Source organism: Amphiura filiformis, chromosome 8, assembly GCF_039555335.1.
Source record: "Amphiura filiformis chromosome 8, Afil_fr2py, whole genome shotgun sequence".
NCBI lineage: Eukaryota > Metazoa > Echinodermata > Ophiuroidea > Amphilepidida > Amphiuridae > Amphiura > Amphiura filiformis.
Window position 1 is genome coordinate 32539781 of NC_092635.1, and position 252533 is coordinate 32792313.

Genomic DNA, 252533 nt, shown 5'->3' on the forward strand with positions numbered 1-252533 from the left:
TCTACACCCCCATGTGTGGGGATTAAGGGTCATGTCTTCCATAGGGGGTATATGAATATCAATTGGAATAGCAAAATAAGAAAATATCATCCAACCAGCAGAGTTTTAAGGCGTGCGATGCAATCACACACCATCGCATGCCTTTAATCGCCTGTCCGAGTGTGATTTATTATATAGCATACCTCAATTCCTAAACTTCTTACAGAGTGCAATTTAATAGCACACCTGACAGCCTGCCTTAACATTTCTAGAAATTTGATTTGTAGCATGCCTGTTATTTTCAAAACTCAACCCCTGCAAAACAGGCCAATGGAGGTATTTTTTTTTAATTGAGTTGCATTAAGGTGGTACTACACCCCGTGATAAATTTGTGACTATTTTTGCATTTTTCTCAAGAACTAAAAACACAATGGTAATAAAAGTTTATGCGCAAAGAATCCAGTTTCTACACTGGAATTTCAGTGACTCAATACATGTTACGTTATTTATGATAAGAAAAGAGGTATAGCTAGAATGTACCTCATTTCCTAACATAATTATAAAATGAACCACTTGTCTTTCAGTGAAGTAATTGGATTCCTTGCCCCTATAATATACATAACTTATGTTACCAGTGTGTGGTTATTTTTTGAGAAAATGCAAAATTTATCAGGGTTGTAGTACCACCTTAAATTATCAAATCCCTAGCATGAATTGGGTAGCATGCAAACTTTTTTATTTTAATGCTTCTTGTCACTTTGCTTTCCTGTATCTCAATGTCATACTACTATTGCCACTATTATTGCCTGTTGGATCAGACTGTGTCACTTGTATATTAGATCTGAACATACTTAAATACTGTTAAATTTACCTGTCTTCTTAAGGTGGTTTAACGGCTATGATGTCATGCACAGTTTGACAGATGATACAGGATGTGTAAATGGGTGAAAAAATCTCTCCTGCCCATTTTTTTTTTCAAGAGCGTTTTTGACTAGTTTTTTGTTATTGGAAAAAAAGACTTTGTACACAGAGCATGTTGCCAAGTTAATCAAATAAATTCATGAAAACAGTTAATTTGTTTAAATGTAATTTTCTCTCTGTTATACCCACTTGCATAAATCTTGTTTATGATTTATTTTATTGCACAAATGCTACTCAATAAGGACAGTGTCCAGTGATTTTCACCAATTTAATTGGTCTTAACAAATGAGATATTTAAATGTTAGTACTATTGTCAATTTTCAAGACTTTTTCATATTAAATGTCATTTGAAATACAAATTTTGACAAGAATACAAATCGACAATAAAGAAGTGAACTAAAGCCAACTACCTGTTAAGAATACATTTGTTTGATTCAGTTTCACCTTGTACATCCCCTAACAGGGCATGCTTTGATTAATGAGATAATATTGAGTCAAAAAGTCATTTTTTGCACCTTTTGGGCACTCCTAAAATTTTGCAGAAAAAACAGTAAGAAAGCGTTTAAATATACACAATTTTTGGCATCACATGATATAGGACAATTTAAACATATGATGCATGTTGCAAACGCCCTATAATGATTTGCAAATCGCACTGTAAATGCTATCTTGAGTAGATAACAAACAAGCAAGCAAACAAACATGTAATATAAATAACTATACCAAATGAAATTTCTGACTCGTCTTATGCTAAATCTATGATTTTTTTTCTTAATTATTTCACAAGGTTCCAAATGCTATCATCAGTAGGTACCAAAATATGTTCAACCTTTCTTAATTTCTTCATATTTTATAAGGGAGTGTTCATAAATACTTTGGTGGGGGGTTGGAAAATATTGGGGGATCAAAAAAATGTGGGTCCTAAAAAGGGGGGAGAAAAAAAATTCAGTCCTTAATAGGGGGGATCAAACAAATTTGAGGGTAAAATTCCGGGGTAAAATGTACGAGAAGGCATGTACATTCCAAAATTTTTGCACGCCCCGTGCGCATGAATGTTAAGTATTAAATGGAGCTACAAATCAACAAAATGTGCGCACTTTACAATTTGGGTGTAACACTATGACTCCCAATAACTCCAAACTGTAATTTTTAGCTAATTTTTACCATAGGGGTAGATCCCGGTGATCCCCAATATATTGTTAGGGGGATGGTCCATACAATCATCCCACCCAATGTTGACGCCTGTATATGGGTTTCTAACCAAAATTGACCCCATATATTTGGTCATTTTAAAATAAAAAGTGCCAATTTTTGGCGCTTAGTGCAAATTAATTCCAGTTTTGTACTATATTTCACCAGTTTAGCTTCAATATGGTAAAATCTTTTGTACCATAAACTTCTTTTGTCAGCAAACGGTGCTGGATTCACTGGAAATTTTCTCCAACCCCTATGGCAAAAAGAAATCTATGCCACTGTTAATTATAAAAAGGGGGATCAAAAAAATTTTAGACCAAAAAAAGGGGGATATAAAAAATCCACCCTTTTTTAGGGGGGATCAAAAATTTTTGACGTCCGAGGTTCCAACTTTTCCAACCCCCACCAAAGTATTTATGAACACTCCCTAAATAAATATTATCTTGATTTAATAGATAACGGAAAAACAAACAAACAAACAAACAAACAAAAATATAAAAACAAACTTTCCTAACAAACGTTTTCTAAATTTGTGAAATAATTTCTGTGCTGTTTTATGAGGCCCGCCCGCAATGCTGTCTTCAGAAGATAGCCGTTTGCACGTTCCGAGAAAATGATGCAGGCCGTAAGTGGGCTTGGCGCGCGTGTGTTTGACGGCATATAATGCAGTGTCGCAAAGGGCCTGTAATGATTTTCAAATCGCACCTTAAATTCTATCCTGAGTAGATAACAAACAAACAAACATGTAATATTAAAAAATATACACCCAATATAATTTCTTACTCGTCCCATGCTAAATCTATGATTTTTTTAAAATTATTATTTCATAAGGTTCCAAATGCTATCATCAGTAGATAACAAGATATTTTCAACCTTTCTTAATTTCTTCGTATTTTATAAATAAATATTATCTTGAGTAGATAGCGGAAAAACAAACAAACAAACAAAAAACATCAAAAAGAAACTTTCCTAACATATGAAGCTAAACTTATACGAAATCCACACTAGCCATTTACTTAGTTTTAGAAATCATACCAGATACATGGCCAATGGATCTCAAAGTTTCACGGGGATTAGAATAACTCGCTGCATACACGAAGTGAAATAGACAGAAGACAGGATGTGACTTCACAATATATTATTTAATTCCGCATTTCAAATATAAACAAAGATGCTATCTTGAGTAGATAACAAACAAACAAACAAACGTGAAATTTTTTTTTTAAATATACCAAATAACATTTCTGACTCGTCTCATGCTAAATATATGATTTTTTTTCATTAGGTTCAAAATGCTATCACCCGTAGATAACAAAATATATTCAACCTTTCTCAATATCATTGGATTTTATAAATAAATACTAAATTGAGCAGATAGCGGAAAAACAAGCGAACAAAAAACATGAAAACAAACTTTCCAAACAGACATTTTCTAAATTTGTGAAATATTTTCTGTTATTTTATTAGGCCAGCAATGTTATCTTCAGAAGATAGCCGCACGGTCCGTTCCGAGAAAATGATGCCGGCCGTAAGTGAGCTTTGCGCGCGTGTGTTTGACAGCATATGGTGCATGTCGCAAAGGGCCTATATAATGATTTGTAATGATGAGTAGATAACAAACAAATAAGCAAACAAACACATAAAAAAGTATATCAAATGAAATTTCTGGATCGTCTCATGCTAAATCTATGATTTTTTATTTCTTTTATATTTCATAAGGTTCCAAATGCTATCATCAGTAGATAACAAAATATTTTCAACCTTTCTGAATTTCTTTGTATTTTATATATAAATACTATCTTGAGGAGATAGCGGAAAACAAACATACATTGAAAAAATATCAAACCAAACTTTCCTAACAGACGTTTTCTAAATTTGTGAAATATTTTCTGTTGTTTTATCAGGCCCGCAATGCTATCTTCAAAAGATAGCCATTTGCGCGTTCCGCGAAAATGGTGCAGGCCGTAAGTGGACTTTGCAAATCGCACCGTAAATGCTATCTTGAGTAGATAACAAACAGACAAGCAAACAAACAAACAAACATATATATATATTTACCAAATATATATATACCAAATGAAATTTCTGACTCGTCTCATGCTAAATCTATGTTTTGTTTTGTTTTGTTTCATTATTTCATAAGGTTCCAAATGCTATCATCAGTAGATAACAAAAATGTATTCAACCTTTCTTAGTTTCTTTGTATTTTATAAATAAATATTATCTTGAGTAGATAGGGGGAAAACAAACAAAGAAACAAAAAACATCAAACCCAAACTTTCCTAAGAGACGTTTTTGTGAAATATGTGAAATATTTTCTGTTGTTTTATTAGGCCGCGCCCGCAATGCTATCTTCAGAAGATAGCCGTTTGCGCGTTCCGAGAAAATGACACAGGCCGTAAGTGGGCTTTGCGCGAGTGTGTTTGACAGCATATAATGCAGTGTCGCAAAGGGCCTATAATGATTTGTAAATCGCACCGTAAATGCTAGAATGGGAAGACAATAAACAAACAAGCAAACAAACAAACAAACATGTAATATAAAAAAATATACCCAATAAAATTTCGGCAGTAAAAACGTTTAAATAATGGGTTCGGCTGCGCCTTACCCATTATTTACGTTTTTACTGCCTCGGACACATTATTTTCGTGTAAAGGATCATGCATTACCCTTTATTTCATGTTTCATATCTCATGTTTCATATGGGCTCAATACGGGAATTAAGCGAGAAATGACTCGCGTATTCCATATTTGAATGTTTAAAAAAAATCGTATTTACCGGCTTTTTTCCCATTATTTTGTTACGTAACAGCAGAGGTCACGCCGGTAAAAAATACCAGAAGTGAGCTAAGTTGCTGTCGTACGAGGCCGGTCGAGTGCAGATCCGTCGGAACACGCTTTTCAATACGGAATAAATGATAACATCATCGTGACATCATCCAAGCAGCAACAAAGTTCATTTCTCATTGAAAAAGGCGTTATTCGACTGATCTGTAGTTGACCATTCTGTACTCCCAGGCGGAAGATGACATCAACACTGTCCAAAATGATCTTGACAGTACATGTATAGTTAACTGGTGCAATATTAACAAAATGTCATTAAATCCAGACAAGTGCGAAGTTACATACTGCAGTTACTGTCCGTTTTCCTATACACAATACACAGTGCTCTCACCATTGACGCGTGACCTCTACAAATGATGTATGTTGGGAGAATGGACACTTGCCTAGTTAACATCACTGTGTGAAAAATAACCAGCCAATATTTTATTTATTCTCCAAAACTTCTAGCAAATATATTTCTCTAACATGACCTAAAATTACAGCTAGGTTAGATGTTCAGAAATGGTCGCACTTTTGTAAAATATGAGTGAGGGCAAGGCATAGCTAGCCAACTCCCCGTGTTAATTGAATGGAGATTTGACCGAAAATATTGGTATCGGACCGCTCACTTCTGAAGGATGCCACAAAAAACGGTACAAGCTACATTTAAACTATTCTAAATAGGTTCTAGAAAATATAGTTTTGTAACATGTCCTAAATTTTTAGCTAATTTAGATGTTTGGAGAGGGTCGCACTTTTGTGTTTTAGGAAGGATATGTAAACGACAGATAACACCAAAAATATGAAGAAATTATTTCCAAACCGTGTTAAGTCAACAATCATTATGTTGCTCATTTTGAAGAATGCTGGTTAACAAAAAGCAGGTCTTTGTCTCATTTCGTGAACAAAGGTACACGTACCATTGTTTCCTTTCGTTTCCTTTATAATCGGTTAACCAACTGAAGCTATAATACCAGCTTTATTGCGATGTCGCACATTGAAAACAGACACTTGTGCACAACCAGAGAAGATCTGATTTAATCAGTTGAGCTGCTTCAATGAGTGTTATCTTGGTTTAATAGCTTTTAATGGGGTTAAGTCCTGCAAAGGTCGAGATAAATTCTACTGTAGACATGACTGCATCATGATGAGATTGTCCAGAAGAGTTGGTGTTAATAGATCCACTCTACAGTACACCTTACTTAACAAACCCTTGGGTGTAGTTCATAATTACAAATATCTCGGTATTATGATTTCTTCAAATCTGAAATGGGGGGACCATATTAAATCTGTCACTTCAAGAACCTCGCGGCTTTTGGGATTTATTAGGCGGCTGGTCCGCTGTAATGATCCAGTTATTTTGGTCAAATTATATACCACCCTCTGCCGTCCAATTCTTGAATATTGGATCCCAGCCTGGCTTCCACATCAAAGTGAACACTTACAATTCTTGGGAAAAAAATACAGGGACGTCTGGCACGTGCCTGTATTCCAGCACCCAGGGGAGAGCTTGAGTATGGTGTACGCCTGGAAAAACTTGGTAGATGTCTGTGTGCAATATATACAATTATCTTGCTATTTCCTTTATTGCCAAATCATGAAGTGTTTTACTGCAAACATGATATTGATCCTTTGGAGTATATTTCCATCAATACTCGTCATAGTAACTCTCTTAAGTTCTCCCATTCTAGAACAGATAGTTTTAAATACAAGTTTATTTTGATCAACTTCCTCCATCTCTTAAAGACCAATTCTTGTTTAGTATCTTTAATTTTCTGGACAATCTCAAAAAACATTTCAGAACAATTAGTTGGAATTCAAAATAGTTTTTTAGTTGGCATATTTTTTAACAACAGGTTGTGCTTATTATCAAGCCTCTTCTTATGTTGGAGAATATAGGCAGATTGCATCCTTTGCCCCGTTCCCCTGTGTTGCTTGTCTCTGTTTCTGTGGGAACCATTTAGGTTTAGCCACTTTGAAAGTGACTTAGTCACTATCTGGCTATCACTGCCAGGGGTTCTCTTGTCCTTTGTTTTTGTTCCCGGTTAAGGGATGCCATCAACCTTCTCAACATGGGTCGACTCAATGTCTTGCTTTATCACCTTCCATGGTTTACATTTGATACTTTTTGCATGTGTAATTTATATGTAAGTGTGTAATTTTGATATTGTGCAATATTTTATAAATTATGTATATGTTTTTTAGACTGCTGCCCTCAGTCGTCAACCGTCTGGATTGACGACTGAGAAAACTACGTGGAAAAAAAGTGACGGATTTTGCAACAGGATTCCTGTGGCATAGAGCATGCGCAGTTGTGTCCAAATTGACCTTTTGACCGAGTTTGTTGTTTTTAGAAGTTCAGAGCGCGATCTTGTCACAGCGGCGCGATACAGCGACGCGGTACACGGGCGCCGCTAATCAGTCGCGCTACGGCGCACAACCAAAGTCGCATTGAATAGTTTTCAGAAGTCCGTCATGATATGGCCTGTAAGATAATCAGTCGTCACTACGAAGCTGTATGCAGTACATGCGAAGTGTAGACGGCTGATTGGAATTAGTCTATATGTTTTTACTGTTCATAATTCATTCAGCCGGCTTTTGAATTGTTATTTGCAGCTTGTCATAGCATTAATTGGTAGTCTCGATTCCCAGACTGTTTAGGACTGAATTGTGACGCTGCGTCCCCTTAAAATGCGATACCGTCGATCAAAATTGTTTTGGCCCTCTATTTATGTGAAACGAAATCGACGACAGTGGTCGCCCGTTTAGTTGTCTATGTTTTTACCCCCAAATCAAATGGAGAACAATGTCATCTGGATTCTGATTGGTCACGCCCACTTCACTCCCTTTACGCTTGCTATATACTCCAGTAGATAGCTACTTTATCAATACCCTAATATCAGCAGTAGATAGGCACTTCACCAATACCCTAATATCAGCAGTAGATAGGTACTTCATCAATACCCTAATATCATCAGTAGATAGCTACTTCATCAATACCCTAATATCAGCAGTAGATATACTTTATCAATACCCTAATATCAGCAACAGATAGGTACTTCATCAATACCCTATATCAGCAGTAGATACCCAGCAAACACAAAACGTTTTCGACATAATTCGCAAAAGGTTATAAAAGGGTGTCAGAAAACGTTTAAATGTCGGGTTATATAAAGGGTATATCAATCAATCAATCAATCAATCAATCTTTATTTTTCATCAATCTCATAAAGCATACAATATAACAACAGAGGTAAATTAAATTATTGCACATTGACAAGTATTGATGAAGGCAGGTACATCACAAGGCCAAGAGGCCTGAAAACGATGTACCACCTTATAACATATAATTATAATTGTACATTAAATAATCAAAACATTAATTATACACAAAAACATAAAAACATACAAAGAACCCATCTTAAGTTATAAAAATACAAATTAAAGCAAACAAATAATTAGCAGTGTTTGTGTGGTAATACATTATGGTGAATTGTATACAGAGTCGGCAAAAACAAGAAATTATGAGATTATGAGAGGTATTAATTAGATTTTAAATACCTTATAATGCTATTTTTGAATTCATATACCCGTTTAGCTTCTTTAATTTCACTTGGCAAACTATTCCATAGCCTAGGACCAAGTGTTAGAACATCAGTCATTTTATGGATATCAGTACGATAATTTTCTTTCTTTCTGGTATTATAATTGTGAATAGACTTCATGTTTATGAACAAATTGTCAAATGATCTTGGCAATAAACTCATATGATATTTGTACATAAAAATACCCAGTTCTTTATTAAATAGTTGACATATATTAAGTAAATTGTACTTTTCGAACAGTGGTTTGGTGTGGCAAAGATACAAACTATTTGTGATAATTCTAACTGCTCTTTTTTGGAGCTTCACAATTCTGTTTAAATTATAGTTATTAGCAGAACCCCACAATACTATACCGTAAGTTAAATATGGTAAGATTAGTGTACAATACAACTGATACAGGCTTGGTTTAGGTAAAAATAGCTTTACTTTGTTTAAGACGCCAATATTCCTAGAACAAGTCTTGTGACCTCCAAGTAAGGTTTTCATCAAGTGTAATTCCCAGAAATTTGACATCATACAGTGAAAGTTTGCATCCATCGAGAAATATATTGTGAACTTCAGTTATATTTTTTGTTTGATGAGGTGTTCCAATAAACATAAGATTTGTTTTCCTGGCATTTAAGGATAACTTGTTACACTTACATATTAAGAGTATAAAACGTTTTCATAACCTTAAAAACATTTTTTGATAATCTACTGCTCAGCAAACAAAAATGTTTCACAGAAAACGTTTAAATGTCGGGTTATATAAAGGGTATAAAAACGTTTTAATAACATTCCAAAAACATTCTTGAAAACTTGATACAAAACATTCTAAACAGAATGTTATTATTTTTTGCGAAAAATATTTTGCGAAAAATGTTTGCCCAAAATATTTTCAATAACGTTTTAAAAACGTTTTCATGACCTTTATATAACCCGATATTTAAATGTTATTAAAAGGTTTTAAAAAAAACATTTTAAGAACATTTCTGTGTTTGCTGGGTTCAAATATTTTAACATAATGTTATTTAAGTATTGACACAATATTTGGCAAAATGTTTGCAAAAATAGTTTACAATAACATTTTTTGAAAACATTAAAAAATATTGTTGTAGTGTGTTTTCATACAAAACGTTTCAAAACGTTATCATGACCTTTATATAACCCGACATTTTAATGTTATTAAAACGTTTTTACCTAAACTATCAGCAGTAGATAGTCCTAGCTACTTCATCAATACCCTAATATCAGCAGTAGATAGCTACTTCATCAATACCCTAATATCACCAGTAGATAGTTACTTCATCAATACCCTAATACCAGCAGTAGATAGTCCTAGCTACTTTATCAATACCCTAATACCAGCAGTAGATAGCTACTTTATCAATACCCTAATACTAGCAGTAGATAGCTACTTCATCAATACCCTAATATCACCAGTAGATAGTTACTTCATCAATACCCTAATACCAGCAGTAGATAGTCCTAGCTACTTCATCAATACCCTAATATCAGCAGTAGATAGCTACTTCATCAATACCCTAATATCACCAGTAGATAGTTACTTCATCAATACCCTAATACCAGCAGTAGATAGCTTCTTCATCAATACCCTAATACTAGCAGTAGATAGCTACTTCATCAATACCAATATCAGCAGTAGATATCTACTTCATCAATACCCATTATCAGCAGTAGATAGCTACTTCATCAGTATCCTATAATATCAGCAGTAGATATCAACTTCATCAGTACCCTAATATCAGCAGTAGATAGCTACTTCATCAATTAGATACATTTTTCAAATCGGTATTAAGGGTCAATTTAAGTCATTTACAGACAGTGTATAAGGCAGTGTCATCTGCATACATAGGCCTACTTACTTTAGTTCTACCAGATACTACATTCGGGAGATCATTGATGTATTATTATAATGAACAATAGTGGTCCAGAATTGACCCTTGTGGAATTCCACAGACACAGTCTGCTTGTGTGACCTATTTAAGAGGTAATTACTCTTTAAACCACGCTATACATTCATCATCGAGATCATACAATTTCAATGGCTTTACTTTTAGACTATGAGGCATGAGCATTTATCTTTCACTTCTGTAGCCCCCTCTTGGGCACTACATGAAAACATAACAAATCAAGAGTAAAGATATGTCTGAATTAATATCCAAAAAGTTCCCACGTTTTACTTGGGACATTTAGGAGTTATTTGGGGTTAAAAATGTGTTTTTCGTGATTTTTTTCCATTTTTGCCCGAAAATTTCAAATATTAAATTGCTGTAACTTTAAAAATAAATTGAGTAGAAATTTCATTTCTATTGTAGATGTTACATGTCACATGGGTGTCTAATACTGGTGAATAAAAATGTCACAGCACAACTCTAAAATATAAAAATATGGCAAAAATCATATTTTTGTGCTATTTTGGCCATTTTGACCTAAAATGTAATTTTGCATAGGGAAAAAAATAAATATATATTTTATTGATTTAAAAAATATGTCATTAATTATGCCAACCTAGTTATTCTGAACAAAAAAGTTAATTATTTCTTTCTTTCTTTCTTTCTTTCTTTCTTTCTTTCTTTCTTTCTTTCTTTCTTTCTTTCTTTCTTTCTTTCTTTTCTTTCTTTCTTTCTTTCTTTCTTTCTTTCTTTCTTTCTTTCTTTCTTTCTTTCTTTCTTTCTTTCTTTCTTTCTTTCTTTCTTTCTTTCTTTCTTTTCTTTCTTTCTTTCTTTCTTTCTTTCTATTTCTAAATACTCATCTCTTAAAAACGCCCTGAACTCATCGCAAACTGTAGGCACAGAAACAAATTGAATACCTGAGTGGAAGAAGGGCCCAACTCCATCAGAACTGTTTTTGAGATATTAAGAAAAAACTTAATATTTGGAAAAGTTTTATAGACAGAATGTTTCCATCTTCAGGGGACCTTTAATACATGAACATACAATATTACATACATTCGAAATTATATATCATGTTTCCATGGTAACGGTACATGTCTTAATACGAGCTGGAGTTGGGCCCTTCTTCCACTAATATACTGAAAGTGCCAGTTCCGTGTTATAAATAGCTACAGAAATTAGGTAATCACCATTAATTGCACAAGTAGAACTCATGTAATATGTTAGGAAGAAAGTTTATAGTAGTGAAAAGCAGATTTCATGGATGAACAAAATTCCTCTTTAACCCTATATTTGTGGAAGAAGGGCCCAACTCCATGGAGTTGGGCCTTTCTTCCATGAAAACCATGATTAAGTGTACATGGAAGACTATTTAGAGAGTGGATTTTGGCTCATCTTTCACACGTAAGGAAGAACAGTCTGCTGGCAATAAAATGCTGGGTCTAACTCATTTTGGTAAAAAATTGGAGTTGGGCCCTTCTTCCACTCAGGTATTCAATTATAAACTCATCAATTTTAGCATCACCTGAGTAAATATCAGCCGGCAACACCAGCAGCGATTGAACTGATTGAACTGTTTTTGTATGCTTTATCTTCAAGTACTGTAATCAATAAGTTTATTATTGTTTGCAATCAATAGTTGTTCTCCTTGTTGCTTGTGGTTTTCATACCAGTCTGATCATCAATTCATAAAAATAAAAAATCATCATTGCCAATGAACACTCCGTGCTGGCTAGACTGCGGAACTCAGTCTTCCATGATAGTCGTCATTTATCTATTGGTCGTTATGACTATCAGGGAGTAGTGCTGGCATGAAACTGACAGTAACTGAATAACTGATATGTGATATAAAAAACAATCTGCCTTTTTGATTATGTTAGTTTTATACATGATTATTTTTCCAAACTCGATTTACGAAGTAATAGCGGTGGTTATATTTGTTATTGGTGTGGCACTTCCTACAACTCGAGAACAAGTCTTCAACCGTTCGAAATTTGTAGTGACCAGACAGAGAGAAAACTACTGTCTATGCTCACAGAGTACTACAGAGAGCGTACCACCAGTCAAAGACTCCGAGAACTTACATCATATAATACACGGGGAGTTTGACTGGTGGTACGTGCTCTGTAGTACTCTGTGTCTATGCTACAACTTGTTTACATTCAACATTGTGAACTACAAATTCTTACGCAGATTGAATTTTAAACGGGTAAATTATGCAGGAAGAGTGAGAGCACGAGTGAGAGTAAGATTTACTAGGACTAGTATGATCCCAATTTCATGAATGATCTCTATAAGATGACATTCGTTTTACTGTCTAGTCTGTTAAAGTTCCAATCCAAGCACAATTCAACTTCTCTGAACCAAAGTAATTTATTTTCATAAATCATTCAGCCGGCTTTTAAATTGTTATTTGGGACTTGTCGTACCATCAGTTAGTAGGCTCCCAGGCGGTTTAGGACTGATTCAGCAGCATGCAGTTAGGTACCCTTTTTTACCGTAGTCTCCTCCGCCGCCGGTTTGTGTTGAATGAGCGGAATCATCTCGGCTGTGGAGGAGACCAGTGAAACGGCTTTTTGAGCATTAATTAGCGCCCCCTACAAATATGTTTTGGAAGCAAAAACTAAAAATCACAAATCTTTTATGACGTTGATTTAGATCAACTTATGATTTGTGATAAATGGGGGACGTTTTACTTCCTGGAACCCCAAACCAGGCGTCCTCTACCCATCAGATGGGTAAAGGCTTAACTTCAATCACAATTTTAGTAACATTCACGAGTTCTTATAAATGGTGTAAAAATTACGAAAATATAATCCATGGTGTCAAGACGAAAAATCCATTTTCTGTCTCGAAATCGGCGACACAGCACGAAACGACCCCTTAAAATGCAATACCGTTGATTGAAATTGTTTTCGCCCTCTAATCATGTCAAACGAGTTCGACGACAGAGGTCGCACTTCTAGTTGTCTGTGTTTTACCCCCAAATCAAATGGAAAACAATGCCTTCTGGGTTCTGATTGGTCACGCCCACGTCACTCCCTTTACGTGTTATACGAGGGGTATCAAAAAGTTTTTGAAATCATCCAGAAGTAAAGGAGCTATATCGATGAAATTTTGACAGTGTAATCACTGGTCCTTATGTACATTATGGTCCAAAAATGGTATCATAAGTATGTTTACTTTCTTTACAGGTGGCGCCAAATGGGCAGTATGCGCATAACCTGCAAGATGGAGAAAATTGAGGCACGCAGTGTGATTAAATTCCTGCATTTGCAGGGTTATAGGCCTAAAATGCCCAGAAAATATATGATGAAATGAAAGCTGTCTATGGTGATGATTGCCCATCATTGGGCACTGTTGCTTTTTGAAAAAGGAATTTCTAAACTGGCTACATGTCCCTCACCAAGCCAAGAAGTGGACGTCCATCACTTGGGGATGATGCGGCCACAGTGAGGAAAGTGGAAGATCTTATCATGAAAAGGTTTTGCGCTTACCGCCAATCTAGCGCCACCTGTTAAAAAATTACACATACTAATGAGACCATTTTTGTACCGTAATGTACATAAGGACCAGTGATACACAGACAAATTTTCATCGATATAGCTCACTTCTGGGCGATTTCAAAAACTTTTTGATACCCCCTCGTATACTCTAGTAGATAGCGACGAGCGATACGATAAACAAATACAAATGAGCTTGAATGTTACACTGTTGGCCAGAAAGTACAATCGATCTCATTGGATCAAAAATAACCTATTGAGTACTATCAGTTATTCACAACCCATTGAGCAGTATCATGCCTGTATTGGATGCAACACGTTGAAGTAAACATTACATGATTGTCTATGGTATGTGAATTTATATCTTGCATTAAAATGTATTAAAATGTATCAACTGTTACTGCGAAACATTCATGAAAACTGGCATGCATGTTATTAAGTTATGCCGTCCAGTGAATACCAGTTGTAGTAACTACAAATTTCGAAAGTTTGAGGAGCAGGGAGTTAAAATTATTGGAACTGAGTGAATACACATAGATGGAACCCCGGGATGGAACCATTTTTCCAAGTCGTATGGCCACAGATAAACATGGCTGTCTAATTATTGAGTACCGAGTTCGTTACGCAGTCTATTTGCATTATCATCTGGGTTCGTCGGACCTTTTTGCAATGTAAGTCATATCAGTGATTAATGTCTCATAATTTCAAACAGAGTAGTCTGTCGCGGGCGAGAATTCTATTATTGTTGGGCCTAATTGTGTGCATCGATAGATTCCTTTTACTGTCAAACGTATGCAGAGCATAGTCGAACAAAACAGGCCATGGTAAATTGCAGATGTAAACCTGTTATTTCTGAGATAAATTTCAAAATTCTCGGACAAGTTGAAAAGGTCCGGCAATTGTTGCAAAGGGAAATGCGCGACGGGGGAAGAGGTCCAAAGTTCGATTCAGTCAGTGACATAGCCAAGGGGCAGCTGCCCCATGTGTAACATCTACGAGTTCATCAGAACGCCATACTAAAAGTCCCACAAAATCCCCGCAGGGGAAAGGACCTACTCATCATTCCAGAAAAATACAGCACTCGTGTTTTGAGATCAAAAAAGTCTAAAGACTTGTACGAAATCTAATTTCAATTTATGCATTCTACTTTTTGGAAAAGACATGTTTCATTTAATAAAGTGATACATAAAAAGTGAAAATTAGAGCAAAATTTCGGTATCAACTCAAGATTTTGAATGCTTAGGCTTGGTGCAAGATTTCTATATTAACTTGATGTCAGAAAACATGCCAAAAATGCATGTTTTGGCACTTTTTTCACGAAACTTTTTGTTTTATTTCCAGTAGTGTTAAATGAATGATTATGATTGAGCCATGTTTCATTTGGCAGAACTTGATTATATTTTTTAATCCCAAAAAAATTAGTGCTGTGTTTTTCTGCAATAGGGAGTAATTTGCGTAAAACCAAAATGGCTGATTTGTCTAATTTTAAAGTTGATTAAATCTGGTTAAAAATCATAACGATGTACGCATCATAAGGATTCCGAAAAAGAGTAGTTTGACCTATCTCCGATGTACTACTTGGCTCAGTTTTGAACTAGTAACCTTTCGTGCAAGTACTTTATAGAAGTAAAATCCTGGATGCTTGATGTTGCTTCATAATTTGTAGAATAGATAGATAGTTAAAATCGTCCTGAACTGATTTTTCATGCAATAACATTTTCGTAAAATTTCAAAATTATGCTAAAAAATTATTATTGGAAGTCAAAAAACCTGAAATTAGGGACCATTCAATATTTACGCCGGGCACTGGATATTTGAACGGAATCCAAAAACTGTTGGGGCTCTTGGGCATGAGGGCTGTTATTGTTAAGTTTTATTTAATATACAAAATTGGGCAAACAATGGAGAATCCGAAGTTTTGAGCAAGGGTTACTGCACATTGACGTGTGACGCGAGGGAGGACGCGAAATTTGTTGTAAATTTTTCATTTCTCCCACTCCCTTATGATAGTCATATAACGACCAAAAGATAAGTGACTGACTGACTATCATTGAGGACTGAGTTCCGCAGTCTACACTCCCTCCCCCTGCGTAAATAATATTGACGGGTACCTTTATTTAAAATGCCCAACTGATCCGATAACATGGATAACGTTGCATATGATTTTTGTGAGTTTAGATAGCAGCCAATTTGGCGGGATTGTTCAAATTGTTAAAATTTTCAGGAAAGTTAAATCCCTGGAAGCGTTAACATTTCACAGTAGGCCTATACACTTCACATCAGCTATTAGACGTGTTAGAGGACAGTCACTAAATTGAACATGTTGAATGTTCTGGAGGGTGCAAATCCGGCGGTTAATCCGCTAGCAAACACTTTTGTCCTGACCTTTGTAAGCTTTTATAGTCAGTTGACATTAACATATCAATTGAATTGGGCTGTATCAAAGGAATAGTTTTATGAAGTTGTTCGTGTTCGTAGAATAATCAATAAGGGTCAGGTTTTGCCAACCATGCACTCTCATGTAATAGCCAGGTAGGCCTATAATACTTGGGTATTACTTCATAAAATCTGTGATTGCCGATCGTCCCTGAACAAAAATCGTTATCAGCATGATCATATAGGGATGCCCACTCTCAATACAGTTTCCACTAGAACGATTTTTCATTTACTGTGTGCGTGCACTCACACACGTATATTGTCTATGGAGAAACTGATCGATACAAGAAATCCCAGGCATGTTAAATGGCGTACATACTTGTTTTGATCCAAATGTAGGCCTATATCAGGGTGTTTCAAGAAATTCCTGATTCTACCAGAAAACATTCACCAAACTTTTTCCTGTTTGGTCAGTAAATAGAGAGGACCTTCCTGCATGAAGAGATCAACTTTTTTAATGAAAAATTTAATGAGATGAGAACTACAACAGGTTGAAGTGACACCATTCCGTGCATCAGGTGTTCAAACGCAATTATCTCCGAATTTGGAGTGAATCAGACAAGCAAACTTACATACTCATAAAATTTAACTATTTATGAAGACAAAATGTGTAGGATGTTAAGAAATTTAAGAATGTTTAAGCCTACCGCGGCCCATCTCAAATCATGCACTTCCCCGTGCACTTCTCACTATCATGTCCATTTCATAGGGAGTATAAAAACCGGGGACCATCATGGCTTCCATGCACACAGTGTATTGCTCAATGTAGTAAAGATAACCTTTGAGTTGGAGCAAATTTCTCAATATTGGTAGTGATTAATGTTACCAAACTTATGCCATGATGAAATATAATAATTTTTGAAGATAAAATGTGCTGACCTTAAAAGATTGAACAATGTTTAAGACTACCGCTTTTCATTTGAAATAATGCACTTATTGTTCATCTCCTCTATGGGGATATTTTCCATGGCGGCCATCTATGATCATGCTTGAGGTTTCAACAAACAAACCATGGGTTTTGAGGTCTTATAGTTTTTGTTGTATGTCAACAAAATCGATTAAATTTTCAGGATGATCTTATTTTCATGTTGTTATATATAATGTTCCGGATAAGATAGTTAATAAATACATTAAGAAAAAGTACCTTAAAGTTGCACTTTCTGTTAGTATTCCTTTTTGGACTTTAACTTTTTAACATGTTCTAGCAGCCCTATATAAAACCGTGACACTCGAAAGGCCATATCTCTGGAATGAAACGTCCGATTAAGATTATTTAAACGCCAAAATGTTTCTTTCATCAATTCCCATCCAATAAGTTAGGTCTGAATCAATTTAAGAGTACTTCAATTTTTAGTGGACACCTTATCAAGAAGCTTCGAACTAGCACTATACCGTAATGCAGCATATATCGATATCGATCTAGTATTTGTATCAACCTATGGACAGTATGTGGAATACTAGTAAACTGCATGGTAATGCGAGACATTGGTAATTCAGTCATGCGAATAACTGTAGAAAATTATGTAGACCTACTAAAAATATAATTCGGAATTAGGGGACTTAAATGGTGTGGATACAAAATATTTGCACCCATTGCTTGTATAATTCAATATTCCAAATTTCTTTTTCTTTTTTTTTTTTTTTTTTTTTTTTGACCAAGATTTTACTCACTTTAAGTTGGCCTAATAAGTGCGAAAAAGCTATGCTTGTGAATTCGTTTCAAATCACAACCAGGAAAAATTTCCCAGGAAAACGGCGGTTAGCAGGCCAGCCGATGCCCAAGCAGTAACATGAGTAGGCCTATATAAGTTTAACGTGAAGTCATGGATATACTTAACAACAAGGCCTAACTGAAAAACTCACTCCCCAAAAGAGTGATTCACTTATAAGACCACTCAAAAAAAGAGTGAAATGTGTTTTTTTAACTTTAAAACCACTCTAAAAAGAGTGAAAACTACTCTAAAAGAGTGAATTTTAACTCTTTGAAGGAGTTAAATGAAGGACAACTCTAAACACGTGTTGTCCTTCATTTAACTCCTTGAACGAGTTAAAATTCACTCTTTTAGAGTGGTTTTCACTCTCTTTTGAGTGGTTGTAAAGTTAAAAACAAATTCATTCTTTTTTAAGTGAATCACTCACTTTTGGGGAGTGCGTTTTCACTCTTTTACATTTAGAGAGATAGAGCATCTAATACCGTAAAATTCCGTCTACAAGCATATATGTGACGTGTCATGTCAAAAGGAGACACTTTTGGGCAGTTTATGAATTTTGAGGTTTTTACATATCTTAAATATAGAGATATTTTGCTCCACAACGCTGTTTTTCCCAATGAAATCGGACATTCCCAAGCTAAAGATATTGAGTTTGTAAGTTAAGGTATTATAAAATTGGAAATTGAGATATCGGCCTTTAAAAATATTATTAACAATGTTGAGAGCAGGAATTACCTTGAAAAATGTGTCAAAAAATACAAGATGCCAGTTATATTCCGGTCTGAAACTATCAGACAATATTTTTAATATCAATAACAACATAAATTCGCAACAAACCCAAATTGTGAAAAAATCAACCCGGGTAGATTTGTGGCTATATCTCCATTTACGACCCTGCCCAAAAGTGTCTCCTTTTGACATGACACGTCACATATATGCCTCTAAACGAGGTTTTTTTGACACAAGAGACAAGAGGCAGACACACTCAACAAAAACGTTATTTGGAGTTTGAACAACTATATTACTGAAAAAGGCGGCTGTAGTAACATGTATATTTGTAAGACCAATCTATTGCAATGTTTTTGAGAAGGGTATTGGCCTTTCATATCTTTCGTTAAAAAAAAACCTCGTTTAGAGGCATGCTTCTAGACGGAATTATACGGTATGTGATGCATCAGAAGGACTATAATACCTTATTGGTCAGTTTTATTCTCGCATTTCCACATCTGTTTTTGTAAAGGTTGGCTTTTAAGACCAAAATTAATTCGTGTAACTAGGTTAATTTAATATACACTGAATTTGTTCTAAATAATTTCGGAATTCTATGTCACTTGCAAAATGTTCATGCACACGATCGAGCATTTCATTCGGACCTACAGTATAGTCATTGTTCCAATTGCCATCCTATAGCGTTTCAGGTATCCCTTTCACTTGCTGCGACATCTTCCCTCACCGGGTTAGATTGTACCCCGGCCCCGGCCCACCTACCCTTCCCATGATATTCCCCCATCTATGTCAGTAGCAAAATTCTAAACGGGCCTTTGCACGATATGACCATTTCTCCAGAGGGTCTACATGTATACCCAGACCTGTATATAGCTGAAACTTCAAATAAACAGATACATTCATTATCTTTTGTTAATATTTTGTTACATTGAACAGTGGATCTGTAAGTGACATATTTAAAATAGGCCCATTTTCTGATGCATGGGCAACAATAAGTCAAGTTCCAAGCCAAGTTCTAACTCCCCTAAAATGATAATGTAAAGTATAAGACATAAAAAATGGTCGATTCATTCGTTTCCTAAAACAACGTTTGCCATTATTCCATTATTAACATCTACCCCACCCACCCACCCCTTCGATGATGGTCGTTGATCCTAAACGGTTATAGTATGCCAACTTTGGGTATGGTATTCGAAGCAGAATTTATTTCTGCGCATTTTGTTGCAATTGTCCCAATATTTATGTCGCAGCGCAGCGTACATTTTAATGAAATTAACTCAAGATTTGAAAGTTCAGCAAAATCCTAAAGCAGTATACAGACTTTTTATTGTACGTAAAATATTGTATGTAACATATGTACGTTATTTAATCTATTGCCATTCTATTTCCAGTAATGTTTAAGTTCTAACGAATGTTTGATGACGTAAAATCGATAATATATTTCTGCTAGATATTATATGAAACATATTATCGATTTTTCGTCATCAAACATTCGTTAGAACTTAAACATTACTGGAAATAGAATGGCAATAGATTAAATAACGTACATAGGTAACATACAATATTGTACGTCTAATACTCGGAGTCTGTATACGACTTTAGTAAGGGAGAATTATGAGAAAGTGTTGATTTGGGATCTACGAATCAATACTGCTTCCGAGTGTCTGATTTACATCATTGCTCTACAATGCATACAATCTGCGAATGTTAGGATTGATTTAAAATGTTTGTTACACAAATTGATTAGACCCTAAACGTGGATTCGTAAAATCGTTCAAGTGATAATTGGACAATCAATAGTTGTTTATACCAGAGAAGATCTTCTCTGGTTTATACCCACTTCTAATCGTATTAGGCTATAGTAGTTGCGTTTCATAGATCTCTATTTTGCATAACACAAACAATTTTCAAAATGGTCACGGGTTCAAGACATATCAAATGAGATCATTATCATTTCAGTATTGCACCTGACGAATCCTTTCCGTATAATATTGCTACACACGATTTTATTATTGATGAAGGATGTCTTCTTTATAATGATGTTGTTATATTTGCCATTCGGTATAGGCCTACAGTATGGTCCCTGGCGGACTCTTCGGGACTGATTTCTACAAGGTACAAGATGAATCCAACGAGCCAAGTGATGGTCAGAATTCAGTCGGCAGTAATTTACTGGGTCCCGTCTGCACCAAACTGGTGTTGTTCTTGGTGTTGTTACTGCCCAATTGGGGGTGGATTAAATCCGCTTAAAAATCGATACTGAATTGTATTGTGTTGTAAACTTTCATCATTCTTTTGTCTACGTGTAACACGGGTGATGGAATGCAGTTTAATATCCCCGCCAAGGCCACATCACTTCACATTTTAGGTGGAACAGATCTAAGCCTATAAGGGGCTGCCAGATCTATGGCTGCCATTGAGGCGTAAGAATGCGTGAAAATGGATTCGTCTATGGTGGATCGAATATCAGAAGAAAGGATGATAATCAGTATAATAGTAAGCATAATTATGATACTCTTCTCCGTGAATCGAGAATTCAGTAGGCCCATGACTTGAGTGGAAGTTGTTTGTTATCTTCTTTGAAATGCATCCCGTAAATCATGATAATGTTGATAACTGTAATTTTGCGATGAAATTTTTCAGAGGATAAATTGACGAATTCACGGCAGTTCCGAAGATGTGTTTGGAAAAAGGACATAAAACACGATCTACTTTTAGCCACATAAAGGTACGTCTACGTGTAATTAGTGTAGGGAGTTTTTGTATTATTTGCTTAAAGGTGGGTAACCTGATTGACAACCTCATCCTCTCACTTTACACCATCAAAATGCTGATTTTGGTATCAGGTGAAAGCTCATATTTTCTCATTAACATGCTGAATTAGGCGTTCCAAATTGGTATATTTCCGGAGAAATCATCAAAAACTGTCGAATTAGTCTCAAATGTGGTATACCATATTTTAGACTAATTCAACAGTTTTTGATCATATCTTCGGAAATACACCGATTTGGAACCCCAATTCAATATGTTAATGAGAAAAATAGGATCTCTCATTTGATATCAATTTATTACATGATCATGATGATTATCATTAATAAAAACACTGTAGACTACCAAAATCACGCTGTATAAGATGTTAGTCACATTTGCAAGGAACATTTACATGTTCTTTATGCATGAATGTTTGAAAGGGACGACATTATGTTATAAGAAAGTTTTAAAGAATTCGATTTTCCAAATATATCAGGTCACCTTCCTTTAATAAACCATTTTACCTGCATATCCCTGAACTTGAAATTATTAGTGCAAGTACCGCCGCGCCACCGTTTCAGCGCGTTGAAAAATTGAAATAGGCTATTTCGGATATTAATCGCTGTAAAAGACTGCACAAAAAGTAACGCAGCTGTCATAAATACGCCTATAACTTTACTTTAGAACTAATAATTGTTTTCACAATATTGTAACATAGAATGAAGGATAATTTATTTACGCACATTTTGATACCACATTCGTCCAATTTCGTTCAATATTAACAACACAGCAGTGTTTTGAAAGAAAATTACCCTAATTTGAAAGTTGCAGCTATTTGTATTGATTTGAAGTCAGCTCGAAGATAATGGAGTGCCACAATGCTGCGTAATCACTGCGTATAAAGCAACTTTTAAATTCGGGTATTTTTGTTTAACTTTAAAGCACTGCTGTGTTGAACGACATTTGACAAATGAGGTATCAAAATACGCGTAAATAACTCACCCTTCTTTCTATGTTGAAATATTGTGAAAACAATTATTAGTTCTGAAGCTATAGGCGTATTTATAACAGCTGCGTTACTTTTTGTGCAGACTTTATATCATTACACGTTGTTCCAGAATTCAGCAACATTATAACAACTATGATAAAATCCACATATGTCTAGTTTCTGTTCAAATTTTAATTGACGTTAGAACAAACTACATTTTGTTTCATTTTATGGTGTTTTGGCATGTTTTAATAAGTTATATCGTATTAAACTCCATTTTGTTTCATTTTTATGGCTTAAAAGATGCCAACATACCATAAAATGAAACAAAATGCAGTTTGTTCTAACGTCAAATAAAATTTGAACAGAAACTAGACCTACTATGGATTTTATCATAGTAAAATAAACAATTAACTAAACAAATAGGCCTAAATGCATTAATACAAACTGTGTACTATTCCCGATATACGTAAATGCCTAAAAAAGCATGAAAAAATAAAGAGGGAAAAAGAAAGGAAAAGAAAGGAAGAAAAAAAAATCAAGAATAGAAACGACAAACAGAAAAATGATACTAGAAAAAAGAACATGTCCGTCTTGGTAAAAATAATACATATATGACACAAATGAAAGAAGTATAATGGTCGAGTTTGCACGCAAAAAGAACAATTTACGACGATAAAAAAAATACAATCTAACAAGCACACACAAGAACTTTTTCCTTTACGCCGGGTGAGTTGTTATTTTACATAAAAATACTTCATACAATTTTGCATAATATACTGTCTAATTTTGGAAAAAAACGTAATTTTAGCGCTTAGTGCAAGTAAAATAATTGTATTCCGATGTATTTTTTTTATTGTGTAAAATGGTTTCGTAATTTTCGAATGTCGTTCATTTACTTATTTGTTCATGATGTTCTTTTTCCTAAAAGTCAGCAACAATTCTATTCAATAAACTGTATATGTTTTGTACGAATCTACATGCACTTCTCTGTAGATTCGTGCAGAAAAGTGTTGATTCGTAGAAAATAATCTACAGTTTATTGAATAGGCTGACGTTATAGCAATGGTTTAAGGGGTATACACCCCTGCCCAATTTGTGCAAATTTTTGCATTTTTCTCAAAATTATAGCGCATTGGTGACAAGTAAGAACTGTATATTATAGGGGCAAGAACTACATCTACTGCACCGAAAATTCAGCAACTCATGGCAAGTAGTTATTGATTTATTGATCAAATATTGGTTTTCCCTCATTTTTGACTGTAACTCCACAACTGTTGTCTGTGCTGAAATAAAATTTCCGGTGCAATAGTTGTTGTCCTTGCCCCTATACATATCTTACTTGTCGACAATGCGCTATAATTTTTGAGAAAAATGCAAAAATAGGCACAAAATTGGGCAGGGGTGTAGTACCCCCTTAATGCCTTGTCTCAACTCTCATTGGATTATACTCTGTTTGTTTCATGCAGTTGGAGGGGATCAAAACATGATAATCAATAACAATTGTCATTTAATGATAGGCCTAATTATTTACGTAATGTCAAATTCAGCGTGTTTAAAATAAATATACCGAGTTTTGAGTATACCCTATAACGATAGTCGGTTGAGAAGGATATCGATGTGCGGTACTTTACTGCTAGTGTTTATGTAGTGAGCATGTTTCCGGATAATTTCTGACCTGATAGAAATTATACATGTACCACAATATTTTTTGGCCTACAATTGGAAGTTGCCCTTTCAGTGGTAAAGTTATAGATTCAAAATTTACTGATTGGTTTCTTAGTCACAGAAAAAATTTCGGACCTTAATGTTTTAATATGGAATTAGGCCTAAGTAAACAATGACCACTGATGTGAATAATGACATTCTTTTAAATTGATCATCACATGTTTTGACGAAACAAGAAGAGTAATCCAATGAGCACCGGCGATATGTTGGCATATATCACACATTTGAAAATTAACCTTCTGTCGCTGCACATCCCTTTTAAATTTTTTTTTTATTTGTTCCACAAATCTTAGCATCTGCCGCAGCCAACGAAGATATTTTACTGCTGCCTTCTAGAATCTGTGATGGAACGTCACCAAAGACTGCCGAGCCAGGAACACGCAGCCCAGGGATGACATTATTTCTATGATGTAATAATTTTAAATCATTATGGTTTTGGTGTGATTCCTTGGCTTTCGTGAGACCTACATCAAAAGTTCAGCTGCTACGGGACTAGGATGGGAACCATTGTGCACTTTCAAGCTACTTTGTGTTGAAGGTAGGCTACACCGTGATGAAGCACAAGATTCAAAGTTTATTTGAAGATGTGGAGTAATTTGGTGTTTGACTTCTGGTAACCGCTATAGGCCACGAAAGGTTATACAGAGGTTAACATTGGGAAATGCTCAAATATTGTTGTATTGAATAATACGTGCGTGTGATTACAAGGATGTCAAAAATGTATAGTTTGTGCTATCTACATGCTATTGTTAATTCTACAATATGTAGGCACTATACGCAGGAGATGTTTTGATTTGTTTTATCAAAATATGTGAAACTTGTTTTAAAAAGCATCGGACGTTTTAGGCCTACCCATAATCAATCTTTCATATAATTTGAATGAAACCTTACCAGTGCCACCCAAAATAAGTTCACATAGAAACTAAAAAAACTTTCAATGACCCAACAGTTAACTAGATATGTTGCTTCCACATACGAGGGGCAGTCAGTATGTTTTAAGAGTGGACTCGTGACGTCATATGTGGATTGTTTTTACAGCATTTCTCAATGATTACATAAACACTGTACCTTTGTCTTTCAAACAACACATGCAAAAATTATATCACACACATTATTACGTAACAGCATTAGCATAAAATCAATGGTCTAGAGTCACCTGGTGAAATTGAGTCGTTTTTGTTAAGGGAAATGAGAGGCTGAAATGAGGTATTGTTGTATTTTTTATATTTTCTCGGGAATTAAAGAATGGAGAATGCTGCCTTTTGGAACAGTAATAGAACACAAACTACCAGTTCATTAAACCATGTTTGTTGGGCTGTAAAGGTTTTAGTTTGCTTAAAATGCATGGTCAAATATGTCTTATTTTTGACAAAAACAAGATTTTTCTTTCTATACAAATCTTGATATTGCCAAAAATAGCAAACGTGGAAATTTAATTTTTTTGGCCAGTTCTGTTGACTAATCTCCAAAAATTTAAACGGGAGACTCCCTAGAAAATATTTGAATCCATGTTTAGAATATAACTGTTATTCTACCATTGTTACATTTATACAAAAAGTAGTGGTACGGAGAGAGAAGCCATCGTTTTAATAAGAAATTTATTTTTAAAACTTTTCTGTTCATTTTCAGGTTGAGATCATCCATAAAAATTCATATAAATATTTAAATTAAAATTTTCATAGCATTTTGTAATATTTTAGGCCCTATTTACATGGAATTTTGCCATTTTCGTGCATTTCCACCATGTTGTATCGGTCATCCTACCTACGCATGCGCAGATTATTGTTTGATTTGCACCAGTTATCATCGCACTGAGTATTAGCTCTCACACGTGACCAGTCATTATATTTTAGTCTGTTTCATTTTGGAGATAATTAATGTCATTTGTAATAACTGCTTTTTCATTAACGCCATTTTTGCAGAATAATTTTGCTTCCATTCAAGCCCTAAAGTTGTTGAAGTTTCCAGACTTCCCATTTCCACCACAGTTTAATGACAAGTCTCATATTTTATCAAATGCAAACTGAGGACCTAGTGTTTATTCCTGCCGAAAACTAGCCTTATGCCCCTTGTACTTTCTCTGTTCTCGGACATTTTAAACACGTGTCTTTGCTGTAATTTAAAAAGCCCGCCTTTTTGAGTGATTTGGCAGTGTCCCTAGTAGGCCTATATTGATTTTATGCTAATGCTGTTACGTAATCATGTGTATGATATAATTTTTACATGTGTTGCTTGAAAGACAAAGGTACAGTGTTTATGTAATCATTGAGAAATGCCATGAAAACAATCCACATCGGACGTCACTAGTCCACTCTTAAAACATACTGACTGCCCCTCGTAGAAGTCTAGTCATGTTAATACAGTCCTAGCTAAAAGATCTTTTATCTATATGATGATCAATGATAATATTATTAGATGTAGCCTTTATATTTAAAACAGAAAACTGAACTTTTTACAAATTTGAGAAAGATTTTTAAACTTGGATAAACTGCACACAAACGCACTTTTTTTAAGTTGAATATCATATGAAGTAATGTTACATTTTCAATGAATTTATTTGCTAGACTTGAGCCCACTCCTCGTTTCCCTTTAAGTACAATTGAAGAGCTTAGTTGCAAAAGCCCTTACACCCACCTCTGGGTGAAATTGAGTTACTGACATTTACACATTTTGGTAGTTGTTTGACCTTCATACCAGCTTCCCTTCCGGAGATATCGTATATTTCCCGTTTGGGAAATCTTAGGGAATTTCCGGAAATCTGAACTTAAATGAATATAGAATAGGGTTTTTTTAATAAATTTTTTGATGTATGATAGTAGCCTTGAATGTTCTTTACCCATTAAAACCAAAAGGAACTGTTTTTGGGTCACTATGTTTGAAAAAAATCACTTTAATTCAAATACTAACTCAAAAAAATGCCATTTTGCCGAATTAAAAAAAGGAAATGAGATATTTAAATTTTTCCTTTTGATTTTGAAGACATTAGAAGTTACATAAAGTAGTACAAAAACTGGGCTCGAATTTGATTGCAAAGGTGGTTTCTAGAAAAGGGGTAGACCCTAAATTTATTTTGTTGCAAAAGCCCTTACATCCACAAAAGGCGCGATATACCGGTATAAAAAGAAATAATAACATAAATAGGAAGGCTTGAAAATCGTACCAAACCCAGGGCCTCACCAAACCTATTCTATTAATTTCTATTCATCAACACTTTATTCAAACCAAAATTAATTAAATCGAACAAGTAATAATTGCACAATTAAAAAAGCCGTGGATGTATTGCCTTTTGCAACAAAACTATCTCCAGATGAATCTAGTCTTATTTTGGTTTATAAAACAACCTGTTCTCCTGTGCCATCTCTTGCAGGTCTTTAGCGCCACCATCCAGCTAATTGCAACCTCATCATCAAAATATCTAGAGTGTTTGCGATGACACCGTGAGTAAAATACATTGCTTTGAACCGTGACGCTCAGGTGTTAGCATGCGACTATCATCATCTTATTAGCGAAAAATACTGTACTGTTTACATACATCGAGCCCCATCTCTAGCTGATGTACATTCTACTAGCATTAACATTTTATGGTTAGCCAATTTCACGGCAAGGTATCTGCAGCGAAAGCCTTGGATAACTAATGAGCAACATGGCGACGTTTTACTCTATCGTCAAGCCGGGTTAGGATTATATGATAAGGTTTTCAAGCTTAATATTTTCGTCTATATATTTTGATATTCCTTGGGAAATGATATGGATGATCGGATAGTCGCACAGTGCCAATGGTAAACAACACCGTGAGACACCGGCCGGCTTTTCAGGGGAACAACTGACCGGACTGACTAAAAATCCCAGTACTATACAGGGAACAGGGTAACCCAATTGTCGACTAAATTGTACAGACGCGAATAATAATCATAGCTTCCAACGTCCAGGCACGAAGAAGCATGGCACTTTTATGTGTTTGTGGTGAGTATAAAATTGTGTATTGACATCATCATAAACACCTGTTTTATGAATTGACAGTAGTAGATTTCGTTACTGGTTGTCATTTGTTGCCAGTGTGAAATTTCATCAAATGACATGTATCATTTGCTTTCTACCTATATATTACCTATATTACAATGTCTGAGTGGTATAAACCTATTGGTTTCATTTTAGTAATGATGTGTTCATATCGTTCATATCATATCATAGGGGTATTGTTTTTAAAAGCGAAAGTGCCTTTTTCTCCCCGGTTGATCTCCATCATTTCTTGCGAAAAATAACACAGGGTTTGGTTGTTTCTCAATATAACCCATTTCTTGACCCATATCTGGATAGTGCAGGAATATAGTACCGGGTAATACCAAAGTACTGTACTGTAACCCTGAGGCTGTCCCATCTGAATACATTCAATACCGACATACATACGGTACTGTACATTGTCTTTATCATTGTCGTCATCTTCATTGTCATTGTTGTCATCAATCATCATCACGATATCGATCACCTGATCAACATATTAATGAATGATCATCATCATAAATTCACAAAATCATTTATGATATAATCATTGTATTGCATCATAATAGTGATATTGTCATAATAGGCCGATACACCAGCATCATCTTGAATCACCTTTGAACATCATCATAAATTATCATTGTCATAAATCATCATCATCATCATCATCATCATCATCATCATCATCATCATCATCATCATCATCATCATCATCATCATCATCATCATCATTTGATGCTGCATAGGATCCCGGCATAGGATATTTTCATCAGCCACTTTAAATGGATTCAGGCCAAAAAAAACCCCAAGTATGTTTCCTGTAGTGTGCAGTGCGCGCATTACATGTACGTTTTTGACGGCTTATTTTGCGCATTTTTTTTCACAAACCAAAAAAAACCAGAAAAATCACAAAAAATATATAAAACACTAGTGGAGTAAACATTTACGCATAACAAACGAGCGTATGGTAGTGAAAAAGTGCTTGAGAAATCACACATTTTTTTAAATGCTTTTTTTAATCTGCAGGTTGAAAGGGGATCATGAATATTCTTGAATATATGATTTTTTGTGTGTGTCGGAGAGACCCACTATAAATTCCCATTCCAATTTGCAGCAAAAAAAAGGTATTTTTGTCATTTGAAGACATGGATTTTTAAAAAAATGCATTTCGCATTTGACTTTTTTGACCTGCTACAGGAACCCTCATATGTATTTATTATTTTTAATTTAAACACCACCAACACCTTAGCATTTGTATAAAGATTGTAGTTTAAAATTAAATCTGGATTCACTGAGTGATATCCAAAATTACTCTCTTAATGGGTATTTTGTAATCCACAGCCACATCCCCATCCCTCCACTTTTCTCAAAAAAAGTTATACCACTGGAAACCTAGCTACATAATATTAATGTACAAAAAATTTCTTGCAGATTAATTCGTTTTGCAAAAATACTGTCTAATTTGAATTATGTTATGGTACACCAGAACGAAATTACAACACAGGCCTATGGAGCAGTGTAATAGTAATCAAGCATAACTCGCACATATGCAAAATGGGAATTGAAATTTTGGGAATAAGCTTTTTGTTGATATCTACTGAAAAATATCATAAAAAGAGGATGCTAGGATCACGAAATACTCCTTTAAGGGGGTACTACACCCATTGATTTTTTTTTTTTGCATTTTTTTGCATTTTGTGAAGAAATTACAAAAAAAATTGGACAAAGTGGTATGCAAAATGAAGGGGCAAATCTTCTCGTTTTATTGGTGGCATCGTTATCAACGTAGCTTACATGCTTTTAAAAGTAGAAGCCAAAAGGTGGTACATCACTGATGATTTAAATTCACTTCATTTTGGAACGCTTAATATCAACGGATTTCGTTAAAATTTTGGATATGTGTTGCTAACACGTTAGGGAAATAAAGTTGATATGTAAAATGGGAATAAGTGGTTCCTGATTTCTTTTATGACTTCATGAACTTGGTGCTCCACAACTATCAAAAAAGGAACTGGTTAAAATGCTTCTATTTTCAATGTTGAGCTATATTTTGTATTTTTAACTTGCGACATTATTTCACTGAAACTTAATTAAGCCATAGGTAACAGGTTACCACAACCACTACTACAGCAATGTTGAAAAAAATTGTATTTCTTGTCACCTATACCACCATATTGGGTAGTTTTCCGTAAGCTTAGCTTTTGTGATTTTGGTAACTATTTTATATTTATTTGTGAAATCCATCTCAACTAGGCATTCTAAATTGTACTCACCATTTACATCCCAAGGTATATTAGTATATCCACCTTGCACTTCTCGATATATATCCAGTTAAAGACAGAATATCAAAATTATTCCTCATTATGATACATTTTGTATCACAGACTCTCACATGTGTATTCAAAATTGATGCTTAAATTTGACCTGAACCAATTGACCTATAACCTGACATACGGTGACCTAATAGCCTTTTCTTCTCCTAACAACACATCAATAACAACATCAATATCAAATTGACTAATGACTATGCATCTATTGTGTAAAGTGTTTATTTAATTTATTCAGTGTTATATATTTTGCAAGCACCACTAGATTTTCTATAGAGAGTATAACAAAGGATTTAATGTATTCTATTCATGTACCCTACTTGAACATGTTGAAAAGAATAAATTATGGTTTGTTATGAAACACGCATCTGAGTTACCAGGATACGGTAAACAAAAAATATATAGGGCTAAAATGAATACTATACAATGGTTTAAAAACACCTTTTTATTTATTTTTTTAAAATTTTTATTTCACATGATCCGTGCATATATCGCCTCGCTATAAATGAAAAAATATTTTTTTAGACCAATCAAACCAATATATGGGTGTAGTACGCCCTTAAGTCTGAAAACAGTGATTTTGGATAATTTGCCAATCGGGAAAATCTCACCAATACCATTATTACCACCTACATCTATGTGGAACCATTTGCTAATGCGATGATGACAACATTTTAAATCAATATGACAGTTTATAAATAACATGATAATCAAAGTTACAAATGTATATCCTATATTTATTTTGTGACATAATTGTTGATCCGACCCCGATCTTGTCTGAGAAAAATCCTGGGTGTTACTAGAAGGGACAGGATTAGGAACACCTCAATCAGAGACACCCTTGACTACCAGTGCACTGTAATGAACAAGATCCGTGCAAAACAGCTGTCCTACTATGGCCATGTGAAAAGAATGCCTCCATCCAGATACCCTAAAATCGTATTAGAAGGAAGAATCCCAGGAAACGACCTAAAGGAAGACCCCAATGCGCTGGATGGACAACATCAAAGCAAACTGCAGTGCAGTGGGAATCCAATCCGTAGTAGAAGCCGGTCGGATGGCAAACAACAGAGCTGAGTGGCGATGCGAGCATAGTGGCTAGGCAGCTATCTCCAGGACCTACCTGTGTCATGGGAGGAAAGCTTTAAGAAGAAAGAAGAAGAATTGTTGTACATACTGTATAAAATTGATATGACTTTGAGCAAAGATAATTCAGTTGTAAGGTAATACCACAGACAATAAATCATATTTAGGCCTAAAAAATTGTTTTGATTGGTGTAACATAAAAAAGAAATTAGGGTAGGTCGTTTTTTGTTTTGTTTTTTGTTTTTTGTTTACTTTTAAAGCTGTAAATTGTGTTTGATAAAGCGCTTAGAACTTTTTATTTTTTTAATGTTTTTTTTTATTTTTTACCCCTCCCAAAAAAAATCGGGTCGGATCTAATTTTAGGGTCGGTCAGGTTAGGCCAATCAATCATATTTTTATGCCTTATCATTATACATGCCCGGGTATACATGTAGGCCTAGATAATTTTAAATTCAGAATTTAGGTGGATTTTCAGTAAAAAAACAACTTTGCAGTCGTCATCTTGTTGATCCAATAATTGAATTAGGCCTATAGTATCAAAATATAAACTTGGGCCAAAGTCAACAATATTGTGAAAATGGAATTGAATTTGCTGAAACCCTACTATACATTTTGTTGTTGGTTTTGGATACAAAAAAGCTGTGTTATGGTTTCATTTGTAAAGATAAAAGGCTGCGTTATGCAGGATTCCTTTTTTTTGTTGCATTTTTTCTAATGACAAGAAAAAGTAAATTTACAATCGTCCAATGACGTCATTGGAGGCTTCGCGCTGCATGAATGCAGTATAGTAGTAGAATGTTCATGTTTAACTAAATAATTTGCATTCTTGCATCAAAATGTACAAGATCTATAAATTTTGTAGTATTTTCAGATAATATGTGGTCCCAGTATAACTTTCAAACGGGTTCAGTCGTATTGATGTTTTTTCATTGAAAATTCACTTTAACCGCCCGCTTTGGAAAAAATGCAACACCAGTGCGTAACAAAACAGTATGTAAGTAATAGTAATATTGGAAACCAAAGCAGATGAGCTTTTATCAACCGACCAATTCATCCTCCTTATATTTGAACCCCAAAGGCTGCGTTCACATAGATGTACATGTATACTGTATGCGGTATTCACTATACGATATATGCTCATTCGATCAGGCTGAGTTCACATTGGAGTATACTATGTGTACTCACATGCTCATCAGCCTGATCGAATGAGCGTATAGCGAGTACCGTATACTTCTATGTGAACGCAGCCAAAAAGAGCAATAAAATGTTATAAAGCCTAATTGGATAAAAATATTTTTGACAGATCAAAGTTATCATTGACAGATCTATAATAATAGCACTTGCCATGGTTTGTGACTTGCTATAATGACAGGTGCAGTGTCACACACACATGGTATCAATGTGTGATGCATGAATAGATCAAACAAAATGACAATTGATATTGATTGGTTTATTCCCAATAATACTAGATTTGTAAGTTGTAATTAAATCTATTATTAATTAAACAGGATCTTTGAGATGAACATTAAAAATGAAAATAAATTTCATAATATCATTGATGGTCAGTTGTTGTTTTTCTTTTAAAAGACCACTTTTTGGTGCTGGTGACCAGCTAGTAGCCATTTAAAATAATTAAAAAATGTTTTGTGAGCTAAATGTGCTCAAAAGACTTATTACTTTGGTGCTAATTAACATGTTGAAAATACCAAACTGCTTGAATTATGTTTTTTAAAAGGCAACCTTAAATACTTAAATGCTTGTTGGTACAATGTACTTTTGACCATTGCATTGGTGCAATACATGTAGCTGAAATTTTATAATTTGTAAATGTATACATTGTATCCTAAATTTTATGTTAGCAAAAATACACCCTATATCATCCATTTTGCAACAAATTCAAATGCTTTTCTAATTATGGAAATTTTCATTAAAGTTCAATACTTGTCTAATCTCATTCCAGATAAAATAAACTAAAATAGAAACAAAACAAATAATGAACCATTACCACTGTCAGGTAGGCCTTATACTGTATACTGGTATTTTCACAGAGTTTTATTTTCACAAATTTTTCTAGTGGGTACGAGATATGAAATTATATTTGCACATAACTCAAGTATCAATGTAACACAAATTCTGTAAAATTATATAATTCAATATTCAGAACTTTAAAATAATAATTAAGAAATTATTTACGCAAAAATAAGAGTGTATAATCAAAGCCCATTACAAGAGCCTCGTTTTGCACATGTGAAATCCCCGTATGAAAAACACATGGCAACAACTTAGTGCACGCATGTTTATTTATAGGCCTACATCAGCAGGTGCATTTTTCTCATCTATGGTAACGCAGGAAATAAGCAGCAAATTATAGGAAAACAGAGTGGGATATGAACCAATTATCAGTTGAATTATTTAAAACTATTGTGTCCATGCGGTAAATAGAAATGTTGCCAGTGCATTCATGTATGAAATAAAATGTTTTAAAGGGGTGTGGTCTGATTTTATAGTGTTATGTTTTCTATCTTACTTTGAGGCCTACCATTACATTAAAAAAATGGTTTCCAAATTTTGAGTTGTATTGCTCCGGCAGTTTTGATCAAAAACATGGTTGGATTGTCAACCATGCATCCTTTAAATGAACATCTAGGCTAACAGACTTCCCAGCACATACAAAAATGTTTTTAGAACATAAAACTTCATATGTGTGTTTTGGATTTGGGCAAAATGTTGTAATAACATAATTGAAATGTTGATTTACAATAGTTGGCACTGTCAGTGGTTCCCCCAGAAATCCCCAGGAAGAACCCAAAATTATGAAACTGTCCACTTTTTGCTGAAATTTTGTGCAAAATTTCCCCCTCCCCCCCAGGCAATAGTACTTTCCCATTTTTTTAAAACAAAATTCTGTGATATCAAAATTTGGCAACATTTGGGGATTTTTTCCTTCTTTTTGAAATGAAAATCCTTGATTTGCATAATTTTTGTATTGAAATTTTTAATTGTAATCATATTAAATCCAGTTGCCCACCGGGCTTGTCGGTCTGTGATCTTGGTTGCCCAGCATCAAAATTTTGGTTGTCCATGGCAGCATGGCAGCCATTCTGCAAGCCCTGTTGCAGAATGCCAATTCAATCGTAAGTAAAATGAAATTAAAATAATGCATGTTTTCTCAAATCGGCTAAGTATATAATATTTTGTTTGTCTTCTTTTTCATACAGTGAAAAAAGCTGTGTTGGAAGGCCCACCAGGTAAGTTGCATGAGTCAAAGAATTTTGTTTAAATCATCTTTGGTTTCCTGTGTGTTATGAATCTATCTGTATTACTTACAAAATGTACATTTTTTAGCAGTCACAAACTCTAGTTTTCACAGTGTGTTGTAACTTTACGCATTGTTTAAGTTACAGTGTATGATGTACAATGACCTCTATCAGCTATCTGTATTCCTTTAGTTTTTGATCATACTTTTTTTTTTAATTCCGTGTTCCCTTCTTTTCATTCATATGAGAGAGAGGGAGGGAAAGTAGAGAAGGAGAGAAAGGAGTTAGGGACTGTTCACAAACACTTGCAAGGGGGCCTGATGCAAAAAAAATTTCATCGCAAAAATTTTGCGGGGGCCCCCCCTTTTCAGACCTCAAAAGATTTCAGGGCCCCCCTTTTTGACATGAAAATTATGGGTCAACCCCATAGAAAAGCATATTTATAAACTTAATTTTTCCAGAAAATTTGTGGTCATTTTTTTCAGGGCCCCCCTTGGGAGGGTCAAAAATTTTCAGGCCCCTCCCCTTTTTGCATCAGGGCCCCCCTTACAAGTGTTTGTGAACGGTCCCTGGCTTCAGTTTTATTGAGACACCCTGTATCGTTTGTTTGCTGATACAGCATCTTTAATTTTTACAAGAAACCACTTCATTATTTCCAACATTGTTGCAGATATCTGAAAGACCTCTGAATCAATACTACAAAATTCCACTTCACCTTGCACTTTAGGAATGATGTCAGTGCTTTATGATGTTGTACCATAAACGTGTTGACGAACTGCTCATGATTGTATTCATACACGCAAAAAAAATATTTTGAAATATAGGCATGTTGGAACCCATTTGAATAAAATATGAGTGACTTCTTAAAAAATATCCTGGTTCTTAAAAATCTCATGATTCTCAATGATTCTTATATATCTCAATGATTCTGATAAATGTCATGATTCATAAAAAGGTTACAAAACTTGTCATTTCCAATATATGAGGCATACAGGCAAAATTGAGACCCTTTGTGCAGTATTTAGATGACATTTACAAGATAAATAGATATATTTTCCCATCATCATACAAATGTATTTGATACATTATACTCTGCATTATACCCACTTGTATCCCCAAAGATGTGGGTGTATTCAGTATTGTCATTTCAAGGATACCTTGGGAGTTTATAGTCAAGTTCAATATAGATGAGGAAGGAAAATGGAATGAATTATGGCAGCTGAATGATTTCTTGCTCAAACACCCACATCATTTTGCTCCTCAATAGTAATTTGCTTTATTTTTTTTTAAAGGAATGACCCAATAACTTTTGTTAATGACAATATTTATGAGGGTATAAGTCGGCACTATTCATCCCCCCCCCCCCACCCTTCTGAACTATAAATAATGTCCTTTCAGCCAGGTCCCCTATTCCTGATTTCTGTGGGTATGCATGCTTAGCATCAAATTTGACAAAATTGGGGGTGATTTGGACAGGGATTTGGAGTGCAGGGACATATGGCATAGTCAGGGCCTTTCACAGTCTTTCATTCACCTTCCATGATGTTTGGTCATCATTATCAAGGCACTTGCCAGTTTGAGTGGTCAACAGGCCAATTTACATGCGTAACTGTGTAACCTAACAAAACTATCCTGGCAAATTGAAATTATTAAGAGCAACGATTGATCAAAGTATGAGTCTTGACTGTAACTTAAATTCTTCCCTACCCTAACCATAACATTAATCTTTATGCTTACTTTTACCCATACCATGTCCCCGTGACCTCAAACCTGTATCCTTAACCTAATCGTAACTGTATGATCCCCAACCCTAAACAAAATTGTACCAAGAAAAAAAAAAGAGGAAAGGCGTAATAAACCTGGTCAAGATGGTGGTTAGTGGTTGTTTGGTAAATTCAGTGGTTGTCTCTGTTTAGTAAATCATTATCATTGATCTAAATGCACTATTGGACATTATCTCCATGCCACATTACATTAGCCATGTTCAGACTACAGGTAACTCATTGGAAAGATTGTAGTTGGCTATCTTCGAAAGTAGGCTCAGAGGTAGTGCCTGTGTAGATGCACTCATTTGTTAGTGAGATAAGCAAAGAAAATTTTAAAAGGAATTTACTACTAGCGCCAATGTGTGTTACTCCGGCGGTTGTAATACGGTACAGTCCTTTGATGTGTGTGTATGTGTATCCTGCATGCCGTGTACATACTGTGTTATGAACATCGCATATGTGTTCAACTAATATTTCCATAAACCGTCTTATTTTAGGTGGTTTATTCAAAATCTCGGATTTTGACAAAACTACAACACTTAAAGTCTTGATTTTTGCAGGGTATCTTTGTTTGCTTATGTACATTACAATCATGTAAAAGCAGAATTTAAAAAAAATTAAGGGCATCATCCTCAGCAAATGCTACAATATGTCTTTAATGGTAAATGTAGCATGTGGAAAAGTGTTGCTGTTCAGGTAGACTGAAGTTGCTCATTGTATGTAGATTTACCATGGATAGTAAGTTATCATGTGAACATGGCTATTAATGTGCTAATATTTGAATCTACCATCACAACATGCTCATCTATCAGGACAAAGTTCTTTAACCCAATACATTTGTACATTCATTGAAAATTTGGGTACAAAAACTCATACTCTGCAACTTGAGGTCAAATTTTGCACTATGATTGTTTAATTGAGGTTATTGAACTATGCCATTGGGATGAGGCTATTGTGGTCCATAGTGCATGATGATGGCCTGTGGAGATTCAACATCCATTTGGCAATGCAATCATTAGTGTACAGACATTTAAATATTAGTATTTATTTTAGACCATGGTCCATTAAATAAGAAGATTGGCATAGTGAGACCAGACAGCCTGTTATTATGATAATTGATGTGAATAAATGGATGGACCCTGTATTCTATGCAGAGTAAATGGACATTTATTTTAAGTCTTCCTTAGCCAGGCTAGCCCAATCAGTATGGAGCACATGCTATACTTAATGGGCACTTTTTATTTTAAATATACCAAGTATGAAAATACATACATATAAATTATATCAACATTTAAAATGATAATATTGTATCATATGTATGCATATATTTGGAACTCAAGGAAATAAATCAACATTTTTAAATAATAATATTAAATGGAACCACGAATCAATTAAATATTTACCAAATGAAAGCAATTAACATACATACAACAACCATTGATAAAAGTTGAAACCGACATGTAATAATAATTCAAAATGTGCCTTCCTTGAGTTAGATACAATTTTGTATACAATTATAAATAGTATGAATTTTAAACTACAATTACCAGATCAGGCTTTTATACAATTATCATGCCATTTTGCTGGTAATTTTGAGATTGAACATTATAAACAATGAAAATACTGGTACTCTAAAAAAATACCAAAACAACTTGATTTCCATTGGGTGTGGATCGGTTTAGTTTTTTCTTCTCGCATAAATTATTTTGACAGTGTAAATTACATTGTGTAATGGCCCTCTATACTACATTGGGCTATTCCAGAAAATAAACGACCACCCCTATAGAGGGCAAATCTGTATAATTTTAGAAAGAAAAACCTGGAATTCCAGAGCACATTTTCAACATTAGGCTGGAATTCCAGCAGTTTCTGCTCTGTTTTTTATTATAATTTTCAGTCACCATGAGCAAAAAAGTATGGAATTCCAGACAAAATAAGCTGCCTAAAAGTCTGGAATTCCAATGCCCTCTATAGGGGGTGGTAGTTTATTTTCTGGAATAGCCCATTGTAGTTGGAATATATCAAGTATCTTATGTAAAGCAATTTACATGTATTTGTTGATCCTAATCTGTTTTAGTGAACACAGATGTTTACTTTGGTTTGCAATCTTAGCAACCGAACTATCCTTTGATGTGAAGAGCGTTCAAGAGCCTCTAAATGTCTTGATATAGGATGTTACTTCCCGGGGGCACACAACTTTGGAAGTGACGGGAATGTGCGGACAGCAGTTTGAAACTAGGGGTCTTTTGGTGAGAGCCTCTAGACACAAAAAAGGGGGGCTCTTTCAGTGAGAAGGTTCAAAAGATGGGATCTTTCCGTGAGACTGGGGAAAATCTTACCAAAGAAGGCAGTCATTCAGTGAGACTGGGAAAAATTTTGGGTCAAAATATAAAAGTTGATACAACATTTTCAAAAATTTTGAACAATTTGAAAAAAAATAATGAAAAAATGGTGAAATTTTCCTCAAATGTTTGAAAAAAAGGGAGTCTTTTGGTGACAGGAAAACAAAAAAAGGGGGTATTTTGGTGAGAGGAAGTTCAGAAAACAAAAATGGGGTCATTGGGTGAGAGGGAGTTGAAAAGTGGGGGTCAATGACATCCCTGTCACCCATTTTTAGTGGGTGCCCCCCGGTAGTTCTTTTGGCAAATGGGATGGCAGGGGCTATATTTGTCCAGTTTGGGCCATGAAACAAAAAATCTAGTGTACTTCTTTACATTAATTGATCTTATAGGAAACGAGTTAAGGAAACCAATAATCGACAAGGACAACAATAATATACTGCTTGATCCCTCTTTCAACAATATTTACAATGATCATGGTTACCCCACTGGTGAGGGGCCGGTCATTGATACTACTACTACTGAAATAATAGAAATTGTCTTGAGCGTATTTTAAAATTAGGGCAACATATGCTGTCATTGACACTGGCTACCTGTGACAAGACTGTAGGAGCCAGAATTCTAAGTACTTCTTGTGTATCGATTGAGACCTTCAAATGACAGAATGATGTGTCCTGCCAAACTGTACAGGTGGATTATTGACATTACGTTTCATTACCTGAAGAGAATTGATCAAAAATTGAATTCCCTCCTGAGGTTGGTATCTGTCAATGAGTTGACCACATCACCAGGCTGTCATTATAGCTAGATGCATGGGTCAATGAGTTACATAAAAATGACCTTGTGTGGTATTTGGTTCCCAGAATGTGAGTTTTGTGGTTAAATGTTGATCCCTCACTACAAGAGAGGTGAGATATGATCAAATCTCTCCAGGTAACAAAACGTAATGATGTATTTTTGTATACTACTGATAATATTCTATAGCGATATGGCCTCATCTCATGCAGCTCAGTACAGATCCAGGATCTGTGATCTCACAGGCCTCATGTGTCTCATTGATGTATTTTTGTATACTACTGATAATACTCCATAGTGATATGGCCTCATCTCGGTACATATCCTAGATCCAGGATCTGTGATCTCACAGGCCTCATGTGTGTCTCATAATTAGTTAAATGGCATCACATACAGTTATTGGCACATATTGGCTGACAGTGACAAGCAAGTGAACTAGAATCTGTTCCTAGTGACATTGGGTCTTGGAGCTAGAATTCAAGTGCTTCCTGTATATCAAGTTCTTTTGACTAGACTGAATGATGTCATGTCAGAGTATGTATACTTGTAGACCCCGTTATTGATACTACAGGTACAAGGTGGCCTCATCTGTACCTCATGAATACAAATATAATGCCATGTGCAGTCATTGACACTGGCTGCCAGTGACAAATGCATGTTTTGCATTAGAACTAGTTCTTACAGGAAAGTATAATAAAGACAAATAAAGAAAACAGTCATTGTGCTTACATGTAGCAATAAGAAATATACAAGTAGGAAGAAGAAATTTTTGTTTATCAAGACAAAATTATGACAGAATGGAATTACAGATTGTTGCTGGAGTATGGGCAGAGAAGATGTATGCATGGGGTATCAAACTTTTCAGCACATTCACGTAGTGCTGTTGATATTCTTCTGATGTTAAAATTTTGACCACATGAAAGTGTCATCTTGCTGAATCATGATGATGTAGCAACTTTCAGTCATATTTATGCCAAAAAACAAAACACCCCCAAATAAAACACCCGAACCCTAAACCAAGCCAACCCAGAAACAGAATAAACAATAACAAACAAATAAACAAACAAACAAAATCTGGGTACAATTACCGAATAGGGTGCAACTTGCTAGAATTAAGTCCAGTCCTCGTTTACAGAGTTTAGGGTTAATGGTTGGGGTAGGGCATTCTTGTAATAAGACTAGTAGAGTTGCACCCTATTCGGCAATAGCTCCAAAATCTGCAAGTTGAAGCTCAGCATTTAGACATGTGTATCACATGACCTGAATGGGTTAATAATGCCGCACATGTAGGACACCACCCCTTTCTTGTCAGTTGGCCTCTGTGCCTTACATGAAGAACTGTCATTGACACTAGAAATGCAGGAGTAACAAATATACAAGTTGTTTAGTTATGTCACCTATGATCATTGTATGATTTCCACTTCATTTGGTATGTGCTAGACTGGTTGCTAAGTGCTGAATGGGTTGATATTATTTGTTTTAAACAAATCCAGTAATATGCATACAGGCCTTGCAGAATTTTAAAATGTCCACTTGCCAGATGGATTAATTCAACATGGTCAACCAGGGTTTACTTAAATTCACAAATTACACATATTTACGTGTTCATATCTGTCATTTAAAATCCAGATGCCTGCTGGGCATGTCGGATTGTCGGCATTAGCGCCAATCCGGCTTGAAATGGGGGAGGGCAACCAGCCAAAATTGTTTAAAAGTGGCTGGAAAAGAACAAAAAATGGATCATTTTGCCAAAAGGTGGAGGGCACACGTGCTCCCAGTCCCCCCTGGATTGACGCCTATGATTGTCAGTATTGTTTGGGTTGCCTGATGGGCGATGGCAAAATTTGGTTGTCCTGGGCACCCGGGCAAGCCATTCTGCGAGCCCTGTATGCTTACCCATGTAGTGAAGACGGTGGACACATCAGGGAGAGCTATATTCTATATTCATACCAGACTTTGGAAAATTATTTTGAATTTTCTGTTATGATTGAGTGCAGCAAGAGAAAATATACATGTATGGCTTCGTTATTATTTGTCTATGGCTTCGTTATTATTTATCCATTATTTACCACTGCAGGGGTTCCCAATTATATATATTTGCTCGAGGGCTATGGAGGGGCAAACTCATTTTCCAAGATCTGTGTTTGAGGGCCAAATACACCTTGTTTTGCTATGTTTACTCTACATTTCAGAGCTGTGCAAGGGCTAACCACAATTGGTTGGTGGGCCAGATCTGCCCTGCGGGGCTAACTATTGATAACCCCTGCCCTGCTGTATAGACCAGCGCTGCTAAAATCATCAGCATGAAACAAAAAAGATAAAAATATGTTATTGTATAAATTCCCTCTTATTTTTTTTATTACTTAACCTTTTTTACATTATCTTTTCATTGCTGTCTATAGAAGGTAGCATAATTCATTATTGTATTTTGAATTTTATTTTTGTTCACTGAAGATGTCAAATAGATGCTGTCAAAATTGTGCAATATTTTATAATTTTATAATTTTCTGTCCTCTGAAGATAAACCAGCTTTAATACTCTGCGTGCTAGCCATGCGCTTTGACAACGGACAAGTGTTGAAATATTTTCTCAAAATATCAAGAGCTATCTTAAGAACTACTGAACCAATACTAGGCTTGTTTGTACTCATTTTAATGCATTTTTCATGCTGATTCCAAATATGGTCATGAAAATTTACATTTCTGAAATTTTTGAATTTTTAAAAAATAATTTGAAACTTTTCGTCTGCAGTCGACACCCGTGTGAAGAGAGTTAACTTTATGCTGTCTATGAAAAAATAGGCTAGGTCATGTACAATTATTGTATTGCTGGCTACTGAAGATGCATGTAATTATCCTTGCTGTCTGGTGAAGTCAGCTTAATTCACATATTTTCATTTTATTGCCATAGAAGATAAAGCTTAATATAATGCTAATTTCAATGCTGTCGACTGAAGGTAGTCTATTCGTGTATTACCAAACAACAGGTTATTTTTGCAGGGTAAATTTTCATTTTTGTGGATTCTTTTATTCACAATTTGAAAAAGTTTGGTGAGTTAAAATCATTTTATATGGTTCTAAATTCAGGATTAGGCCTATCTGTTTAACAGCGAAAAGCATGAAAATTACCCCCCCCCCTCACCCCCGAAAATTTCCTGTTATACAGTAATATATGCAATACTGCATGTTTTATAGCTTTTTATTAACATGACCTTATTAGTTAGTGTATTGTAACTTTTTGTTTTATTGCTGTGTACTTGTGGGATGCCAATATTATCATTTTATTTACGTCTACTGAAGATAGCAGGTCATATTGTGTATTTTACTGTATTATATTATGGAACTCACAATCATGAATCACAATATTTTTAACTGTCAACTTAACCCTTAACATGATCAACCCCCATGCAGTGGCGTAACTGGTGGGGAGGGGAGGTTCCCCCAATATTATCATTTTATTGTAACTTTTTGTGTTTTATTGCTGTGTACTTGTGGGATGCCAATATTATCATTTTATTTACGTCTACTGAAGATAGCAGGTCATATTGTGTATTTTACTGTATTATATTATGGAACTCACAATCATGAATCACAATATTTTTAACTGTCAACTTAACCCTTAACATGATCAACCCCCATGCAGTGGCGTAACTGGTGGGGAGGGGGAGGTGCCCCCCCCCTGCTAAGCAATGACCTTATATTTTTTATATTTTGGTATTGGTACATCACATGACTTTGGTACACAACAGTCCTGTATCAAAAAAATTGGGGTTAGCAATTTCTTGTGTACCAATTGTCTGGATGGTAGAACCATACTATATGTATGCGGTGTGTTTGACAATATAGATTCATTTATACGGTATGTTGTATTTATTTTAAAGGGTGATAGACAAATGGACAAAATTGACAAAGCTAGTCCAGTCATTATATTTGCTGGCAGCAAGTTTTCAATAAGCAGGAAATCATGTTTCTCATGTAATATGGTGCCATGGTATGTGGTATAATATCGTGACTGCAGGACATTATAAAGTGTCACCATAAATGATCAAAATTGTAGCGCCAGTCTCGCCAGACAATTCATGTAATTACAATCTTGCTAATGGTAAATATGGCATCCCACTTCTTGGCAAACACAATGCACTGTCACTATTGACTGCAAAGTGTCGATTAACAGGAGTATGCCATAAGCTTCTTCAGACAATGAGATACGCAGAAAGGGAGTAATGAAAATAAAAATATAGCGTTTTATTAATTGGTCACAGAAGAATAATGGGAAGTCTTTGTAGAATAACTGCCTGCACCTGGAGAGATTTGATTGGCTGATTATCTGCCCATACATCACATGCCACCACTTTGTTTGACTTGAAAATGTCTAATGAAAATGAAACTCATTTATATCATATTTAACATTCTGATATGATATCACATTGCAAATGCTAAGGGTTTTATATTGCAAGTTATATCTTGCAATTTTTCAACTACTAACAGGCTAGTTAGTATTGCAAAATGTTTGTTAGTGTTATTAATTAGTTCAAAATGATTTCAATGAACTTGAAGACCACACAAATACAAGTTGTATAATAAGGACTATAAAATGCAACAAATGTGCACAGAAAATGAGTGGAAATGTTGTTAAATTGTCAGTGGCAGCGCCAGGCAAAATCAACAAATTGTGTGCAAAATTACTGCAAAAAGTGGAAATTTTTGTAATTTTGGGGTTTTTTTCTGGGGGCAACAGGGGGGGCAAGAGTTCTGACTGGGGGGACATATGCCCCCATGGCACCGCCACTGTAAATTGTCCTTTTCTGCTTCTTTTTTCAGCTTGAGGTGTTCACTTGTATTTGGGTATGCGTGTATATTTGTGTGTAGGGGTGCGCTTGCAGCAAGCAATCAACATAATCGTCGGCAGGCCATCTATATAGCCCTTGTGTTGTTCTTAATCCACTGGCCAGCCATCTAAAGCTGGATCACTCAGTCCTTACAGCATGTCTCGAAATTTTTATTCCCAATGATAGAACAATGCAGTACTAATTTTGTATTAAATATTATTATTCTTTTGCTAGATGAAAAATGTATTATTCTGTTTTGCTATAGATGAAGCCAGCTCAATCCCCTTCTTCTTGTTTATCCTACATGTGTAACTGGAAATAAACATTAAAATAATTACATTACAATTATTTAATCAATTAAGAGAAAAGGGCCAAAACCCTGTTTTTTGTTGTTTTTGTTTTGTTCACTAGAAAATAAAAATTGGCACAAGTCTCAGCATTACAAAATTTTGAGTAATCTTGTGCCAATTTTTTATTATAAAATAAGGTGCTTTTACCTTTTTTCTTTCAAAATATTCCATTTCAACTTTCAAACCCATGCAGTGTTTTAGACAGCCCACGGACTGGATAGCCTATGAGCAGCACAAATTGGGCCATTTCATTTGAAATATACACTCCCTCTGTGGTAGATATAGCTAAAGTCCTTAGCAGAAGGAGTATGGGTTTCAAATAAAATAGGCAATTGGGTAACTTCCGTTTGAACAACTCACCGCAGGTAAACCCATATTACAGGGGAGTATGGGTTTCAAAATAGTTAATCCTAACCAAATCAATTTTAAAAAAAAGCTCTCTCTGTGGAAGATGTTTCTTAATCCAGTGGCGGCACCAATTTTTTTTCAGGATTGGGGGAGGGGGCATGGGGAAAAATGTATTTCGGGGGGAAAAAGTGTATTTTGGGGGGGGGGGTCAACAAATTGTTGTTTTTTTACAGTGGGGTGGGGCAAGAGTTTTGACTGAGGGATATTGCCTTCAGTGGTGCTGTCACCAGCATTCGAAATAGGGCCGGTCAGCCAGCCATTGGCCTGTAACTTTTTGGCCTGGCCGGTAACTTTTCTGACTGGCATCTATAGTTGCCGGCACGGCTGGCCGGTAACTTTTTAAGGTCAAGCCTGGCTGGCCTGTAACTTTTTGAGGCATATTTCGAACACTGGCTGTCACTGCTTAAATTTTCCACGGGGGTATGGCAAATTGCAAGTGGAATAGCCCCATATTGCTAATGCCTTTTCATCCACACAAGCAATAAAACAGCACATTTAAAAGCAGTCAAATACAAGGCACATAATTTTGCAGTGACCCGACAGTCTGCTTTATTTACAGCACAAATACTCAAGTGTTTTGATGAAAAATAATAGATTAAAGAGACGGTGATCTAAAACATCTCAGGCTTCCTGGTCGATATTAATAAGTTGAAGCAGGAGAATATTACTGATGCTGTGGTGTTATTAAATCGTTTTCAGTGGCGACACCAAATTTTTTTGGGGGGCACTGATTTGACAATAAATATAAGTTATTTGAGATATATGTTGCCATACATCTATGACTATATATAAAAATGAAATAAAATATAAAACTGAATTTTTTTTGATTACATGCTAATGTTACAATCATTTTAAAGAAGAAAATTGAATCCAAACGGTTACATTTCAGCACATCACATCAAAGCTCCCATTGGGCACCCCATTCCTTTTTTAAGGAATTTTTATTTAGACTTACATCCAGGAATACTGGTACACTGAAAATATAGAAAAGTGGTTGTTTTGAACACTCAATGTTTTTGTTTATTTCTCTGTACCTATTCTAGCACTTGTAAGTGAAAAATATTTTTTATTATCCAATTATTTTATGAAAAGTCAAATCAAACAAATGTGTTGTTGTTTTTAAGTTTGAAAAAATTATATATAAATGATAATTTATAAAAATTTTTGAGAATAATTTAAAATTAGCTTGTTTATTTCATTTAGGGTAAGCGCTTTTGAGGAACTTCCTCATCGTCAGCAGATGTTGTTAGCTCTGATGTTTCTTGGAAAGGGCTAGAGACATCTGAGCAATTCTATATTTTTTTTCCTTTTCAACACATGTTCTGGGATGTGTGTAAGTGTTCAAAAAGTGTTACAGAAAAGGTGTTAATTGGATGTTCCAGAACACTAAAAGTCTTAACACATTTTGGACACCATATTGAGCCCGAACAATGTTCAAATTCAAAAATTAAACACAAAAACATGGGCAAGTGGTATTCCAAACATGAATAACAGTGTTCATAGTGGTGTTCCATATGAAAGGCCGGGATGAAAGGTATTCAAAAGGCCCGGCCCCCAACTCAACACAAAAGTTGACAACCATGAGAGTTACCAAATTGCGCGGAAAAGGGGTTATTTTTTTACCAGTAGCAAGGACCTTGAAATTGGCAAAATAGGGGGTATTTAATTTGTACTGTCCGTGAAATTTGACAGTGAAATTAGCATAATAGGGGTATTTAATTTGCACTGTCCGCGAAATTTTGATAAAAGGGGTATTGAATAAATCCAGAAATTTTATGTCAATATTTAGTGTCATTGATAAGGGGTGTTTGAAATTCTAATCATTGAAAGCGGGTGTTTGAAATTCTAGTCATTAAAAACCGCAAAAAAGGGGTTGTTTTTGGCCATATTTGTCCTCGATTTTGCATGAAAAAGGGGGTAAATTTTATGAAAAATCATTGCAAAAGGGGGCTTTTGAAAGATTTGGTAACTCTCATGGTTGTCAACTTTTGTGTTGAGTTGGGGGGCCGGGTCAAAAGGTGATACAAAATGTGTTGGGGAGGGGCTAATGAGAGGTTTATGCATAGCCCCCTGTCGTAGCCCACTCCTTCTCTGTATGCCTTTGATATTGATGAATGCTTATGGCCCGCCCAGCAGATAGCCTATATAACTCAGAGCACATCCAGGCATATAAACACTGAATAAATAGCATAAAATATGTAAATAGGAATGTTAGCCCTGTGAGTTTTGTTATGTAACTGGATTCTTCCTGTTCAAAGCAAATCTAAGCATACGGTATGAATACGGCAAGTTGAGAGCACTTTGGGAGTTCAACGTATGCTATGCTCAATAAATGGATTTTGTTGTACCCTCCTCTGGGAATGCTTTCCTCTAGATAAGTATTGGCGTTTTTTTCCACACTTACGAATTACCTATGTACATTTAGACCTAGAGAGTGTTGTGTGACACGATGCTCTCGTTTTCTGGATTTGATGTAAAATTGTGATTATTTTTATGGATCAAGTATGCTTCTGGCAATAAGCCAAATCTGCATTAAAATTTGCAATGCATTGTGGGACAGTTTTTGCAGTTTTGGTATACATTGAATTCTGCCCTATTGGGAAAATTGTTGTTTGTGTGTACAAAATATTGTTTAAAATGTTTTACTAGAATAAAAAATGAAAAAACAACTAACAACATGGTTATCTCGCAAATTAATTACGTAAAATAGATAACATTATTACAATAATAAGTGAATAAATTATAATTAAATCAATTTCCCCGATAGGCATAGCCCGCATAGGCGTAGATCCCGGGGATGGGGGGATAAATCCCCCCAATATTTTGCCAGGGGGGATGATCCATACAATCACCCCCCTAATGTTGACTCCTGTATGTGGGTTTTTGACCAAATTTACCTCATATTTGGCCATATTAGGCCAAAAAGTACCATTTCTTGTGCCCTTCTCGCAAATATATTCAACTTTTGCACCATATTTCATAATTTTAGCTTCAATATGGTAAACATTTTTGCGCATGTATTCATGAGTCACATGATAATTAAAGTTACAATAAAATGAGACAATATTTTTAAAGAATTTATTTTGAGTTATTTTGGACAGAAGAAGTGATCAAATTCTGTTATTTTTCCTTTTTTTTCAGCAATGGCAAAAAAGTTGTATCTGAGGAATCATGCCTCCAACTTTATTTCAGCATAGTTTCACATGTAAAATGTACAAAAACTAAATATTAAATAAAACAATGAACAGTAGATGATATGCTGCAGACGACTAAATATGTGTTCATATTATCATATTCTGTATGTCTGCTATCCTTAAGGTGGTACTACACACCTTGATAAATTTGTGTCTATTTTTGCATTTTTCTTAAAAAATTATAACACACTGGCAACAAAAGTTATGTATATTATAGGGGCAAGGAATCCAGTTACTACACTGGAATTTCAGTGACTCAAGTCAAGCGGTACGCTATTTATGATAAGAGAAGAGGTACCACTAGAATGTACCTCATTTCTTAACATATATAATGAACCACTTGTCTTGAATCACTGGAATTTCAGTGAAGTAATTGGATTCATTGCCCCTATAATATACATAAGTTTTGTTACCCGTGTGTAGGTATTTTCTGAGAAAAATGCAAAATTAGTCACAAAATTGATCAGGAGGTGTAGTACCACCTTAAGAGATAATAATTACCTGAAAATATGAAATGGTTTATAATTACCGTCAATCGAACCAATTAAAAATTCAAATACTGATATCATAAATGATTGCTGTAAAAATTGTATTCGGTTTCACTGTGATGCCCTTCTATCAATATTAATATAATATAATCACCAACACATATGAATATATTATCCTCTGTATAATCAATATTGTGCCTTGAACCATGTGATAACTTATGCCAATATTTTAGTGATAAAAAGTCTCACATCTGGACTAATAATTATTATTCGTTGGCAATTCACCATTGCTCATTTCCCATAATGCACCTTGCCTCTAAACGTCTAAATATGTCATGCATAAGACTGTTAGTAATTTGTAGCCTTCAATTTTTTTATACAGCTTATTTAGCCAATTTGCCAGTAAAGTGTTAGGTGCATTGTAATCCACAGAATTAGATAAGGAGAACCTGGACTCCCTATACCACAACATTACAATTTGCCAGCGAAGTAACTCCTTGGTAACTGGATCACACAAATTAGTAGTACATGTCATAGTCTTTGTATTGCGATCATTTCGATCGTGGTGCACAGATTTGCCACACAGATTTTGACAAATCAATCTCTTATACAAGACCCCGGTACCCCAGGTCAACATAAAAAGTGGTAACCATGTGTGTTCTTCCTTTTTTCAAAACCCCCCTTTTCACTGATTTTTCATTGATTTTACCAAATCACTGACAAAATCAGGGTAAAAATACCCCTTTTTCAAGGTTTTCAATGAGAAGATTTCCAGACACCCCTTTTCAATGACTCCAAATATTTTAATATATTAAGTACAAAATGTGCAAGTATGAACATTACTTTGTGTCTGTTGTACTCCCGCAAATCGGACTTACCGCCGGGACTTACCGTTGGCGAGATATGGACCAAAACGTATATTTTCAATGGTCCATAGCCATAGGATTGTATATTTTCTGTCTGTCGACAGACAAAAAAACCCGGGACAAAAAATACAAATCGAATATATTTGCCGATATCTCTGGAAAGGGAATTTTACAAGATTCCTTTGGCAATTACACAGTATGTATGTAGGGCTGAAGACATCGATCAAACGAACCTGTGAAATACCCCTTTTTAAAAAAATTTCGCGGAGACAATGCTCAGAATACCCCCTTTTTTCGCGATTTCGCGGTCCGCGATTTCAGTCAACAAAATACCCTTTTCTGCGAAATTTAGAACACACATGGTTACCACTTTTTATGTTGACCTGGGGTACCGGGTACAAGACATACTCACTGTGCAAATGTGTGTGACATAATTTTAAATAATGATAATGCATTATGGGATATGAGCAAATGGAGAATTGGCCCAGGTCATGATATGACTAGTCCTTCTGAAAATGACAGTAAACTTGATCATTAACCTTGTATAATAAATCAATATTATAGCTTGATGATTTTTACCCATTATTGGTGGTTTTGATTTTTTAAATATTTATATTTTTATTGCATTTTATCAATATCAATTAACCATGACTCATTTTTAAAAGCTCAATCTTATCTGAATAATATCAGTTTTTATTTTATTATAGGCCTAATTGTTGTCTCAGCTTACTGTTTTATTTTGTAAAAATTTCTAGATTTGGTCTAGTTTGTTTCATTTTGAGGCACTTTCAGTCAAAACTGATGCATTGTGATTTAGACTTTGACATTTTATTTGTATATGTTGACTTGTGAGTTGCACTTACAAGTTGTCATTTTTTCACATTGTCCCCTCCATTGTGTCTATATTTTCTGTTACTTTGTCATATTTCTAATTGATCCTTATTTGTACTTGCATACAAGCTGCATCAAAATGATTGGTACCCACTATTGATAATGGATGAGTCTGATGCATCAAAATTCAGCAAAAATAATGTATAGATTTATACAAGTCATAAACTATACATTCTGGACATTTCAAGAGTATCCAATGTTGCATTTGGAAGAGGCAGGCTTTTTAGTAAACATTGACATTGATGGGTATCAATAATTTTGATACAGCTTGTATGTTTTCCGATTTATATTTTGTAATGCCCTTGCTATATTCATAATAATGCTATTGATATTTCACAGTTATTTATCTATCTTTTAATTCTAATTGAATAAAATGGGTCAATACTGTATGGATTCTTGTCGTCATCTTTTGACTAATGTCGCTGGTGTTAACACACTTCATCACCTGTTAATTATCACTTGTATTGATCATATCAATGTCATTGAACTCTCATTTATTCTCACTTATTGCTTTTTTAAATTTAAGTTATTAATATATTAATTTCTTAAAGGTGAACCTCATTGAAAATAAAGTTATATATCAATGGAAAGCTTATGATATCAGGATATTAAAAATAATTTTTTCCGATTTTTTTCATGGCCAATAAAGCTGAAAAATTAAAAAAATGAATGAATTTTTGGTCTTTTTTAAGGCACCCAAAAAGCACCCAAATCAATCGTCTTTGACCTTGAGAATGCTCGTGACGTAAGCTCAGGGTTCGCAGTCATGTGATCCTACTCGGAAACACGTAAACAAGACTTGCTTCCTGTACTTTGCAAGCTGCCTGGCAAGTCTGATTTTCACAATAAAGCTTGAAATGAGAAGAATCTTCAAGTTGCTGATTCCTTCTATATATATTAGAAATAATAGAATTATTGTCAACACGAAAATGTTCCATAAATTTTTGACAAAATCAGTCATAACTGGCTGGGTATAACTGGGTAATTGAGTTTGAATTTCGCGCTGGGATCAATTCCATGCGCAAATGCTTGCTGCTACACTGCAAAAACAAGTGTTTATATTTAAACACCATATTGTGTTTATCAGAGCAACACTTAATAAACACATAATTCATGTTAATGGTCTAACACTAATGTTCATAAATTAACACTTGGTGTTATATTACAAACACTAATGTTTGTAATATAACACCAAGTGTTAATTTATGAACATTAGTGTTAGAAAAATTAACATTAGTGTTAGACCATTAACATGAATTATGTGTTTATTAAGTGTTGCTCTGATAAACACAATATGGTGTTTAAATATAAACACTTGTTTTTGCAGTGTACCGTATACCGTTCATGTCATGGACTGAATAAACATGATCGAATAACAAATTAAATAACTTGTTTGTGACATTCCCTATTCTTGATTCATTTTAAAATATCTGATTTTTAAAAATATCGTCTTGTAGTAATCAAAAAATTAATAAAAAAACCCGCTGATTTCATCAAATCCAGCCCATAAAGGTTTTCATATTTAGTGCATTGCGGTAATACATTCTCCCGGTACATTCTTTCCACACAATCACGATACTTTATTATAAAATAAATACAATTTAGGTACGGTATAGTAGACCGTTATTTGATGGAATTCTGAAATCTGAATAAAATTAAAATATTGTCACTTGTGTCACGATTCTTTTAATGATATTACAATCAGTGTACTGAAAAAGTGAAACATTCATGTTTTATGGATTACCGAACACGATGCGTAAATTGCGTAAATTGATGCTGAAGAAATTACAGGAGCCGCGCCGATCAAGGTGGGCAAACACAGCGACTTCGCCATCACTCCGGTAGCACTAGCACCGTGTTTCAGCAGATTTGATCAATCGTTCCCTTATATTTGGAACATTTACAGGAATAGATTTTGCTGATGAAGTAGCAATAAGTTGGAAATATCAGAATGTGAATATCAAATCGGTCATTTTGTCTGCAAGTACAGTACGTATACAGTCGCGGATACACTCGGCGACTGAGTTCACCCCGTATGTATCTACGAGTTCGCCTATCATACATGACCGGTTGTAAAGTTAAGAAATAATTAAGAAATCCCGTACATGTACCTTATTCTATTCCTTCATTTTCTCAATGTGATAAGTTCATCTCAACTTGGTGTGACGATCTGAACTGGTAGCACTAGCAGTTATTTTTTGCAATCTGTTTTCATTCCGGTTCTTCGCTAATCTTCGCTCTTCGTGCTTTACTGTAATATTCCCTGTATCCCGTGGATGGCTTGGCCTATCCCAAATCACCCCGGCCAGCACTTTTCCCATTTTTTAATCCACACACTTTATTCAGGAACTTCATTCTTGATTTGATCATGATGTTTCCTTCATGTTATTCTTATTTTATTGAAGATATTTTTCATGTAAAGTAAGTTGACAATGACTGAGTTCGTGCATTGGCCCGATGCATGCCACAGTACCGTAATGCATGGACATTGTGTTTACAATCAAACCCGAAGTAACTGTGTGTCCCGTGATGACGCTCATCATCGAAAAGCGCCCAATTTGAACGATTTCGTTTTGTAATTTAGGGGGGGTGCCAATATCCAATCTTTTCATGAAGATTATGTCTATCCTGGTGTGTTAGGCAAATAAAAAATATTCTTTTCTGCTTCCTGGCATCATAAGCTTTCCATTGATATATAACTTTATTTTCAATGAGGTTCACCTTTAATTAATTTATTACTTATTGTTTTTGTTTATTTCTTATTTTTTCATTGTGCTATGTATTGTTTTATTTATTCATTTATTCATTTTTGTATACATATTTATACATCAATTATCTGTTTTATTACGGCAAATGCCGGAATAAATATTCTGTGACATGTCACATTCAAAGCTGCAATTTCCCTAATTAATGCCATTATTTTATTGCTCATGTTGAACACTGAAACTTAAACCATAGATGAACTCCGCATCAATAACCCTAACCGTACCAAACATCAAAAAACTCAAATCAAGAAGCGTAGCATCAAGCAGGTATCTCATGTGATGCTATTGCGTCATCATGCGAACAGTCACATGGCGATTGAAAGCTTGGCCGGGCATGCTACACCCCCCATAGCCAGGTAGGCCTGTGCACGGGTGTGGTACCCGAGGGGTCGGGGGTTCAAAACCGCACCCGAGAAAAAATGTTTCTCTTTTTTCCTTTCTTTCCTTCCTCCTTCTTTCCTTCCCCTCGCCAAAAAGCAACTGGGGCGTTAGGGCTAATTAAGATTGTTTTTCATCTTTACCAGTTCATGTTGTTGTGCTAGATAACTGCCACTTTTTAAGTTATTATAATATTTAACACTAGATCTCTTTTGTTTTCTGCTTATTTACAGATAAATTTAATTCCTATGTGACATTGAAACTTCAGAATGTCAAATCTACTACCATTACAGTGCGGGGTAATCATCCAGCATGGGAACAAGATTTTATGTTGTAAGTAATAATCACATTATGCTATGTGTATGTCTGATCTGTCTCCGTAGGGAATTCTCAACTTTGGTTTGGGCGGGGATGTGCGGCAGGGACTTCGAAAATCTACTCAACTTTAAATCAAATGTGACGAAAAAACAGACCCAAAATTATACAGATTTTGGAAACTTTATGCAATTTTTGCTATAAAACAATGGGAAATGGCACTTTTTCAAGAAAATTTTGAAAAAACACACTTTCTTAAACCAAATTTTCATGAAATTGAGGGCCCATCAATAAACCAAGATGGCTGAAATTGCACTTAAGTCTAAACTTAATGGCTGAAAATACACCCGGATCTGCCGCACATCCCTGTACCCTCATTTCGCAGAGCCTCCCCTGCCTATCACTTTTATAATACATGTAGGTGAATTTTCTTTTATATAGGGTGGAACAAAAAAATGAAGTTTACATTATGTAAACTTTATTTTGTGTGTTATTGACATGATTGGGGGATAAAAAAAAGTGCTTAAAATTAATGCTCTGTGGAATGGCTTAGTGAATTTGCAATATACATGGTGATTGCAAAGACAGGCTTTTTGTTATGATTAATATCGGTGTATAAATTCATACTTTCAGTTCGGGTGAAAGTCCACTGGATATCGGGCGAAACAATAGATTAGAGATCATGTGCAGATCTTTCAATACAGAATGAATTCTCTCTTACACAAAGTAATACCAAGAATCAAACTGCTTGTTAAATAGATATTACTCAGGTGTCATTAAGAGAAAAAGTTGTAAGATTAATGGCATTGTATCACTTGAAATATACAAAGTATGAAGGGCCTAGTCTTCTGACAGTCTTTGCTATTACCTAAAGAAAGAATGCAGAAGTAAATTGAAAGTGATGAAGTAGATGTTTTTATTTACTTTTAAAGATGAGCAGACTAAAGATTTTTTTTCAGTTTTTCAACACACAATCAGACTACATAAAAGCAAAACACTGACACACAAAATTACACATGCATATTCACACACAAACATAAACAGACAGACATAGTCACACATTTATATATGCACAACTCATAGTGTACCTGCACACCCAGGTACCCCCACTCACAGTCACAGAGTAATCGTAAGAAGAAGGTTTGTTTGTTGCCTTTTCCCTCAAGTGAAATAGCACAAATGAGATTCAGTGTAAAAATTGCATGCTAGAATTCCAAGAATAGTCCTGGGTCTAGCTATAGATTCAGCATATATTAATTTGGCTGTTTGCATCAGGAGCTGAGCTTAGTGAAATTGAACACTGATCAAGGTACGGAGACTTGACGGCTGATTTAAGCTATTCTTGGATAAAAAGCATTTGAACATTTCGTTATTAATGTCTGGCTTCACATGCGATATGCCCCAATATGTATAATTATCATGCCAAGTATCGGTATGGTGTAGGTAGCCTTAGATGTGTATTAATTTCAGTGGCATGCGCAGCACATTGAAAGTGGGGCCAGGTTGTTCAGTTCCACCGAATGGAGTCTGATTAGGAGTGTAAGGGGTGGGGAGTGTGGGCATGTGACTAATTTCCCCCAATTTCCCCCGAATGACCAACAAAAGTGGGGGCCTGTGCCCCCCTTCCCCCCCCCCCTTTGCGCACGTCACTGATTAATTTGTCAATCATATGTGTATCAAAAGTTATTCAGTGACTTTGACAATGTCATAACTAAAACGGCAAAGAGTTAAATTCTGTAAGTACATGTACTGACCACAGCAGCTGAAGGGAGCATCCCATCATGCATTGCAGTCTATATGCTTACACCATAGCAAATACATACAAAACATAAGTAAGAGCTACTTAAATATTGAGAGCTATGGATAGCTTCACAATATTTTGGGATCATATTTTTTCAAACAAAAGTCTAAGCTCCGCTGATATAAGCAAGTAATTGAAAGTTGAAGTGAGAGATTTTGTATACACTTTGAATGACATGCGCAGTTCTACTATGGTACAGCAGAGCATCATGGGATACACCTATCAGCTGCTGTGAGTACTGGCACAGCATTTTGAGCGCAAGAATAGCAGCAATATATTGTAAACTTGTTTGCTACACGACACATTGTCCAATGTCATCAGATTACTCTGAGAATGGGAAATTCAAGTCGAAATCCATACACCCACTATGAAAGATATGATCTTAGTCCCTCACACAGGGGGTGTAGATTTCAAATGGAGTCACCCATTCAGATAATTCACACTCTCTGTGTGGAAGATTAAGGTCATGTCTTCCATAGGGGGGTATATGGATTTCAACTGGAATAGCTGAGTGCAACATAAAACTGCAACCCAAGCCAAGAAAATACCAAACCATGTTACAAATTGAACTATAATTGTTACATACTGTTGTTCTATATGGCTCAATTGTGTTTGGTTCGCTTTCTTGCTTTAGGTAGAATCAGTAAGATTGAATGTATTTTCCTGCTATCAGTGGTGTAGCAAAAATCACAATCAAATTACTGTAACCATGCTGTAACTCTGTAGCATCAATCCAGCTTGAAATGTGGAATGGTGGGGGGGGCATTTGGTCTGAATTGTCAAAAAGTGGCTGAAAAAAAATTGGTCATCTTGTCAGAAGGTGGGGGACACCTCCCCCGTCCCCCCTGGATTGATGCCTGTGCTGTAACCTAATACTGACAATCTATTAGAATATTTGCATGATCTAATTCTCATGAAAATTAAATAGCCTGACTCTGATATGGTGGTTTCAAACTCTTTAATTAATACTGTGGTAAACTTGTATATTTCATAGATAATGAAACAGTGCAGATTGAACCTGAGACAAAATTTAGTTATAGGCCTATTCATCTCAGGATTGAACAAGCTCAACATTTGCAATTTTCATAAGCACAAATTCATTTATTGCACACCAAAAAATAGTTGTTAATTATTAGACACCATTAATGCATAATTAATTATGCACCCTAAGGCTCAAGTAAAATACTCAAGCCAAGCTTAAAAGCTTATATAAGCATGCTGGCCTGTATTTAAAAAAAAAATAAAAGTAACTTAAAATTTATCGAGAGTTGTGATGTCATGAGCAAGCGACCGGGATTTCACTAGATCTATCCAGCACCCAGCCGGATATTGACCAAATAAGAGTATATAGAAGTTTGTTGTAAGCAAATGTAAGTGCTACTCTTTGCAGTGAGTTTTCCGTAGGGAGTTGTTAATTTATTGACAACGGGTCTATATTTGCTAGCATGGCGCCAGGTCCATCGGGTGCCAGATGCTATCTGTGGCGAGGAGTATCTTATAATAAAGAAGAAACAAGTTAAGTAGACTTTGCGCAAATCTGTATTTCACAGCGGTCAAATGAAAAGCAAAATGAGCGCAACGATATGTCACCAAAGTTTTTTTCTGATTTTTGTTAAATTAAATAGTGTGTGTTTCAACTATAACTTTGCGCTCACATTCTGATGGAATTTACAACACATTAATACTGAATTATTATGATACAAAAATCTAAAACTGGACTTTTCATGTTTTCCTCATTTTAACTAATTGATCAAATTGAAGAAAGATACAAAAAGCCAATAAACAAGATAAACTCACATGACCCATCAGCATATATAGGCAGATCCAGGAGGGATGGGTGATTACCCCCCCCCCCCCATATTTTGATAAGGGGATGGTCTATTACAATCATGTTGATGCCTACATGTATATGTGGGTTTCTGACCAAATTAACCTCATATTTGGTCATTTTAGCCTAAAAAGTGTAAAGTTTGCACTCTTCGCACAAACTTGTTACAAATTTCACCATTTTAGCTTCAATAATTATGTCAAAAGTTTTCATCAATACCCTAAAAATGGCAAAATGTTTGTCGCTAAAAGATGCTGGATTCATTATACTTCAAGAAAGACATTTTTTCCAACCCCATCCCTCCCATGTCAAAAAGAAATCTGTCACTGTCTGATAGAGACTAACAAAATTATTCTGAAGGGTCAAAAAGGTTTAAAGTTTGGGTTTAGGGATTTTATGCTATAGGATTAGGGTTAGGGATCTGGTTAGGATAAGGGTTAGCATTAGGGTTAACATTAGGTATAGGGTAAGTTTCTACATTTTCTTAAGCCCTATGTGAAGAAAAAATAATCATGTGCATGAAAATGTTGGTAAATGTGGCATTTATGACAAACAACCACTAAACCTAACCCCTAACCCTGACCCTAACGCTAACCTAAACCCCTAACCCTAATTAGCATATGGTGATGTTCTTAAATGCTACATCTACCAAAATTTTGAGAATTATCTGCATACGCAAAAATCACAAAAACCTTCATGCATGTGAAGAAAACATTCATGCTTTGCAGTATGTTTAGAAGGGAGTGGTTTCGTGTAGGCTGTTTCTAAGCAAACATGGTTTTGATTTCCCCCAAATGGGAAGTAAACAAAAATGTTGTTGTTTTCACTGTATATCCATGTAATAAACATGTACATACAAACAAGAGAGGAAATGTAAATTGTAATAAACAAAATGTTGTCCGTGGGAATATCTGTGATGTGATAAACACCTAAACAAGGGAATAAATAGCATGTACACAAATACTACATGTAGTTCTAAACATAGACTTATCACAAATGTCGGCTGCCTGCCTGCCAAGCAGAGAGGCTATAGTAGAGGTTTGCATTTCCTTCTGTTAATATTCTTTTGGGTTGCCGTGGGGACAGATCTGGGATGAAATGATGCAAACGATCCTCCATGGGGATGGCAACTCAAGCTGAGGCATATCTTGGGCCAGTTTCACAAAGACTTGCAATCAATCTTAATGAATTTGATAGGGGGTTTATGTGTGGTAAATGTCCATTGTACATATAAAGCTTTGTGAAACCAGACCCTTGTGTGATATAACAGTCTTATGGCACTGTTGTATTCAGTGGTTCACAGTGTTTCATGGCTCATTCTTACAAATACATGATATCATCTACAATGTTTTGGCATGTGGTTTCTCAGATTCTAAAAGCTGCAAAATTTTTTTTACACATTTTTGTGCATCTACATGTAGTTTGATTTGGTCAAGGATTCCTTTGCTGTTGTGGTTATTCTACATGTACTGATGTATGTTATTGCTGCTGTTGTTATGAATACATATATACAAATCAAATTTCTATACATGAACATACTGTAATATATGTGTTGGTCATAAGAATTACACATTGAAATCTTTTGTATTAATGTCCAACAGTGATGTCCATTTAGGCCATTACTTCACGTATGTTGTAGGAAACTTTTCAACATTCATGACATTATATAAAAAATTCTGCCTTCCATTACTGCATTTGAATTGAGAGGCAGATGCCAGGTGCAATGAGTGACAAAGATCTCACAGCCAGTTCCAATCTGGGTAATGCTTAACTGTCTGTACGCCTTACCCTGGACATCGATAAAATGATTAAATCAGAATGAATTAAAATCTGCTTTGTTTCAATGTGATGGGTCTCACATATTCACAAAGGAGTTCACACCACGACCCCATTTTGACATTTCCTTAGAAGGCACTGAATTACGTTGCATCCTCACAGAATGGTACTTATTCACAGATGACAGGAAATATTTTATGACATTTGGAATTAACCCTTGAGCAGACGAGACAAAATACGGCTAGAATATGGTGCGAAAATCAAGTGGCCTGAAAATGACCGATATTACACGCATATGACGTATATATGCTGGCTAGTAGGAAATGCATATATACGGTAGCTATATATAAGCTGACTAGTAGGAAATGGCGTGCAGTGGCCAAAAAATTGACCAATATAATAGAGCATGTGACGTATATCAAATATACAGTTTTCCTCACAGTGATTTTATTTAAGGATGCAAATGTTTGAACTGCAGCTTTAATGAAATTGGTGTGAAAATAATTTAGAATTTCTTATTTTAATTTAAATCAATACTAGTTTATATTTGTACTTACTTTAATCTATTAATTATACCTGTTTTTTCAAAATTTAAAATGTTTTTATTAATTGTGGTTTTTGATTTGGTTATTTTGGGTGTGATGTTGATGAAGCTGCATGACGACATCTTTGCAGTCTTTGTAGAGAGGGGGGTTAACCCCCTGAGCTCTACCTGCCGATGTAACATTGCCTCTGATTGGTCAATTATGTGATATCTTCACTTTAATCACCAATCAGAATGGAGCTTTGCAAATAATTCATCCCAATTTTTTTGCATGGTAAAATTATTCTAACAATGTTGCTGATTGGTCCAATTGATAATGAAAACTTCTTTTTAACCAATAGGCAGGTAGTTATAGGGTTAAGCATCATGGCGTCATATTGGGTATACATGATACTACTCTTGAAGTCGGCCATTGTCCTAATCTAGTGCTTCAGGATGCAGTTTGAAAAGATCACACAAGTCATTGACATACTGTGAAACCTTTTGCGCTGCATTTAGTTTTGCGTTTTTGGCGTTCCAAGTAGCTGACTGTGAAAGTAACACAACATGAATACATGTATATATTCCTTTCCTTTTGTGTGTAGTTCAATGTATGGAAGCTTAGAACAGCGAATTTAAAAACAAGTGAACCGGTTCAATATTGATAAAGTGCAAAAAATGTCACTTGTACGCAAAAATGTACACTTTTACCGTAGTATGGTTGTGCAGAGATGGTATTTTACACGCATCCCACAATGCATTTCTTCCATTTCAAAAATCTGCACTCCAGTGCAACATGGGTCGATCCCAAGGGGTCGATACTCGATAGTGATAAAAGGTTCCTTAATGAACAGTACATCCAGAGCTTGCAATTTATGTATATTTCTTGACTATCGACCCACATGTTTAGCCAGTCTATTCTCAACATGAAAACAAGTGGAACATGTACAAAGAAATAGGATTATCATTTGATGAAATAAGGTGATGTATCATGTTGCAAAGGATTCTGGGAAGAGTACGATATCTTCTCTGATGGTTGTGTTTTCTGTTTGCAGTTGGGTACGGTACTGCATTTTGTAACTGAACATTGTTAAAAAGTTTTTTTATTGTTTCAGCGTGTCTTGACTTTTCTCGGCTGAATTTGTACATGATTTAGGGAGTAATCCATGATGCCACATTGGGATTACTAAAGAGTTGATGTCTTACGAAGCTTTAATGCATATCTTATGGGGTATTGTCTGGTGATTTTTGCACAGTGCTTAGTTTGTGGTTAACCAGGCAATTTTGGAAAGAAACTTCCCTCCAAGATATATCTTGAGGTTCACCAATTTTCTTTGTGAAAATCCCTCAGACTCCAGCTTGACATTTGTGAGAAGACTTCCAATGCATGGTTGCAGGGGATAGTTCTTATCAGGCCAAAAAAAAATAATGGTTTGTCTCAAAGCTCACCAGTTGTTTGAAAACTAATTCGAAATGCAATTTTTTTAAAAAAATTTTATTCCTGACTTTTTTCATGGTATTCTTGTTTGTTTTGTTTTAGTGCCTTGAGCGCTCTTAATTGAATGGATATGTGCCTTGTTGCTATTATTATTATTATTATAAAATAAAAAAAAATTCTGCATTTCTTTTTTTCCAAATCGAAATCTCACGATTTTACAAATGCGCGCGCGAGCTTTGAGACAAACCTTTTTTTTTTGTTGGCCTCACACATTTCCCAAAACATGCCAAAACTGAGTAGAAATGCTTTTGGGGAGACAGAGCTTTTGGGGAGACAGAGCTTAAGCTTAAATAGGCTTTAATAAAGCATGCATGCACCCAACCACCTATATGTATAGAGCTTCTAGCTAGGGTCTATCCACCCACCCACTCGTTAGATCCACTAGCTATTATTGCAAGATATAGCTGGGTATACAATTACATGATGTAACATTATATGTGATACAATCAAGAACAATGGGCTATTCCAGTTTAAATCCATACACCCTCTATGGAAGACAGGACTTTTACTCTTTTACACAGGGAATGTAGACTTCAAATGAAGTCACCAATTCAGATAACTAAATTTAAAATACATACTCCCTATGTAGAAGATTAAGGTCAAATCTTCCATAGGGGGCGTATGAATTTCACATGGAATAGCACAATGAGGTGGATGTAGTCAGGTTTTATGACATAGATGAATCCAATTTCACACATTCCTACACCTCAGTGGCAGCCATGGCTGGTCCCCGCTGAGTATATCTCACCTGAAATGTGAAATGATGCGTCCTTGGCGGGAGTTTTAAACTGCATTCCATCACCCGTATTACACGTAGACAAAGGAATGATGAAAGTTTACAACACAATACAATATAACATTGATATTTTAAGCGGCTTTAATCCACCCAATTGGGCAGTCACAACACCAGCATGTTGCCGACCAAATCCGGACCATGGCTTGGCTCGTTGGATTCGTCTATAGCATGGTTTTGGATCACCACAATCCAAAGGCCCTATTCTAGTAGGGCTAATTCATTGCAGGATAAGTTACTACTTTGATATCATTACAAACAAAACAAATGAACCGAGTGTTGGGTAAAGGCCGGTGGTTGGGTAGTCATGAATCTCTACATGAATATCCATTTAAAAACACCATTACCAGTACTTTCATATCTCACCAAGTAAAATATCTCAGCAAGTATTGATTGCCAAATTTTTAATTTTACAAAATATTTTCATTTCATTTTTCTATGTTTTATTAGATTTTTGCTAAACCTATTTACATTGTTATTATAGTTTCACGGTAATAACATCAAATTGTCATGTTTTTGTCTAAAATATCACATCTCGAGGGAGTGATTGTGACAGGCTTTGTGTTGATCTGCAGGATTGGTGTCGGATGACGGTGAAGAAAACTACGAAAATAAAAACCAGAAACTATAAACATAAATATTACAAGAACGGTTTGCACAAGACAAAGTGAAATATTATGATATTGATTTCAGGAGTCAAGGAAAATCTGATTGAAAGATAACAACATTTATTATTTAATTTAAATGGTGGTAAAAGCGTGTCTCATATTGGAAGATGTACTTAAGGTAATGGGACACATCTTGTGTTGAAGGCAAACAAGCTTCTTCAAATAAAAATGACATTTGCTACATTTTTTTATTCTCACCATAGGGGCAATTTTACAGGGCAAATGCTCATGTAGGGAGATCGGTTCAGTTGTAAAATGTCTCCAAACCAGGCTGCTGAAATCAATTAGGGTGACGTCAGGCAAAGTGTCTAATTTCTTCTTGGATGGTACCCTATGTTTCTTGTTGCAAGTTTATATAACTCAAGAAATGTGGGATTCCATCACCTTATTTATATGGATAAATAAATATATCTGATTTTTCGTCATACTGTTATGCAAAGGTTTACTTTTTACTTTTAGTTCATTTTAATACAAATAATGAATGTTTATGAGTTTAATGGTAAAATTATTTTCATAAGCTGGGACTGCCTTTTGAAAATCAGGTTAAGAGCTGTAATTGCTCTCCTGGTTTCGTCAAGAAGAGCTTTAGAAGAGCTGTTTGCACCTGTGACCATTAAAGCATAAAGAATTAAATGAGTTATTAAGAAGAGCTATTAATCACTCTTGCAAATGCAACTTAAGAGGAGCTGTAGAAGAGCGATAGCTCTAGCTCCTCTGAAAAGGCAGTCCCTGCATAATGTTGAAGATGGAATGTTCCATTCAATGGTAGTTCATCTTTCACATTATGAAAATATTCTATCCATTGCACGAATGAAAAACATTCATTATTTGTTTTATAACTCATACAATACATATGATTCATTTTCGTATGAATAAGGAAATACTATCTACTGAAGATAGCAAATTAATGATCCTGGTATTAAGGAAAGCTATCCACTGAAGATAGCACTTGTATTGGTTGATATTAACAAGCAATTTATGCTATCTATTGAAGAGGTAAGATGAAAATAATGTCTTGATCTTGATTAGGATGTTTCTAATGAAATCTGATCCAATGAACAAATGCCTTAATAATTTTTTCTCTACCTTTTTCCCAATTGCTGCTTTCATAGTGGACCATACAATGATATTAGGTATAAAATCTAACATTAGTTGTAATAATTAACACTTGTATTTTAACTTTTATATCAGAATGCAACTGGACTATAATTTCTAACCTCCTCTGTAATTATTGAAACATATTTATTTATAATTTTGCATATATGACAAAATGGAATGTTTTACTATCTTAGCGAGATTGTATTTAATCGATTTAATCCATCATATTTTTTTTTTTTATTTCAAAATGTACTCACTGTTACTAAATTATGGTATAACTGGAAGAAAATATTAGGCTGAGTTCACATAGAAGTATACTGTATACGGTATTAGCTATACGCTATTTGATCAGGCAAGTATAGGTCAGTTTGCCAATTTTAAAACTGAACCTTCGTCTAATCAAATGCTTGTAACTTTACTTCTTGAGGTCACATTGCATTCAGTGAGATGTCATATAAATTTACCCACATATGGTTTAGTTTTAAAATTAGGACGGTAAAATCGAACTCGCACGATTCCCACTATACGATACTATATGCAGGTATGTGGCCTTTTCGAATAGTGCCCTCTTATGTGACCCGGTACTATGAAATTACCTTGCTCGATTTAAGCTATCCACTTGCACCTGCAAAACATGCACCGTATACCCGAATAGTATACTTCTATGTGAACTCAGCCTTACAAATATATTTACTGAGCTTCTTTAAGTTTAAAACACTAAATCCTGATACTAACAACAGTACCAACGTGCATGGAAATAGTACCACATTTTGATACAAGACTGCTTTGGTATTCATAAAAATAACCAGAATGAAAACTAATGAACTCTTTGTCTAAAATGTATGAGAGATCGTTTGAATATCTCAATTTGTAAAATAAACAATCATTAAGTATTTAACACTGGCTGGTGTAATAACCGAGTCTTGTTGTTTGTTAAAAGTAAATCATCTTTCAGGGCTAGCCCATTTAACCTATCTGTAATGTTGACTTTGGGTTGGTTGAATCCTAGCCATGTACATCGTGGCTAAACTGTGTACACAAGAGTAAAACTTTGCAAACACATCAACCATTATTGAGTTGTCTAACGATTTATAAAATCAATGTATTCCCAATAATAAACCAAACTTTGTAATTATAACTTTATGTAAAACAATCTTACTTTCTACTAAATAAATATTTCATTTGTACTAATGTTGTTTACCAGGGGGGGGCTGGCCAAGATTGGCTGAATTTTGACGTTGTCATTGGTTTTACACGTAAACACAAAAATGTCTCAAATTATTCCAAAACTGTACGTATGTTATTAAGCACTATTTTATCAGTCTAAATCTGCTGAGGTTCGCCAGTGAACCTCATTGTAAGTACTGTTTTTTGAATGTTTTGTATGAATAACGCACGGTATGTTTATGATATATACCTAAAATTTCCCCATTGTGTATCACGGTTCGCTTGGTCTAATGGTAACGGGTCTCGCCTGCGTGCATAGGGTCCCGAGATCGAGTCCCGCACACTCCCGGCTATAATTTTTTTTTCTTCACATTTATTTTGAATCCAAAAATATTTATTTTTATGTGAAAATTTATACATTCACTGAGAAATATATTTTGTGCATTTTTTTTTCTGTAACAGGGCCAATAGAGCTAAAAACACAACTCAGCATCGGGCGTCCCAATGTCCAGGCAGTGTTGCCGCCATATTGTCTGTTTTGTTTACGATATTGGCTGTTGCCACAATGAATAATGTAGTCCACCATCGTCTGGTTGTTTACTAACAGTTATCCATTGTGGTTTTGCTTTAAAGTGATTGTAATGGTTATACATCATGTTTTGGTATATTATATGGGGTTGAGATAGCAAATTTATTTCTACTAATGGATTTGCATTCAGGATCTGATGTTATTATTAATCCTAATCAATTTCATGTCCGATTTATTTAGTTGACATAAGAATCCAAGATGTAGCAAAAATACTTCAAAATGGAAGAGGCACAACAAGAAGGCAAAATAAAGTCATGTAAAACCTATCTACAGAAGTGATTTGGCTTTCTTCAGAAGCATCCACTATAATATGTACAAATGTAATAATAATGGTCTTTGTGCTAGAATAAGAATATTTAATATCTGCGGAAGATAGCATGAAAGCATCGTGGATTTGGCAAATGTAAGTTGCTATCTACTGAAGGTTATAGTAAGTGGCAGCAGTAACATATAATACATGGCAACTAATGATGTATGATCAATATGCTATCTACTGAAGATAGCAAGCTAACTAATTGTGTATAAATAAGAAAATGCTATCTACTGAAGATAGCAAACAAATGACACAGAACATATCAACTAATGATGTATGAATCAATATGCTATCTACTGAAGATAGCAAGCTAACTAATTGTGTATGAATAAGAAAATTCTATCTACTGAAGATAGCAAGCAAATGACACAGAACATGTCAACTAATGATGTATGAATCAATATGCTATCTACTGAAGATAGCAAGCTAACTAATTGTGTATGAATAAGAAAATGCTATCTACTGAAGATAGCAAACAAATGATACAGAACATGTTAACTAATGATGTATGAATCAATATGCTATCTACTGAAGATAGCAAGCTAACTAATTGTGTATGAATAAGAACATGCTATCTACTGAAGATAGCAAGCAAATGACACAGAACATATCAACTAATGATGTATGAATCAATATGCTATCTACTGAAGATAGCATGCTAACTAATTGTGTATGAATAAGAACATGCTATCTACTGAAGATAGCAAGCAAATGACACAGAACATGTTAACTAATGATGTATAAATCAATATGCTATCTACTGGAGATAGCATGCTAACTAATTATGTATGAATAAGAAAATGCTATCTACTGAAGATAGCAAGCAAATGACACAGAACATGTCAACTAATGATGTATGAATCAATATGCTATCTACTGAAGATAGCATGCTAACTAATTGTGTATGAATAAGAACATGCTATCTACTGAAGATAGCAAGCAAATGACACAGAACATGTTAACTAATGATGTATAAATCAATATGCTATCTACTGAAGAAAGCAAGCTAACAAATTGTGTATGATTAAGAAAATGCTATCTACTGAAGATAGCAAATTAATGGTCATGGTATTTACGACTAAAGATAACAAAATTTTATTATGTGTTGATATAAACAAGCAATATATGCTATCTACTGAAGAGAAATATTATAATTGGTATTAATAAGTAAATTTATGCTATCTACTGAAGATAACAATTATTATGGGTTGGCATGATAAAGAAATGAATACTATCTACTAAAGATAGCAATCCATCTATGTTCATACTATCACTTGCTGTACTATCAGTCTTGATATATGAGAATATTTCCACTGTAAAACTGATTAATGGTCAATTTAAACACTGTGATGCTTTTCAATGAAGAAATCAAGTGTGTGAAGCAATACCATGTCAAGGTTAGGGAACAAACCAAAAGATCGATGACGTCCTATAAACGAAACTAGTTTCGTTTAGGGGAGGGGTAAAATACTTTCGATTACGCTTGTACAAAAACATCGGTCTGAAGAACGTGTCATTATAATTATTATGTCAAAATTTTCAACATTTCATTATTACGTTTCTGGCAGGGAGGGAGGGGGTCGGCTGAGAAACGAAACTAGTTATGTTTATAGGACGTCATCGATCTTTTGGTTTGTTCCTTATAGTTGTGCTATAAACATCTATTATGGTGGATACCGGCTTTTTATATATCCTTCTTATTATTTTTCTTTTATGTGTGGTATACTAAAATATAATTTAATACGACTGCATTTCTTCCGTCAATTTAACAAAGTTTATGTTGAAAAGGCAAACTATGAATTCAAAGTGCAGTGCTTGTCTTCTCAACAATGTGGAAAGTAAGATTTGAAAAGGCTCACTGAGTATCGTGTTGCCTAAAAAACATATTGCTTTTAACCAATTATGCAAGCAAAATAGTTCCTATTTCCTTTCAATTTAACATGTGTGCTGTCGTTCCGGTAAAAATAACACCAGATATGACTACGCGTCTAATAACACAGACACGAGTGAAGTAGATGGTGTTATATCACATAATACAAATGTAATTCCATAGCTTGCTTTTATTGACAATGTTTGTACACATGTCGAGAAATTGATATTCTGCACGCTACTCTAGTTAATGGTATAAGATAGAGTTTATAAAAGCTAAATTATTTTACAAAATTTTACAAGTCTGTTCCAGAAAGGCTTGCTATTAGTTGTTATTTTTTTCCTTTTTTCCTCTTTTTTTTCACTCTACTCTTTACTAAAACTGACTGTGACATACACATAGAGGTGTGACTTTCTTCCTCCATTCTTACGTCAGAAAATTTATTTCTTTTCTATTACTACCTCAAGAAATAAAACAATGAAATAGACAAGGACACAAAAAATCTTATCGGTGACCAATTGGAATTGGCGTTGAGCGCGCAAACCGTGGGTGATTATGTAATCGCCTATTGTGTACCGGTTAACGGTACAACGACCTTTCGTACGCAAACGAAAAGAAATTTCACTCTCTGTACATAGGACCAACAGCCTAATGTCCCCTCAGAAGGATGGAATATTTCATCGTTCATTTACCCAATTCTAAATGAACCACAGGGTTTCTGACTATTTTCCCCAAGTCAATATCCCAGCAAATCTCCACCTCTTGGAATTGAACCTGAGACCTCATGTACCGAAAGCAAGTAGGCCTACCCTAATCATTAGGTCACACTCATATATTTTATGTCAAATCAGTAATAAAAACATTTTGTTGCTGATACCAAATCACTGAGCAAGGTTTTAATGCAGGCAGTTTATAAAAAACATGTTGTATCACTTTAATTAGTGCGATATCTCATTAACAAATTACATTTTAGTCCTTTTCGACAAAAATTTGTGCAAATGTAGAGTTTCAGTCATACGGTATGAAATTCAACTTATTTCTTTATTATAAAAAATTATTTCCATTATGCTCAGCGATGATTTATAAACCATCATGCCAAAACCCAGCATTGGTTTAAAAAAAAAAAGCAATTACTATCTTACTATGGGGTTTGTACATGTATGTAATAAATGGTATAGGATAGTCTAGGCATGATTATTGACAAATGTATAGCCCACGCATCCCAGAGTTAACCAAGGCTAATTTGTAAACGGAGAGCCCATGATTAAAAAGCGACAACCAAAATGAGATGGGTATCTGTCAGACGAGAAAGTCACCGCACGTCGTCACAGTGATATATGTCATCAGCGTGCTACGAGAAAACACAAATGAATATCAATCACTTGACAGTGTGAAAGCATTACCTAACATTTGCACAATGTTTGATGAAAACTGTTGGAATTACAGCAAGCGCAATTTGTAAATGTAAATTGCCCGGACATCTTGAAGGTCTTTTGATATGTCCTATTATCATATCAAATCAGTTAACCCAGACAGTTTGGTAATAGGTCTTGCTCTGATTAGGCAAAAAAAAAAAGTTTGTTTCGTGTAGCGTGCGCATTAGGTTTTTGACGGCTTATTTTGCGCATTAGAAAAAAAATTTCACTTACAAAGAAAAAAAAACCCAGAAAACAGAAAAAAATTGCAAAAAATAATATAAAACACTACTGGAGTAAACATTTACACATCACACAACAAACGAGCATAGTGAAAAACTACAGGAGAAAATATCACACATTTTTTTAAATACCTTTTTAAATCTACAGGTTGAAAGGGGATTATAAATGTAAATTCCCATTCCAATTTGCAGCAACGGTGTTTTTTTTAAATAAAAAAATGCATTTCGCATTTGACTTTTTTGACCTGCTACAGGAAACAAGCATGTTTTTTTGCCTTAAGGTGTTTTTAGTGGTTAGGGTGCAAATATTTGCTTGAAAATGATACAAGATGTGCAGATGGATGAGAAAAACTCATCTACCAATAAAATTTAGAAAATTCTCTGGCCAGCTTTTGTTTAATAAAGTATTTCTATTTCAAGTTATAAGTATTTGTAAATTTCCCTGAAATAAGCAATTTAAAAGTGATTTTTCTAAACGTAAATATAATAACTTATCTAAAAAAGCTGGCAAGAGAAACTTTGGAAACTATAGCACACTCCGTAGCGTAGTGGTAAAAGCCTAACAATTCCCCCCAATTATGAGTTGATCAAACTATAGACTAATTATCTTTGAAATTCTTCATCAATTTTAATATAAACATGAGAAGAAAAAAAACATCTCCAGATGTTTTGCAGTGAGTAGGCGGAGTTTTTGATCATTAGGAGAGAGTATCTCTCCAATCAGTTTTTGGCAATGGCTATTTTTAATTGAAGGAGTTGATTTCAGACTGATGTGATTTAGCAGATTTAAGTATTATTTTCTAGATTTTTTTTCTAGATTTTTTCTAGATTTTTTTCTAGATTTTTTCTAGATTTTTAGATTGATTTATTGTCATTGATTTCTAATACAAGAAGGAAAAGATTACCTAGTAGCACTTAATTTGGATGCAAATCAGAATTTGATTCCTGGAACTAATCACTGTAAATCAAAACTAACAAGCGGACTATTGCAAGATGCCAAGAACCCGCTGACTCTTTCATTAAAATCGCTGTCTAGAATCTGATCGGATTTCATCCAAGTGTGGTGAAATTAAACCCCTCCATATTTCACCTTAATTAACTCAACTACAGGAATTTTGTTGCAACTTGTAAGCCGAGTGATGTTTTAACCTGGCCTAGATTCAATGTTAATACCCCCACAATGGCCTCATCCCAATTGGCATAATTCAATAACCTCAATTAAACAATCATAGTGTGAAATTTGACCTCAAGTTGCAGAGTATGAGTTTTTGTACTCAAAATTTCAACGGGTCATTTAATGAATGTACAAATGTATTGGGGTTAAAGAACTGTGCCCCTGATAGATGAGCATGTTGTGGATCCTAGTTCCTCTTGTGTTTTACTCATTATTAAATTATGTTATGTACATGGAGTGGCGAATTGAACATCAAAAAAAATTTCTCTTGTATATTAGTGTGAAATGTGTATCTTTGATGTAGACATGCATAATATTGTCATCAATACCAGAAGTGTCCGGTACTCAAGGTCATTTGCATCACAACCCAGCTAAAGACTGAAGGTTTCAGTCGCAACGTCTGTTCGTCCGTCAAAAATAGGTATGTCTGGTTGACCAGATTTAAATTAAATCTTAATTGCTAAACCCAATGACCGCTCCCCCAGAAAAAAGAAAAAAAGGCCCTATAGTAGGGCTACTGTAGGTAGAGAATGTGTATGAAAGCTTAAAGCCAATTATCTGTTGTTCTTGTGAGTGCCTCTGCACTGCTCATGATGATGCCATAACCTGGCCTGTAATATACCAAGTGAATAACAAAACCTGTGCCTCCTATGTCTTTGACAATGGTCAAGCCTTACTATATAGCTGGGTATTATAGATTATCTTATTGCAGAGACTGTTGTAACCAGAGATCTTTCTTTGAAGAGTCTGTGTCGAAATATACCTGTGTACAATTATCTGTCCATTTCTAATCAGTGTACAAAACAACTGAAAACGTAGTGTTCCCTTCTGTTAGCCTCTGCTTTGCTCATGTGATGTCATACACCAAACAGCCCGGTATTACTCATGATGTCATACAATATTACTTATTGCGGCTGAGTATGTAAGTCTGCATTTATTTGTGTAGTACAGCCCAATTTAAATTTATGCTGTGGATAGTCTGCAAAGATCCTTGTATTCAAAAGTACAATTTTACTATTGTTATTATTATTATTTTGGGGGCAAGGGGGCAATGCTTGGGGATGGAAATTCCATTCTGGGGGTGTTGATGAGGATTATTAATGCCCCATATGCTCCCTTGTGGCCCCAATTTGTGGCATGCCACTTGATGGGCCCATGGTACTACAATGTCACTGACAGTACTATGTTCCATGCCTAGGTTTTATGGCATGGGGTGGCAACAGTTAGAGTTGGGCGACTATCACTTTTTTCCTAGTCGACTAGTCGGCAGCAAATAGTCGCGACTACGACTATAGTCGCGACTATCTGTGGTTAAAATTGGACTGAAAAATCGGGTGAAAGATTGGTGGCAATTTAGTATTTATAATGCATGATTGCAGTACCCGTGATTTCCGGCATCGCATCACAGTTTGTTACACAAACCAGCACTGTTGCGATACAAATTGCTACACTGTATCGCACGTTTGCGGTGCAAATATTTGACTGTAAAATGCTGTAATATAGGCCTAACTTTTCTGTTCAATTAAATTCACTTGCCACTTCCCAGCAACAGCACAAGAAACTTCATATAATTTCTCAAACCTTCAATATTCCAATAGCGATCTTCGTTCGTTTCCATGTTTTGCTGTGCATGAAAATATGTAAACATGCCGATGCGGCAGTGCATATTTTCCATGGTATGCTCATGAACGTGTTGCATCGTGCATGTACGATTAACTTTCACCTCCGACCTACGTCACCTGACCTCATCTAGACTACTGCATTTGTCGCTACAGGGGTGGCATTGCAACATTACGACTGTTTGTCAGCTAATTTGTTTATTTTCCTGTTGCTTTCTAGATATTCTGTTACCACAATAAGCATAGCTTTTTGAAATTACGTGAAAAGTACTTCTAATCTAATAATATTTTCCTAAATTTTCCCTTTTGGAAAACACTTCTCGGAAGTTCTCGCTGTTTCTTTCCAAAGTTAAAATAAACTCATACCTTCAGTAGTTGGTACAAACACCCAACCTGGGTCTGTACATGCACGCTATGACGCTGCTACACCTGTTAATCGCTGCATAAATTATAATCATAATGAGATGTTCGACAGTTCTAAGTAATTTGAGTTTTTTGACGGCTTTTATCTTGTGGGAAAGTAGTTCGACAACAAGTCAATAACACCAATTTAATGATGATTTATGGACTTTATGATTACTTGTTGGTTAGTGTTACTATTGGTAAGACAATGACTAACATTTTTTCACATTTTTTGCAGTTTATATGTTAGTATTTGGTTGGTTTTGGTGCAAATAACTGGCACTTTTAAAGTAATTTTTTAACACAAAAATATACTTGCATTAGTCGACTTTTGGTTTTCAATAGTCGTAGTCACGACTATCAGTAATAGTCGCGACTAACGACTATTGGCGACTTAGTCGCCCAACTCTAGCAACAGTATTTGCTTCCCTCTTGACTGTATGTTCTCTTAACGTCATGTTGCTAACTGTGCAAAGGCTGTGATGCAGGGTGATGCAAGGTAATCGGTTATGGTATACATAAATAGATCGGATGAAAGGTGATCCTTGTCATCAACCACCTTTTGAGGTGGTTTGTAGTGGGTGATGTGCGGTGGTGTCGCAGTAGAAACAGGTGACACCAAAAGTCGCTTAATAATACAGTATCTGTTCATCCGGTCATGTCACTAAAGGCACAGGCAGTGAATGGTTACCCGCCTTTTGCAGAGCAGTAAAAACGACCCAGTTGATGGTGAAAAACATAAAAATAGGGGCAATAAGAGCATGGTGATTCGAGGTGCACAAACACTTTGTTAAAGAGATTAGTCTTAAAGAATCCACCATGTTTGTGTCTTGCTCATGAAGGGCATCCCTCAGGATTATTTTGCATTATGCGCAACAAACTTTAGTTTAAAGGGTATGCTTGTTTGCATTTTGTGTATAATGTGTTTTGCTGATGTGGGTTTAGATAACTTGCTACATGCAAGATCCTATATTAATCCTACATAATAGGAGGTAGAGAATACGAGCAATGTACCTACATGACTTGTGCTATATGACTTATTTCAATCAAAATATTGTATCCAATGATGCGGGGCTACCAATAATTAGTGAAATGTAATATATACTTGAATCATGAGATGATGAGCAAAAGTATTCATGGACGTCTAACCACAAAGTTTCTCATTTACTATAAGGCATGTATAAATGCCATCTCATGGATGATACTCATCAGTTCAAGCTGCAGTAGATGATTTTGTCTTCCCATAATGCAGTATTGCAATCCAGTGTTTCTATAAACCAGCTCGTAATATGTATGATGTAATGTTGAACAATTTAAAAGGCGAGTGAGATATATTTTAAAGTGAGATATTTGTCCAGTTTTAGGCATTTAACTAAAAAAACTGAAGTGTCCTTATTAATTGATATTGATACATTCATCTTAGGCACAACATCTTTTTTGGTCCTATAGCACTATCAGTGCCCAAAGAGGTACCGATGGCACTTTTTATCATACCCTGAACATTTGTACAGTGCATTCGTTTTTATTTAAATGAAAAACAATAACACTATGCAACTGTTAATTATTATGCTTGATGCAATTTATTACATCTCCAGGGAGTGGTGTTAAGAGTCATCGGTACCTAACCGGGCACCGATAGTTTTATAGGACCAAATTTGATATGGTGCCTTATACACAATGTAGGTAATGGTTCAAGAAAGCCAATGATTATATGAATATTTCCATAGGTCTTGCAGGTGTTGAGGTGAAGCCAATAATAAATAAAAACAAACGTTTTAGGCATTTTACCCTCCTAAGAAAATCATAGGCATGTAGAGTATTTGGATCCTTACCTACGGTACCCAGAAACAAAAGAAAACAATTCTGTGTGATAATAATGCTTGTGTCACTCATATAAGACGCAGTCAATATGTCATGCCATGAACAGTCTAGTATCACACAAAAGCACCGATTAATTTCAGATGCATTTCGAGCAAAACACAAGTACCCCAAGTACAATTGAGCTATGCATCATGGGAAGACATGGTTGACTGCTGTGTATTATAGCGTAGGTTTGCAGTAGGCCAATGTCCGCATGGTGGTTAATCTGTAGAGTGTACAATCTGTCAGCCAATCATACAGATTTATATTGAAAATTACATGTTGTAGTCTACAACAAATATGAAATAAACTGAAAATATGATTATAATGTAATATATCTAATAATATCATCTTCTTGAAATCTATATTCATCATCTCCAGGAAGGAAGTACATAATTATATCATTGAAATTTCCAGTTATTGACGTAGGCCTATATTACAATTTAGTATAAAATTGGCATCATAGTTTTGAATGCTGAGTGGTTGAGTGTAAAAATGGGATATTCCAAATTTGTCATTTTGAGAATTAGGGGGACTTTTTTATGTGATTTTTTTCATAACAATTTCACTTAAAACAACGTTTCAGGTTTGTATAGATGACCTGTGGCCTTCATGGACCACGTCATGTCACATATTTCTCATCCATTATGGCATACAACCAAATGGTTTTGGTCCAAAGCATGTGGCAGCTTTAAAAGAAAAATGTAGACTCTTGTGCAGCCACAAAATAAGCTTTATCACAACACAACCAAATGGTTTTGGTCCAAAGCATGTGGCAGCTTTAAAAGAAAAATGTAGACTCTTGTGCAGCCACAAAATAAGCTTTATCACAACACAACCAAATGGTTTTGGTCCAAAGCATGTGGCAGCTTTAAAAGAAAAATGTAGACTCTTGTGCAGCCACAAAATAAGCTTTATCACAACACAATCAAATGGTTTTGGTCCAAAGCATGTGGCAGCTTTAAAAGAAAAATGTAGACTCTTGTGCAGCCACAAAATAAGCTTTATCACAACAGAAAAGGAATGGTTGGTTCAGTAAATACTGGCTAATCTAAACTCATTACTCTGTGAACCCACAAAAGTTCCCCAGTGGCATTTGTCATTGCGGTTTGAAAGAGGAAATTAAAGGAGGATGGTCTGAATGTCAGTCTTAGTTATTACTAATGTAAAGAGAGATATTCCATCTGTGGGTTGACCGCACATTACTCAAATTTAATATAGCAAATGCATTAGTGTAGTATCACTTGCAAATGACAGTATTAAGTACTTCTTGAAAACATTCATTTTGGTGCACATGTTAGCGAAATTTCATGCTTGAGCAACAATAAAAAGTGCTGTTATTTACAGTATGCTACACACATGAACCTCAGAACACTTAACAGGAATTAGCAGTCGACTGTGGCTCAAGACACAACATGTAAACCATTTAGCAACAATCAGGAATGTGCAGCTAAAAGCGCACATCACATACATACCACAATAAGCCATCGCACCCAGGGTCAGCTCCCAAAGTTCTCTATACAGGTAACCAAGGCAATAAGCAAGTCATTACCTAGGGGAATTTCAAGTTGCCTCAAATATTTCATCAGAACAAATAGGGACTACAGGGTGATTTAAAATGAACTGTACCCAAATTCAAATATTAAAATAAAATACTTACCGACATTTAAATAATTTGTGTTTGTAAGCTGTAACAGGATAGTATGTTTCCTATTATTGGTGAAAAAATCATGTCTTTACCTCTAATAGTTTTGAAGAAAAGTACATTTTTATAAAACACACCAATTTTGTTACTGCCGTATAGAGAACACGGATAAACTTAGTTCCATGTCTTGGTCTAAAAATGGAATGATGAATTGAAAATGAGATATCTTCTGACTAAAACCACTTATTATCAAAATTCAAAATTTCTACTACAGAACACTTATCACTGCTTTCTATGATAGTTTTTTGATATGTACAATCTCCGCAAATATATATAAAAAAATGGGTAAAGTTGGGTACAGTTCATTTTAAATCACCCTTTATGCCGGAGCTCCAACTCTCATCGCCAAACACCAATGCACCGCAATCTATACGACTTAATAATTGTGCTGACTTGACCGCTATTATGACATGGCGAGTTGATTCTGGCTGCAATGGTTATATGCAGGCTAATTAGGGTTCTGTGCCTGTGTAGACTTGCGTCCTAGAATGTTGCTAAATGCTTTAAAAGGTGTGTCATGGGCCACAGTGGCAGGCAAATTTTTGTATTTTGAGATGAGGCTTGGGCCCGGGGGCTTGGGTTTATATGCTTGTGCATAGCTCACTTAAATCACTGGGTTTTTTTTTGGTTTTTTATGGCGAGCAAGTTAGCACCTCTTATGTTTTGTTGCAAAATGAGTAGAAATGTCTTGAAATCTCAAAATTTGACTAGTTTGAAATGCGATGCACTCCAGCATAGAATTATTAATATTGACATGCACCTTTAACACAGGTGTACAAATGTGCAACGAAACACAATTATCACTAGTTTTGATTACAAAACATTAAATGATTTTACTCAAATTTTAATTTGCAATATTAGAAATGTCATATCAGTTTACATGCTTGAGCAAATAAACATGAAACTTATTTACTGTAGAAGTGGAAAATTTTATGCAGCATAAATTTTCACACTTTTTGCGCTTTCTAAAGCAGACCTGTAAAATGTGCAAGAAGTCGAGATAAAAATGTTGAAATTAGTAGATTTAAAAACAAGTAAAAGTTGTTAGCGGCAAACATTAACTGGGCAAAAATTAATCGCTGTATAAGCAGTGGCGTGTCCAGGATCATTTTCTGTGGGGGGCTCAGAGGGGCTTTCAGAGTTATGCTGGGCTTAATAGCTAAAATCACCAAAAACGGCTGATTTTGCATGATTTTTAACAAAGTGCATGGGGGGGGGGGTCTTCAGCACCCAAAGCACCCCCTGGACATGCCACTGATAACAGTATGTGATAATAATTGAAAACTTACGCACTAATATAATAGTGATTGATAACATCCATCTGTCATGGAGTCGATTAGTTTGTTTGAGCAGCGGATGATTTTGAGATAGTATAGTATTTTTCTCAGTTCCTTGATGAAAAGATTAGAAATATAATTGTAGCATAACATTTCATTGTAATACTTCTGTCTGGAAAAGTAACAAAGTTTTATCATAAGGAGAAAAGTAATAACTGCTCTTTGCTAATTACAAATAATTGTAATCCTTGACAACGCAAGAGACAGATAAAGCTGACACACAAGAAGAATGGTATGGGTTCTATAGCTTGGGATACAGGTTTTAGATTGAAATCTGTAGATACAATAATTATTTAGTAAAATATTTTTTTAAGCAAGTACAAACAGGTCTAGTGTTTATTTCAGTGAATCTTGAGTAGTGAGTACCTAATCATAGAGTCACATCAGCTGGAAAGGTGAGCCATGTGTTTTTACATATGATTTGACTGATTCTTTGTTGCCTTTTCATTGCTCCAATCTATTTTAAACATACTTTATGGCAGAAATGAGGTCAATTGAATGGCATGGCAGGATTTGAAAAAACATGCATTGGGCTATTCCGATTGAAATGCATACACCCCCTGTGGAAGACATGGCTTTAAAATCACACACAGGGGGTGCAGATTTCAAACAGATTCACCTATTCAGATAACCCCATTTGAAACTCACACTCCCTGTGTGGGAAAATTAAGGTCATGTCTTCCATAGGGGGTGTATGGATAATCAACGGGCCAGGAATAGCCTATTTTAATTAGGTTACAGAGATGTAAGACTTCCAGAAATTTCTGGAATTCCGGAAATGGGGCCAAAAAAAAATTCTGGAATTTTTTTTTTTAACATTTTCATAATTGGATGATGATAATTTGTCATAAAAAGAGCAAAATTTTTGTGAGGGGTGTGAACCCCCGCCAGGGGACCCCTGTTGCATGCCTTTCCTTCGGCTCGGCTGCTTGCCTTCAGCTCGCATGATTTTCAGAAAGTGGATCACTACCTCACTTACATCTCTGAAGTTAATATAGAAGATTAATATATTATTATGCTAGACAATTGTAATGAAAGTTTGATTAGATATGTCTAGGAAGCGTATTAGGCCCAATTCCTTGTCGCATCCTACAGTACAGATGCATCTCATCGCTCTTGTAAATTTAATATTTGAGGAATAATAGGGTGGATTTGAATAACAAATTATGAAATAAAACATTTATGAGTAATGTTAAAGTGGATATAGATATGATTTTGCTATTTTAATGAAAGTTTGATTAGATATAGGAAGCATATTAGGCCCAATTCCTTGTATATGTCGCATTCTACAGTACAGATGCATCTCATCGCTGTTGTAAATTTAATATTTGAGGAATAATAGGGTGGATTTGAATAACAAATTATGAAATAAAACATTTACGAGTAATGTTAAAGTGGATATAGATATGATTTTGCTATCTTAATTATATTACATCATTTGAATCTATAATATAAGTGTGTTTACCATTTAATAATGCAAGTGCTATCTTCAGTAGATAGCATCATTGGAATATAGATAGTAAGATAATTTACATTGACCAATGTTGTGCTATCTTCAGTAGATAGCATAATTGGAATATAGATAGTAATATAATTTACATTGACCAATGTTGTGCTATCTTCAGTAGATAGCATCATTGGAATATAGATAGTAAGATAATTTACATTGACCAATAGCATCATTGGAATATAGATAGTAGGATAATTTACATTGACCAATGTTGTGCTATCTTCAGTAGATAGCATCATTGGAATATAGATAGTAAGATAATTTACATTGACCAATGTTGTGCTATCTTCAGTAGATATCATCATTGGAATATAGATAGTAAGATAATTTACATTGACCAATGTTGTGCTATCTTCAGTAGATATCATCATTGGAATATAGATAGTAAGATAATTTACATTGACCAATGTTGTGCTATCTTCAGTAGATAGCATCATTGGAATATAGATAGAAAGATAATTTACATTGAGTAATGTTGTGCTATCTTCAGTAGATAGCATCATTTGAATATACATAGTAAGATAATTTACATTGACCAATGTTGTGCTATCTTCAGTACATAGCATCATTGGAATATAGATAGTAAGATAATTTACATTGAGTAATGTTGTGCCATCTTCAGTAGATAGCATCATTGGAATATAGATAGTAAGATAATTTACATTGACCAATGTTGTGCTATCTTCAGTAGATAGCATCATTGGAATATAGATAGTAAGATAATTTACATTGACCAATGTTGTGCTATCTTCAGTAGATAGCATCATTGGAATATAGATAGTAAGATAATTTACATTGACCAATGTTGTGCTATCGTCAGTAGATAGCATCATTGGAATATAGATAGTAAGATAATTTACATTGACCAATGTTGCGCTATCTTCAGTAGATAGCATCATTGGAATATAGATAGTAAGATAATTTACATTGACCAATGTTGTGCTATCTTCAGTAAATAGCATCATTGGGACACATTCTAAACTTTGTTAACCATTAACCGTTGAGTGTGCTATTTTTGCATCATCGGAACACTTACTACACTTTCATTGGAGCACATATTTAACTTTGTTGATCATTAACTGGTGGTTGTGTTGTTCAGTTGAGAACATCATTGGAACACATACTAAACTTTCATTGGAACATATACTAAAGTTTGTTAATCCTAATTGGTGTGTGTTCTATCTTCAGTAGATAGCATCATTGAAACACATACCAAGCTTTGTTAATCATTAACTGGTGGGTGTGCTCTCTTCAGTAGATACCATCTTGGAACACATACAGGGTGAGTCAAAAAAAGTGCAATAGAGAAAAGAATCCATTTTTATCAAAGAACCGAGTTGAACCTTTTAGGTTTGAAAACATTTTATATCTTAATACTAATTACGGCGTGTCCGTCCTCTGTCCGCGCGCTATCGCGTTTGCGTCCGCGCGTTTCGCGTTCATGCGGTGCACTATCGCGTGCTTTCGCGGTGCGCTATCGCTGAGTATCAACGGGAGTGTGCGCGGAGTACAGTGCGCGCATCGGAAAAGCATTACAGTGTGACTAACAGGTGCATCTCATCGGACCAATAATTATAGGCCTTTATTTTCAACATATATTTCAATACCGAACACGTGCACACCAAACACGCGTGCATATAGGCCTATTTCAGCAGAACATGACTATTTCCGGAAGGCATATGAACCGTTTTTGCGTTCACGCTTTCTCGCCATTGATTAAGTTGTGTCAAGTTGGGTCTTGATCATTGAGAGACGCATTTCATAGTTTAAAAAATCAGGGCAGGTATATGGGTTTGGGTAATTAGAAATAGGCCGATCACGAGAAGCGCCCGACCCGAGAACCGCGAAATCTAGTATGATATATTCATCAGCAACCTTGTGTGAAGAAATAAAGGAATTAACATTTACCGTTTTGTTTTTATGACACATTTTATAGCGATACCCAATTTTAATGTTTGTCCAAGAGACATCTCTGTGTAAGGTAGATTTGGAACAACTGCCATTTTCTTATTAAATGGAGCACCCAACGTGTTATTGCCCTTGGTCTTTTTTAACATAATTTGTTGTTATTTTCATTTTACCTTTACTTTAAAGATGTTTATTCTCAATCAAAACATAAACATTTGTAGGCGGGTTTTTTCAAATGTCAAAATAAAATGCGCGCAAATTGAAGTGGATTGAATTACATAATATCCAGTAAGTTGGACATATTGGGATTAAAATACTGGAGTTGAAGTCGAATGAGGTATGAAGGACTTAAAGTAATGTTAGAAAGTTTGTTTGAACAGAAAAAAAAAGAAATTAAAATAACACAAAAATCAACCTTTTTAAAGTTGATTTCAGTTTCAGAGCTAATGCCTTTACCGTGCATTGTGTGCTCTCATTCAAAATACATGGTATCTCGTGGACAAATAACGAAATTGGATATCGCAGCAAAAGGACTTATAAAAATTAAACGGTAGTCGCGATTCACTTCATATTTTCACAGAATGTGACTTTTGAGTATGGCATTTATAAAGTTTTTCAATAATGAGAAAGTTTGACTTTGTTCTTGCATAAATATTGATTCTTTGCTCTATTGCACTTTTTTTGACTCACCCTGTACTAAACTTTGTTAATCTTTTAACTGTTGGGTTTGCTATCTTCAGTAGATAACAACTTTGTTAATCATCAACTGGTGGGTGTGCTATCTTCAGTGGATAGCATCATTGAAACTCATACTAAAATTTGTTAATCTTTAATTGGTGTTGCTATCTTCAGTAGATAGTCCCTGGGAACCAAGGGAGAATAGTCAGCATATGCTATCTTCAGTAGATAGCAGAATACATATCAGTTGTAGTACCAGCTATCATTGTCCACTTATGCTTCTATTAGTTGGAAAGTTGGAATATTAAATTTGTGCTTTAATATTATATCAGGTTTGTGAATAAACCATGAACCAAGATCTGTGCCAGCCCGTGTTATCTTCAGTAGATAGCATCATGCTCCGAATACATCAACTGTAGTAGCAGCTAAAAGTTTGCTGTCCACTTATGCTCCTACATGATGTAAGGTCAATCAAGACAAGGCAAATTACGCACAAGCACAGAGATGTTAACCTTAAGGATGCTGTTAGGTCTATTTGAAAACTTATACTAGACAAGATAAGAAGATGGTGTGTAACCTTAGTAACAGGAACATAGTTGTATAAGTGAATTATATTTTGAATACATGTTACGTTGGTACATTTATTGTAATCAAACAGGAATGGGGGGGGGAGAAAACAAACCATCATCTTAATCGAAAAAGGTATATCTAGCTCAAATCTGGGAGTCTGCAAAAGGCTAAGTTAGTAGTTTAATTAGGTTTTTACCATGCATGATGTTATTAAATTCATATGCATACACCCTAATAAGAGGCACTTTTACAACTGCAATTGCCCCTAGAGATCGTTGTTGAATAATGATATGTTACCGCAAAAACTATAGTCTGTTGGGTAAGTGGCTCTAACTTATTCATTCCAATGTCACTAATGCACTAGGATGTTTGACAAGCTCATCTAGCAATACAGAGTTCTTTAACTGAAATAGGTTTGTACATGCGTAGAATGACTTCTGTATGTTTTGGGTATAAAAACTCATCCTCCACAATTAGCAGTAAAATATTACGCTATGGCAGTTGATTGAAGGTTTTGAACTGTGCCATTGAAAATGATATTATTATGGCTTGTGATAGTGTTCATGGTGGCATATTACAAGCTTGATGAGAGCGGCTTCCTGTTTAGTGTTAGGGATTGGTTTGATAATCCTATTGCAGATAGCAATTAGGGTATGGCATGTTACCAGACTATTGCTGATCCATAATTCACATTGTCTCTACTTATATAATCAAATTGTACAGTCGACTGAACCAAAAATCCACCAAATTGATTCAAAAATGTGACGTGATCAAGGGGAATGAGTCACATGTCAACCCTGGTCGAAAATGAGTTTTACATATTATGTTTCTAAAGAGGACATTTAGAGCTTTCTGAAACTGAAAACCCCATGTTAATACGACTTTTCTTTGCAAAGTTACATCAATTTATCAAACCCTGAAAACAATATAAAACAAAAGAATTTTAAAACTTTCTTTGCCAATATCTCAAAATCAATATTAGCGACATCCGACTCATTTCCCTTGATCGTGTCACAAATGTTTAAATTGTTCATTTTCATCACTGTATTTTTGAAGATGGCAATAAGGTTATTGCATGTTACCAGACTACAACTGATCCATAATTTAAATTGTCTCTACTTATATAATCAAATTGTAGGGTTGACTGAACCAAAAATCCACCAAATTGATTAAAAAAAGTTAATATTGTTCATTTTCATTACTGTATTTTGGGATCTTCTTGTAAATGTATATGCATGCTTAAAAGTATTAGAGTTTGTTAGAACTTTGTATTTGTAGAGAGAACTTAGTAAGAAGTTATGGCAAATTATAAAACCTTTTAACCTTTTATATTGCATATAAATATTTAACCCAGAAAACACCCACTTTTGTCTTCTCGTAGCTATTAAGGATAGTGTATTAAGAGGGTTGACAGCATAAAAAGCTGCCATAACGGTCAATCTGAAGGTGTCTTTAAATATTGCCTAATTTTTTATGTATTTTTAATTTAGGGTAAGATTAGGGTTATGATTAGGGTTAGTATTAGGGGTTTTTAAATCTTAAAATGGTCACAAATGGCTAGAAATATTCTGTGTGTATGAGACTGATTTTGTCTCTAATACGCTGAATGCTAGTATGCTGGTTTATGTTAGTATTGGGTCATATTTTCTACTTGGTATCTCCTATGGCAGCTTTGCTGATAACATTTACATTGTCCTATAGCCTTGGGTACCCACTATAGAACCCACAATGTAAGTGACATTTCTTTTATTGAATGAGATCAAGTATGAATCCTTGGCTCAGTAATGAGGGTTCTCCAGTTGAAGGATGTGGGCGTCATTTGTATCAACTACAAAATGATTGCGGATTAGTATATTTGATTGCGGTGGGATTTTAAACAAATGATGTTATATGATATAAAACTACAAGTGCTTAAGGCGAGTGGGATGGCAGGAGCGACAATTTTCCAATTTTATCCATTTAAGAAAACTGCAGTGTACCTCTTAATATTAATGCATTGAACTTATAGAAAATGAGTTAAGGAAGCCGATAATCACATTTTTTGTGTGGTTAAATTATTTTGACAATGTTGCTGATTGGTCCAATTGATAATGAAGACTTCTTTTTGACCAATAGGCAGGTTGTTCTCACTGGGTTAAATGTGAGGTAAAAACATTGAACCACCTACGTATAACTGACTGTAATATCCTGAGAGGAATAAAGAGGGTGTAGTGAAATTGGTTATGTGTAGTACATCATAAAACTTACAATATAAATCATGTCATTTCGCAATTTTACAAGGCAGTCTTGGTTTCCGGAAATATTCCACTGCATTATGTATTGTATTTTTGTGGAAGAAATCCTTTTCATTCGAGTACAATACATTTGTGAATGGAGTGTGGGTTTGTCTCTTCATTTGAGTGTGTGTGTGGGTCTTATTTTGCTGAATTATTCAGAGCAGTAATGGGTTGTTATCCGTTTGTCTCAGGTGTGTCTTATCACTGATACCTTTTAAGGCTTGAGTGATATTAGCTGGGGAAAACCAATGGAAATACATAGCCAAAGGTTTTTCTTTAAAATATACCTGTCAACTGTCTAGATTTAATCGGATTTGTATGAATTTTTGAGTTCCAAACCCCACACAATTTGAACAATCAAATTTTCATTTAAATTTTCTAAAGAACAAACTTAGACAAAATAAATGATTGAAATGACCAAAACGCATGAATAAAAAAAAAAAAAAAAAAAAAAAAGTTTGTAACATCTGAATAACAAAATCAACTTTTGGTATGAAATATTTCTTCCTTGGGTGTTTTCAAATGTCAAATACCGGTGACTTCTAAGGGAAAGCAGTGGATCCATGTAGAATGTCCAGATTATGGTCTTTTCCATGTTGACAAACCATGCAAGGGGTTGTCTATCTATGACTGTTGTCCTTAAAGTTATACTACGAGTTGCTTTATTTTGTGTTTGCTTTAATGTGAACAACCAAACATGTGGTTCGTCAACTTACAGGTGGACACATCATTGCCGGTTACCTGTATATCACAGTGTATAAGGAAGATTCATAAATGTACAGGTGGACACGTCATTGCCGGTCACCTGTATTTTACAGTTGCCTTTTTAAGTGTGTATAAGGAAGATTCATAAATCTAGCATCATTTTAGTTACAAATAAGTTTCAAGTATAGAGTGGGAATTGTGTGGGCTGAAAAGTGGAAATTGAGCAGTGAAGTATGAGCAGAAAAGTTGCAATGTAACACAGCAAGACATTCTTTGCTCTTGGTATTTGCCTATATTTTGGATTTCTAGTTCATGGGTCACGCCATATTATCGATGTGAAATTGGCGCATCATTTCCTGAACAGAACTGATGAGCTATGCATTAGATAATGATGAAAATTGATCCAAAGTGGACCCAGTGGCTAGCTGATGTTGGCCTATATTTGAACATTATATTGGCTTATTTCGATTTTACCATGGAAGCCTACTCAGAATTGGCCTAGACATGAATTATTATACAGCTAACAGATAAAACTGTCTAATCCCTCAATGAAGTCTTAACAATAATGTTATTAATTTTGTGTAGGCTTACATGTAGGAGAGACCCGTATTGTTAAGACATGTAGGTCACCAGTTTTTATGACTTTAAGAATTCATGCAAGATTCATGTTTTGTTCCTGATGTTGTACAACTGGTTCAATTTTTATTGATCCAATGGCATAAATAATTACTAATTAATTAAACAATATGAACACTTGGAATGGACGACTGCAAAACTAATACCTAAGACCCCATTTACCATGTACAAATTCTCAGGACCTGGGAACCTAAGACCTGGAAAACTAAGACATGAGGTTGGTAAAACTTTTTAAGACCTGTAAAACTAAGAACTGTGTACTGATGTATGAGGCTATTTGGAATCCAGATACATATTGCCAGGTTTCATTCTAATTGTCATGCTTTTCCAAGATGAATCTCTGGAGTAATCATTGCAATTTTAAAATAATTTGTTTGAATCATTTGTGAAGCTCTTATTAATTTCCTATTAAAGGGCATTTCGTGATCCACAGCCTCATCCCCCACTTTTCTCAAAAAAAGTTGAGATTTTTATATCACTGGAAACCTCTGGCTACATAATGTTTATGTACAAAATATTTCTTGCAGATTATTTCGTTTAGCAAAGATATTGTGAAATTTGAATTTCGTTCTGGTGCACCAGAACGAAATTACAACGTATTGTCTATGGAGCAGTGCAATACACATAATCATGCATAACTCGCAAACGCAATATCGGAATCAACTGAAATTTTGGGAATATGCTTTTTTCGTGGATATGTACTGAAAAATGTCATAAAAAGAGGATGCTAGGATCACGAAATACTCCTTTAAGTAGTTTGTATCTATTTCCGAGGTTGAATATAGTCAGTATTATTTTACATCAAATCACAATCGTTTTGTTCATATTCAGTATGAGAGAAACAATAATATTTGACTAAAACATTTCATTTATTTTCCACACGCTTGGTTCATTGACCGCCAGTGTTGGGATTCTCAAGTATGCATTCATGTTATTATCAACCTGATATAATCAACTTGAAATTTATCCAAGATGTAAAGCGTTTTGTGGTTTTTAAGTGAGGTTTTTTTAAATGATGCAATACCTTGATACAATCTGAGTACATAAAATATATCATTTTAGGTATTACCGTATTACTGATTCAGTTCTTTTTGACAGTTAGGGGAAAACCCTTTTTGTTAAACAAGTCAAATATTGAAATATGACATGTGTTTTTTTTATTATTGATAACTTTGCAATGATATTTCTAAATTCTGTTTCCATTAAAGAGTATAATATACCGTATATTTTTCATAACCCTGCATTTTAGGCCCGAAATAAATCTATTTCCATTGTTTTAACAATTTGAACTCAAAAAATTGAATCTTCATGAAAACTGCTATATTTATTGATCATGACATGTTCTGAACAGTATCTATGGGTAATTAATGGAGTGCGGTTGTGATTATTCACTAGTGTTGGCAGATGCAAATCAGGCTGATCTGAGTTGAATCGGGATCAGGAAATACTTTTTCAGCAGCAGGTGAAAGTTCATATATATTTCATAACCCTGCATTTTAGGCCCGAAATATATGTTGTTTACATGGTATGATCAAAAACATATTAGTTTGGTGGTTACCGCCCCGGAGGAAGTTATTTACTGCTCTATGAGCCTCTAAAATACACACAATTTGCTTCTGGAATCAAAATTGCTGGAGCAATGTAACTCAAAACTTGGAATAAGAATGTTTGCGTGATGGGCCTCAACGTGAGGTAGAAACCCGGGTAGAAAACATAATGTGTTACAATCGGACCACAATGTGGGCATGCACCTTTAATATTCCCACAGCAATATCAAACAAGAGGCAGAGGACACGTTTGATAGATTTGTTCAAAAGAATTGAGAACTAATATCCATGAAAACTTGTGGAAATCTGTTGAAACTTTATATTTGTATTAAATTATGCTATTAAAGAACATCATGATATAATGTGGTTACTGTCATGTAGACATGAAACTTGGAATTTGATATTTGTTATCTACTGAAGATAGCATGAAACTTGTGTAAGTGCTTTACAGCTTCTATCATCTGTTTGTAACTTTGAAATTTTTTCTTCATAAAAATCACAAAAGGGCTAAGTAACATGGTATAGTGTTACATTGGTGTGGGCGCATAGTGCTAAATGTTAAAGACATCCTGCTGACAAGATTGAAGCAGAATCAGGTGCATTTAGCCAGAGTTGCCAAACCTGCAATTTGGTAGCCCAATTGGGCAACTTTTGAAGATTTGCCCCGCGACTTTTGACAATTTCCTGTCCCATAGAAACCAATGGTTAAGAAAAAAATTGGGCGACTTTTCAATATTGGCTCCCGCGACTTCTGATAGTTTCCTGCACCATAGAAACCAATGTTAAAGAGACAAATTGGACGACTTTTGGATTATTTGACCCGCGATTCGGGCTGAAATGTTTTGGCAACCCTGCATTTAGCTCGTAGCTCTCCAACGCATGCCATATAAAGGATGGAGGTGATTTAACCTCTCATCATTTCATGGTATTTGTATCAAATTCAGTGCAAAATACACCATGTCTTGTGGCAAGATACATGATGTCATTAACACTTGTACTAGTGATAGTAACCTGTTTAGTTGGGTTATAACATGGTGGTCAGTGACTTTAAGGATACGGCCGGATGTTTGAGTGATGGACTGACTTGAGTAACTACCGATTCAGAAACAGCTGACCGCAGGACAGCTGATTGACCGCTGACAGTCAGTGTTGTCGTTGTATTATGTGTTTGTATGTTTGATACTACATCGTGACACAGTTTTGCATGATGTGAGGGCCTGTTCTAAATCGGTAGAGTTTTAGTTTTAGTTTTAGTTTTAGATAATGAGAAGGGCCCAGAAATAATTGGGAGGTTTAGAATTGAGGAATGTTATAAAGAGTAGGGCAACATCTTGTTGAAACTTACAAGTACTCCTACAAGTCCTACAATCCTACAAGTTTTAAGTTATCCTTTTTCAAAACTGTTAGAGAATATTTCCACATCTCTAGTGGTATTTGTAATAAAAATGATTGTATACATTTAGCATGACCTTACTTAGTTTGAATGTGCAACTATAGCTACATACGTCTTTTGAAATGCTTTACATATATTCTGAATTCAATATTATAGGAGTTTTGTATGTTTAGCAGTATCTTGGTAAGTTAATCAAGTAACTCCACAGTAGGTTATTATGTCCATATCCAATATATTGCTATGTCAACTCCCCTTGAATACACAACATGCATCTATTTCAATGCACACTCAAATTCATTGAATAAACTTGCAGACATTTTGTCTTCTCATTGGCCTTGAATGAGTAGTCTACAGATGCTAATTTAAGCCAACTCCATACCAAGCTTGTGCACAAATATTCATCTGATTTTCAAAACCACTGAGCCAACACCAGGCTTGTTTGGTCTCATTTGAATGTGTTTTTCATGCAGATATCAAATACGATATTAATAATATAAATTTTCGATTTTATATATTTAAAAATTTTTTTAAATTGGTCTGATACCTGCTTGAAATGATTGCATGGAGATGGTTATAGGAGATAATCAAATCATGTTTGTTTGCTCTTTGCAGCAGGAGATGTTTCAGATTTAATGTCCATTTATGTCTTTGTAGTCCTTTGTTTAAATTATAACATTAAAAGCAATGTTTCCTGGAAAATATAATAAAGCAATTCAATTGAAGAGTTTTCAATATTTGTTTTCTTGTCGCAGTGGGAGATGTTTGTGTTTGTTTAATGTCCAGTTATGTTTTAAATAACTTTTATTTTATATTTTAAGCAATGTTACTTGGAAAATGGATTTTTAAGGGATTTTGAGTGTTTCTTCTTCGCAGCAGGAGACATCTTTGTTCAATATCCAATTGGCCATTTATTTTTGTACAGCTTGACCTTTACCAGGTACACTTGCCATAAGGCATGATTGAGACATATTTTGTCTATTCTGTTTTTGATTTGTATAAAAGTAACTTTAAAACTATCACAAACAGGGAGCTCTGGACTAAAACAGGAAAATGTATAATTTTCACAAATATTGTCACAAAGACATTAATTTTCACTCATTCCCAAAGAGATTGGAGGTGGTAAGTTTTCTGACAAAAGGCAAAAGTTGCAATCCGATTCCTTTAACAGTATTGAGTAATTAATAGAAATGTTTCCAATTTAGGTATTTTCACCAGTAACTTGTATTAAAGATGTTGAAGCAGCCATGCTGGTAAAACTTATCATGAAACTTTAGAATTTAAGTAAAATTCAAAGATGTTCGACTCTAGAGAGTATAAACTCCAAATGCATATTTTGATAAATCTGCCATATTGAATTTCCACACATGGGACCAAAGTTATATGCATCCGCCATAACGCCACTTATTGGCAAAGGCCCAAGATACTGAAGATAGAACAATAATTGGTGTTTATGCGTGCTCTTTAAAGCAACATTTGTAGCGTGTGTGCCACATGTGACTGGGGGAAGTAATCCACTCCCCACCATTTTGTCCTCCATGAGGGATACACAAACATGACAGAGTCTGGACTCCTTTAAAGCCATATTATATCATTTCTGTAAAAATAGATTAGTATTTATTTTCCATAAAAGTGAGGTAAAGCATAGAAAATTGGAATTTACTACTAGCACCCATGCATGTTACTCCCGCGGTTGTAATACAGTACGATCCTCGGGGTGTGTGTGTATGTGTAACCCGCGCGCTGTGTACGTACTGTGCATGCGTGTTCGACTAATATTTCCATCATAATAATAAAACTACAGCACCTAGAGTCTTGATTTTTGCAGAGTATCTTTATTGACTTAAATACATTACAATCGGGTAAAAACCAGAATTAAATATTTTTTTCGAGGGCGTTCTCCTCAGCATATTTTCTAATATGGCTTTAAGTTTTACCTCTTTGGTAAACTCACTTTGCCATAAATTGTTTATCATGATGATAGTTACCAATTTGTCATTGACATGAGCGCAATCTGCTGAAACATGTGTCATCCTCTAGAGTTATAAATTATTAAAAAGTCTATTAATTCAAGGTCAGATGGAACCCTTATTAATACTTATTCAACCTTAATAGTTAATGTTGTGGGTTTAATTTCACACACGCTATAAACATCTGTGTTTAACACACAATAGATAGTACTCTATAATGATAGCTTTTAAAGTGATATAAAAAAATGTTCTTTATATTTGATGAGTTATATTTGCTTGCATCTCAAGTTGAGAAAAATGGATATATATCCATTTTTGCACCTGGATACATATAGGGCAGATGTTGACACAGTTTGAAAATGACATATCGTCGCTGAGTGGGAAAAACCTCATGTACTTTTTGCCCCTGAACATGGATGAAGCAAACTATTCAATATAAAGTCTACACCTACAAGGCTTTATCCATGTTCAAGGGCCAAAAGTAAATATGAGCTGTTTCCTGCATGTACTTTTGGCCCTTATACATGGATGAAGCAACCTCTTCAATATAAAGTCTACATCTACAAGGCTTTATCCATGTTCAAGGGCCAATAAGGTTTTTCCCGCCCAGTGACGATATATCACCTTTTTCCATGTGAACTCCTCGTAATGTTCAAAATAAACAATAATCACACATTGATAGTATGCATACACGGACATAATCCAGTAACACTCTGCTGATTTCTGTCGTGCTGAAAATAGATCTAATTAAAAGAATATGTGTTTGATTTAATGCTCCATCACCCACTACATATTACGATATCAGCATGAACTACAACGACATTAAACCTTTTACTCAATAATTCCCTCTGTAGTACTACATAATTGCCAACATACTCCTCAATTGGCTTTACTATGACCCTTTTTAACTGGTTTGATCATCCAGTGGATTTAACTATTTACATCAGTAAACAAGATTTCCCGTGATGCTTTGCCTTAAATTGTACAATATCACATATTGGGTTATTTTAGTTGAAATCCACACTACCCCTGTAGAAGATTTTGAAAATATCTTCCACAGGGGGAGTATGATTTTCAAATGTAATTGGTCAGAGTTGATCATTTTGAAACCTATAATCCCCTTGTATTATGGCTTTACCTGTATCTTCCACAACTGGAGTGAGTATTTCAAATGGAAGTTACCCAATTGTCTATTCTATGTGATCTCTTGTGCACACAGATGGCATCACGACATGAGCGCCCTGCACGCTCACGGCATCACGCTGTGAGCAACCTACATGCGCAGGCTGCACTGTAATATACTTACAAGAAATGCGCTCACTATGTGATCATGTCCAGGTTGCGGATCCGAGTGCCGTGTAGAGACACGTTCTATTATGGATGCATATCCAAGGAGATCGTATTGATGTGGATCCCGCTCATGCGGGGTGGATGGGGAAGATATCGTCTTTTTTGACATTGCATATGGATTTTTGATAAATATTTCTTAATGTGTGATATGTTCTGAAACAATTTTTTTTTCATTCTAAATCTGTTGTGGTTAGAGAGTGAACCCCACTGTGTGGACTATTTTTTTTAAATTTCTTGCATAGCTAATGGTTAAAATACAAAGCCGGCTGATCTGGATCACTGGATGTAGGATGTACAAATCTGTTATAAAATAGTTATTGTTTAAATCTGGAATTTTAACAGCTTAGCAGCAAACTCCAAATGTTTTTGACCATATTTGCAGAAAGATTGGAAAAGGTTGCCAGAAAACTTTTAAATGGCAGGTTTTATAAAGTGTATATTAAGGGTATGAAACATTTTCATAACATTCAAAACATTGTTGCAAAATATACTAACATAATGTTAGTTAAATACTGATGAAACATTTGGTAAAGAATATTTACACAAAATATTTTGCAATAACATTTTGACAACATTTTAAAAATGTGTGTTTTCTTACAAAACGTTTTGAAACAACGATCTTTATAAAACCTGACATTTAATGTTATTAAAACATTTTTACCAAAACCAAAACCCAAAATATAACTTGTTAAAATGTTTTGCTGGGTTATGTGCTGGTTATCTAGGCTCTGGAACTAGGTACTATAGGAAGGCAATGATTCTCTTTTGAAGGATTTAACCATCTCATAACAGGTTGAGTGCCGGCATTTTTACAAAATTAAAAATTTGAATGCAGAATAATTGAAATAATATCAAAATTTTAGCTTTTCACTGTATGAATTCATTTTAAAACCACATTCATTGGAGTACAGACATGCCTAGTATTGGTTCAGTATATCTTAAAGTAATCCTGTTACATTTACAAATTCAAGTTTTCAATGATGGATGATTTGTGTAAAACCCCATAGCTGTGTGTGAAGCAATAATGTGCAGTCACACACAAACTCACTACAATATGCAATATTAGCATTGAGTACTGGGACCCAACTACTAGCTAGCGAGCTAGCGCATCCATGGTTATACATCTTATGCTATTACCTGGCTAGCTAGCTTGCCTGTCTTGGTTACCATATCAGCAGCACACCTGTATGACGTCTGTAAGCCATGTAATAATGCACGGGCCTCCTTTACTGAACAGACCAGGGTAGTTACAGTGTGTTCCAGGACTAAATGAGTGGGTTGAATAACAAGGTCCCTCTTCACTGTGAGGTACTCACTATGTAATTTGTAAATGTTGAGTATGTAATGAAAACATGGTCTCAACACATACAAATGTTATAGTGTGTTCCATGACTAAATGAGAAAAATCCTTGGGTACTCCTTGGGTACTCCCTGTGTACGCATCCGGGACTAAATGAGTGGGTGAATAACAAGGTCCCTCTTCATTCACTGTGAGGTACTCACTATGTAATTTGTAAATGTTGAGTATGTAATGAAAGCATGGTCTCCACACATAAGAATGTTATAGTGTGTTCCATGACTAAATGAGAAAAATGAGATACTCCCTGTGTACGCATTTGTAACTATGGTTGATCGTAGTAGTGTAATAATTATTATGTTCCATACAGTGCTATGGTGTAAATGAGTGCAATATCTCTTACAATTATGACAGTGCTTATTTCCTTTGTTCACAAGCTCTTTTGTCATGGAATAATGCACATCGCTAAAGCTAATTAGGGACTCTCTTTATAACTAAGTTATATTATTTTGCTGTGATTACATCCCTTTGCAGAGTAACAACCACAATCAGAACCAGAACAGGTCTCTTAACATAAAGAGAGTTGGTTGTATGCTATAGCTATAGTATGTTCCATATTTTAATGGGCAAAGTTATCCGCTGTCGAACGTAGTATACATCCATGCTGTCTTCAGTAAACAACCATTTGCTATCTTCAGTAGATAACTAACTATATGGGGTCTTCAGTAGATAACCATTTGCTATCTTCAGTAGATAGCTATATGCTGTCTTCAGCAGACAACCATTTGCCCTCTTCAGTATAGATAGCTATATATGTACATCCATATCAAAAGGATGCACTTTTCGGCTGCTACACGTGTCTCATTTCACATAATAGCTAGGAATAAATACCAGACTCATCTCAAGTGGACGTCACTTCAAATCATCCCCAGGTCACATGGTTTAGGAATATGTTCTCTGTAGTAGACAAACATTTCCTTGGATAGCTTTAAGTTGTCTTAATTAATGGATAACAATCTATTGTCTCTAGAAATCACAGAGCATAATATAAATGGGGCTTTATGGTAGATATCCATAGATATCTATCTGCTATCTTCAGTAGATCTGCTATCTTCAGTAGATAGCAATAACAATATGATACCTTTGTAGATGTTTTGCCTTGGCAGTTATCCACTCTTCAGTGGATAAATATCTATCCTAGGTCAGTGGACTATTGCAGGGATATCACTTGCAAGTACTGCCATTGTACATCAGTACACCTGTATATTACAGATCACTGTAATAATGCATATAGGTCTCACAGAATAGACTGGGTTAGTTACAGTGTGTTCCATGACTAAAATGTCTTGGGTTTTGTTTATACAAATATATTACACTATGAGGTACTGCTAGTGCACAATACACTTACAGATATTCACCAAGTAAAAATAAACAGGCCTCATGTCATTCATGTGTATAACAGGTTTAAATAGCTAGCTATAGCGTGTTCCAGGGTTTGTCTTTGGTTTACAATTAAACAATTATTTGTATGTACCCCAAGTGTGAATTGATGTCGGTAACAAGACAAGTCTTGTTTGTTTTTATAACAAACTAACTGTAGCTCATCTACCCATCCAGTTAGTCTGGAGAGAGTCTGTCTCTCACTCCTCGTCTAAATCCCCGCTGGAGTGAGTATAAGCAAGGGGTTGATTGCTTGCTAAGCCCAGTGAAGCCCTGAGGATTCTAGGGTTAATATCCCAGCAACCTGACTGAAAGAGAGAGAGAGTAGAGAGATGATAACTGTTAATGTTTAGAACAACAGGATAGGCTGCCCCTCTGTTCATTATGTAATGAACTCTCTGTACGCGGTTGTTGACTGCAGACGACATGTTATAATTTCAGAATTGTAAATTATCATGACCATATTTGGAATCGGCATGAAAAATGCATTAAAATGAGTACAAACAAGCCTAGTATTGGTTCAGTGATTCTGTAGATAACTCTTGATATTTTGAGAAAATATCTCCAAACTTTGACTTCTTATGTTGAAGCCTATGGCTAGCATGCAGATACAGAGCATTAAATGTCACATACAGGTGGAGTTGTATGACTAGCTCGACTGTAGTTGTAGTCAACTCACAACTGTTAGCAGTATTTACACTACAAATTGTTTTACATCCATGTGAATGTTGCTAATGGTATATATTTATGTTCATTTACGAGCCAAAATTAACAGTATTTTCAGGTTAAATATACATTGCTTGTACCATCCATTCTTCTGACCATATTTCAATGTATCATGCAATTTCGGCACTAGCTTAAGTTGAGCTTGTTAGTCAGATATAAGCTGCAAATAGTCATCAAAATCTGACTATTTGATGTTGACTAGTGGACTTCTATAAAAGCTACAGTAATGCAACCCTAATGTTTACAACAACAGTATAGGACTGGCCTTTCTCTACATTATGTAATTAAATGTCACAGGCAGGCTATCATCCAAGCACATCAAGTGTATTTTCTTACTGCGATGACCCACCGGGACAAGACTGAGATGGACCACTCTAATAAATCAAAATTGATTTACTTCGCTCGTAGTAGGTCCTGTGTCACAACCTGGGGTACCTTTGTGTTACATAGTAAAAAAATGAAATGGTTCATACATTTTACCTACACATCTCATTTGAAGTGGTTCATCCTTCTGAGCATTTTGACACCTTTTTTATGGAAATCGGTTAAAAAATGAGAGAGTGCGGGCAAAAACAATCACAAAGTAGGGAGGATGTAGCCCCACCTCTTTTTCCACATTTACAATCATTCTGAGCAAGTATTGGTCTTTTAAATGAACTTTTGTATTTATTCACTTGGTTTAGATGTCTGGGAGTTCATTTAGACATTTTTTTACTAGATTCAAATTTTTAAAGGGGGTTTTAAATCAAATTTACAATATGAATTCCTCCCCCTAATCCTCCTCCCCCTAATCCTCAGCCACCCTTGGCACATTTCATGCCAAACGTCCTAAGAAAATAATTGAAAAATATTTGAAAACGGGATAAAAACATGAGTAATATAAAATAAATTAGCCTCAATTTAAGACCTAATTGAATCTTCTAAGTGAAGGAATACTCAAGAGACAGTGTTTTGAAATCCAAACTGCACATCAAAATGTAACAAAGCCACCTTTTTGTGTACCCCAGTATATGGCACAGGATCAGTATCATTTGCAAAAAAGGGTCAGTCATGCACAGTTTCAGTTTCTCACTTAGTATAGAGCCTTATTTCCTTTCATTTAGGATGTGACCAAGTTGCTTGGTTTACATCGGGCTCTTCCTTTTGAAATTTGTCTCACTTCTGTGAAAGATTTTTTAAAACTCTTCCACAGAAGGAGTATGTTTATCAAATGGACATGGCTATTATTATTTTGAAGACCGCACTCCCCGTATATGGCTTTACCTACATCTTACACAACTGGAATGAGTATTTCAAAACAAAGTTACACTAAATGTCTATTCTATTTAAAAGACATACTCCCTCACTGGAAAACTTTGGCTAAATCTTCCACAGGGGGGTTTGGGATTTCAAATGGAATAGCCAATTACATGCAGACTATAAACATTCTCATCTGTCTGGACACAGTTCTTTAAACCCAATATGTTGGTACACCAACAGAATGACCCTCAAATGAGTTGGGTACAAAAACTCATCCCCTTACAAGTTGAGGCTGAACTTGGAGCTATAATTATTAAATGTGGCTACCAAACAATGCCATTGGAAATGAGGCTATTTTGGTCCATTGTTGCAAGTCTCAGAATTGTATTATGTGTGATTCACAAAATGTAATTCTAAAGGCTTTTGTATAATCAAATAAAACATTTTCTGCATGAAACAAGTGATTCAGCACAAAAAAAAAGAAAAAAAAGAAGAAGAAAAAAAAAAGAAAAAATGGTGAATATTGGACTTAACTAGAATTTCAAGAGATGTAACAAATGTATAATAAAAGAACAAAGTTGTTGCAAGTTGAAATTGAAAACAAGCAAACAGATGATATTTTTTGTTATTTTTTTGTGCAGGATCATAAATGTTCCCATTTTATCATGAATAATATCCAACAAAACCCATATATATTATATTAAAAATGAATACAGTATTGATAAAGCAACATATTTAGTTATAATCAGAAAAAAATTTCAATATTGATAAGACAAACATATGTATAGATAATCAATGTCTTGAATGAATTGTCGCGTCCCAGCGAGCAAGCAAGGTAATTGAGGTGCATCAGCAGTCACTAGAATCCACAACATGCTCATCTATCAGGGCACAGTTCTTTAACCCTAATACATTTGTACATTCATTGAATGACCTTTAAAAATTTGGGTACAAAAACTCACACTCTGCAACTTGAGGTCAAAGTTTGCACTAGGATTGTTTAATTGAGGTTATTGAACTATGCCACTGGGATGAGACAATCGTGGTTCATAGTGAGTAGTGTTTCTTCTATTGTCATTGCCGTAGCTTACGTCACCGGTGGCCTTCAGATGTGTTAATGTGCCTTGTCTTCAGGTCAAATTCTAATTGTGTCGTGCGGGACTATTGTTTGACAGAACACAACACATGAAATCTTTGGTTCGCGAGTAGTTTAATTTTGCTATCATAATAAGATGTCTAGGGGATGCAAAAAAATAATCTCTGCATCTTCTTAACGCATCATGATATGAATGTAAGACAGACAGGTTATAGTTGTACATACTTTATGCCATCTAAACATGTTTTTTTTTTCAAAACATGTTCATTGCATACCTGAAATACAAGTTTAAAAAAAAGTAAAATGCTGTATTTAATTAAATTAAGCCTTAATTAAATTAACCCAATGTCCACTGCTACAGTCTTTTTGCTATCAGAAGCAAGTTCTTCAAAAATTATTCTCTTTTTGTTTCTATTGTCTGAAATCTGATATAGATATATCATCAATTTTTTGTGAGGTTGTATTTCACTGTTGTCAAATTAATGCAAATATGAGATTTGTCATGGTTTTTAAGAAGAATCAGAAGATTGAAAATGGTAATTTTTGTTTGTGATAGCAAACAAAGGATGTTAGTGAGACATTGAACCTTTGAAGCGAACATGTTTGTAATCAGGTCCCTGGATACAAGTACCAGAAAATGAATGTATCCGATACTACGATGATGGCAGCTGATTTCTGTTGGATGTTCATCGGGTGCTCATGAACTTTGCTACTTTACATGTATTCTTATAAATTATGCACAGACTAATTAAGAAGACCACTACTGCGTAATCATTCTGTGATGGATGAGCTTAATGCTCTGTGTGCTAGCCATGCACTTCAATGGAAAAAGTTCCAAGTTTTGAAATATTTTCTCAAAATATCATGAGGTATCTTAAGAACTACTGAATCAATACTAGGCTTGTTTGTACTCATTTTAATGCATTTTTCATGCTGATTCCAAATATGGTCATGAAAATTTACATTTCTGAAATTTTTGAATTTTCAAAAAAAAATTGAAACTTGTCGTCTGCAGTCGACACCCGCGTGAAGAGAGTTAATAGTAAGCACAACAAAGGTGACCCAATTCAGTAAAGTGTGGTTTTTAACACTTTCATGCGTGATGGCTAAATGGCGAGCACTGAGGTCAATTATGTTATAGAATAACAAAAGTTAATATTTTGATTGTTTTTTGGGTGGTTTATTTTGTATGTTATAGAAACAAGGTTAAGTCATGTTGTGTTGCATATGACTTATTTAGCTAATCCGATGATGTGCATGTGTGAAGTGGCATGTGATACATTGCTTACCAAATGTGTGCAGTTATATCTTCAATATTTTGTTACTATAGCAGGCAAACAAATTTCTATTTTTAGCATGAAATTTCTATTATGTATTAAGGCTGAGTCATGCTTGATTGCAAGTGACTTATTTGTGTTGTTCTTTAGAGACAAAGACTATTATACTGGTTTCAGTTTTTATAGCAAGTTCAACTGAAGATAAGTAACAAATTCAGTCATTAAATTAAAAATACACATTTAGATATTTTTACTATGTACTGAAGATAGCAAAATTTAAAATTATGGTCAATTCAGTATTATATAGGCTATAACATATCACTTACCACACTGTATCCCATGTACTAAGATAGCACTTATTGTATCTTCTGCTTTCTACTGAAGATAGCATGCAAGTACATTAGATTACTATCTCCGGAAAATACTTTCTTCAAATTGTAAAAAATCCTACCATACAATATGGCATTTACAACAAGTAAATTTCTTACAATTGTAAATTTTGCTGTCTACTGAAGATAGCTATATATCCTATGTACCAAGATACCACTTATTATAACTTTTGCTGCACTACTGAATGAGAATATAACATACAAAATACATTAGATTACCATCTCAAAAAAAATCTCATTTTTCTTGTTCTTCTAATTGTTAAAACTGTACTATTCTAAATCTAGCATAAAATATGGCGATTTCTATCAATATTAAGATAGCACTCATTATAACTTTTGCTGTCTACTGAAGATAGCATGCAAGTACATTAGAATTAAATTGTTATCTCTGGAAAATGTTTTCTTCAAATTGTAAAAACCCCTACCATTCTAAATGTAGCATATAATATGGTGATTTCTATCAGTATAATTATTAAGATAGCACTCATAACTTTTGCTGTCTACTGAAGATAGCATGCAAGTACATTAGATTACTATCTGCAGAAAATGCTTTCTTCATTTTGTAAAAAACCCTAAATCTAGCATACAATATGATGATTTCTATCAGTATAAATAATTATTAAGATAGCACTCATAACTTTTGCTTTCTACTGAAGATAGCATGCAAGTACATTAGATTACTATCTCCAGAAAATGCTTTCTTCAAATTGTAAAAAACCCTACCATTCTATATGTACCATACAATGTGGTGCTTTCTATCAGTATACTTATTTGGATAGCACTATTGTAACTTTTGCTGTCTACTGAAGATAGCATAAATTAGATTACTATCTTTTGATAGTAGTTTGTTTTCCTTATTCTTCAAATTGTAAAAACTCTACCATCCTAAATCTTGCATACAATATGATGATTTCTCTCAGTATTCCAAATTTGTCCATATTATTTTCTCCAATATAATCATAGTAAATATCATGTTTATTTTAAAAATGTTATCCAAATTTCATACCGTTGGGTTATTGTAATGCCTAGTGTGGGTGTTGTTATTATGATGTCCGCTTGTTAACCAATAATAAGTAAATCCTTATCATGCTTATTGCATTTCATGCATAGGTCTAGATCTGTTATTATCACAGCATCCCTAGCTCCGAGGTACCTACAGTTGACTTGGCCTGGCACAAATTCAAAGCAAGGGGTATGATTATAACATTTATTGCTATTAACAGTGAATTTGGTTAAGTTATTCACTATATTAAATCCTATCATAATGCTTCGGTTCGTATGATTATTGGAAATTGAAGTTGATATACCCTATTGTCTGGAATAAACGCATGGGCTGTGTGATGGTTTTAAAGGGGTGTTTATCAGAGGCAAATTTTCAGGGGGAAAACTTAGATTCATTCGATTTTGCTTTCGATTCATTTCAGGGTTCAAATCAAATATGAGGGCACCCATAGAACAGGATATTATAGCGGTAAATACCACAAAATTACATCTGTAAGAGCATTTTAAGCAAGAATGTGATTTGCTTGGTGAAATTCTACCATAATGTGACAATGAACTGGATTTAATTTTAAGTTAGAATATGTTTTTGTCCATGCAATTTAGCAATTGTGACAAATAGGTCAAAATTGTGTCAGTAAGCTGATTCAGTATTCAGAGTACATCAGTACAATGCATCGTGTGTAAAATATGGGATGTAACATGGAATACAATAATAATACTCCCATCGATGGCTGTGAGAATGAACTTTAAACTGAGTGGAAATTTTGATGATTTTCTTTTTCATTTACAACATTGACACCTGTGAGGTAGGCTCAAATGATCTGTGTTTGTTTATGAAAGTTCTGTGGGGATGCTCAAATCTAATAATCGGTTTAAACATTTTTTTACAGTTTTTTTTTAAAAGTGCGAAGTTGAAATACTGTGTGAATCAAGCTGCAATATCCCCAACAGATTGATACCCACAATGCACCAAACAGGCTTATAGTCAATATACATTGAAGGATGATGAACTGAAATCCTTCACCTTCCGTGTGATGATAAAAATAGTTATGGGATCAAAATCAATTTATGTTATTCCAATTTTGAACTTTTTCCTCGAAGCAAATACTTTGATAGTGCTTTTGGCTAATTGAATTGAGTTCATGCATGTCAGTTTGCATATTTATCTGATTGAAGAATTGTCCTGTAGTGATATTTTGTGGGGACACCATTTTCTTTTACATAAGGAAGTCCAAAATCTTGTTGTGTAATTGGTTGTGTGCAGAGAGCTTGAGGCTAATTGAGTTTAAGATTCATGCATGTCCAGAGGAGTATTATCTGATTTAGTTATCATGCATGTTCCCTTTAGAATGCAAAGCCTCTTGGCCTCGAACTATATTTGATTTGTATAAAATGGCACGATATGATTTAAAATGCAATTATGACATGCAGGTTTATTTTAGATGAACAAATGCCAGGTTGACAAGAAGAAAAGTGGTTGTTCTATTTTACATGCTATATGTGACCTGCTCCCACAAAATTAGTGTAAAGTTGCAAAGATGTAACTTTTCCGGATTTATGCGGAAATTCAGATGTGGGGCTATAAATTTTAAAAATCAGATTTTTGTAAAATTTGTTTTTGCATTTTTTTATTTTTGCTAATTGTTCCGATCTATCGATGCGAAACTTATGGAGCTGATCCTTTCTGTGATGGTTTTATTTTAAGTTGATTAAGTGCTTGCACTGATCTCAAAGTGCGCAATTTAGAATGATTTATGGAATGATTTGGGGCATCGTCATCAGTATCTGTATTAAGTGTGCTGCACTGTGGGTCTGGCAGCACACTCTACAGTCTGTCCACATAGAAGTACAAAGTAAATAGACCTCGGAAACTGGAGGTATGAGAATGCAATGCTTCTTTGGCGCCCCAACTGCTGCGCGATTTGTACTTGCCGAGCGCACCACGCTCTTTACGCGTCTCGTCGTGTTCGCGTGTGACGCAAAGCATCGAGCCCCGATGCCACAGATTTGGTTTGTACTTCTATGTGGACAGACTGTAAAGATCATCACTTTGAGGTTGGATCACAGCATAGGAAGCTCAAGAAATCCAATGATTTTTATAAACTCATTAAGTACGTAATAATGTTACGTTATTAAGTGGGTGTATGTTTTTGTTTAGTAGTTCAATATTGAAAGTATGTTTCCTTTCTCATTAACAAGTGGGAGTATGTCACATTCATAGGTGTTAAGAATAATACCAGATGGGACATGATTTAATGAATTAAATTTTAGAAGAGATAAATTATGTCAAGTATGGTAACAGATGTTGAGGAATTAATGTGTTGGTATTAATGTGCTGTTCCAGTTACAATACATACACCCCCTATGGAAGACATGATCTTAATCTCCCACACAGGGAGTGTGGATTTCAAATGGTGTTACCTGAGTGGGTTACTCCATTTGAAACTCGCAACCCCTGTGTGGGCGATTAAGGCCATGTCTTCCATAGGGGATGTAAGGATTTCAACTGGAATAACCAAATGGAATGAAGTTGTAACATAGTGAGTAACAAAGGAATGATGTATACCAAAAAAAACCCAGAGAAATGTAATATTTTTAAAAAATACTTCAAAAGAGGGTTGTATTATAGTATTCATGTCAGTTATGATCATAGTGACTATAAATAATTTTAAATTGGTAAGTGCCGTTTCGATGTGATGGGATCACATATGACTGACATAGTATAAAATAAAGCCATCATTTTTCCGTGTTCTACTTTTGAAATTCCGTTTTGTCAATATATCCGTGTTTTTTTCCGTTTTCTTTTGTCATTCTGTGATTTGTCTGTTTTACCATGTTTTATCCATTTTAGAAGCAGTTTAAGACAGATCATATTGCAAACTTTACTGTACTTTTTATTTTATTGAAAACAACAACAGACACACATTTTTTTATTTTTTTATTTGTGTTTTATTCACTTTTTTCAATTATAATTTTTCCAACTACATGAACTCCTGTTTTCTGTTTTCAACTTCCAATTCCATGAAATTTTTTCTGTATCACAGAAAACTAACAGCTCCAGTGTAAACCTGATAAAATAAGCCTTTAAATATAAGGTTTTCTGGGAATAATTACCTTCTGTTGACAACTTGCATACATATTTTTTCTGAATTTGATCAAAATAAGATTTTCAAACTGGAGACTAGCTCATACACATTTATTGAATACCAAATTACATCAGATAAGAAGCCCTTCAAAAAGTAATCAAATAAAAGCAGTTTTGTGTCATCATACGCCAGTGAAAATAAGAGTACGTACTTGTGGCCATGCATGTAATCACGTTTTATAGGAGAATATTGGCATTTATAGACAGTAGTATAAGGTTCAACCTTGTCCTTTAGTATTCACTGTACACCAAAAATAGTTATTAAAGAGGAAGCCTCGCTTGAGCAGTTCTCCTGGGGTGAACCAAACCGGCATGGTTATCAAATGAATCTGTAGCAAGGTTATCTCTGAATTTGACAGAGTGCTTATTGATGTTTTAACGTTATTGCATTGCATCAATTAGCCCCTGTCAAATTCAGAAATATCCTTGTCATTGATTAATTTGATAACCAGGCAGATTTGGTCACCCCAGAAGAACGGCTCTGGAGGGGCTTCCTCTATAAAGCCATAGTTCAATGATATCCAATCAACAGTCAGAGCTCAACTTGACCTCAAAGTGTGAAGTATGATTTTTTGTACCCAGTGTGTTCGGAGGTCATTTCGCAAGTGTACAAATGGTTGAGATTAAAGAACTGTGCATTAGCAGGTGAGGTTGTTGAATATCTTATATGGATATGCCTTCCTCAAGGCAGTATCAAAGTAAAATCAAATTTTGTAATAATCTTAAAAACTGGTCATTTTTGCAGGAATCTGTGGTGCTAGGTAGGATAATTTCCTTGTGTCAATTCCTTTGTAAAAATTTATATTTTTATACCCTTATCATCATCAAGCTTAGAGATACAACACAAAATAAATAACATATCTAAATTACTGCATTGAGGAGGCATACGGACTATAGTACTTAAGGCATGCTCAGATGATCATAGAATTTGTCGTTGATAGCAGAGATGTAAGACTTCTGGAAATTTCTGGAATTCCGGATATGGGGCAAAAAAAAAAATTCCAGAAATATAAAAAAAAAAAAGAATTTTTTTTTTTTTTACATTTTCGGAATTGGATGATGATAATTTGTCATAAAAGAGCAAAAAAAAAAAAAAAAAAATTTATGGACCCTGTTGCACGCCTCGCCTTTGGCTCGGCTGCTCGCATGATTTTCAGGAAGTGGATCATTACCTCACTTCATCTCTGTAATAGGTGTACTTGAGAATTGCAATTCCTAGTCAATCCCCGACTGTGTCTCCATGCTACACTATTGAAGACTAGAATCCTGGAGTTATGTGACGCCTACTTTGGAATTACAACCGGAGGCTTACTGTGACCTCTCTAGTAGTGAGCCAAATTAAACAATATTAAATATAATTAAACCATGGACATAGGTTATGCGCAACACTCGATAATCGCAATATGACCTATTCACATGGCAGAAGCACTTGTGGAGGACTACTTGAGGATCACTCTGCGAAACTGCAAAATTCTTTCAATTTAGGGACAAAAGTAGGGATTCAATTCCTCGAGACAGTTCAAACGGCAGATTTCCCCAAGTTTTTGTTTGAGACGCCCTTCATGTGAAGAATTGAAAATTCCTTACACTATGGACCACAATGGCCTCATCCCAATGGCACAGTTCAATAACCTCAATAAAACAAAAGAAGTACAAAATTTGACCTCAAGTTGGAGAGAGTATGAGCTTTTGTACCCGAATTTTCGAAGGTCATTTAATGAATGTACAAATGTATTAGGGTTAAAGAATTGTGCCCTGATAGATGAGCATGTTGTGGATCCTAGTGTTACAGTAGCCATGATCCAGACAGATAACCAAACTTGATATCAGTTTATGACACTGTATGAATGATAACTTGGCATAAAGTAACAAAATGTGCAAACAAAGTGAGAAATTTGATGGATTGAAATCTGATAAAATGATTTTTCCTGGCTTTGAAAAGGTCATTCGGCTTGTTTGAAAAGGTTGATCTTAGTATTGATGCATGGATAATGGAGAGGGGTACTCTGTAGAAAAAAATAGATGCCACTTTGCTAGTACTTTGGGTCACATTTTTAACTCCTATTTATAACCAAGGGGCTTTGTTTGGCCCCCACAAATATGTGGGGTTTATGTTATCGCCCAAATGGTTGCCTGCCTGGTTGGCTGTCTGGGCGGAAGCAAAACCATTTTAATCTACTGTGCAGCTCCATTATTTTGTTTTCAGAATCTTGCATCCTATACCTTAGTCCGGGACCTTATTGTATAACCTAGCTGCATAAGGCTCTTTATTCTGAAAACACAATAATGATAAAATTGGATGTATTTTTAATAAAAATACATGAATTTATCAGTCTCGCTAGAGTTTTCAAATATCGGGCTCGACTACGTTGTGAAACTCCAGCTCGACTGATACATTTATGTATCATGCTCATTGCATTAAATATTTATATCAAACTTGGTATGTTGATAAGATATGGTGGCCTGAGCTTGTGCTGTATAGTTTTTTGTCATGTAACATTTATTTGCATATTTATGAATATTAATGAGCTTATTTGCATATTTTGCTTCAATTGCATATTCTTTGTAATTACAAACCTTTGGTGTGGGTGCCCAACTTAATTATGAATCATGTAATTCTCGCGATTCCAAATACAGCGCGCCACCTACGATCACGCCTGGCTGATCTACTTCGCGCAGAGCATCATGGGTAAAAGTCGACATCCATGACGCGTCGACGATGAACCATCGACCCTGGAAACGGAAACGAGTGTTGCTGTCGATTTATACTCAACCATTTGTTTATTTTTTTCTTTTCATTGCTGTCTCCTTTTTAAAGTTAATTTCGACAGTCATGGTTTAGGCCTACCTCTGTGAATGTTCAGAGTGTTAGGCCTATAGTATTCCCACACAAATGGGCATCAATTAAACCCTTATTTTCAAACTTTTCCGAACCCGAGGCACCGGCAATAGACTTGATTTAAAAAAAATATGATTGGGGATACTTAGACCCTCATGCATATATCCTTTTAAAAAAACACCAATTTTGTTTTAAGTAAAGTAGGCTTACTCTTATGCAATATTTAAAATAACGAAATATTCAATATTTTAACAGCATGAACAGCGTAAAGCATTTACTTTTTTTTAATACGATTAAAACGTTTTCGAATTTCAAATGTAGGCCTACTCTTCTCCTATTCAACTATCTAACTCGATGTCAAAAATGTTGATGTCTCTGATCGACCATCTAGGCCTATAGGCCTAAACCCGATGTCAAAATGTCGATTTTCGAGTTTGGGTAGGCCTGTAATAGCAATGCTTTTGATGCAAGACAATTTCAAACAGGAAATTTAATCTAAAACGCAAATTCGTGCCTTTTTTATTTCTTGTTTGGATAACTTTTCCCATTTAATACCATCATGCATGATACATGATTAAGATAAAAGCTTTTGGTTTTCATGAATGTTTTGAACGATTGTCTTATTTTTATTTTTTTTCCTAACCTAGGCCTAATACTAATAGATGTTTTACATTTAATAACCTTTTCACGAACTTGAACTTTTCTATGAATTAATTGTTTTAAAGCATTTTTCGTGTGACGTTTTGAAACGCTCTTTCTATATAGGTAAACAAAACACTTTGGCCCCAATGTATAATGTCGGGAGAAAATAATATATAGGCCTAGGCCTACTTGCACTATTAAATAAACCTGTTAATTTTTAAAATAAACTCTCGTGGTGCAATTCTGTCAACAAAATTACATAGGCTAATGAATCGGGGCTGGGGCTCAGCCCCTCAATAAATTTGGTGCGGCTCGAATACCCTTCTCTATAGGCACGCTTTTCATTTTCATTTAGACCTATAATGCCTCCAAATTACATTGTTAAGCATGTTAAGTTATCTTGTTTTTGTCAAAAACATCAACTGCAAATTGTCCCTTTTTTTGTATAGTAGGCCTATGCTTCACCGTAAATCGGTGTGTATGTGTGGGGTGTCCCGGTTCGCCCCTTCAGTCTCAAATGAAGCAGGCCTAAACAACGCGTTCACCCCTCCAATAAAGCCCATCCCCAGATTTGACCTCTTAATTTTGTAGGTTGAGGCCTTGATCCATGGACCTGATCCATTATTTAATATGCAAGAAATGTTGTCCCTCCTCAATTTAAACCTTTCCAATTTGGCCAAAGTCCACAATGCCGTAAAGGTTGGGCTACACTACAGTAACAGTGTTGACTTATAATTTCATGAGAAAGAAAAGAAAATGGGAAAGAGTTTAATCTTTCCCATTTTCTTTTTCTTTTAAAAACACGATAGGCCTAGGCCTAGGTGTTTAAAATTGTCCAATTGAATATTTAGTCGAAAAAGTTATTGATTTTTCAATGTTGTGCCGAGTGCCGACCGATATTGACTAAAAGAAACTCATTCCAACCAACGTGTGCTATTTGGGAGTAGGGCTAGGCCTACATTAAGAGTTCATTTCCTTGGGTTATGAATTATTAAAGGGGAAAGATGAAATAAAGATGGCATGACATGCAAGAAAGCGGAAGTAAAAATAAAATATGAAAAAGAAACATGAATTAATATTAAAATCAGGCATGACAATTGTCAAATTTAAAACTTAATTGTGACACGATCTGGTCCATGGGGGCCAAAGGAGGCATTTTTGACAATTGAGTTACTGTAATTATTAGTACATTACACGCATAATAGGCTATCATTTACTGAAAACAAAGGTCTAGCATACTTGGTTCTAAAGTTATGAAGTTTTTTCATGCCCATTTTCTGGATATGCCTTAAAATAACGATCTTTTAAAATTCATGTACTCTTTTGCAGTTTGAAACTTTCTTCATCTTTATTATAACGCTAGAACTCTATGAGGTATTGTTGAACTTATGCATTAAAGTCTCAAATTGAAATATTAACAAAAAAATAAAATGTTATTTTTATGCGGTAGGTTATGCCTACAAAGTATTTTTATTATGATCGTAATTTTTTAATGTTTGATAGTAAAATATAATTAAAAATACAAATTTAGGCTAAAAATAAAATAAGGACAAATCAAACAATTACAATAATAACAAAAGCGGCAATGTTTATACATATAGCCTAAATGAGACATTAAGAATCTGTTTTAAAATTTACTTGGATTTCTTTGCTGTAGGCCTATCCCGCGCGGCGGGCCGCTAGCGAATTCGTGCAAAAAAAACATTTTTAGAAAATGTAGGCCGATTACAAAAACGCACCACCTAGTATGGATGTTTTTAAGTATGCTGGTGTTATATTATTATCATATTGAACAAACAATAAATTCAGAAAGAATTAAAACAATTTATTCTAATAACCGAAATAAAACCTACGCGTTTTCCATTAAAAAAAAAAAAGGACACTGAGGCCTAGGCATTGACTAGGCTCGCGCGTATCGGGCTGAAAAGCATAGTATAAGTTTAAAAACAAAAAAGGGCGGTTTTGGAAAATGTATAACAAAATGAAAACACCTAGTATCAACACACGGTTTGCGGGTTTTAGAAAAGGACATCTGTGAATATCAAACTGCAATATTTCACTTCAACACAGAAAATCTCAAAAAAATTCAAAAAGTACTATAAAACATTGTGTTTTAAGAGTAATAATCGCAAACATGGTTAGCTATGGTCGATGAAAAAGGTTGTCGACCCCAGACACGGGAAATGCCAATTTTCACTGCCGTCGTTGGTGGCGCGCTGTATTTGGAATCGCGTCAATTGTAGTTTTATGATGTTACTGTATGGATGGGTAGAAGTGGGTCATTTTTTTGGTTACTAGCACTATTGCAAAGTTCTAAAATTGCTACTATAAATATATGCCGATCTTTTTTACCCACTGGCTACCAGATTTTCTTCTTCAAATTTATTGTTATATTTTCTTTTATTTTCTGAATAGCATTGACAAGAAATAGAGAAGAATGAAATTAAAAAAGGGAAATTGATAGGTCAGGCATACCCTTATATAGCCGATAGATCAGGTAAACCCTTCAAGTTTCCACCACAAGAGCAAGTAAATATACCTCAATATAGAGCTCAACCGACTCTTAACAATGTCTAATCTTCACTTATTTGCCGACATGTTCCGTCACCTGTCATCGTGGCTAGGATATTAAGAGGAGGCATATACCATCATACTTGAAAGTCATACTTGAGCTTGAGTCTGAGACTTGCACTTGTCATAGTAGGCAAACATGATCTAAACAGGGTTATGTAACTTGAAATATGATATGGAATGAATATTATATCACTGGGTGTTAAGATTAGTATTGAATAATATTATTATTCTGTGAAGGGTTTGAAATCCAGGGATGGAACAACCCCTTGACCTTGTGGTTCAAGTTTGTCTTGTAATTCAACAATGGTGACTGACATTGGCTGGGTTATGTTACCTTTAAGCATGAAATAAGAGTATGTCAGCTATATTGGATGTTGTATTATGTCAATTTTTTGCTTCTTCTGAAAGGATACTATTCGTAATTGTTTTAGTCAAGGTAATCTAGTTTATGTAATTTGGAATCAACCCCAGGGGGTTACTTAGTACAAATGACCATACGGGGATGTGCCGCTAATATGGGTAGCATTTTCGGCCTTTTGTTATATCAATGACTCCTTTTTCTTAGCCAATTTTGGTTTATGAATGGGTCCTTTTTTAAATTTTTTTTGGAAAATTTCCAAAAAAAATTGGGAAAATTTATAAAAACTAAGACAATTTGGTTAAATTTGGCCGAAAAATTTGACTTTTGGTATATCAATGGGTCCAAATTTCTTGAAAAATTGGTATATTTATGGGCCCACTTTCAAATTCTCAGTGGCACGTCCCTACCAAAATCAAACAGTTTTACCTCTGTGTTCAGAATGTTCAATCATCACGACAAATCATAAACAAATCATTTTTTAATTTAATTGACAGGTGACTATAGATGCAAACTAGTATTTTGAATTCAGTCTCTGATTATAATAGTTGATTTTTTTAAGAAAACATGTTTATAAGCAAAGTAATATTTACCAGCCAGGTACCTGTTACATCAGAGTAAACCAATCGGTTCCATTAGTGTCCTATTTCCTATCAATTAACAACCGCAACTGAAGTAGATGATATGCATACTTGGGTTTCACTTCTGTGAGGCCATACTTGTTCCAAATACAAATGCCTTTTCCAACATATTCTTGCAAATTTAAATGGAAGTTTTATATTGTTTATATAGTCAAATAATACCTGATAACCCCTTGCAATTAAAAAATTCTTCAGGGAACATTTTGCGATGCCATCTGATTTCGGTTGTTTATTAAAATTAAAAAGGGTCTTTTTCAGATCAAAATAATCTGGTACTGACTCAGAAATATTTCAATTCCTATCGGGAATCATGATCACTCTGTTGTGGTGTTTCTAGATGTTTCCATTGTTTATGTTTCCTTTAATTTAAATATAAAGGATGGAAATAATATTCTAAAGAGTTTTCTAGAAAATGAAACCAGGATTAGATTGTATTTGTGGTACTTGCACAGCAAAGTATACCAATTCAAGATTGCTATCTACTGAAGATAGCAATTTAGTAAGTTTTAAATTTCTATTCTCATTTGCTTGTAATCTATATGAAATTAAAGACACATGTATTAAAATATAATTGGTTAATGCAGAATTATGCAAATTTAAACAATAGGTGATTAAAATGATAATAACTTGAAGAAAATTACAACTGTGACTGCAGTTAATATTATGTATGTGCGGGCGGTAATAACATTGCAATGATGCACAGTGCATGTGGCATAATAGGGAATATGGCCTCAGACTAATTGCCCTGTTTATATCTATGTCACTTGATTGCAGCGAGATGCTACAACCTTGAAGACATTCAATTATATTTTTCACATCAAATAATTTTGCTTATTTTTCTCACTACATAAACTTGTTAGACATACATACCAGATTTTGCTGTATATCTTCAGTTAATTTGCATATATATATTGAGAAACTATTAATGTGTTTTAATGTAGAAAGTTTGAAAATAGGTAGTGTAAATGTAAGCAATGCAAAAATTTGTAGTTGTTCATTTTGTAGCTAACAGTCTGGTAATAAGGTAGATAGCGCAAGTCAGACAGTAAATAATATAATGGTACCTTAATAACGGGATATTTTAGTGACGTTTTTATTTTTCTTGATTAATTTCAGAACCGCAAATTTAAAAACCAGTGAAAATTGTTTTTGACTCAAAGGCTTCAATGTTATTAAATCATTTCATATGGCGAATGAAAGAAACTGTACACTGTTTGGAACAGCTAAAATTGCGAAAAATTAAGACTGCAAAAATATCAGGCTGTATAGTATAGGGGCCTACCTGCTTGCATGACGTGACATTTGCAGAATTACCCTTTAACTGTTTATTTGTTTGTATTTTCACTTGAGTGAAGAAGCAGTGGTTTGTCATGGTGTAAAATCAAAATAGGAAACTATATGCTGAGTTTAACCTTGTGAATTGACTTGTATGATGTGAACGCTATAAGGGAAAATGAATTGCTGAGGTACTGCATGGGAAAGTATATGTAGTAATGCCTGCATGGGTTTTCAATTTGTTGATAAAATTACTTGAACCCCATAAGTACAACATGCTGATTGGTTATAAGAATGCTATTATGATTTATTGAACCAATCAGCAACATGGTAGGAATGATGGTAGGGCTGAAGAGGATTGAGCTGAAATATTTATAAGCTGTATTTTAATTGGTCACTCAGATGAATAGATCATGTAATTAACCAATCACAGGCTCTGTAAGTGCACAGAGGGTTAATCATTTATTCATTTTAACTACTACTTATATCATTAGCTTGTATATTTAAACTTCCACATTGGGGAGAATGTTATTATACCGTAATATCGGAACATTTTGATCTTTTATTCATTGTTTTTGTTTTCTGCAAATTTCCGATCATGGAAATGCTAAACAAGAGGAGAAACACTCTTTGTATTGATTTGTCCTTTGTTGTTGTTGTTGTTGTTGTTGTTGTTGTTGCTTGTTTTTATTTTGTTTTATTCTATTTTGTTTTCTATTGTTTTTCACTTTTTTTGGTTCTTGCTATCAAATTTGAAACATTTAAAATTGAAGACATTTATTTTTGTAAACATAAACATAGTATTGATAGTAATTAAATAATTAAAAATGTTATGAATCAGAAATCTTTAGTGCAAACTGTAATCACCTGAATGAGTAAAACATATATTTTACTGAGGTATTTTAGTCACGTATGCAAATAGGTTAGGGGAATACTACGTCTCTCACACTTGATTTGTCAATGGTCATTGCTAGAGGTAGAAAGAACAAAAAATAATGTCTTGAGGAAATCAGTTTTCAAGTGTGGAATTATTTTTACCAATTTTAATGTTTAGTGACCTGAGGAGGTAAATGGACTCTGTTGATACTGCTGTAGTATCACTAGGATCCACAACATGCTCATCTATCAGGGCACAGTTCTTTAACCCCAATACATATGCACATTCATTGAATGACCTTTGACAATTTGGGTACAAAAACTCATACTCTGCAACTTGAGGTCAAATTTTGCACCGTGATTGTTTAATTGAGGTTATTGAACTATGTCATTGGGATGAGGCCATTGTGGTTCATAGTGTATGAAATCAAAGAAATCTGGGGCAATTGGTTCAAGAAGCAATATGTGTAAATTTTTATCAAATTAGGCTTGACATACTTCTGGACCTTAACAGGACATACATTATATTTTATGTAATTAACACACATAGTACTCCATGCAGACCATCCCATCAAAGTTGCACCACTTTTAAATGCCATTTGGGCTATTCTAGTTGAAATCCATATACAATCCTTATGGAAGACATGACTCTAAATCTCCCACACAGGGAGTATGCATTTTAAATGGGGTTACCTGAATAGGTGACTCCATTTGAAATTTATGCCTCCTGTGTTGGAGAGATTTAGGTCGTGTCTTCCATAGGGGGTGTATGGATTTCAACTGGATCAGCCTATTTCATTGCACTTGGAGCATGAAAGCTCATGAAATTTGTTTCAAAAATTGAAATAGAATAGTCTAGAATAACCCTTGAGTTAAAATGACAGACACCTGTTGCTATGGTTACTGTAGTTGTAGTATTATTAAGAACATTATTATTTTGCATGTGAGGTGTCAGACTTTCTTTAATAAACAAGATTAATGCTCTGCGTGCTAGCCATGCGCTTCAACGGAAAAAGTTGAAGTTTTGAAATATTTTCTCAAAATATCAATAGCTATCTTAAGAACTACTGAACCAATGCTCTAAGGCTTGTTTGTACTCATTTTAATGTATTTTTCATGCTGATTCCAAATATGGTCATGACAATTTACATTTCTGAAAATTTTTAATTAAAAGAATATTGAAAGATGTTGTCTGCAGTCGACACCACATGAAGAGAATTAAGTAAGTACCTTCTGAAAATGACTTATCCTACAGACTACGAATGCTAATAATTATTGTTCAATTACACGCTGAAGACATGGACAGTTTGTAAGTGTTTTTGTTGGAATCACATCAACCACAGAATAAGATGTCTGGTATAACTGGTTCAAGAGACATACTAAGGCGATATAAACTAGTTTCATCTTCCTGTTTGCAGGGGGCGCTTCCTAGCAGTCTCCGCTACAGCCGAATCTTTATACACTTTTAATGTATTTTCTTTATGTTATGTGATAAACAAGGATAGTTGAAGCAATTTGTGCTCAAAGAGCACAGACAGATTATGTTTGGTCATAAACTGGAATACAAATTGATCTCGCATATAACATTCTATTTTTATTTATTAAAATTGTCCTAGTTGCATAAAATGTGTGACATTTAAGTTATTAATTTAAAGAACATTCCCAGCTATAGATTTATTGATCAGAAATGTGTGTCGGGTATTGACAAAACTTGTTGCTCCTGTTGTTCTCTCTGCCCACACAATTTTGGCTGTCTCTGCTTATTGCCAATTATAGAAAACAAAAGCGCATCATACTTACAAGTTTTCATCAATATAATTATGCAATAGCATTTTCTTGTGATGTCTGCCGGCCGCCAATAAACAGCAGTCTTTGCATTGGTCTGTTCTTGCCTTTTCAACACCCAAGAAATAAAATATGTAATCAGAGATTTCTAGCTGTTTACAAATAGGCATGGGAACGTTAAACGCATGTACCATTAAATGCACGCATTGATCCGTTAAACGTTTAGCAATTGCGGTAAACGTGTAACACACAAGTCATTTTCAACCTTCAATTTTCCATTCTCCAATGCTAATCAACAGTTGAAAGAAACAAAATCTGAAGAGGACCTTAATAATTTACATGAAACTTGCTCAAAACATTCATTTTTTAACACTAATACGTCGAAATAATGCATAGTTTCTGACATGTTTGGGCCGTTGACAATGCGAATTTTACCTTATGTACGGCGCCATTGGTACTAGCATATTCTGTTAGAAATTCTGGTTTTGTGAGGTGCACTGCACCTATCGTATATGTGACCATCCATCTCAAACCGCTCAGTAAAATCGGCAAATTGTATTTCGAAGTTACAGTCCAAAATGTGCATCAAGCTTGTATTCATAATGTACCCAATAATTGTCCTACAAGTTTCTCATTTCAGTCCAGTCCGCACATCAATCTTTAATCCTATTGTTGAAGAGGATAATAAGCTTATACTTATAGTAAACAGCTTTAGTCTTTGTTTGCTATGGATACTCTCTAAATGTAAAAGAGTGAAAAACTCACTCCCCAAAAGAGTGATTCACTTATCATGCTTATAAGACCACTCAAAAAAGAGTGAAATGTGTTTTTTTTTACTTTAAAACCACTCAAAATAGAGTGAAACTCACTCTAAAAGAGTGAATTTCAACTCGTTCAAGGAGTTAAATGCAGGACAACACATTTTTCGAGTTGTCCTTTATTTAACTCCTTGAAAGAGTTAAAATTCACTCTTTTAGAGTGGTTTTCACTCTATTTTGAGTGGCTTTAAAGTTTAAAAAGACATTTCACTCTTTTGAGTGGTCTTATAGGTGAATCACTCTTTTGGGGAGTGCGTTTTTCACTCTTTTACATTTAGAGAGTAAATCTTGTTCAAGTGGTGGGTTAACCAACAATTAACAATGAGAGGACATTCCTGAACCTCGTTGACTTGGGGATGATTTGAAGTGACCGCCAATTATCACAATTTAATATTTAATACCAGCGTGATGTAGAAAAAGAGAAATATTGTAGCACCAAAATAATGTACCCTTACTGAAGGAGCAAAGTTGAACAAGCCATAACTCCGCTTTTGGATATCGTTTGAAGTCAAATGATATATCATTGTAAATCTTATGATATATATTTTCTAAACACGGAAGAAAACAAAATTGACCAGGGGCCGACTTTATGAGCGTTTCGATGTGGATAGTCACATATTCATGAAATCTTGCCACCAGACGGGGCTGGATCAATGCGTGTTAATGCGATAAACGCACGCATCACTGAAGCATTAAACGTGTAGGAAAATAAACGGAATAACCCGTCCCTATTTACAAAACCATTTTATGATTATTGTTATCAGATTTTCAGCAAAGATAATCTACTGACATTGTCAGATAATATTTGGACCAGAAATTATTCACTGTCATTTGGTATCCAGGTAAAAGTAATGGGCTTCTGTAGTGCCTTCAAAGGGCAGCCCTGGACCCCCAGCCACTATCGCTCCGCTCGTTACGCTAGATTGGTCACTGGAATAGGCCTATTAAATTTCCTGCTTTTTTTTGGACCCAGTCTCTTGCAACCTTGTAAGGCCAAAAAAAAAGGTTTGTCTCAAAGCTTGCGGGCGAGAAAATCGCACGATTTGACAAAAAAGAAATGCGGATATTTTTTTAATTTCAAGTTTTTTTTTTTTTTTTTCCCAGACTTTTTTCTCAAAATACCATGAAAAAAGTCAGGGGGAAAAAAATTGCAACTTCGCATTTGTTTTTAAATTTCTCGTGAGCTTTGAGACAAACCTTTTTTTTTTTTGCCTAATAATTTGCATAAAATTTGTATTATATCGTGATTTCAAAAATCAAAATTATTTGATATCAGAATGCAATGGGGTACGGATGTGCTCAACGGTGGGTGACTGAGCCCTTAAAGTGCTCCAGATCTACTAATTCTGAAGGGAAAAAAAATACAGCTTGATGACTCAAAAGATATATCATGAAAGGTCAATGGACAGCTCATTTTTAACCCACTGTACCTAACCACGGTGTGAGGCTGAGATGTACCTTGGTGATAACATAGTGACAATATCATTAGTTTTCCCTAATATAGGTAGACAAAAACCTGTTACAATCAGTTATAGCCTACATTCAGTTGCCTACGTTCACAGAATCCACTCTTCAAGATCACACTCTCAACTTGGATGGTTATGTATAGAGCAATGCTTAGAGGATGCTTAGAGGATGTTGCCTGTGTCATTGTCTAGTCTTTGATGCAGACCATTCTCAGTGGTTATGTATAGAGCGATTGCTGAGAGGTTATTTCCTGTGTCATTGTGTAGTCTCTGACGCAGACCATCAGACAGAAATTTGTTTGCATATTGTTAGGTTTGTCACCAAACCATGATGAAATGAATCCTGTGTGGGTTCATATATCGTTCACCGGGAACCACATCGAGAGAGGCTTGTAGCAACTTGTAGCTTATGTAAAAGGGAACAGTTAAAGGAATAATGCAGCATTTTGTATCGCTTAGTATTTTACATGTTTTTTATGTTCCCTACATGGATTGAATTTGATCTGTTGTGAGAGGGCAACATGTTTGAAAACTTACAAGTGAATCCCTATACAAAGCCCTATAAAGCAGGCATAGTAATGAAATATTGCTGGGGCTTTTTAGGTTAGTGTATTTTATCTGTTTGGTAGGATAGAATAGTATACTAGAATTAACCCTGGGAAGATCACAAAACTCATGCTATAGGCCTATATACTATGGGAGTATGGGTATATACCCCAGGATACATTTGTACTAATTTCCCTATTATAACGTGCCCTCCATAATACATACTAACATGATAGGTGGCTTTGTGGTTGGTTTTCGTCTTTTCTTTTTGTTCTAGTAATGTCTTGCCTCTTCTCGGGATAACTGCCTTATTATATTGGCAATTTTACAAGGCTTGTACCTGTGTCAACTGATCTGTAATACATCAACCCTGGATTAAAATGTGAAAAATGGCAAAATGAGCGTAAAGTCGCAAATTGGTAGTTTTGAGACCTCCTGGCTGACTGAGTTGATGTTCTTTGTTTAATGCACACATGTACAAGCCAGTAGTATGTCCTTTGTGAATGCCCTATTGTGGATGTTGTTCACAAAGGACAGAATGCACAATTCACCAAGACATACTTCTTCTGGCTTGTACAGGTGCACATCAAACAAAGAACATCAATTTAGCAGCCAGGGGTCTCGTATCTCCCAACTTGCGACTTTACGCTCATTTCGTGGGAGCGGGTCACAATGTTTTTTAGCACAGGGTGTACATAGGGATTGTGGTACCTCAATATAAAGCAACATTATAAAGCAAAATTCATTTTTTAAAGCAACAGCATTTTGGGACACCCTGTACATGGTTTGTCTCCAGTAGTTTCTCAATACCCTGATTTAGGGTTTCTCTACCGGAAGTCAATTTGTGCCGAAATTCCTTCCCACAATGCAGTAAGCGTTTTGCATAACAATAGATACAGTTCGGGGTTATCGATCTCCTTTGTTATGCAATACACATATTGCATTGTGAGAAGCAATTTCGGCACAAATTGACTACCGGTAGGGAAACCCTAAATCCGCGTATTGAAGCTACAAGTGCTGGTTTGTTGTATATGGCATACCTCCACAAAGGTATATCTCTATTTCAGCACTTGCCTTTGTAAGCATGTGAATATATGAATACAAAACCCACCCAAGTCCATACGTTGGCCAAATTGAGTTAAGCATGGGAAATTGTTGCTATACATAGGGCTGTCATATGTATGAAAGAACAACTCAAATTCATCATCTCAGTCTATTGAGCATGTGAGAAATAGCATGTATGAAAGAACCACCCAATTCCGTGATTTGAGTCTTGTAACACATTGATTGAAATCCAGTATGTATAAAAGTCCACTTGTAACACATTCATTGCTGGAGAGTGTCTTTTGAAAAAAAATGGGTTTAATAAAGGAACGTGTGTGGTTTGTATTACATGGCAGAATGCTTATCAACATTATACATACCTGTGTGCTTTATTTTGTATTATCTTACTAGTGGTAATCTCATTCCAACGTTATTGTCTTTGTATATGATTCAAAAAACCACCCAAGTCCAAACTTTAAAATGAACCCTACAAAGTCCCTGAAATGCTAATCGTCATACTTTATACAGTTTAATCCACTCATTTGCACGTAAAACTTACCATATTGACCAGGTAAATCTAACTTAAGGAATTAAAATGATACACCGGTTTTTCTCTCAAAATCACTTCCGATGGACTTGGGTGGGTTTTGTATTCATGTATTCATTTGTATTGCCTATATATGTTTGCAACACCCTGTGGTATCTCCATTAGTACAAATCGCATCTTAGTGATGTGTATTTTGGAACACCCCATTAATGTTGTACCTCCATTGGCATATCTCCATTACAACTGATACTGCAGTATATCAGCCTTTGATGAGTATGTACAGATGTTATCATACTAAGTGTATAGTCAATACTACAGTTTGCTCCCATACTAGAAACAAGGATTGCGCTGGTTGCCTGGAGATATGTCACAAAAATTGCTTGTTTTCTACACGGTCACAGTGATATGCTCCAAACATGTTAAAAGCCTTTTTGTCTTTCCTTCCTTCTCAGATACAAGTTTAAATCTTGAAGTATATTATTCAAGTAGAAGTACCGTACAGTTCTTGAGTAATGGTTCCAAGTGTATTATACTTTGTAAATAAGCAAAATTCGTTATTTGTCATAAAAGGGAGAAGACCAGAAAAAGATGTAATGTAATTCAAAATATGAAAATAAATAAACAAGAAATTTACTAAATATAATGAGACTGCAAGATGAATGTTATCGTCACTGGGCCTTTTGGACCTTGAACATGGATAAAGCCTTGTAGGTGTAGACTTAATTGAAGAGGTTGCTTCATCCATGTTCAGGGGCAAAAAGTACATACAAGATTTTTCCCGCCCAGTGCCAAAAGCACATGCAGAAAACACCTCATATTTACTTTTGGCCCTTGAACATGGATTAAAGCCTTGTAGGTGTAGACTTTATATTGGATAGTTTGCTTCATCCATGTTCAGGGGCAAAAAGTACATACAAGGTGTTTCCTGAGTGATGCTATGTATTCTCTGCCTCAAACTACATTAAATAACCTTGCTATGATTTATTCGATCAAATTCTTAGAACTGCTTCAATATTATCATCTGCCAGCTCTTACTAAGAGCTAATAAAATATAAGAGCATCCTAGTACCGGTATAGCTTATGCATATATACAAATGATTTGGTTTTAAGATATGCACAGCATGTATGACAATATTTAGAATCTTTTGGAATCAATACATCATGTACAAGTTGAGGTTGAGTCAGCCTCAAGGAGCAATACTAACCTAATAACCCTCAGTATAAATCTTACATGCAATCTCATAACTTGATATAAAAAATTATATTTTCATAATCATTTCTCAAGTTGATAAAAAAGATTAATTTAAGGGAGTACATATGTGCTTAGTGTAGATAATTGCATATTAATAGTTGCCATAAATCTATCAATTTTGAGCAATTATGCAGTAGAAATTTGTAACAGTCTGACAGTTTAACAATAAAATTTAGAGTTGCACACAAAATGATAAAATATGGTGAAATGTTATCCCTGAGAAAAATACAACACATTTAACATTCCCAGTTATCGTCAAGGTTGTCGGCGCATCGAGCGAACTTAAATGTTGATTTATCAAATGCCGTACAGCTCTTATATTTTCACAGTCGAACAGATAAGAATTCTATTTTCTTAGACTAACAGATGACGGTAAAAGGAGCAGAACTATTTTCTTAGCCTGGTTTTGTGAGGATTACATTACATGTTACATACATGAGAAACACGTTGCAGATATGCATTTTCTCTGAGCAAACATTTACATTCAATTCTGGTTTGGTGTAGGTATAGTAATTGAAGTGCCTTTGACTAATTTTTAAAATATATAAGTATCAAATTTGCAGTTAAATGTCCATGGAAAAATATTTTGTGCATTTAATGATATATTTTTGATTCAAATGGTAAAATTGATAATAAAGTTAAATTTCACAAAATATCTGAAAGTAAGGAAAAAAAGAAGAAAATTTGGAATATATATCGAGCAAAACAGAAAAAGACATGGAATGTAAATGAAAAGACAAAAAGTATTATGATATGCATCAGTTGTTTACAAAAGGCTAATTACCAAATAAGTTTCTGGGAAGAAAGGGGATTTCCCTGTTGACCCTTCTTGGACATTGCCCCAGGACATGATCCAGGCCTTCAGGTCAGCATGGATCTTAACCTCACCTCAACCTGTTGGTGGGAGGAAAAGGAGGCATGGTGGCGCAGCGCGGTCTAAGACTTTGAGGTATCTTGAGGTTGTGGGCTCGAATCCCTGCAGCATCAACATGTTGTGCCTTAGGCAGGTGCTTTACCCCTATGGCCTCTCCCCACCCATGTGTACAACAAACCGTAAAGATTCGCTTAATGGCGCACATGAGCTCCCTCAACATAATTGGAATTTATTGCAAAAACTAAAAGTGCGTAGCGTAAAAACCCCACCAGCAAATATGAACACAGACCCTTAATTCTTGTTGGGATTTGCAGAGTAGGTAGCTCTCTGTTTGTACATGAAATGTACCCTAGGCCAAAGGAACCCATGTGCGCCATTAGGGGAATTTTTACGGTAGGTACCGGCAGGGGCGTAACCAGACCTGACCTTCCGGGGGGGCAAGATTGAAAAATTTCCCAATTCTTGACCAAAAGTCATGAGGCGGCTTGCAGCGGAGCGCTAAATGGAGTGGGGTCCAGGGGCCCAGCGGCTTAGGGGCCCTGGTGGGGTCCAGGGGCAAAGCCCCGGCAGGGGTCAAGTGAAGCTCCTGGTTTTTGGCATATTAGAAGCTAAAAAATCAGTGTTTCAGAGTACAAATTTCAAATTCCCTCTTTCTTTCCCTTTTCTCTTCTCCCTTCCCTTTTTCTCTTCTCCCTTCCCCCTTTTTCCCTCTTTTTTCTTTTCTTCTTTCCCCTTTCTCTTCTTCCCTCTTTTTTCCTTTTTTCTCTTCTCCTTCCCCTTTTTTCTTCCCTCTTTTTCTCTCCTTCCCCCCTTTTTCCCCTTCCCAATTTTTTGCTCTTCTTCCCAGTTTTTTTGTGTCTGGGGGGGCATCTTGCCCCCCCCGCCACCCCACTGGTTACGCCACTGGGTACCGGCTTAATTCAGTGCCAGGAAGATAACAGACTTGTTGTGGAAGAGGTGAAGCAATAATTGCACTGTGCAAAATAGGTTTGCAATCACAGGTATAGCATCACTTCTATTCATCCTTCCAACACTAGGATCTCAAACATCCTTAGGCCAAAAAAAAAAAAGGTTTGTCTCAAAGCTTGCCAAGACATTTCAAAAATCGCAAAATTTGGAAAAAAAAGAAATACGTTTTTGTTTTTTTTTTTCCAACAAATTTTTTTTATAGTTTTTCCGGGAAAAAAAAAAAGGCATTTCGCATTGTTTTCAAACCACTTGTGAGCTTTGAGACAAACCTTTTTTTTTGGCCTTATCTTATAGGTCATAATATGTTTGTACACTCATAGAATTACCTTTGAATATGCTGGATACAAAAACTCATACTCCACAACTTGATGTCAAATTTTGAGCTTTTATTGTGAAATGGTTGTTAATGAACTGTGTCGCAGGAAATGAGACTACTTGGCTTGTAGTGAATGAGCTATTCCAGTTGAAGTCCATACACCCCTTGTGAAAGACATAACCCTATTAATCTTCTACACAGGGACTATGAATTTCAAATGGGATTACCTGAATGGGTGACTCCATTTGAAATCTACACCCCTGTGTGGGAGATTTAGGTCAAGTGTTCCATAGGGGGTATATGGGTTTCATCTGGAATAGCCAAGCAACCAACCTGTGATAATGGAGTAATGGGATAGGAACTAGGGTCACACTAATTAGCTAATGATGATGAGTAATCAATTAACATGGTGACGTTAATTAATGATGAGTGTTTTCTGCACTAAGTGGTGCAATTAGTGATTTCACCAAAAAGAGCACTTCCTATTTTAGTGTTTGGGGTTTAACAAGTGAGCTTAGTTTAGATGCATTAGCTGTGACAGTTTGGATAGGTAACTATGCATGGTATAGGAAGAGTGGTACTTTCAATGCCACTTTGCTTGCTGGGTAGACTTATAGACATCATGCTTCTGTCTACTAATTGAAGGCAACAACACTACTTTCACAACAGGCAAGAGAGCCGTAGTATTTTAAGGATATTTGTCTCAGGAAACAGAAGTTTTGATGGGAATTTGAAATTGTAGTCTGTCAAAATAACAAAAGATACAGCAAAAATTAATGCTATACTGCAAGAGACACATTTGTGTCACCATTTCCAAAGAGGTTAAACTGAGAGAGTCTGTACTCTGTATGTAACACTATGGGGAATCTGCCATATTGAATTTATTTGCATGGGGGCCAAAATTATGTACCTGTGGTATTTAATGATGAAGGCTTGAAATTGAGCAAGAATTGACATCTTATGAAAGTTATGCTCTGGCTGCTCTGGGGAGAGATAAAAATTTGTTCAATTGACATCTTAACACAAAGGCATTACTAAATTGTGCATGTGCAGCACTTACCGCTCTTGCTAAAAATGCAGTTAGCAGTTGGCACAAGCATTACATCCATATCTTAAATGTGTGCTTAGTCCATTTGGCTTTCTCCAGACAGTGGTGTCCGCATGTGATACACACATGTTCAAAGGCGGTTCATCTGTAGTGCACGATGTGGTGCAAAGTGAACACGCTCTACAGATACACCGCCTCTGGACACACTATGGACCACAATAGCCTCTTCCCAATGGCATAGTCCAATAACCTCAATAACTTAATTGTAGTGCAAAATTTGACCTCAAGTTGCAGAGTATGAGTTTTTGTACCCAAATTTTCAAAGGTCATTCAATGAATGTAAAAATGTATTGAGGTTTAAGAACTGCGCCCCTGATAGATGAGCATGTTGTGGATCTTAGTGACACTGCTGTCTCAAGGAAGCCACATAGACTAAAGGATTAAGGAATTGCAATTTACCAAGTGAAACAATGGGAGGTACATTTTTTTTTATTCCTCCATTAGTGCCATGTAAAAATTATGGATTTTGAACGCTCCAAGTCTAAACTCATTGATAAAATCACATTTTCTCTGTCAATAGTTAAACCATGTCTTCAGCTAAAACTGCAACAATCCAATACTGCATTTCTTAGTACTCCCTGATTTTAGTATCATTGAAAGTACAACATACTAGTATTTAGGCTAGAAGATTTTAACCTTAAAACTGTTTTGTCTTTTTCTAGGTTAAGTTGACAAACTAACAAATTGAATCATTTATCACTTCAATTAGGGCACAGGGTTAATATCTATGTCATTGTCACATCCCCTGCCATTGTACTTTCTTACAGCGCAGGTGGATTCTTTCTCAGTTGCTTTCAAGAAGACAATTAAGCCAAAGGCACCAATTGCCAAATTGAGATCTGTGCAAAATTTGGAAGCAAAAAACAGTGAGATACATAAGAAATTAGGCATCATAAAAGCTTATAATTTTGCAACTAAGTATGGTATGGTCGTAAGGATTATAGCAATGGTATGCTTGGTTAATGGGCAGTTTGATGATGGTAATAACGCAGTTATGAAAATTACCTCCTTTGGCCCGATTGGAACCGATTGCATTACAAATTGTCTTGGATTCAGATAGAAACGCTTTGTGTTCACCGATGATAGTTGCATTTCATTGTGAGCAAGATACACTATGTTGAATGTTTAATGAGGTTCAATGTGCCGAATAACGTGCTCAACTGTAAATAATGCATTTCACTATTTGTCTACCTGAAAGTACAGTGATACTTGGAAAAGAGTCCAATGAACGGACCTGTCAGTAGCTATTATACTGTTAGTGTTAGGGATTGCGCGCAAGTGTCAGAACTACTCAAGTTTTGTGCGTTCATGGTTTAAAATTTGGTCATAAGACAGGGCTGTAACACTTTTTGAGAAATTTGTTATGTTTTTCTTTATATCTTTTTTTTTTTTTCAATTTGGGCATATATTTGCATTTTGGCCACCCCACATTTGTGGTAGCCGCCTTTTTCAACCACTGTACGGTCTTGTCATAAGACATTAATAATATGTGTTTTGTTTATTTATTTTTGTTGTTGACAGCTGTCTTTATTCTAAGTTTCCCAATACATAGTACTGTCATCTTAATGTACATTACGTTATTTATTTTTAGCATTATTAACATAAACATATTTCACATGTCAGTAACCAAGCAGTTGTTCAACTGCATGGCACACAGCAAAATGCATTGACACGGAACAGCTTCCTGGACCACATTCACAGGCAAATAATTGGCACCCAGCAAATGAAATCTGTGAGAATGCGTACAAGATCCTTACACAGGTGATAATTTCCAAAGAGTAAATGGAGTAGTGTGCAACGGGCTGTTTCTGCTTTTCACACACTTTCTTCAAGAAACAGGTTATCAGGCTGTGAATGTGGTCCAGTAAGCTGTTTCATGTCAGTGCATTTTGCTGTTGTGTCAGTTGGTCAACTGTTTGGTTACTGACCAGTGTTTAGAGTAGAGTATTGAATAATTCTTGTGCAATTTTCATACATTTTTATGGACAGGATTTTAAGATATGACCTTGTGAAAAATTATAAGTTTCTTTTTGAGCCCAGTTTATGTACATGTGTTTATTCATCATCCTTATTTGCACAATTCTAGTTTTCCTCTTGGAAAGTATGTCAAGTAGGATCAATTGATTGTTCCATAATTTCAATCAATCAACCATTTGATCAATCAATATATTTATTAATTGATCAATCAAATTGGTTGGTCAGTCTGTCTATCAATCAATTATTCAATTGATTGATTGACCAATTGATTACTTCATTAACCAATCAAGTAATATGTATAAATCAATAAATTAATCAATCATTCTATTGTTTTATTTCTCTCTCCAGTGAAACCAATAGACCGGATGGTGGGCTAATAATAGAATTATGGACCAAAGGCTTAATATGGGATACATTACTGGTATAGCATGGCTGCCCTCAGCCGGATCAAACATTCCAACGAGGTAAGGCCAGCTTTAATTACACTTTTAATTATAGAAGAGTCAATTTACATTTGAGCTAGACAAAATTGGAATACCAATGTTTTTGCTTGCTAGTGACTCTATAATCACCCTCCTGAATAACTAAAAAGGACAAAAGGCCAAGTGAAACCATTTGAGACTACTTTGATCAAAATTAGAGCATTTTTGATTTTTTTTACCCTTGTGGACAATGATGGAGAACAAAATTTGACATTTGAACTTTATACCAATAACTCAAGAACTGTACATCATAGATAGGTCAAACTATACTTTTTCTGAATCCTAATAATGAGAGGAATACACTTTTTGGATATATGCAAATTACAATTTCCCCTATGTCCATTCCAGAGTCACTAGCAAGCAAAACATTGGTGTTCCAAAGTTGTCTAGGTGCACCCATTATTTTACTTAAATTGACTTGACTCTTATAGAATCCAAAAGATGAACCAAAAGACATAGATTAAGATAGAAACACCTGCCAATCTGTGAGATACCGGTTTAGTATTGACCAGTTTGGTATTTGCAAATATCCTTTGCGAATAGTCCCAAATTCTTGTAACCATTTAGTCCATTTTCAATGTGATCGCTTTGAAAATCCATTGTCTTCAACACCCACACATGGTTTTTGTATAATTGCATTGGATGGCGAGCATGTGTGGTAGTTGCAAAGTGGGGACTGAGGGAGTCAGGCATATGTAATTGGTGTGTACACATTTGATGATTGAATGACATTGAAACACATCACATTAAGTAATTACCCCTAATTATAAGATGATGACTAAAAATTTTAAATTAGAAATAGCAAAAAGAAATCCAATTTTATTCTGCAATTTTTAATGTCTCATTTGTCTCAATAGCCCAAAATTTGTTGCCATGGTGACCCTTTGAATGAAAAGATGCAGATTTAAAAGTTGCTCCTTTAAATGCATTGAAAATGTGGCTTTTGTTGCTACAGTGTCTGATCATCACTGGTCACTTTGGGTGGGTCATCCTAGATCAGCCATATAGAGAATGTAATGGAACACGGACTTCAGTAGCTTTTTAATGCAACTTTTGAATTTGCATCTTTTTTCAGTCAAAAAGTCACCATGGCTACCAATTTTGAGCAATAAAGACAAATCATTATCAAAATTTGCAAAAGCTAAATTGGGTTTCTTTTTACTATATTTGAGTTTTTTGGCCCCCACACATATGTGGGGCTTATGTTATCATCCAGATGGTTGTCTGCCTGGTTGTTTGTTTGGCTGCCTGTCTGGGTGGAGGAGTAGCTCATTGTAGCCGAACTTTCTAGAAATATTTGAGCCAAGTTCCTTTACATGTATCACATGATTGTATTTTGACTAATAAGTAATTCACTCTATCATTAATCTACCGATTATTCTGCAGATGACTATAATGGAATATAATCCATCATTCCTAAGTAAATTTTCTGACCAATTTATATCAATCATATTTCAAACGTTTAAAAATGGAAAATATTGAATTCATATAAGGACATGGTTCCATTTTGATATGAAACATAAAAGGGCAAGGCTTTCATCATTTATCATGCTTGGAATTCAAATTTTAATTGGGAATCAATGCTTCATTCTATATGACAGCCTACTTAGTTATACCACGTGAATCCATTATACCTAAACTAGGTTGACATTATCATTTTGTCAATAGGTTCGACATTGTCAATAGTGTAATGGAATTGATAGGCCTAGCCTTTGTGCCAGTAAATGTCAGCCCTGTGATGTAAAGTTCAGATGGTACAGTCGGTGAGACTCTCTTTGAAATTTTCCACAGGATTTTTTTCCACAAGAAAATTCTTCCTTATAAAACATTACTTTATTTGAACATTTTTTCCATACTTCCATTTTCATTGCCTGCCCAGTAGCAATAAGCGATGTCAGTATAAAACCATGCCTTTTATGTGCATATCAATTTTTCTGATATCCAAAAATAGCACTAGAAGGCAAATGCTATAGAAATATGAAAGAAACAGAGTCCATTGAAGAGGAAAAAATGTGACTAGCGAACATGACTATGTATGATTAGCTAGTCAATATAGGGAGGAATGAACATTTTACTTTGTAGTTCACATAAGCCTATGAGGCAGTTGAGAGACGCCATTTGTAGGACATTGTAAAGCCTATAGCTGTAAGCCAGACAAGTTCAGAGGCAAAAGTCAATTTTTCATGTTTTTAGTGATTTATGCATCTTATCTGAAGGGTGCATTAATATTGATAACACTCTTTGTGGTTGCACAGCATTAAAGAGATGCGTGGATGTGACACAAAAAACAGAGAATGGTTTCAAAATGAGGTGCTATCACTTATGATTGGAATTGTGCTACATATTTGAAATAAGGCTAAATGTGGGACTTGCACGATGCTATTTTTGCCTCTTTGATATGTAACACATTGTCCATGTGTTGCAGATAGTGCAAACTATTCTTTTTTGCATTCTAAATTGCATTGAGTATAGACAGCAATTTGCTTCAAGCTTTAGAAAGATCGGACCAGCTTAATTTTTTTGACCCCAGTGCAACCTTAGCATCGACCTTAGATCTTATTTGTCACATGACTCCTCAATTTCTTGAATGTCCTGTACGCAGAACCCTGAAGAGAAAAGGATTCTAAAAAATTGATGAACCCAACATCCGTTCTTTCTGGCTTTTCCAGAACCCATTTCAGGTCTAAAATGGTTCTTTCTAACCTTTCCAGAACACTTTTCTGTTCTTTCAAGAACCATGTTAGGTTCCACATACATGGCAGATCAAGAATTGTTTAGGTTCTATTTTTTCAACAGTTTTTTAAGAGTGTAGGTGGTATAATTAATTTGCTAAGTAGTCTTTTAAATTAATTATAAGAAAATGAGTTGTTTTGCTATCATTCAGACAAACTTTGCCAAAAAACTATGAAATAGATATACGATCTAAAGAAGCTCATTTCAATAATTCATGTAACTAAAAGCTAAAAACCCACATAAATCCTTGTACTAATGAGGTTTATTGTATTGAAAACTCTATGTGTTGTTTGATTAAATGATCCTGGCAAAACACTCAAAGACATTTTTATGTCTAAGACCATTTACATAATGGTTTATCTTTCTGCTTTTTGCTTTCAACAAAAACCTAGAAATGAATTTTAATACTTTGAGAGTAGCAGTGACAAACACTCCTTCATGTTTTTGTGATAATCTCTTGCATAATTGAAGTCAAGTAATAGCTTGTGTTAAAAGGCATGGTGGGCTGTGTGTGGATTTAAAGGTGAAGGGCTTACATGGAAGATTCAAACCAAAAACATTAAGAGAACAGCCGTAGAAAATTATATCGGGGAGAATCCGTTAATCAATTCTCGCGCACAAACAAAGTTGTGTGAATCAAACTTGATTCTGGTGAACTTTTTATGTTACACAGCAAATATTGGGGGGGGGGGAATTAAATGATTCTCGCAAACAACTATTTGTTACAAGAATTTGATGCTCGTACCATGCAACAATATTCTAACCTTTGGAAAAGTATCTTTTTTGTTGTTTGGTTATCAGTGGCGTAACTAGGGGTTGTAGCGTCCAGGCCAAGGATACATAATGGTGCCCCCATTCTTGAAACAATTACGTGTGGAGTGCGCGAAAATACCACTAAGTAAGTTTGGTTATAATGAAGTTCAGTAAATTTTGGTCTTTAATTGATCTTTTAAATGAGTATTTGTGCTGAAATGCATGCAAAACATGCAAAATTTTTGAGTTTCATCACTTGGAGGAGGTGCAGAATTAGTGCAGAATTGGTAAATTTGGTACTCCCTAAAGGTGGCGCCCAGGGCACGTGCCCCTGCCCTCCCCCAACCGTCGCTACGCCACAGTTGGTTATTATGTTGTTTGCTTGTTTTAAACCCACACCCTACTGGGGAGGTTTGGTAAGATCTTCCTAATTGTTTTCCTGGTGGAGCCCACTGATATTTATTTACCTTTAACAAAATTGTTTTAGGGAGAGTGTGTTGATGCAGTGGTTGTTCCCTCGCCGTGCACCACTGAGGTCCCAGGTACAAGCCCCGGCTGTACCCAAGGACTGTATGTGCACTTGCTTTATCCCTGTCCATGCTTGCTCTCACAGGTTTTCTCCAGGATCCTCTGCTTCCTACTGTTTTCAAAATTACCCAAATCAAGGTGCATTTTTGGACTCCAAAATAACATATTCGTAATGTGTGATGTCTCTGAAAAAGGCTTGATTGGAAAGATGAAAAATGATCGGTCAAAATGGAGTTATGTGTTTTCCAGTGCAGTACCAATAAATAAATAAATATTATATAGGCTGATTGGACAAAATATCTTGGCTGTACTCTTGCAAAAAACAAAAACAAGTTGGTCTGCAATTTATATTTATTCTATCAATTTAATTCCAAAACATTCTTTTTAATCAAACTCACAAGGTAAAAAAACAACAGCAACATAAATGCAAAATAATACAACAAGAAATATTATTGAACATAAATCTAATATTGAACCGAGGAACTGAATGTAGGTCCATCGTTTTGTAATACTAGCAATATCATATAGCGCTCATAAAAACCACATCATAAAATATTGATAACGTGATATGAAGGCAAATCCCTATAAAATCTTATTCCTCAACAATTTGTACGAGAATATCATATACCCATTAAGCAGAAACCGCCGGTCATAGATATGGCATCTTATTTTGTAGTTCTAGAACAGTTGAGAGCTCTTACACAATTCATAAGCTTCTGTCGATTGTTTTGCCAGGCGAGGTGACGTGCATTCTCAAATTACCAAGGGTTCTTTGAAGCTTTATTTTAGGCTATTTATACATATCGGAATAATATCAATACCTGAAGACAGCTGGTATCAGAGACTAATTATATCGTTTGGTCATGAAGGAAAAAACTATCATGACCATAAACAGATCAGCGATAATTGTATGCATGATATTCATGTCTGGTAGCTTTATCATCCTATGGTCAATTTATTTTGCTAATGAAAGCTATGCATGATGACATACTCTATATGCCTTGTCAACATATAAGGATATACAGATCACGTAAATGTAAATGCAAATGCATTTTTGTGGCTTTTTGCGGATTTCTAAAGACTAGGAGCTAACTTTAATGGGACATGTTTGAAAATGTATTTTGTTGTGCATATATTTTAACTCTCTTCACGCGGGTGTCGACTGCAGACGACAAAGTTTCAAAAAAATTTTTAAATTCAAAAATTTCAGTAATGTAAATTTTCATGAACACATTTGGAAAAAGAATGAAAAATGCATTAAAATGAGTAGCAACAAGCCTAGTTTTGGTCCAGTAGTTCTTCAGATAGCCCTTGATATTTTGAGAAAATATTTCAAAACTTCAACTTTTTTCGTTGAAGCACATGGCTAGCACGCATATTATTTTGATAGATATTGCAGCTCATGCTCAAAACATCCATTTTTATGCACATAATAAAATAGTACTATTCAAATATGTGTAAATAACACTTTACTTCCCAAAATTGCTTTAGCAACATGATTTTACTGATATTAATTCTTGAATTACTGAAAAAGTAAATTGGCCAATTTCTCTGTGCGCAGGAGCTGTGAGGCATTCTCTTATCTTAAAATTTTATGATGGGATGTGAGCGTGTCATTTAGTTCTGTAAATTCAACTGGATAATGCTAATTGTTGTCAAGTTCTTTTCATAATGCACATTCGTGAAGTGCTAATAGACCAACATGTTAAAGTAACATCTGACCTGGTCATAATTCCCTTTTAAATAGTTGTGTTCACATTTTGAGTTACACCCAGCGTAAACTGATGCTAACATTGATCAAAATTCCACAAATATTTTCCCTACTCCTACCGCGTGTCCACACCTAGCCTACTCCTAGCACTACGCCGACTAGTTCCACCAAGCATTCACTTCTGGTCGGCGTAAACATGGCTACCACTTCCGGTGTTAGTGACGTTTATCAACCACGTGATATGTAATTTCTTAATTCTGACCAACAAAAGGTCAAACTTACTCCGGGTGCCAGGCGTAATCTGCATTCACATTGCAACTTACGCCTGGCGGAGGTTACACCCAGCTCGCTACTCCTGACTTTTGTCAGGAGTAAATCGTCGCACGTACGCCTGGCGGAACTTACGTTGACCATCGTTCACACTGCCACTACTCTGGCAGCGCCTACCGCTACTCCTAGCAACTTGCGCCGACCAAGTTCCGCCGGGCGTACGTCCGACAATGTGAACATGACTAATGAAAGCTTTGAGTAAAGCTAACATTAGGTGACATTTGACACTGGATGAACACTCCAATACATCAATAATTTTGTCCAGATTAAGTGGTTCAACTCTTTTACGTCATTACTTATTTGTGACATGGATTTGATTGGTTTGAATTTATTTCGTATGATTCAAACTTGAAAAGTAGATTATAAAGATGCACAAGAGTGCGATATTCCTTCAAATATGAAGAAAAATTTATAAAATGGTTAAAGGTATTTTGGGATGATCCAATAGAACCATCAGTGTAGCAATGTTTTTAATCATGTTAATTGGGGACAGTAACATTCCATCGCATTATGCCTGTTTATCAATATTCAAATTGGACTAAAATACATTGATCAATATTTCTATTTTGACTAAGCAGCTTATTTTATGGTGATCCTTAATTTTACTATCTAGTCCCAGGTGCTCATAATTGTCATTTTCATTTGAAATTATTAACGAAAGGTAAACAGACATTGATGCGAACTCGAACATGAGAGCAAATACGCAAATATTCGTGAAATTGGTAAATGAAACCATTTAAGTGAACTAAACGAGCCGTGAAAGTATGTTTAATTGACGTCTACTCATGGTAAAATGCCCTTTAACATTGGCAGGTTTCTGACATGTTCTGTCTCTGTCGATGCAACATTCGCAAATTGTAACAGCATTGAATGATGTGTTCTGTAATAAGCAAAACATATCCGGGGAAAAATACCACCATGTGCCAAGGAATACGATTTAATCGTCCTCTATGATATACCGTTGTGATGTACATGGTAAGTAAGTTGTATAATTAACAATGCTTATGTAGTTAACTATTAACATTTTGACAGGATGAAGTTCTAACAAGTTAATTGTGAATAGTGCTTAATTCATGTTTTGATTAATGTAGTCGATAAACATGTCGTGGAGTTTTCCCCTGGGTACATTGATTGATGCTGGGAGCTACACTATAATGATAGGAAAATATTGTTGTTTCACACTGTGACTAAAGGCTGATTAAGATTGAGGATACTGAATTTTGTACAGTACACCGATTTAATGACATCAAAAATGTTAAATGAGTGGGTCAACTGATAGAGGAGGTTTACACCCCCAGAGTCAGAAGATCCAAAGTTAACCCATTTCCAAACAAAGTGCCTTTTGGAGAACCATTTTGGTATAAAACAATCCTTTCTCATGATTATATTCATCATCATTGTTATGAAAAGAAAAGAACATTTTTAATTCAAGTATTTGAATGATTTTGATAAACTTGACAACAAAAGATATAGCGAGCCACCTGACACGCTACAGACAAAAGACGTGTGAAAGATGTAATAACAAAATGTGGTAATCACTATAAAAACCATTTTAATTCAAATTAAAATGTGTGCTGTTGTGCCATCTGTTGATAAATGGATGCTATTGTGTGTGTGTGCTCATTTTCAGACTAGTAATCTGTTTATAATTGAAAGGTTCCTACTCTCTATCAAACAACACATTTTTAAAAACATTAGCAAAAGCTGCTTGAAAACCCTTAAAAGGGCACTTCATGATCCACAGCCTCATCCTCCACTTTTCTCAAAAAAAGTTGAGATTTTTATAACACTGGAAACCTCTGGCTACATAATGTTTATGTACCAAATATTTCTTGCAGATTAATTCGTTTAGCACAAATATCGTTAAATTTGAATTTCGTTCTGGTATACCAGAACGAAATTACAACAGTGGCCTATGGAGCAGTGTACTATACATAATCATGCATAACTCGCAAACGCAAGCAAAATCGTAATCAACTGACATTTTGGGAATAAGCTTTTTTCGTGGATATCTACTGAAAAATGTCATAAAAAGAGGATGCTAGGATCACAAAATCATCCTTTAAATGCTGGGTTATATAAAGGGTATCTATCCCTTCAATTTATTTATTGTTTGTCAATGTCGGGTTTTGTCTGGCATTTTGCTGAATGTTCTAAATAAATATAAATAAATATAAAACTTTTTAATACCGTTCAAAAACTGACAACTTGCTGCAAAACATTCTAACATGTTATTTAGGTGTTGACAACGTATTTTGCAAAAATGTTTGTTAAAAGTATTTTGCTATAGAGGTTGTGCATATGACGTATCATATTGTAAATATGGCGGACTACTCAAATGCATTCAACAAAAGCATGATTACAATCTACTGCGCAGTTGTCTCACACACATAACAAATGCACTACGATCAAATAGGTTGATGACAACATTTGATTGAATGGACTGCACTGCGCCATGATTACGGTGAAGGATGTCGGTTCAAATCCTTTGTTTGGAGCCAATCAATAATTTCACGCACAACCTCTATAACATTTTGACAACATTATAGCAATGTTGTTTTTTCCAATAAAATTTTCATTTTCATGACCTTTATCTGATCCAACATTTAATGTTAAAAAAATGTTTTTATAAGAACCAAAAAAACATTTTAAAAACATTTTTGTATTTGCTGGTCTTTTGTGATGCATTTTCAAAACTATTTTCCCATTTATTAAGTTCAGAATTCTTAAAGCAAATCCAATTTTGATGTTACATACCTCGATCAATGACAGTTTCGTGCTAACACTTAGCACTTTCTCAAATTGAATGACCAATCCCTGCACCTCGACGGCTGCTACCTGCTGGAGCTGACGTTGGTGGCGCTGTTGGTTTTAGGACTTGGTCATATATGTGCGGAAGAAAGTAGTTCCTTCGTCTCTGTTGAGTGTTTTGGCCCCCTCTTCCTTATCCAAATGGCTTCTTTGATAAATCTCTTCTTTCTGTTCTCTGTCTTTGATTTCTGATTTGTCCCATCCAATAACATGATTTTCCTCAGAGACATGGTCAGTTATTGCTGATTTATTATCCTCCCCGGTAATGGAGGCCTGTCTCTGAGAACGGGTGAAGGCTTTCTTGGAAGCTTTTTCAGCTTCTGTTTTATGTTCTTTGAGTCTGGTGCCGAAAAGTCTGGATGTTTCACCTATATAGGACTTGTCACAATTGAGACAAGGAATTTCGTACATGCAGTCTGATGTTTGGGTAACTTCCCGTTTGTCTTTTGGATGGACCAAGAAATTTCTAAGTGTCTGATGTGGTTTAAAGGCGGTTCGGATGCCATGTTTGTTGAACACACGCCGTACACGTTGGGTTGGTTATTTTCCCATTTGAAGGGTCGTCTAATTCTAATTTTCAGAGGGTATTTACAAAAAGAGTGGAACAGCCTTAACTACCCAACCTCAAATTAAATATATGAAAATAGCACAACAGATTTGATCACATAATCAAATTATCTATTGCGGTGTTGCAATTTAATTCATTTAACATTGCAACCAATTATGTCTGAATGTTACTTTTCCGTTTCAAATGTATTTCAACTTTAACATTTCAAAACATAACTCTAGCTCACAGCATTCTACTAAGCAATCATACTTACAAATTTGGGCTGGTATTCTATTTAAAATCCACTCTCCCTTATGAAAGACATAAACCTTAATCTCCCACACAGGAAGGGGTGTAGATTTCAAATGGAACTACCCATTCAGGTAACCCTTTTTGAATTTCACACACCCTGTGTGGGAGATTAAGGTCATGTCTTCCATAGGGGGTGTATGGATTTCAACTGGAATAGCCCAATATGAAAATGAAAATGCTGTATCAGAGTAATATTTGTGACTTTCGTTTTTTGGGGGGTAGTGTTGACATAAAATATATTGGCTATTCCAGAAAAAAATTACCCTCCCTCAGAAAGAATTCCCGTGAAATTAATTGGAAGTTGTAGTATAAAACTGATATAGTTTAGAGGTCAGTCACCCACTTTTGCACAGTATTTTGTGGGGCCTGAGAGCACATCAGAAATGCCAACTTGCATTCTGAATACGAGGAATGTCCTGATGATATCAAAATTCAAATATATATATATTTTGAAATTCGCAATGTAATACAAATTTTATGACAAATTAGTAACAAATTATATTTTTGACATTTAACAGCCCTCAAAGTAAACATAATAAATCCTTAAGTGTATGTAGCTGATGAACATTTTGACTTTTTGTATTAAAGATAAATATTTTTTTCCCTAAAATTTATAACCTCGCAATATTTAGTACTTTCCGGTAGATAATAATATCATCACAAGAATCAGATAACCAGAGCTTCCATCTATCATAACCATCAACCATTAGTCCATGCTCTCATTAATCAAAGCTGGATGCTAAATGAGCATGCAAATTACTTGACCTGTACATTATGTTACACCTATATATAGATGGCGCAACGTAACTTTTGATGGATGAAGCGTATGATCTGTCATGAAAAAGCATTAAAATTGACACTTTTTTATGCAGTAGTAAAACCTTGATTCTAATGAAAGGGGACTATATTGAATATTGCATTACCTTCAAATTTTATTAATGAAACACAGACCAAATTTTGAGAAATATGGTTGCCTTGTCCTAGATTATTGCACCATTTGCCCACACATTTGTCCACCATTTTTGTGTTCATTTAACAATATGTGTAAATACATTGGTATATTATACATAAATAGATCTGTAATGCACATGCTTTCTGATTGGCAGAATATTCCTAAATAAATAAATATGGCTAGTCAACAAATAAAGTAGATACACTATCTTAGTATCCATGCATGATAATTCAATATGGCCGACTTCACATGTGACATATTTCTCTCTATAAATTTGTTAGATACCCAAGAATCTGGTAAGAATTTTCTGCTGAAAGTTTTCTGGAAAATACATATTTGTTTATTTAGAATATAAATCAAGAACAGAAAAAGAAGTTCAGCTCTTTTTTTAACATTTTCCACCCTATTTGACTTATGTTTGTTTCATTTCAAATCAATATTTTTTTTTTTTTTTCTGCACGTCTTTGGGGTTAATATCAGAAACATAGAAGTAGTATTTTTGTCACATGCAGACTGGGCATTATGATCTTGCAATTGCTAGCCTCTATTTTCAGTGCATTGATATTTTTCAACCATATATAACTTGGCTACCCATCCCTTCAGAATAGGTTGTTGATATGTCTGGGTCTTCTCCTTGAAAATAATAATAGTCATGATAGAGTAATAAGGGTGTATCTTCAAAAGGGTGTATCTTCAAAAAGCTGCTATGTGTTATTCAAACTTGGTTTCCTTCTATCAGAGGACATGTTAAGGGTATAGCGGTTCTTGAGATACATCCTAGCGCGATTCAGTCATATTTCAAATAATGTCAAATGTCACCGACTCCAAAGTTGAACATCTGACTAATTTTTCAAATTCAGCCATATGTACAATTTGAAAGACTAATATGAAGCGCATATTGCACATACATTTTTCTAGTACTTACAATGCAATATATACACAATGTATAAGCTTGAGGACAGATGCAAGCCCATGCATAGACAAGTAAGCTTATTTCATCAGTAGAGGCCAATTCTATTACAGGGGAGCGCATTGGTGTCAACAACGAATCGCTCAAGTGCAAAGAGATACCGTCTGTGATCAAAGTCAAGGATATCTGCTTGTTACATAAGCTAGAAATTTTCCCTACGATATTTGAAATAAAATTAGGGAGAAAATATATGCGGGCAAAATTGTCTTTTTCAACAAAAGCGAAAGATTTGTGTTTTGTTTGCCAAAACTAAAGAAATTTGAAGCCAGTTAATATTGTCAAGCAATCTGACGTTATAAATAGGCAAGGATGTGTAAATACCCTATCCGAGGCATTTTGTAAGAGCAGACGTTGGAAAACATACAAATACACAATTTGCTTGTAGAAATATTTGTGTTGGAAACATCCTGCAAATGATCATTCATAAGGCTAACCAGCAAACATCAGTGGTGTAGCGGGACAAAACTGGCCAGCATTTTCACTGTGCATTCCTATTTCAGATTTATACATTAGAATACAAGTTTTTCATGTGTATATATGTGACACGATCAAGGGAAATGAGTCGGATGTCGCTAATATTGATTTTGAGATATTGTCAAAGAAAGTGTTAAAATTCTTTTGGTTTATATTGTTTTCAGCGATTGATAAATTGTCATAACTTCACAAAGGAAAGTCGTATCAACATGGGGTTTTCAGTTTCTGAAAGCTATAAATCTCCTCTTTAGAAACATGTGTAAAACTTATTTTCGACCAGGGGCGACATGTGACTCATTCCCCTTGATCATGTCACATAGGCCTATTAGTAAAGGTAGAATCTGGTTGCGGACCAGTGAGACATATTACAATTTTTCCCTCCTTGTTAATGTTGCCTGCATAATATGCTACTGGTTGACATACGCAGTTGTTAACAGCAGAAGGTTGACATTACTTGGCACCTTTGGGAGCCTATATTGAACCAGTAAATCCATTGGCAGTTTCCTATAATGGGGTGTTTAGAGGATATCACTGACTACATGCATCCCTATTTGGTTAATTACAGAGCAAATAAGCCGGCAATCTCCTGCAATAGATCAAAATAACAGCCACTAAACTGGGTCAGGGGCCATGAGTACAGAGCCTAGGCTGGGGAGATGACGTGATTACAAGAATGATGGGTTTAATTAGACAGGCTTCCAGTGGTCAAGGAAACTGACCATCCATTACAGTAGTGACCATCCAAAGTAGCGTGAAGAATTGTCTTATCTATGGTTGGGTATGTGACAGTTCATCTCATGGTAAAACAAATCTTGAAAATGATGCTCTTTTGTGAGACATCACAAAAACATGTTGGGTTGTTGTGAGGATAGTTTCTATTCTCACAACCTTTTTCCTTTTGCTGTAAAGTGAAGTTTAAATTTAAGATTCTGCAACATGAGAAGAAACTATAACACTAAGCGTAAGCCATAATTCATTGGCTAGCTACACTATAATTTATAGTCTAGCTATATTACATCCTTTAGTATTATGCATATAATGTAAAATATAATTCATGTACTTGTTGTAAGATCACAACTTCTAATAGACATCAAAAAGTTTTACCTTTCACAAAGTAAATAAATAACCTATCAGCAGGTCCCTAGATTATCAATACACTCAGTACACTTCACAGAATTCAAACCTAGATAGCATACTTCTTGTGCATACATTCATATATATCAATATTACCATAAAATTTAACCTAATCATTCACATCTCATAATTCAAAAATATATACAAAATATTTTGAAAAATTGCAATAGCCACACTTTAAATTTGACACAAATTGCACAGAGTTGTGTACAAACATGCCTAGTATTGCATGAATGGCTTTTGAGATAATTGTTTTGTTAAAGAAGAAATGTCAAAATTATGTTTCTTACATAGCAACTTTAATAAACATTGAGTTTATAGTGATAAAGAAGCTACTTGAATCCTACGTGTTTGATAACAATGATACTGATTATTCACAAGATACTGTGGGGGTATTCACAGTGAACACTAAAACCCAGACCATTTTGGACTTGCAAAGTACACTTTTGGGACTGTCTACATGGTGCAAATTTCACACAGTAACAGCGTTGCTCTTTATGAGAACAGTGCGAATATATACCCATTATGAGAAGCTGTTAAAGTTGTTTTTGAAGAGCATTGAGAGCATGGCGCAATGGAGAGCGTGGGGTAATGGTTAGGGTACTTGCCTTTTGTGCATGAGGTCCCGGGTTCAATTCCCGGTGGTGGCGATTTGCTGGGATATTGATTTGGGGAAAAAAGGTCTGAAATTAATTGGCAACCTTTTTATTTCAGACTTCTGCTCTCCCCATGGTTCATTTAGAATTGGGTAAATGAATTATGAAAGTACTCCGCCCTTCGGAGGGGATGTTAAGCGGTCGGTCCCGTGTGTAGAGAGCTATACCTGTACATGCATCTTGCAGCCATTTTAGGGTGTTAAAGAGTAGGGTGTTAACCCCTGACTGTTCCCAACCAGTCCCGGTATTCAAATGGACCCCAATGGAAATAAGCTTCAATAGAGGCTTTCTTGGGTTATCCAGGGTTGTCAAAACCCGAACAAATCAAATAAAAAAAATAAAACATTGCATTTAACAGTTCATTTCAAAACACAGTGCAGAATCATGGTGTACCTATTCTGAAGCAATGCGAACCATGGAAGCACACCTTAACCACCTGAGCACTACCTGCCGATCTAACATTGCCTCTGATTGGTCAATTACATGATATTTTCACTTCAATCACCAATCAGAATGGAGCTTTGCAAACAATTCACCCCAATTTTTTTGCGTGGTGAAATTATTCTATCAATAATGCTGATTGGGCTAATCAATAATAAAACTTCTTTTTGGCCAATCGGCAGGTAGTTAATGCAGATTGATGCAGATTTTTTCTCCCGTATATATTAGCTCATTGATACAGATTATTCACAAACCATGGTGATATGAAGACAGCTTGAATTAAACTGTGTTAACGAATTCACACAGTGTGCTTGTCTCGGGGGATTTAATTTCAAAATAATAATAGCGTGGTTCTATTATCAAATCAAAACAAGTCTTTCAAACTGTAATAAACAAGCTGACAATCATATTTTGAGCTATTTTTTTACTATTCAATGTGGTATTACTGTACAGGTAGAAGGACAATTCCATATAAACAAACTAGTGTATGAATCGGATGTTTCATCTGTTTTGATACACATGTCTAAGTAATGAAGTAGCTATCTTCAGTAGATAACATTTAGCAATATTTTGTATATAAGAATGTATTCAATAGTTTATGAAATGGTATTTACTGTAGTTAATTGACATGAAATTATTAGATGCCATCTACTATATTAGATGCTATCTACTGTAGATAGCATTTAATTGACATGAAATTGTTAGATACCATCTACTCTATTAGATGCTATCTACTGTAGATAGCATTTAATTGACATGAAATTATTAGATACCATTTACTGTATTGGATGCTATCTACTGTAGATAGCATTTAATTGACATGAAATTACTAGATACCATCTACTGTATTAGATGCTATCTACTGTAGATAGCATTTTTAATTGACATGAAATTATTAGATACCATTTACTGTATTAGATGCTATCTACTGTAGATAGCATTTTTAATTGACATGAAATTATTAGATGCCATCTACTGCATTAGGTGCTATCTACTGTAGATAGTATTTAATTGACATGAAATTATTAGATACCATTAACTGTATTGGATGCTATCTACTGTAGATAGCATGTAACTGACATGAAATTATTAGATACCATTTACTGTATTGGATGCTATCTACTGTAGATAGCATTTAATTGACATGAAATTATTAGATGCCATCTACTCTATTAGATGCTATCTACTGTAGATAGCATTTAATTGACATGAAATTATTAGATACCATCTACTGCATAAGATGCTATCTACTGTAGATAGCATTTAATTGACATGAAATTATTAGATACCATCTACTGTATTAGATGCTATCTACTGTAGATAGCATTTAATTGACATAAAATTATTAGATGCCATCTACTGTATTAGATGCTATCTACTGTAGATAGCATTTAATTGACATAAAATTATTAGATACCATCTACTGCATTGGATGCTATCTACTGTAGATAGCATTTAATTGACATGAAATTATTAGATACCATCTACTGCATAAGATGCTATCTACTGTAGATAGCATTTAATTGACATAAAATTATTAGATACCATCTACTGCATAAGATGCTATCTACTGTAGATAGCATTTTTAATTGACATGAAATTATTAGATACCATCTACTGCATAAGATGCTATCTACTGTAGATAGCATTTAATTGACATGAAATTATTAGATACCATCTACTGCATAAGATGCTATCTACTGTAGATAGCATTTAATTGACATAAAATTATTAGATGCCATCTACTGTATTAGATGCTATCTACTGTAGATAGCATTTAATTGACATAAAATTATTAGATGCCATCTACTGTATTAGATGCTATCTACTGTAGATAGCATTTAATTGACATGAAATTATTAGATACCATTTACTGTATTAGTTGCTATCTACTGTAGATAACATTTAATTGACATGAAATTATTAGATGCCATCTACTGCATAAGATGCTATCTACTGTAGATAGCATTTAATTGACATGAAATTATTAGATACCATCTACTGCATAAGATGCTATCTACTGTAGATAGCATTTAATTGACATAAAATTATTAGATGCCATCTACTGCATAAGATGCTATCTACTGTAGATAGCATTTAATTGACATGAAATTATCAGAAATTATTAGATACCATTTACTGTATTGGATGCTATCTACTGTAGATAACATTTAATTGACATGAAATTATTAGATACCATCTACTGCATTGGATGCTATCTACTGTAGATAGCATTTAATTGACATGAAATTATTAGATACCATCTACTGCATAAGATGCTATCTACTGTAGATAGCATTTAATTGACATAAAATTATTAGATACCATCTACTGCATAAGATGCTATCTACTGTAGATAGCATTTAATTGACATAAAATTATTAGATACCATCTACTGCATAAGATGCTATCTACTGTAGATAGCATTTAATTGACATGAAATTATTAGATGCCATCTACTGCATAAGATGCTATCTACTGTAGATAGCATTTAATTGACATAAAATTATTAGATACCATCTACTGCATAAGATGCTATCTACTGTAGATAGCATTTAATTGACATAAAATTATTAGATACCATCTACTGCATAAGATGCTATCTACTGTAGATAGCATTTAATTGACATGAAATTATTAGATACCATCTACTGCATTGGATGCTATCTACTGTAGATAGCATTTAATTGACATGAAATTATTAGATACCATCTACTGCATAAGATGCTATCTACTGTAGATAGCATTTAATTGACATAAAATTATTAGATGCCATCTACTGCATAAGATGCTATCTACTGTAGATAGCATTTAATTGACATGAAATTATCAGAAATTATTAGATATTTTCTGCTGTATTAGATGCTATCTACTGTAGGTAGCATTTTTATTTGACATGAAATGATTAGATATTATCTCTGTTAGATAGCATCAAATATTACAGTATCAAATATTTATGCTGCTACTATATATAGCATTTAATCATTATGCTATCTACTGTAGATAGCATCATATGGTGCATCAAATGATGCTTTTTCTTATATTTCTCATTTTGACACGGGGGAAGTTTCATGAGTAGTCTTTGGCTCAAGTGACCATACAACCATTATGTTGTACTTTCAGCAGCTATTTGGATATCCCAGTTGAAATCCATACCCCCTATGGAAGACATGACTTACTCTCCCACACAGGATGTGTGAATTTCAAATGGAGTCTCCCATTCAGGTAACCCCCTTTTAAATTCACATCGTCTGTGTGGAAGATTAAGGTCATGTCTTCCATAGGGGGTATATGTATTTAAACTGTAATGGCCCATTGCACTTCTGAATGAAAAGAGCTCCATAATAATCAGGGGCGGATTTAGAGGGGGGCGCACCTGGCACGCGCCCCCTCTATTTTTTGCAGATCGGCGCCTGACTCTGTCTATTTTTTGCAGGGCGGCGTCTGACTTTGTGTGGACTTTGCCGTGGCGGTGGCTCGGCGCCCCCTCTATTGAAAATTCCTGGATCCGCCCCTGATAATGGTGCGCCAACTGGAAATTCATTCCTAAGAACCTACTTCTGAACGCCAGAGGGGTATATACTCCCAAAAGCACAATTATTAACTTCCATTAGATAAAGGGACAGTGAGCTCGATCAAGGAGGTATCTTGCAGAAGGAGAAGAGTGATACCCCTTAAAGCTGATGGCCTTTGCCATGGTCGATATGCTACAGGAAAGGACACCCTTTTTTTGTATAAGAATGGACGAAACTTTCAAAAACTTGAGTTTTCAAATGCTTTGCTCTCCCTGTAATGCTACCCCTGCTTACAAATGTTATAATAAAATGACAGCCTTGATTGTATTTATCATAACTTTGCAGTGGCGAACATGTGAGGTCCTTTTTGGGGTCATAGAAGCTAAAATAGGCTGAAAATTTTGCACGATTTTGCAGATTTGAAGGAAGATGACGCCTCTCTGCCCCCTGCATTCGCTACTGCTTAGCCCTGTGTTTGTTTTCTTGCTCATTTGTTTAAAGCCATAATGTATGATCTTATAATATGAAATTGGTTAATTTCTTTCAAACCTGATTTTTTTTGCATATTTGTAATGTTTACACATGTCCCAACTTACACCTAAATGGAATCGGCCAAATTTGTTGTCTTTGCAGGTCAACAGAGCAAAGTTCGACATAATTTTAAAAATTATGACTTTATGTCCTCCCATAAAACTGCATGTTGAATAGGCAAAATAATCAGTGGGGTTTCTTTCACTTTACCTTGGTTTTTTTCTGCTTGAAATGGACAGAAACCCTTCCCAGCAGTTATATTACTAATATTATTTCAACAATAGAGAATAAAAACAATTAAAATTTGACGGAAATCGTACATTATGGCTTTAATTTGTTTGTAGCTTAGGTATTGATGTGTTGTATTCTATCATTTTGTTCTCTGTGAATATTTGTGCACATGCAAACATATAATCAGCGATCTGCCAGACAAATAAGTACAGCATCAGCGCCAGCAGCAGCAGCAGCGGCCATTGCACCACAGGTACTTTACAAAAATTATACTTTTCTGTATTCCAATTGGGGTATTCCAGTTGAAATCCATACACCCCCTATGGAAGATATAACCTTAATCGCTCACACAGGGGGTGTAGATTGCAAATGGAGGCACTCATTTCTGATAAACCCATTTGAAAGCCAGTGTGGGAGATTAATGTATTCCATACAGGGGAGTATGGATTTTAACTGGTATAGCCCATTCCAAGCTGTTGCAATGCACTGAATGACTAATTCTGAATGTTTTCTATTTAATAACATTCTTCCAAAGTACTCCAAACTATAATGTGAGAGAGATGAAATCGTAAACCTAAAAGTCAGTATATAGTCTGATGTTTGTTCTATTCCAGCAGAAATCCATATCCCCCAATGGAAGACATGACCTTAATCTTCCACACAGAGAGGGTGAATTTCAAATGGGGTTGCGTGAATGAGTGACTCCGTTTGAAATCTACACCCCCTGGGTGGGAGATTGAGGTCATGGCTTCCATAGGGGGTGTATGGATTTCAGCTTAGTGATTACCAAAGATTACTGCAGCAAAGTTGCGGCAAAATTGCTGTTGTGGTTTATTGTAATGGCAAACATGCAAATCATTGTAGTAATATACTGGCCCTAGTCATTTACCTTTCCTTGAATATTCAGTACATGATTGGTTTTCTAATTTTGGTTTTGTCACAGTCATATCATTCCAATACCATTTATCTGTTTTAAATTTGAGATCCATTTTCACAGTATGATTTTAGGGATGTCTTCAGAACATGCACACATTTAAAAAACAATTTCACAGTCGAGTTGTACACTCCATTGTTAGGAACAATCAATAGCTTTTTAGGAGTTAAAATAAATTGAACCACTCTATATGTTCTGAGGTCGTGCCTAACTGTAAACTTCACTTTAGACCATTTGTACTCCAGCATGAAGCCATTATGATTTGCACACTTTTATGATTTGCCCTTAATTTACTTTTAAAGGGGCATTCAGAGATCTGCTAATCCCAAACTAACTATTCCCCGCAAAAGTCATTTTGTGCAGTTTTAGAACATTTAATATTATCATAACTAGCCCCTTCAATGAATAAGCTAGACACAGTGCTTTTTAACCCTCACCGCCTAAGGGCTTTTTGGCGACGGGAAGGGAAAGAAGGAAAGAATAAAGAGAGAAAAGAAGGAAAGAAGTTGTTTGCTCTGGGTGGGATTCAAACCCGAGACCTCTCGCATGCCAATCACTCGGTCGGCGACACTTTGCCACGGGTCTTGGGCTTCGCTGGCCAGCGAAACCGTGCCTATATATCACACACCACGTGGGATGCATGCACGAACTGCGCATATATCGAGTAGTATTTTGTAATATTCAGGAGGGTTAGGGTTAAGGTCAAGAATCTTAGTTCTGTATGCCATGGCATAAGAAATTCCATGCAGATCCCATAGCAATCACAAAGACATACTGCGTGTTTCTACTGAGGGCCAAATTCCGTGCCATGCTGTGCCGTGCCGGGTCATACCGGGTAACAAGCCCAGTAGAAACGATCTGGGTAATCGGTTGCCGTGTCATGCCGGGTCATGTGCTCGCCTTTTTCGTGATCCACCTCTTGAGGTGGATCATGCCGAATCAAAGCGTGTAATCCGCGCAGTAGAAACGAGCCGTGTGATCGGGTTGCCGGGTCGAGGTCATGCGTGTTGCAAAAATAACGCGATTTATGAGCTTTTATATTCTACTTGTACAGTAGGGGCCTAGGCCTATAATGTAGTTCTTTCTGATATTATATACACTGGCCACATGTGTGACTCGCATGAACTTGATGAAGTAAAATGGATATGACTTTACTAATAGTCTAGGCCTACTTCTTTATAGTTAATGAGTTGGTTATATTTTGGCTGTAAATTAATTATCATAATAGCCAATTACTAGCTCCACTGGTAAATTAATGCAATTTGGATTTTACGAAAACACTAAATTGTGATTGTAGGTCATATGCCATGAGCTGCCATGTGTGGACATTTAAATTTAGGATACAACCGTCAAATCTGTTTTCCGTACTTCCGGTTTACAGGAAAAAAATGCCGTGCATCGTGCGAGACACGGCTTTCTGGTCTCCGTCGAAACAAGCTGGGTAACGGTGGCGGATTATGATCGGTATTTTGTGACCGAAAATAGCGGGTCAAAAGCCGGAAGCTCAGTATAAACACGCTGAGATATACCACCGGGTGGGTGGGGGGCACATCATGAATTTTTGGTGGGTATGTCTCCCAGAATTTTGAGGTGGTGGGTGTTTGGCAGCTGACGGCATACCGGTAAAAGGGGGGTCTTTTGGAGCTGTGAACAAGTAAAATGGGGGTCTTTTGGAGCTGCAAACAGTCAAAATCAAGGGTCTTTCTTGTCTAAAATTGCCTGAAAAAAACAGAAGTGTGAGGAATGAGCAATTTAGAAATCTTTTAGAACTGAAATTATCAAAATCAAGAGTATTTTGGAGCTCTAATTTGTTTAAATTTAGGTGTCTTTCAGAGCTGCAAAATAAAAAAAGGGAGTCTTTCAGGGTGTCTACCCTTATGGTAATTTGTGTTAAGTTTTCTTCATATTTTTGTTACATTTCTGAAAAGAAAATAATTAAAGGGGATTTCCTTGATTTTTCAACCATTTTAAAGGGATTTCAGAAAATGTTACAGATTGTTTTTGGCCCTCGATGAATCTCTGAAAGTCCCTTTAAGTTAATTTGAAAACTGTTTTGGTGGTGTAATTTGATTTTCCTCTCAAAAGGCGTATCAGTTTGAAGATTTTAAAGATGACAAATGTAAATTTAGGGATGATAGTTAAGCTTATTTATTTAAGCTGATTAATAAATGCACTATAAGCTACTTCTCTTTTAATGTTTACCCCTTTTTCATGGAATCAAAATGTCAAATTTGGGATTTTTAACCATTTTAAGTTATTGTTCCTGATAAACCTTTACTCTATATTTTCAAATAACGATTTTCTTTCTTTGTGAAATCAATTCTTCTCTTGGTCTCTCCTAGTTTGCATGACATGTACCTGGTACTTAAAAAAATTAGAGATGCCACTTTTTGTGACATTGGCAATTCCAGTTGAAATCCATACACCCTTTACACAGGGAGCGTGACTTTCAAAGGGGGTTTACCTGAATTGGGTGCCTTCATTTGAAATCTACCTGCAGTGTCAGGGAGATTAAGGTTTTGGTTACGTCTTTAATAGGGGGTGTATGGATTTCAACTTGAATAGCCCGATTTCCTGTTATTGTTCAGTTTATTCTGCGCAGTTTAATAGGAAAGAGTAATTTTTTTTGGAATTTTGGAATACATTTAGGGCTTTTTCAACACTAAGTGGCATCTCTGTAACTACACCAGGCACAAAAAGAAACTCGTCAGTTATATTCATCCTTGCTGTTCAATAACTTGATAATTTTGATTTTTCTGAAATATACATTTTGTTAATTGGACTTTTGCTTTCTCATTTGACACCCTTTTCGTGAAAAACGAACAAGAATTGACCAAGATATGCGCCTCCAAAGCCTCACACCCCAAATTCAAAAGTTGCATTTTCAATGATTTTCAATGGGAACGCGTCGTTGTATTGCACACAAGCACCACGGGCCAATCAATAAAACACACAATATAACAGGCACAATTGAATCGTTAAAACTTTTCATTTTTGGGTTTGAGAGTTTGTAGGCGCATATCTTGGTCAATTCTTGCTCCCTGTTCACGAACAGGGTGTCAAATGAGAAAGAAAAGTCCAATTAACAAAATGTTTATTTCAGAATAATCCAACATTATCAAGTTATTGAACAGCAAGGATGAATATAACTGACGAGTTTCTTTTTGTGCCTGGTGTATTTGTGGTTAATATGTAAGAGCTTGTACTTGTTTTGAGAGCATTTAACAAAATATAACCAAAGTTTTAAAGAGCAATTAAAAGATTTGGGAAGAAAACAAGCAGCTCATTTGATGGAATTTAGTTACATGAGGATTGGCAAGGGAAGACTTCGCAAAATACTGTTGGGGGCGCTTGTTAGGGGAGGGGTGCTTATTAGGCTGAATACAGTGATGATTCATAGAGAAATGTATTCAATTTCAAATAGCCCCATATCACGCATCGGCCTCTTTGCATCCCCAGTCTCTGCTTTCTTGATGATTGCGAGGTCGGTAAGAAAAATAACATCTATAAATTCATCCATTCAGAAGCCTCATTTGTTTTAAACCTTCGGGGATAGAAATGATTAATTAATAATGATTTGCAGTTTCAATAGCTGCACATCAACAGGGTAGTCAAACCAACCTGGTCAATCTGAGGGGGCAAAAGCACAATTATGATTAGGCTATTCCTGTTGAAATCCATACACCCCTATGGAAGACATGACCTTAATCTCCCACACAGGGGGTGTAGATATCAAATGGAATCACTCATTTAGGTAACTCCATTTGAAATTCATACTCCCTGTATAAGGTCATGGCATCAATTTGCCATTGAAGTGGTTACATAATTCTCTTGGTTACTGGATCACGCTATTTTGATTTGCCTTAGAGTGCCATATACTTTGTGTGGTGATTGTTTCGATCGTGGTTCAATACTCAGTTGCGTGATCCAGTTGACATGGTAACATTACGTAACTTCGCTGGCGATTAGGGGGCGTATGGATTTTAACTGTAATTTCCCAATATGCTTTTAAGGGGGAAGCTGGTTTTACCCCTACACTTAAGTTCTCTACACACTCATGACACTACCAGTTCCACTTGAATGAGCGGAGTGTTGAGGCATCATCACACACAATGACCCTGTTCACATTAGAAAATTTTCTTCTTTCGACGAACCTTGAACGAAGATTAAAAATTGTTTTTTCCTAATGTGTATGCTGTACACACTTTTCTTCCTTCAACGAAGATTAAAATTGCTTTGTTCAACTAAGCTAAAAAGGTTGTTTCGACGCAGGAATACTTAGTTTGACGAAGCTAATTTTGTAATGTGTACGCTCACTTCGTTCAACGAAGGAAAGTGATCATGTGACAAGTGACCTTCGCCTGCTTTAATAATAGCTGGGCATTAATAGCTTCGTTCGTCCATCGTTAATTTTCATGAAATGTGTACAGTGCAATGTCTTCGTTCGGTGTTCGTTCAGCAAGTTCCGACGAGCATGAGTACCAGCGGATACATGGAATGCCAGAACTGGGGTTGTGACATTATACTCTTTCTTTATCTTGAATTGCAACACCGACTTGTTTGAAATTGTAACACCACCACTATTTCCTTGCCCTCAATTTTGCCTTGGCCTTGTTTGAGGCTCTGGCATTCTTATATAACTGGATATATGCCCAAGGATATATAGCAGCTTTTAGGTTAATACGTTGTGGTCAAAAGAGGCCAAGAGGACCTGGTAAGGCCACATTGAATTCAGCAACTTATAATTGATAACATTCTGGCTTCAAAAGCAGCCAGGTTAAGCCACATTGGCATCAAGTAATAATAAAGTGATATTTGATTAACAAAAAGGCTAGCATTTTCATAACTTCATTAACATTTTGGGGTTCTTCACCATGTTCACATAAGTCTGAAATGTGCACCAAGATGTGTTTGTAATGACCATATTAGGTATGGATGCAGTAGTCTCTGTCACAGGTGACCTACATTTAGTGCTCATTGCATATTTATTTGCTGTAATACATGGCTGATTTCATTCCCACAACAACAATAGCTTATCAGCTTGTAAGAATAGTCTTACGCGATGGAACTCAGTCTGACAATTTGTTGTATAGACATTGAATTTAAACCGTTTAAATACAAATGTTGAATCATGTAATGGTGTTCGTGCATGCCTAGCGGTACCCAGCATTGATTAATGAGAAGGGGGAGGTTAGGGTAGGGTTTAGACTTGGCTTCAAAGAAATCAGCATTTCAGCTCAATAAAATAATGAAAAGAAGGCCAAAGTTGCTCTTCATGTGATACACCAGTTTATCCCACAGAAAATATTGAACGTTCACCATAGGTTAATCCCAACAGTGTAATGAATAGACTGCATTTCAGCCGGGACACTAGTTCGAATCCTTTGTTTGAAGTTTATCGATAAAAGCACACCTTTAGGGCCTCTATAACATAGTACAATTTTCCCAAAGTGTCCTAACAACTTTTAATGAGGATTGTAGTTCTATATATTCTTCAAGTAATGGCGAGGGTTTTTAGAAAAATGGGAAACATGTGTCCTCTGTGCAGGACTAAGTGTTTATTTGATCCACTAATACTCTGAGCAATATAAATTTATCATTCTATAAATGACAGGAAAAAGTGAGGTACACATTGCAGGATGGGGTTTTAGAGTTGGTGAGAGATGTGTGTACTCATATTGGGAGACCAAATGATAGCTAACCATGCTAACATTGCATACCAACTGGTATTATTTTTGCCTTGTAAAAATTGCACTAAAAGATCACAGTGATATATGCACTACAAACCCACAAGCCTCAGCACACTATACAGAATTTCGCTGACCACTGTGGCTCAAGACACACCATATAAATCATTTAACAACAATCAGGGACTTACAGCTAAGAAGTGTACACCTTAATCAAACTACAATAAACCATCATAACCAGGATCAGCTCCCCACGTTCTCATCCAGGTAGCCGATACAGTACGACGGCAACTTCGTGACCTCTTTTGTTCGACAGAAAATTTATACGGGTTGGTGAACACGAGTTACGTAACGCAATGTTGAAATTTTAGCCGGCAAACACGTTTTATCAAAATAGCTCCAGAAATGGAAGACACAGGTCGTATATTGCTCCATTTATGTACCCTAACCACAGATAAGATATCAAACATTGTGTAAAGCAACAAATAACTTGTAAAAGTTGAATTAAATGGACAATAAAGAAGCTTGAACATGTCCAAAGTAGCTCGGAAAATGAGAAAAATTGCATGTCACGAACACAAAAATGTTCATATCATCAAGCAAGAAAAAGCGCCGAAATCAAAAATGGGTGTCATGTTATAGAATAACTAAAGTGAGCTTGCCTGAAAATTTCATCAATTTTGGTTGGGGTATATTTTTAGTCGTATATTGAACATGTTGAAATGTTTATCTTTGTGCGTGACTACTGTCACGATATAAATAAGCCATGAGTGGGAATAACATTGCTATTATTACCGTATCTATCAAATCACTGGCATGGCTTAGTGGTAAATACCGGGGGTAAATTAAATATTGGAAGTTCGACCTTGGTTCGAACCCGCTAGCACCTCTCTTTGATTTTTATTTTATTTTAACTCATTTTTTAAATCCTAGTTTTCATATTTTTATTAAATTTGAAGTTTTGTTATTCCAAAATTTATAACAATATTTATAATATTAATAAATAACTTTCAGGAAGGTTTTCACGTTACATTTGAAGCAGGAGTAGCGAGATAAAATGAAAGAAAACACTTAATATCTTGACCGCTTAACTGTGGTGTTCTATGGGGGATTAAATAAGACATCAAAGTTAGTTGCTCTATCTGGAAAACGAACTTGGCTGATTCCAATTAGGTGTAATCCGAGTTGTAAGTTGGACATTGTATAAAAATGACAAATATGCCAAAACATAAGGTTTGAAATTCGTGCATCTCGTGATTTAATATGTATGCATAAAAGCTCATAAAATATATTGTTGATAAGGGAGGGGTCTAGTCCAATTAAAAAATCGTGAAAATCTGTGTTGACGTTCCATTATTTGATAGGCCTATATATAATCTTGAACTTTTAAAAATTACTACTTTGACATGCTTTATTTGAAATTATTTCATATTGAAAGCTACTGAACTTAAATGCAATTTTTAACAAATTATATCAAATCGAATGTAAGATTAGGCCTAAATATGAAATACTTAGCAACAAGAAATAAATCATGAAAAAGGTGGGCCTTCAAGCTGACATTCATTAGGCCTATATTATTAAAGACAAAAGAGAGAGAAAAAAGAAAGAAAAACGAACTGAAAAATTCTAAGAATAACATGATGGGAATCGAACTCTCAACCTTCCGCACTGCAGACCTTCGCTCTGTCCACTAAGCCATCGCATCTTGTTCTTGCAACGGGTACTATTTTGCTAGGCTTATTTGTCGTTCAACATGTTCAAGTATCTCAATCAACAACAGTCTTTTTAAAACTGCTTGTACTTCAGTTAAATGAGATGATACTACCTTCTTTGACGACTACAATATTTTGTTACACAATAGAGTATTTTGCATTAATAAAATATATAACAATAGACGTTTTTAATTGCTATATTGATCAATATAACATGCATAATAGACAGCGCCGGCTGGGATCCATTTCGTGAAGCATCGTGACACTTGCAACGTGAGCTTACGACACGATGACTCAAAGAACACAACTTTTCAACCTACGACTAGGTTGTTCCACCGCTCATTTTCGCTGAAAATTTAATACAAGCTCTGGTTAATTAATGTTTATCATAACAGAAAAGCATTAGACCGGCGTTTCCTCCAAGCTGTAGATATAACCATTTTAGTGATCGTGACATGCATTTTCTCTCATTTTTTTAGGCTACTTGGCGCACCAAAAGCATTCATTTATTCCACAATAATTCAACTTTTACACGTTATTCTTTGCCTTATACTCATGTTTCATATCTTATCTATGGGCTCAATATGGAAATGAAGGGAGGAACGACTCGTGTATTCCATTTTTTGGATGTTTTCTGAAAAACCGTATTTGCCACCTGATTTTCAACATTGCGTTACGTAACAGCAGAGGTCACGCCGGTAAAAATTACCGGAAGTGAGCTAAGTTGCTGTCGTACTGGATACAATGAATTGAGCAGTTAAATCCTTGCCCAAGGGAATTTCAAGTAACTAGTTCAATTATTCCATGAGAACAAACAGACTGTGCCGGGACTTGAACTCGCATCACCACACATCAATGCACTGGAGTCTTAATGTCTTAGTAATTGAGATAACTTGATTGCTTGACCATTACCAAACCTGTTTTACATAATACTGAATATAGGTGATGCAATCAGCAGTGGCGGCACCAGGAATTTTTTTTTCGTGTTTGGGATTGGGGGGCAAAGTGAATTGGGGGGCAAAATCAACAAATTTTATGCAAAAAGGAAATTTGCGTAATTTGGGGGTTTGCCTCAAAACTGGGAGGGGGGGGGCAAGAAATATATTTTTGGGGCAAATGCCCTTATAAGTAGCAAACAACTCATTTAACTTAGTAACATTACATATTTAGTGTTACAAAGAAATAAAATGAGAAAGTCACCTCATAACTTGTCATAATTTGTTTTCTCTGCATGTTAGCTGAGCAGTAGTACATTATGGGTTCTGTAACTTAATCTTGATTCTATTTGAATAGCAAAACTGGTCTGATATTAAAGCAAGCCTTGGCAAAACGAGCGCATGTATTATTCAAGTTAAAGAAATATTCTTCCGTATTGTACAAGTTGTAATAAAACATCTTATTTATTTTGAATTAAAGTTATTCAAATAATGTATGCTAATGTTTACAAACATAAACAGTGAAACTTACAGAAATTAATTTGGCATTGCGGTTGTTTGATGTGACCATTTATTAATTTTTCTAACAAAAGATTATTATAATGATCAATTCTAGACCTGAATAATACCAAAAGCTGCATCACACTATTAAACTGTATACACATATATTTTGTAGCAACTTTTAACATAGATTTTCATTTCATATCAAATTATTCATCTTTTTCTACTTTTTGTGGTAATTTTAATTCTATAAACTGTACATTTGTGTGCAAATTGAGGGCGCTATTTACATATATTCTAAATTTAAATTAGCCAAATAATATGAGTTATACTTTACATTTCATGATAAAAAGTTTTTTTGAAAATTCCCTTGTCATTTGTTAGCTTGTTTGCTGATGTTTTATACCATTTAACAAGTGTCAAATCTACCCCTTGTAAAGATGCAAACAAGATTTTAGATAAATAGCGCCATCATTGTTCAACTTTTGACATGCCATCAAACAGCTGTGTTAATGTGAAAGGAAATGAAAACACATGCCTGTTAAATTACTACAAATTTTTGATACTTCACAGTAATACTGTGCAATGTATTCTGATACTGAATGGGCACAAACATTTGCGTTCATGTGCGCAACTCATAGCATGTTACGTGACATACATGTGTGCGAGCTGAGAGACCAAAGCAGACGTAATTGATTGAGTTGCGCAGTTTGTTGTTTTGTACTGCTGACAAACATGATGAAAATGGTTACACTAAAGACTGGTTCCAAATGGGTCAACATATTTATTTTCATACTTTGGCACTCAAAAAGCATCAAAAAAGCTTCATGTTATATAATAATAATAATATTGGATAGACTTTTTCGTGTGATACAAGAATATACCGCACTCACCATGAAAATACCAAACTCGTCCTTCGGACTTGTTCAATATTTTCATGGCTTGTGCTGTATCACTCTCAAAGCCATCCAATATTACGGAAATATCACAAATAATTATAATCGTTATTGACAAGTGTGAATAATCTATAATGTTGTAATAAGATATTTGTTCTTGGATGATTAGAATTACTGGTCTGAGTATTAAGAAAGTGAAAATACAATCAATGCACAAGCTGCATGAGCTCCATTCTGAGTGAATATAGCTATAGTTAGAAATTAGTTGTGAGACCCAGCAGTGTCTCTATCACCTGATATAACAGGCCAACAATAATGCTGTCTTCGTGTCATATAAAGCGATAGAGACATGACAGGGGCTCAAAACAATACTTTTATTCTTAATTCTAAACAAATCACCTGTAAAATCATGTTTTCATGTAATTTACCTCCTCTCTTTAACAGTTATTTATGTTGAACTTGGCGAATCCATTAAGTCCTTCGCACACTGAAGCTAAGTATCACACTTTGCCGGCCGGCGAACTACACTTTAAGCATACCATGTTACGCGCAACCCAAGCAATACAAGCAACCATGCAGTTCAATTGGCACCCAACTGTGCCCTAATGTCTTAAATAACATGGGCAAAAACTAATGAAATTAAAGAAAAAACAACAGCAACTGTTTAAGAATTCTACATAGTGTAAGCTCTCAGGTGAGCAAAGTATTATTGTTGTGTGAATTGGTTTACAGAATCACCCACACAGTTTTGTTAGTTGATGACTTGTTACACTTCCACTTCAAAAGAAGAAAAAGTAAAAAAATCTTTAGACAGATCATGTTCTAAATCACTGCTTACTCACACTATGTATGTAACTCATAACACAGTTTGTCATGTTGCCCAGTATTACCTGATCAATATTAGCCAAGTATTAAGGATCAATAACCTGTCCTGTATGTTACTAAAAGTGGTCCTTTGGCGATGACGATGATTGCGTCATTGTGGAGGAGGTCAGTGACATAGCGAGGGATAGAGGTAATTACTCATACATCAGAGGGCATCTGAGTGAAAACTCATTCCTGCATGCCTTTTGAGCCTTGAAGCTAGATTTTGACTCATCCTAAAATACATGGTTATAGCTAGGCAAATTTTAGTGCTGGGTGAAATTTATATGAAATGGCAAAAAAAATTGAAATTTTGATAAGAACTGCTAATTTTTATACTGATTGTTCATTGATTTTGAAACATTTGAGACTGGAGTGCCGGGTATTTGGGCTCAAAATTAACTTGAGTGCCTGGTGGAAATTAAGAGTGCCAGGCTCATCTGCCCACCACCGCCCAGCGTAGCTACAACCCTGCTAAAATATAAAGACTTTGAGAGATGACCATGTGGTGAAATGGTCTGAATTAGAGGAAATGTTACACTAATAACACTATTAGTAAATAAATAAAATCATGCTATCTTCAGTAGATAGCATGTTAACAGACTAGCAGTGAAGTTTGAAATGTATCCAAAGTTATGATATCTTAAGTAGATAATCTGTGTGAACTTTGTTGAAATACATGCAAAATTATACTATCTTCAGTAGATAGCTTAGTAACAGCTTGGTGTAAAATTGTATGCAAATATGGCTATCTTCAGTTGAAAATAGTTGTTATCATCAGTAGATAGTATTTTATAGCTTAGTTTAAATATCACATTCAAAACTGTGCTACCTTCAGAAGTTAGCATTTTGATAGCGTAAGTTAAATATCACATTCCAAATCATGCTATCTTCAGTAGATAGCATATTATAGCTTAATCTAAGAATGCAAACTCTTTAGTAGATAGCAAGCAACATTTCAGTTTAAATATCATATGCAAAATAATGTGATTTACAGTAGGGCACATAGCAACATAGGTATATCACATTCAAAATAGTGTTATCTTCAGTAGATAGCGTGTAATGACATAGTTTTCATACAATACATATCACATTCAAAATAATGTTATCTTCAGTAGTTAGCATTTAAATTCATAGTTTAAATATCACATTCAATATATATCAATCAATCTTTATTTAAAGAAGGAACATATAATGTTATCTTCAGTAGATAGCACATAGCAACATAATTTAAATTTCAGATTCAAATTAATGCTATCTTCAGTAGATAGCACATGATGACATAGTTTAAATACATTCAAAATAATGTTATCTTCAGTAGATAGTACACGGTGACATAGTTTAAATATCACATTCAAATTAATATTATCTTCAGTAGATAGTACACGGTGACATAGTTTAAATATCACGTTCAAATTTATGTTATCTTCAGTAGATAGCACATGTTGACATAATTTAAATATCAGATTCAAATTAATGCTATCTTCAGTAGATAGCACATGATGACATAGTTTAAATATCACATTCAAATTAATGTTATCTTCAGTAGATAGCACTTAATGACATAGTTTAAATATCACATTCAAATTAATGCTATCTTAAGTAGATAGCACATGATGACATAGTTTAAATATCACGTTCAAATTAATGCTATCTTCAGTAGATAGCACTTGGTGACATAGTTTAAATATCACATTCAAATTAATGCTATCTTCAGTAGATAGCACATGATGACAGTTTAAATATCACATTCAAGTTAATGCTATATTCAGTAGATAGCACATGTTGACACAGTTTAAATATCACGTTCAAATTAATGTTATCTTCAGTAGATAGCACATGATGACAGTTTAAATATCACATTCAAATTAATGCTATCTTCAGTAGATAGCACATAGCAACATAGTTTAAATATCACGTTCAAATTAATGTTATCTTCAGTAGATAGCACATGGAGACATAGTTTAAATATCACATTCAAATTAATGCTATCTTCAGTAGATAGCACACGGTGACATAGTTTAAATATCACATTCAAATTAATGCTATCTTCAGTGGATAGCACATGATGACATATAGTTTTAATATCACATTCAAATTAATGCTATCTTCAGTAGATAACACATGATGACATAGTTTAAATATCCCATTCAAATTAATGCTATCTTCAGTAGATAGCACTTAATGACATAGTTTAAATATCACATTCAAAATAATGTTATCTGCAGTAGACAGCATGCAACAACTTAGTTCATATTGATGGTGATCATGGTAATAACGATGATTAAACAACAATTAATGCAAATCAAACAAAAATATAGTGACATTTGCATTTAGCCATTAATTGGTTTGTATAACCTGTTTGCTGCACATTTGCCAACAATGTTGTAACTGTCAGTCAATTTAAATTAACCTTGTGTGAGATTAGATGATTAATGGGCTATTCCAGTTGAAGTCCATACACCCCTATGGAAGACATGACCTCAATCTCCCACACAGGGAGTGTAGATTTCAAATGGAGTCACCCATTTAGGTGACCCTATTTGAAATTCACAATCCCTGTGTGGAAGATATGGAAGATTTTCATGTAAATCACTTTTTCTTTTATAAAGGTGCTATGATCACCAAATTTAGTTTGCAGTACCTTTGATGATAGGAAGGCACCGTTTTTTTTAGTAGTGGATGCTGGCGCACACTACGATCACAGTGGATACTATCGTCGTTAAGGTCAGAGGGTGTATGGATTTCAACTGGAATAGCACATTCCTTTTATAGGAAAAGTCAACATTTTAAATCACTGACATTTACTAATTAGTATTAATCAGCATGGAGATCAAGTAGGTAAATTTGAGAAAGGTGTGCAACAAAACTGGGAAAATGGGAGTGATGTTTAATGAACATTAATAAAATGTATGCATGGTTTTAGCTATAGAATAAGCTTCGAGACAAGATATTGATTAAAGTCAAGGCTATTTTATTTTGGTAAATTGTAGGTTTACACAATCAATTGTATGTCAATCAGAAGATTGATGGCTGAATTGTGAGGTAGTTTAATAGGAATTTTAACATACGAGCAGAATTTTGAGTACTTGATCTAAACCTACACTTAAATTTCAATTTGTTAAAACTAATCAACAAACGGACTGATAGTTTTATCTGTAAGCAACAAACGGACTGATCGTTTTATCAGTGAATCACTCTTTTTCTCAAAGCTGGTATTGTTTTGATGACCCAGCAGCTATTTGGCAGGAAGTTAAATCTCTTCTGGTAGTAATATTAGACTTGGCTGCAGTCTAGCAGTGGGTCACAAATGTGGCTAAGATTATTGACTCCATCATCTCTGATCATAGCTCCTTGTCCCTCTACCTGAATCCAGATTGACTTTCATAACCAGAAGCTGTCATGTCACTTTCTCGTCCTAAGAGTTTTGGCCCACCCGATTAATACCACCGTACAAACTTGATAGTTAGCATATGTGCTTACTATCAAGCGCTTTTGAAAATATGAAATTGTACCAAAGCCTGGCGCTTTACCAACTGAGCTAATGGGGTTGAGACACACATTTGCAGGTTTACTTGTTCTTATATAACTATGTGTATTGCTGATTTGCTCAAAACCCTTTACACTTTTGTGAATGGGGCTCTTCATGTTTGCATGTTTTAAAAGCGCTCGATAGTAAGCACATACGCTAACTATCGAGTTTTTACAGTATATGATTAGCCGAACTGGCTCAGTTCCCTCTGATGTCCAGCGAGCAAAGCGAGTGCCAATGGCGTTTGCTCAGTCTGGTCACTGCTGGTAGTTGATGCTTGACTGCTTGAGATTTGCCATAGCTTTAAACTAGAGCTCCTACATGGTATGTACGCTCCTGTGTACGCTGTGATATCTGCAATTACCAATGAATTACCCAATGAATAGCTTCAAGCAGATATTATTTGGGTATCTTTAATTTTCCTTTCCTCCAAATTATAAGACGACAGCATTTGCTCAGTAGCATCATTGCCTCAGGAGAGAGGAAGTTCTGAAATTAATCAAAACACTTTTGGAAGTTTAAGTATGAACATGATTAAGTCATGTATGTGACATCACCACAACATGGATTCGGGGCATGTGTCAAGGACACTAGAAGTCATATATATTGATTTTCCAACAAGTTTTTCGTAGCAAGGACTGCACTACATTTGACAGTTTCCTAGCCCGTAGGCACTCTTAACTTTTAATCTGTGGACTTGAATGATCAGAGCATACTTGCAAGTAAAGATGGACTATAAGTAGTACTCTTGTATGTCTTAAAAGCGCAGCAATGAAGGATTCCCTTTTCCCCTGAAGTTAGTTTTGGATTTTCTTATTATGGTTTATGAGAACAATCAAATTCCGATATTAAATAATTAATATGTGTGGAATAGTTACGAACATAAATCCATTTTCTGTGACCTTGATAAGGCATAGGAGTAAATGGATTGTAAAATGTAATTACTACTATGGGTTAATTAGTCAGCATAAATCATGACGATAGAGTGGGAGTCGGTCATTGTGTAGGTGTAACTCTGTTGTTTTATGGGATGAGGAAGGAGCTAGTAAGCTTACGTATATAGTAGAATTAAGGATTTCTGATGTTGTGGACCATCAATCTCAACCAATGACACATGGGTTCTTTAATTAAGCTTAAGATATGGGTGAGTACTTTTCAAAGTAAAATCACTGTGTTATTATTTAAAACTTCCAGGTGTGAAATATTGAAAATGATTAAAAAATGAGTGTATTACTAAAATGAGATATTGTCAGGTGTAATAATGTCAGATGATTTTAAGGTTGGATAGATTATTAAACTTCTACACATGGCTGATCTTCAATCATGTAAGTGAGGTCTTGGCAAGTGTTCTCCGTGTCTTGATTGATGGTTATGTGATGCTGTGGTGGTTTTGTCAGAAAGAAAACCATGCAAAATGCATAAATTGAGGTGACCAAAAGCCATCCTGAATTGCAGTTGGTCTCATCCACAGAATTAAAACCAGAGAACCAGGACTCGACCGCTATCTTGATACAGGCATGGAGCAAAAATTGGGGTATCGGTTTCCCTCGGAATGCGCTCGAGGCATTCGTTGTCATGCAAGCGCGTCATGGATGATGGGCGCATTTGATGCGACCAGCACGCGAATACCCCCAATTTTCTCCCCATAGCTGACGGCGTGATTGTACGTGGTGGTATAGGGAGTCCCTGTTCTCCTTCTCTAATTCTGTGGTCTCATCTCAAGTTGAGAGTAACGCATGCCAAGTTGAATTCTCATTGGCAGTTTCAAACCACACATGTCACACAGGACATAAACACATGTGTCCTGTATTACCAAACTTACTGTTACTGCCTCAGACTTAGTACAGGTGATGTGGGTCAGTGGCATAGTGTCATGGGGGTGGGGAACATGGCTCTCAATCAAAGCAAAAAATGGCTGACCCCCACCCAATTAGGCATGGTGCCCCCAATCAAGTGACTCATGACTCCACTGGTGTGGGTAAGTCTCTGGAAACCTTCCTTTCCAGAAGCATCATCTGTCACAATAAAGAAATCGCTTTCATCTTCTTCAATAAAAATTCCTTTTCTTTCCAAACTTTTGCTGTGAGATGACATAAACCAACATGTGAACCCAATACATTCGTTGTTAAGAAGAACAAAATAATGTTCAGAATTATCCATTTCAGAATTACACACAGAGATTAGCTCTAAAGGCCAAAAAAGGAGAGTAATAAGAAATATGGAAAGTGAATGCTACCTGTAGACCTTTTCAGTGATGATACCAATTAATCAATAGTCAGACAATTTAGAGAAGAAAATATGATGTGCACATGTCCAGGACACATGAGAGGTACCTTGTGTTAGTGCACTATATGTAAAGTGTCCATGTCCCAAACAAGTTTCAGATCAAATCTGGAGTAAAAGGTGCAAGATTATGGTAAATTTTGGCTTTTGGAGCTAACCTCGGAGTGTAATTTTGAAATGGATAAATCTGAACGTTTGTTTTTCCTAACATATGAACCTTAGGGGCACGGTGTAGCAGCGGTCTAAGACTTCAACTCATAGTCGTGAGGTAGCTTTAGGTCATGGGTTCAAGTCATGGCATCAAAGTGTTGTGCACTTAAGCAAGGCTCCTCATGCCTATTGCCTCTCCCCAACCAGGTGCACAAATGGGTACCAGCTTTCTTTAATTCCGTGAAGGTAACAGTCTCACTGTGGAGGAGGTTCAGCAATCCCCTGCAGCAGCATTATATGGAGCCTGGCCCAATTGTTTTGAAAGAGAGATGAGCACTCGACCTGTGATCACATGTTCATCCCCTTTATATTTTTATGGTAAATGAGTCCTCTTTTGGTCAAATGCAACCATGCTGGGGCACCTGCTCTCATCATTGCACTTACAATTACATGAAACAATGAGCAAAATGCTGCATATGAATCCCAGCCCCCCCAACACAACACAAAATTTGACAACCATGAGAGTTAACAAATTGCGCGGAAAAGGGGTTATTTTTTTACCAGTAGCAAGGACCTCGAAATTGGCAAAATAGAGGTATTTAATTTACACTGTTTGCGAAATTTGGATAAAAGGGGTACTTGGGAAAATATAGAATTTTATGCCAATATTTAGTGTCATTGATAAGGGGTGTTTGAAATTCTTGTCATTGAAAACCACAAAAAAGGGGTTGTTTTTGGCCAAATTTTGTCCTTGTTTTTCATGAAAAAGGGGGGTAAATTTTATGAAAAATCATTGCAAAGGGGGCTTTTGAAAGATTTGGTAACTCTCATGGTTGTCAACTTTTGTGTTGAGTTGAGGGGGCTGGGATATGAATCCGCCAAGCATTAATCACAAATTTGTGGAATAATATTAAACTATTCAATATTGTTGATGATGATGCTCGCACAAGGAACCAATCAATGTCCTAAAGAGCCTAAGCATGATGTATTTATGAATGAAAGAAAGTTTTAAACCAAATTCTCATGACTTACATATTTACAATGTATTTTTTTATTTACTTGAGATCAAATTAAATTAATTGTTGCCACAAATTAATCTAAGATATTTATTGCACACTGTATTTGTTGCTAATTTGAATGAATTTATACACTTTAGAAAATGTTAATTGGATTTTCAGAGAGCTAGCTGTCTCTTGCTGAATTGAAAGTGCAAAGAACCTAATCCAAATATGGTTAAGATCATTTGCATTCCAATCACTGCTCCCAATTGTAAATATGCTATTTGTAATCGGCGCTAGCATTGCTGAGAGCATTTTGGCATTGCTCAATTATCAAATACGGAACAACCTGAACACAGACCATATGATGAGAGTAATAGCGTTTCTGAAATACACAGACAGACATGTTTTGCATGTTTGGCGTGTGTTTGTGTGTGAAGTGGGTTTGGTGGCAAACCTCATCCTCAGAGCAAATTATTCTGAAAAGGAGTCTTGTCCAAACACTCAAAGAGAGAAAGATGAGTGCTCGCATCTGTGAACGTAACTTGCCAAGACCGGAGGGTTGCCAGAAATGTTCAGCCCAAATTGGGCTATTCCAGTTGAAATCCATACACCCCTTATGGAAGACATGAACTTAATCTCCCACACAGGGGGTGTAGATTTCAAATGGAGTCACCCATGCAGGTAACCCCATTTGAAATCCACACTCTCTGTTCAGGATGATTCAGGTCATTTCTTCCATAGAAGGTGTAGAGATTTCAACTGGAATAGCTCATTGCAGGTTAAGGGAAGGGGTATGAACGTTTGGACAGTATTTATTGTGGGACATTAGTGCACATCAGACATATCGAATTGCATTCTGAATACTGAAGAATGTCCTTCTGATATCAAATAATTTTCATTTTTGAAATTCGCAATTTAATACACATTTTATGGCAAATCATTAAAATTGATATTTTTGATATTTAACAGTACTTGAAGTAAACTTTATAAATCTGATGATTTATACTTAAAGTGTATGTAGGTGGGATGAAAAGCCGACGATCAATTGAAAATTTTGACCTTTAGTATTGAAGATATGGATTTTTTTTTAAAAAAAAAAAAAAAAATTAGGTCTTTTGGGAAAAAAAAATCCATATCTTCAATACGAAAGGTCAAAATTTTCAATTGACCGTCGGCTTTTCCTCCCTGCTACATACACTTTAAAAATATATCATAAGATTTATATAATTTACTTCGAGGACTGTTATATATCAAAAATTTGAAAAATATCAAATTTTTATAATTTGTCATAAAATTTGTATTATATTGTGATTTTCAAAAATGAAAATTATTTGATATCAGAAAGACATGTTTCAGATTCAGAATGCAATCGATAGGTCTGAGGTGCTCTCATGTCCTACAAAAAATACTGTCGAAACGCAATAAACGCTCATTTTAGATCCCTTAAAGAACCAAAAAATCACCCAATTTATTTTTACGTAACCATTGTTTCTTATAGGAGGTTACTGAAAATACCGGGAGCCATTGTCAAAGAGTAACCCAATTGTTTTCTTTACCATTAGTTTCTATGGGACAAGAAACAGTGAAAAATTGTGGGGAAACCTTCAAAAGTCACCCAATTGGGCTACCAAATTGTGGACTTGGCAACCTGCTTACCTAAGTGACAAGTGATAGCATTGAATGATATGTTGTCAGGTGGTACCTGACACAAAGCTTTTATACTTGATTGTGGTAGTGGGTGTACGCAATTAACGTATTAAACAGTAAACCTGTTAAGTCTTTTAGTGTGTTGCTGTACTTTTTACTATCTACCAAAGATAGCTTTCTGCAGCAATCTTTTGATGTAAAAAGGTACTGAAATTTAGACTTGTGGCCAGATTATTACCAGTTAGCTTTTAACTAATGACTTAACACTAAGCATGTTACTTATTGGAAGGCATTATCTATGCTATAGTGCTTGTGAATATGAAAATGGAACATGTAAAACATTGATTTGCCATGATTTTACTCTAAAAAGAAGAATTCAGGTGCAATGTATGATATGCACTGTGTGCTGCCCTGTGTGTTGTTGAGTAATATTTGTATTGATTTTTATATTTAAGTTAATATATATTTTAAATGGACTTAATCGGTGGTATGACATCATAGGGTCACATACCCCCCCCCTCAATCAGTCCCGCATGGTAAATCCGGCCCCTGGTGCAAACGGATGACTCACGATATGCCTCTGGACTAATTTTTTAAAGCTGTATTGGGCTATTCCAGATGTATTCCGCACCCCCCCTATGGAAGACATTTAAAAAAAATACAATTCCAGAGATGTGTCTAGAATTCCAGCAGTCATTTTTAGCAAAGATTCCGGCTGGAGGGTATGGAAGACATTGAGATTAGGTGAAATTCGGGCTGCTAAAATAAACGAAAAAACAAGAGTGGGGATTGTGAAAGGCCATGAAGTGCCTATGGAAGACATTCACATTTCTTAATATTCTGGCTGGAAAATGGTCAAAAATGCTCCAATTCCAGCAGAATCTTCACTTATGATCACCATCTCGATTAACCTATGAAAGACATTTACTTGAATTCTGGCTGGAAACAAAAAATGTTCTAATTCCAGCTGGAACCCTATGGAAGACATTTACATTTACATGAATTCCATTAGCCATATTAGACATATTACCACAATTCCGCAGTGTCTTCCATGGGGTTTTCCTGACATGTGAATTCCGGCTGTCAATTTAGCCCCGAATTCCGGAAGTGTCTTCCATAGGGGGGGTGCGGAATACATCTGGAATAGCCCATTTACTATAGTTAGTGTACCTAATAAGGCCTAAAAAATTGTTTGATTGGTGTAAATTATTTGATTGGCGTAACCCGACCAACCTTAAAAATAGGCCTGACCCTAGACTTTTTTTTATAATGTTTTGCAAAAAAAAAGTAAATTTAAAATGAATTAAAATTAAAATTTTTGTTTAAAATTCCAAAGCCTTTATCATACGCATTTTACAGCTTACCGACCTACCCTATTTTTTTTATATTATGCCAATCAAACAATTTTTTAGGCCTAATTTTCAAATTAACATAAAATGACAAGAATATATGAAGCAGCCATTTAGCTATATGGCATTTTGCATTGGTCTGAACTTCCCATGTTCACAGCATAAAAGTTAGTGTGTTAGTATGATGAAAACGGCATGTAAAGGCATCCATTAACTGTAAGTGGTATTAGGTTCCCCTTGTGGATACATGGTAATTCATCAGCTATTCAATGCTCTTTTCAGTAACAGCATCAAACGCCCTATTTTAGGTACTATTTTAACGCACCAATTACTCTGTGTTCGATTCCGTCATCTAAAAGCATCAAGTGTGTTTTAATGCCTCACAGCATGTGGAAAAAAATTAAAAGTGTTTCGTTAAAAACAAAATCAAAAGTGTGAAACTCGATCATTATATTTGAACAGGATGCTGTTAGGATTTTCTTAAATCTTAATGTGTGACTTAATCGGGTAAGAACATCATAGCTTTGCTCTAACTAGTATATATTGCACACCAAGTATCTGTACATAAAACAAAAGCCATTTTTTAAAGACATTGAAACTAAGTTACAAACAGGCACATACATACATGTAGTACTTGAGATCTTTTCAACTGCGTGGGCAACACCAATGGAGCTGCCCACCTAGATGTAGATAATTTAACTTGTTATTTTAGCGGTGAAGTTAGCTCAATCGATAAGGCGTTCGACTATGGTGAGAGAGATTGCAGGTCCGAACCCTGGCAGTGGTTTAGTTCCATGGTCAAGGAACTTACTGCTAATTGTCTCGATGCAACCCGTATGAAACCTCAAGGAGCTGATCCTGGTTGCGATGGTCATTTGTGGAATGTCTAGGGTGTGCACGCTTAAAGCTGCAAAGTCCCTGTGTTGTTGTTAAATGGTTTATGGAATGATGTGGGGCCATAGTGGTCAGCGACAACAACCTGTAAAGTGTACTGAGGCTTGTGGATCACCATCTAGGCGTTGTGCCTATGCACTATAAATCACTGCGCTTTTTTATTTACCTCCCTGATTACATAACATAGTTGTCGATAGATGGAGAAATTTGTTCTGCATACTTTTATACCTCATTCGGCATGATGCAACTTTAGTTAAGTCTAATGGCCACACAGACCAAAACAAGAAAAAGTGTGCTAAATATACACCCACCCACCCCCACACACAGAATCATATGTAGTACTTAGCTTGGCCAAAAAAGCTTATCATATATATATATATCTGTTTTGCGTATGTTTGTGAGACAATCTTTTTCTTTTTTTGCATTATATTATTTTGTTTTATAAAGGTTAAATGACATCATCATTTTATATCAAGTCCGAGCGACAATAACAGCCTGTTCAAATAATTATCAAAGCATATTTTTCACACAGATTTGTGCTAGTTATAGTTTGATCAGTTCTAAATGGGCTAAACCATTGATCATCAAGTAACACTAGAGTAACTGAACGAACTACGCAACAGGTGCAAATTATGATGTGGAAATATGCAGAACACATCATTATGTTTGTATGTGGGCTTTCCTCTGCATTAAAATAAATCAGGACAATGTAGTTTTCACTTTTTTAGTCCAGATGAGACTGTAGTTAATATTCCCATGATACACCATATGCTGTATTGGGCTATTCCAATTGAAATCCATACACCCCCTATGGAAGACATGGCCTTAATCTTCTACATAGGGAGTGTGAATTTCAAATTGGGTTACCTAAATGAGTGACTCCATTTGAGAGCTACACTCCCTGCGTGGAAGAGTAAGGTTATGTCTTCCATAGGGGGCGTATGGATTTCAACTGGAATTGCCTAATTGTAGCAGTGCAAAGGTTAATTGCGCTAGACATGATATATATAGAAACATGATTTTGCATCTATTACGTATGTAACCAATAACCCATCAACTTTTGTCGAACAAACACACAAAAATGATGTGATGTGTAGATGAAAACAAGCTATGGATAAACAATTTGGGAGAGGATGGTTTAATATCAAGGAACAAATAGTGACAAGAGTCTTTGGTGATGATGACAACGATACAACACATCAAAATCTTTTGGAAGTAGATGATGTTGAGGAAGATAATTCTAATTCAGTTCATGACAGTAGTGGTGTAACACATCAAAATCTGCCGGAAGTAGCTGATGTTAAAGAGGATGCCTCTAAAAATAATGTAATCTGTACAGAAAATGAGCTGGCTGTGAATAAACAATTTACAAGAGGATGGTGGAATATTAAGGTGATTCTTTGGTGATGACAACGATGCAACACAACAAAATCTGCTGGAAGTAGATGATGTTGAGGAGGACATCACTAACTTAGTTCATGGTAACAGCAATGGAACACAACAAAATCTGCAATTAGATGATGTTGATGAAGGCATCTCTAACTCAGTTAATGACAACAGCAGTGAAACAAGTCCAAATCTGTTGGAAGTAGATGATGTTGAAAAAAGTATCTCTAACTTAGTTCATGACAGCGGCAGTGGAACACAACAAAATCTGTTGGAATTAGATGATGTTGAAGAAGATTCGTCTAACTTGGTTCATGACAACAGCAGTGGAACACAACACAATCTGTTGGAAGTAGATGATGTTGAGGAAGATGCCTCTGACTCGGTTCATGACAACAGTAATGGAATACATCAAAATCTGCTGGAAGTAAATGATGTTGAAGAAGACACCTCTAACTTGGTTCATGACAACAGCAGTGGAACACAACAAAATCTGTTGGAAGTAGATGATGTTGAAATAGACACCTGTAAAAATGATGTAATTTGTACAGAAAACAAGCTGGCTGTCAATGAGCAATTTGCAAGAGGATGGTTGAATTTTAAGGAAAAGATTGTGACAGAATTCTTTGGTGATGATAATGATGCAACACAACAAAATCTGTTGGAAGTTGATGGTGTTGAAGAAGACACCTCTAACGTGGTTCATGACAACAGCAGTGAAACAAATCCAAATCTGTTGGAAGTAAATGATGTTGAAAACAGCACCTCTAACTTAGTTCATGACAACAGCAGTGGACCACAACAAAATGTTGAAGAATATGCGTCTAACTCGGTTCATAACAACATCAATGGAATACATCAAAATCTTCTGGAAGTAAATGATGTTGAAGAAGACATCTCTAACTTGGTTCATGACAACAGCAGTGGAACACAACAACATCTGTTAGAAGTAGACAATGTTGAAGAAGATACCTGTAAAAATGATGTAATTTGTACAGAAAACAAGCTGGCTGTCAATGAGCAATTTGCAAGAGGATGGTTGAATTTTAAGGAAAAAATTGTGACAGAATTTTTTCGTGATGACAATGATGAAACACAACAAAATCTGCTGGGAGTAGATGATGTTGAAGAAGACACATCTTACTTAGTTAATGACAGCGGCAGTGGAACACAACAAAATCTGCTTGAAGTAAATGATTGTGAAGGAGATGCCTCTGACTCGGTTCATGACAACAGCAGTGAAACAGATCCAAATCTGTTGGACATAGATGATGTTGAAGAAGATGCGTCTAACTCAGTTCATGACAACAGCAGTGAAACAGATCCAAATCTGTTGGACATAGATGATGTTGAAGAAGATGCGTCTAACTCAGTTCATGACAACAGCAGTGAAACAGATCCAAATCTGTTGGACATAGATGACGTTGAAGAAGGTGCATCTAAGTCAGTTCATGACAACAGCAGTGAAACAGATCCAAATCTGTTGGACATAGATGATGTTGAAGAAGATGCGTCTAACTCAGTTCATGACAACAGCAGTGAAACAGATCAAAATCTATTGGAATTTGATGATGTTGAAAAAGACATCTCTAAATTGGTTCATGACAACAGCAGTGGAACACATGATAATCTGTTGGAAGTAGATGATGTTGGAGGAAACATTTCAAACTTGGTTCATGACAATGGCAGGGGAACACAACAAAATTTGTTAGAAGTAGATAATTTTGAAGAAGATGCCTCGGACTCAGATTATGACAACAGCAGTGAAACAGATCCAAATCTGCTGGATGTAGATGATGTTGAAGAAGATGCGTCTAACTCGGTTCATGACAACAGCAGTGAAACAGATCCAAATCGGTTGGATGTAGATGATGTTGAAGAAGATGTGTCAAACTCGATTCATGACAATAGCAGTAGAACACATCAAAATCTGCTGGAAGTAGATGATGTTGAAGAAGACACCTCTAACAATGATGTAACCTGTACAGAAAATAATCTGGCTTTAAATGAACAATTTGCAAGAGGATGGTTGAATTTTAAGGAAAAAATTGTTACAGAATTCTTTCGTGATGACAATGATGCAACACAACAAAATCTTTTGGAAGTAGATGCTGTTGAAGAAGACACCTCTAACTTAGTTCATGACAATGGCAGTGAAACCAATCCAAATCTGTTGGAAGTAGATGATGACGTTGAAGGACATATATCTTACTTGGTTCATGACAACAGCAGTGGAACAAATGAAAATCTGCTGGCAGTAGATGATGTTGAGGAAAACACATCGAACTTGGTTCATGACAACAGCAGTGGAACACAACAAAATCTGCTAGAAGTAGATGTTGAAAAAGATGCCTCTAAAAATGAGGAGATCTGTACAGAAAACGAACTGGCTGTTAATAAACAATTTGCAAGAGGATTGTGGAATATTAAGGAAAAAATAGTAACAAAATTATTTCATAATGATGATGATGTAACATATGAAAAAAATCTGCTGGAAGTAGATAATTTTGAAGAAGACACCTCTAACTTGGTTCATGACAACAGTAGTGGAGTTCAACCAAATCTGCCAGAAGATGATGATGTTGAAGGAGACTCCCCTAAATTGGTACGATGGTGAATACTTTGACTGTAAAGATTTATGCAAATATTGTTTAAACATTGTTCTAAAAACAGCTCTTTTCAGAGGTACAGGATATGAGACCAGAGCCTATGGAAGATGGTAGCATTTAATCTTTTAGCATTTTCCTTTATTATATACTTGTAACTATATTATGTATTTTATATAGATATTGTTGAAGATGGCACCACTTACTTGGTATAATGGAGAATGCTTTCACAATACAGATTTTTACAAACATTGTTTAGATGTTTTTAAAAACAGTTCTTTCCAGAGCTACAAGAGGTGAGACCAGAGTCTATATGGGAGATAGGAGCATTTGATCTTTTAACATTTTCTTCATTTTATATTTGATACTATATTGTATATTTTATTCAGATAATGTTGAAGAATATACAGCTTATTTGGTATAATAGAGAATGCTTTCAAAATACAGATTGTATGCAAACATTGGTGTTTTTTTGGGTGTTTTTTTAATGGCTCTTTTCAGAGCCACAGGAGATGTGACCAGTGCCCTACGGTAGATTTGATCTCTAAATCATTTCATTCAACATTATACTTGGAACTTGATGCTTGTTATACATATTTTGATCTTTTAATCAAGAAACCTTTTGCTTCTGTTTCATTATCAGGAGGGAGCCGGAGAATGGTACTCGATGGATCGAGAGGTGGAGGTCAAAAATCGTCAAGTCAACGGAACCAAAATCCCTACAGGACACAAAGTGCTTATTGATGCCAGATTTGAACCACCATTCGGTAAGAGACTTTCTTGTTTGTGTAGCATGTTGTTTGTTGAATACAATTCAATTATATTGTTGTCATTCCGTGATACTGATGAATACCAGCTGAATATAAACTGCCTGTATTATAAAACTTGTGAATTACCATATGCAAATCATTGAGCACATGTTAAGTATGCCTTTATACTGCAAAAAAATGATAATGTCACCCTCTATAAAGGGACAGTTTGTAGTTTTCTTATGTTCATCAGTATGACAAAATAGTAATGATACTAAACAAGGCCACAAGATTAAGTGCAGCTAGGTTGTCATTTGATTGCAATGATGTATTGTATGAGCCATTTATAGTTTATCCCTCATTAACTGCCATTTGATGCGGGCATTGATGTCATATCCTTCCTTGTAAAAAAAGTGTATTCTAAAATTGTTCCAATGGTCTTCTCCCAAGTACATGTACAACATAATTTTCAATGTTTTTGCCACTTTTGTTAACAAAAAGGAGCAACTTCACAAAGGTGGTTGCCACCCCAACCATAATCCCATCCCATAGCCTATAAGAGTCATAGCCTTAATCCTAATACTAAACCCAACCTTGAATGTAACTGTAAATCCAATCCGTACCAAAAAACCTAAACCCGATCCTAAATGGTAGGGTGGCAGCAGTAAGTCTTTAAATTCTTGCACCACATCCATGAAACCATCTAATTGTCTTAAAGTAATCCTTGAAGCCAGTCCACCTAGGCATGTGAGCTTGAAAATAATCGTCATAATTGAGTCCTCATGTTGTAACATCTTCCTGGCATAAATCCAAGCAACTCAGTAGCTATCACATTACAAGATCATGCAATCAAATGGCAACCCAATAAAACCTCCCTTATCGTCATGTAACATCACAATTAATTACATCTAAAAGGACATCTCCCTCCCTGGACAAGTATCATTCAACATGACCGCTCACTATGGACCACAATAGCCTCATCCCAATTGCATAGTTCAATAACCTCAATTAAACAATCATAGTGCAAAATTTGACCTCATGTTGGAGAGTATGAGTTTTTGTACTCAAATTTTCAAAGGTCATTCAATGTATGTGCAAATGTATTGGGGTTAAAGAACTGTGCCGTGATAGATGAGCATGTTGTGGATCCTAGTGACTACCGCAGGGAAATTATTTGATTGAGAACCCGATTTCAATTGGTGTTCTTCAAGTGCGTCAGGCGTCCCAATTTAATAGATTGAATATGTGTCCTTGGCCTTGATGGCGGTAACAAGTATAGAGTTAAGATAGACATTAGCAAAAGTACGGAGAACCATTGGATGCATAATTATACATCAGCAGAGGAAATGAATTACGATAACAAAACACTGTCCATTATTTGGGCCATTTATAATGATGTATAAATTGTATCCAATTGTTATTGTTTGGTCTGTATGAAGGGAACAGCAGTGTGGTTGCTTAATTATATTTAATTATAATATCCATATTTAGAACCCATTTTCTAACGTCCAAGTTCAAGGATAATTAGAACCTTCCACTTAAATGTCCTTAGACATATTCTATAAACTATACATGTACATACTTCCTGTTATATTAACTTTTTGTCAAAAGGTAAGATTATGTACAGGTTGCTTACTGTAAGAACAATTTAATGTGAAATCCAAATTGTTGAATATGAAAACTTGACTTAAAAGTTCATTTTTAGTTGAACTTTGTAGTTTAATTACACTTACTATAAATATTCGGTGTAATTACATGCAATGCTTTACCCACCACAATGTTCTTGCTAAGATGTGCTTCAATGGTACAGCAATTACTTTGAGGCTTCACCACTTTTGCAATTTTCCCACAATGCATCACAAATGACCCACAATGCATTGCAGTCTCACAAAGGATAATACCATTTAAGTGATTCCTGAAAGCATTTGCAAAAGAAATGGAGACTATGTCATTCAAGGTGTTTTTTAGCACCTCGTATCCCCTTGCTTTTTACTCCCTCCTATTTTAAATATGTGTCACCATCAGCTGGGTTTCTACTTCTCTCACAGAGTTAGAGAAGAAGAACCGGGACTCCCTATACCGCCAGATACAATCACGCCATCAGCCATGGGGAGAAAATTGGGGGTATTCGGGTCCTTGCCGACGGTGCACAGAGACGAACGAAAACAATAATTCTGCATCTCATCTTTAGCGTCTTGCAATCGACGCGTTTCACTATGATGCATGTCAAATTACGCTTAGTATGCGATGTCGCGCTTGCATGACATTGTGATGACAGAACGCCTCGACAGCATTCTGAGAAAAACCGAATACCCCCAATTTTGCTCCATGCCTGTAACAAGATGGCGGTCGAGTCACAGTTCTCCTTCTCTAATTCTGTGACTTCTCTGTAAAAGGCAGGTAATTCACTCCCGTGTATTTAGTGGGGAGATAAGTATGGAAAAACTTTTTTGTGGCAATCAAGCTACTTAAGGTCAGATTTGGATCAGATATATTGAAGCTTATTGACTTCCGGTGTCACCCACTAAATCATCACCCGTACTGTTTCTACTGTGAACATCACTGCGCATCGTCCACTAAAAACCACCTTAAGGTGGTTGGCAGTGAGGTTACCCCACATTATGTGACATCACCCTGTGTTTCTACTGGGTCCGTTACCTCATATTACCTTGCATTAACCAACATTATCCACCAATCCTTTGCTCAGTACATCAGTTGTGGATGAAGAGATTGTCATTGCACATGATGGACTCAGGCCCGTAACTAGGGGGTGAGAGGGTGGAGGTTTTATGCCTTTTCAGTCAAAAAAGGTCAAAATTTAGAAAAAAAAGTCCACTTTTTTTACAAAAAGATCCACTTTTTCAACATCCGCCCCAGTCCACTTTTTCAAAACCAGCCCCCCTCCCATGAAATCCTGGTTATGGGCCTGGCTGGGCGTGTGCATATTGATGATTTAGCAGCAATGATGACAACATAGTCTTGGTTTCTTTTGCAAATGCTTTCAGGAATTACCAAAAAAGGTTGAATTCTTGTTATTTACTGATCACGTTTGCAATTTCCCATGCATATCGCACTGCAATTTCCTTGTATGCATTCCTTTTGTTGCTTTTTAAGTTGTTTTTTGAAATGACCAGTGCATTTTATGATTATGTTTTCTATTTTCGTTTTCTTATTGTAGTTATTGAGTTTGAAAATAATTTTGTTACCTGCGGGGAAATGCAAGTAATGAGAAATAATGAACGAATGAGTTAATTGGTATTTTACTCTAGCGAAGAGATTCAAAACAAAAGGCTAATTATGTGAAATTTTCCCTTTGTTTATGTACAAAATGCCTTACGATACAACAAGGCGGTGGTAGCGCAGATGAAAAAGGTAGATACTTAAACCAAATTTCAAGTATTCTACACCTGTTTTTATGTGTTACCATGGTAACTGAATAATTGATCATTCCTAGCATGAACCTTTTATCATGTATTTTAATTTTAATTTTCTCCTATGTTATGTTTTATCTGGTTTTTGATGGGATTTTATCATTTCATTTTGAACCAACCAACCTTTTGCTCCAGTCTTGCATTACTAAAATGTAATAAAATTTGTATCTGGTGGATATGTATGATCTTCTGTTGGCTCCAGTTGTGGGAATATTAAAAACAACGAATGCATATATTTGGTAGCTGCCCTATGTTTTTTAAACTATAAGCTAAGAGACAGATTAGAATTGCATTGCCAAGGATGTTCGTACAATATATTTCTTGATGAGGTAACATGATTACCCAATGAACAGCGGTATACCAGGCAACATTTACGAAAAGGCATAATGTGCAATTTTGATGCTAATTCGGCCAGTTGAATCTGCTCTATACAGATTATATACACTGCAAGTTCTGGTCAATATTGTCCAAGAATTGGGAGGTTTTTAAAGATTCATTAGATTCAAAAGGCAGCTATTTCATGTTGCATTCAAAATGATTGATTAATGTAATGTGTGTACACAATCAGTCTACTCTATATTAAATGCTGTTATTTTGAGATTGTTTTTCAAATTGTTGGCGGACGGAATGTAGACAGTAATATGACAGGTGTAAAACATATTAGCGATGGTTTTAATTATACAATCCTACGATATAAATGACAGAAAAATACCTCAAAATAACAGCTTACAAAGTAATGATACTGATTTCATTATTACATATTTTGAGGAGGATGTATAGCCTTTGTTATCAATATCTATATTTTCAAAAAATATCATTATACTTAACTCCAAAATGGAACAAACTGACAAACAAAATTCAATACAGCAACTAGAACATTCCACAGCTTCTGTCTGTGCAATGCTGTCAATTTCAGTATTTTATTTTTATTTATTTAAATCCCTGCTAGGAAAATTCCAACATGTTGGTTTTACTATATTCGCAGTTCATTTACTCAACATTGTAAGTGGACAGCCAAATGCATCGTTAAAGGAAAGACAATTTTGCAATATTTGTAGGACATTTGTAAGGATTCACCTCAGATGAATATATTTTTAAACATATTCAACAAGTACACTAAAAAGTACCTTTTGTATATCAGCATTTTAAAAATAGGACCTTTCCCAAAAACATATTATTCATTCGGTTTTAGGGAGAAAATTGTAAGAGAGAAATGGGGATGCATTCGGCAATCCTGCAAATACCGTAGAATTCCGTCTAGAAGCATATATGCCTCTAAACGAGGTTTTTTTTTAATGAAAGATATGAAAGGCCAATACCCTTCTCAAAAACATTGCAATAGATTGGTCTTACAAATATACATGTTTGTACAGCCGCCTTTATCAGTAATATAGTTGTTCAAACTCCAAATAACGTTTTTGTTGAGAGTGTCTGCCTCTTGTCTCTTGTGTCAAAAAACCTCATTTAGAGGCATATATATGCTTGTAGACGGAATTTTACGGTATTTTAGAGGTTCTTATGCCTTGGTGGCTACACTTAAAATAATATTGAATAAGGATTGGTAACCTCTCAAGCAATATTATTCTGACTGACATGTTTGATCTTGGGGTTTAAGTTCCCTAATCCTAAGGTTCCCTTGTCCTAAGGTTCCCTAGTCCTAATGTCCACTAGTCCTAAGGTCCGCTAGTCCTAAGGTCCGCTAGTCCTAAGGTCTGCTAGTCCTAAGGTTCGCTAACTAACCTGAATCGTAACCTAAAACTAACTCTAACCCTAACTCTAATCCTAACTTCAGGTCTAGCAACCCCTTTCAGACTAGTAAACCTTATTTTTGGAATAATGACCTTATTTTCGGACTAGTGAAGCTTAGGACTAGTGAAGCTTAGGAATAGGGAACCTTAGAACTCTCAAGTGAGAAGTCCTCGATCTTGGTATGGAAAATATGATGTTGGTAACACAGTGTGGTGGATCCTCAAATGGGCAAGTTCTTGATAAAAGTGAACTTTCCATTCAGAGATAAGTCAACAGAAGATTATAGTTGGATTAATATAACTTATGTCATGTCCATAATAATAATAATAACAATAATAATGGTAATTTAGTCAAAGACTTGCTTAAATCTAGGTACCTACAATTTCCTGCTTGCATAAATTTCAATGAACTTGTGGTTCAGACTGAGCAGACCACTGGCGCAGAAAAAATGTTTTTAAAATGCAAATAATATGGATTTAAACAGTAGTGGGTCAGTAAATTGGATCATATTATGCAGTCACTCTTAATTAGCAAAGGTTGAATATTATGACAATCAACACAGTAACAAGTTGCTGTAAGAGAGGCTAAACAAGGGGATTCTGTACTTGGTATGTGATGCTGTGAGAAACATTACATACTGAAATGTCATGCATGGGGACCAAAAATGCTCTACTTTTCAAAATCAAAAGTCAGACATTATAATGATGATGTGTAACTAAAAGCATGTGCGTTACATAGGCATGCATGTACATATGGCATTTGTTATCAGCATAGTGCATATCAAACTAATGAAGCACGATTGATGGCAAAACAATCGGAGGCTCACTCTTTTCTCCTTAGTGGGTTACATGGAAACATGGCAGGGTTACTTTCAAACATGGCAGAGTTGACATTCTCCTACTTTAACCTCTTTGGTATAGATGAATGGTTTTCATACGATACTTCCATACAAATTGCAACAACCTAATACCAATATTTTGTATTATTATACCCTTATTACCTCGTTCTTCAGTTACATTCAGAGAACAATGTTTCATTATATGCCAAAACAACCAAATTTCTCAGGGAACACTTAATTGAAAGATACATACTTGGTACTAGTTTGAGCAAGCATCTTACCTATTCTGATCAGATTAAATAGTTCATATAATATTTAGGTGCAACAAATCACAATCTGCAGTTAAGACTTAAACATCAGACTTCATGGGTTCATCAGGGATGCATGTCTGGTTCATGGATCATTAACAGAATTACAGGATTCTAATAAGTAGTGGAAGAAATAATATCAATAATAGCTGCTCGTTGATACTTATTTGACACTACATGTCGAAGGCTCAGTGCAACAAAGACCCATATCCATTAGCTCCCCTGGGTAATTTTATGTATAAATACAATTGTGCTTATGAATAATATTACTCGGGGGAGCTATGGAAATGAGTGCTACACTGAGCCCTCAATGTGATGTAATCAAATGAAATATTTATATGCCGTATGACGGCTGCCTTCTGATATTTTTATCATTATCATAATGCTTCAATCTCAATAGTGGGCAGCATTAAAGTTTGTTCGGTTTATATAAGCTGTGTACTGATATAGATTGGCATGCACGCAGTTGAGTGCAATGCTTACGCTAGTTGTGCGTTGCGTAATGAGTGACTGGCACACGCTTATGGCTTATGTGAATTTACACGAGCGTGATACGGCCTTGATTGATGCGCGCAGTAACAAAAGCCGAATAATTTCCGCCTTATATAAGCCGAACAAACTTTAGTTTCCTGACTTTCATGACTTTGGGGTTTTGGGTTTTATTTTTCAATTTTTTTTATTGCTCAGTTTGTTTTCATTTATTATGGAGAATCTAATGAAAAGACTGAAGTATGGGTTTAAAAGTTTTGATAGATCCTGGTTGGTTGCCCATTCTGCACGTTACATCATCCTGCTTTACAATGTAATATGCATTAACTCCATGAGAACTACCTGCCTATTGGTCAAAAAGAAGTTTTCATTATCAATTGGACCAATCAGCAACATTGTTTGAATAATTTCACCGCACCAAAACAATTGGGGTGAATTATTTGCAAAGCTCCATTCTGATTGGTGATTAAAATGAAGATATCATGTAATTGACCAATCAGAGGCAATGTTAGATCGGCAGGTAGTTCTCTGGGGGTTAACCTGGCACTCACATTCTGTGCTGGTATTATTATTAGAATGGTAAGGAAATAACATTATCTGCATTTATAGGATTTGACATTTGTCACATTGCTTGTTTTTAAATATGAAGAGGGTGTGAACAATCATATATCTGGACAGCAGTGATTTGTTTTCATGCAATGATCTGCAAACAAATGTGTTCAATAAATTGTTTTCTCGTACATGTAGTGAAGAAACTAGTTTTTAATGTATGTTGGAATATACTACTCTGAACCTTTATTAGGCAAACATGTAGCTTGCAGTCGTTAGACTAGATAATTTTAATAACAACATGCTGGAATAACATCAGATTTTTTCAACGGTGAAGGACAGAATCGCGATAGTGACAACCAACAACTTATTAACGGGTATGCGTGTAGTTTAATTATTTTGCCATGTAGATGCTCAAATAACAACACATCAAGGTTAAGATCAAAACTATACTATAACCAAAAACTTGTGAAAGGCATACCTTGTATTATTAATTTTATTTTAGTGTAGAATACATGCTCAAATATCAACCTTTTTTAATCAAGGTTACGAACAAGATTATTTCATGAAATTTGATAGACTTAATTTTTGGAGGGGAAATCTTAGTATAGTTAATATAAGATATTCATGTTTTTCTCAGTCTTTTCAGGATGCTGGCCAATATCCTGAATCCCATGTGTTTATTTGTTTCATTCTTATCATCTTATATTGCTAAATATTCTTCTTTTTGCCATTTGCCCTGGGGCCATTTGTTTCACGGTTTGTATCTTTTCAAAGAATATGATATTTGCAGTGTAAGATAACAAGGGCCTCAGGGCTGGATAGAGGTGGACTGTTAGCATTTATACTACTTCTAAGTTTACTAATAATTTGAATTCTGACTTACGACATCAAAATAACACCGGTCTGGAAGTACAATACTTTTTTTCCAACAATTAAAAACATAGCTGTGTTTTTCAAAGAAATAATATATATGCACTAGGAGATTACAATACCTTAGTGTTAAAAGAATATTTACAAATAAGTTATGACATAATTTAGATGCTTGATTTCAAAAAGAATTAATAGAAATCACTCTCATACGATAGTTTTAAGTATTCGATATGTATATAGCTAGAAAGTATATAGCTAGAAAATCTTTTTTTGTTTCAAAGTAAATGTCAATCATTATAATCATGAAAAGGAAACCCACTTTACAAAATATGCTGTTGTTGATGTATGCAAACACACATCGCCCACAAATTTCTGTCAACATATATATGATCCAATCACTTATGTTGTTTTCACTCAAATGTATCTCAGGAAACAGGGGACCGTTCACAAACACTTGTAAGGGGGGGCCTGATGCAAAAAAAATTCATCGCGAAAATTTTTCGGGCCCCCTTTACATACCTCAAATTTCGGGCCCCCCTTTTTGACATGAAAATTATGGGTCAACCCCATAGAAAAGCATATAAACTCAATTTTTCCAGGAAAATTTGTGATCATTTTTTCAGGCCCCCCTTAGGAGGGTCAACATTTTCAGCCCCCCTTTTTGCATCAGGCCCCCCCCTTACAAGTGTTTTGTGAACGGTCCCCAGGCAACATTTGAGAAGGTTTCACTTTGCCATAACCTGTAAAATGGACATGATATTTAAAAATTTATAAAGTGAGCGTCGATTTTGACCGACAAGAGAGTTATTCCGCTGGATCATATCACAGTATCACAGCCTAAACAGATAGCAGTCAATCAGAATAGTGAATCTCATTGGTTATTATGCAGAAATATATACCATGGGAACGAAGCAATGTTTTTACAGGCAAGTTCTCACTAGCCGAGGTGTAGTATGGTGCTGTTAGATGATAAGGGAAAATATAGGCTGGGTAGATATACTATGGACCACAACAGCCTCATCCCAATGGCATAGTTTAATAACCTCAATTAAACAATCATAATGCAAAATATGACTCAAGTTGCAGAGTATGAGTTTTTGTACCCAAATTTTCAAAGGTCATTCAATGAATGTACCAATGTATTGGGGTTAAAGAACTGTGCCTTGATAGATGAGCATGTTGTGGATCCTAGTGATATGCAAGTATATGGATGAAGTAGTTATACATGAGATAGTTGCTATGAGCCAAAACACTCTCATCTTCACAGCATAGTTCAATAATCCGCATTTAATAATCATTGCTCAAACTTTGCCCTCATGTTATTGGGTATGAGTTTTTGTACCTAAGGTCATTCTATATGTATATGCAAGTATACTGGGGGTTAAGGACTCTGCCCGGATGGATGAGCTTGTTTGGGGAATGTTTTGATAGGTGAGTCCTTGGAGGTAAAGGTTTAGTACTTGTATGATGCACGAGACAGACAAGGGGGAACAAATTCAAGTTTTGGCGAGGATTTTTTTTTTACACTGCAGACAATATGTAATTGTAAATGCACACCAGGAAATTTGATATTATTTGTGTGCGTGACGGTGTGTGCCAAGTAGAGTCGGCATGTGAAAACTTCTTTAAAGGTACATAGCGATTGATATGTCCGACTACCGTACAACAACCTAAAATTAATCAAAATTTATAGATTTTTGGAACAGGCACTTATGTGCTGATGTATTTCTGATATAACATGGCCAACATCTTACATATAGCATGAAGTACAAATTTAAAGGGAGCCATTAGTACCAAAACTGATAACTTAGTTAGAAACACTAATCCTAACCTTAAACCTTAACTTCACCTTAATCCTAACCCTAAACATAACCCATTTCATATTTCATATATTCAATTTCATATTCATTATCTAATCCCGACACCCCTAGGCTTACCCTAAGCGAACCCTATCCCTAACCCTAACCCAACTCCTGCCCTAACCTTTCCCTAACCCTAATCCTAACCTAATATGCCCTTAACCCTAATGAACCCTTTTTGGACTAAAAATGACCTTTTGGATTAATGGGCTGTTCACAATAAAGGCTCACATGAGACTTTTGAATATGCCTCTAATGTCAGTAGACAGTGTTCCAATAGACTTTTGGCAGCTGTAAGAAGTTACAGTTGATAACAAAACCATGAGCTGATTTATTGTAAAATTTATCCATTTGTGCAAAACTTGGAAGTCCATCTAGCTGTTTAATCATTTGTGACCATCTAGCTGGTTAATCATTTGTGACCTGCTCACCATGAAATAAGCATAAAGTCGCAAGTTGGTAGTTTCAAGACATCCTGGCTACTGAGTTTATCTTCTTTGTTTGCCGCGCACCTGTACAAGCCAGTAGTATGTCCTTTGTGAAAGGCCCATTCACAAAGGACATACAGACATACTTTTGGCTTGAATAGGTGCGTGTGAAACAAAGAACACCAACGCAGCAGCAAGGACGTCTCAAAAGTACCAACTTGCGACTTTACGCTCATTTCATTTCAGCAAGCAGCCTACATCCATGGGCAGCATCCCATTGACCTCATCCTAGGTTAACATCAATCAGCTCTTCTACTGTCTATACATTAATCCAGCAATCTGTCATAGGAAATTGCATGGCCAATAATAGGAATGTCAAAGTCGACCAACACTCAACTTTCTCCTTATCACATTTGGACGGTATGGTACAATTCATTTAAGGGGACATCCCCTTTCACATCCCCCAACACCCCTTTCACACCCCTCCTATGATGCTACACCACTGGCCATGTATTTTCTCCTTCTGCTTATGCAATTTGCTTATCTTCATGTTTGCTTGCTCTTATTTAGAGAGATTGAAATGGCAACATGTGAAATTAGTTAGCTGTAATTTTGTCATTGCTATCAGCAGTAGATAGCAAAAAATTCTAAAAATGGTACCATGTAAATTAGCTTATTTGCATAGTAAAAGCCCCTTCAAAGTTCAAACTGAAAGAAACCAGTCTAATTATGTTTACCAATATCCAAATTTATGATATATTATATAAACATGAAAACATAAAGATTCTGTAAAGCATGATATTTTTGCCGTATTAATTTTTTGGGATTTGAGATTTTAACTGTCGGGAGCAGTTTTGCGGTTTCTTGCCGTGATTACAAACACTTACACATAAATGCTTATTAGTAAAAAATATTTTTGTGTGCTTTTAACCCCCTGGACACTACTGGTCATTTGACAGCATTTCTGATTGGTTGATAACTTGAAATGCTCGTTTCAATTGCCAATTATGACTAGGCGTTAAACTATTTATGGTCAAACTTGCATTTGCAGATGATCTTATTAATACCCTCCTTGATAAGTTCAAAATTAGACACAATATTCATTTTGGCCAATCGGCAGGTAGTTCTCATGGGGTTAAATTCACAGTTCTGAAATTAACCGCAAAAAGAATGTCAATAAAAATGTGGTGAAAATTTCCCACTATATACAATGCCATAATTATTATAGTCAGTCACGTCCCTGTTTTCATAATTATTAAAACAATTACTTTTAAAGAGCAAATAATAATGTAAAAGTCAAGGTGACATGTGAAGTCATCTTATGAGTAATTAATGAATGAATTGGATGGATGGACGGAATCGTTGCTAATAGATTAAAAGTACATTATCTTGCTGGAGGAACTGCTACTGCAGTTTTATTAGATTGTTATAATAAATAAATGGTATTGTGCTTAAAAGATATCATATTGGACCTAGAATAGACTCTAGCAAGAAATTGCCAGGTGTAGCTTTTGAAAAACGAGTGGATTCGCCGTAGTATCACAGCAATTTTTGACACAAAGATATAGGGATGATGACGCTGTGCATCCTTTAGTTAATAATAAGCATCCTTTAAAAATGACATCCCCCTGCCAGACTCTTAAATTAAGTTGAATAGTTCACTAATCACCCGCATGTTCACAGTGTATATTATACATTATATACTTCATTAATATATTCTTGTTCATTGATTGGTTAAAAGTGGATCACATGACCAAAAATAGTTCTACCATCAGTACTCCTATCCGTAAATAGTACCTCTAAGCCGTAAATAGTATTTTCAATGTCCCGGATGAGCCGTAAATAGTACCTCCAAGCCGTAAATAGTACTTTTGACCATGCCTTCCACGTGCGCGCATTCTATGCGACGGAACAGTTCACGCACGCTTGAAACTGCCATAGCGCCATTTCATTGCTGCTGTAATTGGTTAGCCGATTTTAGGCTATTCGATTTTTGAAGGGTAGGTTGTGCTTAAATTAGCCGTGCTGTTCACTCAGGATAGAAGCGGAGAGTCAAAACGTCAAATAATTTTCTTTTAACAAATCAATGAACAAAGAACATATTAATGAAGTATATAAAACAAATATATACTGCCTTTATTCGAAAGTTCTGGTTAAAACTATGGTCCCTCGTTGAGATCAATTAATACTATTTTCCTTCGGGCTGCGCCTCAGGAAAATAGTACTATTGATCTCACCTCGGGCCCATAGTTTTAACCAGAACCTCTCATGGCAGTATATATTTGTATACTATGACCCACAATGCCCTCATCCCAGTGGCATAGTTCAATAACCTCAATTAAACAATCATAGTGCAAAATTTGACCTCAAGTTTCAGAGTATGAGTTTTTGTACCCAAATTTTCAAAAGTCATTCAATGAATGTTCCAATGTATTGGGGTTAAAGAACTGTGCCTTGATAGATGAGCATGTTGTGGATCCTAATGATATTCATCTTTTCAGTTTGAGACTTGCTGTCTTTTTGTAATCTTCGTAAATGTTCTTAAGGGATCCAAAATGAGCGTTTATTGCGTTTCGACAGTATTTTTTGTGGGACATGAGAGCACCTCAGACCTATCGAATTGCATTCTGAATACTGAAGCATGTCTTTCTGATATCAAATAATTTTCATTTTTTTAAATCACAATATAATACAAATTTTATGACAAATTATAAAAATTTGATATTTTTCAAATTTTGATATATAACAGTCCTCGGTAAATTATATAAATCTAATGATATATTCTTAAAGTGTATGTAGCAGGAGGAAAAGCCGACGGTCAATTGAAAATTTTGACCTTTCATATTGAAGATATGGATTTTTTCCCAAAAAGACCTAATTTTTTTGGTGTTTTGGGGGAAAAATCCATATCTTCAATACGAAAGGTCAAAATTTTCAATTGATCGTCGGGTTTTCATCCCACCTACATACACTTTAAGTATAAATCATCAGATTTATAAAGTTTACTTCAAGTACTGTTAAATATCAAAAACATCAATTTTTAATGATTTGCCATAAAATTTGTATTAAATTGCAATTTCAAAAAATCAAAATTATTTGATATCAGAATGACATTCTTCGTATTCAGAATGCAATTCGATATGTCTGATGTGCTCTAATGTCCCAAAATAAATACTGTCCAAACGCTCATACCCCAGCCCTTAAATGGGAAGAGTGAATTTACATTGTTACATTAAGGAAAGTTCCGGAATTGGAAAAACCTTGATCAAAATTTAATGTAGTCAAACATGACAAATTTACAAAAGTTCTTCACATGATCTAAGATTTGTTATTTTTAACAACAAAATGCCACTTTAATAGCAAAATTGCATTATTTTGCTATAAAAGCTTGTGATTCAGAGGAAACATGTTACGTTAGGAAATATAATATTTAGTCTTGCTTCCTGTGATGGTGAGTTTTATAAATGTGCATTATAAACCAAGAATAATGTTTACCATGAAGGCAGGGATGCATTTAATCTGGAAATTTACTACCAACCAAGCCATGAAAATTATGCATGCTAAAAAGGCATGTTTCTCTATATCACTTGAGTAGTAACTCCTACTGAAGTGTCAGACAGGCTTTTATGCTGTTCTTTATACAGTGTTGCCAGTGCCACTGTTAAGTAGTACAATTAAGGCTTCTTGAAGATTGTTGATAAAAACCATCCAACACCTCCATGCAGAGCTTTGCCCTAACTTGCATTTTGCATGATTTCATGTATTTTTGCGAAATTCCATGCTTAAAATTTGCCTTTTGATGAAGCAAAGGGGTTTTGATGCGCGCAACTTTTTTCAGGATTTTTGTCACTTCAATCGCCAATTTTTCATTACATGATAATGGACTGAAGTAAAAATAAGTTCCATAAAGTAGTCTCCTTGTTGTTCAGCATCCCTTCACTTCCATTTTGTGTCACTTTTCCAGGTTTCATATACATGTATAAGCTTATTCACAAATTCGGCAACTTTTCCTGAAACGTGGGGGAGTACATGCTTTTGAGAGCCATTTGCTCTGCCTTTATTCCACACTTCCCCTGTGGAAGATTTAGCTAAAGTCTGTCACAGAGGGAGTATCAATTTTGAATAGAATACACAATTGGGTAACTTCCATGTGAAATACTTACTCCAGTTGTGGAAGATATAGGTAACGCCACAATGCAGGGGGAGTATGGGTTTCAAAATGATTAACCCTGACCAATTACAGTTGAAAAACATACTCCCCTTGTTGAAGATATTTTCAAAATCTTCCACAGGGGTAGTGTGGTTTTCAACTGGAATAGCCCAATTGGTGCAAAGAAATGGCAATACTGATTGTCTGCATTAATCCTGTACTTTCATGCTATGACACTAGATCCCTTTGAGACTATTTGTATAATGTCTGTAAGCTTTAAAAAAAAAAGCAGGCAGCAATTTAAAGGGGCATACATTGATATTCTGTACAAAGTTGTGATCTATAAACTGCCCACAAATGGATGAACAAGTTTAAACTGTTACTAAAAAGTGTAAAATTTGCTCACCTGAGAGTTTTTGGAATATAGGGCGATTTCTTTATTTCCTGATCTAAGAATTGATCAATGAGCATGGATAACTTAATTTTAGGAAAGTAGCTCATGCTATTACATAAAAATATGAAAGTAATTCATTCTATAAGTGTCCACTGGGTGTTTTTTGCACAAAAGGGCAAATCCTGGAAAACAGGAAGCCATGGAACTTTGTATTTTAAAGTAAAATTGTTACTTTAATCTTTCAAAGAACTTGTGTAGGATATGGCTTGCATTGAAAACAGGAAGCAGTGGAGCTTTGTATCCATCAAAAATACCTCTTTCGGCAAATACTTTTATTTTTAGCATTACTAAAATTTTATCATATTATTGCAAGAATATCAGGTATTAAAAGTGAAATATTGCCAAATTCAGTAGCGTGATGCATCAAATACATGGTTTGCAATGATATAAAATATAACTTCACACCCTGTTTATAAGAAAACTACCGTACTGACGCGAGTATAGTCCCACCTTCGAGTAAAGTCCCACCCCCAAATTTTCGGAAAATTTCAGAAATTAAAAAAATTTTTTTTTTTTTTTTTTTTTATTTATTTTTCGGCTTTGGAGTGTCCCAGGACCTAGACCTAAATGCTAGGATCATTCATGGTTGACCTAAAAAAAAAAAAAAAAAAAAAAAAAATTTCAAGATGTTTTGTATTTTTAATATGAAAATTGATACATTGTATTCATGTCATACTCTATTAATGATTTCAAAATGCATTCAAATTCAATGCATTTTGAAATCATTAATAGACTATGACATGAACACAAATTATCAATTTTCATAATAAAAATACAAAATATCTTGAAATTTTTTTTTTTTTTTTTTTTTTTTTTTTTTTAGCACATTGAAGGCAGAAGTAGCATTTAGGTCTAGGTCCTGGGACACTCCAAAGCCGAAAAAATTTTCTGTCATTTTTTTTTTTTTTTTTTTTTTTTGAAATTGAGTATAGTCCCACCCCCAATTTTGAAAAATGTTCACCCAAAAACGGGGTGGGACTATACTCGCGTCAGTACGGATATTCATCATTTAATGGTACCAGACAGAAATGATTTTACAATATATATAATCCTTGGATAATTCTAGTTTGGATGCACTCATGCATTTATCCATTTTACTACAAAACATGATATGTGACATGATCAAGGGGAATGAGTTTTACATTTGTTTCTAAAGAGGACATTTAGAGCTTTCAGAAACTGAAAACCCCATGTTGATACGGCTTTTCTTTGCGAAGTTACGTCAATTTATCAATCGCTGAAAACAATACAAAACAAAAGAATTTTGACACTTTCTTTGCCAATATCTCAAAATCAATATTAGCGACATCCGACTCATTTCCCTTGATCGTGTCACATATATTTTTGGGTTTAGATGTGAGCTATATGATTTGACATTCATTTGGAAAAACAGACATAAAGAGAAGATACCAAAGCATACCAAAACATTAAACGCTTCATTAATGATATAGAACAGATGGCGCACAGTCGAGTCATGATTTAAGCACAAACATATTTGTTCATTAGTACCGTAGTTAATGATTTCTTCTTTATTCAAGCATGGCAATGATTGTATGGTTCATGGTCAAAATCTCTGTATACAGCATTTTTAATATTATCATAAAATTCTTGATATTGTATTGTCCAGTGTAATAAACGCTCCCCCTCTAATCACGCCCCCTCCAATTTTTCAATGAAAATTGACAAAAATTTCCATGCTAGCCTATATCGTGTGACATCAGTCATGTCAGTGATGATCGCTAATTTACATGGACAAAACCTATTTTGACTCAAAGTTCCATCCATTTCATTGCCTAATTATGGTAGATTTCATCAGATTCTTGCTTGATGATGCACTTACGGGTGTGTAATTTTGTTGTATTTACCACGAAAATGTCAGCGCCGCCATCAGTAGGAGTATTAGGTAGATGTAAATCCCTCCTTTCTACAGGAGGACCATCGGGAAATTGAACCCGATTTTAAAAGTTTTTTTCACTGAAAATTCACTTCTAATAAATGCTCCCCTTCGGCAAAAATGCAATGCCCCAGGATGTTTATTACAGACAATACTGTATAGCAACTCATAATCATTATACTGTAAAAAATAACATTGGATTTGTATCACACAATGCTATGAATAATATGTGATGTGATCATGAAAAATGAGTCAAATGTGGGGAAATAGATTTAGAGATATAGCCAACAATAGTGTGCAACTTCCTTTGTATTTGTATTTTATTGTTTTATGCAAAACTAAAGACTGCTACAGACTCCAAGTATGCAATGTAGGATATTTGATGTAACATTTCTTTGCTATTTATGTATTCCCATTCTATTTCCAGTAGAACTTAGAAGTTCTGACGAATGTTTGATAACTTAAAATTGATAATATATTATATAGAATGTCTGGTGGAAATTATAATATCAATTTTATGTCATCAAACATGTGTTACAAGTTTTAACTTCTAACAAATATTTAACCCTTTGAACCCGACGAGCCGCCATAATGGCTCACGGTAACCTGTACCATAGTCCAGATGAGCCGCTATAGAGGCTTCTACCATGGTCTGTCAAAAACCGGAAGAGTCACTAAAGCGGCTCACGTAACATCAATTGCGATATGTTTTGTTTACATCGGAATCCTTTGGCTATCTGGGAGACCGGGGTTCAGGGGTCTTAGACCTTTTCTTTTGGTGTGACAGGCAAAATGCTGAGGCAATTTTGGAGTGAATTGGGAAGCTCAGGGTTGGATGTACGGGACTATGTGGTAGGCCAGGGTTCAAAGGGTTAAAAACATTCTGGAAATAGAAAGTGAATAGATTGAATAACAAAGACATGTTGCATCAAATATTCTACATCCACCAAAAAAAATCTGAAAAGACCTTAAAATTTATGTATCTCTGGAACCATAAGTCTAATTATGATACGGCTTTCAACTTGCAACAAAATAAAGGCCTTAAAGTGGCTCACGTAATGAAATTGAAAACTGAATTTTGATTTCGATCGACGTCAGATTCATTTAACGATTGCATCGTGTTTAGAAAGACTGGAACATGTAATATCCATATTATCTGAATTAAATCTGAAACACATTTGAATTTCAATGCAAAAATGGATATTAAAAGTTGAAATATTCAGGAGTATTAATGAAAGATGTTAATCATTATGGTTCATTAGAAGATTTTGATGAAAATTGCACAAAGCACTCAAGTTTTAGGCAGAAAAATAAATTGCAGTCTAAGCTGTGAAAATAGTAAAATTGTGTAATACAGGACCCCAGGGGTTTATCCATCAGAAAGTATTTGTTACAATTGTCTATAAATTCAAAATTTGTATATTTACTTTTGCATCTAGTAGGTATATAATATTCAGTTCGAGTGAGGGGGAGGGAGAGAATGTGTTGAGGTTTTTATATTAGAGAATATATTTCTATTATGCAATTCCATTTCATATTGAAATTTATTGGATAAAAAAAAAAATATGATTGAAATAGGAATTGTCTTCCCAGGACGTGCAGGGAATTTGAGCTCGTCATTCAATACGGATTGAATGTTATATTTTAATGTTATATTTCAAGAATGTTGAAATATATACATTTCGGGGATAGAATTTTTATTATTATATTTCATGACTTGCTGTATGAAAGTGACAAGTTGCTTCTGAAGGAAGGGGTGAAAAGGAAGAGATGTGTAAACTGTATGGTTTAGTGGCAGTATTTTAAGCGACAAAAAAAAAAACAATGGGTGGAGAAACCTTCTCAAGTAGGATCAGATCAGTCAGGCTTTTTTTTCTTTCTGGAGGCTAGAATTATCCGAAAATATCACCAAAATCTGAAAGAAATCTGATGATATGTTTTTGTGAACATGTTTTCTAACAATTTTTAGGTATATGATCAATAAATTTTGGCCCCAAAATGGCTGATTTTACATGGTTTAAACAAAAAAAATTCTCCAAAAAGCACAATTCTGGGTCGGTCGAGCCTGTAGAACAGGATTTTTTTAATTTTCATTGCCTTTATGGAATGTTTCGTTTTGTATCATCATCATAGCCTTTTTAAAATTTTGCATCATTTCAAACATCTATCTTCATGATTCATGCCAATAATTGTGGCTCAAAATATTTTTTTTTTTTTTTTCGTTAGACAACTCAAGAAAATACACATGAATGTTATCTGCATTACATACTGAAAATAGTACATAATGGTCTGTGTCACTTGAGCCAGAGACTGAACTTGTGAAACTTCCTCCAGTGTCAAAATAGAAATACAGGCAAATATAAGAAAGAACGTTATTACAGGATATTGATAGATGTGTGCCTTTCAGACCAAGTAGGAAACTGTGTAGTAGAGTGCCATAATGGAACATGTAAAAGGCTATAAATAAATAGAAGATTTTTGAATCTTAGTCGTTAACTGGTGATTTTTACATACATACTTGAAGACTGCATATTGCAGATATTGTCAGCTCTTTCAGATTTCCATGTTTTTTTAATTTATTGTAATAAAGCTTTTAATAAATCTTGTTTTTTATTTTCAGCGATGATTATGTGCGTGGCATGTGCAGGGTCCCGGGTTCGAATCCCGGGGTACCAAGTGATTTCTTTCTTCACCTTCTCTCCTTTTTTGTTTCTTTTTTCCCTATCCAATAGCAAAAAAAAACACGGGTTAGGGTTGGGGTTAATGTACATGTGTTTTCTACATTAATAATTATTTTACAAGGTCAACAAAAATTGGGAGATGATGATAATGAATAATTCTGTCATTTTCCTATCTGAAGTAGAAAGTGAAAGAAAGGGTTGAAGAGATAGAGACATTGTCTACTTCTCTACTGTTTACTGAAGATAGCAAGTGATTTTGATACATTGCTGTCTACTGAAGATAGCAGTACACTACATACATCTAGGCCGCATTGCTATTGACTGAAGATAACAATGTACTATACAGTATGTAGAAATAGTGCTATCTTCTGAAGATAGCAATGTAGATGTACTATCATAGTACAATACAGCATGTAGAAAACAATGCTATCTACTGAAGATAGCAATAAACTACAATACATATCATGTAGACAGTATTGCTATCTACTGAAGATAACAATACTGTCTACATGTGTACAATGTAATATATAGCATGATATCTACTGAAGATAGCAATAAATTACATAGCATGTAGGCAGCATTGCTATCTACTGAAGATAACAATACTGTCTACATGTGTACAATGTAATATATAGCATGTAGAAAATATAGCACATAGAAAACAATGCTATCTACTGAAGATAGCAATAAACTACAATACATATCATGTAGACAGTATTGCTATCTACTGAAGATAACAATACTGTCTACATGTGTACAATGTAATATATAGCATGTAGAAAATATAGCATTTGGAAAACAATGCCATCTACTGAAGATAGCTATAATTTACATAGCATGTAGGCAGCAATGCTATCTACTGAAGATAGTAGTAAACTACATAGCATTTAGACAACATGTACCGAAAACAGCATACACTAGATTATTTATAACTTGTACAAGGTCAATGCACTTGTGTTTCCAACAAAATATACTCATCTTGCATAAATATATAAAATTGCTGATTAAGTGGTTTAATTGAACACCAGCTGTTTGTCATACTTAATTACAAGAGGTTAACGACCTAATCTTTGGTACTACAAGGCCTCCATGTCGGTCAAGTAAAAAATCCACAAGTTTGTACCCGGCTGTGTAGGAATGAATCAATACATTGTGGAAATTCATTGTTATTGTTTCACTCAACTATTGACATTTTAAATGTTAGGTGTCACTCATGCCAAGCTGTGCGATTCCAAAATGTCTAAAATTGTCACACACATTTTCAATTGAATAGGTTTAGCTCCTCTTAAAACAGTGCTGATTTTAGTATATTTGTAAAGCATCTTAAAAGTGTTTCTTTTGTTTCAATTGTTGTTGTATTTTTATTATATATGTAAAATGTTGTTTTATAGTAAACTAATTATGAAAATAATGTTACTACAATGTGTGTAACCCTCTTACACAACATATTCTCAAATGATAGTTGTGCTGTGAAAATTAAAATTCTTATTTCCTGAAAAAGTAGGTTTCTAAACTCTAATTCCATCCAAAATTGCTCAACATCAATATCAACCATTAATAATGAAAGCCTCTTCAAAGTCAGAGCAAACTGATACAATGCTCATTCAAATCAATTAAACAAACCAATAAATGAAAAAAAATTATTAAAAACTAAATTTTAAACCAAATTAATCAGTATATACCCCTGATGCCCCATTTATTGAAAAACAAAATATTTTGATCTCCTTTATAATATGCACCATGCAGCCAATCATAATACTGTGTAAGTGGACATTTTTATGGTATGTTTATTTTAGTTCTTTTTGGATTTCAAGCAGCTACCGTGAAAATAACAGTGTGCGAATATATTCCTTTTGCGTATAGTTCAATGTACGGAAGCTGAGAATCACAAATTTCAAAACAAGGGAAACAGCTCAAAATTGGAAGCGCAAAAAATGACACATGTGAAAATGTCCACCTTTACAGTAGCCACATCTCAAGGTAGCCCAGACCTGGACAGTATACATAATAAATGAACAAATAATAAACTGTATCAATATAATTTGATAGAACGTGACTCTGTAAATTGGCAAGATCATATTCCATTAGAAAACTATTTCATAACGCTGGATAGCAACAATACCGCCACCTGCCTTGACTCGGTGCATTTTGCAGATAATTTTATTTTAGTAGCATTAATTGTACCCCAATCTTCTGATTTAATAGGTATCGTATTAAAATGAACCCACTTGTTCATGTTATTTACAAAGATAACAATGATTATTGCTATAATATGATTGTAACTGGCGTGGAGCAAAATAATTGCAAAGGTACAAAATATTCATCTTTGAAAAATTGAATGTGATAGAGTATCTCGTCATAATGAAGTATGACGTTGTCACTGACCCAACATCAACAAAAATCAATGGGTTGATTCTTTTTAATGGGCAGAGAAATAAATCAATATTATATGAAAACATTGGGATATGAGAAACCTAATTGTGCCAGTCTGTAATTAGATCATAATGATGAAAATTGTTGCACTCAGAGGGCAAGAATGCTTAAAATCATATTCTGTACTGTTTTATCCTGAAAAATGGAGGCTTTAAAATAAAAATAAAATAAATGTTGGTATTTATACAGCGCCTTTCACATGTGCACATGTACCAAAGCACTTTACATTTATTTCACTGTTGTTAGAATATGTCAGCTGCCATACAATGCCCAAGGCATGCTCATACCTTTGGGTGGCGCTCAATGAACAATATTCATAACAGCTCTCCATTTCAATATAGAGAGGCAAGTAAGGCACGATGGCACCGCTGGGGCTTGAACTTGCGATCCACCGATTTCAAGGCAGAGCCTGTACTGTTGCGCCGACATGCCCATAAATGATGGCAATTGTCTATAATGATGGCAATGGGCTGTTCCATTTGAAATCAACACACCCCCATGGAAGACATGACCGTAATCTTCCACACCTGGGAGTGCGAATTTCAAATGAGATTACCTGAATGGCTGACTCTGTTTGAAATCCACACTCCCTATGTGGAAGATTAGGGTAATGTTTTCTATCTAGGTGGTGTATAGATTTCAAATGGAATTGCCCAATATGAAATTTGTTGATTAATTTTCCACTGCACTTGTTTACCTTTGATTTATTGATGTAAACAATAATGTATAATGGCAAGTGTATTTATTTACCTAGTTTTTCTCTCGGACCAATCAATTAATCCATCAATTATGCCCACTTCAAAAACAACAACTGAATCACAGACTAATTATGAAGTGGTCAATCACCTCAAAATGCACTACATTGACAATTCCACCACATGCAACTATGACATCACTACTAATAGGTTATATACAGGGTGATTCAAAATGATCTATACCCAACTAACCACTTTTTTTTCTGGAATTTTGAACACTCTGAATATAAGGACCGCTGTGCCATATGATACAGTATTGTTTCTCCTTCACATAAATTTTGAATTTTAGAACTCAGTTATTTCAATCAAAAGATATGGCAATTTTAATATAAGTTTCCATTTTCATGTCAGTGCACAGAGCGTTAAATTGTTACCACAACAACTTCATTTGCAATAGTCAGATGTGAATGGGTACATATATGGTGCTTTATATAGATACTATTATTCTATAGAACACTGAAATCAATTTCAGGTATTGCAAAGGATGAAATTTGTACAAAATTGTTTCGATTGCCCAAGATCGCAATAGTTGGAGAAAGCTTGTAGTCGCCTGTTCCGCAGCTGACTGATGATGATGCTAAGGTCCTAATATGAGCAGACAATGTGGTTCTAAGTATTGCCCATCTGTGTGCAACTTGCTTTTCAGGGTGTCTTTTTCAAATGATCTTGTTTGGTTTGGTTTGGGTACAGATTATTTAGACTCACCCTGTACACACCTTGATGCTATCTACTGAAGATAGCTGATTGACTGTACCTATTATACCAGTAGGATATCAGATCAATGTGATTCATCTAGCCAGCATTCCGTATATAAACAGACATACTGCATGGAGAATGCATACAAGCAACACTCATTCAGCACAACTTTTACTGCATCTTACAATGCAATGCTTATAAGGTGTGCTTCTGTTACATGCTGGAAGTTGTAGATTTCCCACATTACAGTTCTGTTTTATGCCTTCATGTAACTCTGTGAATTTGCACCATAAAAACAGTCTCAAACCATGATATGCACGTCTACACTGATCTGGATTTCAGATGTATGTACCACATTGAAGCAGATTTGATGTCTTATGTAAAAGAGATGGTCATGCTTTGCATACTGACATAGGCTTCAACATTATAAAAAGTTCGGTTTTTATATATATTTTTTTCAAAATGTCAAGAGCATCTTAAGAACCAGAGGCTTGTTTGTACTCATTTTAATGCATTTTTCATGCTGATTCCAAAAATTATCATGCAAATATACAATTCTGAATTTCTTAAATTTTTATAGAAAATTGTGAGCTTATCGTCTGCAGGAAACACCCACCAGTCAGGGTTAATAAATATTTGATCTGAATTTGTGTTATTATGATCACTGTTATTATCATCTTCATCATCATCATCATCACCCATTATCATCCCTTATCATCATCATCACCACCATAATTCATTGTCATCATTATCATTTAATTAATATTATCATTATTATATTTTGATGATCATTATGGTAATGGTGATGTCTTCTCCCATTTTGAAAATGATTTATATGTTTATGATGTCTACAGCATCAAATGTCTAAATATATGCACATAAATGGATTAATGCAGTAATGTAATATTCACGCACTGCTTATGCTTTTAAGATTGTTTTTTTTAGAATTGAATAGCAAGTAGGGAAGAAGACATGGTCTTTATTTTCAGTCCGTCCCTATCTAACAAACTGGTAGTTTACACAAGTATATTAGAGGGACATTTAAAGATTCATCAATCCCAAACTAAAGTTTGTTCGGCTTATATAAGGCGAAAATTATTTGTCTTTTTTTACTCGCACATTAAGTCCTAATTCATGCTCATTTACATGTAAATTCACATAAGCATCGTCCAGTCACGCATTGCGCAATGCACAACTAGCCTAAGCCCTGTGATGTCAACAACATTGTCTATCAAACTAATTGTTAATGTAAACAACAACAACATCAACAACAAAAGGTATATATGGGGATGTGCTGCTCAAATGAGCTCTTGTTTTTTTACAGAAAATCCTTTCTTGGATCCACTTTTGAAAAAAGAAATCCCATAATATAGATCCATATTCCTCGGGACAAAATCCTTGGATATAGGTCCTTGTTTCAAATCCCTGCAGGTTCTTTGCCGCAGGTGCAAGGCATTGAAACATGGTTCTATTGTTTTCAGCATGAATTATTGGAAACTGATTCAAAGGATTAAATTTTAGGAGCTACCAAACACCTCTATCAGAAGATATTTCAAATACACTCTTCACCAGACCCAAATTCCAACGATGATAATTAATTTCTTCCAGAAGTACCCTCCTCTCTTCATGCTTGTATCAACACTCCCACCTTTGCAATGGGCTATTCCATTTGAAATTCTTACACCCCCAATGGAAGAAGACATAACCTTAATCATCCACACAGGGAGTGTGAATTTCAAATGGGGTTACCTGGATGGGTGACTCCATTTGAAATTCACACTCCCTCTGTGGGAGATTAAGGTCATGTCTTCCATAGGGGGATATGGATTTTAACTGGAATAGCCTAATATGTCATTTATCTCATAAGATAAATGACATCACAGTGTAATAGAGGTGTACAGATAACTGTGATCTTTAAGTGTTGATGAAGTAATTCTTAATAACTTAACCAGATGCCTTTGCATACATGTGGGTTGGTGACATGGAAATACCAGAGTTTAAAAATATGTGGGTGCAGAAAAAACAGTTATAGTGAATTTTGTCACCTTTTAAAGCATGATTGATGATTTGTGTAATTCCAAGTAAAAAGTAATTGAGAGAGATTGATTTGAAGACTGGTTAAACTATGTAGACTTAAAGCCTTACCGTATAAGGTTATTTTAGCTGCTATCGTCACTTAGAGCGTCATATTATTGTCTTTAATTTAGCCTGAAACAGACATCGGGTAATGAATGAGTATGTACATAGAAAAACTTGGAAAGTTCAAAATGAAGACTTCTGATCTTTTGCTTTTAACTTTGTATAATTATTTATTCACTTATTTCAATGTTAAATTGTCTTTAATCGGGATCTAAAAGTATTACAGAGATTCTGTAAATGAAGACGTGGATACAACATATTGAACTGCAATGGGTTATTCCAGTTCAAATCCATACACTCCTATGGAAATCATGACCTTAAAATCCCACACAGGGAGTGTGAATTTCAAATAGGGTTACCTGAATAGGGGAGTCCATTTGATATCTACACCCCCTCTGTGAGAGACCAAGGCCATGTCTTCCATAGGGGGTGTATGGGTCTCAATTGGCATAGCCCAATCAAAATCAAGATATTGTGCTGATACCCGATTCCTTTATTAAATTCTATATCCTTGCAGACACTGCACCTGTAATAATTGAGTGCAGTGTTATTGTTTATACTTGGTTATAAGGTAGCTGAAGGTTAGGGAAGAGTTCAGGCTTGACACCAAAGAAATAGTCATATTTTAGCATCAGAAAATTACAGAAGTAAAGCCATAATACAGTGCAATTTTCCATAGGTGTATCAACAACTTTTGACAAGCAGTGGCCTATTCCAATTGAAATCCTTATATCCCCTACGGAAGATACGACCTTAATCTCCCACACAGGGGGTGTAGATTTCAAATGGAATTCACTCTCCCTATCCATGTGTGGAAGATTAAGAACCAGTTTTTCATAGGGGGTGTATGGATTTCAACTGGAATAGCCCATTGCTGAGTAAATCATAGTAAAATTTTTTATAGGAGTAGATATTTTATTGATGATAAAATGCATTTTGTTAAAAGTTTGTTTACTTGATTTAAAGTTGATACTAATAGCATGCATAGTCTTTGTACAATTAAATGTAGTGTGTGTTACCTTCTAATATGTGTTAGCTTAGGATAGATGATATTTCATTATTTATTGGATCATAATCATACCATCTTCAGTAGATAGCATAATACATATTTGCATCCCTAACATTAACATGCTCATTTGTAGTTTTGTTTGAATGGTCCATGGTGACAAATTATCAAATTGTTATCTTCAGTAGATAGCATATTGATGTAATAGATTAGATCAATGTTCTTTGCTTTATTATTGCTGTATATATATTCATTAGTATCATTATTATCCATGTAGAATAATTCAAGATTATACGTATATATATCGTCGCCGTATCACAGACTGACGTATTTGCAAAATATGCATTTCGAGAAAATCAAATTTGAAAATTTAGCGATTTTCATTTGTTGTATACTTTTGATTAAAACATTATTGTCGGTTAAAACCTGGTTGAAAGTAATGTAAATATACCATATTTTCAATGTTATTCACTTATCACTATCAGAGCATAACATATTCTGCAAAACTAATGACAATTTCGACGTTCAAATGACAAATACGTCATGCAAATACGTCACTATGTGAAACAGTTGCGCAAATACGTTAGTATGTGAAAAGGACAAAACATCAATTTTACCGTGCAATGACAAAATCGCGCAAATACGTCACTTTGTGAAACGACAAATTCTTCCAATTGCAGATACGACATACTGGGCTTGCGCAGTCTAGATGATCGGCAAATACCTCATTATGTGATACAGACATTTTATGGTTTTGCAAATACGACATAATTAAATTAATTAATATCTTACTAATTAAGCCACTTTTAGGCTTGGTTTTTGGTGAATGTATAGAGTAGAACATAAGAAACTAATGTTCCAATTTTCTCACAAATGTTAAAAATGTCATATGTGATACGGCCAACAATATATAGCAGTGATATTATAATTTAAATGCATTCAAATGTTTGCTCTTTGCCTTTAAGTTGCACACATCATAAAAAAACATTAATTTCTCCGTCAGATGGATAACATCTTAACATCGAATGTCTGGTCCACCTAGTAGTAATGTTCTTAAACAAGTTATTGCTTGAAATGTTAGTGTCATGACATTTCTAATGTGACGTGATTATCACATTGTCTTCTATTTGCGGTATGCTGGATGTATTTTTTACACATCCTACGAATGATAATGAGGTGTCATCGATGCGAGCTATAGGTATTGTTTTCATTATGATCAATGGTGGTTAAGGTACGAAAGAGGTGGGGTGCGTGCCAAAAGTAGGCCAGTTGTGCTGTAAGTTTAAATATGGTTGAATGTGATCACTTTAAGTATGACAGAATTGATGACTAGTGGGTGAAGAGAGTAAAGCAAAAGGCCCATTTTCAGGTAAGACCTATGTCTATAAATAGCTTGATAGGGCAACTTTTTTCCCTAAATTTGAGTTCCTAGATATTCCAACATTTTGAAAAAAGCAGTAAAAAGAAGTAGATTTTTCAGTTGTAAAGGTGCCAAAAATCAAGATTATTTGAGGGTATGTCAGCAGTGTTCGAAATATGCCTCAAAAAGTTACAGGCCAGCCGGGCTTGACCTTAAAAGTTACCGCCAGCCGGGCCGGCAACTAGATGTCAGTCAGAAAGGTTACCGGCCAGGCCAAAAAGTTACAGGCCAATGGCCGGCTGACCAGCCCTATTTCGAACGCTGTATGTCAGCATAATTTAATAAGGGCATACATCATGCATAATTTAAGTTTTAATTATCCTACTAAGCACCAATTGCTTCAGTATAAGCCTCATCAGTAAACTGGGTATACCTCATTCTAAAAATCCCATTTCAACAAAATCAACATAAATATTAAAAACACTTGTTTCTGTCACTTGTGTATATACGGTAAATTTTAGAGTGATGAAAAGAAAGAATATGTGTGTCAAGAGGTCATGTAAAAGTAAATGTAAAAGAGTGAAAAACTCACTCCCAAAAAGAGTGATTCACTTATATAAGACCACTCAAAAATGAGTGAAATGTGTTTTTTAAACTTCACAACCACTCAAAAAAGAGTGAAACCACTCTAAAAGAGTGAATTTCAACTTGTTCAAGGAGTTAAATGAAGGACAACACATTTTTAGAGTCTTCATTTAACTCCTTGAAAGAGTTAAAATTCACTCTTAAAGAGTGGTTTTCACTCTTTTTTGAGTGGTTGTAAAGTTAAAAAACACATTTCACTCCTTTTTGAGTGGTCTTATAAGTGAATCACTCTTTTTGGGAGTGAGTTTTTCACTCTTTTACATTTAGAGAGTACAGAAGCATCAGAAAGTACAGGTGGTTTCATAGACTGGGCTATTCCATTTAAAATCCACACTACCCCTGTGGAATTTTGGAAATATATTCCACAGGGGAGTATGAATTTTAAATGGAAAGAACACGTTAAGTAGCTCCATTTGAATTTCAAACACTTTCTGAGAAAGATTCAACCTGAATCTTCCACTGAGGGAGGGTGAGTTAATTCCAAATGGAACTGCCAATATGTTCATTCCATTTGAAATTCATACTCCCCTTGTGGAATATATGTGACACAATCTAGTCCATGGGGGCTAAAGGAGGCATTTTTGAAAATTGAGTTACTGTAATTATTACATTATACATACAATAGGCCACCATTTACTGAAAACACCAAAGGTCTATAGCATGCTTGGTTCTAAAGTTATGAAGTTGTTTGATGTCAATTTTTTTATGTATTTTATTGTTTTTTTTCTCCATATTTTTACCCTTATCTCAGTTTCAAATTTGCCGCTTTGGCCCTCATGGACCAGATTGTGTCACATATTTCCAAAATCTTCCACAGGAGAATAGCCCAGTGTGTGCCTATGCATATGATGGTATACAAAGCTACATATATCTTGTGTTTTATTTGTCATATATGCATCAGCCTTTGATAGAAATAGAAAGGTGTAATATGCACGGTTTTTGGAGTGAGGTTATGAATAGTTATCATGATTTGTAAACAGATTTCTAATGACTTTATTGAAATAAGGGTACTTGGTGCTGAATCTGTGATCGACTTACTCGTTCTTAATGTTATAGTTTCTTTTTCCTTGTTGCACAGATTAAATCTGCGATGCAACCTAAATTTATGTAAACTTTATCATTGATAATGCAAAGAAAATTTACACAAAATGTTAATGATGATTTTTACTGCAAATGTTTATTGGCAGATCCATTTAAAATCCACTAGAAAACTTGTAGGCATATTATGCATAATCATGTTGAAGCAGTATGCAAATGAATGGCTGTTCCTTTTGAAATCACACATCCCTATGAAATACAGGGACTCAAATGCAGGTAACTTCATTTGAAATTTATGGGCTGTTCCCCCGGGGGGGGTCACTCCCATTGTGGCCTGTACACCATCCGCGATAATGAAAATGCGTAAAAGGGTAGTTTTTCGTGGTAAGCACAATACTGCAGCGTAACACGCTTTAGGGTGTCAAAACATGAAATATTGGAAAAAAGGGTAGCAAAATTGCAATTGCTAATACGCGGAAATGATATTTAGGGTATGAAATTTGATGCAAGGAATAAAATCCCTGTTTAGGGTATTGTTTTAGCCAAGGGTTAAATCCTCGTGTATAGGGCGCGTTTCAAAAGTTGATTATCGCGGATGGTGTACAGGCCACAATGGGAGTGACCCCCGGGCTGTTCCTTTTGAAATCCATACACCCCTTATGGAAGACAGGGAGGGGGAGTTTCAAATACATGTGACTCGCATTTGAAATTCACTCTCCTTATGTGGGAGATTGAGGTCATGTCTTCCATAAAGGGTGTATGAGTTTCAACTGGAATTACCCAATGCCTACACAATGATAAGGCCAAGTAAAAAATAAAACATGTTTCACGTCCCCTCCCGCTTCCTTTTTTGAGGTTTCTTCAATTTTATTTTTATTTTTTGAAATTCAGTTATAACTTTTCAAAAAATATGTCTAGGAAGTTGGGATGCTTTCTATAGCCTTGCTAATATACAAGAAACACTTTTATAAGGTTTTGTGATAGTTAGAGGGGGCCTATCTCTCAGAACAAGAAATAAAAAGAGGCCTCCTCCTCTTTCCAGGCATTATTGTATACGCTAAAATAGCTCTAATTATGGGTATTTACACGATTTTGCCATAAAAATAAAAAATAAAAAGCCCCCTCTTCCTCCTTTTTTTCAAAAACCCGGACGTGAAACATGTTTTATTTTTACTTGGCCTAATGATAATTGGGTCAGTTCTAAATACGGTAAACATGGTAAAGCAAGGAATGGCTTGTATGCATGGAAATTTCATGAATATTTATTATGAAATGGATATAAAGCTGTCATACATTGTATGAAATAGGGAAAAAATCGGTATCACATCCAACTAATATGACACCAGTGCATGAGGGATACCAGCAAAAAATGCAACGTGATAATGAATTAAAGGCTGTGCGTGTGAGTGCCAATATTTTGGTGGCGTTTATTGCAATCTGCAGAATTTAAAAGCAAGGCTAGCTTAGTCCTGACAGCCATGCAATGAAATCAATCAAGGGACCTCTGTAGATTTAATGGCTTCAAATGATAATAATTTGATCATGTGGTGTCTCATTTTGTGACTTTTCATAATTTGCATACAATTGCATATTAAAATCAGCTGCAAGCCATAAAAGTTTTATATTATCAGAACACATATGAAATCATGTTGTCCAAATAGGGATATTGATTAGTATAAATTTATGTGTACTAGTATTCTGATAAATGAATCATAAATATTATAAATATTATACAGTCAGCGCAATAAATAAGGTAGCATGTATAACCAAAATGAAGGTTAATTTGAGAATCCAGGTAACCATAGTGACCGCAAGGATGTTTTCTTAAATTTGAGATATCAGTGACCGCAAATAATTCCAAAATAACCAAATTATGAAACTAAAACCGACAGAAGGTACAGATTCAAAAGTTGCAAATGACAATAAACTTATTCAACATGTTCAATAATGGTGAGTGCCACGGACAATGGCGCTTGACCATGTTGACGGAAAGTTGACTACCTGCCGATCTAACATTACCTCTGATTGGTCATTTACGGGATATCTTCACTTTAATCACCAATCAGAATGGAGCTTTGCAAATAATTCACCACAATTTTTTTGTGTGGTGAAATTATTCTAACAATGTTGCTGATTGGTCCAATTGATAATTAAAACTTCTTTTTAACCAATAGGCAGGTAGTTCTCATGGGGTTAAAGGAAATAACACATAGCAGACTGTACTTTCTCCTCCATATGCATCAATTAATTAATCACAATACAACAAATTTCATTTAAAAATGAATCCATCATATGATCTCACATACATATATATTATGACATTGTCCAGCAATTCTGTAACTGGTACCAGTAACATCTCTCTAAGATCGCATGAAAATTAAAAAAGCATTACAATGTTTTTTTGTTTTTACATTGATATGAACAAAACAGTCTCAATTCAGGACTACTGCTGTCAGCTTTTGATAGTGGTGAAAATACAATGTAGACAGCTTGCATGATCTGGTATTAAATGATTAGATCGTCTGCAAAAAGTGATCCTTCAACTTTGCAAAAGATTTTATCGCATAAACGTTTTATATTATCGGACATGCTCTTATCCTAATTTCATACTATACATGATAGCTTATGTGGGTGTTTGCCAGTAAACGAGGACACACACTCACACTTCACATTCAAACCGCAGACCACTCTGCAATGGGGGACTGTCCTCGGTTTCTGGAGGTCTGCAAACGACCGCAAATGCATGTATAATGTATTTGAAAAATACGACCTCTATTGTTATATAAGATATAACGTCCGCAGTTGCTATAGGTTAAATTCCATACACACAAAAATACACAAACAAAATGGCAGAAAATGTCCTCGGTATGTCGATTGAGTACGGGGGGGGGCGGTTTGTGTATGACTGTAGTAAGCAAAGTCAATATGCACTATCTCTTCCGCAGACTCACTAAGAGGCTATTCATGGTCATGCAGTGATAATGTTAGTGCTTGTGAACAGATTTCACCTTCCTCCAGCTGGCCCAATTTTTTACATTTCACTTGTTGTTACATTAGAAAACTGGAAAATTTTAATGTGTATTTTAGGAGCATATTGCTCACACTCTGATTATTCTATAAATGTAGGTTTCATTTCGTCAATTCAATCAATTAGTTTCAGTTTTTGATGATACATTTTACACCAAACAATATGGTTGTTCTTGCTGTTACCGTAATTTTGCATCAATTTTTTAGAGCATGAAACATAGTGATCAATGAAGCAGGCAAATACATTAGCAGCTTTTAACAGTCTTTTACTTTGTATACAGTGTTACAAAAATCAAACATGTAAATGGTCAACACTCATTATTGTATCTCCATGTAAATGCAAAGAAATATGCACTGGTGCCAGTTTTGAATTCTGCCAAGGATTGCAAATGTACATGCAAAAATGTCACAAAAAATATCACAATTTAAAAAAAATATTTGAACAAAAAAGAATTTGCATGTTTCAAACATAGGGGTATGACATGCAGTAGTTCACTTTTGCGACCTAAGTCGAAATGAATATCCTATACCCAATGCTTTTGGGGGAAAATGTGTATCCTTGGTATGAAAGGTCAGGGTTTTCAAATGATCATCCACTTTTCCTCCCAGCTACATACAATTTAAAAGTACATCAGTAGATTTATAAATTTTACTTCAAGGACTGTTAAATATGAAAAAGAAAGAACATAAGTGACAAACATGTATAGTGTTGGATCAGTAGTTCTTGAAATATACACTTGATTTTTTTTATACATTTAAAAACAAAATTGATTGGTTGTGGGTTCGAGCCCCGGCGACGCCATCGTGTTGTGCCCTTGAGTAAGGCACTTTATCTCGATTACTCCTCTCCACCCAGGTGTATAAATGGGTACCGGCGTTCTTAAATGCTGGGGAGGTAACAGACTCGCCGTGGAGGAGGTGTAGCGATCCCCCTATAGCAACATTACATGGAGGAGTCTGGCCCAATCGCCAATGAAAGAGAGATGGGCACTCCGATCACTGTTTATACAGGATCGTCTCATGTACCTTCACCTTTACCTTGTCCATGTTAAACCAGTAGTTAAGAGTTGTAGGTTGGTTTGAGGGTGTAGATGTTAGGAAGGAAGAGTGTTTACAATAGGATTCTGTGGTATTTATCTTTGCGTGAACGCCAATGATATTCAGTAGCCAGTCAAACTAGGACACGAATAGAATAAACCCGCAAGACAAGATGATATAAACCACAGAACGGCTTAGTAAATGGGTTTTGTGACGCTGTATGTATAGAGTCCAAGACCAGAAATGGCAGACTAATTACGTAGCACGAGTTGACACCTTGGGTGTTTTTTTGATAAAAGGTAGCTTTATCGAATTCAAAATGTAGGTTTATGTAATGGGCTGTTCCATTTAAAATCGACACTACCCCTGTGGAAGATTTTGGAAATATGAGTGAATGTTCTTAGTCATCCAGTAGTTTCAAACAGAGTTTTGGAATTAAATCTAATACTGGAACTCACTTTTTGCAACTATTGCGACGTTGCGTCTGGAACCACCAGACTTCATCAGCATTGATCAACATAGGAGACCAAGTACCAACGAAGCGCAAAACTCCGCTGTTTACCTCCATTTAAAGGACACTGGACACTCAATTAAGAACGAGGAAGTCGTTATTCTTGATAAGGAGGAACAATGGCATAGGAGAGGCATAAAAGAAGCCATTTGGGAACGCATTGAGCAACCGTCACTGAACAAGGAAGGGGGACTCCGCTTCAATTTATCTCATGCATGGGACCGGGCCATCGGGTCGATACCTAGCCGTCTATCACGTAACCAGTCCAACGGGTCAGTTGCCTGATGAAGTCTGGTGGTTCCAGAGGCAACGTCGCAATAGTTGCAAAAAGTAAGTTCCAGTATTAGATTTAATTCCAACTCTATTTTGGAAATATCTTCCATAGAGGGAGTATGTTTTTCAAATGTAATTGGTCAGGGTTAATCATTTTGAAACCCATACTCCCCCTGTTTTATGACTTTACCTATATCTTCCAGTATTTCAAATGGAAGTTACCCAATTGTCTATTCTATTCAAAACTCATACTCCCTCTGTGGAAGACTTGAGCTAAATCTTCCACAGGGGTAGTGTGGATATTAAATGGAATAGCCCAATGTATAGAGTCCAAGAGTGGCTGTGTAGTCAGGATATCTTATATCTCCTTGGGGTGCTCTGTTGATAAATGGTAGCTTTATCAAATCCAAAATGGGGGTTTATTGCAGAGAAGATAGCCGACACTTCCCACAATGCATTTCTTCCATTTCAATTTTCTGTACTGGTCTGTTATCTAGTGCAACATGGGTTGATAGTGACAAATAGTACCTTTAATGCACTGCGTGCTAGCCATAGACTTCAACATAAAAAGTCCCAAGTTTTGAGATATTTTCTCAAAATATCAAGAATTATCTTAAGAACTACTAAACCAATACATGGCTTGTTTGTACTCATTTTAATGCATTTTTCATGCTGATTCCAAATATGGTCATGTAAAATTACAATTCTGAAATTTTTGAAAATGATTCTAGAAATATGGTGACAAAAGTGACAATTTGTTCAACAGTATATTGAGGATTTTTAAAGAAATATAGTTGAATTCAGTCTATTACAGTATGGTCAAATAATTATATACTTCTCTTTCATGGGTAGACATGGGTAGACAAGTGCTTACATGACATGAATGCTGTGACGGGATGTATTAGATAAATTGTATAAGTTATTCAATAAAAATGTCACTGTGTAATAAATGTTTGGGTTAAACTTTGCCCTATCAATTCTAAGAGTGAACATTTTTGATTGATTGCTTTGAAATTAAGGTCATCAATTTACATTTGGTCAAAAATTCTGATTCTGGTTTTCTGACTCTTTTTTTTTTTTTTTGATAAAAGATAAATTATTAAATAATTCTTTCATCACAAAGAAAAGCACTTAGCTTTTTTACCAAATGTGTCTGAGACAGACATTTTTTTGCCTTAGGCCCCCCCCCAAGTTATTTGTTTGTCCTCCACCGCCCACTCCTCAGATTAAGGCCTGACCGATATTTTTTTTTTTTTTTTTTTCCCAGATTTGGAGTATCTCTGGGCCTAGCCAGAGCTAAATACTAGGATCGTTCATGGTTGAAAATAAAAAGCCAAAAAAAAACAACAACACATTTTGTGTCTTCAATATGAAAAGTTATGATTTGTGTTCATGTCATGTAGTCTATTTGTGACTTCAAAATACATTGGATTTATATCCATTTTGAAATCATTAAAACACTCTGACTGTTATAAATTTTCATATAAATAAACTAATTTTTTTTTAAGTCGCCATGAGTGATTGTAGCATTTAGCTCTAGCTAGGTCCAGGAATATACCAAATCCAAAAAAAAAAATACAAAAAACAACAACAAAAAACACCCACCCGCACCTCCTCTTTCAAAGCTGTGAAGGACAAACAAACAATTTTTTTGGCCATATGTAAAGATGTAGTTCTTGAAAGTTGCACTGCAGGCCATTAAATCCTAAAAAATACATTAGGCCTGACCTATCATTTAAATTCATGTGGACCTTCAGTAATGATAAATAAAAGAACGCCACAACAATTCTTTTATGAAATGCAGTTTTATTTTTGCCAACACTATTGCTAGATAAAAAGGTTGCATAGCATCACATTATATGCTAATGAAATGCGACAATCAACATTTGAAAACCCATCATGATATATCTGGAGATAAATCCATGATCAATTTCAGTTAAGGATTTGAGTGTGAAAAAACTTCATTTACGCGAATGCTTGTAGAATCACAGCTTACTCATTGTTGTATATACTAAGCCAGCATAAATGGTAGATTTCAATGAGTGATTTGAAGATTTGTTCCTTATAAGGAAGCACTTTGACTGAAAGTAATAACTTGTAGTCACGATATTGCTGTCATTGGTACCCATAATGCATTGCTACCTTAGGTACCCATAACGCATCAGTTGTAAGCCATGGGTCAAACAGACGACATGGTGATTTTGCTGTTTTAAGCAAATTGTTTGGTCAATTTTGATGGTCAATGGCAGCATAACCCCTTTTAAATATGCGAACAAGATTGTAGATAAATAGCACCATCAGTGCTTGCCTTTAGGTTAGTAATGACTGTAGTTTTACATGCATCAACTATTTATACATTATGATATAAAGCCATTTTATACCTTCAGTAGATAGCACTTACTATATATATTTTATAGATAACCGTCAGTGTCCTGACGTAATCAGTCTGTACCCATAATCCCTCAGTTCATTGACTTATTACACATCAACTTGGCACTGTGCCAAAGCTTATGATATGGGTATACTTTAGATGCACCATCAAGTGTATGCATAACATCAACACATACTTGAGCTAGAGCTAGATAACGAGTGACATAGCAATACATGCTATTTTCATTACGAATCATTGAAGAAATGTGCCACTTCATAATTATGGTTCATTTGAGGATATTGTCGTGCAATTGTACCAGTAACACAGTGGCACAATTTTATTCAATTTTTTTAAGGTTTTGGGGCTAAGCTTCTGTTGGCCTGGTTTTTGTTTTGCAATTGTTGAGACTACATTATCACAAATGGCAAGATATAGCATTTTATAAATAATTAGTTAATTTGATATTTTTGGTGGCGGACAATGTATCTTTTATGGTCTTAAAAAAAACATTTTTCAGATGATGTGGTTTTTTTCAATCATCAACTTATTATCTTTGGTAGATATCATTTAATCTTTTATGTCATTGAAAACAGTTCAGTAGCTATTTGAATTGACAGCATTAGTATTATTTTCTCATTGTCAGTATAGCATTGGTTGATGGTTCATTTGCTATCTTCAGTAGATAGCATTGGCTGATGGTTCATTTGCTATCTTCAGTAGATAGCATTGGTTGATGGTTCATTTGCTATCTTCAGTAGATAGCATTGGTTGATGGTTCATTTGCTATCTTCAGTAGATAGCATTGGTTGATGGTTCATTTGCTATCTTCAGTAGATAGCATTGGTTGATGGTTCATTTGCTATCTTCAGTAGATAGCATTGGTTGATGGTTCATTTGCTATCTTCAGTAGATAGCATTGGTTGATGGTTCATTTGCTATCTTCAGTAGATAGCATTGGTTGATGGTTCATTTGCTATCTTCAGTAGATAGCATTGTGTTTTATGTTTCTATTGAAAAGTCATTAATATAAGTGTGTTTTGATAAAACATATTAAAAATAAGGATAATCCTTCAGTCACTTACCTTATTAGAAACAAATCATTTCTTTGTCTAGAATCTAGGTGGTATCTTCAGTAGCTAGCATTGATTCTTACACCCTTGAATGGCTGATTTAGCGTTATCTACAGTAGACAACATTTATGCTTACACCGATGAATGGCTGTCTAATTGCTGTCTACAGTAGATAGCATTGATTCTTACTCAGTTGAGTGGCTGTATGAGTGCTTTCTACAGTAGATAGGATTCATGCTTACACCATTGACTGGCTGTCTAAGTGCTACCTACTATAGATACTAGAAAGCATAAATTCTTGTGCCATTAGGTGGTGGTCTAAGTGCTATCTGCTGTAGATAGCAAGAATCAACTTGATTCTTAACACAGTTGAGTGGCTAGGCTAAGTGCTATCTACAGTAGATAGCATTGATTCTTGCACCATTGAGTTGCTGTCTAATTGCTGTCTACAGTAGATAGCATTGATTTTACTCAGTTGAGTGGCTGTATGAGTGCTATCTAGGCCTACTATAGATACTAGATAGCATAAGTTCACTGTTTAGTGGCTAAGTGCTATCTTCAGAAAGTGATTATTGAAATATTCTCAAGTGGTGATCTAAGTGCTATTTTCAGTAGATAGCATTAATTCTTTACTATTAATTGGCTGTCTTAGTGCTAGCTATAGTAGATAGCAGTGATTCTTCACCATCCAATGGCTGTCTAAGTGTTATCTTCAGTAAATAGCATTCATTTAAACATTCTCAGGTGGATGTCTCGGTGTTATCTACAGTAGATAGCATTGACTCTTAACTGTCAAGTGACTCTGTTCAGTGGTTAAATAGACACTGTATGCGTTGCTTATAAAATACATTAAAATGGTTCGAAAGATTGGCTGGTAAGTTTGTTTTTAGAAATACCAATGAACCCTTCTGCTGTCTGACACCAGTGACATTTACACTAATTAAATTATGTCAAATAATAATAGAATTACCTTCATGGTACCGCTCAAAAGAAAGTATGGAAAAGGGACCAATTAATTTGGTTTTATTTGCTTTAATTTCTCTAACTCTTTGCGTATTGATACATGTCTGATATTGTATTTTTACTAGGTTGACATCAAAGGTATTGACTCCCCGGGGTGATCTTACATTCTAACGGTTGTGAACTTTGAAAAACCCAATTCAAACACCTTGCGATCAATATTTTGATGTTTCTGAGGCGAAATACTCATTGTTATATAATTTTTGGAGTGATTTGAGGATAATTAATGGATATATGTGACAGGTTATTATAAAGTAGGTTAGGAAAAATAATGTGGCAATATTTAAGATAGTAAAAGGTGTTTTTACTCAGGCTGAATTTCACATGTTAACTATAATGTACTAAAATAGAAGTCAAGGAGGTACCAATACAACATTTTGGTATTGAAAGTAAAAGAAGCACTCAATATATTGTAATACTACAGACTCTATCAAAATGATTGGTGCCTGTTTTTTTAAGGTGATTAAATACCAAACTGTCACAGAAAAATGCAAAATATTCATTTAATTTGTAGAGCAATGTTATAAAAGGTCATGAAACTATGAATTCTGGTGATTTCAAGAGCATGCAATGTTGGATTATGATGAAACATGTTTTTCAATAAACCAGGAGACTGATATGAATTATTTTGATGATACAGACTGCAGTATCAGTCTGTGCCACGTTATCTGGCGAGGTATGTCATTATACGCTAATGCACAAAGAGTAAAATGAGACAACTTGAGCTCTATTATATCCACAAAAATCCACCTCATCAAAACTAAAAGAAATGAGAAGCTGTAGTTTTAAGAGATTTACATAGAGAAGCCGGAAAATTTACCTTGGTCTGTTAGCCTAAAAAAGATTGTAATTAAAAACAAAATGACGCAAACAAAAACAAAAACTAAGGCACAGTTTTGAGAGATGTACATAGAGAAGCCTGATACAATGATTGATATAGAGAAGGCTGAAAATTTAAAAACCTTGGTTTATTATTAGCATTAAAAAGTAGTACCTGGGAGTGTTAGGATTAAGACACAGTTTTAAGAAATGTTCATAAAGAATCCTGAAACCGATGACAAAACAAGTATAAGGTGCATAAGTTCTAAAAGAAGCATGCAGAAAGTCATGAATTTTTTTTAAATACCGTATTTCCTCGAATAGTTGCTCCCCTCAAATAAATGCCCTCACCACTTTTTTCAACCAAGATGTTTCAAAAATGCCGATATTTCCATGCATTCTTGTGTAGTACCGGTAAGCTTACCAAGTGGCACATATGGTCGATAATAGCATCGATAATCGGCGAAAATCTGGTCATAAACCCGGAAGTGAACCAGAAGTTTGTGTTTCTAGCATATTTCAGCATGAGTTTTAAGCTTACCTATTGATTTTAACGGGAATTATCATGTTCTAAAATTTATCTCTAATAAACACCCCCGTTTGGAAAATACAACGGCCCCGGGGGCCTTTATTCGAGGAAATACGGTAGGTGCTAGTTTTTACAAATTAGCAAAGTGCAAGTTTTAAAAAAGTAGAGAAGCTTAAAAATTGAAAAACCTCAGTCTGTTAAATTGAAAATGGTTGTAATTAACAAACAAACAAAAAAACAACAGGTGTGGTTTAAAAAAAAAGAGCAGAGAAGCCTCCCTGAATATTGAAAAATCTAGGTCTGTGAGCATGAAAGTTCTATATACACAGTGTTTATATCATGTGTATAGTTGTATTTGCTACACTACCAGGCTGTGTCAGCCACACAAGCTGGTATAGGTGAATTATACAGCGATGCATTAATTGGTACTGAGGCATGTGTGATGTGATGATGACGATTGTGATTCGTGTGACGTCAAAATGTCATATGGTATAACATCTCTCTAAAATTCCCAGAAATTGCTTCCTGTAAAAAGTCCCTCTGGGGGTCCAGATTCAAAATTTCTTCCTAAAATATTACCCTAAAAGGTAGAACCTTAATTATCTGTTACACAAAAGGGGCTCTTTTCACATGTTTTGTTCCTTAAAATTATATTTTTGGAAGAATGGCAATTAGGTCATTACCTGGGTCTCCTTATACATGAAAACAATACTGAAATCTGACACCTCTTGGCCCACATATTAAAATACCACTCTTTCAGGCAATGGGCTATTCCAGTAGGAAGACATGACCCTAATGTTCAACACAAGGAACGTAACTTTCAAATGGGGCTACCTGAATGGGTGACTCTATTTCAAGGTAATGTCTTCCATAGAGGTTGTATGGATTTCAACTGGACTAGCCTTTTTATGCCTCCACCGGAGGTATTATGTTTCCTGGTTGTCCGTCCGTCCATCTGTCCGTCCGTCCGAGCTTGCGAGTGCAATTTCTCGAACTGGTTATGCGTACAGTGATGCAATTTGGTGGAGGGGTGGCAATTGGTGGTCTCCAAATTTTAGCAGGTTTTTGTCGCAAAATATGGTAATTAAGTACCTAATTTGCATAATTTATGCATATCAAGCAATATAACCTTGTGCATAGATTATCTGGAGATCTGTACGAGTTACAGTGATGAAACTTGGCGGACAGTAGCACAGCCAGAGGTTCTTGACCTGATTTGCTTTTCAGCGAAAAATTAGCTAATCACAAGGTCATTGTGAGGTCATTTGAGGTCATCCGGGGTCAAATCGCCATATATTGTTGCACATTCATGAAATTTGGTGGGAACGACTACTGTAAGAAGAAAAAAAATGTCAAGGTCATTTTGGGGTCATCCAAGGTCATCCGAGGTCAAATCGCCATAGATTGTCGCAGGTTCATGAAATTCTGTGGGGACGACCACTGAAATAAGGCAAAAATGTCAGGGTCATTCGAGGTCATCTGGGGTCAAATCGCCATAGACTACTGTAGGTTCATGAAATTTGGTGGGAATGGCCACCTTAGGGGACGACCACTGAAACAAGGCAAAAATGTCAGGGTCATTCGAGGTCATCTGGGGTCAAATCGCCATAGACTACTGTAGGTTCATGAAATTTGGTGGGAACGGCCACCTTAGTGAGGCAAATAATGTTAAGGTCATTGCACTGGTTAAAATGAAGGGCGCCAAGGTGGAGGATTGCGGCCGACGCTTATGCCGAGAACCGCCAAGAGGTCGAGAACCGCTGAAATTCTAGTTTGGATACCAATTAGGTTGTGGATCACAAGATGCTCATTTAAAGAAGATGAATCTTGTGTTATGTAATCGGAAAAATATAATTACTTGTATGTTCAATTGTTCATATTATCTGGTGATTGGCTGTTTTGGACTGCCAATCAAAAGCAGCCAATCACCCGTCCTGGAAAAATGAGCACAATACAGATCCAACAACTCTGTCACCAATATTCTATTTTAACACATTGAGCATCGTGAACCATTTTAGCGCTTTGTTTCATCACCTTTTCCTGCACACACAGGCTATTCCATTTAATAGCCACACTCCCCCTGTGGAAGATTTTAGAAATATCTTCCACAGGGGGCATATGTTTTTCAAATGTAATTAGTCAGGGGAAATCATTTTGAAACCCATACTCCCCATGTATTATGGCTTTACCTATATGTTCCACAACTGGAGCGAGTATTTCAAATGGAAGTTACCCAATTGTCCATTCTATTCTAGAATCATACTCCCCCTGTGGAACACTTTAGCTAAATCTTCCACAGGGGTAGTGTGGATTTTAACTGGAATAGCGTAATGAAAGTCAAGAAGAGAAAACATGATGTAAATCTCGGTATGTCAATTTCCGGTATATTTGGTACATTGCACTAATAAAGTAATGATTTTAGTGGTGGGAGTTTTAGTGATGTTATTAAGTCAAGGGATTAGCGGCTATGTCCATTAGTTGTGTAAACAGGTTGTATATCAACATGTATTTACGAGATGTTGTAAGCGGTATTGCTGCCTTATGTGTGTGCTTATTACAAACCATTCGTATTGAACAGTTGTCTTTTTTTCCTTGAATGTCATTGGTTGTATCTGTTCTTATATAAGACAATTGAGCACATCTGGATGCTGGTTGAACCGCGCAATTGCATATATTGTTTGTGGTCACCAATTTTGTGCACAGGGGTTACCATGTTGAACTTGATAGAAATGGCCAAAAAGAGTGTGTATATTACATGCAAACATGACTTTACGTGTGATCAGTTTAAGAATGAAAATAAAAATTGATTTGAGACCCAACAGTGCTCTATCACCTGATTAAACATGTGAGCTTTTTGCATAGAACAACTTGGTGTACCACTTTGTTGTTTCCTAGTGCAAACAAAAATTGTCGCCTTTGGCAGCGACAAAAAAACCAATTCTACCCAACCCCAATTTCCAGCCCCCCCTTCCCCGGTGTGTCCCAAACTTGGATGAGCTCATAGATGGTATGAGATTTATTAAAAGATATCTGTTGATGAAGTGCTTCAGGATTTGACAACAATTATAATTTCAAATTTGTTCCACAATTGATTAATTAACATGAATTATTAAAATTAAACAAAAAAGTATTATGTTTAAGATGGATGATACGAACACTGGATAAATATCCATGAGCCATCCAGTGGCTGTAATTGTGCAACAGCTGGCGCTTGCCAATCGCTGGTAAGATGATGGCACCAGAGGGGAGCTGACATGAAATGATTGTTAATTAGTCATTTTTTGTTTCTAAATGAAAGAGCTGTGTATGATGTCTAAATCTTAAATAAAGGAAATTTGATTATTACAAATTTTGCTGATTTAAAAATTCATTGTGTGATAAAATAATTGTTAGAAGTCTCCGGGTAACTTTTTGGCATAGATCCAAGAAAGGGAATTTAGCACTAAATCAAGACATGTGGTTATTTGGGATTTGATCAAGCGAAATTTGAGTTGGATGACAATCATGTCAATAAAATTGATTTTGAGATATAGCTATAAAGCAGTGTTCAACTTCTGTTGTATTTTATTGTTTTATACAACATTGAAAATATAATATCTCAGGAACAAAATGGGCGATTCCAGTTGAAATCTATACACCCTCTATGGATGACATGACCTTAAACTCCCACACAGGGAGTGTAGATTACGAATGGAGTCGGTTATTAAAATCCACACTCACTGTGTGGAAGATTAAGGTCTTGTCTTCGATGGGGTGTATGGATTTCAACTGGAATCCCCAATGACTGCCCTCCCCAAGTAAAATGCCAAGCAAACAGTTTGTATCTGCAATTGTATTTACTGGTTGATACTTTCCTTTGAAAACTGTTGATTGAAAAATCTGTACTGCTCATGTCAAAAAGCAGTATCTGCTATTTAATGGGCTATTCTAGTTGAAATCCATACACCTCTATGGAAGACATGACCTTAATCTCCCACACAGGGAATGTGAATTTCAAATGGGGTTAACAGAATGGGTGACTCCATTTGAAATCTACACTCCCTGTGTGAGAAATTAAGCTCATGTTTTCCATATGAATTGTATTAGGATTTCAACTGTAAGAGCCCAATTGTTTACTTTATAGACAGGCCTACAGTTTTTTATTTGGGAATGCAGGTGTGCAATTTTCATATGGTTTTCACTTGAAAATTGAACTAAATGGTCTTTTTTTTAGACAAGAGACCAATTCTGCTTGGTTGCATCACATATTGAATATTATGTTACACTTTCAGGTGTTATATTGCTAATATCTAATGAATACTGACAAGCAGTCTTTTGTTTCACCTGGAATATATCTCAGGATTTGATGTACAGGGTGGTCAAAGTTTATGCAAGGTTTATTTCTCACTATGCAGGATTTCTATGTCAAAGGTTTGCTAAGTTGGGAAAATAAGGTTCCAATGTGAAATATTCGTAGTCAGTAGCTGTGGTTTAGGTTGTAATCTGAGTTCTTTGTCATATCCAGCCCACGATTCGAGCACTATATATCAGAGGTGAGGCTGAATATTGGATCTGATGTTATTGTTCCATCTACTACCATAAAGAACCTTGGTGTTGTGTTTGACAAAACGTTATCAATGTCAAACCAGGTCTCTTCGATATGCAGTTCAATAAGCTTCCACCTCCGCAACTTAGCGGCGTATCCGAATGTTTCTAGACCAAGCTGCCTGTCAAGATGCAGTTCGAGCCATTATAACATCCAGGCTTGATTATGCCAACTCCTTGCTTTATGGTATTACATCAAAAGACTCAAAGAGACTCCAACGTCTACAGAACCGTGCTGCTAAGCTCATCTTCAAGGCAAAAAAGTATGATCATGCCACACCTCTCCTTCGTGAACTCCACTGGTTACCAATACCTAGTCGCATCCATTTCAAGCTGTTAACCATTGTCTACAAATGTTTCATGGACTCAACAACATCTCCATCATACATCACTGAACTCATTCAGCCTTACATTCCCAGTAGAAGTGGATTACGCTCTGCCCAGGACACCAGGCTTCTCATTGTTCCGCATACACGCACTCTAACTGGTGATAAAGCCTTCTCTGTAGCAGGACCTTTTCTTTGGAACAAACTCCCTCGCCATATCCGCCACTCTCCAACGCTGGCAAGCTTCCGGTCTAATCTAAAGACTCATTTATTTGATATTTGATTTGTTGTTTGTTCTTGTATGTTTTTTTTTTCTTCTTTATTTTCTTTTGTAAAGCGCTGTGATACATGGTTTTCTTTGTAAGAGCGCTATAAAAGTGCCTGCATAGTATAGTATAGTATAGTAATCACTGAATTTCATTGATTCTTGGATGTTGTCTATCACACAGTAGACGACAGGTGCCACATCTTCGCGGAACATGTTTATTGAGGAGTGCACTAGCTGCACTTATTTCATATTGGACATAGGAAACCTTATTTTTGAGATAGCCAAACTTGGACATAGCGGACAGACACTAGGAATTTAAAACAGGACAACATTCATGTAAACATGTTGATATTATCATTTACAGTTAATCAAGTTATATAAACACATAAGATTTATTTTTCTTTTCGCTCAAAATTATGTACAATCACTTCAAAAATGGGGAATTGTTAGCAGAGTTTCATTAAGTTGTTTTACTTTAAGCCACCCTGTAGAATGATGTCACCCATTCGAATGTGAACCCTATCATCAAATCAATTCTTATATTTCCATATGGTAATATCTCCACCCATCCCTGTAATAATTGGAAAGCATCATCTTCTTCAGCCTATAGGAAGATTTCACAACTTGATGATAGTACCAGCAGGTCTGTCATGCAGCTATTCCGGTTAATATCTATACATCCCCATGGAAAACATGACCTAAATCTTACACACAGAGAATATGAATTTGAAATGGGGCTTAGCTGAATGGGTAACTCCATTTGAAATCAACCTATGTTTGATATTAAGATCATGTCTTCCATAGGGGGTATGGATTTCAACAGGAATAGCCCATTTTGGATTCGGTGAATATGGGTGTGTTCTCACAACACCTGCATCAAAACGTGACAAACTGACAAATATAATGAATCCAAAAATATATTCATAAACAAAATTGATGATATACCGTACTTAACCACACACTGAAGTTAAATGGATTGATATTTTATGTTTCTACCAGCAAGATTATGATGTGGGTTAAAACGTAGTTATCAAATTAGAAAGGGTAAAATAATGATGAAATTGAACACAAGTAACTGGTGAGAATGATCCTTGAATAAATTCATCAGGTCTGTAGATTATCCATTAGAATTTCATCTGATCAAGACCAGTCAAAACTTATGTTTTTCTGGACGTTACATCAACCATCGGTTGACTTCATCAGCAGTGTTGCTGTTTTGAAGTGCTGTGTGATATTGAACCAGCAACTCTAGAAGTTGGAGCAGCATCAACCCCTGTGTCAAAGTTCTATGCAACACTGGATCGTACAGATGTGAAAGTTGGTAGCCCCCTCATCTCTGTTTAGGAGCTTGCTGTTGTTCCTCTGGGTCCAAATTGCTTCTTTGATCCATCTTGTCTTTTTGTTTGTTTCCTTATCTATCATGTTGGCCCCTCCCAGTTTATTACATGATTGTCCCTAGTAACGTGGTGAGAATGATAACTTTGTGAAGATGTGCCCCCCTTTGTTTCTCAATTTTGTTTTTCATATCAGTGTTAATCCTGTGTTTTGGAGTGGCACCAAGATGGTATAAGCGATAATGAGCCTCTGTTTGAGGATCTTTGCCAATTTTGATATAGGAAACTAAACATGTAGGTGGGGCATAGGGCTATTCCATATAGAATCCACACTACCCCTGTGGAAGATTTTGGTAATATCTTCCACAGGGGGAGTATGAATTTTTCAACAGAATTAGCAATCATTTGAAACTCACCTTCCCTCTGTGGAAAATTCAATTCTCAGAGGGTGTATGAAATTCAAATGGAGCTGCTTAATGTGGTCATTCCATTTAAATTTCATACTTCCCCTGTGGAAGAAATTTCCAAAATGTTCCACAGGGTAGTGTGATTTTTAAATAAAATAGCCCATTCCAAATACCTGAGTATGGGAGAAATGATCTTCTTTGACTGACCAGGTTGTATTGTGGAACTCAAGAATGACCAAGTTCTGTGTGAAAGAATCTCTGTCAACAATTACACTAAATCTCTTATAAGGCAAAAAAAAAAAGTTGTTTGTTTGTCCTCCACCGCCTGCTCCTCAGATTAAGGCCTGACCAATTTTTTTTTTCAATTTTTGTTTTTTTTAAAATAAAAATAAGTAAAATTCAATTTTTTTTTTTTATTAAGAGTATCTCTTGACCTAGCTAGAGCTAAATTCTAAGATCTTTCATGGTTGAAAGTAAAAAAAAGCCCCCAAAAAAAAACCCCAACATTTTGTGTCTTCAATATGCAAAGTTATAACTTGTGTTCATGTCATAGTCTATTATTTTTAGTTACTTCAAAATACATTGGATTTGAAATCATTAAAAGACTATGACATGAACACAAATTATAACTTTAACTGCATATTAAAGAAACAAAATGTTGGTTTTTTTAAGTCACCATGAATGATTGTAGCATTTAGCTCTAGCTAGGTCCAGGAATACGCCAAATCAAAAAAAAATGTATATAAAAAAAAATCCGCCCGCCAGCACATCCTCTTTCAAAGCTGTGAAGGACAAACAAACAATTTTTTTTGGACCTAATATAACAATAAATCTTTTCTGACTTTCTCATACCTATTTTGAGATATTCAAATAATTCATTCATTTTGGGCCCACTTGTATCCATGCCTTTAACATGTAAATATCATCATGGCTGGATTACTCTCATCCATATCATTTCCTGTGTATATGGTACCCAAGTAAATAATAGCGTGTTTGTCTTAATCACTAAATTGACACCATTAGTTTCACATTACCATTCAATTAATTTTAATTTGTGTTGTCACAGGCTTACACAGTGAGGACATGTTGAGAGAAGAATTTACAAGTGTATATGGGTGATTGAAATTATGACATTAAGCATAGACAGTAGAGAGTATGCATTAAGGTACAATTTGTTCACAAGATGATGCAAAATTAGACCTTAATTTTTTTTTAGGGGTGCAGATTTTCCAAATGCAGATTTTTAAAGAGAATTCTTCATTCTGACCACCCTTACCCCCTCTTAAAATTTTAACATTTTTGGCGCATTTTGCAAATATGGGCAGTGCGTCGCACCCTTCCGCCTGGCTATGACCCTGTAAAAAAGAGTGATAGAGTGTCAATTCCCTGGCTGGATTGAGTAAATTAGGAAAGAGGACAAAATGGAAGTTTTGAGGGTCTTTGATTTTGGTTAGAGAGGTCCCCGATTCAAAATCTCTACTTGACCCCCCCCCCCAAATCAAAATCTGCTCTCTCAGTGGTTCATCTGTAAAGGGCAGGGCAGATGACCCAAGATAAAGGGTAATGTCCGATTGTCAGTTAAACTTTCTTGTCCTTTGAAAAAAATACTCTGACCCACTATCTATAGCAATTCCCCCTTTACTTGTAAATCATTTGATGTCATTGAAGTTTTATTGGCATTATCTTCCGAATTTCAGCTGTTAATAACTTTTTTAAAGAAAGCAATAAGCAAGAGTACCCAAGTAAAGAATATTTACTAAAACTTATACAAACGTAAAAGAAGCACCAAAGCTGAAAAATAGTCTTTGTGTTTTCATCCTTTTCAAACTTGGTCATGCATTTTAATTGTTTTGAACAAGTGTACCAACTATTTTTTTGTTGCTGATTGTAGTTATACTTAGTGAACAAAATAAATTCCCTGAAACAGATTAAAGGCCTATTCAGTGATTTTGCTCATCCGGTTGATCATAAAAATTATCAAAATTCAGATTTGGTACCTTTGTTATTGTCATAGATGTGCTAACATAGCCTGTTAGTGGTTCAGCTGAAAGTTGTGTATTTAAGACAAAATAAGGCATTTACATGTTTATTGTTTATCAGATACCATATACTGACAGTATGTATAAATTAGCTACATGTATTTGAATGGGGCTTCAGCTTCGACAATACTGCTGTTTTCTTTGTTTTTTGCCAAATATTTTCATTCCAAATGACAATTAGAATGACTTATTCTTCTTTGTTTAGCAATTTATAAACAATTTTAATTTTGTACACTTGCGCTGAGATCATTGAATGCACTTTTGGGACAGGGTCGTTTTTGTCCAGTGAACAGTAATTAACTCTACTTTTTGGTTCACTTCTTCAGTAAACCACACATCAATTCATTTTCAGTTCTTCTTGGTTAGCTTGTTGTTCTACCAGGTATACTTGGCCCAATTTTTGTCCTATGTGGGTGTTGCGATAAACTTTATAACACGTAAACGTACTTGTTTATTGTTTATCTGTTACCATCTGTTACTGAGAAAATGTGCAGTAAATAGATCTGCTTTGTAGGCGTGATGGTAGAATTGTTGTTGTATTGCAACATACAGCTATATAATGGCAACACTTTTGCGAGCGATGTTAAGATGTTATTTTACACACGTGCATAATGATACACCTCCACATATTTATTGGAGTAAAAGGCATTAATATTGATTCTTTCAAAAGTATAGACAAATTTTGATTTTTTTAAAAAATATAGCTGAAAAGTGAAGGATAAGCCAACAAAAAATCCCATTATGTACTTTTTCATATGAAAAATTGGGATTAAGTAGGAAAAATAGCAGTATTATACAACATGTGAATCCCAATCATTTGTGTGTCATTTTTATAAGTTTCTGTACCAGCTGTATTGCCAGGATTTTTTTTTTTTTTTTTTTAGGGGGAGGTTCTGTGCATGGTGAATGTCAAGGGTGCCAAATTTGACAAAAATGGGCAAAAATGCCTTAAAATATCATGGTGGCCAGCAGCATGGGGGCAATTTGTCCCACAGGGCAGCCCTCTTTGGCTATATCATTGCCACATACTTGGTAAGGGTTGATTGTATTTATTTTGAAGACATGAATTAAGGCTTCTTTGATGTGATATACCTCATTTCTTTTATTGTCTGTGTTTCTACTTGATGATAGAAGCCAATAGCATAGAATGACTGACTCTCAAGGTCATTCAATATTGTAGGTGCACTCAGCTCAATAATGACAGTATACAATAGCCCTCTATGTGCAAAATATCTGCAATAATTAGATCCCGGGAATTAGATACTCTTCAAAATTGTTGAAGTTACACATTTATTGGATATTTTGATATAGCTACATGACAAATATATTCAATTTACTACACCTTATGTAGGTCTTATGATAGACATTGTGGTTCAGTCAAAATTACGAATTTTCAGACTTATAGAATCAAACCCCAGCAACATACAAATGCTTGATATCGGTATCATTGATGAGTTTTACTCATTGGCGTATATCAAGGAAATCAGGCAATGTTGCGTAGAGGAAATCGTTCTCTAAGGGGAAGGAGACTCACAATCATATACAGATACAAACATACACATTGTAGGTTTAACTCAATGAGTACTACTTGCTGATTGGTTATAAGAAGGCTATTATGATATATTGAGCCAATCAGCAACATGATGGTAGGACTGAAGAGGATTGAGCATAAATATATAGAAGCTGCATTTTGATTCGTCATTCAGATGAACATGCTGTGCAATTAACCAATCAGCGATGCTGTGATAAAGGTAGTAGTACATAGGGGTTAATTAAACCTTTCTTTACAATGTACTCAAATACGGTCGACTAATGTAACAACAATTTTTTTTTAAAATGTTACAAAGGGTGCAGAATTTTTACTTATCAAAGTCATATTTGAATTCTGCATCAAAAATGCATTCAAATAAATACAAACATATCTTGTATTGGTCCAGTGGTTCTTGAGATAGACTTATGATATACTCTTTTCAAAAATGTATCTATTTTGTTTTATATGTCAAAAATCCCAGTAGGTATTTATGTACACGGCAGTGTATAGAGTTTGGCTCTCACTTTAGGGTATTTTTTAAACGACAAGGTTGCCAGTTTTTTTTATTCCTTTCTTCCTTATGTTTGTTTGTTGGTATGTTTGTTTGTTAATTTATTTACATGTTTGTTTATTTGTTTGTTTGTTTAGAGTATTATTGTTAGTGTTTGCTCACAACAATGTCCTCATTTTTTTTCTAACAATTTATGATTTTCACACATTGTTGTGGGTGTGTTGATACCCTGCAATAAGCGCTGTAATTGGGACGAAATCTTACATTATGTATTTTACTTCCGATCCCAAAGAAAATTTACCCATTGCAAGATAGGCATCTACGAGCTATGATCAGGGACAAGTGATTTGCGCGGAATTTTTTTTCCCGCGCAATTGGCTATTTTTTTCCTATGGGCAGAGATACATGATTTGCACTGAAAAAAGTTCTGCGCAATCTCCGTGCAATTAGCTATTTTTTCCGCGCAAATCACTTGTTCCTGGCTATGATTATGTAGCTTGTTTTTTTGCATATTACCTCATTATTTAGTGTAGAATACATAGAAAACTTCCTGTACAGCTGGCACAATTAGACTGTAAATAATATTTCATCATTATCTTGTCATGCGATTTACAAAATAAATACAGTTTTAACAGTAATGTAATAATTAATGAAATAATTATGTTCTATCACATTATGTCATTACAAATTGTTGAAACTTTGAGCTAGGCTTAAATTATATCTCTATTGCATGTTGTTACCATGTGATTAGGCCCATATGTAGTGGATCTATTTTTTCCAATAACAAGGTCCAAAAGTGGGGAAAATATTGACAAAATGTCCACTTTTTGGTGAGAAGGCTTTCAAAAAATCCGAAACACAGTGTTTAGGGGCTTCCACTTTGCACAACAAATCTGCGCAAGCTCATTTTCATTACAAAATTAAAGTTCAGTACCTACCCCAAATAATTCCTGCTAATGGTCTGCATTTCATAATTTCTGTATGTGATGTGTATGTTAATTATATCTTAGCTTGACGACTGGTTTGATTTGTGTGTGTATATAGAGGCTTATTTGTTTGTTTGTAATGATCCGTGCATGCTAAATGTATGTATAAATGCTTCTGTGTGTTATTTAAAGGACATTCAGAGATTGATTCGATCCCAAACTACACTATTCCCCACACATCATTTTTATGCCTCCACTGGAGGTATTATGTTTCCAGGTAGTCCGTCCATCCGTCATTCTGTCATAGCTTGCAAGTGCAATTTCTCTGAACTAGTGCAGCGTATTGTGATGGGATTTGGAGGAGGGGTGGCAAAAAGCGATATTCAAATTCTCTTAGGTTTTCGTCACAAAATATGCTAATTTGGTAGCTAATTTGCACATATTTGCATAAATGTAGTTATATGCCATTTCTCGTAACTGATAAGACATATAGTGATGTGACATGGTGGAGGGATGGCATTTGGCAATTTTCAAATCCCATTACGTTTTTGCGACTAATTATGCTAATTTGGTTGCTCATTTGAATAAATTTGCATAAATAATTTTTTTTTATTCCAATTTTTTTTTAATTTCTAAAATATTTCCCCCAGCTTCAAGTCCTGGTTAAAACAATGCATGTCAAGGTGGAGCCAGTGCGACCGATGCCTTGCATTGAGAACCGGACTACCCGAGAACCGCGAAATTCTAGTTTTTTTATCTTCTTGAATATTTACTAATTCAGTAACTAGGTCAATAGGGACCAATCTTAATTCTTAATGCCCAGCCATGCAAATCCAATAAGGGACAACACAATCTCAAAGACAGATGAAAGCTTTCAGTTTCCTGCATATTTTGTCTGAAAAGTATGCTTTTGGGGTATTTTTCTGATTTTTATGCGACTTAGACAATATTACAGATTTATTATTATCCTTTATGGATCCCTTAATATCCCTTTAAGTATAGCTTTGCACTGGTTTATTCAGTGGCAAATTGTGTGTTGTTTTTGTGCGTATGTGTTATGCCAGCGTGCGCATACGGTTATATAACCTGATTTCACACACTGAATCATCAAGTGTTTTCCATTGATGTTTGCGTTCCACTTGAAGCTTATCCACATGGGGCTTGTGTTTTTAACAAGACACTCTCCAACGCATAAGAGTCGGCATTTGAAAAATTGGTCAAGCACACAGCCGGGTGGTACGTACTAGCGGTCAGTGGTGCAGTACGGTGACGGTCAGTAGTTTTGGTCAGTTGGGCATTGCAGTTTTCTGTATTATTTGGACTAACCTTTATGGATCGTTGGAGAGTGCTTATTGGAGAATGGAATGAATACGTCATTCCTATGGAATTTGGTATTCCCCAATGGAGTCTATGATGTATCTAAATTATTGGGTTGGTCATGTAAGACAAGAAAGGCTAATTGAGTTAGTTTCATGTTGTGCAAAGAAAAATGGGAGTAATTATTACAGAGGTGTAAGTCTTCCGGAAATTCACGAAATTACGGAAATGTGGCTAAAATAAAAAAAATTCCGTAAAATGTATTTAATTTTAATTTTTAATTTTTTTTTTTTTTACATTTCGGGATTGGATGATGATAATTCAGTCATAAAAAGAGCAAAAAATTTTTTTTTAGGTGATGATACCCTGCAGCCTATTCCCCGGACAAGCCCCGTGCACTTCCGGAAATTTGGCGAGGTGCTCGCCTTTGGCTCGCATGTTTTTCAGGGAGTGGATCGTTACCTCGCTTACACCTCTGTTATTAGCAATTGTACAGAAATGGTGCTAAAAACTTTTCTGTGAAATGAAGGGGGTACTTTTCATGTTTTTTGGGTGTTTTATTTTCATCATGGCTGGCTTTTAAATATTTTTGAGTCAACAAGAGTAATTGAGGTGGATGTCTGAAATTCAAAACATGGAGCTTTAGGTATCACAGCAATTTCCATATTAACATGGAAAAAATGATTATCAACATGGAAAAAATGATTATCTATATGCAAAACTGATTATCTACATGAAAAATGATTATCTACATGAAAAAATGATTATCTACATAAAAAAATGATTAGCTACATGAAAAAATGATTATCTTCATGAAAAAATGATTATCTACATGACAGGGAGGGAGTTGGTCAACTATGAAACAAAACTGTAGTCCATTTGACTTCCTCAAGAGAGTGATGTCAGTGTGTGCTCCATACCTCATAGTATTTGTTTACACATGCGATCAAAGGCAATGGATCGGTACACACACAAAATAAGGGACCGTTCACAAACACTTGTTGGGGGGCCTGATGCAAATAAAATTCATTGCAAAAAATTTTCGGAGCCCCCCCTTTACAGACCTCAAAAATGTCAGGGCCCCCCTTTTTGACATGAAAATTATGGGTCAACCCCATAGAAAAGCATATAAACTCAATTTTCCCATTTTTTTTCAGGGCCCCCCTTTTTGCATCAGCCCCCAACAAGTGTTTGTGAACGGCCCCTAACTCTGGTAAAGCACTGACATCACTCTTGAGGAAGCCAAATGGGTTATATATTTAGTTTATAAGACATGGGTTGTTCTCCTAATCTCTTAAATAAGTGGAAGATTTGAAAACGGATTGAAAACATTCACACACTTGCAAACGTTAGGCCTGGTCAAAACATATATGTTTACATCAGTATTGCTGGGCTTTATATGGGCAGATTATTGAAATTATATAGATTATCGTAAAATCAATTAAATTATTCATGGAGTATCATATTTTTGCTATTAATGTTTCACAAACAGGATGTTTGGGAAATTTATGTGTAACAAAAATATAAATAATTAAAAAAACACAATAAAAAAATGCACAAAGCATCTGCCTGAATGCAGCTTTACAAAATGGAAGATGAGCAAGGACAATATCAACTGGCATATTTCTTTTTGTCCTAATTGGTCTGGGAAATGTATGGAAATGAGAAAGCTACAAGAAATTCAGATGAAATGGCAAGGATGATCAACTGACATATATTTTCTTTTGTCCTAATTGGTCTGGGATGTATAAAAATAAGAAAACTACAAGAAATACGGGTCAAAGAATATTACAGTGTCAGTCAGTCAGTCTTAGTCGGTCTTCAGGGCATATGAATTGAACAAACAAGGATTTCCTTGTAAAGTCATAATCTATCATGTCAAAATAGACAAATGAGTAGTTTCTTTGAAGAGAGAGGATAAAATAGTCATGTCAAAAGCAATTTATTTAGTATGTCTTTATTATCTTGTTATCTTTATATAAGGAGCAGTTTGCTCAGCAAAAGGACAAGTCAAAGATGTTTTTTTATACGTCCTGAGGTATGTCATTACATAGATTCCTGGGATATGATTCAAAAAATTTACACAGTTTTTATCCAAATTTGACAGCAAATTTGACATTTGGGCTGCATCTAGGTGAAATTGGCAAATTTTGTAAAAAAATTAACCATTTTTATACCCAAATTGATCAAGAAAATATGGCCATTTTTACTATACCAGAGGCTTGAAAATTAGACCCATATTTGTGGCACATCCTGGTGGTCATTTGTACTGACTCCCTCCCTCCATTCAGATTAGGGTTAGGTTTATGGGGCAAGGTTAAGTTTTAGGATTAGGGGTTTTAGGGTTGGGAATAGGGCTCTAGGGTTAGGATTATGATTTAGGGTGGCATTAGCAACCACTATTATAAAGTTGCTCTGAATATTTTCATACCAGTTCAATGAAGAATATCATTTAGAAAAAATTGGAATACTTCAATTATAGTGACATGTTTGCTTGACTGGTCACTCTGTGTGGACACAGGCTTGGGTCCTGATGGGACCACGCATAAACAAATTGCTTAAGCCATGCTGGCCTATATAGGAAGAAGTGACTCGTGACTTAATTGCATGTCTAATGAAAGCATCATACAGCTTGCCCAAATGTTGTATGGGTGTACACGATGGTTCCAGTTAAGTATGCTTGTCATGAAATTCAATCCATAAGTGCAATGGCATTCTCAAATTATAAAAGCCAACAATAGCTCAAAAGAATAATTGAATTGAGCAAGGAAATATGATATCACTGATTTTCACAACTCCACTAACCAATATGTTGATGCTGGCTTCATTCCATGTGATTACAAAAGTGGGCATGATTTTAAAATATTTAAGTAGGTTTTGTTTTCACAAGTGAAGAATATTTTTTTCCTAAAAAGAGTAATACTTTCATTATCGTAATTAAATTAAAGGCCCATTCAGCGATTTTCTCATTCGGAAAATCATGAGAATCATCAAAATTCAGTATTTTGCATCTTTGTTAGTAGCATAGCTGATGTGCTAACATAGCCTGATAGTGGTTAAGTCAAAAATTGTGTTTTAAAGACAAAATATGATATTTAGGGACCGTTCACAAACACTTGTAAGGGGGGGCCTGATGCAAAAAAAATTCATCGCAAACATTTTCGGGGCCCCCCTTTACAGACCTCAAAAATTTCAGGGCCCCCCCTTTTTGACATGAAAATTTTGGGTCAACCCCATAGAAAAGCATATAAAATCAATTTTTCCAGGAAAATTTGTGCTAATTTTTTTCAGCCCCCCACTTAGGAGGGTCAAAATTTTCAGGCCCCCCCTTTTGCATCAGGCCCCCCTTACAAGTGTTTGTGAACGGTCCCTTAACATGAAGCTGTAATTCTTATTTGAATGGGGCTACAACTTTGTCAATACTGCCGGTTTCCTCGGTTTTTGCCCAATTTTTAATTTCAAAAATACCTAATGACAATTTTATTAACTTATCTTTCATTTTTAAACAATTTATACACAAGTTAAATTTGTTGTATGCTTTAGCTGCACTGCAAAAATTGTGTCTTACCTGAGGACACTATTTTAAGACGCGACTTTGAAGCCACTTTTTAGCCATGTCCTTATGCAAGTCATGTCTTGCATGGTGACATGGCTTGTGGAAAGACAGGACTTTGAGCTATGTCCTTATCCAAGATATGACTAGCTATAGCTATAAGACATCAACAAAGTATGTAGCTAGCCTTAAGTCATGTCTTAATTATAGGATCAGAATGGGACATGTCTTACTTCATGTCCTAATTAAAGACACATTATTGAATTCTAACAAGTCACTAATGCTTCGAGTCGTGTCTTATCACAATTTCCTATGTCTCTAAACTAGACATGACTCATATGCATAAAGTCCAAAGTCATGACTAACCACAAGATATGTGGTTATGATATGTCACTTGCACAAAGATGCTAAATTAAGACATGTCTTCTGAAGACATGTCTCCATGCTAGACACAATTTTTGCAGTGTGGAATCACAAATTTGGCCTTTAACAGAAACCGTTTTGTTTGGATAATTACATTGTTAGATAACAATTGTTAAATAATATTTTTGAAAAGAAAATTTGATGGTAGCCATCTTGGAATCATTGATTTCAGCGATAGGATTACTTAGCAAATTACTTTTTGTCATGAGAGCTTGCAATTTAACCATAAGATGACACCCTAATAAGATAGGAGAAATTGTCTTCTTGCTCAGGGCCACAAGATTTTAAAAATGTATTGCATAAGTAAAATTGAATGTGTAAGAAATGGATATTCCTAAATTGTGACAAATTCTGTTGCTTTTATTTTCACTTTTTATGCTAAACCAAAGATAAATTACACCATGTCTCAAGTGTTAAACTCAAAAACAAACCGTATTTGCAGGATAGAATGTGTATAGAATCTTAAAGAGTGTGATAAATTTGTTCAATGTTTGTGTGTTTGTTTGAAATATCAGTAAGTGAAATAAATCGTCCATCGTGGATATATGTGACCTGCTCCCACAAAGCCCAGAACATATCGGCAGACCGTATTTGGAGATAAGACAGGCCAGGAGATTTAAAAGGCCTCTAAATGATAGATATCATAAAAATGTGTCAATTCTATGGAAATAAATTGTTTCTATTGCTAGGCGACTTCAATAATTTGCATTTAGTGTTCACCAATCACCATTGGAGGAATTCATTGCTTTACTTCTTAGAGTTGCCTACATGTACACTTATTTTCAAAGAATCTTAGGCACAAACATGATTTTAAAAGTATACAGCAAGTGTTGAGAAAGCCTTAACTCATAAAGAAAATCATTGCGAGTTACGGCTTCCCAGGCGGCGCTTGACGGGGGTGGGGATACCCCCAGTCAGAACTCTTGCCCCTCTGTTGCCCCCCCTGAAAAAACAAACAAATTCCTGGCGTCGCCACTGTGGCTTTCTGGTTTTCAACCCTCGATTACAAAAGTATTAGTCTCGTAGCTATATCATGATGTGTTACTGTCCAAGTTCCTGATTTTGTGGGATTGGGTCACATCATAGACCCTAGAAAGGACAGTCTATGGCTTGTATATAGCTTATAGTCAAAGAAGCTTCTCTCACTCGGACAAGATAACACAAAATTGGTTACTGTCCTCATGTGGGATTGGGTCACATATAGCTTGTAGTCAAAGAAGCTTCTCTCACTCGGACAAGATAACACAAGATTGGTTACTGTCCACATTCCTGGTTTTGTGGATTGGGTCACATATAGCTTGTAGTCAAAGAAGCTTCTCTCACTCAGACAAGATAACACAAGATTGGTTACTGTCCACATTCCTGGTTTTGTGGGATTGGGTCACATATAGCTTGTAGTCATAGAAGCTTCTCTGACTCGGACAAGCTAACACAAGATTGGTTACTGTCCACATTCCTGGTTTTGTGGATTGGGTCACATATAGCTTGTAGTCAAAGAAGCTTCTCTCACTCGGACAAGCTAACACAAGATTGGTTACTGTCCACATTCCTGGTTTTGTGGGATTGGGTCACATATAGCTTGTAGTCATAGAAGCTTCTCTGACTCGGACAAGCTAACACAAGATTGGTTTTCACCTAGCTTGTTTGCTATGACTTGTGATTGGATTTCAAAGTGCCTCCTGGTTATACAAATTGTTTATTCTGTTTGATTTGATATCAAAAAACGAAACCCAGGCATAACGTGACATTTGCGGCCTATATATCTACCATGTAAAATGCTATACAACATCAAATATGACATTTGATGGAAACATTATACCAAAATGGTCTCCTCATCTTCGGTGACTAAGTTCAATGACCTCCAACCAAGAAGCATAGCTGGAATGCTGACCTTTGCATGTAAATGTGAGTTGGTGTACCCAATACATTTAGAGCTCATTTTATGTGTGTACAAGTATATTGGGAGTAAAGAACTGTGTATTTGGGGATGGGAATGTTTGAGAACTTAGGAAAAGCAACTTTGCATTTATCTTTGATATGGGTTAATTCCCATTGCGATGTAACAACATATGACCTAGAAAATACAAGTGCTTTTTACCCAGAGGTTTTTACAAAAAAATTGGTAACAAATATTTAGAACCCTGTCACTATGCAAAAGCAATTCAAGTCATCCATTCAGTGTAAATTGAACTTTAAATTAGAATGCTGAAGTGGGTGGTGTTTGTCAGTTTTGAAAAGTAGAGTAAGAAAAACAAAAATGTTAGTTAGTTTTGATCAAAAAGCGCAAGTTCAAAGCAACATTTAAAAGTGGGCCCTGATTGGTCAGTGAAATACGGTTTTGAAATCTACATCTCATCAACAGCTCATTAAACAAAGCCACATCATATTGGCAGGGCTCTCAATCGCAAGTGTAGAAGGCCTGAGACAGATTCTAAGTAATGACGTAATGATTATTTGACTGACCATGTAACCAGTCATAATTACAACGAGTTGGATGGCAGGAGCCACATTTGTCTGATTTTAGCCATATAACTAAATGACTGCAGTACTTCTTAATATTATTCTGATCTTACTAGAAATGAGTCAAGGAAGCCAATAGTTTCATTGTGTGACCCTTAAGGGTATCCGTAGGGAGAACACTTTGTTTTACGGCCAGGTCTGGCCAGGTGCATGTTTGTTCGCAGTCTACAGGTGTAACTAGGTTGTTGTATATTCTATAATTTTCCTGGTGTGTTAACTGTGATTACATCTAAACACCAGTTTATTTTTTATTTGAACGGGACCCTAATTTAATGAGAAAAACGCCGAAAAAGAGAGGCCCGGCAAAAGCCGATTTGCAGACAATTTTGTAGCTACAGACAGCTCGTATTCCATATAACAACTACGGAAACCAATCAGTGCCAGAAGTGTTGATTTATATTTCATCCACTTAGGTTTGGCTTAACCCACTAAAAGGTAAAACTTCAAGGCTGATCATTTTAATTCTGCATGTAGTGTGTGGGTATACGTATATCTCTAAAAATGGAGGAGAGCGCCTATGACTATTGTCCGCTCTGTCTACATGGTCTATGATAATTATTTTCTTACGAAATATATTCACTTAACACAGACCACGGTTGCCAAACAAATGAGGGCAAACCGCTGGTCAAATCATTGAAAAATCGCCCAATATTTTTTTTTATCAACCGTTGGTTTCTATGAGATAAAAAACTATCAGAAGTCGCGTAAGCCAATGTTGAGAAGTCATGCAATATTTTTCTTAACCATCAATTGGTGTCTATAGGACAGGAAATTGTCGCGAGGAAAATCTTCAAAACTCATCCTATTGACCTAGGCCTATTACATCGCGGTTTGGCAACCCTGCAATATATACAGTTATATAACATCGCACCGCATTGTGAGGTGAACGAACTGAATGTTGACATTGTATTCAGGATTTAAAAACAAGAACTGTCTTTAACCAGACAATGCGGTTGGTATAAAACATAGCGTGTGATATCATGATATCAACTTCAAAATCTAAAAACAAAAGTAAAGAAATAATTTAGGGCTAAATAAATAAACAGCGTACAGCAGGTGCTATCTTGTCAATAATGATAAGAGGAACATGAAAAAAACCAGCAGAGAGCATGCACCCCAGTAAAGAGTTAAATAAAGCAAGGAAAAATCATAATGTGCAGAAGGCCTACTTATCGGATGATATTCACAGAAACAAAAATAAAGAACTAAAGATCTAAAAACAAAAGTAAAGAAAATGAGGGCGAAATAAATAAACAGCGTACAGCATGTGATGACTTGTCAATAACGATAAGAGGAGCATGTACCTCAATAAAGAGTTTAAATAAAACAAGGAAAATCATAATGTGTAGAGGCCTACTTTTCGGATGATATTCACTGAAACAGAAAAAAAGAAATAAGTTTAAAGAATTATATATTTTAAGATTAGATAATGAACAATCATACATAAAAATGTGACAGGTGTCTGATGATATTTATACACTTGAGCAAAAAATAAAGAACTACTTAACACGCCGACATAAATAAATAGCCATATTTTAGGAACGAACTGAATGTTGACATTGTGGACCAGGATTTGAAACAAGAACTGTTTTCAAAAAGAAAACGCGGTTGGTATAAAAACATAGCGTGTGCTATCATGATATAAACTTCAAAATCTAAAAACACAAGTAAAGAAATAATTTAGGGCGAAATAAATAAACAGCGTACAGCAGGTGCTATCTTGTCAATAATGATAAGAGGAACATGAAAAAAAAAAACAGCAGAGAGCATGCACCCCAGTAAAGAGTTAAATAAAGCAAGGCAAAATCATAATGTGCAGGAGGCCTACTTTTCGGATGATATTCACAGAAACAAAAATAAAGAACTACGTTAGTACGCTTTAAAAAATTATATAATTTGAAATTAAATAATGCAAAATCATACATAAAAATGTGACATGTGTCTGATGATAATTATACACTTCGACCAAAAATTAAAAAAATACTTAACACACGACATAAATAAACAGCCATCTATCAAGAATGACAAGAGGAACATGAAAAAAAACCCACCTAATATATGAGAGCATGCACCCCAATAAAGAATTGCTTTAAAATAAAACAATGAAAAATCATGACATGTGAAATGTATGTTGATACACTTATAAATAATACTCAAGGGTGAAATAAAAAACACCTTATCTACCTATATTTCCACAGTTAAACATACTCAGTGATCACTTGTACTAAAACAAAAATAAAGAAATACTTCACAAATGATAAGAGGAACACATAAAAAATAAATAAGCGAGCATGTCCCAAAAAACAAATTAGTAAAAGATAAAATAATGATAAAAGCGTACAAGAAGGGGCAAAATATTTGTCGTAAAAACTTATTAAATGCTCATTTGCTCTAAGATATTTAATGTTTGCAATTTACTCCTAGTTTATCATTTTATTTATTATTTATCTAGGCTTATATATCTTTTATTTATTTATCTATTAATTTATCTATTTATCAATTTATTTCAATATCATTATTATTAAGTGCCTATTTATAATGATATTTAAATCTATCAACATTATGCTTACGTCATCCAGGAGTTATTATCCCACTTGAAATTGCCATATAAACACAAATTAATAAAGAAATACCCAATGGGTGAAATAAAAAGCATGATCTATCTTTTCAAGAATGAAAAGAGGATATAAAAATATAACAGAGCATGTCCTATAAACATGATAAAGAATTATTTAAAATCGTACAAATGTGAAACATGTAATATGACATATACTTAAGGGATCTGGAATGAGCGTTTGACAGTATTTTTTGTGGGAAATGAGAGCACATCAGACATATCGAATTGCATTCTGAATACAAAGAATGTCTTTCTCATATCAAATAATTTTCATTTTTTGAAATTCACGATATAATGCAAATTTTATGACAAATTATTAAAATTTGATATTTTTCAAATTTTTGATATATAACAGTCCTCAAGTAAATTTTATAAATATAATGACATATTCTTAAAGTGTATGTAGCTGGGAGGAAAAGCCGACGATCAATTGAAAATGTTGACCTTTTTTGCAAAAAAGTTATCCGCAATCCAAAGTCAGTAGTCCACTTGGGAAGCTAACAAACAGAGGGCGTACGGTGACTGAAAAGATTAGATGTGAAAATCTATCAATTGTGCACAAATAATAATCAGAGTTTTAAGCTTAAATGCAATAGCCAGAAGCACAATTGGCAAGTGGAGTACGGAGAAGTCTAGCTACACCCTGGAAGGGAAAAAAACAGTATTTGAAACGAGGAAATGTGCAATATGACTTAATGTAATACATTAGAAAAGGCTTAAAAGGCAACTATTAGGCCCTGATTCATATTTAATCATCATTTAGGCCTGTAAATTAGATTGTCTGTGTAAATTTAGCAGGATCCGACTTTTTATGACGACTTTCAAAATGTGTTACATTTCAGAAACACCAAGCTGTTTGTGAGGTGGCGTTAGCTGTATGGGTTATAGGTTGAACTTTTTACAATATTTCTGGAAAAAAAAAAATCCTGAAATCCATATATTAATTTTTACAATGGATGTCGTCATCTGACCTTCTGCTTGCAGAAAGGGAAGTTTTGAAGAACTGAGTTGTTTTCCGGCCCATGTCTGTACAGAAAGTCAGTGGGGGTTATTTATTGGTGTGCACCCTAAAAGGCCCTTGTCATAACCAATGGTGGCGGCATGATTTTTTCCGTGCATGAGGGTTTAGGGAAAATTAAATTATATGTCTAAACTTGAGGTTGCATGTGTAAAACATGGTCTTTTTTAACGCATGTTTGGGGTATTGAAATGATATTTTTTGGCTTGCACAATCATGGTAAAGATCCATGTCATACATAAGAGATTATAGGACATACAATACTTGGTAGGCCTAATGATAATGCGTAAACTTTGTACCTGTTAGGGAACTGAAATCAGACTGAAAACACAAACGTCATTCGAGGCTCTGTCTCACCAGTTGCATTTACAAGGCCCTTGTTATAACCAGTGGTGGCGGATGATTTTTTTCGGGGAAGGGTCACACAAGGTTCTGAACAGAAACGTCACATACGGACCAACCCACACTACCGAGAAACGCGAATGCCGAGAACCGCGAAAGCCGAGAACCGCTCTAGTTTAAATTGTGATAGGTCTTGCAGTTCTTGAATGAAGGCCAGTATATCAAAATGAAAATCTTTGGGGTGTTTTTCCCATTTCCAAGAACAATCATGCACATTGGGTCAAAAACTTGGGATCTCCTTTATAGAACCCACACCATTCCTCTTTTGTGTCAGCTTTATTTGTCTCAATATTTGAGTGCAAACACCGCTAGCTCAAGCTCCCTTCCGACCCACCTTTTACAGCAATTCAGTTGTATACTTTTGATGCTTTTGATGCAGAGAATTATGTGTGAAATTGGAGCCCAACTGTCCCATGCATCCATATGTACTTATTACAAACTGACCCTTTATACACTGCTGGAATCTGCACACATCAATGCAAGTTTGGCGTGAAATGGCGTTGAAAAAATAACAGTACTCTGCATTTTTTTATTTGAAATTCACATGTAGAAAGGTGTGAGTGTCTCCTATTTGCAGGCTAACCTGCTGTCTGCTATCTCAAATTGCATCTCTATTTGACAATTGTATGGAAACTTGAAACAAACTGTGAGCAGAATTTTCAATTTTGATTTGCATATTTTCAATACAAGTGTGGGATTGGAATCCTGGTGTTACATTTGGTTGCTGGCCATTTATTTTTGTCCTGAATATGTCAAAATTTGCAGGTGTCAATCAACATGCACAATGACGAAACCAGTGTTGAAACTAGCACCTTTAATATGATCAGTGATAAAAATGTCAAAACAAATCTAAATAGGTATAGCCCTGTGCACACATTTTGTTTCTGAAAGGTAATTCAACAACCTATGAAAGAGAAACATACTTTGGGGCTTCCAAAAAAGATGAGAAAAGATGTTTTTATTTATGTCGTCTGCTTTATTTACAGCATGCATGGCTCATTACCATATTTATGACCTAACTCTTACTTACAGTGTCCCACTCTTACACTGTCTAACTCTTACACAAGGTCCAGCTCTGACCCTGTCCTCAGTTTTTTGATCAGAGTGGGACCTCTCATATAGTACTCTCATGAATAAGTGTGAAAATGAAAAGTAGTCTATCTTCTGAGAAATTGGACTTTTATCACAAAATGAATCAGCTAGCCACAGCTGTGCCATGACCTCTGCATTTTAAATTGTATTCCAATACCATCATCCACATACATATTTGAGCCAAATATGTTAAACTACTGTATACATACTATAAAAGTCAGTATTCAGCCCACTTTCCAGAAATTAATTTAACAAACTGAATTTACTCATTTTAAATATTCATACTTCTCCATACGTGACCGTCCACCACAAACCTCTAGTGAAATGGGCAAATTTGATTTTGAGGTAAAGTTCAAAATGTGCATAGAAGTCGTATTCATCTTTGCATGAATTGCAATTTCAATCAACCGTAACTCCGCTTCTGCATATCGTATGAAATCAAATAATATATTATTTTAAAGCTTATGACATATACTTTCTCAATATGAAATAAAACAAAATTGATGGGTGGCCGCCTTTACAAGAAGTTTGCAGTGTAAGCAGCAATATTAGTATAAGGATATTACACAAAGCAGCCTTTTGCATCAGATCTGTTCAGTTGATGTGTTAGGGTTAACTTAAGGCAGCTTTTTGATATATCAGTGTGGCATCAGGACTGTTCAGTTGATGTGTTATTGTTAACTTGAGGCAGCCTTTTGATATCAATCAGGTTTGCATGAGATCTGTTCAGTTAATGTATTAGAGTATAACTTGACTGACTTCAAAAATTGAATCCACACATATCCAGGTGCCTGAAAAAGATTTCATTTTGAACATGACCTTTGTCAGCTTTTATCTTCCCGAGGTCCAGCTCAAGTTGTAGTGGCTCAATGGCATGAATGCGTAACGGCCACAAAACAGGATTGTGTGACCACGCATTGATCATAGAGAACTTGATTAGTATAATGGAAAGAGGAACGGATAAGATAACATGTAGACCTTGGGTGAAGATCTTTTTAAAAATCACACCTTGATGTCAGAGCCATTAACCCTGTATATAATGAGTCAAATAGCAAACTTAAAAAATGGTATTAATTGTTGAAATTTTTTTCATAATATTTGATTATATGAACATGAGCTTGAAATATGCATTCAAATTGCTACAATTGGCTCGGAAGAATCCAGAAGAATTAAAGCTAGTGCTTTTGATTACGGGAAATCGACGCAGCGAATTGTAAACCAATGAAGATTTGCTCAACACTCATATCTTTTACCATAGGTATAATATTACAATCAACACAATGTGTTGGTCTCGTAAACAACTTTGCCACTACTGGGAATGCGGTTTTTTAGTCGCACTCAGTTTGTATGTGGTTTTTAGGCTAACACGCATGCTTTGCACGAAAATAAGACCATTAGACTGGAAAATCGCTTCTTCTGTTGCGTTGACAATTAAAAGGAAAATTGTGACAGGTGCATAATTTAACCTTGATACATCTGTTTGGTTAAGTAACAGTTCTCATCTTTGATGTATAATAACTGGATTCCATCTGAATCAAGTTGTAAATTTGGTGAATTGCTTTGAAATCAGGTAGTTTTATGTATGAATACTGAATAAGTACAATTTGGATTTTTTGTGACAAATTTGGATATTTTAAGGAAAATTTGTGACAAGATCCGTAAATTTCACTAACTGTATAAGCTTTTAGCATTTTCTCTATTGATTAATTTATTACTAATAGACTCACAAGATAATTATTTAGCACAATTATTTCTATGAATCGATATGTTATAGTTAAACTAAACCCATTAACTCAAATCAGTTGAATCCTACGCATTTTTTAAACCAAAGATAGCATTAATGTGTTATATCCATTATTGTCTCATCAACCCAGTTCCTGGTATCAAATAATCACTTGTATTATTTTGTTTTCAATTTGATCATAGCAATTACAGATATGTTTATACACTATAACCCACAATACACTAAATCCAGATGTTGCATTGGGTATTATCTTGCAATTATCCACGATATCTGTCACATGAAATACTCATGCAATAATCAGTGACTCAAGGTTGCATCATAAGGATTGCATCGTTGCAGTAGCATAATGTTTTGTAAATGAGGGGGTGGCAGTGAGGGGGGGATAAAGTGAAATCTGGACCTTTCCACATTCATTATAAACTGATTGTGGGGGAAGGGGGTCAGTAAGGAGATATCCCTCTTCCTTAGACCACTACATTGGGGTTGGGACAGTAGTGGCCTAAGTTCCTGGCTTAAATGGGGCTCAAGTAACCTAGACACATAACCCCTACCCTGATTTTATCATTGCACCGTCAGTATTGTAGAATCCTATTAGTGACCATTCACCCCTGCATGTAATGTCTGTAGAACTTGTTTTGTGATGTGGTCCATAAACAATAAAAAACAAAGGATTTCTCAAATCTTTTACTGAATTGTGACTACCTTGCAAACAAGCAACAGGGATGTGTAATATATCATTACAACACTTATTTTGAGGAAAATTTGCTTGTCCAGTATCTCAAAAAGTGCAAACATGACATTACAGCTCATTTGTGGTGGACAGTCACATTTGTTTATAATCCACCGAGATAAGAAATCACAAAATTGTTTGGTAGACTACAGAATTTGACATTGCTTTTTACATGGTGTGTAGAAGCAAAAATTACTTATTTGCATCCATATCTATACGCTACTAAGATATTCTGCTTTCTGCTTTTTATTATTTATGAGATATATGCCGTGCTGACCGTAGTTGCTCAAAATCCGATGTGTGCCACTTTGTGCATAATATTTGTTGGGACAATGTACAAGCATGCATTGCAATAACTAAACTACAATCTGAGTATCAGTGGAAATGTCAATCGTAACCAAAATGAAATATTTGTGAAGACAACTTGTCTGACATAATGTGCTCAAATATTAATAAAATATGAATCAAGGTGCACAAATTGAAGATTGTTGTCTTCACAAGGAGCATAATAAATTAATGAAGTGAAACGCTCATTTGTCAGTTTCATGTTTTAAGGGGGTACTACACCCCTGTGGTAAATTTGTGGATATTTTTGCATTTTTCTCAAAAAAATAATGACACACTGGTGACTCAAGACAAGCGGTTCAGTATATATGATAGGAAATGAGGTACATCCTAGCGGTACCTTATTTCTTATCATAAATAACAAACCGCTTGTTTTGGGTCACTGAAATTCCAGTGTAGTAATTGGATTCCTTGCCCCTATAATATACATAACTTTTGTTACCACTGTGTTATTAGTTTTTGAGAAAAATTAAACAATTTATCGAGGGGTGTAGTACCCCCTTAACTTCCATGAGCTTCTGAATTGTCAGTGTGTTACTAAGCACCGGCATATCATGGTGATGTATTATAAAAAACAAACTTTAAAAGGGAGTAGGGGTTTACTCAGACATAAATGGAGCACATGATGATGGTTGCACAATATGTTAAAAGTGGTACAAAATGCATTTTTTAAGATTCCACATTCAACATGACAACTCTCCTCAATAGCAACACCAAATTGAAAATGATAATAAAACTTCATTATCTTACATAGTACTTCACAAGAGAAATATTCCTCTTCAACTTTGGATGTAACCAGCCATGTTTTGATACACCATTTGGTTTTAAAGGCAGTGTGACTTTCTTGTGAACAATTTGAATAATTACATGATGGGTTGAAGGGTAAAAAGGGGATGCAGCACAAGGCCAAAATAAAATTGTTGTGTTGCCCTCAAATGGGAAAAATGGGAAAGTTGGGTTGGTCAGTCCATTATTTTTTTTAAACCATCAGTTTTTAAAAATCACCAAAAATATTAAATAATGCTTCTTCCGTGAGGGATATTTGTCAATTTTGTCAATAGTTGTTGGATAATCAATTTAAGACAGTCTGTCAATAAAACATTCATTTTGAGCATATCTTTAAAAATCGCCATTCAAAAAACAAAACAAAAAACAAAAATTGTGAGTTTTTCAAGATTTTTTTTTTTTTTTTTGGGGTCCATGAATAGTGAGGGGAACACAACCCAATCAAGGTGGCAAGAGTCCTTTAATGGGGTTATGGTTGGGGTTAATTTGTTGAGAGGTGATGTTTAAATTATATGTTTGTTATTTGAAAACTTGGTAAGTAATGAAATGGTATTAAAATGACAATTTACTTGATCAAAATGTGCACATTGAGCAATAATGACATATAGCATGTACAGAAGCAAATAATTGAACACGATCACTATATGGTATAGCTATTTATCTACTGATCATTATCCTGCTTTGAATTTATATGATGGGTATTTTAATTTCTAATTGCATGCATATATGCGATACAATTAAGTACTAAGATAATAATGATATTGATGGCCAACCTAGATGACTCAGTGTAGCCAGCTCACTTTATTGTTTTCATTTTGGTAATGGGATACTTGTTTTTCATCCAGTGCTTTTAAATGGGCTATTCCATTTAAAATCCACACTACCCCTGTGGAAGATTTTGGAAATATCTTCCACAGGGGGAGTATGAATTTCAAATGGAATGAACACATTAGCAGCTCCATTTGAAACTCATCCTCCTTTTGTAGAAGATTCGGGTTGAATCTTTCTCAGAGGGTGTATGAAACTCAAATGGAGCTGCCTATTGTGTTCATTCCATTTGAAATTCATACTCCCCCTGTGGCAGATATTTCCAAAATCTTCCACAGGGGAGTGTGGATTTTAAATGGAATAGCCCAATATGCTTCTGTCTTTGGTCAGCAGTAGATCAAGTCTTAAGGGATGCATCCTAAAGGTGAAATCATTCAAGAGAGATAAGGCCAAAAAGAGGGTTTGTCTCTGGGCCCATGGGAGATTGGAAATGCATGTGGTATGAATGACTTGTTGATAATAAGCGTTACTCCGTCATGTAAATTTACACGAAGCTAGGATTATAGGGTTAGGGTAACGATTAGGGTTAGGATTAGGCTTTGGGTTAGGGTTAGGAATGAAATAATTACATGAAATATTGACCTGATTTATGCTGGATACTCTGTTAAAAAAAAAATTTGTAAGAAAAAGATTTGAAGTATAAAGCAAAGCCCACACTAATAAGAATCAATCTAAATTTTAAAAGTGTTATCTGCAGAATTCAATAATTGATTGATTTGTACTTTTTAGATTATGTCATCGTAATACATGTAATATGGCCCTTTGCCAAGTAAAATGAAACGTCAGATTTCTTCTTTGCTCAACAGATGGCACGTAACCCTGAAGTTCATTGCACTTTCTTTCAAAAGTCAATTAATACATAATAATAACAAACTGCACCGAAAGTATAGTTAAATTTTAATAATCAGTAAGTTCTTGTAGAAATTAACAATCAATAAAACAATTCTATAGTTCAGATAAATTTGTTCTGCACATTTTGATACATCATTTGTCACATGCACAGTGCAACTTAGTCCATACAATCTGCTTCCGTTTAATTGACAAAAGATAAAGTGTCAAAAATATTTTCCATCTTGATTGAATCAAGTGATTATATATTATCGATTGAGGTGAGGTTATCTAAATGTACAGAACAAATTTCCCCATCCATGGAACTTATCGATTTTCTCATTTATTAATTAATGTCATATTTATCAAAAAATTGTCTCTTGTTTAAATGTAAAAGTACTTATTTGTGCACAGTATATTATAATAATGATAATAGTAGTAATAATGATGATAATAATGATAATGCATATTTTTATCTGGTATCGCAAAGAAATTTATTATGATAGAGAACACCCTCTTCCTGATTATTTAAATATCTGAAATTGCTTTTTATCTAACAAACTATAATGCCATTACATAGATCATCATGCTTTTCAAAAAGGTAAAACAATAGATGAGCAGACAACTGGATAAAATGATAACAAAACTACCAATGAAAAAAATCGAATATTACTATGTTTGTATGATTTTACTTTTTCTGTTGTTAAGGTGGGTACGAGGGGAGCATGAGTTAGCAGAGTTTGAACTCAAATATTGAGGCAAATAAAGCTGACACACAAGAGGAATAGTATAGATTCTACCAAGGCCTGATATATGGGATGCCATTTCCACCACATCTGCATTGTTTTTCTTGGGAGGGGAAAGGCCCTATCTTCTATATAATAATACGCTATTCTCTGTCTGTAGATCTGTCTGTCTGTGACTGCTAATGTGAGGCCGCCGTAGGTCATACGGGGCTCAAACTTGGTGGGTGGGTGCAGCTTGGTATGAGACAGAACGAGTTTATATTTTTTAAGGTCAAAGGTCAAGGATGGGGTCAAGTTCAATTGAAGTCTAATTTCAAATTGCCCCTATGGAGCTCAAACTTGGTGGGTGGGTGACCTTGGACTAACAAACAAAAGTTTCCACGGTGACCTTTTTGTCAGACCTACGGTTAAGAGGTCATAGGTCAAGAAAGGTAAAAATTTCAAATTGCCCCTATGGAGCTCAAACATCATGGGTGGGTGGACCTTGGACTAACAAACAAAAGTTTCCACGGTGACCTTTTCAGTCATACCTCACGGTTAAGAGGTCATAGGTCAAGAAAGGTAACAATTTCAAATTGCTCCCATTGAGCTCAAACTTGGTGGGTGGGTGGACCTTGGACTAACAAACAAAAGTTTCCACAGTGATCTTTTTCAGTCAGACCCTACGGTTAAGAGGTCATAGGTCAAGAAATGTCAAAATTTTCAATTGTCCCTATGGATCTCAAACTTGGTAGGTGGGTGGATCTTGGACTAACAAACACAAGTTTCCACGGTGACCTTTTCGGCAGACCTACGGTTAAGAGGTCATAGGTCAAGAAAGGTCAAAATTTCAAATTGCCCCTCGAACTTGGTGGGTATGTGGAAATTGGACTAACAAACAAAAGTTCCATTGTGACCTTTTTGTCAGACCTACGGTTGAGAGGTCATAGGTCAAAAAACAAAGATTTCATTGGAGCTCAAACTTGGTCGTTGGGTGTAACTTTGGCCTAGGAAGCCCAGGTTTGAGATCTGCAAAAGCAAATAACTATGACAGCCGAGAACCGCGAAATACGGGTAACCGCCTAGTCTATATAATAATACGCTATTCTCTGTCTGTCTGTTTGTCTGTCTGTGACTGCTAATGTGAGGCCACCGTAGGTCATACGGGGCTCGAACTTGGTGGGTGGGTGCAGCTTGGTATGAGGAAGAACGAGTTTATATTTTTTAAGGTCAAAGGTCAAGGACGGGGTCAAGTTCAATTGAAGTCTAATTTCAAATTGCCCATATGGAGCTCAAACTTGGTGGGTGGGTGGACCTTGGACTAACAAACAAAAGTTTCCATGGTGACCTTTTTTGTCAGACCTACGGTTAAGAGGTTATAGGTCAAGAAACGTAACAAATTCAAATTGTCCCTATGGAGCTCAAACTTGGTGGGTGGGTGGACCTTTGACTAACAAACAAAAGTTTCCACAGTGACCTTTTTGTCAGACCTACGGTTAAGAGGTCATAGGTCAAGAAAGGTAAAAATTTCAAATTGCCCCTATGGAGATCAAACATCGTGGGTGGGTGGACCTTGGACTAACAAACAAAAGTTTCCACAGTGACCTTTTCATCATACCTATGGTTAAGAGGTCATAGGTCAAGAAAGGTAACAATTTCAAATTGCTCCTATGGAGCTCAAACTTGGTGGTGGGTGGACCTGGGACTAACAAGCAAAAGTTTCCACGGTGACCTTTTCGTCATACCTACGGTTAAGAGGTCATAGGTCAAGAAAGGTAACAATTTCAAAGTGCTCCCATTGAGCTCAAACTTGGTGGGTGGGTGGACCTTGGACTAACAAACAAAAGTTTCCACGGTGATTTTTTCAAGTCAGACTTACGGTTAAGAGGTCATAGGTCAAGAAATGTCAAAATTTTCAATTGCCCCTATGGATCTCAAACTTGGTAGGTGGGTGGACCTTGGACTAACAAACAAAAGTTTCCACGGTGACCTTTTCGTCAGACCCACGGTTAAGAGGTCATAGGTCAAGAAAGGTCAAAATTTCAAATTGCCCTCTGGAACTCAAACTTGGTGGGTGGGTGGACCTTGGACTAACAAACAAAAGTTTCCACGGTGATCTTTTTCTTCAGACCTACGGTTAAGAGGTCAAAGGTCAAAAAGGTAAAAATTTCAAATTGCCTATGGAGCTCATACTTGGTGGGTAGGTGGAAATTGGACTAACAAACAAAAGTTCCATTGTGACCTTTTTGTCACCTACGGTGGAGAGGTCATAGGTCAAAACACAAAGATTTCAAATTGCTTATGGAGCTCAAACTTGGTCGGTGGGTGTAACTTTGGCCAAGGAAGCCCAGGTTTGAGATCTGCAAAAGCCAATAACTATGACAGCCGAGAACCGCGAAATACGGGTAATCGCCTAGTATATATTATTAGTCTTAACTCATGAACCACAAGACATATGTAAATGTAACTGTGTTTATTAGTTCCTTCTTACAAGATCAATTTAAGAAGAAGTACACTGCGGTTTTTAGTTTAAAGAGGAAGCCCCACCAGAGCAGTTCTTCTGGGGTGAACCAAACCTGCCTGGTTATAAAATCGATCAGGGACAAGATTATCTCTGAATTTGACAGGTGCTAATTGATGTTTTAATGTTTTTGCATCAATTAGCACCTGTCAAATTCAGAAACATCCTTGTCACTGATTAATTTGATAACCAGGCAGGTTTGGTTCACCCCAGAAGAACTGCTGTGATGGGGCTTCCTCTTTAATGCCTGTATCGCTCCTGGCATCCGACTCACCTTTACTGTGAAGTTTTAATATCTGTTGTTATATTTTTTACCGTAATAAGCAAGGCTGTAATTTGTCCATCTTTACCTCACATAATAAAGATGTTAATCAAAATTAACATGTTCGTAGCAGGTGATGATGTGTGCATGTTTCTAAGAAATCCGCCCTTGAACCTGTTCAAGTGTTTTGTTTAATGTGTTTTATATCAATTAATCAATCAATAGTAATTATAACTTAAGTCATGGACGTGTAATGTGTGACATGTAGTATAGCGGAAATTGCAGATATTGCTTTTAAGTTGATGTGTACATTATGTTCAATTTCGTATTTTCGAAATTACTATATACAGGGGCTGTGGTACATTTTTAAAAGTGTGCATATTCAGGTGGGTAGATCTAGCTCAAAAGGGAAGGAGGCCACACCAGTCATTTGATGCAGGGGGTGTCTGAGGGGAATATGCTATGGGACCCTTGTCAATTGTTGGAATGTTTTTGAAAATCAAGGCCCATTTCAAGCCATTTGGTGCACTCTTTAACACTATTATTGAATTTATTGTTCAAGCAAACATGTCCATGTGTCAAAAGTAGACTTACTTTTGTAAAATGCGTATTAAGGGTGATATTTGAGCCCCCCCCCCCTTGAAGTTTGGAAATTTGCAAAATGAAGGCTCAATTGAAGCCCATTTAGTGATTTGGTTTACCATGTTTACACTGTTATTTGTTATCATGCTTCTATAGCATCCACTATGTGTATATGATAATAGGCAAAAATGATGCCTCTTTTGTCATAGCTTCATTGTTGGAACCCTGAACATCATTGGTTCCATATGGTCATAGTTCCCTGCTATATCATGCAACACCACTGTGGCACATACAAAAAAGTCTATTCGCTCTGTTTTCTTAACATAGTATAGCTCATCTATGTCAAAAATGTTTTCCTTGTATCCGTAATCTCATTCCATGTGCTTACAATGTCCAGAGCCCAACGATTTTCACAGCTAATGCCTTTCTCTGTGCAATTTACTTATTTCATGCCAAATTTCAGCAAAATATGTGATTTACTCATATATTTTGCGATTACATTCTACTGTCTCGCTCGCAAAAAAATTAAATGATTAATACCGTAAAGATTCGCCAAGATTCGCCTAGAATAATTAGACACAAACTAAAAGTGTCCTCCTGTAAAAATCCTGCCAGCAAATAAGGTCATGGGCCCTTAATTCTTGTTGGGATTTTTAGAGGAAGGAGCTCTCTTTTTGTATGTGAAATTTAACATAAGGCAAAAGATCCCTTGTGGACAGTATAGATAATGTACAAATTGCCCAGTTTAATAATCTTTATGCAAGCTTAGATATATTTTCTTTGGATTTTGTCAAAGCTCCATGTAAATCCATTCCAAATTAGCCATTTTCCAACAATTCCCACAAAATATACCATTTTCCAGGCAATTTCCCTGTAAAATATTTGCCATAAAATTCAACACTTCAAACCCTCCCCCAATTTGTTTGTTTTTTCACACAAAATCGTTGGGCCATGGATATGTCTTATCCTTTATTATCTTGCCATTTATTTTCCAGCTTTGTATCTCATTTTTATTTTCCCTGCTTAATGTCATATATATTTGCTGCATGAAATTTGTTTCTTTTTTAATTATCTTACACTTTTGTTCTAAGAACTTGAATTAAATATTTTGTTATTCCGCACAGCTGTGACAATGGTATCATATTGCATTGTGTTTTTATTTTTTCATTGATTTTCATAACAATGTCATGTGAAGAGCTTACTAACTGTCATCTGTTCTGGTGTTCAATCTGCTTGAAAATATCTAGACATTTTGATTTTGTTTTGTATAATTATGTTATAGTGATCCGAGTAGCAGATCAGATCATAGTCAATAGTATGTGCGATCTGAAACATGCTATATACCAACATTACACCAAATATTGTTTTTGGATTATAAACGAAAGGAGCCTTATACGCTGTTCGCCAAATTGACAAGTTTCTCTTCTCATTTCTTCCGATGCTATAGATGCACAAGAGCAGGAATCGGTGGTGTTGGAAAGAAAACTTCAACTTCTACAAGGAATGATGCATAACAATGAAGTCCACCAGGGTCAGGGGTCATCTTTGCATCATCACCATCATCATCATCATCATAATGCTGGGGCTGGGGCAGCTGGGTATCATCCCTGTGAGTATAGTGCAATATCAGTCTTTGGGGCGATCCACATGGAACACTGAATCCGCATCAATGTAGTTTACTTCTAAACTCCAGATCAATGTTGATTTGCGTTATAGCATGCTTTGGGATCGTCTACTTGGTACGGTGTTGAGTGGCAAAGTGTTGCGATATCTGAAAACAACTGTAACATGTAAATGCATATCATACATAACGGAAGTACACCTCAAGTGTTGCATTACAAGACTCCAAGAGGCAGCAAAAGTCCCATTTGGAGAAGGTTGCTTCTGTGGATACATAATGCAGTGCAGCAATTCAGGCCACGGAAGTACCACATTGAAGCACATCGGTGCGGATCAGCCTTCCCATGTAGATCGCCCCTTTATCATACAGTAGGCTTGATTACAGGCACGTCATTGGTTAATCAAATGTTATTATTAATTATATTTATTTTTCATATTATTCAGTTTCATATATTATACTTTCCGATACAGCTGTATTTATACAGCTCTTTTGATCAGTTCAGAGCAATTTATATTATACTCTCTGTTCTACAATAACTGATTTGGTAACTATGGCTGATTTAGATGTGGAAGACTTTTAACCTAACCTATAGCCACCTTGCTTGAGCTTGTGGCCTAGCCAGTTGGCAAATGCCAATTATAAACTTACGTATCTAAACTAATGTTCCAGATTCTTTCGTTCATAAAGGTAAGCTTACAGAATATTTAAATATACAAAGAGAAGACGTTAAAACACACCGTCACAAAGAGATGTTAAAACATCTTCTCTTTGTGAGTGTGGCGTTGACTATATTTCTGAAATGATCATTCATAATACTTCTTCATAAATTTGTTTTGTTTTATGTCAATTATTGCTTATTTCATACAATATTACAAATAACTTGTCATGTGAGTGTTAATGGCTAGTCCAGTATTGACTGCTCAATTTTTATGTACCGTATTCATTCCATTAATCGCCCATGCCCCTATAACTAGTATAAGAGGTCACCCAGTGACTTTACAACAAGCAAACTGATATTAGTTTATTAACTACCCATGCAAATCTGAATCATGGTCCGAAACATGATGCATTGATGATGATTGATGAATATTTTAGGCCTTTTTTCATGTGTGCCCCCCCAAATGATTTTGTTAAGCTCCTTGGTCGGTTTATGGAACGAATATGGTACACCTTGATTTCCAACATCATCAATATTTTGCACAGGAATATATACTTTAATCCTACCTTTATGTTGAATGTCACATTTTATCTTGCTTTCACAATTTTCATTTGCATGGTTTATAATTTAGCACATCTATGCTTGTTCTGAAAATGCCAACATCTGAATTTGATTAAATTTCAGGGTGTTATTGTTGAGCAAATCACCACTTGTCCAAAAAATGCCAACATCTAAATTTTAATGAAATTTTATTGTGTTCTGGATGAGCAAATCACATATTGCCCCTTTAATTAGTGGTAATTATGCTGCATAAGAATGAAATGGGGCTGTTTTGAAGCTTTCTATATTCTCCATCAGATACTAAGCTTATGTAATAGCATTTATAGCCTAGGTTAGGGAAATTTAATGTTTTCATTGGTTAAATGTCAACCCATGCCTGTGGTATAAAGTCTGTACTCGAGAAAAACACCTTTCAATTATAAGGCTTAAGTGATAGACGTTGGCTACCTAAATCATATTCCAGTTATGATTTGTAGTAACCTTTTATATACAGCTATTGTTGTGCCCAGGACTATTTTATTTTTTACGCAATTCATACTATGCTCCCAAAAAGTGGAAGTTATTACCAAAATTTGCATAAATATGGAAGTGGTTTGTCAGCAGTTACCGAGATGGAATTGATCATTTTGGAGAAAATTTGTAAAAGTCAGCAGTTCTGTCTTGTCTTACAAATGCATAGAGGCCATTTTGAAATTATTAATTTGTTATACAAATGTTTATTCAATATACATATGTAGCCTATCAGTAGAATAACAATATTTGCATTGTGTCATAAAAACGATGAATAGTACGCAATATGAGCATTATTATAGAGTCCTTTGTAGCGTTTCTCTCTACGTCAGGTCAAGTGCTATATAAAAACAGTATAATTGTAACATATAATCTGATGTTTAGAGTAGACAATATAACCATAGGCATCAGCTGGGCAATATGTTCGTTGCAATTGTTTTATTGTGTATCATAGAAGGTCACAGCGGATGGAGAAAACTAAGCCAGAGGCATCCAATATTTGGATTAATAGCCAATGCATAGGTCATTCTTGTGTAATTATTGAAGTAATAATTGTATTATCATAATTTGATTAGAGATCTTTAAACCATTACATAATAATAAAAAAATTTTGCCTATTAGTTTTATTATCTTTGAATTTCATTTAATGCTTTTATTTTCTGTCAGTTAATTTTTTTGTGGGAAATTAATTTTCTTTGATGATTTTGTCTGTTCAGAGCTATTATACTAAATGAAACAAGGCCTTGGTAAGGCTTTAATTTTAAGCCTGTTTGCCCCAAAAAATACATTAAGGTTAGGGTTGGTGGACTGTATTTTGTAATTACACCAAAATTTTGATCTAGAGCATCTTCTTACAGGATTATGTCAACCAGAGTTTTACCCCATGTAAAACCCAGACAGAAGTAGAAAAAACATTCGTTATGGGTGTGGTGGGTGGGAAAAGAATTTCCAAAAGACAACTTGCGAGGCCGGGTTGCGTGGTTGAAGACTGACAAGACAATGGTGGAATAATATTTATCGGAATGCAGAACGTATACAACGCAACTTCCGATTGGCCAAACCACCAGCTGCTAAGATAAACAAAACACGGTAAAGAAAAACGGGACCAAACCATTATTTCCACAGGGGTTAAATGTGGTTTTGTTGGATTGAAAATGTTATAATATAAAGCTTCACATCGACAGCATGGCTTTGAACTGAACATATAAATTGTCTAGCCTGATTCTCCTTTTGACATCCAGCAACAAGTAGCCCCACAATTCCCAGTAAGCTTTTATTGGGCTATTCTGGTTGAAATCCATACACCCCCTATGGAAGACATGACCGTAATCTTCAACACAGGGGGTGTAGGTTACAACTGGAATATCCCATTGAAATCCTACAATTTGACTTTTTAATGTTGACAAAAATAAAAATTCTTTTGGGTCCAAAAAAGCTTCTTTGCAAAGCAGGAATCATAATGCTCTCTGTAGGCTTGCAAAGTAATACTTCTATGATAGAAGGTGAAAATAGGAGCTTTATGGACAGCTCCACATATTTGTTTGTGTACATGGAATTCAAACATGGATGAATTCAACTAAAGCCAGCTATACTTGTTCAAATGGTAACAGAGAAGTCTAATGAGATAAAGATTGAATATACACTAAGCCAAAAAGGAAACTTGTAATTTTTCACAAGGTCATATCTTAAAACCCTGTCCTTCAAAATGAACCAAAATTACACACAGAATTACTTCAATACTCTGCTGTAAACATGTGTCAGTAACCAAGAAGTTGTCCAACTGACACAACAGCAAAATGCACTGACATGGAACAGCTTCCTGGACCACATTCACAGTCCAATAATTGGCACCCAGCACAAGAAATCTGTGAGAATGTGAAAAAGGTCTTTGCACAGATTATTATTCCCAAAGAGTAAGTGGAATAGTGTGGAACAAGACCTGTTTCTTAGAGAAAGTGTGTGAAAAGCAGAAAGCAGCACCGTTTTGTAAATATCATCTGTTCAACGATTCTCACAGATTTCTTGTGCTGGGTGCCAATTATTGGGCTGTGAATGTGGCCCAGGAAGCTGTTCGATATCAGTGCATTTTGCTGTTGTATCAGTTGGACAACTGCTTGGTTACTGACATATGTTTAGAGTAGAGTATTAAGTCAATCCTGTGTGTAATTTTGATTAAATTTGATGGGCAGGATTTTAAGATATGACCTTGTGAAAAATTATAAGTTACCTCTGCAAATAGGCTATA

General features: G+C 35.3%; 2 protein-coding genes across 3 annotated transcripts in view; both read left to right on the forward strand.

Moving 5' to 3' along the window:
- Positions 1-422, forward strand: part of LOC140158963 (death domain-containing protein CRADD-like) — a 16618-nt gene extending 16196 nt beyond the window's left edge. Inside the window, exon 4 of the mRNA XM_072182262.1 lies at positions 1-422. This exon is cut by the window's left edge and continues 4594 nt beyond it. The gene's annotated coding sequence lies outside the window, so the exon portion shown is untranslated.
- Positions 423-27776: 27354 nt separating this feature from the next.
- On the forward strand, positions 27777-172295 carry LOC140158965 (protein unc-13 homolog B-like). Of its 2 annotated transcripts, none has more exons than XM_072182264.1 (5): positions 27777-28224; positions 34892-34921; positions 54232-54331; positions 126398-126513; positions 172181-172295. In XM_072182264.1, the coding sequence occupies exons 1-4, from the start codon at positions 28203-28205 to the stop codon at positions 126474-126476; spliced, it is 231 nt and encodes a 76-aa protein (XP_072038365.1). In that variant the 5' UTR covers positions 27777-28202; the 3' UTR covers positions 126477-126513; positions 172181-172295. The 2 variants fall into 2 exon arrangements, with proteins under 2 accessions (XP_072038365.1, XP_072038366.1); XM_072182265.1 differs by lacking the exon at positions 172181-172295 and adding an exon at positions 145348-145414.
- Positions 172296-252533: the final 80238 nt, after the last annotated feature.

Excerpts from the sequence above, each read along its gene's own strand:
- LOC140158965 (XM_072182264.1), top strand. The coding sequence starts at position 28,203 with ATGGCACTTTTATGTGTTTGTG. Across the intron at positions 28,225-34,891 it reads GGCACTTTTATGTGTTTGTG|TGAAAAAAGCTGTGTTGGAA; the intron begins GTGAGTATAAAA and ends TTTTTCATACAG. Across the intron at positions 54,332-126,397 it reads TGGGAACAAGATTTTATGTT|TGAAACCAATAGACCGGATG; the intron begins GTAAGTAATAAT and ends TTCTCTCTCCAG.